The following is a 277,323-nucleotide window of genomic DNA, read 5'->3' as shown; positions in this document are numbered from 1 at the left end:
AGTTAAAAAGTAAGGCATTCTGCATCATACGATGGTTCTTATCACAAGTGCAAAAATTCTGTGTGGCTCCAAAAAAAGAGGACAATTTGAGGAAGATGTCCTCTTGGCATGAACCATGTCTTTCCACCTAGATTCAAGGGGATTTCTCCCATGTAAATGCTTCAGACCCTTTCTCACTTTTTATTTAAACTACATATGTTAGGTCAATCCACTTGATTGTATCTGTCTTTTGAGTGATTGTCATTAGCATAAACATGGACATATTAACATTAGGAGAATAGCGACTCATCCCAGGACTCTGTAATAGGATGGTACCTTATAGGTGAAATATTTAATAAATGGAACTCATAACCAAAAAAATCAAAGTAATAATAATTTACCCTAAGAAAATTAAATGTGTGTGCTATAGAAAATCTTTATTCATTTTTGCATTACCAGGTATTATGGTTTATCTTACCTTAAAAGTAAGTTTATTATAATTTATCTTACCTAAATTACAGTTCTGAATTTTGCATGCTAGATAACCAACAAATCCTGCAGTCTACTGTTACATATTGGCCAGCAGTGATACTGTGTTCTTACACTACAATGTGCTCTCTCCAGAAAATAACATGATACTTCTCAAAATTTGCATTCCAGTTATATCTCTTCCACCTTGCATTAAGAGTAAGCATATTCAAATATTTCTTAAGGGTTAGGGAAGGAAGAGGAAGGGTAAGTCTACATCTAAGGAAAATCAAATAAGCAAGCAACAAAACAATTTCTTTGTCTACATTATCCAAGTTTAATATGCTGGCTTCTTTCACAATATATATTTATTAAATGCAAAAAGTATTTCCCCCAAAAATATCTCAGAGCACATTGACTGTGTAAAAAATACCCTGTAATGAAGAAGATTGGGGTGGAGGGCGACCTCATGTATACCATTCTTCTATTATCTCAAAAGCTGTCAGAATCACACATGTTGTTTGGAAAATTGTGAAAAGAGCTATATTAGATGACAGTGGAAACAACTCTTATTTACTATGCAACACCTTTCTAAAAAAATGGGAATAGTCTTACATCCCTTCCTAAATGTTACTGAATATAGAATAAATATTAACAAATAATTTTGAAGCAGAAACAATATCGAGTGGCAGTCTGTACTTTCACAGTAGTAAACAAAAATAGTTCTAGGTGTATAATATAAAGGTTAAGAGCATGAGCAGAGGTGTCACCCAGCTGGTTTGAATTCAGGGCACAATATGTGCTTGTTCTGTGACCTTGAAAAAGACTATTTTTCTTTGTCATCATCCATAAGTTATAGTAAGAGATAGAACATATTTTATAGGTTTGTTTTAAGGATTGAATGAGTTCATATGTAAAATGCTTAGAAAGGTATCTGGTGCTTAAAATGTGCTCAATAATTATTAGTTGGCATTACTATTCATTCTCTTCAAACCCCCGTCCCTGAGCTCTGCCCTTCAGACATAGTTGAGTGGTGCACTCTGGACTCTTCCCTTTTGTGAACTCAGCAGTGAACATGTGTTATGGTGCTAAGTGAACCATCTCTTCCCCATCCCAATTAGCGTAACAAGTATGGAGTAATTTATAATACAATTAAAGGGCTTTCACAGAAATATATAGTATAAAACTGCCTTTGATTAAACAAAATATTCAACTTAATAGAAACATCTGAGTTCACCACATTATTCAGTAATTCAATGCAACTGCAATGGAAATATCCAGAAGAGCTTTTATAGAATTTACAAGTTTATCCAAATTCATTTGGAAAATAATTAACCAGTAGAGTCCACCAAAAATAAAATCAAATTAAAATATGTGTTTTTTGATAAGGATATTTATGTATAAGAAAGACAATTTTTGAAAAAGTATTAAAATACTAGGGAAGGAAATTTAAACAAAATTATGACATTAAATCTTGAAAGTATTTATTTGAAGGCAATAATTTCACTGGAAAACTTTTAAAAAACATGTATATAGGCAGAAGTAGAGCAAGTGAAAGGTTAAGATTAATTTTTAAATCTTTTATTTTAAAAGGTCAATATATAGTTGTTCTATGTGACTTATCTATATTTACATAAATATACAAAAATGAATTTATAGATTGATAACAATGAAATGTATTGCATTAGAAAAAAGGAGGAGAGAAAACCCACTAAATAGATACAGAAATACACATGCCATTAAATAGAAATGTTATCTCTTTCAGAATGCAAAAAAAAAGTATTTCAAATATAATTAGGATTATCTTTCTGTCAAGCTAAGAATAAATTAATCATATAATAAAATCTACCCATCAAAAAAGCGGAAAGAGGCAACCATTTTCATGGATCATTAGTGGGAACTAAAATTTGTAGAAAGACCCCTATTTAATGATATCAAGTGATATTAAAATAACATGCTTTTTGATTTGTCGGTTTCTCATGAAGGAATGTATTATGCTGAAATATTCAAATGAAAAAATGTGTCTCTATAAAGATTTTTACCTAAGCATTATTTGTAATAAAGGAAAACAGCCATAAAAATATACTTAAGTGCAGAAATAAATGGGTAAGTAAATTAGGGATGATCCATGACATAAAATACTCTGCAGGTGGTTAGAAAAATGATTAAAGTTTTTATATTCTTTTTTTTTTTTTTTTTTTTTTGAGGAAGAGTTTCGCTCTTGTTACCCAGGCTGGAGTGCAATGGCGCGATCTCGGCTCACCGCAACCTCCACCTCCTGGGTTCAGGCAATTCTCCTGCCTCAGCCTCCTGAGAAGTTTTTATATTCTTATGATGAGAGATGCAGTTTTCTAAAAGTCAGAATTATAGAATCTATATACATATGACATAATCTAGTCTTTCCCTCCGCCTCCACTTGTGCTGTTGCTCTCATTCCTCCTTTCACTCAAGCATTTTCTGATTTTTTACATTTCTAACATCATAACTGGAAACACCTTATACCTTTGTGAGTTATTTGAAATATTTAATCCTTTGATTTCATTTTATTAAATTACATAATTTGAAAAAAAATGCAAATTTTAAGTAAGTAAAGGAATGACAGTGAAAACAAAATATTAAACAATGAGCCCTTAGTGTTGTAAAATATTAATACATTCAGTGATCAAGAAGCACAAATCTTTTCCTGTTTCAAATGAGGACACAAACATTAGTAAATATAAACATTAAAGAAATATGGCCAATAGTGTAGCTACAAATGAAGCCAAATACCTGGTATTTGTTTTGGCTTCAGTGTGTTTTATTTTCCCAAAAATAGACTGACTATTTTCTCCTGAAAGTTTACATAAAAGGTAGTTCCCTAGGTTTCCACCATTTGTCACATCACTTGCAAGAGGGAGTAGAAATCATGTTTACTTCAAAGATAAACATTGTTTCAGTGACTTAAACAGCTTCATGGGCTATCTCCAAGAAAATGTGTGGCAAACAACTGTGTAATTTTTCGGAATGTTCTTCAACATCACCCTTATGTCCATAGCTTATCAATAGTGTTTACGGACAGAGTAGCAGTAGCACACTTGTTCATAATATAAAAATTCTTATGATATATTTCAAGGTCATTATCAGGGGAGGAGGGTCTCAGGAGCCCAAAACAGATATGTGTTTCTGTGTGTGTGTGTGTGTGTGTGTGTGTGTGTGTGTACACGTATGAATGGTGTGAATGAAGGTCAGGATGTCCCGTGAAGCAAAGGTAGAAAAGATCAGCATTCAGAATAAAAATCTGATTAGGTTGTCAAGTAGCAGTGAGAGCAGGGAGGCACAAAATAGATCTAGATTACTGGGTAACTTGAAAAGAAAGCCTAAATGATGTCCCACACAAAGGTAACACATTCTTGACTCCCCATTATAAGAATACTACAATATATGCTGTGTTCTATATAGATTCATATGGAGACAAAAATAATAAAATCTTTCAAAATATCCAGACAGATAATTGCTCTACAAGATAATAGTAAACTTTCAAAATGTGCTCAAAGCCTAAATAGTTGGAACATCATGGTAAATACTATGTTTTCCTTAACATGGGAGGGCACTACTGTTCCCTCACTGGTAAAGGAATGGCAATACCAGAACAGTCCGGGATCACATACAGAAAACCATTGCATCATACTAGGGATATGGTATGTTCTTTACACTTATATTAGACAGTAGTTACTGCATGTTATTTAATGGGAAGAAAAATAATTAAGCAAAATAGAAATTTTCAAACTGTGAAACCAACAGCCTCATGTAAAATTGGAATAGAAATGTTTTTCTCCGGCTTCACTGAACTTAAAGTTCATAATTCATAACCACTTAAACGCAAAAACGTTCCAGAAAAGTACACCCAAAACAAAACCATGAGGTGGTATTTATGGCATTCACAGCAATATACATTGCATTTAGTAATCTTTTTGGAAGGAAGCATTTGGGCACAAAAGGACCACAATTACCATGTCTGGTCTTTGACTTAATCTGTGCAACACCCTATAACACTCTTAATGAATTATTTGTGTAAATATCTCTAGCGTATGAAAAACTTCACATTTGTTGGTAAAATTTTGCTACTATTGCAGCTTCTTTAAGCATATAAATGAGTCATATTACAAAAAGAAATGAGAATATTTAGTAAAAGATTTATCAAAAATGAACATTTTTAAAATAAAGCTAAATTATCTCTGTAAAGACATGATAATTATTTCATTTCCGAAAATCTCAACTGCATTTAGGTTTCTGGCTGGAGGTTGTAAATGTCAAATCATTTTTCAAATAGTAACTACATTGAGGGGTTAAGAATTATGCTGAATGTTAAGAATACATTATCTTATTTATATGTTATCACTTCAACTACATAATAGCCTTTTGTGGTGGAATTATTACAATTTTACATATGTAAACACAAGCGTCCAAAATTTTACATGACTTCTTCATGGTTAAATAGCTTGAAAGTTATAGAAAAATTTGAGACAAAGAACAGCTCCTTCCAAAATTTAGATGCCATGAAATAGTTTATTACTATATAGAGTTATAACAGGAAGTTATTAGAAGATTTTAATGTGGAAAATATACACATGAAATGTAGGTTTTGAAGTTCTTTTCTTTCTCATCCATTCCAAGCATTTTATAAACAAAATTTTTAAATGCTTGTTAAACTAAGCATTGAAGAGAGCCGTCAAATAACAATTAGAATGTTATAACCATGATAGAGAATGAGCATCTAGGTGAGAAATGTGTTTCAATTTAGGGAATGGACCTGATAGGGAGTCCTAGCCTCAATACCTGTCTTTGTGTCTTAAACTATGTGAGCACTTTGATGGGGTTCTTATCTCATTTTAACCATTCCTCTGGACTGACTCTAACACCATTCCCACTTCTCCATCATGCCTTGCAGAAGTATTCAGAAAGACTCAAGTATCATTGAAATTTTCCTTGCCGGATGTTCTTGTGATGAACTTCACTGAAAATGTATCCATGTGCATAGCTAAATGTAATGTATTAAATGATGTTGTCATAGCAGAATTCTCACTTTGACCAAGCTTCTAGTTCAATTTTTTACTGAGTTATGTCATGACCCCTCTTGATACTCTCTCCACCAATTTATCTCTTTGTGCTCTTTAAAATTATTAGCATATTTAGGCTCAGTTGGTCTAATATTATTTATTTTTGTTTCTTTCTCTGTTTGTTTTTCCTCTGTTTCTCTTTTCTTGCCTTCCTGTGAGTTATTTGAACATTTTTAAGGTTTCTATCTTAAATTTATACTGTTTTTGAGTGTATCACTTCATATAGTTTCTTCCAGTGGTTATTCAACATATAAAAATATATATATACTTAAATTATCACAGTCTATTTGTATTGATATTTTGTCACTTAGAGTGAAATGCAGAAACCTGACTTTTATTTAGGTACCTTTTCCTCCCATTTTAATAATATATTTATAATAACTACTAACTTTACATATACTAAACGTCATCATGTGTGGTACAACAATATCTGCTTCAACCAACACATATTTTTAAGAAAATCATAAAAAAGTCTCTTGTATTTAACCCTTATTTTTATCCAATCTACTGTCCTTTCTTTTCTGAAATTTTGAATCTTCTCTTATCATTTCTTTTTCTCTAGAAAATGTCCTTTAGCCATTCTTTAAGGATAGGCTTACAAATAAATTATCTGACTCTTCTTTATGTGAGAATGTCTTTATTTTCCCTTCATTCCTGAAGTATACCTTAGCCGGATGTAGGATTCAGGGTTACTCGTTATTTTTTTAAGCACTTGTAAAGCGTGACAGTCTCTTTTGACCTCTGTGGTTTCAGATGAGAAATCTATCACTAAAACTGGTATTCTTTCATTGTTTCTCTCTGCCTATTAATTTTTTCATTGGCTTTAATTTTTCAGAAGTTTGTAAATGTTATGGCCTCTGCTGAGTTCTACTGAAGCCATTCCAGGTATTTCATGGACAATCTTTTCATTGTCTCTCTGAAGTTAGTTATTGCTAAAAATGTTTTTGTATTATATCATTCCACTCTTCTCAATCCTTTGGCTGAGGTGAGCAGGATTACCTTGTTCTGTTTTGGTGTGTTTGTTTTAATTTTTGTCTGATCCTGTTAGTGGTTCTGTGGCTGAGCCTTCTGCAATGCTTTGTCTAGTAGATACGGGAAGCAAAAAGGAAACTCAGTCATTTTCATGCTGACACTAAAGTCCAAGGTCCTTATGGAGTCTGCTTTCTTAGCTTTACTTTAGAGTCTTCCTATGCTTGTTTTTTATGTATGCTCAAGTTTTTCAGCTTTAAGAAGGAGGACCTGAAAGAATGTGGTTCCTCTATCTTGGCCATTACCCTACCACTAGGTGAACCTGCATATTTTTACATGAATGAATTAAGATTTTGTGTAAGTTTGCCATGTAGCAGGTCAATTATCTGCTGATGCAAGAAAACAGAGGTTTCCTGACCTTGCTACGTATATATATATATACATATATATGTATGTATAGCAAGCAAGTCTTCAAATTGGTGCATTAACTGTAACTACTTAAGATGAGAACATCTTCTAATGCGGAGGGGCTTTAGAATCTGAGTAAGAAGTTCTTTGCTGTAGTTCAGGACTATGAAGACATATCTGTAAAGTGACAAATCATTATGGCATACGGTATATGCAAACCCTATCAATAGAAAACTATTTTATATTAAATTTAAAAAGCCATTTTAATATGCCTGTCATGACTGCAGTTGTTCAAAATATAAAATATAGCTGTAATTACTTAACCAAGTTGTTTAAAATACCCAGGAGTATTTTGGAGACTAGACATCCATCTTGGTCTTTTCTCTTATATGTGATTTATTTTCCCTTTCTAAAAACTTTAAACAATTTTCCTTCTTGCTGTGTTTTTTAATTTCATTGTGCTATTTCTAGGTATGTGTTTTAAATCTTAACTGTTTTGCATAATGCATGATCTCCTCTCTCTCTCTCTCTCTCTTCCTCTCTCTCTCTCTCTCTCTTATTTTTCAGAGGTGAGGGTCTCACTATGTTACCCAGACTGGAGCACAGTGGCTATTTACATACATAATCATAGCACACTAAAGCCTTGAACTCCTAGACTTCAGCATTCCTCCTGCCTCAGCCTCCTGAGTAGCGGGACTACAGGAGTGCACCACCATTCTTGGCTTAATCCTCTTTTCATGTGAGATCGTACGTTATTTTTCATGATACATTATCATTCTCTCAAATATGATTTCACATTTATTTATACTTTCTCTCCTTTTATGACTCTCACTGGCAGATCTTGATAATTTCTTTTAGTTTTCACATATCTTGACTTTGTTATCATTCTCTCTCTTTGTCCCTTTCCAATGCGTTCTGAAAGCATTGCACCCTCTTGCTTGGTCTCACTCATTCTTTCTTTACCTATTTGTATAACTGATGAACTATACAATCTATCCTTTTGAGTTTTTATTTTAACTATTTTTTGTTTCATTTCCAATATCTCTAAGCAGTTATGTTTTATAATAGCTTGATCATCATTTAGATTTCCATTATGTTTATTTCTTTGACAACTTTTGTGCTCTTTACAATTTGTACTGATTTTTTAAGTACTTCAGTTTCTTTTAGTATATGATGTTCCACTGTTGTCTTCCTCTCATTAGCTTAAATATTTTTGAATCAATATATTTGGTGGCTTTTTTGGTATATCTGAAGACATTAGACAAGAATTCTCACTTTACCTTTTCTCTCTGTGATAGGTTGAGTTGAAGAAAGGCACAAGATGTGAGATGCTTTATGTTGCAGTTGATAGTCTCTTCCTCCCTATCCTCTGTTCCCACAAATGGGCAATTCCCTTTCACAAGGCAATCTCAGCTCTGCTGTACTCATAACTTCTTCCTTCTCTGCTGCATCTCTCCTAATTGCCAAGGGATCGAGGCTGCCAAATATAGATGCATTTGTTCTAGGTTTTTGGCTTCCCACTTTGGCCTGCCTCCAGCATTGTTCTCAAACTACTCTACAGTTGCCAAAGTAAGAGCAGCAGATGCTCTAAATCTATTTCTAGGATGCCTGTCACATGATCAAGGTAAAAGTTTCTTTCACCTCCTTTTTTTTTTTTTTTTTGATGTTTCCTTTTGTTTGACATTTTATTTTTTTGATTTCTTAGAACTAAATTCCATACCTGGCCAGCACTTATTTCATCCCCTTCCCATTGCTACCCCAATTACATCCATTTTAATTTCAATCACTGGCTTGATCGCAAAAGAGATGAAGAAAAGATAGCACAACAAAAATTCTGTACAGCAGCCTGTCTTTTCTCCATGAATTTTGGACATCTCTCACTGAGCCTATTTCTTTCTGCTCCCCAAGAAAACAAAAGAATTGACCATCCTCTGGCATATCAATGTCTCTCAGTTTTATAATTGAAAAAAGTATTAAAATTCAGATCTAATTTCTGTCATCTCTAGAGCAAGATGAAGTTCAGAAAATTAGTATGTGTTACTTAAATTTCTATCTTATAAGAAAATTAGTGATGTCTGGCCATTTTATGGGATGTGTGTATTCTTAAGGGATATTTCTATTATGGTTACAAGAGTCAATGATCCACGTTGTCCCCTTACAAAGTTCTATCTAATCTCTGTCTAACTCTTCTCAGTTCTATCTTTCTCAGTTCTTTCTAACCCTCCTCAGTTCCCCTGCTTAATGCTGGAACTAAAACACACAATATCTTTCCTTTTCTTTGCTGGAGCAAGACCCTATAGAGACCACAAGTCTCTCCTCCCCTGCCTGTATCCTATATGACAGTGGAAGATATCACATGATGTATTACAGAGTGAACATTTTAAAGACATTAAAAATTATACAATCATGTGCATTTATTTAATGAGAAAATCTATTTCACATTATGCAGACTTCTAGAGGATATAGCATAACTATGATGAATAAAGAAAGGTGTGTTTGGCCAGGTGCAGTGGCTCATGCCTGTAATCCCAGCACTTTGGGAGGGCAAGGTGGGCAGATCACAAGTTCAGGAGATCAAGACCATCCCGGCTAACCTGGTGAAATCCCGTCTCTACTAAAAATACAAAATATTAGCCAGGCATGGTGGCATACATCTGTAGTGCCAACAGAGCTTGGGAGGCTGTGGAAGGAGAATCGCTTGAATTTGTGAGGCGGAGGTTGCAGTGAGCCAAGATAGCACCACGGCAGTCCAGCCTGGCCAACAAAGACTCCATCACACACACAAAAAAGGTGTGCTTTATGAAAACCAAATTTGTTTTCATCACATTCTTCTATTTCCTTTTGGAAGGTATAAACTCTGCAATGATCAAAATTTATAAAAGAAAAGGATACTCCTGCATGTGTGTATTAGAAGATAATTATGCAGGCATGTAGGAGTTTTGTATTCTACTTTTTATTAACAAATTCATTATTTTATTGAATGATAAAACATCTCCATAAGACCAAAATTAAGAAAATCTTAGTAATGAAGTGTCATCAGAAAAGTAACTTTGTTACTGTGGATTTGAAATCTCTAGCCCTTAACCTTAAATTGTTTTGAAAGGACCATTTATGAAACCCTTTATGAAAAACAAAATATTTTAGAACATAATTTTCTTTATGCATAGTGACTGCAGCCAGAATTTGGATTCTAAGAGAATATAAAACACAATTGAATCTCAGCAACACACCAATCCTCTTCTAGGATTAATTTGAGAAGGAGATAATTTGCCTTGTTTATATTGTAATAATTCTTATTTACTTTAATTTAACAAACTTAAAATTTTCGTGTAGAACCTTACATCATAGGTTTATCATATTCTGTTCTTACCTGAAATAATAACTAATAACAGAGATGAAGAGGAATTCAGTATGCAAAATACCTACAAAAAAATATGTCCTTGTGATTTGGGTGGTTTAGCCATTTTACTCCATCCCTATGTTTATCTAATGCACCTTGCATTCGCTTAGGAAACAACAAATGCCCATACTGGATAAATGAAAATTAAACAAAACTAAATTGTCTTAATATTTATGTAATAGCAATATGTTAGAGAAAAGAATAGCTAGATAGATGTAGAAACCAATAGAATAATAGGTAAAGCGGGTACGTTAAAATGTATGCATTGCTTATCTTTCTACAATGTGATAGAATAAGAATCTCTTAATTTTTAAAAAAGTTGCTCTGCACTGAATTATGAGTAAATAGAATTGCACTGACACTTTTTTACCTTTAAGAACTATCCTAAAAGTTTGTAGAAACTTTTTACAATACAAACTTTGTGGCTCATGGCTAGTACCAAAATGAAGATCATTTCTTCATAAAATGTACATTTAATGTCAAATTAGTGAATAATTCATCATTTTGTTCATGAAACAGGTGACTAAATTTGCTTATAGTAATATAAATGATTGCTAATCTTGGCATCCTGACTGCACAAGCCTAATAAACTATATATTTTACATAGATTGTCAAGAGAAAGGTGAATTGAATTTCACTAAATTCTCAACATCTTATTAATAGAATAAATAATAGATTGTTGGTAGTGTCATCTTTCAAAGTTAATTTTCAAATGTACTTTCCTGAATTTAACAATCTGTATTGATATTTTCTTACCTTTAGTTTAATCATCACTTTAGGAAAACTGGCCTTAGCTAGCAGCCATCAAAGAATTGCTAGAGAATCAATCAGAGGACATCTTCACCAACAAAACCTGGGAAACCTGCCCAGGAGCCAACAGCAGGATATAGGAGGCTATAAAATTATCTCTATGGTAAACATAGGCAAAAACTTGCCTCAATAAAACACATCTTTCAGGTTGAGCAAGATGTGGGGTCATATGGTGTCATCAAGATTCATACTTGTAAAAGAAAAGCTGGGTAAAATCGATGAAAATAAGCAGGGACGTCTCCTCAACCTCCATAGACTGGCTAGAATTTCATCCCATTCAAACATTTATCAGACATGAAACTTGCTCCAAGTGATGTAAATATCCTGTAATTTACCATCTATTAACTTCTGTTTCTAATATTACAATGAGAAATCAAGTTTTTTTTTTTTCCTGAGTTTTTTTTTTTAATTAAGTTCTGGGGTACATGTGCAGGATGTGTAGGTTTGTTACATAGGTAAACATGTGCCACGGTGGTTTGCTACACCTGTCAACAAATCACCTAGGTTTTAAGCCCACCATACATTAGTTATTCTTCCTAATGCTCTTCCTCCCTCTACCCCAACCCCCAGTGTGTGTTGTAGTCCTCCCTGTGTACATGTATTCTCATTGTTTAGCTCCTATTTTTAAGTGAAAACATGGGGTATTTGGTTTTCTGTTCCTATGTTAGTTTGCTGAGGGTAATGCCTTCCAGCTCCATCCATGTCCCTGCAAAAAACATGATATCACTCCTTTTTGTGGGTGCATAGCATTCCATGGTGTATATGTACCACATATTCTTTATCCAGTCTATCTTTCATGGGCATTTAGATTGATTCCATGTCTTTGCTAATGTGAAATGCCAGATATAGGTGAAGGGGAGGAAGGCAGCAAATCACACTGCCATGTGTGTACCTATGCAACTATCTTGCATGTTCTTCACATGTACCCCAAAACCTAAAATGCAATAAAAAAAATAGTGCAGGCTCTGGATGGCTATTTTAATGAACAACTTTTTCACACAAATGAGATAAAGAATGAAACAAATGAATAAAAAAGAATTTCAAAATTTTAATCTTGGTTGTCTTAGAATCCAAAGTGTAACTTGAACAAATCAATACAAGTCCGTGGCTATCATAAGCATTCTCCTGTTGAAAAAGTTGTAGCTAACATGCACATGGTGCTTATTATTAACAGGCAATTTTCTAGTACCTTCTTACATTGACTCATTTAATTCTTCAGTAATCCTGTGAGGCAGATGATACTGCCATCTCCATTTTACAGATAATGACACTGAGATTCAGAAAAATTAAGCACCTTATCCAAAGTTATAAGCACTGGGAGCCCATATTCAAATGGAAGTAGGGTAGCTCCAGGTATTCTGCTCTTAGCCACTTTTCTTCCTTAGGAAAAACAGGCTCCAAACTTCTTGGTTGCCAGATGAGCAAATAAGTGTGGCTAGAAGGTACTAAAAAGACTGAAGAATAAATAAAAAATGTAGCCTTATATGAGCTTATTTTAAAATAAGGTTTCTCATTTTTCTTATCTAAAAACAAGATTTTAGAGACTTTATTACTGCGGAGTTAAGATGAGTGCAAAGAAAACATTCAAAAATATTAGAAGAATGTGCATATATTCAAAATTATGAAATAGAAACAAGATTATAAGTAAAGTTTATTACTGAAACTTAGTAATATTTCAAAGGAAATATGAGAATATAGAATAAGCTGTTTTATAAGCAATGCATGGGATGTGTGGGGTAAGCCTGATAGAATTAAAGTTGGGGTAAAGAGCCAAACATAACTGCCTGCAGAGATTTTTCAATAACAGTAAAAGAAGTCATTACCTAAAGTGATAGCTAGATGAAGTAAAATCACTTGTTGAAGCTAGAATCCATAGCTTTGGTGCATCCATCATAGATACTCATTTGTGACTTTATTCATGGATGTATCATAAAATGGTAGTGTTTTACCAACAGTAATCAGAAGTAACATCCTAGATAACCACTAGTTTCCTCAAGTGGTCTGAAGTACAAACTGGATATAATTAGTGTTATAGGGAGGTTTCACTGGATATGATAAGCAGACTCTGAGATGGAGATTAGCATGCAGAATGTTTATTAGGGAACAATCTACAGATTGATTTTTATAATTTACCTGTCAAGGAGCAAGATTAAGCACAGGAAGAAACTAGTCTTTGATTCTGTCACAACACAAGCCTTAGCTAATCCCTTGGGAAGCTATAAAACTAGGAAAGCTCTTCTGAGTTGTCCTGAACTGGAGAAAGGTAGCCTGTAATGTGCATCTACCAGTTATTGAAGTGGCCTTGCCCACTGAAGGGAGTATGGCCATTTTCAGAAAGGGCAGACAGTAGAGCCACTTCGGGGCAGGACTCCCAGATTCTGGGTGAATATGCCCTTCAGAATGATGATGCATCACAGCAGCACTTACAAGCAGCCAGCTGAGATTTAACCAGGTAAGTTCCTGTCCAAAGTATATGGTAACTTGGTCATAATGGGCAAATTATCTTTATTTGCAAGTGTGATAATATTCCCACTGCTAGGAGAACTGAATGTGGTATATCTCGCTATTCCTTATACACAGCCATAACAAACGTGTCTTTCTTTGTATGAAAAACTTGAAACCTGAAAACCATATTTTTATACAGTGCCAGGCTAATGAATTATTACGAATTATTTCATTCATCGTGTAGCTTAGTAAATTTATTAACATGAAATGTAATCCTACAAAGTTATCATCAGATGGCAGCACACACATATCATAGTTAAGACTTCTTCCACTAAAAGAAAAAATACTGAAATTCTAAGTTAGGTTGTCATTCTAAAATTATTCTAATGTGTAGCTAAATAACTTATATAAAAGCCTGTTTAAAAAAACAATGTTCACATTTTTTTTGAGTAATCTTTTACATGCAGATATACTGGCAGTCCTTTAAATCGATGTAGAGAATGAGAGGATGAAACATTCTTAGAGAGATTTTTTACCCAATATCTACTGATAAAGTGGTTCTACTTTTCACCTTGCTTGTAGAACTACTGCTGACAAGTACCCGAGAGCATATCTGTGCCTCAGTTTCCAAATTTGTAAATGGAGATAACAATAGTACCTCCATTTTAGAGTTGCTGTGAGGAAAAAGTAAGAAAAAAATATTTGCAGGCTTAGTAACAGAATCTAGTGTGTTGTATTACCTATTAATTTTTATTATTCACAATTTCAAATACAGATGCCAAACACTATAATTCTTTCTAATCATAGTTATCATTTATTAATTCAGCACATAGTACAAGATTTAGCATGTAATAATTATATGGCATGGATTTTCACATCAAACCTTTTAAACAAACATTTAAATATGAATTATGAGTCAAAGAAACTGAGATACCAAGAGATAAAATAACATGTCAGAGATAAACCTACAAATAAATGGTGATGGAGTTCTACCCTGGTAGATCTGCTGAAAGTATTTCCTTAAGTCTTTACTACATCAGAAAGAAAGGCTACATCTGATTGTCATTATCAAACTTGGATTTTGTTAATTTAAGGAACTATGTTTTATTTTTCCTACCATAATATTCAAGAGTAATTTAAATTTTTAGCTTATAAGTTAAGGATATTGCTAGATGTGTGTGGGGTTTTTTTTTTTGTTTTTTGTTTTTTTTGAGACAGAGTCTCACTCCGCCACCAGGCTGGAGTTCAGTGGTGCAATCTTGGCTCACAGCAACCTCCACCTGGGCTCAAGCAATTCTCCTGACTCAGCCTCCTGAGTAGCTGGGACTACAGGCGTGCACCACCATGCCCAGCTAAATTTTGTATTTTTAGTAGAGACGGGGTTTCACCATGTTGACCAGGATGGTCTCGATCTCTTGACCTCGTAATCCACCCGCCTCAGCCCCCCAAAGTGCTGGGGATTATGGTAGTGAGCCACTGCACCCGGCCAGATGTGTTTTTAAAAGAACTCTAGACTCACGGAAATTTTAATAAGATCATGTGTTTGACATTTACTATAGAACTGGAGTAAAGATGCTGCATAAAAAAACAGAATGAATGATGTCAAAGCAGTGTAAACTGATACAGATCAAAGAACAGGAGTGGAAAATTGCAAGCAGGGATACCCAGAGGGTCTATATGGCCTGTCTTTGTGCTCAAATTTCTCCAGGGGAAAAATGTTAACTTCCTGCAAGAGGAAGTTACATTATGCTGTCTGCATTTGCATTTGTACCCATACTTGACAGTGAAATGTGATCTAATACACAGGATTTTTATTATTGTTATTTAATTTGAATTGACATTTATAGGTTCCAAATTCAGGTCACCAACTGCAAGGATCAGACAAGGCTGAATTCTAGCTTTATTTTGTTCTTGGTATGTTGAGTGGAGCTGAAAGAAAGACATAAACTCTGAGTGCCTTTTAATAGCTGTTGGCAGTCCCACATTCCCTGTTCTTTCTCCCGTCAGATACACCTTTTCCATCTGCAAGAGAACATCTCAGGCGCTCTAATACCTCCTTTCCTTGGTTAGCTACTTTTTTTTTTTTTTTTTGAGACAAAGTCTCACAGGCTGGAGGGCAATGGTATGACCTCAGCTCACTGTAACCTCTGCCTCCTGGTTTCAAGTGATTCTCCTGCCTCAGCCTCCTGAGTAGCTGGGATTACAGGTGCACACTGCCACACTCAGCTAATTTTTGTGTTTTTAGTAGATACGAAATTTCACCATGTTAGTCAGGCTGGTCTTGAACTCCTAACCTCATGATCTGCCCGCCTCAGCCTACCAAAGTGCTGCAATTACAGGTGTGAGCCACTGTGCTCAACAGCTACTTTCTTTTTAATTGACAAAAACCAGAGGTTGCCAAACCTTGAGTTTATTTGTTGTTCTTGGTTAGCGTTATCCCAACATTACAATTGGCAAGGTAAGACAAATAGTTATTTGGATTCTACTTTTACGAAACTCCTTTCTGGTGAAATTTTTCCTTTTTTTCTTTTATGGTTTATTTGTTAAGTTTTATTTCTGTCTGCTTTCCTGATACAATTTTTGCTAAGTCCTGAAACCAAAATTCCAATCTTTACAGGCACTTAACTCTTGAAACTTCATAAGATGCACCCCTCTAATTGTAACACCTATTAACTCATCTTAATTGCACTCACTGTCCTGATATCAAGACACAAGGGAGAGCAAAACAGTGCAACAAAATCCTGTATGGCAGCCCAGACTTTCTCCCTGGATTTTTGACAACTTCCACTGAAGGTTGCTTCTTTCTGTTGCCCAGAAAATGCAAGAAATAAAACATGTTAGGGACATATCAGGATTCCATAGGCTTTTGTGGCCACTTCAAAGAACTCTATTAAATTCCCTGTCTCACTACTGACATTTCCAAAGCTAATTGAGGAACACAACATTGGTATCTATTGCGTATATTTCTACTGTGTAATAATATTACTTATGTCTCAACAATTTTTGGAACATATATACTCTTAAAGGTTATTTCTATTAAGCGAGCTTATCAAAATAAACGGTCCCTGTCCTCTATACTGAGTCTATGTACTAACTCTCATCAGTAGCCCCACTTAATACTTGAGGCACAAAGACATATATTCTCATTCTTTTTCTTTCTTTTACCTAGATCTAACACAGACTACAACCCTCTCATCTTCAGCCTCTACCCGCTCTCTGTGACACTGTTATTTTCAACATAATTTTATAGATTAAACAACATGGTAGATTACAGTGCAACACTTTAAAGACATTGAAAATTAATCAATTAAATATAATTATTTAATTATAAAACATAAAATGTTTATGCATATAAACATAAAAATATTAAAAATTACAAAACATGATTTTTATTATGAAGACTGCTATTGAATATATTACAACTATAATTAAACATTATCCCTTGAATAATGAACAGATTTGTTTTGCAAAACTCAGTAGTTGGTTACCCTAGTCATAACCTTTTATGTCCTACTGAATGTTTTGAGCTCTTCGAAAATAAGAAGTCCAATAGGAAAATAAGACTTCTGTCTATTCCAAGGTAATTATGCAGGCATATAGAAGTTATTTTTCAATTTTTTTTATAAGAAAAGAAAGAAAAAAAAGGAGTGAAGGAGAGGAAGGAAGAGGAAGAAAAAGAGGGAGAGGGAATGGGAATATTGCTTTATTCTAAAAATGGGTATTAATAATGGCAGATCAATATTTTTCAATTTTTAAGGACCTCTTGTAAGGCAAATACAGTGGTAACAAATTTTCTTAATATTTACTTGTCTGAAAAGGATCTTATTTCTCCTTTGCTTACAAAGCTGAATTTGTCTGGATGTGAAATTCTTGGTTGGAACTTCTATTTTTTAGAATGCTGATTAGGCTGCCAATCTCTTCTGGCTTGTAGGGTTTCTGCTGAAGGTTCTGCTGTTACCACAGCAGGGTTCCCTCTGTAGGTGACCTGCCCCTTCTTTCTAGCTGCTTTTATAGCAACATGGATGGAGCTGGAGGCCATTATCCTAAGCAAAGTAATGCAGGAACAGAAAACCAAATACTGCAGGTTCTCACTTAGAAGTGGGAACTAAACACTGAGTACTCATGGACACAAAGAGGGGAACAACAACACCAGAGCCTACTTAAGGGTGAAGGGTGGGAAGAGGGTGAGGAATGAAAAACTACCTGTTGGTCACTATGTTTATCATCTGGGTGACAAAATAATCTATATAGCAATCCCCTATGACATGAAATTTACCTGCAACAAATCTGCACATGCACTCCTGAACCTAAAATAAAAGCTTAAAAAAAAGACTGCACAAAAGAGGAAATGATGCTTTAAAAAGACTAATAAGCTATCAATGGCAATCTAAAATAAGTCTTAGGGTGTTAAAGAAAAAGGAAATTCTTAGAATGCAAAATTGTTTAAAACATTGCATTAATAGCTTTAAATGGGATGTTAATTCTTCCATAAAGAGTAAGTATGCATATTTACTAAAGGATTAGTCTATTTTGTTCCTAAGATAATTGATTAAATTTGCTTATATTAATATTGCAAAGACCAAAGATTATTGGTCATCTCAGCACCCAGAATTCTGTACATAGGATAATAAAAAGTACAATTCACATATATTGCCAACAGAAAGGTGAAACCAAGACAAAATGAACAAAAATTTCCATATTTTCTTACTAGAATGAATAGTAGATTTTATTCATATCTGTAATTCGCTTCATTGCCAGGAGCATCCTGATTTCAGAAAAGTTAAAATTTGAGAAAAACAAAGTATGTCTGGAATAGTCCTATATTAATCTGTTTTCACACTTTTGATAAAGACACACCCAAGACTGGGAAGAAAAAGAAGTTTAATTGGACTTACAGTTCCACATGTCTGGGGATGCCTCAAAATGGCAGGAGTCAAAAGGCACTTCTTATGTGTCAGCAGCAAGAGAAAATGAGGAAGAAGCAAAAGTTGAAACCCCTGATAAATCCATTAGATCTCATGAGACTTATTTACTATCACGAGAATAGCACCGGAAAGAACCGCCTCCATGATTCAGTTACCTCCCCCTGGGTCCCTCCCACAACATGTGGGAATTCTGGGAGATATAATTCAAGTTGAGATTTGGTGGAAACACAGCCAAACCATATCATTCCAACCCTGGCCCTTCCAAATCTCATGTTTTCACATTTCAAAACCAACCATCCCTTCCCAATAGTCCCTATTTTCACTCTGTCGCTGCCCAGACTGTAGTGCAGTGGCATGATCTCAGCTCACTGCAACCTCCACCTCCCCCTCCCGTGTTCAAGCAGTTCTTCTGCCTCAAGCAATTCTGCTGCCTCAGCGCACCACCCTCAAGTAGTTGGGAGTACAGATGCACACTGCCAAGCCTGGCCAATTTTTTGTATTTTACTAGAGATGGGGTTCTATTGTGTTGCCCAGGCTGGTCTCGAACTCCTGAGCCCAGAAAATCCACCCACCTAGGCCTCCCAAAGGGCTAGGATTACAGGTGTGAGCCATCAAGCTGGCCCAAAGTCTTAACTGATTTTAGCATTAACCCAAAAGTCTGCAGTCCAAAGTCTCATCTGAGACAAGGCAAGTCCTTTCTGCCTATGAACCTGTAAAATCAAAAGCAAGCTAGTTATTTCCTAGATACAATGTGCATACAGGTATTGGGTAAATACAGCTGTTCCAAATGGGGGAAATTGGTCAAAACAAAGGAGTTACAGGGCCCATCCAAGTCCAAAATCCAGCAGGGCATTCAAACTTTAAAGCTCCAAAATGACCTCCTTTTACTTCAGGTCTCAATCCAGGTTGCACTGATCCAAGAGGTAGGTTCCCATGGTCTTGGGCAGCTCTATCCTGTGACTTTGCAGGATACAGCCACCCTCCTGGCTGCTTTCACAGGCTGGCATTGAGTGTCTATGGCTTTTCCAGGCATGGGTCAAGCTGTTGATGGATCTACCATTCTGGGATCTGGAGTATGGTGGCCCTCTTCTCACAGCTCCACTAGACAGTACCCTACTGAGGATTCTGTGTGGGGGATCCAACCCCTCATTTCCCTTCTACACTGCCCTAGTAGAGGTTCTTCATGAGGGCCCCACTCCTGCAGGTAACTTTGACCTGGACATCCAGGTGTTTTCATACATCTTCTGAAATCTAGGTGGAGCTTCCCAAACCTGTTCTTCACTTTTGAGCACCGGCAGGCTCAACACCACATGGAAGCTGCCAAAGCTTGGGGCTTCTACCTTCTGAAACCACAGTACGAGCTGTACATTGACACCTTTCAGTCACAACTGGAGCAGTTTGGAGACAGGATACCAAGTCGCTAGCTGCACATAGCACAGGGACCCTGGGCCCAGACCACAAAACCACTTTACTCCTGGGCCTCTGCGAGGGGCTGCCATGAAGGTCTCTGACATGGCCTGTCAACATTTTCCCCATGGTCTTGGGGATTAACATTAGTCTCCTTTCTACTTAATGCAAATTTTTACAATCAACTTGTTCCCAGAAAATGATTTTTTTTCTTTTCTATTGCATTGTCAGCCTGCAAATTTTCTGAACTTTTATGCTCTGTTTTCCCTTTTAAAACTGAATAATTTTAACAGTACACAAGTCACCTCTTGAATGCTTTGCTGCTTAGAAATTTCTTCTGCCAGATATCCTAAATCATCTCTCTCAAGTTGAAAGTTCCACAAATCTCTAGGGCAGGGGCAAAATGCTGCCAGTTTCTTTGCTAAAACATGACAAGTGTCACCTTTACTCCAGTTCCCAACAAGTTCCTCCTCTCTATTTGAGAGCATCTCAGACTGGGCCTTATTGTCCATATTGCTATCAGCAACTTAGTCAAAGCTATTCAATAAGTTTCTAGGAAGTTCCAAACTTTTCCACATTTTCCTGTCTTCTTCTGACCCTCCAAACTGTTGCAGCCTCTACCCGTTACCCAGTTCCAAAGTCACTTCCACATTTTCAGGTATCCTTTCAACAATGCCCCACTTCTGGTGCCAATTTACTATATTAGTCCTTTTTCACACTGCTGATAAGGACATACCCAAGACTGGGAAGAAAAAGAGGTTTAATTGGTCTTTCAGTTCCACATGACTGGGGAGGCCTCAGCAGCTTGACAAGAAGTGAAAGGCACTTCCTACATGGTTGCAGAGAGAGAAAATAAAGAAGCAAAAGTGGAAACCTCTGATAAACCCATCAGATCTCGTGAGACTTATTCACTCTGATGAGACTAGCTCAGAAAAGACCAGCCCCATGATTCAATTACCTCTCTCTGGTTCCCTTCCAAGACACGTAAGAATTCTGAGAGATACAATTCAAGTTGAGATTTGGTAGACACAGCCAAACCATATCAAGCATATCAAGGCCCAATATCATTGCAAGTGTTCAAAATATGACTGATTCCATGTCCAAAACAATTCAAATTAAGATAGATAATAATTAGTAGAAAGATAAGAAGGAAAGAGGAATCTAATTATTTTGACATTAAGCAATTACTGAAGTCATTTATATATTCATTCTTTCCAGATTTTACTTAAACTCATAGGAAATCTCAGCTAGGAAAACAGATTTAAGATCAACCTATCAACATAAACAGTACTTTTATATATTGGCAAAACTATAAGACAATATAATAAAAATCAAATTATAATTTTAAACAACAATTAATACTCTAAAAACTGTGATAATTACTTATTTGGACAATTAATTTTACTAGAATTTTTAGTCATACTTAGTTTCCCCAACTTATTGATTTGTTCTGCACTTAAATTTCTTCCTATTTGAATAAAACTGCCCAGAGTTGGTCTTTTATTTTTATTTATTTCATTAAGACACCTCAGTGAGACAAAATTTCTGATATCCTTTATGATTGGAAATACTTGTAATAACTCTCCCATTTATACATTAGCTAGATATAAAAGTTTAGGTCAAAAATTGTTTTTGTTAATTGTGGAAATTTTTGTATTTAATTAATTTTTTTTAATTTTTAATCTTTGTGAGTACATAGTAAGTGTGTACATTTATGGGTTATATGAGATGTTTTGATATAGGCATGCAACATGAAATAATTACATCATGGAGAATAGAGTATCCATCCCCTCAAGCATTTATCCTTTGTGTTACAAACAATACAATTACACTCTTTTATAATGGTTAATCTAAAATGTATGATTAAGTTATTGACTATAGTCACCCTATAGATTCAGTGAGATCTCAGTCTGAATCTTTTCCCTTTCAGTGATCTGCTTTACTGTCCTGGAAACTTAAGAAAAATATATATTCTTGCTGTTAATGTACCTAAAACTTATTGTAGTGATTCTAGAGTGTGAATTTGTTTCAAATATTGGCTATTCTGCCTCTCATGTTATGAACACTTTGAATCTGAGATCTGCGTTTTTTTTCCCAATTGTAGGATATTATTTGTTAAAACCTTATCATCTTCAGTTTATATTTTTTCTATTTTTATGATTTCTTTAATCATAAATATAGAAATCACAGATATTAATATTGGTACAAATTTTGAATTCCTCACACCTTAATTTTGTTCTCACTCACCTCCTCTTGGTCCTTTTCTGATATGTTATGCAAGAATTCTTCCACAACTTACCAATTATTAATTTATTATTTTACCATGCAATCAGTCCCCTTGAGTTACATATTTCACAATTTTTTGTATCCAATATGTTGAAGTGGTTATGCTTTATAATGGCTTCATTGTCCTTCACAATTCCATTGTAATTATTTCTCTAACACTTTTTTTCATTTATTTAAATCTTGTGCTAAACTCCTATTGATTTGGCTTCCTTAGGTACATTGTGCTCTCTGCTAGCTTTCACTCAAAATGCTGAAGCTCCTCAGACATGTCTAATTTTTCTCCTTATAAATACCTTTGTTGTTTTTGTTACTAATCTGCAGAGTGAGCCAAGCCTTAAGTACTAACTTCATTTATGTGTGTCTGTTGGAATTGGAGGAAAATATACATTGAATATTATGCAGCAATCAGAAATGATGAGTTTGTGTCGTTTGTAGGGACATGGATGAATCTGGAGAACATCATCCTCAGCAAACTGACACAAGAACAGAAAATGAAACACCGCATATTCTCACTCATAGGCGGGTGATGAAAAATGAGAACACATGGACACAGAAAGGGGAGTACTAAACACTGGGGTCTATTGGGGGGAAAAGGGGAGGGCCAGTGGGAGGGGGAGGTGGGGAGGGATAGCCTGGGGAGAAATGCCAAATGTGGGTGAAGGGGAGAAGAAAAGCAAAGCACACTGCCATGTGTGTACCTACGCAACTGTCTTGCATGCTCTGCTCATGTACCCCAAAACCTAAAATCCAATTAAAAAAAAAAACTCTTATTATATAGTGCATGATTTTCTGCTCCCTATTACCATTTCTAACATAGGTATTGTCTGTCCTATAGGAAATATTATGGTACATCTACTTCAATAGCTTCTTTCCTAGATTATCAGCTGAGAGCTAGAGCCTGCCAGACCTAAGCATAATTATTGTTCTTTGGGCTTCACCCAGCCTGGCTGCAGTATTGCCTCTATAGAACTCTACAATTGGAACAATAAAAGAGAGATTTCGAACTGGTCCCCAAAGCACTGGTTTCATGCTTTTTATCAAAGTTTATTTCTAGTTCCTCTCTTTTATTTTGTCTTTTCACTTTTTTAGTTTCTTTCTCTTTCCTCTCTTTTATTTGTCTTTTCACTTTTCTTTTTTCCTTTTTTCTTGACAATTTGTTTTACTGAATTATAACATTAAAATTTCAAGACTGCCCAGCACTTAGCTCATCAAAGTTCACAAGACAAACATACCCTTTCCAACTGCTGCTCCAATTTAGTCCATCCTGATCACACTGATGGATAGGCTTGATTTCAACTGAGATACAATGGAGGGAGAGACTGTGCAACAAAAATCCTCTACAACAACTCAATCTCTCTTCTTGGTTTTTGGACTTCCACTGAAGGCTACTTTCTGTCTCCCAGGAAATGCAATAATTCAAAAAGCTTAGGCTCCCATGGGCCTCCAGTTGGTTTTGGTGGTTGCTAAAAGGAGCTCCATATAATTCCCTGTCTCACATTGGAATCTCCAAAACTAGGTAGGAGACTGAGAACTAGAATCTATTTTACAGGTCTTCACCTTATACAGAAATAAGTGATATCTGGCCATATTTTTGAAATGTATATATTCTTCCATAAGCTAGTTTGCCAGTCAGTTATTCTTGTCCCCTGTAGTGAATTAATCCAATAGCTGTCCGAATTCATTAGTTAATGTTGGAGATACAAAGACACATTTTCATCATTTGTCTTTCTTTTAGCTTAGAGCTTATACAAACTAAAGCTGTCTCCTTTCCCACCTATACCCTTTCTGGATTGCAGTGTTATTCTCAACATGTTATAATAGATGAAACGTCAATAAATAGTACTAGGCAAATATGTTGGCTGTATCAAAAGTTAACCGACGAATATAATTGTTTAAATTATAAATATGTTTTGCATAATGCAAGCCCAAATCAGATACATTATAACTATGATTAAGTAGTAGCCAAATAAAAATATAAATTTTATTAAAATTCAATGCACCATTTTTCAGGAGGTATCCATACTTCTATTTTCTATTGAAATAATTGAGCTTGGAGGTAATAGAAAAATTATATAGCAATGTGAATCTCTTGAGTTTCAGTATTAGACGACAAGCTGATGCTTACAATTGTTTTAGTTTTAGAATAATAAAATGTACTTAAAACTAAATTGAATAAAGTTTTTAGAATGTCTTTAGAAAAATAATCCCAGGTTATTAATTAGTTAAAAATAACTCTAAAGTAACTTACTGTGAATTAAACTCTCTAGCTTCTAATCTCTTTTATTAAAATTTTAATTAAAATGTTCCCTCTTGAAACACCCTTTTAATTTGTAACTTTTAGAACACAATTCTCTTGTTTAGGATGACTGCATCTACTGATCTAATTTGGAATCCTTAAGGAAAATAAAACCTAATTCTAGCAATACATCAATCCTCCACTAGGATTAGTTTGAACTGGTAATGATTTGCATTATTATATAACATAATATTTATAGAACTTATGTCTCACTAACTCTATTGTATTAACATTAAAATTCTTACCTTAGCCTTCATATTGAGTTTGTCCTCTTCAGGACAAACTCAATAACAGAGATACAGGAATTCAATATGCAAAGTCCTTAAAAATTGCTTATTTGTGATTGAGTAGCTTACCTATTTAATTTTTAACATATTTCCATATGTCATTTTATATTCTATAAATTAGATTATAAAAACAAAATATAAAGAGAGTAAAATTCACTTAAAATTTATGCAACAAAACTATGTTAGAAGAATAGATAAGTAGGTGGAGGGACAAATGCAAAAAAGTATACTTTAAAACAAATGCATTGGCTAATTCATACAAAATGTTATTGTGTGAATTATTCTGTTGTTTTAAAACTAATTCTGCACTGTGTAAACGGTTATATATTAGGTTGGTGCAAGAGTAGCAGTTTTTGCCATTAAAAGTGGGAAGTAGCACCATACAGACCTTTGCCTACCTTTTACAATTATCCCAAAAACTCATGGAAATATTTTTAAATGCATAAATTGTAGTTTACTGCTAGTAACAATAGGGACATTTACAAATTCATAAGCAATTTAAAAATTGTTTAAAATTGTTAAAAGAGGGATTGGTTTATTTTAAAATCATAAAAATTAGTGACTAAAATGACAGAACTAGATACATGAGAATATACATAACTATATATTATTGGTCATTTCAGCACCCAGAACTCTGCATAACATATGGAATATATATTTGCTTATTTTGCGTTCATTGTCAACAGAAAGATGAATTGAAGCTAAACTGCTCCAATTATTTCAAAGGCTTCCTAATAAAAATAATAATAGATTGTATCCATAACATGTTCCCATTTTCAAAGAAAATTGATAACTTATAATGAAATCTTTCCACCATATACTTTAACCAGTCACTGCCCTGAGCAAATACTAGCAGCTAAGTAAGCAATCCTTAAAAAACCTGAAGAGAAACAGAGGACATTTGCATAAAGAAAACCTGGAAAATCTGTCCATAAACAGCAGGATGTAGAGATACTGATACTGTGAACATAGATGAAAACTTGATTTGGTCAAGAAGACATTTCAACCTACATGTGGGGTGATCATTGGTATCAGGATTTTAATTCTGAAAGACAAGGTCCTCAGAGCTTGATGCTGTTACATGAGGACCAAGGGTGGGGATGTGGTGACAAAATGCCCTTGTGGTTTAGCTCAGTGCAGGGCACACTGCAACTCTTCTTTACAGAAAGGTGCCAAAATAGAAGAGTATATTTTCCTTTTGGGTCTTTCAAATCTAATATTTGTAAATCGTGGTGAATGATACTTTGAATACTCAGAATCTATTTGTCACTACATTCAAACCGTGCATTAATTTCCACCTTTAGTGGAGGAATGTATTTTACACACATTATTTGGATTTCCTCTATAGAGAAGTTTTGTCTTTTTCCCCCCACTTACTTATTTATAAATCCTGCTTCTCTCCCCTTTTACGAACAGAGCTTGAATATATTCGTATGTAATTCGTATGTAAATTCGTATGTAAATTCGAATGTAAATCACAATTGAATAGGCAGAATAATGGCTCACCAAAGATGTTCATGTCCTATTCCCCAGAACTTGTAAATACTGATGCTACGTGACAGAAGAGACTGTGCAGATTAATTATATCACAGTTATTTAATCAGGGAGCTTATCCTGTATTATCTAGTTTGGCCCAACTTAATCAAATGAGTCCTTAACAGCAGAGAATTTTCTCTGGCTGAAAGTTGAAAATAGATGGAGTAGATATGAAAATCAGAGAGATTCCAATTGTAAGAAGACTTCAATGCATCACTGTGGGTTCTGACACAGGAACCTACAAACCTGAGAGGGTCTTTAGGGGTTTATTAACAGCCAGCAAAAAGCAGGTAGCTCAGTCCTATAATTCCAAAGAACTGAATCCTGCCAAAAGCCTAAATGAGCTCAGAAGGAAATTCTTCCTAGAGCCTTATAATGAATGACAACCCAGCCAACAAAACTTTATAAAATACAAAGCAAGAAACCAGCTGAGCCACCCTGAATTTCTGACCTACAGAATTGTTTTTCAACACAAAATTGTGTTATTTCAAGTAGTTAAATTTGTGTCATTGCTACAGTAGCAATAGAAAATTGACACACATATATAAACAGATCTGTAATTATTTCCATATCAACCTATCTGTATATTGAACTTAATGTGAGTTCACACTGATATCTCAGACTTTTAATCCAGTACCACAGAGTTCATTCTGCTCTTGCTTATTTGTAACTTATTTTCCTGTTAGTGAGAAACTTTTCATTATCTTCCATTATTTGCTCATCTCTTTTAAAACACATAAAGTAGTTTAAGAATTATTCACTTATATGCTTGTGATATTCAAACTTACCAACTAGAGTATTATATTTATGAATAGTTATTTTTGTCTTTAGTATTGCAAACTGGAAACTTCTTTTGCAAAGTTACTTAAGTTATCTCTTTTATTTTCCACATCACCAGTAGCAAAATTTCCACATCACCTGTAGTAAAATTTCCTATATATTGTAATACAGTTAGGTTTATTTGTCAGAGGCTACATTACATAATAAGATTCCCCAACACCATAGATTATATTTTTATTTGTATTTATTGAAGTTCACTCTTTACAATGTACAATTCTATGAATTTTGACAAGTGCATAAAATATTGTAACCACCACTCCAGTACCACATAGAAAAGTTTACCACACTAAAAATCATTCTGTATATCCCCATTATAGTTGATCATCCTATCTTCTCACATGAAGCAAACACTGATATGTTTTCCATCCCTATAGTTTTGCTTTTTTCAAATGTCATACAAATGGAATTGCACAATAGCTACATAATTTTGTGCCTGAAGTAACACAGAAGTAATATGTCTTATTTCTTTCAGTTAGTAAGACACATTTAAGTTGTATCCACGTCTTTTGTGTAAGTAAATAACTTGTTTCTATTTCTTTTTTTCTTTTTTAGAATATTTCATTGCATGGATATATCACAGTTTATTACTTGAAGGATATGCAATTTTTGATAAAATTATTAATAAAGTATCTCTAAACATTTGTTTACAGAATTTTGAGAGAATACAGGTTTTGATGTCCTTGGATGAATATCCAGAAATAGAATTGATGACTTATATGGTAAGTCTATGAATATTTGTAAGAAACTGCCAAGGTGTTTTCTAAAAGAGCTATATGATATTTCATTCTTGGGAGCAATAAATGAGAGTTTCTGTTACTATGTATTTTAACACCATTTAAGGTTGCTTTTAAATGCTATTGACTAAATGTCTAATATTGAGGAGCTGATAAACTGTTTTCTAAAGTGGCTGAACCATTTGATATTCCTATCAGCAATAAATGAGAATTCCAGTTTGTCCATGTCTTTCTCAACAATTGTTTTTATTTTTTATTTTAGTCATCTTAATGGGTGATACCTCAAATATATTTATGTCAAAGTTTCATTTTACATATTTAGTTCATTCAACTTAAGGAAAGAGTTGAGTGAAAAAAATTGGAAAACCAGTTTTCATTACTTAACCAACTAGCCACATGCATTTGCTTTCTCCAAAAATAGAATATCTCACTCATTTTCAATTCAAATAGGTGTTTTGATCTTTGTGAAAACCATGCAGTTTTTCATCAGCTCAATTTTTAAGTTGTACAGGTAGCAAAGCAAACAGAGAGGAGAAAAAAATTTAAAAGCCTCATCATAACTTTGTAGTCTGCAAGAAATGTCACCATTACTTTCAGCACCCGTTACTGATACTCTCTTTGCTATGACCTTATGGAATTCTCCTGCAGAAGTGACCAAGCATTCCTTCATGGCAGTCTGAGAATGGAGAAGCAAAGTACTGAAACTGTGACAGCATTCCCACCGAATCCTAGAATACATCTAAAGATGAAGGCTAACAACAAGCCACATCCTCCACAGAAATATTTATCAAGACAAAGAAAAAGCAGAACCTTACCGTGCTAACTTGAAGAAGCAAGGTTTCATATAAAAACCATTATTTCGAATATTCATTTTATTTGGTACTGCAGAGGTTTCTACATATCCACCCAGTTAAGATTTGACATGAATGAGGTGTATGTAGATTGGCAGGGGTGGGGAAGTTGTTTTTGTTTTGTTTTGTTTTGTTTTTAATAATAAGAGCAATCTTTAGCCCAGCTGTGGGAGGCAGAAAAACTCAGCAGGAGGCGCAGACCTCAAGACCATTCTTGTAGTTTTATAATCATTCTTATTCTGGGATTTCTTCACCTCCCCAAGTCTTGCCTGAAACCAGGTACTTCTCTCTACTCCACTACATGGCTCTCTGCGCAAGCAATTGGAATCTGCACCTAGCAACACACTTCAAAGCCAGATTGACAGGACCACGGACCAATCACAAAGCTAAATTTCCTTACCGGTCTAACAGTGGCTCTTGTGCTGCAGACAGCGTGGAGAAGAAAGGGGTGGGGCAAAGGAAAGGCGTTAGAAATCACAACCGACGCAGCCTCCCAACAGCAAGTTGGTTCTTCAGCATTAAGATCCAGGTGTCAGCCTATGTCTTTATATTGTCAAGATGTCTCTTTCTAAGAAGTTGACCTTAGACAAGCTGGATGTTAGAGGGAAGCGAGTCATCATGAGAGTAGACTTCAATGTTCCCATGAAGAAGAACCAGATTACAAATAACCAGAGAATCAAGGCTTCCATCCCAAGCATCAAGCACTGCCTGGACAACGGAGCCAAGGCAGTAGTTCTTATGAGTCATCTAGGTCGGCCTGATGGTGTTCCCATGCCTGACAAATATTCTTTAGCGCCTGTTGCTGCTGAGCTCAAATCCTTGCTGGGCAAGGATGTTCTGTTCTTGAAGGACTGTGTAGGCACAGAAGTGGAGAAAGCCTGTGCCAACCCAGCTCCTGGTTCAGTCATCCTGCTGGAGAACCTGCGCTTTCATGTGGAGGAAGAAGGGAAGGGCCAGGATCCTTCTGGAAAGAAGATTAAAGCTGAGCCAGATAAAATAGAAGCCTTCCGAACATCACTTTCCAAGCTAGGAGACATCTATGTCAATGACGCTTTTGGCACTGCACACCGGGCTCATAGTTCCATGGTGGGAGTGAATCTGCCCCAAAAAGCATCTGGATTCCTGATGAAGAAGGAACTAGATTACTTTGCTAAAGCCCTGGAAAACCCAGTGAGGCCCTTTCTGGCTATACTTGGTGGAGCCAAAGTGGCAGACAAGATCCAACTCATCAAAAATATGCTGGACAAAGTCAATGTGATGATTATTGGTGGTGGAATGGCTTATACCTTCCTTAAGGTACTCAACAACATGGACATTGGTGCTTCCCTGTTTGATGACGAGGGAGCCAAGATAGTCAAAGATATCATGACCAAAGCACAAAAGAATGGTGTCAAGATTACTTTTCCTGTTGACTTTGTTACTGCTGACAAGTTTGATGAGAACGCTCAGGTAGGACAAGCCACTGTAGCATCTGGTATACCTCCAGGCTGGATGGGTTTGGACTGTGGTCCTGAGAGCAACAAGAATCATGCTCAAGTTGTGGCTCAAGCAAAGCTAATTGTCTGGAATGGGCCTTTAGGAGTATTTGAATGGGATGCCTTTGCTAAGGGAACCAAAGCCCTTATGGATGAAATCGTGAAAGCCACTTCCAAGGGCTGCATCACTATTATAGGGGGTGGAGACACTGCTACTTGCTGTGCCAAATGGAGCACTGAAGATAAAGTCAGCCATGTCAGCACTGGAGGTGGTGCCAGTCTAGAGCTGCTGGAAGGTAAAATCCTTCCTGGAGTAGAGGCCCTCAGCAACATGTAGTTAACATAGTGTTACTTCCTTCTGTTTTCTTGCAGCCTTTAAGTCAGCTTAGTGCTTTTACATCTAATGTGACCTTTGTTAAAATCTACCCCTAGATCAAGACCTATGTAATGGACCAGCAGTGGGTCATCAGGAACTCTTAACATCATCAGCACAGCAATTCATTTTAGTTTGGTCATGCCTTCAATTTCTCATGTGAACTTCACCATTGTGCTTTGTAGGGAGGTTATATTGTTAAGTTGCCTATTAAAGAAAGTGAGCTGAAGAAGCTGAATCTTTTTATTTTAGTCTAACTTTGCAATTGTTTCACTATTTGAAACCCAAAAGACAAAACTTAAGTTGTTGGGAAAGGGTGGAATGAATATTGACAAACAATGAAAGTGCCCAAATACACTGAGAAAAATAATTACATATAAGAACTTAAGGGTACCATTAAAGTTCTGCTAAGAGAAAATGTTGTACTAAATAGAAAGAAACAGAAATGAAAGATACTTATTAAACCCAAGCAACTTTTAAAAAGAAAAGAAACTCAAGGTAAGAATTATATCTGTATACATATGAATGCACAAGAATACACACAAATGCATTAGAAAAAGAGCTACAAGTTAAACTCAAGTTGTAAATAAGTAATTGTTTTATTTTTAAGGCAGTTATTATTTAATAAATAGATAACATCACTGGTGAGTTCTAAAACCTGGTGTCTGAGATAGATAAAATATATATATATATATAGCTGGTTTAATAATGGGAAAATAGAGATTAAAAATTCTGTATTAGAAAACTGAAGAAAAAATGATAAGAAATGTAGGACAAACAAAAACACTTACTTGAAAATATTTTGCTTTATTCTGTAGACAAACAGGTAGTTCAGGACAATGCTATTAACAAGACTAAAAATTAAGAGTAAAAATGCAGGTTAACCTTTCCCAGCTATCTTATGTCCCATAACCCTAGATCAATTGTGAGTATCCTGAAGAATTGAGCTTCAAATAGAAATCTTACTACATCTGAAATTTCAACAAGTTTTACGCAGAATGTTAATAACATCATAATAATCCCAGGAAAGATTTAGTAGTTAGGGTACAGGATTAATGGGACCAAAACTTCAGTAGTTGAAACAAGATTAAAACATACACTCTCTCACATGAGAACCCAGGGCAAATACATGGGCTTTCCTCTATGAGGTCATCTAGGAAACCAAACTGGCAAAACAGGTATGTTACTTCCAGTGAGGGGGTCCAGTCGGTGTACGGTAGAGGCCATTGTTCAAGTTTTTGCTATTTGATTGCAGCCTGAAGGGGGAAGTTCTTGAAAGGCAATTAGGTTTCTTTTAAAAACATAATTCAAAAAGTTTAGAAATTGGTTTTCACTTATTCTATTAGCATTAGTTGTGAGATAAGGCCTATTTTGCAAGGGAAGATTGGGGATGTATTCTCTCTAGCTGCATACATTGCGAAGAGCTAAAAATCAATAGATCCTATTGCTGAAAGGAAATAAGGAGGGAAGAAAACACTGGGGAAAATTAATGGTTTCTGACAGGCTGGCATGCTGGCCTCCCAAGTATCCATGTACAAGTATTCATGGTTTTGTGTTTTGTTTTGTTTTACGAAAAGAAAACATCCCTTCTCCAAGAGATACAAATGTCTTGTCTAGTTACTGCACCTTACTCAAAATTGAGTAACTCTGAATTATACACAATTCTTTCTGTGTGATCCAGTGGGGGCCCAACAGTGATGACATAAGAAATGCAGTCATTTTTCTCATACCTCCCAGCCCCTCACCCCATACATAGCCAATATTCAATGGTGAAAAAGAAATAGGATAACTGCAACAAAAATACTCACCTAGAAAGAGCCACTGGTTCATTACAATTATGAAATGAATCATTCTGGATCAGAGTTTCAAGAACTCCCTGACCTGGCAGCAGCAGGATTTCCTGTGTTAGACTGGTTTTGATCTTTGGGAGGAACTTATCCATTGTCCTTTTCTGGCCTGTAGCTTGACTAATTGGAAAATTTTTTTTGTTTCCTTAACTTCCGTGGCATATTCTAAAGCAAATGGCATGTTTCATCAGGCTATATCAGGCCACTACCTCTTTTTGCTGATATAGTTTTGTTTTACCCCAAGACAGAATCTCTCTCTGTCATTCAGGCTGGGGTGAGGTAGCACGATCTTGGCTCACTGCAGCATCTACCTCCTGGGTTCAAGAGATTCTCATGGCTCAGTCTCCCAAGTAGCTGGGATTACAGGTGTATGCCACCACATCTGGCTAATTTTTGTATTTTTAGTAGAGATGGGGTTTCACCATGTTGACCAGGCTGGTTTTGAACTCCTGGCATCAAATGATTTTCCTGCCTTGGCCTCCCAAAGTGCTAGGATTACAGGTGTGAGCTACCATGCCTGGCAGCTGGTTCTAATTTAATAAATCAAGGATGTCTTTTTGTTTCACACAATTAAAAGCCTTTAAGGCTGAGCTAGTGGTTTTTCAACTTTCTCAAGAACTAAATTTTCTGGCCTATTTAATTTCATTTGGAAGAACTTCACCAAAAATCCCTAAATCTCTTTTAGTTACACTTCTTAACCCTGTGATTCTTGTTTTTAAATAATTGGCTTCTTTGCTGGGCCTTTTTTTTTTTTTTTTTTTTTTTTTTGAGATGGTGTCTGGCTCTGTCACTCAGGCTGGAGTGCAGTGATCTCGGCTCACTGCAACCTCCACCTCTCAAGTTCAGGTGATTCCCTGTCTCAGCCTCCTAAGTAGCTGGGATTATAGGCACATGCCACCATGCCTGGCTAATTTTTGTATTTTTAGTAAAGACAGGGTTTTACTATATTGACCAGGCTTGTCTTGAACTGCTGACCTCAGATTATCCACCTCCCTCAGCCTCCCAAAGTGCTGGGATTACAGGCTTGAGCAGGGCCTGGACCCACATTTCTTTATTGTAAGGATGACTAATGTGAACATAAGAAAAAGTTGGTAGTGGTATGAAGGCAATATTTATAATCTAATCTTTGTCTGTGGCTTTTTCATACTTTTGGCTGAAAGGTACAAATCGGAGGTATCTTTAAAAAGTCATGAGTGACACTCTTTCTCCCATTGTTTGAAGTATTGAGGCAGTTAGTTTTTTCAACTGTGAGACATCTCACTTTTCTAGTTTATTAACCAATTTTAGGTTATCTCCCTTAAAACGTTCTGTCACCTCTATTTCTACTTTCAACTCTTCAGTTTATCCTAGCTGTGCTAATTTTATTATAGTCACTGCAGTTTAATGACATACTTCCGACATGACCACCTGGGCTCAGGTAGTGAATGGGGAGGGAAAGAAAGATGGAGGCAGAGAGGTTAAAGGTTAGCAGGGGATTGCAAGTTTGTGACAGAATAATTGGCAGTCCTTGTTGACTAATTTGACAAGATGGGTAAATATTGGATAGGTAAATCCAGGATGTGTAAATCAATAAGCATGAATGGTACTGAAGGTACTTTAGATTAATGAAAAATAGTGTAAGTCACAAAATAAAAATATTTTATTATTTCATATTTTAAGAAGCACACATACATTAACTGGCTTTAAATTAAATTAATAAGTAATTAACCAAGAGAAAATCTTCAGGTCCTAGAGCAAACCTTTACGTGTACCACAGAGAGATGAAGTGTCTTATTAGGAGGGAAAAGGAAATGTTGACTTTAGAGTCAGAACTTCTTTCTACTAAGTTATTGCAAGCTTGGGTTTAAGAATACTTATGTGAGGACTCAAGATGCATGCTGTAGAACAGGTTTCTCAATGTGTTCTTACCAAGGCAGCAGCAGCAGCCAGAAAGTTGCTAGAAATGCAGATTACTGGGCCTCCATTAGACCTGATGAATTACAACCTCTGGCAGTAGGATCCAGCAATATGTACTGTAATAAGCTCTCCAGTGTCTCTATTTCAGCTTTTGTATTAAGATACAGACCACTTTTAAAGGAAACAGGAATTAGTTCTACTGAAAGTCATGCCACTATCTACTTGTATTAACTGAGGCAAATCATTTTACTTCTCTGGGCTTCTTTAGCTGAAAAATAATATATTTTTATGTTATCTGAGGTTCTTTCTAGTCTTTAAATTATATGGCTCTGAAACCCTGGTTGTTACACTTGAGCCTATTGACAGTAATTATTATCCACTACTCTTTACAAAAAGAAAAGAATGATCTAGAAGCTAAGAGACAGTACATTGAGGTCTAAATTGTAGATGAAGAAAAAACATCAGAACCTTGACTCTCCAACTACAAATTCCTTTTGCAACTTGACATTTGCTTTCTATATATGAAGGCTACATCCCCCAAGCTACAGTGTCTGAGAACTTAAATATAAATACAATGAAACAGATTCGACCACTCATCCTGCTAGAGCTATTTAGATAAAAAGAAGGTGAAGAACTCCCCAAGTAAGGAAAAGTGGTATTCACAAGGTATCTGAAATTGGTTTCTGTAGGAGAAAATTGATAGGTAATAAAATACCTGAACATTTAAGTGCTTGGTTTTCTATTTGCTTATTCTTGTTTGGTTGTTTAAAGTTGTGATTTGCTTGCTTGCATGCATAGATACCATAAAAAATGTAGAGTGAGAAAGAGGCTTAGCTTTCATTGTATACACTCTTAGACGGTATAATTGGTGCATTAATCACCTTTTCATCAGGACAAGTCATTTACAGTTGAGAAGGAAATGGGCTTAACTGGGTAAGCTCAGATATGACCTCTGCAAAACCTCTTAGCTCAACTTTTCCCTGCCCAATCCACACATCCAGATGAATGAATCACACCTTTGAGGTATTTTGTTCTTTGTGCAAACCTGTTGTTTTACTCTTTAGTACTATTGGAATGTTTTATTTACATATCTGTCTCCCAACTTTTGAAGGTCAGAGACTACATCTTATTCAACTCTCTACTTCAGGGTCTAGCACAGTATTTGACATACAGTAGAGGTGTAGCTATTGATTTATTGTTGGTGATGGTATTGCTTTATAAATTGAAAGTAATATTAGGAGATATGTGGAAAACACAAATTGTACAATGAGAGCAAAAATGTAATAGTGTCCACTTTGCTGCATAACAGGAACCTCATTTTCACAATCCTGAAGGTGTTCTTTTTTTTCCTGTCAAAGGAAACAGAATGTTCCATTTAGCACAGTACACTATAGTAAAGAAAGTGAGCGAACCAGGATACAGGATAATAACTCACTAGAGAGAAAAAAGTTGAATTCCCACACCAGTAGTGGAAGTCACTAATGAAAGACACAAAAAGTTAGTAATAAGTACTCTGCATACTGTACCAGCAGGAAGAGTGATGAAGGCAGGGGGACCAGTGACTGTAACGAGATATTGAGAGTGAATTGTTGAATTATCTCAGCAGCAAAAACTAATGATTTTCTTAGCAGAGAATAAATTGAGATTTATATCAAAATCCTATTTGTTACCTATTATTTTTAAGTTATTTATATAATTATACCTAAGTAAATTATATAAAGGTAGTTGACACTCATTTTCATTCATTATTTTTAAATTCTCAATTAATTTTGGAGATATGCTTATAAAATTATGACAGATATTCTTAGGTAATTGTAGATTAATTTTTAGACTAAGTCTTTATCATGACTGTAACCAATTTTCTTGTCTACTGAGCGTGGTAAGCTGTAATATTTACAGCTTTACTTTACTAAAACACATTTATGACATGGGGATATATATATAATATGATAAAAATCACTACCACAGTGCTAGATACTATATATCCTCACCTTACACATTGTTTCTTCTGACCCCTCTCTATAAATAAAATAAGCCAACTGTCTGGAAGCAAAACTTAACATTCTCTCTTTCCAGATAAAATATCTTCTGTCTTTCAACCATATAACCTATATTTTTACCAGATCCTCACTATCTTAACTATCTAGATCAGACAAGGCTGTCAAGAAGCTGAGGGCAACCATCTGCCCTAGTGTGTGGCAAGGGTATCTGATCTTCTTGCTAAAATAAAATCATGAGTGTCATGCAAACCAGAATGGTTGGTCACCCTAGGAGGCACACTCAGATACTTAATTCACAGCAATTTATGAAGGAACTATTCAAGTATGGGTAGGGCTAAGAATTAAAATGAAGCGCTTGAGAGTCCACAACTGGGAATGCTCTAGACCAGAAATTTTAAGGAGAAGAAGCTGTTATCAGAGACTAGTGAAAGCTGTAGTTGGAGAGAGAAGCTGTTGCATGAGAAGTACAGAGCCAAATTTCAGCTGGAGGTGAGAGATAGCGAGGAAGTTGGAATTAAATGCTTTTCTCGACATTTGAAATCTAAATGTGGATGATCTAAATAAATCCTGATGATGTCTCTCACGGGCAGAATCTTGTTTTCTGGCAAATAGAAAGCCAGAAGACAAGAGAACTTCTGAGGAATCAGACTCCAGGAGTGAAAACTTAGTAAAGAGAGACTGAGTGTGGATCTGGAGGGTCAAACAATGTCTAGCCTGTAAGACTTCCCTGATAAAATTACAGTTATTTCATGACTTTCAAGCACTTCAAACACTCAACTTGCAAAATATGGAGACATCTCTAATTCAATCATACAATATGTAAAGTATCTGAATACTTCTAAGCATTATATAATTATATATTGTCACATTGTATAAAAATGATGCAAAAAAACATGACTATTACCTTTCCATAACACTCTTATATTTATTAGTTTAACCAGGCTACCAGTAAGTCAGTTAAAAGTTACCAATATTCAGGAGGCTGAGGCAGGAGAATTGCCTGAACCCAGGAGGCGAAGGTTGCAGTGAGCCGAGATCACGCCATTGCACTCCAGCCTGGGTAACAAGAGCGAAACTCCACCTCAAAAAAAAAGTTACCAATATTCAAGTAATCAATCATATTTAATTTCTCACAGTTTATCAAATAACTAGAACCAGTAGGGCTATTTTGACTCTGAAGCAAGCATATGTACTACTTAATGGTGAAATTTTTTATTCAGTTCATTCATGATACTATTAACCCTTCGAATAGAAGAATTCTTGACAAACAGTAGAAAGACTGAACATATTACTTTGCAATCATTAGCCAAGAAGAAAAATAGTTCAACTAAGGTCTAAATTTGAGATGTCATGTTCTTATTTTAAAGACATACTGTTGATCAAACATGCTTTTTTAAAAGTGAGGGACACAAGCATTCTTATTTTTTTATTTGTAAAATGGAAATGATATTAAGATATATTGGGGTGTGTGTGTGTGTGTGTGTGTGTGTGTGTGAAGACTGTTAAATAAGCAGGAGGCCATTAGCCTGAGGGTGCCTCCATACCTCGAGTCCCTGCATAGAAAACTACAACCTAAGTTAATATGCAAACAGTTTCAAACCTAGGAGTGCAACGAAGAGTCTATTTTTAGCCAATAACAACAGCCAAGCAGCCATGTTTGAGCCAATTACAGACAGCCAACTGATCACTCCATGCCCAAATAAAATGGATGCCTAGCTGCAGCCAATCAGGTGATTTCTCAACTCTGTATCTGTGGCTATCCTATAAAATCTCACTGCTCACTCTGCTTGGTTAGGCTCTCTGAGCCTCTTCTGATTCTGATTGCTACCTGATTTATGAATTGCTCTTGCCTCAAATGAACTCTGCTAAATTTAATTTGTCAAAAGTGTTTCTTTTAACAAGACCAAGGGATACAAAATTTGTGAAGTGCTTACCACAGCATTTAAAAGTTCAAAATAGGTATGTGTTTATATTATTAATAGTAAGAAAATGGTTTAATTTGTGCAACTATTCAGGGTTAAATGGATTAAAAACATTTTCATAAGACCAGAATTCCCTTGGAAAGAAGAAGTATTTACAGGAAACCATTTTTATAAACTGTCAGGTCAGGCTCATAAAATACCTATTACATTCTTTGTTCAGCTGCAGTCTTTCAGTGTCCTTGGAGAGTTTGGGTTGGCTATGTTCTGAAATATATTGAAACATACTCTCCTTGATCTCCAGTCATTTTTCTTGGTGTTTAAAGCCTGGTTTGACAATTAAAGTTTTAATGCATCCTTTTTCTCAGTGATGATAAAGGTCACCATATTAGTACTGAAATTTTGACATACACATCCTTTTATTTCTCTTTTACATGCTAATTTGAGGGAATACTATATCTTTCATTATTTTGTAGCCATGGAAGAACAAAGACTACTCCTGTTCACTAGATAGCTGCTTAAGTGGTGTCAAGCGATGCACTTGCTCTATTTTTATCCAGCTATGCATATATTCCACCATATGCTTTATGAGAAGGAGAACTATGTCTTAGTAAATTTAACACATAAAAACACATAAAAAAATTGTCTGATCCATTATAGGAGCTTGACAAATTTTCATTAATGAATCAATTAAATGACAAATTGAAACTATTCTTTTTTTTTTCACATGGGTTAATAATAGATTCCATTTTTGAGAACTGACTTTAATCCCAGGACTAAGAACTTTACCAATGGTATGTTACATAATCCTTAGAACTACACTATAAGGTAGAATTATTCCATTTTACAAATAAAATACTGAAATGGAATTTTAATTATTTCATTTCACAAATAAAACCTTAAAGCAGAAAGAGAATGAGCACCTCGTCCAAGGTTGAGTAATAGAGTCTCTTTACAGCCTATGCTCCAACTACTAGGGAGCACTGTTTCACGGAATACTTTCTGAATTTGGGCATGCTAGGATAATGATTCCAAAAGTGTTTCTGAGACTTTTTGAGAAAAGAACTTAAGAAGCTGTAGGCTTAGATATATACACTTTGGTTTTCTAATACTTTGATGTTAGTTTTGGTAATACATGATCATTTTTGTTTGTACAGACCCATGAAAGACTGACTTTATTTTTTATGCTCAAAAAAAACAAATAACCCTACCACTTAGAGATTGCTGACACATTATTATTTTTAAAGGTAGAGGCTACCATGTTTATGCAAAATGTGTTCCTTATTTAAAAAGTAACAGTTTAGACCTCTTTTTTATTAACATTTATTTCATAGCCACAAACTGTGGGCAAGAAAGTTCGTACACGTTTTTAAAAAGAACTATAGCATTTCATAATCAAATATAAATATTTTTAAAAATCAAAAACTCTAACTTTTTATATTTTTCTTTTAATCAAAGATTTAATATAGAACTTTTCACCTCTTTCTCATTTAAATCATGCAAAGTGTGCATATAGACAGCAGTTAAAGAGAGTGCCCACAAAGCTGTCTCCTGAAAGTGGTAAACGTGAACATGGGACAAATTCATTATAAATCAATAATTTACAGTAGGTGTTTCAAAATAAACTTTATATATTTATTCTGAAAATTATTATGTAGATAAGTAGATACAATTGGAACACTTTCTATATTTTATCACCTTGCTTTCAATATTTCATGCCAAAACTTTTTTACATTATTTGTAGAAGACTCTCCTTCAAGAGCAATACAGTCTTTGATGATAATAACTGGAGGATAGATGCTCCACAAGATTATTTGAAAATTGTCATTATTCCCACTACCTCCACTCCATAATATATCAAAATTCCGGACACTATAACCCAGCCTAAATATCTGCTTCTAATACCATGATTTTGTCTAACAGGATATGCATATGACAAGGTCAGACTTAAGGACTTACCATGGGTTTTGCTGTTTTAATTAAAGGAGGCTTCTTTTAATGCTAATAATTCAGATTCTCCCTTTATTGAGGCTTTTACATCTTGAGGCAACTTGTGATTCAAGACATGTGAGTGGTGCTTTTCTGTTGTAAAATAGGAAGCACATAGTCATAAGTGGAAATGATAAGAAACTAAAACGAGCACAAAATTTCAGTCATCACAAAATCTGAAAAACAAAACAAAAACCTAAGGTTATGTTGTCTGGCTATAACCTAAGGTTATAATGATCTTAGGAGATAATACAGATATGATATTAAAGAATTCCCATAAAGTAATCTGTACCCACATTTTGCTCAAAACTGTTCATGTAGTCCCAAGTGAACTTCATTTGAAGTTCAATTTCTATTTTGCACATGTGATTATGCTTGACAGAGCAGGAGTACTGCCATCTTGGACAAGTCCCTCATTCTGAAGTTCACTTTAATTAAAAACAAAACAAACAACAAAAAAAAAAACCCTAAATTCGACAGTCATCGGCCTGATGGCTAAGGTCAGCACAACCATAAATCACAAATAACATCTCCAACAACAAACATTCCAAACTCCTCCCCAGTTAGAGACATGGCTAACCTTGAGATAATCCCCTTCTGGCTGGGAGGATGCCAACCTGGAGAAAACCTCTATTTGGCTGGAAAGATGTCTGCCCCAAGGTAAACTCTCTTCCTCCCGGAGACATTCCAACCCCGCCATAAAACTTCTCCCTCAAACAGAAATATTCACAGCTTCTGATAATCCCCCTCACACTAAAACCAAACTCTTAGTCTCTATGAGAAAGCAGTCCTGACCAAAATCAGCCAAAAGCCCCTCTCATGTTTGAACCAAAGTAAACCTGTCTTTACTGTCGAGCCACAGTTTGTATTTCTATCCTCTTTCTTTAACTCTTAGACAATGCTCATGTAGGTATTAGTGAAAGTTAACAAACTACTTACTTAGCTTTGAGAATTTAGATGCAGAAGTGACTACGAGATTATAAAGAAAATATCTATTTAGCTAATGGAATAGACTTAGTGCTATCCTAAAGAGAGTAAAAATTTGTAGAGCATACCCAAACAGAACTAACTAAAGAATAATATTGTATTTCTTAACTGATGTTTATACTGAATCAAAAGATTTAGTTCTATTAAAAGTACTTTGAGTAGAACTGGCCTAAAAGTGGTAATCAGAAAAAAGACCAAAAGGCTTCTCAGATGAGAAAGTAAATATATCCTGAGAAATTTAGATTGTTCCCTATAAATCACCATAAACTATTACTACTTATATTTTTGGAGAGTTCTGAAATGCCCAATGTCAATAATGAGTTTTCTCCTATGAGTACTCTCCTGTGATCTTGGAATTTTGTCATAATTTAGGTTTCCTAGGTAGAAGAGAACAGTAGTTGTGATGCAGGCTTGATTGGAGCTTTAAGGGGACTAAGAATTCAGTTCTGAAAGACAGGCTTAGGTTTCAGACAGATTTCTCTCTGGGAGAAATTCTTGCTAACAAGACAGAAATGCTTGAAGAAATATGACCTAGAATTATTGTTTTGCATAAATATTCCAAACAAAAATCCATACTCACCTCTAACTCTGCTGAGGGAGGCTGGTTAAGCTGAGCAACTGAATCAAACTTCATTGGATATACTGGGATACTATAGATAGAGCAAAGGTGTCCATGGAACTAACACACAAAATACATAAGAAATGTGAATGATTTAGCTAATAATGAAGTCAGAGCATTTGTTCCTAACTTTTTAATATTTGAGTTGTGAATATCTAGGAGGCACCAGTCGTACTTGGGAGTCTATAATATAGGAAGTTGCTTTCTCTCTTGTATCACAAACTCTTGAAGACACACGTATCTATTGTGTATAATGACAGTACTATACAGATATAACATCATTATTACTGATGCTATTTCATCCTATTTCTGACGTATGGAGATAAGATACATTTCAGCAGTAGAATCCAAGTGGAACTAACTGAAGAAAACATTATGTTCCTTCCTGAATAAACCACACTGTATAAATACTTACCCAGTGATTTTGCAGGGCCACAATACTACCCAAATCCAGAAACACGGTTATATTAACCAAGGAAATGTCATTTATACCTCCTTTCTTTTTTTAGCATAATTTGTGTTATATACCCAAGTCTGGAAAGAACAGGATGGCATAATGTCAACTCCATAGTTTGAACGAATATTTCTGTCTGCAGAAATACAGCATATTTGCAGTTATAGATATTTGAACTGTCCTTGTTTCTATCTCAAAAGAAACAAAATAATCTACAGAAGCCTTATAATTATGTAGACTGAGCATGTCAAACTTGATCGGTCCAAAATATCTGTAACAGTCGTCCAGATTTACTAACAAATGGGAAGAGCCAGAAGGATTTGCAAAATGGAATTTCATGTAAGTATATGACAAGTTGTTGTGCATGGTCAAGGATTCATGATAGGGACTGTATTGAATCTGTAGTTTTTTTTGAGTAGTATGGGCACTTTAACAATATGAATCCTTCCAATTCATGAACATAAAATACCTATCTTTTGTCTTCGTCCTCTTCTATTTCTTTCATCAATGTATTATAATTTTTCATTGTAGAGAGCTTTTACTTCTTTAATTAAGTTTATTCCTAGGCATTCTGCTATATTTGCAGCTATTGTAAATGAGATTATTTACTTGGTTTCTTTCTCAGATTTTTTGCTGTTGGCATATAGACGTGTTACGGACTTACGTATGCTGATTTTGTATCCTGCAACTTTACTGAAATTGTTTATCAATTCTAATAGATTTTTGGTGGAGACTTCAGTTTTTCTAAATATAAAAGACCATATCATCTATAAATAAGGATAATTTGACTTCTTTCTTTCCCATTTGGATGACCTTTATTTCCTTCTCTTATCTAATTGCTCTGGCTAGGGATTTCAGTACTATGTTGAATGAAAGTGATAAAAATGAGATCCTTGTCTTGTTCAAGATTTTAAAAGAAAGGCCTTCAATTTCCCCCCATTTGGTATGATACTCAAAGTAACCAAAAGATCATAATTGAAATGTTCCTTACACAAATAAATGATAGATGCTTGAGACAATGAATGTTCCAATTACCCCTATTTGATCATTGCACATTGCATGCTTGTATCGAGTAGCCCATGAATATGTACAACTATCATGCATATGTCACCCATAATAATTAAAAATAAAAAATAGAAAAGGTAAATCTAACCTTAAAAATAATAAAAATTTATGATTGTGGTGCAAAGAATCATGAGACTTTCAGATTGAAGAACATTATCAACAAGTGGAACACAAGGTTAGAACCATGTTCAACTAAAAAAAAAAAAAGAAGCCAGCAAATATATGTCCAGATGTTTAGATTGACATGCACAAACTACCTATTTTTTAATATATGTCCTCACAGAATTTCTAACAACTATAAATTATAATTATTCAATAAATGGAGTAATAAATGTTATTTAATTATGTTCTAAAGACAAATTTGATTTCTCTTTTCTCTTCCCTCTGGTTCTTCAGATATTTTCATTTGGGTAAAAACAATTTATGTAAGCAAAAACACTTTTTTCTCATTATAGATACAATCCACACAATTTTCAAATGTGCAGTGAGTACTACACACTAACAGCATGCTGCTAATTAAACAATTCCCGGGAAATGTGGTTTCGTAGACTGTCAGACATGCTTCTACTGAATATCTGATTCTACCATCCACACAGGGACAGACTAAATAAGAAAATCAGGAGATATTTTTAACTTTGCATTACACTACCTCCTCTTTGAAGTCATCAGCCCCTTCCAACTTCTTGCCACACAACACAGGCAGTCATTCTGGAGTCAAGGACCATTTTCAGTCTTCAATAATTTATAATACTCTCCTAAACAGTATATTATATATTTCCTCTATGACCTTTTAAATCACTATTTTTAAAATCTGTCCTATATTCCCTATCACCTCTTGAAGAATATGGTCTCCAAGTTTATTTTTTATGCAAGATACTAAAAGTATGCCTGAATGTGTGGTAGGAATTCAATATAGCAGATATAATAATGGTAAATCTTCACCAATTTCACCCCATATGTACAGGATTGAGGAGCAATTTAAAGAGGAGAAATGGGTACTAGAGCCCATAGAGGTGCTTATCTTGGCATGGGCAACACTTTCTCCATGTCACTATACACCCGCTTGGTCTCAGCCACAGAAGAGCACTTAGAAATTTTCAAGGGAATTATTCCAAAGTACAATAATCCTCTGAGACCCAAATTACCGTCCAAAGAATTATTATACCACTGCATTTATAGATAACATTGAACTCATTTACAAGATTCTTACTTCCTTATTTTTTCAATTTGTCAATCTTTAATTTGCTTTGTCATGTAATCCCAAATTCATTTAAGGTTATTTCCTTCTTTCTCTTATCATATACAAATATGTCTGGTCTCTAATTAACTGTACTAATTCTATTTTTTTCTGGTGTCTGTCTATACTTCTTTTATTTTCTATACTTCTTATAAAGAAAGGCTTATGATGCTCTTATTAAATACAGACCTATTCACAAAAAGATGCTGTATGCATCTGACAATTTCCTTACATTTTCTGGTGTAGTTGTAGAACAAAATTTTGGAATTAGTATATGTAATTTATTATAAATTAGTTTCATTTAATTTTTGTGTTAAATTATATATTATTAACATCAATCTTTTAAAAAATGTTTAGTACTCTTCTTAGTTTTTATTATTAAATTATATTATTATTAAATAAATTTAAATTATATTATTATTAAATAAATAATAAAATACTAAGAACAAAATTTTCATGTTATTTACTCAAGTGATATTGGCCTTGGCAAGAGACTTTCCAAAATCAAAATCACTCTCAAGTGAATAACATGAAATAGCACATGGCAATTAAATCTAAAAAATTCTCCAGCAGGCAGAAGAATGATTTCCTTAACCTATATAGGAAAGAGACTTTCCAAGGCCAATATCACTTGAGTAAATAACAAGATTAAAAGGAAGACTCCTCTTCCCATGCAATAAACTATAGAAGTCCTAAAAAGTTAATTGCAGATAAGATAGTCATATATTTTATGTTTGTTTTCTTCTCTTGAGAGGACAGAAGGTCTTTGGTAAGCACGTTAAATAATACTAACAATAACAATGATGGTAATCATAATGGCAGTTTTTCTGTATAAGCAATATTCTGTGATGAGCAATTTTCTGTTGTTTTACTAAATAAACTGACTTAATTCTCACGATTCATTTATAAAACAATAATTATGTTTTTAGTTATTACTTTCAATGGCAAAAACCACAATTAATTTTGCACCAATCTAATACTATAATTATCCTCATTTAGCAGAGAAAATTAAAGCAGACAGTCAGCAACTGGTCATATAATTAGGAAGAGACTCAGCCAGAGATAACACAGGGAATGTGAAGAAGGTTTTTCCTTTGTTCCTACAGCAAAGAAGCATTTGAATGTCCGTAAAAGTAATTAACTTCTGATGATTCTCATACACTTTATGTTTCTGATACTTTGCCTGGAACATCTATGCTTGCAAACCTCAAACTTAAGCCAGGGCATTTCAGCATGTCATTTCAGTACAATGTATTAAATTTGGAGATAAGAATATAGTTCCAACTTCTATTTGTTAGCTATGTGATCTTGAGGTCTTTTCACTTTTAAAGGCTGTAGAATGGAGATAGTTAACAGTTTTCTTTAATAGACATTAAAAATTCAAGTGATATAACATATGCAAGGGTGCTTTGTAAACTGTAAAGTGCTAAGCAAATGTTAATAAGAACTATTTCTGGTCTTCTCATTTCATCTACACACTTCCAGTACTTTCAGCATCTCTTCATTTCCTCAAATACAACATGTATAATATCAGATCCACCTAGTCATTTATTCAGTAAATTTGTATTAGTGGGCTATATATGTAACACAATCTAAGGGAGTCAGAAAAGGCTTTTCAAAATAAAAGTAATATTTGAGTTAAAATCTGAAGGAATTAGAGGTAACCAAACTACACATGAGGAAGCTATTCAGGAAGCTACAAGGTGAGATAGTGAAGGACAGAGCAACCTAGGCACAGAGTCCAGAAAGTACAAAGTCCCTGGAGTGGGAATGAGCTTTTCCTAAGAAATGTTAGGAAATCCAGTGTGCTTGCAACATCATTGAGGAGGAGGTGCATGATTTGCTTGAGAAACACAAAGTGCAGTTTGTAGAAAGCAACCTTTCTGGAGAGTGGAGTTGGTAGAGCAACGTCTGAAAAACAAATTAAACAATAAAATGAAGAGGAACAATTGTTCAGTTGAAAGCTGGCTCATAACAAATCTTGAGAACCATGCATATAAATATAGTGTTCCCCTTTCATGAGTTTCCCAAGGCCAAGAGGTACCCTTGAGCAATAGAAGAAATAGGCAGATAAATTATCAAGAACATCTAGAGACCCAACCCATTATAGAAAATGTTTTGAAAACCCGAGAAATGGCACATGGTAATCAAATCTAAAAAATTCTCCAGCAGGTGGAAGAATAATTTCCTTAACCCTTATAAGAAAGAGACTTTCCAAGGCCGATATCACTTGAGTAAATAACATGATTTAACACCACACAAAAAGGTCAGTAATTGTTATTCACATATAAAAATCTATATTTATAATTTGTTTTGTAAACCCAGGCAGGTTGTAAAACTTTTCCTTTTGCTTAAGATAACTATGAAATGGGACACTGGTCACTTTCATTTTTGTGTAACTTGGAAGAAATAGTAAAATCTCAGGCTAGAAGTTATTTAACCTGTTGAAGGTTAGATTGTTCTCACTTTGTGAGTATTCAAGAAATAATAATAGCCTTTCAAAGGTAGTAATAGGCCAGGCGTGGTGGCTCACACCTGTAATCCCAGCACTTTGGGAGGCTGAGGGGGGTGGATCACAAGGTCAGGAGATCGAGACCATCCTGTCAAGCATGGTGAAACCCCATCTCTACTAAAAATATAAAAATTAGCTGGATGTGGGGGCATGTGCCTGTAGTCTCAGCTATTCAGGAGGCTGAGGCAGGAAAATTGCTTGAACCCGGGAGGCAGAGGTTGCAGTGAGCCGAGATTGAGCCACTACACTCCAGCCTGGAGCCTGGCAACAGAGCAAGACTCTGTCTCAAAAAAAAAAAAGGTAGTAATAAACAACTTCAGCTAATCTACAAGCTTCATTTTAAAGGCAGATAGGTCTTTTCTTCAATGAGGGGCAAGAAATAGTTTTGCAACCACGAGGACTGAATCATAAACTTTGGACACCAGTGACGTATTAAAGCAAACATAAAAAGGTCACATATCAAAGAATAAAAATCCAGACCGACTGGAGAAACACCCAGATAAATCACTAAATGGATTTCTTTATTCCTTGAGCCTTAATTTAAAGGGAATTAACATCTGGCAAAGAACTACATTATACGCTTAAGGGACAATGAATAAGCAGGACAAAGCAACCATTCGTTGACCTTTGAGAGAGAAACAAGATGAGCTCAAATAAGGTACATGCACAGGAGTATAGTGAGTGCTCACCATGGATTTGAATCATTTTGGGGACACAGATGGTGATATTGTGTAAAGTTGGACCCAAGCCCAGGCAAGAACAAAGTTTCAATTGTTACAAACCCACAGTTATTATGTGGAAATAAAGCTTTGGATTTACTCGTTCCAGTGGTGTAACTTTAAATTCCTCAAACTGGCATGAAAGAATAAATGCTGCAAAAACAATTCTCTTTCTTCTCTCTTATTCAATTACTAACCCAAACTACGTTCATTCTTCAACTACCATTGTGTTCATTTATTTTTCTGTGTTTTTCTTTTTGATATTGCTCTCATTGACAGTGTAAATCAACCTCCTCTCCACTCTTAATATGTCTATTATTTCTTTCAAACTACAGCTAAAAATTTATCATGTTCATTAATCCCTATCTGACTAATGTTAACCAACGTTTTAAAAACTATGTATTTTTTCAAGTAAGCATTCTCTGTTAATTCGGTCAATATATATGCAGGAAAAGTACAAAGGACTAGGGATAAATACACACAAAAACATGTGAGCCCAGAGGTCAAGAGTGTCGCTATTGAGATGGGAGATGAATTTAGAAAAAAAGCCATATTTTAAAAACTGAGTTAGAGATATGTACAGAATAAAACGTGAGAATAGGAAAAGCATTCAAATATGCCTAGAGAAGCCAGGGAAGACCATTATAAAAAAAATGTTGATCAAGATGAGTTACAAGCAGTAAGTAAAAGTTTGGGGGAAAGAAAAGTAGGAAAAAGGAGTGGTGTGGAAAGCAGGTGCAAAGGCATGGAGATGTAGGAAGGGAAGATGACATTTTCCACAGGAATGAAGCGTAGAGTGGGAGGGGTTGAATGACAGAACAGATGAGGTATGAAGGAGCCAATTTATGAAGTATATTGTAATACTCTGAAAAGCAGATTATTTATTTTCAGGATGGATATTTTAAAATTTACCATAATAAGAACAACATAGACATTGATCTAGCAAAACATTTTCAAGTCATAGCACTGAAGCAGGGTCCAGCAGGACACTTTTGGGCCAATTTGGGACTTAGTGGTTGCTAGACTGTGGGACGTTCATTTGGCTTCTGAAAGCAGAAGTCAGAGCAGTTCCAGAGTAGGACAAGGAGAAGGTGAAGGGGTAAAGAGAGAAGCAATTTGCCAAATGGTGTCTGATATATAATGGTTAAATAAGAACTCTGTTATCTTTATCATTATATATTTTATTATTTATATTAATATTATATCGTGTATATTTTCTGTTCCTTGTTACAGTTTAAATCAGGTAGAAACAATCGGTTTTAAGCATGATAGAACGATCATTTATGCATCATTGCCCTGGCATCAGGAGGAAAAAAGAATGGAGGAAAGATAAAAACTGGAAAGAGTAAGAACAGCAATGAGGGTATAATCTGGAGAGTAACTGACAGCCTGGCCCAATCTAGGACTGTGGTGCTTCAAATGTAAAAGATGAGCTGATACTAGCACTAACTTGGAGGGACAGTTTGCAGTTCTAACTTGAAATGAATAGGGATAATTTGGAGCTAACAGTCTAGTATACATCCAAAACGTCTATTCTGTCCTCGATTTTATATTTAAGACATGCATCCTAGTATTCTGTTCTCACTAAAATGAAAGTATTTCTCGGTTTTCTGGGAAATCCATGGTATATATACAGAGGTTGTTCTGCAATAATTTTTGAGAGTGTCTTCTTTCACTTTTAAAGTAGCACAGATTCGATGGTCATTCTAACCAGCTTTGGAAAAGTTTCAAGTAGTTCAACTCATGTTTAGCTTTCAAAAGAGTTCCTCAAACCTAAGAATCATTTAGGGAAGCTTACTGAAAATGCCAAAGTCTAAACTCTACTTCCAGAGATTCTGAGTCAGTAGATTTAGAATGAAACAAAACAAAGCAATATAAAACAAGACAAAAATCTACATGCTTAAAAAAATAAAAGTTGAGCACCTTGTTGTTTTTGGTTTATTTTTAGGAGCACTACATTAACATATCCAAATGAGCTGCATACTCTCTCTTCTCTCCGCAGAAGTCAGAATTAATTATACATGCCAAGTGATTACCATATGCTATGTGGCTTATGCAGAAGATCACCAACTTATGATGATTCGATCTGGGCTTTTCGGGTTTTTCTAGGATGGTGAAAAAGTGACAGACATTCAGTAGAAATCATTCTTCAATATTAGAATTTGATGTTTTCCCAGGCTAGCACTATGTGGTAGGATACTGTTTAGTGATGCTGGACAGCGGAAGTGAGCTGCAGTTTGCAGTCAGCCAGGAAATCACAAGGGTGAATGAACTGTTTTTCACTCTCAGTAGCATGTTCAATAAACTACATGAGTTCATCAGCATTTTACTATAAAATAGGCTTTGTGTTAGATGATTTTGCCCAACTGTATAGGCTAATGTAAGTGTTCTGAGCATGTGTAAGGTATGCCAGGCTAAGTTATCATCTTAGGTAGGCTGGCCATCGGCAACGGTTTGGAGGTTTGTTCCCACTGAACTTCATGTTGAAATTTGAGCCTCAATATTGCAGGTGGGGTCCGATGGGAGATGTTTGGGTTATAGGAGTGGATTTCTCACCAACAGATTAATTCCATCCTTCAAAGGTGAGTGAGTTAACATTCTATTAGTTCCCTAGAGAGTTTGTTGTTAAGAGGAATTCCACACTTCCTACCGCTTTGTTCTCTTGCGGTGTAATGTCTACACATCCGAGCTCCCCTTCACCTTCTGCCATGAGTGAAGCAGCCAGGAACCCTCGCCAGGTGCAGATGCCTTATCTTAAATCTGCCGGCCATTACCACTGTGAGCCAAATAATCCTTTTTTACTTCATAAATTGTCCAGCCTCAGAAATTTTGTTATAATCACCTGATATGAACTAAGAGAACTGGTACCAAGAAGTGACTGCTGCTATAAAGATAGCTGAAAATGTGGAAGCGGCTTTGAAAATGAGCAGACGTTGGAAGAGTTAGAAGGCTCAGAAGTTAAAAAAAGAAAGAAAGAAGAAAAGAAAGAAAGAAAGAAAGAAAGAAAGAAAGAAAGAAAGAAAGAAAGAAAGAAAGAAAGAAAGAAAGAAAGAAAGAAAACAGAGAAAGTTTGAAACATCTTAAAAATTGGTTTAGGAATTGTGAACAAAATGATGACAGAAATCTAAACAGTAAAGGCCATGCTAAGGAGGTCTCAGATGAAAATGAGAAATTTACTGGGAAGTAAAGCAAAAGTCACTCTTATTACATCACAGCAAAGGACGTGGTTGCATTGTGTCCATGACCTACGGCTTTGAATGATGCCAAATTTAAGAGTAATGACCTAGGCTATCAGCAGAAGAAATTTCCACACAGCAAAGCTTTCAGAGGATGTACAAGAAAACCTGGGTACTTAAGCAGACATCTGCCATAGATAGGGCCATAGCCACTACGAAGTGTTCCCTTCTTGGGAAATGCCTAATGAGGCTGCAGAATTGGGGCCACTGTCTGGACCCCAAAATGGTGGAGCAACTGACAGTATGCCACTTCAGCCTGGAAAAGCCACATGAATTCAACTTCAACTTGTGAGAGCAGCCACATGGGCTGCACTCCAGAAAAGCCATGAGATGGGGCTGACCAAGACTTTGGGAGCTCACTAGCATGCCCAGGATAAAGAACATAAAGTCAAAAGAGATCATTTTGGAGCTTTCAGACTTTATGTGTGCCCTGCTTCGTTTTGAACTTGCAAGAAATCCTTTCCTTTGGCTGATTGCCCGCTTTTAGAGTGAGAATGTTTACCCAATGCCTGTACAACCATTGTGTCCTGAAAGCAAATAACTGATTTTTAATTTTACAGTCTCATAACTCTCAACTCTTATAGGAATGTGGTAGCAGGAGTTTGAAGAAAAGGCTTTACACAGTCAAGTCATGTCGGCCCAGAGGAAGACAAAGCCCAAGGAGGAGAAGGAGGCCAGTTTCAATGCATCCACGTAAGACAGAGAACCATGTGCTTGTGCAAAGGAAATAGGGCAAAAAGTCTATTTGACCAGAATTGACCAAGGTTGTTTCTAGGTAAAATAACATGGTTTATATTGGAGAGAAGTAAACCACTTTGTTTCACTCTTCCCTTCACAGACATTGTGGCAGAAGGGGAAGGAAAAGCCAGACACTTCCAAGCTTCTCTCTGGCTGTGCATTGGCCCAGTTATTGGGATCTTGAGTAGCTGGGTTAGATCGCAAGCATTTGGATACGATGATGGAGGGAGCCGAAATGCTCTATATTAGAAAGTGAGAATGTTTCTGGAGTTTCTGCAAAGAAGGTAGAAAGGAGAGAATTATATGGGCCACTGAAGTCAGAGGCAGGAGGCAAGTTTGTTTTTAAAAAAAGAAAAAGCCAAGCTTTTAAAGGTAATATGAAGCTTTTTTAAAACATGACCCCAGAATTCTTTGACACTCTACCACTTGAGAGGTGTGGTCTAATTCTTCTTTCCTTAAATCTGGGGTCCATGACTGCTTGACCACCAGAATATGATAGAATGATGCTGTTCTGATTTCCAGGCCCAGGTCTTACAGGGCTGGCATTAGCCAGTCAGTCATGTGGTTACCATATTGGAAGTAGATCCTCTAACCCTTGTCAAGCTACCAAGAGACACCCATATAGATCAGAGAGAAGCCATTGCTACTGACCTCTGCTCAAACTGAAGGTGTGTAGCAAAATACATAATTTGTGTTTCTTTTAAACACACAAAAAAACAAAGAAATAACTTACCTGGTTCCTAGTCTTTACTTATGAGGTAGATATCAAGAGCAGTTTCCTAGCTAGAGCTGGAGAAATTATGTAACTTCAAGTGAGCAAATTAATAGCAATAATTACATCACCACATTTCTACTGAGGCCTACCTTGAAGATATTTTTTAACATAACTATTTAAAAAAGAAAATGATACTATTTGGAGAAACAAATGTTCTAATAGCATTTATATTTGTGTATTCACACATGAAGATATAACCAAAGTTTTTTTTCACCATCAATTATCTTTATGATGATTCCAATAAAACTTTAAGTTGAAAGCATTAGGGAGGTAAAGTAAAAGAAATATGCCTAAGCAACCAAGAGATAGAGTATAATTTGTGGCTTAGGGATCAGAAAGAATTTGTAGAGATAAAAAATTTAAATAAATTAAATGAGCTCTAAAGAAAATATAGTCTTGCCTGAGATGTGTCTATCTTTCATCTTAGGAAACATTTTGGACTTTTACAATTGCTCTCAACAAAGAAACATAAGCTTATGCCACCAAGGTTGACTGTCTAAAACAAATTATTTATTCCCATTTGCATACACCACCTCTAATATTTAAAGACTTGTAATCTGATTGGTCAAAAAAATGCAACAGTATATCATTGCTCAAAAAGTTTGCAACATTTTCAATATAATAATGACTGTTTAATTTGACATTTGAATATTTTAGAAACTAGTCGAGCAATTAAGATGTATGAAATGACAGATGACATATACCTAAGTGCTTTTTATCAAATATTTTTAATTTAAAGTATAACTCTCATTGGATACATAAAAGATACTACTGATAATTACAACAATTTCAATTTATATAACTCAACTAGTCAGAATTTAAACTTATTCCACGAAAATTGAGAGTGGCAATTTATTTTTATGATAAATATCTTTGTCTTAAAATGTTAAATATGGCAGCAAAGAAGAATTAGAAAAGAAAGCAAACATAATTTAATTCTCATCATTAAAGTGAAAGTTGTTATCATTTGTAAGATACAATGCCTTTTTATAGTCAAGGATACTGAGAACATCTTGTTAGGTAAGATTAATCAAAGACTACATTCATAACTTTAAACCCGGGCTTAAATAAAATAGCAGTAATACAATACCTATACAAGCTGGCTATCTAATTACAGTCCTTTTCATAGAAAAATATTGTCAAAGTTAAGAAAACACCACCAAAAGGTTACTTGCAAATTATTCACCATTAATTTCTGATTTTTTAATGTTTTGTTCATGTGTAAGCACTGCTCTATTTCCCAAGAACAAAATATGTTATCATTAGAAATTATGCCACTCACAGGATAAATTATGCCACTGCCCACAAGATTCTCAAACTTCCTCCTCAAATAGCAAAATATATCTTCCTTCTTTCTAGTTTTTCAGCAACAATAAAGATATTATTTCTGCCAATTACACACACACACACACACACACACACACACAATTGTCCTAGATATTTGAAAATAATGCAATGGATGGTATTAATTTCTGCATATCTAACTATTTCTTGAACAACTAGTTCTAGTGATGCTTATATCCATACTCAGATTATGGGCACAGTCCTATCACATTTGTCAAACTTTACAGAAAAAAAGAGAAAATTGATTCTTGTCAGAAATTAGGACTTCAGTTTTGGGTTGTACTTCACATGCTTAATTCCCAAGACTTTATTATTTCCAGCAATGGTTCAGTGCTTAGATTTTAAAATTTTGAACTAAAGGACTGAGCAAAAACACAACTCTATTGTGAAAAATTATGAGATGATAGCATCACATATGATCCTATACACAATAAGCTACAGCAAGTTAATCTATAACAGACAGCCAACTACAAGCAGCTAGTGTGTGCCACTCTGATGGAGAGAAATAGAGGGGTGAGTTGAAAGACAGCACTTTCAACGGAAACATCCAGGTACACTCATTAGGATTCATCAGAAAAACAATTCAGCCCACAGAGAATGGAGAAAAGAAGGGCAGGATGATCGCCCACCGAGGAGCAACACAGAGCCAGGGGAGTCTCCCGGCCCAAGGAAGTGGTGAGTGAGCCAGCACCCCCAGGGACCGATGCTTGTCCCGTGGATCTTTGCACCTCTTGAGTCAGGAGATCCCTGTGTGAACCCATTCCATCAGGGCCTTCAGATGGACACACAGAGCTACACAGAGTATTAGAAGAGCAGCTGTTCAGACACAAAACAGAGCTCCATGACCTTTAGATACATGACATTTTCAATAAAAGTGACTGCAACTCTGGGAAAATGGGAGGTTAGACTCCCATACATACCCCTATGAAAGGGGCTGAATCCAGGGGACTGAGCTGCCACAGTCTGCAGACCTTGCTTCCATGGCATCTCACTGGGTAAGATCCACTTGCTTAGAACTCCAATCAGCCGTGAGCAGCAGTATTACACCTCCCTTAGACCAAGCTCCCAAGAGGAGTCGTGGGCTACCATCTGTGCTCTTTCACAGGCTTAACCATTGATGCCTCTGAGCCCTAGGGAATCCAAAACAAATAGGGACTGGAGCAGTCCCCTGGTAAAATGCAGCAGTTATAAAGAGAGGTAACCAGACTGCTTTTCCACGTGGGTCCCGGATCCCATTTCCCTTCACTGGGCAGAATCTCTCAACTGAGGTCTACAACCACCTCTGCCAGTGTTTTCCAGCTGGAAGCAGTTCCAAACCTTCCTGAGATAGAGGTCCCAGAGGGAGGAGCAGGCTGCTATTTTTGCTGTTTCACAGACTACTGATACCTTCAAGTACTAGAAAATTCAAGGTGACTAGGGACTGGAGTGGATCCACTGCATACCACAGCAGCCCTATGGAAAAGTGGCCAGACTGTCTTTTACAGTGGTCCCTGATCCCATATCTCCTCACTGGATGGGTCCAAACATCCTGGGTCTCCAGCCACTCCTGACTGGGGCTATCAAGTCCTTAGCAGCTCTGCAACTCTGTGAGACAGAGCTCCCAGTGGGAGGGGTGGGTTGCTGTCTTTGCTGTCTCATAGCCCTCACCTGTGCTGTCTCCAGGCTCTGGAGACTGTGAGGACCAGAGTCTGGTCTGGACCTTCAGTACAAAGCACCTACCTCATGGAAAAGTGACCAGACTATTCTCCATGCAGGTCCCAGTCCTCACTTCTTCCTAGGCAGGGCTGCCCAACCTGGGACTCCAGCACAACCACCCTACTCCAGTGTGACCACTTCAATCAAAGGCAGCCAGTATTCCTCTGAGGATGAAATCCCACAGGCAGCTTGCAACCTCTGCACCACTGTAGTTGCAGTGGTACCATCCTAACAGCCCTTGGGCTGGGAAAAGAACAAAAGGGCTAGTCACTACATTGGCACCTCCGGCATATTAAGGCTACCATACAGAGATGTGCCCAGCCACTCTTTGCTGGGAACTCCTACTCCCTTCTTTTTACCAGGCAGAGCTTCCAGCTCATGACCAAAGAACAGTCACACCACCCACAGCTAAGCATAATCTACTGGTAGTGGCTCAGAGTTTCCCTGTGGAGAGGTTCCCAGAAGCATCTGACAGCCCCTCTGCCACTGCCACAGCAGCGGTTCTATCCCTGCTGCCCTTGTTCTGGGGAAGAAACAAAGACTTGAGGGCTACCCCCAAGCTTACACCATGCCACAATCATCATATAAAGAGGAGACCAGTCTTTCCTCCTGGAGAGCCTTCAACTTCCTGGTCCACAACAAGCAGAGCCCCAAGCCCATGCCAGCAAGGAATCCACCCAGCTGCACTGGCTGGCTTCATGTTTCTCAGAGGTGAAGCCCCTGGGGTAACTGAAACCCTCTCCGCCACTGCGGAGAGAGTAGCAATGGTACTACCCATACTAATGAAGGAGCAAAGAACCTAAGTGCCTATGCACAGCTCCAACAAGCAGCAGTCAACCCAGAGGAAAGAAGACCAGTCTATCTCCTACAGGTCCCATTCACCCACCCTGCTTGCCACCAGGCACAGAACGCATGACTTGGGCCTACCACACAGACCTCCATCCTGAGCTGATTATCCTGAGCAATTGCTGACCTGCATCTCTCTGGGGTGGAGCCCCTAGGAGACAGGGAAAAAACCTTATTTACAACCACTACTGAGATTACTTCCTGTTCTGCCTTCACGTTAGGGAGGAAACATAAACCCTGAGATCTCTTCAGAGCTGTGGTAGAGGTAGACAGTCTGGGAGTGTCAAGCCATGATCTTCAACCAACACTCAAGTGGAAGAAGAGCCCACACTTTCAGAGTTTTGAGAGGGAGTACAGCTGCAACTGTGAGAAAATGTAAGAGAGCCGCATCATTGAGCAAGAGCCAGCCTATGACCAGCATGCCTAAGAGTCATCTAGTGGGTCACATCTTAAAGCTGCAGCACCAAAAATACCTTGCTAACATACACCCCCTGTGAACCAAAGACAAGGAAGAAGCCAGCTACACATAAAAAAGACCCTGCACAAAGCCTCGACCCTGTGAAAACATCCAGGAAAGAAGTCCATAGACTATACTCAAGCTACACCACAGCTAAAGGAGCACCCACACACAGGTATGAGAAAGAATCAATGCAAGAACTCTGGCAACTCAAAGGCCAGAGTATCTTATGTCCCCAAACCTTCACACCAGTCTCCAACAAGGGTTCTTAACCAGGTTGAGTTGGCTGAAATGACAGAAATAAAACTTAGAATATGGATAGAAGTGAAGATCACCAAGACTCAGGAGAACAGCAAAATCCAAAAAAAGCCAACTAAGGGTTGGGTGCGGTGGCTCACACCTGTAATCTCAGCACTCTGGGGGGTTGAGGCAGGTGGATCACCTCAGGTCTGGAGGTCAAGACAAGCCTGGCATGTGAAAAATACACATTCCATAAGAAGAATTCCATAAGGCACTCACAATATTGACAACTTAATAGGCCAGGCTGAGGGAAGAATCTTGAAACATAAAGACAATCAGATAAAAATAAAGAAAATATAAATAAAATTGGGAAAATGTGGCACATGTACACCATGGATTATTATGCAGCAATCAGAAATGATGAGTTCGTGTCGTTTGTAGGGACATGGATGAATCTGGAGAACATCATTCTCAGCAAACTGACACAAGAACAGAAAATGAAACACCGCATATACTCACTCATAGGTGGGTGATGAAAAATGAGAACACATGAACACAGAGAGGGGAGTACTAAACACTGGGGACTATTGGGGGGAAAAGGGGAGGGCCAGTGGGGGGGGAGGGATAGCCTGGGGAGAAATGCCAAATGTGGGTGAAGGGGTGAAAGCAAACAGAACACACTGCCATGTGTGTACCTATGCAACTGTATTGCATGCTCTGCACATGTACCCCAAAACCTAAAATGCAATAAAAAAAATAAGAATAAAATAAAAATAAATAAATAAAAATAAATAAGCAAAACCTCTGAGAAGTGTAATATTTTTTTTTCAATTTTGTATTGGATTTTAGGTTTTGGGGTACATGAGCAGAGCATGCAAGACAGTTGCATAGGTACACACATGGCAGTGTGCTTTGCTTTGCTTCTCCCCTTCACCCACATTTGGCATTTCTCCCCAGGCTATCCCTCCCCACCTCCCCCTCCCACTGGCCCTCCCCTTTTCCCCCCAATAGACCCCAGTGTTTAGTACTCCCCTTTCTGTGTCCATGTGTTCTCATTTTTCATCACCCACCTATGAGTGAGAATATGCGGTGTTTCATTTTCTGTTCTTGTGTCAGTTTGCTGAGGGTGATGTTCTCCAGATTCATCCATGTCCCTAAAAACGACACAAACTCATCATTTCTGATTGCTGCATAATATTCCATGGTGTATATGTGCCACATTTTTCCAATCCAGTCTATTATCAATGGGCATTTGGGTTGATTCCAGGTCTTTGCTATTGTAATCAGTGCTGCAATGAACATTCGTGTACATGTGTCCTTATAGTAGAACGATTTACAGACTTTTGGATATATACCCAGTAATGGGATTGCTGGGTCAAATGGAATTTCTATTTCTAAGGCCTTGAGGAATCGCCACACTGTCTTCCACAATGGTTGAACTAATTTACACTCCCACCAACAGTGTAAAAGTGTTCCTTTTTCTCCACATCCTCTCCAGCATCTGTTGTCTCCAGATTTTTTAATGATCGCCATTCTAACTGGCGTGAGATGGTATCTCAATGTGGTTTTGATTTGCATCTCTCTGATGACCAGTGACGATGAGCATTTTTTCATGATTATTGGCCTCATATATGTCTTCTTTCGTAAAGTATCTGTTCATATCCTTTGCCCACTTTTGAATGGGCTTGTTTGTTTTTTTCCTGTAAATCTGTTTGAGTTCTTTGTAAATTCTGGATATCAGCCCTTTGTCAGATGGGTAGACTGCGAAAATTTTTTCCCACTCTGTTGGTTGCCGATCCACTCTAGTGACTGTTTCTTTTGCCGTGCAGAAGCTGTGGAGTTTCATTAGGTCCCATTTGTCTATTTTGGCTTTTGTTGCCAATGCTTTTTGTGTTTTGTTCATGAAGTCCTTGCCTACTCCTATGTCCTGGATAGTTTTGCCTAGATTTCCTTCTAGGGTTTTTATGGTGCCAGGTCTTATGTTTAAGCCTTTAATCCATCTGGAGTTAATTTTAGTGTAAGGTGTCAGGAAGGGGTGCAGTTTCTGCTTTCTGCACATGGCTAGCCAGTTTTCCCAACACCATTTGTTAAACATGGAATCCTTTCCCCATTGCTTGTTTTTGTCAGGTTTATCAAAGATTGTATAGTTGTATGTATGTTGTGTTGCCTCCGGTGCCTCTGTTTTGTTCCATTGGTCTATATCTCTGTTTTGGTACCAGTACCATGCTGTTTTGATTACTGTAGCCTTGTAGTATAGTTTGAAATCCGGTAGTGTGATGCCCCCCACTGTGTTCTTTTTGCTTAGAATTGACTTGGCTATGCGGGCTCTCTTTTGGTTCCATATGAAGTTCATGGTGGTTTTTTCCAGTTCTGTGAAGAAAGTCGATGGTAGCTTGATGGGGATAGCATTGATTCTGTAAATTACTTTGGGCAGTATAGCCATTTTCATGATATTAATTCTTCCTAACCATGAACATGGAATGTTTCTCCATCTGTTTGTGTCCTCTCTGATTTCGTTGAGCAGTGGTTTGTAGTTCTCCTTGAAGAGGTCTCTTAGGTTCCTTGTGAGTTGTATTCCAAGGTATTTTATTCTTTTTGTAGCAATTGCGAATGGCAGTTCATTCTTGATTTGGCTTTCTTTAAGTCTGTTATTGGTGTAGACGAATGCTTGTGATTTTTGCACATTAATTTTATATCCTGAGACTTTGCTGAAGTTGCTTATCAGTTTCAGGAGTTTTTGGGCTGAGGCAATGGGGTCCTCTAGGTGTATTATCATGTCGTCTGCAAATAGAGACAATTTGGCTTCCACCTTTCCTATTTGAATACCCTTTATTTCTTTTTCTTGCCTGATTGCTCTGGCTAGAACTTCCAGTACTATATTGAATAGGAGTGGTGAAAGAGGGCATCCTTGTCTAGTGCCAGATTTCAAGGGGAATGCTTCCAGTTTTTGCCCATTCAGTATGATATTGGCTGTTGGTTTGTCATAAATAGCTTTTATTACTGTGAGATACGTTCCATCGATACCGAGTTTATTGAGGGTTTTTAGCATAAAGGGCTGTTGAATTTTGTCAAATGCCTTCTCTGCAACAATTGAGATAATCATGTGTTTTTTGTTTTTGGTTCTGTTTATGTGGTGAATTACGTTGATAGACTTGCATATGTTGAACCAGCCTTGCATCCCTGCGATGAATCCTACTTGATCATGATGAATAAGTTTTTTGATTTGCTGTTGCAATCGGCTTGCCAATATTTTATTGAAGATTTTTGCATCTATGTTCATCATGGTTATTGGCCTGAAGTTTTCTTTTCTCGTTGGGTCTCTGCCGGGTTTTGTTATCAGGATGATGTTGGTCTCATAAAATGATTTGGGAGGGATTCCCTCTTTCTGGAGTGTTTGAAATAGTTTTAGAAGGAATGGTACCAGCTCCTCCTTGTGTGTCTGGTAGAATTCGGCTGTGAACCCGTCTGGACCTGGGCTTTTTTTGTGTGGTAGGCTCTTAATTGCTGCCTCGACTTCAGACTTTGTTATTGGTCTATTCATAGTTTCAGCTTCCTCCTGGTTTAGGCTTGGGAGGACACAGAAGTCCAGGAATTTATCCATTTCTTCCAGGTTTACTAGCTTATGCACATAGAGTTGTTTGTAATATTCTCTGATGATGGTTTGAATTTCTGTGGAATCTGTGGTGATCTCCCCTTTATCATTTTTTATTGCATCCATTTGGTTGTTCTCTCTTTTATTTTTAATCAATCTGGCTAGTGGTCTATCTATTTTGTTGATCTTTTCAAAAAACCAGCTCTTGGATTTATTGATTTTTTGAAGGATTTTTCGTGTCTCAATCTCCTTCAGCTCAGCTCTGATCTTAGCTATTTCTTGTCTTCTGCTGGGTTTTGAGTTTTTTTGATCTTGCTCCTCTAGCTCTTTCAATTTTGACGATAGGGTGTCAATTTTGGATCTCTCCATTCTCCTCATATGGGCACTTATTGCTATATACTTTCCTCTAGAGACTGCTTTAAATGTGTCCCAGAGGTTCTGGCACATTGTGTCTTCTTTCTCATTGGTTTCGAAGAACTTCTATATTTCTGCCTTCATTTCATTGTTTACCCAGTCAACGTTCAAGAGCCAGTTGTTCAGTTTCCATGAAGCTGTGCGGTTCTGGGTCAGTTTCTGAATTCTGAGTTCTAACTTGATTGCACTATGGTCTGAGAGGCTGTTTGTTATGATTTCAGTTGCTTTGCATTTGTTGAGCAGTGCTTTACTTCCGATTATGTGGTCAATTTTAGAGTAGGTGTGATGTGGTGCTGAGAAGAATGTGTATTCTGTGGATTTGGGGTGGAGAGTTCTGTAAATGTCTAACAGGTTTGCTTGCTCCAGGTCTGAGTTCAAGCCCTGGATATCCTTGTTGATTTTCTGTCTGGTTGATCTGTCTAGTATTGACAGTGGAGTGTTAAAGTCTCCCACTATTATTGTGTGGGAGTCTAAGTCCTTTTGTAAGTCATTAAGAACTTGCCTTATGTATCTGGGTGCTCCTGCATTGGGTCCATATATGTTTAGGATCGTTAGCTCTTCTTGTTGTATCGATCCTTTTACCATTATGTAATGGCCCTCTTTGTCTCTTTTGATCTTTGTTGCTTTAAAGTCTATTTTATCAGAGATGAGAATTGCAACTCCTGCTTATTTTTGCTTTCCATTAGCTTGGTAAATCTTCCTCCATCCCTTTATTTTGAGCCTTTGTGTATCCTTGCATGTGAGATGGGTTTCCTGGATACAGCACACTGATGGGTTTTGGATTTTTATCCAATTTGCCAGTCTGTGTCTTTTGATTGGTGCATTTAGTCCATTTACATTTAGGGTTAAGATTGTTATGTGTGAATTTGATACTGCCATTTTGATGCTAAGTGGCTGTTTTGCCTGTTAGTTGTAGATTCTTCATTATGTTGATGCTCTTTAGCATTCAGTGTGATTTTGGAATGGCTGGTACTGGTTGATCCTTTGTATGTGTAGTGCCTCTTTTAGGAGCTCTTGTAAAGCAGGCCTGGTGGTGACAAAATCTCTGAGTACTTGCTTGTTCGCAAAGGATTTTATTTTTCCTTCACTTCTGAAGCTCAGTTTGGCTGGATATGAAATTCTGGGTTGAAAGTTCTTTTCTTTAAGAATGTTGAATATTGGCCCCCACTCTCTTCTGGCTTGTAGTGTTTCTGCCGAGAGATCTGCTGTGAGTCTGATGGGCTTCCCTTTGTGGGTGACCCAGCCTTTCTCTCTGGCTGCCCTTAGTATTCTCTCCTTTATTTCAACCCTGTTGAATCTGACGATTATGTGCCTTGGGGTTGCTCTTCTTGCGGAATATCTTTGTGGTGTTCTCTGTATTTCCTGCAATTGAGTGTTGGCCTGTCTTGCTAGGTGGGGGAAATTTTCCTGGATGATGTCCTGAAGAGTATTTTCCAGCTTGGATTCATTCTCTTCGTCCCCTACTGGTACACCTATCAAATGTAGGTTAGGTCTTTTCACATAGTCCCACATTTCTTGGAGACTTTGTTCATTCCTTTTTGCGCTTTTTTCTCTAATCTTGGTTTCTCGTTTTATTTCATTGAGTTGGTCTTCGACTTCAGATATTCTTTCTTCTACTTGGTCAATTCGGCTATTGAAACTTGTGTTTGCTTCGCGAAGTTCTCGTATTGTGTTTTTCAGCTCCTTTAATTCATTCATATTCCTCTCTAAGTTATCCATTCTTGTTATCATTTCCTTGAATCTTTTCAAATCTTTTTTCAAGGTTCTTAGTTTCTTTGCATTGATTTAATACATGATCTTTTAGCTCACAAAAGTTTCTCATTATCCATCTTCTGAAGTCTAATTCCGTCATTTCATCACAGTCATTCTTCGTCCAGCTTTGTTCCCTTGCTGGTGAGGAGTTTTGGTCCTTTCTAGGAGGCGAGGTGTTCTGGTTTCGGGTGTTTTCCTCCTTTTTGCGCTGGTTTCTTCCCATCTTTGTGGATTTGTCCGCTGGTCGTCTGCGTAGTTGCTGACTTTTTTTTTTTTTTTTGAGACGGAGTTTCGCTCTTGTTACCCAGGCTGGAGTGCAATGGCGCGATCTCTGCTCACCGCAACCTCCGTCTCCTGGGTTCAGGCAATTCTCCTGCCTCAGCCTCCCGAGCAGCTGGGATTACAGGCACGCACCACCATGCCCAGCTAATTTTTTTGTAATTTTAGTAGAGACGGGGTTTCACCATGTTGACCAAGATGGTCTTGATCTGTTGACCTCGTGATCCACCCGCCTCGGCCTCCCAAAGTGCTGGGATTACAGGCTTGAGCCACCGCGCCCGGCCGTTGCTGACTTTTCGATTGGGTCTCTCTCCGCAGACACAACGAGAGCTCCAATCCTGGGTTGTTCTCACAGCACCATTTTGAGTCGTAGTCTGAGTTCAACTCATCCCTCCTGCAACCCACAGTCCACAAGAATCCTGCCAGACGGTGGGGTGCCGTGGGCAGTCAATGCATATCTGAGAAGTGTAATATTTTATAAAGAGACAAAATCTATGAATCACTGGCATCCTCACAAGGGATGGGGAGAAAACAAACAACTTGTAAAACATATTTCAGGACCTTATCCATGATAACTTCCCCAACCTCAGTAGAGAGATCAACAGTAAAATTTAGGAAATACAGAGGACTACTGCAAGATCCTATACAAGAAGATTGTCCCCAAGACACATAATCTTCAGATTCTCAAAGGTGGAAATGAAAGCAAGGATGTTAAAGGCAGCTAGAGAGAAAGGGCTACACCTACAAAGGGAGCCTAATCAGGCTAACAGCAGACCTCTCAATAGAAACCCTACAAGCAAAAAAGAGCCTATATTCAACTTTCTTTTTTTAATTGCATTTTAGGTTTTGGGTACATGTGAAGAACATGCAAGATTGTTGCATAGGTACACACATGGCAGTGTGATTTGCTGACTTCCTCCCCATCACCTATATCTGGCATTTCTCCCCACGCTATCTCTTTTCAACCAAGAGTTTTATATCCAGCCAAATTATGTTTCCTAAGAAAAGGAGAAATGATCATTTTCGGATAAGCAAATGCTGAGGGAGTTTGTTGCCACCAGATCTGCCTTACAAGGTATCTTGAAAAAAAAAAGCACTAAATATGAGAAGGAAATATGGTTACTAGCCAAAACAAAGACACGCTTAAGTATATAAACCAGTGACACTATAAAGCAACCACACAAAGAGGGGAACAATAAACACTGGGGCCCACTTGAATGTGGAGGTTGGAAGGAAATAGAAGATCAGAAAAAAGAAATATTAGTCCTAGGTTTAGTACCTTGAGGACAAAAAAAATCTGTGCAACAAACCCCTGTGGCACTATTTTACCTATATGACAGACTTGCACATGTACCCTGAGCCTAAAATAAAAGTTTTAAAATTATTTTATTGAAGAGAGAAATTGTCACAGACTGGTTGATTGTATCAAATAAATATATAAACAGAATTATTTAAAATGGAGAATAAGTCGAGATATTATGTTTCTACTCACTTAATGCACTGGAATTAATTTTGTATGCAGTGTCACGTTTTTTCATCTTAACTGACTTATCATTAGCAAATATCTAATATAAGCCTCCATGTACCAGACACCATTTCTTTTCCAAGTATAACTGTAAAGAAGCTGAAAACAAAGAGTAACCTTTCTGTTAATAATAGACTCCTCTCTAGGTGCCTATTACTACCAATGAAGTTGGGTTGGTTGGTAGGAATTTAAATTAGTACAGCGATTATGAAAAACTTTACAGAGATTCCAATAAAAACTAAAAATAGAACCACCATATTATCTGACAATACCACTATTGGATCTGTATCCAAAGAAAGTGAAATCAGTATGTTGAAGAGATGTCTGTACTCCCATGTTTATTGAAGCACTATTCACAATAGCCATGATAAAGAAGCAACCTAGAGTCTACCCACAAATGAATGGAAAAAGAAAATATATATATGTATATATACACACACATATATAACACATTTATATATATGTGTGTACATGTACATATATATGTGTGTGTGTATATATCCATATGTGTGTGTGTATATATATGTGTGTGTGTGTGTATATATATGTATATATCTATATATATATACATATATATATCACGTAATGGAATACTATTTGGCCATAAAAATAAGAAAATCCTGCTGTTTGTGACAACATGAGTGAATCAGGAGGAGATTATGTTAAGTGAAATAAGCTAGACACAGAAGGACAAATGCTGTATGAGCTCACTCGGGTGGAATCTAAAAAATTTCATGTCAAGGAAACAGTAGAATGGTGGATACTAGAGCTTATGGGTTGGACGTAAGAAGGAGGGAGTGTCAAGATGTTGGTTAAAGAACATGCATTTACAGTTAGGAGGAGTAAGTTCGAGAGATCTATTTTACAGCATAGTGATTATAGTTAATGACAGTATATTGTATTCTTGAAAAAATGCTAGAAGAGTGGATGTTAAATGTTCTCACGACAAAACTGATAACTAAGAGAAGTAATACATTTATTAGGTAGATTTAACCCTTCCCTCATTTAACACAGTGAATACATTTTTGGAAACCGCAACTTTTAACAGACACTTTTAACGGTACATCTTTTAATAACATCGCTGTGTTCCACATTATTTCATCATAATGTTGAGGAGAAAAAAAAGTTTTTATTATACATCATTTCCCAGGACCTATTTATGAAGTTATATAAGGACTTACTGTACCGCAAAACATGTGTGCATGATAAATACATATAATTTTATATGTCAAATATATTTATTTTTTAAATTGACATAATAAATTGGGACATTTATTATGTCCCAATATTTGATAAGCAAAATGCCTTTCACATCATGGTGCATATAGTAATTATTTAGTCATAACTCTTTGTAAAATCATAGAGAAAAACTAACAACTTTGAATAATGAGGCAAAAATATTTTTCCTTTTTATACTATTTTGTATCTACTTCTTATGGCAAATTCTCACAGAAATACCTATAGCTTAGTAAGTCAACCCATCTCATAAAACTGAAATGCAGTCCCACAATTTACAAATACTAGGGGCAGGTTTGTCTAGATGCAGAAGAAAAGTGCATAAAGTGGGAGAAAATTAACACTTTAGAAATTCTTACTACATGGTAGGCAGCTTACACATATATATCACAATTAAATAAAAATAAGATTATTCCCATTTACAGATAAATATGAAAATGTATAATCAGAATAATAATTTCCTAATAAGCTGGGTACAGGCTCAGACCTGTAATTTTAGGACTTGGGAGGCCAAGACAGGAGGATTGCTTGAGGCCAGAAGTTCTATACTAGCTCGGGCAACATAGAAAGGCCCTGTGTCTACAATATTTTTAAAAATTAGTTGGGTCTAATAGTGCACATCCATGGTCCCAGGTACTGGGAGGCTGAAGTGGGAGATACTTTGAGCCCAGAAATTCAAAGCTACAATGAGTTCTGATCTATCTAGCCACTGCACACTAGTCTGGGTAACAGAGTGAGATCCTGCCTCAAATAAAATAAAATATAAAATAATAAAATATAAAAATTTCCTAATACACATTGGTACAGAAATTTAATCCATTTCCACTAGAACAGAAATTTTAAGCTTTTAACAATACTCTACACTATTAAGTAGGGAAGAGAATGGGCTGTGGATGCTTCTGAGTCTGGCCTTGCCCGCAAAATACATTTTGCCATAGAAAGAGGATGGTATAGAAGATAGTTCCAAGGTGATTTTATCCACGTAGCTAATTTGGCTTATTGAGAGCTTCCACTTCACATGTTCATGAAGTAAACAAATTCTAGGAGTTAATCAGAGACATGGCAGCAAATGGTTAACCATTTTTTAATGGTAAAATCCAACCTGATTTTCTGAGTTCTCAACTCTCTTATAAGAATCATTTAAAAGTATCTAATTCTTGAACTCCAACTTAACTACAATTAAGCAATGTGCCTATGGAATAGACATTGATCTGTGCTTATACGTTTTGTCACAAAAATCAATAAAGCTAAATGTAAACATGAAAATGAACAGAAACTGTTGAATTATGCATCCCATGGTGCAATCTTTATGCCAACGTGAGCATTCAGAAAGGCCTGCCAGTGCTATGTATATGCTACTTGTGATTTATGAATTTATGCTTCTTCATTTATATAAACTCAGGATTTAAGATTATTGTATTTTAGAGGTAGAGGAAATCTGAAATTGTTAGTCCACCCCACTTCATTATTGTGCTATGGAAACAAGCCTGGAATGGTTGAAGAATTCCATAAATGAACGGAACCAAATAATGGTAAGTTAGCATGGAGATCAATATTATGTTTAATTTTATACAACCAGAAAATAAAAGTAAATACAGCACGTCTTTGAACATAGAAATATCAATGAGTTATGGTGTGTCTGACCATCAAGTTCTGAAAGTCACTGTGGCCTTGTATTTACAAACATTGAAGATAAAATTATTCTCCAAAACAATAATGTTAATAGATTATTAATAAACATTTACAATAGCTGTAAAAAAACATTGTGTTCTCTAGAGTTCATGAAAATTATTGGTTTAATTTCAATCCAACAGACGTAATTCTGAAAACTCTGATAATGCAATGATAATAATTTGGCTAAGAATTTTTAAAGTATTGACAGGCAAAAATATAGATGCATTATAATATATGAGCTTCAAAGACTAAATGCATAATTATAAATTTTGATATAGTAATTTATTTTTAAAAGTCATTTGAGAAATCACCAAATAATGTCAAAATCATGATTAGAAAACCAGCAATGAAATTTGAGACTGTTGGCATGACAAATCCTGTTTCAGGCCTTGTTGATCTAGACTTACTTGCCCAACCAGCATTTGCCAAAACAGGAAATAGGTGTTTCATATATACAGCTCTAACCTTTTCTCTCTCCACCTTCCTTCTTTCAGCAGATGAAACAAATACTTCATCCTGCTTTGGAAACCACTGGTAAGTGATACCTCCTTTATTGCAAGGTGAACAACACATTATACCTTGTTGGTGATAAAGTGATATATTCAGTATGTTTTAACTATGATTTTCCAAAGTCTATGGATAACTTTTACTGAGAGTACTTATCTTAATATGTTTATTTTAAGCTGAGAAGCTAACATATAGACAGTTTTATTATTCCAAAAGGACTTTTATTCAGTTTGAAATTTAAATAAATGTTTACCTTTCATTCTAAAGTAATATCATTAATTTCCATGTCTATGACTTTTGGAAATAATTATACTGGAATTATTTTTAGTAGAAAACTGAAAACTATGAATATATGTATGTGCATACTTTCACATCAGTAACTTTTACTAACATTAAAACATACAGCTATATGAGAAGACATGGCGAAAGTTTTAAATTGGCCAAAAAAATTATAGCACTGACCATGAGGTTAAAAATATTTTACTAAAGATCATCAACATAAAATGCAATTTGCCTGATGAAATGCACTGAGGTCAAAAACAAAAAAAGACTTTTAGAAGTGTTTCAGTCAAAACTCAATCTACTCAGTCACATTTATGCAGGTAATTTAGATAAAATATCTATCATGCATATTTCATCTAAGGAAGCAATTTCCACATACAGCTTCATATTCTGTAGCACATTTGAAGTGATTCTGGAGAATCAAATATTAGGAGACCGCAGAACTACCTAATGAAAACATGAAAGGAGTTATTTACCACTAGGGGGAAGATTTTAAAGTAAAATGTTTTTCTTCCCTGTAGCTAAATGCCGTCCAGGAAATTCTAAGAGTACTTAACAATAGCCATAGAAGATCCTGTGTTACCACTTCTGCTAGTTAAAACCAAATCTAGAATGTCTGCCTGCAGACTAATACCTCTGAAAGTGGATCAAAAGAAATTAAGTTGATGACAATGACAATTTTCAAGCCTGGGAATTACCCTACATTGATGAGTTGTGAGGTAAATTGGGGCTTCTGATTTGTAAGAGACAGGGATGAATTGGGAAGAAGAGTGATGGAATTGTCAAGTAATGTAAATCTGATATTGCTACGAATTTCAGCTGTTATTTTTTGAATTCCAAGTAAAAGGGAAGGAATTCATTCTTGAAAAAAGTGCTTCTCAGGAACTGGCAAGGCAGCTATTCTTGTTTGCATATCTTTATTAATTTCTTGATGAAGTCTAGAAGTTTTGCAAACTTTGCATATTAGCATAGGCTGCTTTCTGTATCACAGATAGATAATGAGATGAAAGAAAGTGATCAAAATAAAGATTAACTGTTAAATTTTAAGTAAGAAAATGTTGCATCAAATACTTTTCTGTGCTGTGACTAGTATATAAATGTGTCTATACCTATAGTGCACACATTATACTTACATGTGTTAATACTTTTGACATCATTTCTAGTACACATAATCCTTTAAAATATGTCCATAGTCTGTACTCCCTCCAATGTTTTGTTTTGTTTTGTTTTGTTTTGAGACGGAGTCTCACTCTGTCGCCAGGCTGGAGTGCTCACTGCAACCTCTGCCTCCTGGGTTCAAGTGATTCTCCTGCCTCAGCCTCATGAGAAGCTGGGACTACAGGTGCACACCACCATGCCCAGCTAATTTTAGTATTTTTAGTGGAGACGGGATTTCACCTTGTTGGCCAGGATGGTCTCCATCTCCTGACCTTGTGATCCACCCACCTCAGCCTTCCACAGTATTGAGATGACATGCATGAGCCACCACGCCCTGCCCTCTAATGCTTTTTAATGCTACCTTGTTTGATCTGTCTCTTAAATTTTCTATTCACATCCATCAGTTGATTTATCTGTTCCTACATTTATATTAAATTTTTGTCAACAAAGGTTTGAAGTCTATCTTAGTAAATAGTATGAAAAGATAGCCCAATTGATTTTTTTTTTTTTTTTTTTTTTTTGAGATGGAGTCTCGCTCTGTCACCCAGGCTGGAGTGCAGCAGTGCAATCTCAGCTCACTGCAACCTCTACCTCCCACTGCAACCTCTACCTCCCAGTTTCAAGTGATCCTTCTGCCTCAGCCTCCCGAGTGGTTGGGATTGCAGGCACACACCACCACGCCCAGCTAACTTTTGTATTTTTAGTAAAGACGGGTTTCACCATGTTGCACAGGGTGGTCTTGAACTCCTGAGCTCAGGGAACCGGCCTGCCTTGGTCTCCCAAAGTGCTGTGTGATAGTTGTAAGCCACCATGCTTGGCCAATTCTTCTTGTAAAAGGTTACTTAGTTATTCATCAGCCACTCAACATTTGTATTGGAATTATAATAAATAATTATCAGATATTTTAAGATTGATATCTTTATCATGTACCTTTTAAAAGCATTACCAAACTCTCTATCCATATCTTCTACTGTATTCTTTATTAAAGTTTTAATATTTAATCTAAAAAATATTTTAAAATTTTTTTGTTTTCCAGATAATTTATAGTTTTTTTAACTGTTATAAGTGTCTTTTAAATCATATATTCTAGTTGAATATGCCCAGTAATAAAAATGGTATTTTTGTAAGCTGCTAGCGCATCTAGCAAAATTGTTGATTTTGGTGTATTCTCTAGATAGTAGATGATCATGTCATTTGAAAACAATAATATTACCACTTGTCTTACAAAAGTTAAAATTATATATATATGTATATATATATATATACACATGCATATATATGTATTTTTCTTTCCTTATGGCTTTGATTAGGATCTCTCCAGTACAATGTCAAATAATAGTATTAGTCATTCTTTTCTTGTTCCCAATATTAAATGAAATGCACCTAGAGTTTCTCCAATAACCATTATATTTGGTATATATATGCAGTATATGCTTCTTACCAAATTAATAATCTCTTCCGTTTTTTTCCTTTTTTAAAAAGAACTACATATAGGGGTTGAATTTAATAATGTATTTTGTGTCATATTACATTGCTTTAGTCTGTTAACATGATGAATTTTACCAATGAATTTTCTCATTTTGAATTATTCCTGCAGTCTTCATATAACTGTATTTATTCATGATATTTTAAATATATTTTTGAAATTGATGACAATATTTTGTTAGGGTTCTTGCAATTCATTTGTGAAGTGGGTTTATGTATTATTTACTATTATTCTTATATGTTTTATGAGTCAATCCTGGAATTATATCCACTCTTCAGAGTACATTTCAGGAAAAAACAGCATTGGGAGGAAGTAGTCAAGCTAATTTGAACCATACAACCCTAGGGAATAAGAAGGTGTGACTATAAGTTCTTTATACAGGATGGGGTTCTTATGAGTCCTTGATGCTACTTTGCTGACATATAGCACTAGGGCAAGTATTTTTCTGTTGCTACAGAATTTTGCAATAAAGAGGAATCAATAATTATTTTGAGGCAAAAGTAAGAACTAACAGGAATTACTTTAGACCAACCGCTGCTGTTGGATGCAGCACTCTCCTCTACTTCACATTCACCATATACAACACACACACACACAAACATGCACACGCACAGGCAAACACACACATCCATCCATATACACATACTAGAAGCCATGAGAGACTTTATTCTCCTCAGATGTTCTCTTTTCAGTGTTTTCTTGGAATCCCTGTTTCCTTCTTGCTTCTATAATTTCTTCAGAGTTAATTTTGGGGTGGCAGCAAGAAGCTTGACTATTTCGATATTCTACCTGGAATAAAAGCTAAAAGCTTGCTTTATAAATGGACCATTTGATGAATCCACCTCTTAGCAACTAAGAAAATTTGTCCTGCTTCATATTTTGCAAATTCTTATTTCCACAAAATGAACGGTTAAGGCCAGATATACCTATAGATATTTTGTTATCGGTCAATATGCAGTGATATAAGGTCATTTGAGAAAATACATAACATTCCCTTTTCCAAGGTAGTGTTTCAGACACACCAGTGGTCACAACATCAGTGTAAAGAAGACACAGTATGTTACAGTTTAATTGTATCACATACATTTGTGCTTCAGAAAGACACAATTTGCTGTCAATCTGGAATTAGTAGCAAACCATCACCATTTGAAATTGAAAATCTTTGAAATCCAGAGATTTGTTTTTTCTCTAATCACACTTGAGATAATTATTAATTTCTTTGAATAAGGGAAACCAAAGCAGAACAGAAAACCATATAAAAGGTGGGACTGGGTGACTTACACATGGCAAAAGAAACTCTTTCACGGGAATTGAATTAAGAGAAATTTAATGTCTATTTCCAGGAAATGACAGAAAAATATATAACTAATACATTTAGAAATTGTCTTCATGAAAATAAATGACAGGAGAGGCATTTTTTTAAAAAAAATTCTTTTTATTACATTCTATGTGTCCCTACTAAATTGAATTGCAAACAAATCATTTTCCACTTGCACCTGCTATTTATAGTAGTCCCTGGGAGGAGAGATGGGGATGGAGTGAAATATTACAGTGACCCTCTGTCAACATTACCAGTCTTACAGCTAATGATAGATCTTTATCATGTTTACCTCATCTGAATTATGTACTTCCTGAGCCCTGAATTGTGCTAGATTCTTCCTCATCTCTCTCCAGAAAGCATTGGAATAGATCACTGTAAAAGGATACAAAATTTTATTCTCCTCTTTTGCACACATGAGAAAATTCAACCATCTCCCACTCTGGGTACTTGAATGATGAGCTCCCATAATGATATACTAGGACACTGAGGGCAAGAACCATGTCTTATTCACTGATCATGTTCAGCAATATTATAACATGTTATCCTGAATAGAGTGTTCTAAACTTGATCAATGTCTCCTAAAGGAAAGAATACCTAATTGTCTTTGACTTACAAATGAAAATAAGGATCTGTTTTTCCTCTTTTGCTCTCAAATTCTGGTGGAGGCCAACTCGAGGCCCCATTTCTAAATACAGAATTCTAGGAGTTAGAGCATTAATCTATTAATTTAGAGGTGAAGGCAGCACAGGGTTGTTATTTTTTAGTGAGTTCTGAGGCCTGTAACACCAGTATTCTGAAATCTTCTGGAGTTCCAGATCTGCATTCTGGCAGTATCATTTTTTGTGAATTTTTTTCAGGCTTCAAGTTTATTTAATGATGCATTGGACAAAACAAAACCACAATTGTGTTATCAAAAAGTACATCTCCCCTGCCCCCATTTTCTTGTTTTCCTATTGGAAACATCTTTTAAGAAGTGATAGAGCCGGGCGCGGTGGCTCAAGCCTGTAATCCCAGCACTTTGGGAGGCCGAGGCGGGTGGATCACGAGGTCAAGAGATCGAGACCATCCTGGTCAACATGGTGAAACCCGGTCTCTACTAAAAGTACAAAAAATTAGCTGGGCACGGTGGCGCATGCCTGTAATCTCAGCTACCCAGGAGGCTGAGGCAGGAGAATTGCCTGAACCCAGGAGTCAGAGGTTGTGGTGAGCCGAGATCACGCCATTGCACTCCAGCCTGGGTAACAAGAGCGAAACTCCCTCTCAAAAAAAAAAAAAAAGTGATACAAGTGGATACTGGCAAAGTTCCATATTTTTGGGGTGACTGTGCAGCAATGCTGGGACAGGATGGTTTATGACATTGACTTTAATAGCTTCAAAATGGGTTTTTCAAGTGTGTATCAGACTGCATCCCAACACTTAGATTCAGAGTGGTCGGCGTGGGGGGCACGGGAGCACTGGTTAGGAGAAGAGAAAACTGAATTTAGTGCTGGGGACCAGTTTGGGGTGCAAAGCTCTTCCTTTGGGAGCTCTGTGGGGATTTGGTATTAGCTAAGTTCAGAGTCTAAGGAAGACCCAGCCCCAGCCCCCAACAGCTGGGGTTCAGGGGGAATCAGTGAATAACTAAGAAGGAAGAGTTTTTTTTTTTTGTAGGATGAGTCACTCTCTCTATTAACATTCAGTCCAAAACAGAAAGCTAAGAATCTACCATGTACTATTTGCTCTGCTTTTTTCTTTTTATTTTTTTAAACTTAACATTGAAGCATAAGCTTTTTCTCTGAGTTTACAAAACCACCATAAATGTATACTGGTTTTTATGTCTAATATATTGCCATATGTGGCTATATTCTCATTTACATTATATACAGATATATTACATTATATCTCCCTATTACTAGGCATGTAATTAATTTGCAATGTTTTAACCTTTATAAATGATAACGTGATGAAAATTGTATGCTTAAAACTTTTCCAATATAGTTTATAATTTCAGTAGGATTGTAAGAAGTTGAATTAGTGAGACAAAGGATGTGAATATATTAAGGATATTAATATAGATGGGGTTAGTAATCCTTTCAAGAGAATCAAATTATTACCTTTTGTTTTAAGATCAAGAGGAAGAATATTGCCTTTTTACAGCTGAGGCATGGTACTAAAGATGAAGTTTTGAGAGGAAAAGAGGATGCTGGCTACATGGGTAAAGTTGAAGAGAGTAGTTTAAAAGTATGAAGGAAAAGCATATACTTAGAGGACTTTCTAGGTTTCAAAGAACGGCAAGTATATAAGTCAGATCCCTGATGGAAAAGAACTGGCACATGCTAACTTCTAGTTTGAAGAGATGTTAATAAGGATATAGTTATAAAAGTGTAGACGGTGCATAAGGAAATCAGCAGGGGCTAATGCAATAGTACCCAGTAATAACCACAGTTGGAAGCCACTGAATTGGCATTGTGAAGAATCCACTCCTAGAATGTGAAGAGAGTAGTTACCCAGAGAAGACTGCGGAGCTGCGGAAGAAGGAGGTAGAAAGTCCTTAGCATTTACAAGCATATTTCAAAGGCTTCAGTCGGGAATTTTGGTTTGTTCTTTATTGCCCAGTTGGAGGCATACTTCGAAAGTGAATCTACTATCATTCTGCTGGCTCCATGTGACAAGTCTTCTCCTGTTACATTAGTAATGAATTTGGGATGGAGGTCATTGTGTTCTTTTCCACCCGCATGTTACTCAGCAGTTCATGTACTAATCATTTTAATGCAGATCCTTGTTCTATTGGTTTTGTTTTCCCAGCAATGACATTACTCCCCCTGCTATTGTTCCTGGTTGCTGAGCTGCTTCCATCCTTTCCTGCAAATGGAAGTGAGGTATGGTTGAACTCAAAAACCTTCAGAAAAATTCAGGTAACCATGAGGGATAGCAAGTTACTAGATCAATCTTCAAAAGTGAAAAGGACTAGAATGTCTGGTACATTATAAAGTACTCATTAGTAGCCCACGGTAGTTAACATAATTATGTTTAAAGCTGTGGCAATCAATATGGTAGCCCCTAGCCACATGAAGGTATTGAAATTCATTAATTAAATGACTTTCCTCCACCCCCTAAATTGCTTTGGAGATTTTTTTTTAATGTGGTAAAACTATCTTTTGAGTGATCCCATAAAATTTGCTATGCAATACCTAAAACTCTCTTACTAGAGTATTGCATGTTACACATGCACTTAGACTGAGCTTAAGCAGTTTTTCTAAACACCAGACACCACATCAGGCAGAAATTTCCCCACTAAAGTCTAGGTAAATCCTATACCCCACTCATCACCACTTCTTTGCTGCAGACTGAGTGTGAATGTCTTAATAATTCCTATCATGTACCATTGTCACTATAAGATGTTATCCCTCATATATCTAGAGAAATCATATTAAGGCCTCTCAACTCAGAAACTGGTATTTGTGGCTTTTGAGGAGATTTTAGTATCTCATGCCATGAATTATATTCCCATTCTGAAAACCTTCATCTAATATCTTTTCATTAAAAAGTCATAGCTTTGGCTGTCATCGACAATGTTTAATGACTAATACTGGCTCAAGCACTTTTTTAAAATGGCCTTTATTCCCTCCAGCTAACATAGTTACTATTATGTGCAATTTTGAACAATGTTAAAAAATAATTCTAATTTTATTTTTCTATAGGATCCTGCTTTTACTACTTTGTCAACCACCCAAACAAAAGTGCAAAGGGAGATTGTAGATAAACACAATGAACTGAGAAAAGCAGTCTCTCCACCTGCCAGCAACATGCTAAAGATGGTAAGAGGCGGTATTGCAAGGAGAGAGTTATGAACCAGCTGTGGAAGGAGCAGGCAGCTGGCAACTAAATTATCTTAATAACTTTGAGGTTTACGAAGGTCTATCTCTATGTTGTTATTTCATTTGAGCTGTGTAATGGGCAGAGCTGAATTTCTTAACTTCTTTTTATAATGGTTGAATAATGTCAAATTTATAGGGCTATTTAAATAATGGAGGCAGAATTAAAACCAAATCTTTGGACATACAGAGAAAAGCCATTATGTTTTTCTGCTTATTATCTTATCTGTCCCAATCTAAGATCAGAAAGACCTTTTCCCTTTAAGATAAATGCCATTTAGGGTAAATAACAACCTACGGTTCTGGGCCCAGTACCAAAAGCCATGTCTTCCAAACATATTCAATGAGCAGGTGGGAAAAAAAAGAACTGGAAATAAAATAAGTCAGCTAATTACCTCATTGTTGGAAAAGCAGTCTCAACAACTCCACATGTTTGTCAATATTTAGAGTAGGACCATTACTAAAAATCTTTAGGTGTTTCTGCTGTCCTGTCATAAATAATTAGACCATAAACCTAAATTTTTCAGTTACTTAGCGTAGGCATATTACCTATATTTCTTTGTGGAGCAGAAAAAGGCACATCAAAAATGTATCTTTGATTACTGTAAAAATCAGAAGATGCTTGTACAGAAATTTTATGATGATGTAAATCAACCTATAACCTGATGATAAAGCTTATGCTCCTTTGAGGTTTGAGACAGTAAGTGGTATCTTTTTTCTGTACTTGTTTCAGAAATGGAACAAAGAGGCTGCAGCAAATGCCCAAAAGTGGGCAAATGCATGCAGTCACAGCCATAGTAACCCAAGGGACCGAAAGACCAGTAAGTAAATTAGCAAATATCGTTGGATAAATGAACAAGTAAAATAATAAGAAACCGTGTTATGATGTCGCATTAAGAAAAGTTTATAAATAAATATTGCTTCTAATGCTACCTTTTTCAAGTTAGAATATCTTTATATGTAGAGATAACTCTGAGAAGCACCATCTGTGCTTATTGTTTTATATAAATTTTACAAAAACTGTCTCACACAGTATCACATTTATATCTATCAATCAACTCAGGAGTAAAGGAGTTCATAGATCATATCTTTCTCAATTATAGAGATTAGAAAACCAATAGTCTGGAAGAAAATAATGATTGGTAATTAATGTCATATATAGGAAATTTGGAATTAGAATTTCTGGCTTCTAAATCAGTATCCTTTTTAGTGACAATATGCAGCCTATTTGTGTTTTAAAAACTACTCAATTTTGTTTTTATAAAATATTTTAAATTTTGTCAAAATTTTCCTGAATTTTACAAAAAAAAAGACAACAACATTAGCATTAACTTCTACAATTTTCTTCTGAATTTTTGACGACAGTAAGCCGTGTCTTTTATATTTTCTGGGTGTTTACAATGCATACTATATTAAACTAAAAAAATGACCTGCAAGATATAACCTATACATCATGAAATGTAAAAACAATTAGATAAAATATCATATGGATGAGCTATTAGATGAAATACTTACTGGATTGTCAAAAACAACATAGGCAAAGGCAAGCCAAATTTAAAAGTGGTGAAAAGAAAAACTGTCTAGTTTTGAAAATAGTCCTGTCATTGTTTTCTATATTTTTGATACTAAAACTATAATAACTATGTAAGAGGTTGACTATGGTCACCGGAAGATTAAAAGAAATGGTCTTGAAAAATCCCAATCTACTGTTAAAATCTTAGCTTCTTTCTTTCTTTCTTAAAGGACTATACAAAGGTAGTTTATACTCTTTTTAAGCAGGATGTAGACATTCCATGTTAAGCCATCCAAATATAAATATTAATTTCAGGGCTTGAAAAAACCGTTGACCTATTTCTGGGCTGCAAGACACTTTTTTCCTAATTTTTTGAGGAGAGTGTGGCCTGTGATGTACTAATTTGCTAAGAGGAGGCCTGTAAACTTTGAAAATATTGTCTTTAATGGTGTCATTTGCTTTCTGTTTAGGGCTCTTAAAGACTGAGCATAAGACTTTTTCTTTAAATTCACACAAAATAAAAATTCTAACCATTTATTCAGATTCCTATATATGAAAATCTCTGGTGAGTATGGGCTTAGAGCAGGAGAGGGATTATTAAGTTGGTCTCTGACTTCAGCAAGCTCACATTACAAACTGAAAAAACATGAGACACAGGCATGTGAAGAATTCAATGTGTAAATAAATGAATCCAGGGAGAGCAGATATTAAAGAAAAAAGGCTTCGCTATCTACTCAAAGTTTTGCATGTTGAAACCAGCCTCAAGTATTGGACACATCTGGCTTCTATTCAGCTTATAGCTGATAAGGATCTGAGGCACCCTCCTTATGTATTAGTCAATATTCATTAGTAATGGGCATCAGAGACAGTATTTAAAAAAACAGGGATTCGCTGGGCATGGTGGTTCACACTTGTAATCTCAGCACTTTGGAGGCTGAGACAGGTGAATCACAGGATTAGTAGTTCAAGACCAACCTGGCCAATATGGTGAAACCCCATCTCTACTAAAAAATACAAAAATTAGCTGGGCCTGGTGGCACATGCCTGTAGTCTCAGCTGCTCAGGATGCTGAAGCAGGAGAATTGCTGGAACCCAAGAAGCAGAGGTTGCAGTGAGCTGAGATCATGCCACTGCACTCTAGTCAGGGTGACAGAGTGAGACTCCATCTCAAAAAACAAACAACAACAACAAAAAAGAAAACAAGAGGAATTCTGTCGTGTGGAGGTGTGGGTCTGTGTCTGTGTGTGTATTTTGCCATTGCATGCTTTATTGCTTTCCTCATGAGTGGTCTGTTCCTTCTTAGGTCTAAAATGTGGTGAGAATCTCTACATGTCAAGTGCACCCAATTCATGGTCACAAGCAATCCAAAGCTGGTTCGATGAGTTTCATGATTTTCACTTTGGTGTAGGGCCAAAGACTCCCGATGCAGTGGTTGGACATTATACACAGGTAAGGAGAAGAAATGAAAAGCAATCAACTTTATAAATGCCCTTAAAAAAAAAGATTCTCAAATTTTGACTGATTCCAAGTTGAATTTGAAGAAAAATTTCAAGTGAATATAGAATAGTCTGGCATTTGGTGAGTATTTCAGCTATGAGCTGTTATTTTTCAATAGTCTTCAGGATCTTGATAGGGAAACATACTCTATGTCTAACAGTCTAAAAAAAGGAATGTACATGGAAATGTAATGTTTTAAAAGTGTTTTCTTTTGATTCAATAATTTCACTAAATGTAGCTATAAGGTATATGAAAACAAAATACATTATTAACATTCTTCTCTGTTTTGTATTTCCTACCTTTTTTTGGCATTTCCTTCTTCTCTAATGTGCTCTCATGTCTTCATTTACAGGTTTATAGGTTGCTTATTGATTGTTTGGTTTGGGTTTATAGGTTGTTTGGTACTCTTCATACCTCGTTGGATGTGGAAGTGCCTATTGTCCCAATCAAAAAGTTCTAAAATACTACTATGTTTGCCACTATTGTCCTGCGTAAGTATATATATTTAGAGTTTATTGACAATAATGCCAATACAATTTAATATTTTAAAATTATAATACAAAAAGAAACTAAAAAGCATATTTTGGTAAAGGTGAAGGAGATTAATCTTGAGAAATATTTTGAGGTTGAGACACATTCAACCAACTTCTCAGAAAGATAAAGTTTTCAGTTCCATTTCCAAGTATTATTGAACAGGGAGCTGTATTTCCTCATGCCTAAAATAATTTGTCTCATGTCTCAATTGCCTTTTCCTATGCTCATGATTACTTCATGAGTACATAGAGTATGTAGTTGTCTAAATATGATTTTATCAGTTCCTGCTAAGTTCACACACAAGAAAGTGTGAGGAATGACACATTTTAGTAATGTCAGTCATTTCAGCTCACATACTCTTACTCATGCTTATCAGAAAATTTCACAGTATACCATTAAGAAATGGTTAAACCTAGGACTTCCAAGACTTTTCAAGAGATCTGTAATATATTTCAAAGAGCCAAGAAAAGATAATGTCTAAAATCTTTGCTTCTTAGAATTTATCCCAAAAAAATCTTTCATGGAACCATTCATTAAGATCTTAATTTCTTAATAATTTTGGGTTTCCTGCAGGAAGTCCACTTATTTCTCAAGCAATATATTTGATCTACTCATATACACCCAAAAAGTCTGTGGATATATTGAAGATATATTCACAACATATCTGTTAGCTTTAATTTCATTTTAATATTTGAAATTATTCACCACTGATAGGAGGGATTTTCTCCAAACTCAGCTTTCTACATGACTTATTTTGAGGCTTTAGATTTCCCAAGTGATGTAGGATTCCAGTTTGAGAAATATGACCCGTAAGGTCATTTTTCAGCAAAGAGTTATCACTGTTAATGCAGAAAATTGAAAGACCCTAGAAGACCAAATGCCTGGTCATGAGAGGAGAGCATCTGGAGTCAGCATCTGAAGTGAGAGTTGGAATTAGTATTGAGAGAAAGCAGGGAAAAGAGAACTTTCAGAACACTTTTATATCTATTTCACATTTTTTTTATGTGCTCACACACCTGCGGCTATATTCTGTGATGGAAGGCTGAGATTCAGCTACATTACCTTGGACATTAACCTACTTAGTGCAATTGAGACTGTGACTTTCTTATATTTTCAGACAATAATTTATGAATAGCAAAATAATCATCAATGAGGTACAGGCTAGTCACTATAAGACAAACTCACCCTGAATTTTGGTGTTAATTAAATCCTTTTTCCCCAAACATTCCCATTCTTGGCAAACATAAGCATCTCATAAACACCACCTTTAGATATTCCCAAACCTTCCCAAGCACAATACCATTTCACAAACATACAGTGAAAAACATGTGAAAATCCTCTCACCACCTGAAAGCCAAATTTATGCTGAAATTTATGAAGTATTTATCCTACTTCATATTATAGAAATTATGTTACTTTTTATTTTTAATAAGTTATATTTGACATTCAATGTTATTTTCCATATTGCATTCTTCTGTGCTTTAGGAACTTTTCTTATTTCTCTAGGGGATATGTTTTGCCCCTAGCAAGCACCTCATGGTACTTCATCTTATCAATTTGACCAAGTCTATTGGGAGATAAAGTGTGTTGCCATGTTGAAATATACTGTGAAAACTTTAGACTTCAGTTATCCTATTTCAGTTGCTCGGGTTGTGAGATTATGGTCAGGAAAGTGAAGGAATGTGTGAATTATTCCCTTGATTTGCATTATTGTCCGAATATACTCTAAGAATATTAAATTTTTAATTATTTGACATAATTAAAATCATTTAATAAATACCTATGTATACATGGCGGCTGATATTAACCTTGGAACATTAACTAAATAGAAAACTGAAAAATATTTGACATTTTTTATTTCACATTTCAGTGGTAATTGGGCCAATAGACTATATGTCCCTTATGAGCAAGGATCACCTTGTGCCAGTTGCCCAGATTACTGTGACAATGGACTATGCAGTAAGTTTGAAGTGATTAACTTGATAATGAAATAAAATGATCTGACATTTCTTCTGTGAATTGGGAAATCTGAAGGCAAACAACTTAAGCAATGCCTTCATGCAAAGAACAACAACAAAATGTCTGGCTCTGTCACCCAGGCTGGAGTGCAGTAACACCATCTCAGCTCACTGAAGCCTCTACCTCTGGGCCTCAAGTGATTCTTATTCCTCAGCCTCCTGAGTAGCTGGGGCAATAGGCACATGCCACCACACTTGTCCAATTTTTGTACTTTTTGTAGAGATGGGATTTCACCATATTGGCCACACTGGTCTTGAACTCCTGGCCTCAAGCAATCTGCCTATCTCAGCCACCCAAAAGTGCCAAGATTACAGGTGTGAGCCATTACACCCAGTCGTACAGAGTGTTTTTAAGTTAAATTTTTACACTTTTCAGAATCTATGTGTTATTTGCAATGTAAAATTTGGCCTGTTACCATAAGTAACATGATGAAACACCTACCATACATGTCATATATTGGCATATATGAAAATGTGCCTGTGGAAATAATGTATTATACTTAAATATGAAGTTTCTTGTCATCAAAGTTAATATCATTATTCAAAATGTAGCATTTTTAAAAAAAGGAAAACAAATATACATCTAAGTGTATGAGACCAAAAAATGTGGTTCAATCCAGAGAGGGACTCCAAATACTGCAATTTAGCATATGCTAAAATTCTTTAGCAGTATTTATCATAAGCTAAAGAATGATAAATACTAACTTCCTCATTTTTGCCATAGTGTAGTTAGAATAATCAAGTTTAATATAATAATCGCTTAACTTCTGCTTGCTAATAAATTATATACTTTTTAAAGTCAAAATCAAATAAGTACATATTAGCTCACCAAAAATATTTTAGCAAAAAGGAATAAAATAAATATATATTCATTTTATGCTTTTATAAGTAAAATTATAAGTATTGATATTTTTGTTTAACTAGGATGTGTTATTAAAATTATTGACAGTGCAGATGACCCATTCATTGAGATTTTTACCTTTAAAATGGATTAACCTAATTGTAACAGTTTCTTCTGACTGAATTGCATAGCTATAATTCCGATTGTTGATAATGCCAAAGCTGTAAATCAACTAAAGAAGGAAAAGCCAAATATTTCCAGCACTCCCAAATGCTGTTTTCTAAGAAGCTTTAAATTTAAAATTTATCCTATTAGTAATTGGATATGAGTCAATTGAAACATTTTAAACAGAAGAATGATAAGATCTGAAATGTGTTTTCTAAAGAGCTCCCAACAGCAGTGGGAAGAAACAATTGGATGAAAGCCAGCTGGGAGACTATTAGAAAAATACTCAACCAAGAACAAATGGATATTTTTACTGCTTTAGGGCAAAATGAGTGAAAAAATAGTAGAGAGGTATGAAAAAGAGGAAGAAAGTAGACTAGTCAGTTTTTGTTACCTGGTCTTGTTGAAAAAAGAAAGAAAGAAAGAGAGAGAGAGAGAGAAAAGAAGGAAGGAAGGAAGGAAGGAAGGAAGGAAGGAAGGAAGGAAGGAAGGAAGGAAGGAAGGAAGGAGGGAGGGAGGGAGGGAGGGAGGGAGGGAGGGAGGGAAAGAAAGAAAGAAAGAAAGAAAGAAAGAAAGAAAGAAAGAAAGAAAGAAAGAAAGAAAGAAAGAAAGAAGAAAGGAAGGAAGGGGAGGGGAGGGGAGGGGAGGGAAGGGAAGGGAAGGGAAGGGAAGGGAAGGGAAGGGAAGGGAAGGGAAGGAGAAAGAGAGAGAGAGAAAGAAAGAAAGAAAGAGAGAGAGAAAGAAAGAAAGAAAGAAAGAAAGAAAGAAAGAAAGAAAGAAACATTCTTCTGTTTAAAATGTTTCAATTGACTCATATCCAATTACTAATAGGATAAATTTTAAATTTAAAGCTTCTTAGAAAACAGCATTTGGGAGTGCTGGAAATATTTGGCTTTTTCTTCTTTAGAAAGAAGAAAGAAAAAGAATTTCCAATTGATTCCTGGCTCCGGCTTGAATTATTTAATAGTTGGGAGTGCCATTTCTCTGAAACTGTGTGAATCAAGTGAAGGGTTGTTGAGAAACAACGAAGAAATATCAAGCTTATAGACAGGATGATGGATTTAGTTTGAGATTTGTTAATTTTGTGGCCACTGAAGGACATCTAAGTAGACGTGTCCAATAATCATAATTACATTCTCTCCACTTTTTACATTTTACGTTTACATCTTCCTATAATAATTACTTATTCCTTAGAGAAAGACTGGTGGCATTAGAGTCTAAAACAACTATGACCAATATAACTTACTACAGTGCAGGAGATGTTCAATATTCTCACTTTCATGTACAATAGCCCTTAGACACATGGGCTACTGAACACTTGATATAACTGGTGTTGCTGTGGAAAGACCTGAAATTTTAATTTTATTTAATTGTAGTTAATTTAAGTTTAAACAACCACATGACAAATGTCTACTCTTTTGGATAGTGCAGTTCTAGAGAAATTCATTTAAATTGATTTTACTCTGCTCACTTGTTGAGTGAGGAAAATATGTCAGTTCATCTTAGAAACATGTCCAAAAGCTCAAAATTAAAAGGGAATCAGTGTGTTTATCTAAAAGACCTTACATATCCTTCCAAATATAAAATGGTTATCTTAGTGTAATAATACCAACTTGTTTGCTCAATTCTCTACTCTCCATTCACATCTAATGTGTTATTTGTGTTGCTGCTATGGAAAAAAATATAATGAAGTGACTAATTTATTTGTTCTTATTCCAGCCAATGCATGCAAGTATGAAGATCTCTACAGTAACTGTGCAAGTTTGAAGGCCACATTAACCTGTCAACATCAATTGGTCAGGGACGGTTGCAAGGCTTCCTGCAACTGTACAAACAGCATTTATTAAATACGTGTTACACAATGAGTAGGGCTATGTGGAGAGGAGTCAGATTATCTACTTTGATTTGCTGTCTACTCAGATTTAACATACACTTGCTGAGAAATTGTAGGCATGTTTGATACACATTTGATACTAAATATTTTTCTTCTGGATCTTCTTTTTATTCTACAAAATCTCTTTCATACAAACAGTTAAAAAAGTAACAACATCTATAACAACTTTGGATTTTTTATATATAAACTTTGTCATTTAAATTTACTGAATTTAATTAGGATGAGGATTTTGAAAGTTGTATTCTCATACAACTAAGTTCACTAAAATCCTGGACTGAAAGTGAGAATTATGTTCCTAGAAAAAAATGGACAAAAAGAACAGAATATAATTTTCACATGAATCCTTGGCTGTTGTTGCCTTTCCTAGCTCCACTGTATAGCTGAGGATCTTCAAAGAAGTGCTCCCATATGCTGTCTTAATTCCTTTCACATATTCACCCTTCTTTCCAATCATCTGTCTGGCATTCTCACAACTGAGTGGAAACGCTTTTTCCTAAAACAACCCTGACTTTTATTTTGCCAAAATCAATACAATCCTTTGATTTTTTTATCTGAATAAATTTTACAGTAAAATATGATCACACCTTCATTTTTAAACCTGTCTTCTCTGTGACAAACTTTCCTTTAAACAGAATTCAAAATAATATAGGTAGGTAAATACCCTCCACTCGAGTAGGTGGAACTCAGATCCTCCCTTATGAGTCTTCACTAAAATTGGTGACTCGCTTCCAAAGAGTGTGGAAAGGGAAACATAGCAACTTTACAGTGGAGAAAAATGGCAACTGCCATCTTAACCAAGTGATTAACATTAATGTCACGAGTGATATGTCATGTGGATTTGTTCTATGCAATCTTTCTAAAAACTCATAATCCTAATCTAGTCATAAGTTAAAACATCCAGCAAACTCAAATTGAAGGATATTCTACAAAATATCCCTGAGGTATTTTAGACTATTCCTCAAAACTGTAAAAATCATAAAAAATAAGGAAATCCTGAGAAACAGTCACAGACCAAATGAGACTAAGGAGACGTGTGAGCCAAATGCAATGTTCCTTCTTGGATCAGATCCTGGAACAGAAAAAGATCAGTAATAAAAAAAAATGATGAAGTCTGAATAGAATCTGGAGTATTTTTAACTGTAGTGTTGATTTCTTAATCTTGAACAATATAGCAGGGTAGTGTAACATGATGACATTAAAGAAACTGAAACTGGGTGAGGACTATCTGGGAATTCTCTGTACTCTTACCAAATTTTCAATAAATCTAAGAAAACAATGCAAAATAAAAAGTATTTTGAAAAAAATACTAGAACTTTTTTTTCTTGACTCCATGACACATCATAGCTTTCCTTCAGGTCATCTAGTTATTCTCTCCCAGACTTTACTCTTAACCTTCAATTCCTTTATCCCAGTGCTACATGTTTGATTTTGTCATCTTTTCATGGACCTTTCAGGTAATACCAGTGATTTGGTTGTCTTATCAGATTGACACGTTTACCCAGTATCAAACTTCAGTAAAAGTTTTAAGGATCTAAGTAGTTACGAGACAAAGGAAAACAGGAAAGTGCAAGACCACTAATGCAGTTCCAAGATGCTATTTTGGCTGCATCTCTTAATCTCTTAAGCAGTAAGTTTCCTAATTAGTCTCTGTTCAAAACCTGTCAATAGGCTTCAGAAGTAATTAGTATAATATTCACGATCTTAAACTGATCTGCAAGAAGCTGAATAATCTTTTTTTATATTTCCCTCTCCAAGCTCACTTTATTCCACCCTCCCTCATTTGCTCCAGTAAGATAAGCCCATTAAATTCTCTCAAATTCTTCACAATCATTCTTACCTTATGGTGTTTGTGTTTGCTATTAGCTCTGTTTGGAACAGTGATCACTGTATTATTCACTAGAATTGCTACTTCACATTAAACATCATTTCATTAAGAGATTCATTTGAGCACATAATGTAGAGAAGCTCCCCCCATTTTCTCTCAGAGTTCTCTATATTTCCTCTTATACTAATCATCGCAATGTGTAATAATTCCTGTGCTCAACAAATATTTATTGAAAACACTTATGTCTTGGGTATTCAATTAGGCACTTTGAAATAGAACAATTAGCAAGACAGACCAAATTCCAAATTTCATGAAGTTCACACTCTAGCAGTGAAGAGAGAAAGAAAACTGTTTTGCAAATAAGTACTTAATACAATGCCAGGAAATAACAGATGCTATGATCTAAAATTGGAAAGAGGAGAATAATGAGGATAAGCTGAGAGGAGGAAGTGTTAATTTAAATAAGATTATCAGGTAAATCATCTCTAAAGTGCTAAATGCTATTTGGAGCTTTGAATTTATCCTGTTAGTAATGAGCAACCAATTGTAAGATTTTAAACAGAAGAGTGACAAAATCTGAATTGTGTTTTATGGAACAGGAACACAATACAAGTGAGAGAACCAACAATAGATAATTTGATGGAGACTTTCAGGCAAGAACAGTGAGTACAATGTTACTGAGGTAGGATAAACTTGGCATATTTGATTAAAAGCAAGAAGTCCATAATAGCTGAAGTAGAGGGAGCATGGTAAAGAAAATATTAAAAAGAGGTAAGAAAGTTAGGCAGGTATCTGGTTATATGGTGCCCTCTAGGTTAGGTAAAGTATTGTGGTATTATAATTAAGATGGCAAACCATCAGAGTATATTAAAGAGGAGAGTGATATTATTAGATGTATATTGTGAGAGGACAAGAATGGAAGCAAGAAATCAGTTAAGGGGCTATTTCCTAGAAAAGGGACTAAGTTAAATCATACTAGATTATAAATATATATGTGTGTGTATATATCTATATATAATATACCATATTAATAAAATAAAAATATAATATGATCTCAAAAGATGCAAAAAATGCACTTGAAAAGATTCAACAGCATTTAATGAAAACTATTTTCAGGAAACTATGAAAAGAAGATAACTTTCTCATTCTAATATACAGCAGCTACAAAATCAATCAATCCCTGAGCTAATTTTATACTTAATAGTCAATGACTGAATGATTTTTCTTTTTATTACTTCTTTGAAAAGACAATTGTATCAGTTTTCATCTGAAATACAAAATCAGGAATAAGGCAAGATGTCTGTTTGTACCACTTTTGTTCTGTAAACCAAAAAGCATCCCAGACAAGTGTCAATCAATTTAGAAAGTTTATTTTGCCAAGGTAAGGACACACCTGTTACAAGCCTCAGGAGGTCCTGTTGACATATGCCCAAGGTGGCAGGGCTACAGCTTGCTTTTATACATTTTAGGGAGATATAATACATCAATCAAGACATATAAGATTTAGATTGGTTCAATCTGAAAGGGCAGGACAACTTGAAGCAAGAGGGCTTCCAGATCATAGGCTGATTTAAACATATTTTAATTGGCAATTAGCTGAAACAGTTATTATCAGAAGAAAGAAATGTCTGGGTTACATTAGGGGTTGTGGGGACCCAGGTTTATCATGTAGATGAAGCCCTCAAGTAGCAGGCTTTAGAGAGAATAGACTGTGAATGTTTCTTAACAGACTTTAGGTCTGTGTTGATGTTAATGCTAGAGTTATAATGAGGCATGTCCGACCCCCACTTTCCACCATAGCCTGATACAGTCATTCAGGTAAAACTTCAGAGTGCCCTGCCCAAGGAGAGAATCCATTCAGATGATTATGGAGAACCTTTGAATTTTACTACTGATTTCCAGTTCACTTTTTAAATTGTAGCCAATGCAATAAGTAAAGGAAAATAAAGGTATAGAGATTTTTTTAAAAGGCAGAACGTACCTTAATTTGAAAATGAAAATGATCTTCTTGTAGAAAATCTGAAGGAAATCTACTAGAACTAGTAAGTTTAGCAAGGTCAGGTGACTAAAAGGAGGGAGGGTATTGTATCAGTAGAGGAACAGAATAAGAATTACAGTGAAATTCCCATTAGAAAACATGCAAGCCATACAAGAAAAAAAAAGAAAAAGAGTAGAGTGAAATACTCAGCATGTTGAAAGAAAAAAAAAAAATCAAGATAATGATGAAGAGGATCACAGTTTTTACTGCTGTATACCAGAGGAGGGGGCAGCAAATATGATTGGAACTGATTTAAAGATTTGTGAGACAGAACATGGCAGAACTCTGTATGTTTAACTCTCTTATTCTATTTCAAGAGCCAGACTTCACTCATCACTTTTGTTGATGAGATCTACAATGATGGTGATTTACAGCTGCAGCTAAACATGAGAAAATGATTTCACTGAACTCTTGTGCTACATACGTGGGCATTGTCTCAATAAGAGCCTTCTAATTCAAATAGGTTTCAATGCACAGAAAACAATATCTATCAAAACAAGAGTATATATCTTTGCACAGGCATAAAATATATCTGGAACTGTTCCGGCAGTGAATCCTTTATAGGTCCACAGCAACCTCAATTCTTGCCTCCTCAGAAGAAATAATTTGACCGATGGGGCATAAGGCAGAAAGAGAGACCAAGGCAAGTTTTAGAACAGGAATGTAAATTTATTCAAAATCTTTAAAGCAAGAATGAACGGAAGTAAAGCAAACTTGGAAGAAGGTCAAGCAGGCAACTTGAGAGATTAAGTGCATGGTTTTGTCAGAGGTATGTGAACCAGAGAAACTATCTTAAATATGGGCTATATAAAATGACACTGAGACTTACTGGGCTGAATTCACATGTGGATAAGGCAATTCGAGTCACAGAATGAGGGAGAGGCCAGCACAAGATACAGATGATAAAGACTTTGTTCATCAGGTTGCAGTGAAAAAGTCAGCTAATTAGCTGGGCATGGTGGCGATGCCTGTAATCCCAGCTACTCGGGAGGCTGAGGCAGGAGAATTGCCTGAACCCAGGAGGCAGAGGTTGCAGTAAGCTGAGATCGTGCCATTGCACTCCAGCCTGGGTAACAAGAGCAAAACTCCATCTCAAAAAAAGAAAGAGAAAAAGTCAGCCAAAACCCACCAAAACCAAGATGGTGACAAGAGTGACCTCTGGTGGTCCTCACTGCTACACTCCCACCCGGGCCATGTTTACAAATGACATAGCAATGTCGGGAACTTACCCTACATGGTCTCAAAAGAGGAGGCATGAATAATCAAGAAATAACCTTTGTTTAGCATATAATCAAGAAATAACCATAAAAATGGACAACCAGCCGCCCTCCTGGCTGCTCTGCCTATGCAATAGCCATTCTTTATTCCTTTACTCTCCTAATAAACTTGCTTTCACTCACTCTGTGGACTCACCCTAAATTCTTTCTTGTACAAGATCCATGAACCTTCTGTTAGGGTCTGGATAAAGACCCCTTTCCTGTAATGTCTTTCCAGTGACCATGAAGGGAAGATACTGAGGAGACTCGCAATCCAAAGAAAATAGACCACAGCCCTGATTGGCTGACTTTGGGTAAGTGGGGTGCATATACCTAGGTAAAGAATGGGATTACATGAGAGGCATAATTTAGAAGAGTTAAAGGCTCTCCTAAGACAGAGTAAGTTAAAAGGTTTCTCTTAATAAAAGTAAGAATGCTTGACTGAACTTGGGTTCAAGGCCCAACTTAGGAAGGTTAGAGTCCTTCCTAAGATTTAGGGGGTTAGAGGCCACCCTTCATAAAGTCCCTTTTGGCTGAAAACAGGATTGGCACTACAAAATGTTAACCACTATTCTCTTTGGATAATCTGCCTTGTACTTTTTGCTTACAGCTGTGGGTGACAGAATTAGGCATGTAAAAAATCATGGGACATGGGGAGCTTTTTCCTCCCTAAAAGGGGAAAGCTGATTGCTAGTAGGAATGATGGAAATGATCTCTTCTCAACTGACAAGCAGTCCCCTGAACTTTTGATTCAATGCCATCTGCAATGGGCAGGTCTTTCTCTGGCTTCCCTGAGGGCCTCACCTCTCCCACTCTGCTGCAAGCAATGCTTTTCTCCCTTCCCTTTCTTTTCTCTCTCTGTGCAAACTGGTTGAATGAATGGTAAAAGTCAGTATTTATTTTCTCTGTAAAGTTTTGATTAATGGGAAAGGGGATTTGTGAGGCTAGTCTTAAACTGTAATAAACCTGGTGACCTTCGTGTGTCTTTTTGTATTGTTCTGTCATTAAAGAATGGTACCTTAGGATAGAATGTGGGCCTAGCACTCCCATAAGCCCACTGTTCAACATGCCCAGCAAACTGGTCAGTTACAAACTTTGCTTCAAGTCCCTAAATAAAAAGAAAAAGAAAAGAACTGAGGTTTCTGTTTTGTCTTGTATGTCCTTGGGAGCTTGACCTCATAACCATGTGACAGTACTTTCTATTGGTTTCCACCATCCCAATGGCAGCCCAGGTTCAGGGTTCAATTCCTGACTTAGGGAATGAGTCTGTTATCTTATTCTGTCTGTGTATTTATGTATGTTGTGTGTGTGATATAAAAGATCTTTAAATAATTGGTTTAATAATAAGAGCTTAAATAGAATATTTTGTCAGAAAAGTAAAAAGTGTAATATCATTTAGTTCATGTGACTTAAGTAATCTTTGGGAAATAAAGATAATTTTAAATATGGTTGGTAAAATAAAAATATGTTCAAAAATGTAAATATTTTGTCTAAATTATACAGGTTAGATATTAGGTTTGCTTTAAGGTCATAAACTGCTTCTTTAACTTTTAAAAATTGTTCAATTTATTTTGGAGCATTAGCCTCTATATAAAGCCTGGGACATGTTAAATTATCCATGTCCCCTATCTATGTAAAAAAGGTTATGAAGAAAAGAGATTTTTATACAAGAAAAGATCTTGTATGGTAAATTCTTGTCCTAAAACGAAATAACTGATTGTTTAAAAAGAGGGATGTTCCTGGCCAACAGGGTGAAACCCTGTCTCTACTAAAAATACAAAAATTAGCTTGGTGTGGTGGTGTGCACCTGTAGTCCCAGCTACTTGGGAGGCTGAGGCAGGAGAATCACTTGAACCTGGGAGCCAGAGGTTGCAGTGAGCCGAGATTGTGCCACTGCACTCTGACCTGGCAACAAAGCTGGACTCCATTTCAAAAAAAAAAAGAAGGATGTTTAGGACAAATCAGAAAGTCCATGCATATCATATATTGTCTATGTAAGTCATGAAAGAATTTATAAAATGCAATTTATGCAAGAAATGTACAATTTAAAGGTGATTAGGCCTTCTAAGTGCTTCATAAAATGCCACTGTGACTCTTAACTGTACAACTTGCCTACTTTACAGCTAGGTAAAGTCTGAGTCATGTGTAATTAGATGTTGGAAAATGTCAGACCTTAACTGCACTTCTAGCTGGGTCCTAGGCTCCTCACGTAGTACATCATTAAAATCTTGAACTTACCGAAGTTTTCCTGAAAAGTAAAAGTTGCTAAGAGTTAACATTATGATATGTAATTTGGACTACTGAAGAAACAGTTTTACATGCAAGGTGTGTAAAGAAAGGAAAATGTGTTTTCAGATTTAAAAAATTATAAGAAGTCATAGAAATTGATTTTTTTTTCCTAATGGGTAAAGGATTGTTTAAGTTAAGATGAATCTGAAGGTTTAAGTAAGTTGTGAAAGGTTTAAACAAGTTGTGAAATTAATTGTAGAAGAAATTCTGTGTGTGAACCTATTGGCTAAAGTTAAAGGGGTATTTCAGTTTTTCTGAAATTAAACATTGGAATAAAAGCACAACAGTTTTTCTTAGAGCACTTATCTGCTCTTTAATAAACATTTGTAAAAAGTTATAAAAGGTTTATGAGAATATTAACTTATGATCAGACATGAAAATTGGATAGATTTGTCAATAAGGTTTTATTAAATTGGGTTTAACATTAAGAGTACACTAACACAGAGGCAAAATTTGGCTTATTTGATATAAAAGTCATACAGGAAGCATTGTCAAAAATGAAATGGTTTTTGTCTTTCTTTGGGTGTATTTGTATAAATATGTTACTGGTATATGTTCCAAAATTATAAAACTCTCCTATAATTTGGATATGATTTAGTGTATATTATTAATAATTGTTACATAAAATTATTGTATGCCACAAAGGTAACCAAATTTATTTGTCAATCATGTTTTTGGTGATAGCTGTCCTAAAATATTTTGTCATCCACAGATCATTATCGCCTTGTTTTAACCCTCCTTAAAAGGTGATTTTTATAATCAACTATAGGATTTTTATAGGTGCACTTAAATGTAGGTTTTCTGATATCTTCAGAAATTGTGACATTAGAATAGAGGAAAAACCATTCAGGAATCTCATGGAGAGCTAAAATGTTTATCTTTTAGAACAGGAGTGAACTGCATAGACTAAACTAAAGAAGTCTGAAGAAATCTTGTTGACTGTGCTTAAAATGTTGCTAATCCTTTATTTTGTTTTTCAGAATCAAGAAAACTTTTATTTTAAGCTATTTACAGTTTTTAACAAGTAGGTAAAGTATGCTCCAATAAACAAAATTAGGAGCATATTTGTTTCTCTCCACTAATTTATCCAGAATTAGAAAACTATTTGTGAGTATTCTTAATTTACAGCAATGTAGCTATTTGCATAAATGCAATTAGAATCATTTTTCTTTTGCAACAGGAAACAATTGGAGAAATTAGTTATTTTACCAAGGCTTTGACTGGAATGGTATGCTTTCCTTTAGGAAATCAAACTTGACCTGTAAAGTCAATAAAAGCCCCCTCAGAAAACTGGCCTCATACCTTGTCTACACAGACCCTGTACAGCATTTCTGACCTGTGGTAAGTAAAGAATATCACTTTCTGACAGGCCTAAAAGCCCTAAATTATCTTAAAACCTCAAGAGGAGAGGAATACTGTTAGGTATTTGAGGGTAAAGAAAAACATGGGCTTGCCTATAAGAAAGCCTTATCTGAGATTCCCTCTATAAAACAGAGGTCCATCAAAGCCAATTTTTAAAAAGCTAATGTGAAAAAATGGCTATTCTTGTTACACTTCATGCAAATAATCCAGCCAGGTATAATAAAGCAAATCAGTCTTACCATGATTTGTCCTTAGTAAAAATGGGAAACAGGAAAGAGAAGAATTCTGTTTCAAGAACTATGGTACATTTTCTGTTAAATTCTAGTCTCATCACTTGTTTTGAGTTTTTTTTTCTGAAATTTAGACTAATTCTGCTTATTCCTGTGAACTGACCAGTAGTCTCTGGCTGCTGCTCTGAAGAAAAGGAAGCAATGGGTAATGTAAAAATCTGAATCAATATTCTAATTCTGGGCATACAGGAATCAGCTAGTTATCCCATATCAGCTTGGTTTCAATAGTTTCCTAGTTCATGGAAAGCCTTCTAATTTAGTTAACTTAGGTTAATTTTGCTTATTTTGCTTTACTGTTATAAAATATCTTGCTATTGTACTTTTTGTGCAGAAACACAGGATAAGCTTACTCAACCTTTTTTTTAATTGAACCCTTATTAATCTTCCAGATATCACCTTTTGTTGAAACTCGAGAGTTATCAATGGTCTTGATCATACTAATGCATTTTGACTGAGCTCCTGTCTACCCTGAAAACAAGAGACCCTAATAGTGACACAGAAGTATCATTGCCCCATTCAACCTGAAGAAGTTAAAGAAGCTGGATCTTCATCCTTCTGTGACTGGTAGGATTAAGGGTTCTCTTATAAAAGTGAGAGGAGAAATGTCAGAGGTATGTGAAAGAGCAACTCCATCTTCAATAGGTGCTGTGTAAAATGAGGCTAACACCTACTGTGCTGCATTCTCAGTCAATGCATTCTAAGTCACAAGATGAGAAAGGAGGTCAGCACAAAATACAGATCATAAAGACTTAGTTTGTAAAAAAGTCAGATAAAACCCACCAAAACCAAGATGGCAACAATAGTGACCTCTGTTTGCCCTCACTGCTACACTTCCACCAGGGCAGTGACAGTTTAAAAATGCCATGGCAATGTCAGGAAGTTACCCTATTTATATGGTCTACAAAGAAGAGGCATGAACAATCCATCCCTTGTTTAGTATATAATCAAGAAATAACCATAAAAATGGGCAACCAGCAGTCCTTGGGTCTGCTCTGCCTATGTAGTAGCCATTCTTTCTTGTAACAGTTTAACCTTTTGACTTGGGATTTTATATGTTGGCAAAGTTCCAGAGTCTTGCATTACATTTTCCCTGATTCTTCCCTTGGATTATGCCATCTGCAGTGCAGTAGCCTGCTATCACTTGGGAGGGGCCTCATGCACAGTGTGTTTACTGGAGTTGTACACGTGCTCACTTGAGAAATCTTTTCCATAAAAATACAGTGTTCCTATAAAAATTCGCCCACCATTTTGCCTCTTAGTGAGCATACTTTAGCTCACTTGCCCAACTTCTGATGTTACTGGTGGAGGGTGTCCAGGTCTCAACATTTTGAACTAAGAATTGGATAAAATGCACAAACAAAGCAAGGAAAGTATGAAGCAGCAAAAGCAGAAATGTATTGAAAATGAAAGTATACTCCATAGGGTGGGAGCAGTACCAAGAGAGCAACTCAAAGACCTGGTTATAGGATTTTCTGGGGTCTTCATTGGTTGCTTAGTGCATGCCCTATGTAAATGGAGAGGATGAAGTAAAGTTCCCAAGTCATTTACTTGATGTACACTCTATGTAAATGAAGAGCATATTTCATGTCATACTGAAGTGTTTCCATTTGATTTAGTTCTAGAAAGTCCTTAGGTTCTCTACCTTTAGACCTTATTCTCCTGCCTCATTTCACCCCAAAATATGTGATCTCCATAAATCTTTATGGGAGGTGGAGCAACCAATGGTTTTTCTTCTGTAACTACTTTATGGCTGACATGGGGATCACAGACCTTTTGCCCCACTCTGTCTAGTGAAGGAAGGGTAGCTCCTTGATGACCAGGGGTGGCATCTTCATCTGGAACTGGCTGAAACCCTTGTCACATGATTATCTAAACCTTGATGGTCTCTGGGCAACAGAAAATGAATTGGGTTAAAAGTTTTAATGGGAATTTCAGGGGGTGCACACCTATTCTATCAGCAATGTTTGTTATAGAAATTTTCAAGAGAAAAACAAACCCTGGTCTGTTCTAAAAGCTACATGTTTCCTTAAAGTCTTAGCACAAGTGACTATTTTGGTCTGGTTTTGGTCTTTTGGAGCCGAGTGCATGAGCTTAGTCCAAAACAATGACCTCCTATAATTTCATTAAAAAAAAAAAAAATTCTCCCCTGTAAGGTCAGGTTCTCATTTAGGTGAGAGTGTGACCAAAACCTAGGGCCTTAGTGCCATTCTCAGTTACATTATTTCAGTTTTCTGGTCTTACCACATCATTCATAGGTTAGGGTGTCCTCATGGTCACACATTTCTTTCAGCTCTTGTCATTCTAATTGAAGAGAGACCATTTGACATTCTAGTGATGGCTGCATGCAAGCATTTAAAACCTTTGAGAGAATACAGTGTACCAGGGAGACTATTACTATGACTATTGGGGGGATATACTAAGAGTTTGGAGTATGCTCTTTACCCAGGTTACCCATAAACCAAATCACCTAAAATTAAATAGATCAAAGAATAAGCTAAAGAGTATACTTACTTAACTAAGAAATCTCATCATTTATCCTGGACAACTAAATCTCTATAATCTTCATTTCATGTATTTCTCTATAGGCCACAAGTACCAGCAGCTTTGAAAATACTTCTCTCTTCAGTCAATTCTATCATAACGTTCACAAGAGAATTTAAAGTTGGTTCTGTAACTATAGCCTGTTCAGTAGAATATTGTATAGAGCCTAGTGCGAGGAATACATTTCTAATCATTGCTTCTTTTACTCCAAACCATGGAAAAAGGAACTAATAAATGATGCCTTTCTAGAAAAGTGAAGGTTTCCTGGAAATGTTCTCTTTAATACATGATGTGGGCAAGCAGTGGTGGCTCATGCCTGTAATCCCAGCATTTTGGGAGGTCAAGGTGGGCAGATCACTTGAGATCAGGAGTTTGAGACCAGACTGGCCAACATGGTGAAACCCCATCTCTATTAAAAATGCAAAAACTAGCTGGGTGTGGTGCCCCATACCTGTAATCCCAGCTAGTAGGGAAACTGAGACAGAAGAATCACTCGAACCAGGGGGACAGAGGTTGCAGTGAGCTGAGATTGTGCCACTGCACTCCAGCCTAAGTGACAAAATGAGACTCTGTCTCAAACAAACAAACAAACAAACCAAAACATAATTTGGGTTAAAAGGAATGAACCAATGTTCTGTTTCTCACTGATTATAAGGCAGCATTAAAGTTTCTCACCTACATTGGGCCTTCGTCTTTTATCTATCAAAGTATAGAGTTATCCAGGTATGAGGCTGGTTGCAAAATCCTTTACAAATAAAAGCATACCCCATAAATTCATACAACAGACCCCTTTTTCACTTCTATTGTTCAAGCAAGGAAAAAATATTCAAAGACAAGAGTCTCCTGAGGGTAGAGAAGTCTTAATTCATGATCATGGGAAAGGCTGTTTACATCAAGGATGCCATCTTCTTCTGGGGAGAAACTTCCCCGGCTAGCTTTACATTAAGGGTTCCAGTGAGTGTGCAGTTTCAAGAGTATGGAGGAACCCTTCTCAGTTGTGAGATTCTGAACACAAAGTTCAAGGTCCCAAAGTTTTGTGGTAGTGTGGATAGCAAGGACAGTCTTTCTCTGATGTTCTCAAAGATCCAATCTTCAGTCTCTGGATTGTGAAGGGGTTGATTGTCCTTAGTCAGAAAACCATAAAAAGTTTTCTTTATGAAAATACACTGTAGCATAATAATCTACTATTATAACATCAGCCCTCTTGGATGGGAAAGCTCCTATGCAACCAGATAACATGCACTGAAAATGACTATTGAAATGTTTAAATGGCCCATGAGGTAGCCAAATGTACCTGAAGCTTTGACTGTCTTCCCAGGAATATGGATTTGAAACCAAGTATTGGTTATACACTATTTTAGCAATTTATAAGTCAGCACACCAATAATTTGGATCATTGTATCTTTTCCATGGTGAGTCATGGAATGCAGAACCTTAAATAACAAAAGCCTTAAGGATACAGGAAGGACAAAGTGGCCATTCTGGTTCTCCATGAGTCCATGCTTAACATTGGACTTATGTCCTCTTGAATACCAGTTGTTTCTCCAACTTAGGTGCGTAGCAATGATAACTAATGGGCTGAACAATTTCAGTATCAGCTAACTTAACATGAAAATCTGGCAAAGTATTTTCTTGGTATTCAATATTAATATCATTCACTAAAATATAACCTGAAGAAGATTAAACATTTTTTTAAAAATTTTGACAATGCTTCCCAGGTAACTAAACATGTAAAATAATCCCATTTACCTCTCCTTTGGATGTTTCAGGGGCCCTCTGTAAGATTCCAAAGTTAGGAGTCAAAAAGGACAATTTTAAAGCTGAAATTTGATTTTGAGAAGCCTACTAAATGTGTAAAAATTTACATTCCCATGCCTACTTATAATCTTTTACTATTCATTCAACCAGTTTGTACAGAGAGAGTGAAGCCAGAAGTCCACCTCATAAGAAATTCTTACCCTATTGCCAGAATATCAGGTTTCTGGGTGCTCTCTTCCTAAGCAGCTGTAGTAACCCTGCTCAACTGTATGCAAACAAACACATTGCCATTAATTAAGAATATTCACAAATAGTTTACAAATTCTGGAGAAATTAGGTAGAGAGAGGAGTATGACTCAAATTCTGAATAAGCAAATATACTCAATACACCTAAAGTATCAGGATGCCTAAAATACAAAAAAGTTAGTTTAAGGTTAAAAAGCTGGTGTGCTTCATCAATTCCTGCAGACCTGACAAAGGTAGCCTAGGAATTCGAGGTAAGTGGAATAATGACTTGCTAGAAATGCATAGGAAACAGAATACTATTCATAGAACCAAATAAAAGCCTTTCACTGGAAACTGAAATATATATATATAATCTTTCATTTCAAATTCAAAGACACTAATCTCCACAGGAGTCAGAAGTTTACTTCTCCTGGGTCACATAGTTCATTAGTGAAAGTAGAGATCAGAACCAAGCCCTTCCAACCCCCAGACATTTTTAACACTGCTCCTTTTATCTTAGCACACTGCTAACTTTGGATTTTACATGAATACTTAAAAGTACTTGTACTGTTCCTCTCTGTCATGGAGATCTGCTTTCCACATGCTCTCCAACACATGTAGGCATGAAACTTACAAGCCTTCTATTCTGAATTTGCCCTTCATACAAAATCTATCAACACTCTTCATATTCCACCCTTTTGTCCTATTTCTACTACTATAAAATTAATCTGGGGAATTGTCATCACACATATTTTTACTGCCATCAATTTGTCACTTTGCAAATCACCCTGTGCAGTGAAATCAGGGGACTTTTATAAAATAGTATTTTGATCATATAATTTCCCAACCCTGCAAAATGTCAGTGAAATTACTTTCCCATGTTATGCAGTGAGGTAAATCTCCTGAGACTTCTATATAAAGTTTCCTCAATGTTTCAACAGTCTATCTTTCTGTCTTGAATATGCCTTGTGGTATAATGATTTATCTGGCTTTGCTTTTTCAACCCTTTCCCCCTTCAAAGCAAGCCTTATACAATTCAACAACAGTTCAAATGTCAAAACCTACCATTTAGGTTTTACCCAGATCATATCAATTCACAGAACTGCCAATTACAGTACATATTTTTGGTCATCCTACTTAGCATTAAATTACACTAATAGTATTCTTTACTTATTCATATACACATTCCTTTCTCTCATAGTACTATGAGTCTTAGAAGAAAGAGAGGTTCTGTCCCTTTTTCTGTATTTCCAAAGAATCTACATCAGGTCAATGTTTTTTTACATAACAAATATTTACAAACTACCACCTATATTTGGTATTGTGCTAGGTTTTAGAGATACAGCAATAATCAAGAGAGACATAGTTCATTTCTCAAATTCATGTTCACCAACAATATGTGGCATCACAGCACTCAAGTTATTCTCATTCTGATATCATCAATATGAAGAGGGGAACAAGTAATAATTACAGGAATGACCCTTCTTCAAAAATGAAAAATAAGATATTCATAGTAAATGTTAGACTATTACAGTGCTAAGCATGAATTGTTTGGCACAAGAAAAAAAGAACAAATAGGTAGGCAGAGATTTTGTGCATATAGGTATTTGAAATGTCCAGTTAATAATTTAGGCAAGATATGGTGAAAACATGAATACAGAAGTGAGAGACAGATTGAGGACCAGATTTCATAAATATTTCGAAAGGCAAGCTGTCAGGATGAACTTTGATTGGATATAAATGTAAGAGTTAAGCAGTCTATAATGACTTCTAAATTCCAAAGCTTTTGGCCAGTGCTGCATGAACTGAAATAAGCCGCAAAAGAAAACTAAAACAATGTCTGTGTGCTAATCCCTTGAAATTGCCTTGTAACACTGCTAAAGGAAAATGGCACAGAGCACCAAGTTTGTTATAGTTGCAGGTGTGCCCAGGTGAGTCCCAAGAGTTGGAGAAATCTCAAGCCCCCTTTTACACAGCGTACAGAGAACTAAGGTATGACAGATGTTAATCCTTGGTTTGACATCTATTGACCCAACCCTCTTTCTGTAGGTCATAAGCTCCTTTTCACTTTGAAAACAACTGTGAATAGAAGAAAATGCACCTATTACTCATCGGCCTTCTGAAAGAAGCAGCCTGTCTTTAGCCAACGCATGTTGTCACTCCTAAGTGGGTGTTGAACAGTGAGAACCAATGCTTGACACATCTGCTGAACTTGAAGCCAGTAGCCTTGGGTCAGGAACTCTGAGTACTTTCTTAAGAGTTGTTCCTGTTACTCTTCATGAATTTTCTCACCACAAAACTGTTGCCCACGGGGGAAGAGGGACAAGAACAGGAGTGTTTATAAGCCAGCCTGAAACTGACAACCTGATCTGTGTAACCCGGTGTGCGCCGTTCGCATGACACTGGCAGCAAAAGTATTGCAGATTTAAGCACCTGTGACTCCCAATTCGCTCTTTAAACAGAACTACATTAATTCAGGTGTTCTTGTCTAAATGCGAACGCCTCCTTTTTCAAGCCACACCCTGGGCATTCTGAATCCTTATATGACCTCCCTCCTCCTCCTAGTATGGCCCAGGCATGCGAACAGACAATTTCTTTCCTTGTCAACTGGTGGTAATAAGAAAAAGAGAACTCAGCTTTTCACAAGGGAAAACGTGTAGGATTTTCTCCGTGGTGGGGACGGGGAGGCGGTGGGAGGAACCCATGTAAGCGGGCAGCAGCGATGAAGGCATAAAGCTCGGTGACGTCGCCCACACGTGGCGCCTGGAAAGAGCACAATCGCCGTGAGAGGGGCGCACCGCAGCCAGCTCCGCCCTGGTCCAACTGCAGGAAGGTCTGTGCCCTGGGGCCGTGGTAACTATGAGACCCAGATTAGAGACTAGAAATGGCCAGGGGCAGGGAGGTGGGGTGAAGCACAGGGGAGAGAACCTTCGTTGAGGTGAGGGGGCTTCTGATCCGCCTTCAGCCTCTTCAGGCACCTGGAGGGCACAGAGCTGATGAAGGGCAGACCGAGAGTTCACTTTTGTTGCTTAGCATCGACTCACCAAAACTTTCAACATGTTTAGACTGTTGAAACTCTTTACCTACCTTAAAAGATAAATCATTCTGAGTACACAAGACCCACTGAATCATAATAGAAGCCTGAAGCCATTTCTAAATATGGCTTTTTACGAAGTCAAATTAAGACACTTAGTTTCTAATTCATGTTTTGAATGTAGTTATTAGCAGCTAATTAGAATTGGGGTCATTGACTCTGCTGAACTTTATATCGTCTATTGGCTTCCAGAATTAAACACACACACACACACACATGCACACACACACACACACAAACATGAAGAGATAAAGCTGTGACCCACAAATCCACATAGTTAATGCTCATTATGTGGGACACTGCTTATGGAAATGATCTTTTAAAGAATGGGTTGAAGTCCTAGATAAGGCGTTGGGAGTCTTGAAAATAGGTTGCAATTTTCCAGGCAAGGTAGGCAACCAGTGGTTACTGAACTTCAAGAAGTCCTTTTTTTTTTTTTTTTTTTTGCTAATATTTGAAGGAAATATCAGGACATTGAAACACAATCTGACCTCAGAAGGACAATATGGTCTTAACAGTGAGAACAAATAAATACAGTAAAGTATTAGAAACAATACTAAACAGTTGAGTTAAATTTAAGTTTTTGACAAAGGTTATAGGTACCATCTATAAGGTTATTGTTCACATCTTTATTTTAAGTTTTTTGTTTCCTTGTTCTAGGGTTATGAAATCATACACAATGGCCCTCCTAAAGACACTCTGAAACCACGTCATCCTGATCTTAAAACACCTGCAAGAAAAGGCACAGTACTTCACCATTAGTAAGTAGCAAAGAAAAAAATGGTAGCCAACTTTTCAACTACATATCAATGTGGGTTTAAAGGAATAAAATGTAATTATACAAAATAGAAAAAATATTTTTTCTTGAATATATTGTCACCATTGTGACATTGCTTTCATTGATACAATGAAGATAATTATAGGTTGGATGCTTGAGGGTTTGGGAGAGAAGAGCAACAAAGAGGAGAATGTGGCATGATGGTCTGTTATAAAATCGTGGGTCATCAGATGCAAACATTGGGTGATTGAGCTATACAAAAATTTCAGGCTCATGTGTATGAGCTGATGAGGATACAGTAGCCCAGATGTTACAGCATTTTCCTAAAGTTAGCCAAAAGGTCTCCAATAGAACCAGGCTTTGAACATGGGAATCTCGAATTAGATGATACTGATTTTCTTTTTCTATAACACTGGAAGGAAAAACATGTCTCTTAAACACTTAGAAATCAGCAATTCAATCACACAGCATATGTTTATAGAAAGATCTTATGAGCTTAGCAAACTAGCAGGCATTGCAAAGAATAATAAAAGTATGAGTATGAATAATTTCTATGTATTTGTATTATATGCATAATTTGTTTATTGTATTGGAGGTGTTACATGTATTGTGCTTTCCAGTCCTCATGTTATACCCAAGCGAATTTGATGGAACAGGGCCACGCTCTGAGTTTGAATCAACAATCCTTTATTAATTAGCCAGCAACTGAGAGATGGTTAACGCTCAAAATTCTCTCAGCTCTGAGGAAGGGGCCGGATTCCTTTTTATACCTTATTTAAGGTAGGGAAGGGGGAGCCTAGCTGCAGCAGAGTTTACAGAAGCAGAACAAGCAAGTTAGATAAGGAGGTTGGTAACTAGGAGGCAGGAGGTTCTCATGATTCTTGATTTTCAAGGAGGGTATACACAAGCAGTTCCTATGATTGCCAGTTACCAAGGGGGGTTATTTGGTACTTGTCATATAGTCAATTAAGTCGGGGGCATTCACAATGGCAAGTGGGCTTGCCAAGCAGGCTATGGTTACAAAGGTTATATGTTTCTGTAGTTCTAAGTAGCGCATGACCCAGCACAGTCACAAGACCCAGGTGTGCATTTAAGGGAGGAGTGGCAAGAGGGGTGAGGCAGAGGTCAAGATGGAGACTATCTGGCTCTCAGCAAAAATGGAATCTGTCTGGCTAACACAGGGTGAGTTAGCACATTCAAAGCAAAAACCTGTGATATCACAATCTACCTTTTACATAATAAAAAACTGAAGCTTGGCATAGATTTCTCAGACCTGATGGTTTCCAAAGGCTGCACTCATAATTAATAAGCTACAGGTAGTTGATAACTAGAAAGTAAAAGTCATAGACAGCTGAACTATAAGAGTTCAACTACAAAGCAGAATCCTGATAACCTTCACAGTAATTAACCTGTCTTAGGTTGTCAGTATAGAAACACTAGTCCAAAAAGGCTACATCTAGATTATAGTGTGCCTGAGGAAAAGGGAGGACTGATTAGAGAGGAAGGAGGTGATTTACTTACTCATGTTAAAAACTATGTGGGAAGCAAATAATGTCAAAAGAATTATCAGACAACTGGCAATGAAATTTGAGGTTACTGGTATGAAAAAAACTATTTCAGAACTTTGTTGACTTAGATTTATTTAACAAAACCAGAATTTGCTAAAACGGAAATATGTGTAATATATATGTTGCTCTAAACCTTCCACCTTCTTTCTTTCTAAAGATAAAGCAAATATTTCATCCTGCTCAGAAAACCAACAGTAAGTGATTAAAAAAAAATGTTAATCTGATATATAAAATTTTTTTTACATTTTATTCTAAAAGTAAATAATGGAATTAATTCTTAGGTTTGTGACTTTAAACACGTATACTAGAACTACCTTTAATAGGAAAATGGAAAAGTATGGCTGTTTAAGTATATTGTATAAGCTGCCATATTAATGATTTTACTATTAACATATACAGTTATGTATTAATGAGGGAATTATTAATCTAAAAATAGAGGATCTCTATCGTGCTGCAGTAATGTCTGTTTTTTCCCAGTTAAAGCTGTGTCTTTTTCAGCAACTCAATGTCTCTTTCAAAATCATTGACTTGGAAGTCATAATTGGATAAAGACTAATTTCTCACATTACCTAAGAACATAGCATTGGCATAGGTTAATTAACTGTCTTAAGCCTTAATTACTTCATCTGTACAATATAACTAGTAATGCCCAGAAAGGTATGAGGGTGAAATTGTACATCATTTTCCATGAACCATCAATAATTGTTCATTCCCTCCCCCTTTTTTGCGCATCATTGAGGATAAAGGCAATAGATGGAACAAGTATCAATGATGCACTAATTACAATAAGTGAAGCCTCAGAAGTATCACAGATAAATTATTTGGAATTTTCTTTCCCTTCAAGAATTTGGGAGTGCTAATTTCACACACAGGAAACAAATCAAGTGGGCATAACTTTAATTTACAGGAAAACAATTTATATGACTAATGGCAGAAAATTCAGTGTTTCCGAAACTAAGTGATCTTGTTGCTTCATCTGAAAGATACAGGATTTTTTTACATATTAAGAAAGGACAACGTGGGTAACAAAATACTGAGTGTCTTTTCAGGAGATAATGAAAATATTAACCAACTTTCATACCAAATAATGGAATGAGTAAACTTGAACAAGCTATATTTTTAATGCATTAAGTGTATTTTTTCTATAGAGAGAAATTTGAAAATATTCACAAGTATAAGGAAGAAAATAAACATAACCTCTAGTTACTCCATTACAGAAATAACAACTAATAAAGTGTGCAACCATCTGTGTAGTCACAGCCTTGTCATGTTAATTAGAGTCTGGCGTACATAAAAGAACAAACCATTCTATTTTTCTAGCAAATTGAGAGATGGTGCATATTGAAAATAAACTTTCCTCCAAACATTGAGACGAATAATGAATGTCAGTACTATAATTAACTATTAAGGAATCTATTTTCTTTTTGATGGTGTAAGGGTAGCAGAAGTAGTCACAAAGAAGGGAATATGTCTCTATTATTTATAGATGTACCTCACGGGTATCGGTAGAGTTCTTCAACTTTTTTTTTTTTTTATTGTCATGATCAGAGGCAAGGCTGGCCCCATTATGATTCTACTGGTACCATAGGACAATTCTTCTCTTATTCTATTGTTAACGAATATGGGAATCACAGTTCCTTTAAGATAATCGAGTTTATTACATTGGATTTCCCCTCTTAGAAGTTTTAAAACTATTTCAATTTAGACCTTTGTTTTCTTTGACTTAGTTTCCAACAATGGCTTTACTACCGCTGCTGTTTCTGGTTACTATGCTGCTTCCATATTTACCTGCAGAAGGAAAGGTAAGGTTAAAACAGAACATTTTTTCAGCGCTATCCAGCAACTTCGTGGTATGGCAGGCTATTCTGAAAGTAAAGTGGGTAAGAGTGTTTGGTATGTCAGAGTTTCCACTGGTTCTTTCAGAGTTCTCAGACCACTTAACATTATTATTGAGATGAAAGGCCAAGGCTATGCTGTACGTATTCTGTTTGTGTAGGCTAGCCACCAGTCACATGTGACTACTGAACACTTGAAATGAGGTTTGAATGGGCAAGATGTACTGCGATGGTAAGAAACTCACCCAATTTCAAACATTTACAACAAAGAAGAAAGTATCTCATTAATATTATATATTGAATCCATGATAAGATGATAATATTTTGGTTATTCACTTAAATAATACATTGGGTTCTTAGGGAAGTTGTAACAAATTACCACTAGCTAAGTGGCTTATACTCTCACAGTTATGGAGGCCAGAAATCTAAACTCAAAATATCTGCTGGACTGTGCTCCCTCTGCAAGGATCTAAGAGGGATCTGTTCCATGCCTTTCCCCACCTTCTAGTGGCTTCTGCCACTGCCTGGTATTCCTTGGCTTGTGGCTGTATCACTCCAGTCTCTGCCTCCATCTTCACATATCTTCTCCTCTCTGTGTATCTCTTATAAAGGCACTTGTCATTACATTCAGGGGCAGCTGGGTAATCCTGGATAAGCTCATCCCGAGATCCTTAATTACATCTGCAAAGACTTTTTTTTTCCAAATAAGACCACATTTACAGTTTCTGAGCATTAGGACATGGACATATCTTTTTGGAGACTATCACCCATTACAAATAAAATATATTATTTAAATTAATATCACTTAAAAATTAAAATTGTGTATTATGTTTAAATTATTTTTCTAATAAACATCACTGGTCTATGGATTTAAAAAGCTGATGATAATCCTCTTGCCCCATTCTCTTTTCCGGTTACCTTAATTTTATTCATTTTTAATGAAATTCCCATAAAAATTAACAATATACCTATATAATCTTAAGATAGCATAACTTCTCCATTATATTAGCACATTTAATTTTCATAGTTAGGATATAAGAATAATTAGACTTGGCTGGGCATGGTGGCTTATGCCTGTAATCCTAGCACTTTGGGAGGCTGAGGCGGGTGAACCACGAGGTCAAGAGATCGAGACCATCCTGGCCAACATGGTGAAACCCCGTCTCTACTAAAAATACAAAATTTGCTGCGCGCTGTGGAGTGCACCTGTAGCCTCAGCTACTTGGGAGGCTGAGGCAGGAGAATAGCTTGAACCCGGGGGATGGAGGTTGCAGTGAGCTGAGATCACACCACTGCACTGCAGCCTGGCACCTGGCGACAGACCGAGACTGTCTCAAAAAAATGATAATAATAATTAGACATATTTTTAATTAGAAAACAAAAACTCTAACTCTAAAGATCTCCGTGTTTTGTTTAGTAGTGATTATAGAGTTAGTAGGTGGAGGGCCAAGAGGGTTTTGAATTCAGATCCTCTAGTTATTTCTAATATGCTACTTAGTTTAATTGACCCCATAATATGGTTGGCAATCTTCAGTGATAAAATATGCAGTGCTCACATACAGTGTGCATCTCCTGGCCAGGAAGCCTCTGAAACAGCTTTGGTCACTGCTGTTTTTTGTCACATCTTGCATTGGCTCTGGGTACACTAGACTTGCTCGGACTCTTAGACTGGAGGACTCTGACACTGTTCAAACTTCATTTGGCATTCAGAAATATAGTCATTGCATTACCGTAATTAAATTATTATTCATCACTGAAGGCCTTTTTCAAATAATTTACTGTTCTTTCCATTTCTTTCCCCAAAAGATTTTCTTTCAAATTCCTTTCGAATCCCCTTTTACCTCTCTGGTCCATCTCCTGGTCTTCATTTATAAAATTATTAAAAAGTGAGATGTCATTTGGTCTTTGACACTACTAAATGCTTGCTGATCAGATGTTCTATAAACACTCTGCCCTGTATGATTTTCTGATGTTTTCAAGAAGCCTAGAAACTCTATTCATATTTCGAAACCCCAATCCAGAATCACATTTATGAAGCTTTCCCTGTCTTCAAAGAATTGATTCCTCCTTCCTCTCTATCTTGTAGATCCCTAATATCAGTTTTGTTATCATGTGTATTGTAATTTTTTACCTGTGTCATGCCACCTATTCAGTATAAACTATTTAATATAAATTTATAGGGATAAATACCATATTTAATATAAATATATAAGGTTAGAAAACATGTAACCTTATATGTTTTTAAGGTTTATATATTTCTAGTCATGTAATAGCTTTTTTATCACAGTAAAAAATTTTTTACCCATGTCATGCCACCTATTCAGTATAAACTATTTAATATAAATTTATAGGGATAAATACCATATTTAATATAAATATATAAGGTTAGAAAACATGTAACCTTATATGTTTTTAAGGTTTATATATTTCTAGTCATGTAATAGCTTTTTTATCACAGTAAAAAATACATCTTCTCTACAAAGCAAGAAGGGGAAAGAAGCAGGAAATAATTTAGAAATTAACTTTTCATGTGTTTTGTATTAAGCCCACCATAACCAGATTTTTTTCAGGTCAAGAGGAAATATTCAGAGATGTTATTTTATGCTTTGATGTAACATACATATCTGCCTCTACTGATGTTTTACATGCACATCTTTTCTAACTTATGAGTCAGTCACTTTGCCATATTTATTGGTACAATGGCATTCACTATCATCCCTGTTGTTAGAAACATAAAATCAGGAAAGAGAAATGCATATATAGTAGATAATGGCAATAATGTGCTCAGACCTATGATATAAGTACTTTGAGAGCCTTAAGGGAACTCAGTATGAGAGGAGAGGAGGAGAGCTTATTGCAAAGTGGCAGAAAAAATCTATAAGGGTCCTGTCTCTTTTAGACTTATACTTCAATATCTTGCTCCTACCTATATTACATCACACTCTTGTATAAATTTAGGTCATCAAACTGCTTGGATCTTGACCCAGCAATTTTCACACCCTATTCCACCCCCAGGCTTAGTACCCTCCACCCACACACACACACACACACACACAGACAAATAGCCACAAAGATAAACCAAACACACTAGCACTCAATTTAATACCTTATCAGTTACGTTTCTGTTGCTAAAAGGAACAGTGAGCAATAGTTCATTCATTAGATAGATATGATCCCTCCAAATTGCTTAAAATTTTTTTTAATATTACAATGTTATCTTTTAAGTGACTCATAAAATTTGCTACATAAGAGGTATAATGGTTTTATTAGAGTACTGAATGCAGACATACACTTCAAATGGGCCTAAGCATCTTTCTTTAAAGACAGATACCATGTCAAGACAAACTGCCCCATAAAATTTAGAATGAATCATGGGCTCCAGCCTTACCCTACTAGCAGCCTGATCAAATGTGAATGACTATATCTCAAGGTTTTTAACTTGTATGTTTGTAGTTATAAAACATTATTATTCATATGTCTATACAAATCATATGAAAAGTTCCCTTGCTGGGGGAAATAGTGGATGGGAGGCAGGACTAATTTGCGGTTGCCACTTGGATGGACAGAACAACATGTGGGGATTCACACTGTGAACTTTTGCACCAAGAACCACTACAGGAACGTGGCAGGAAAACTGAAGGAATTCACAGACCCTTTGAAAGAAGTGGCTTGCCACTGCAAACTCCATGGGATAGCTGAAAACCTGTGAGTGCACAAAGTGTGAAGGAAGAAAGTCTTCCTTTAAACACACATCCTCACTGAGGAAGCTGAAAATCCAGATCATGGGAGAAGGATTTAACCTTACTTAGAGCTGAAACGAATTTAGAGAGCGACACAAAATACAAAAGAAGAAGCAGTGAGAAGAGCCCTGTAGGTACTCCCAGTCTTCATGGAAACCCCGGAAAGCCATTTTTTACTTTATCTCACAGAGGTCCTCAGGGAGGGCAGCCAGTGGAATTAGGGAAGGGCTACAGGGAGGAGACTTGCAGCTGAAATTTGTAATAATTTTGACCAAGTAAAAATTATTCTGGGCAGATCTGGGAGTGTGAGTGGGAAGTACAGATATATGTACAGAAGCTGCAGCAGATGGGGAGTAGGGAGAGGCCTGAAAGCCCTGCTTACTGTCTCAGTAGGAAGGCTTATAGCTTGGAGCAAGATCTCAGCCTTGCACAGCAGAAGCCTGGATATAAATTCAGGCTTCATACAGTGACCTGTATGAAGTAGCAGAGGCAGCTATCGTCCCCCTTGTAACATAACTCCATTGGCCTGAGAACTACACCCCCATCTTCCACAGTGGCCACAGCAAGCCCCACCCAAGGACAGTTGCAGTTCATATATGCCTAATCCTGCCCAGGGTTGGATTATGGTTTTTCGCTACCCAACCTTGTAGCCAAAGACAAAAGACATAAACTCATGAAACCTCTATGGCCCCACTTATTACCTGAAAAACCTGAATACTTATTCAGGTGACCTAAAGCAAACTTGTATCCCCCATATTACCACAGCTTGTGCTGTCTTGAAACCAACTCAAGTTGTTACAGCAACTCATAACAGAACAACCCTGCTCCAAGGAAGGAGAAAACAACAGCTAATTCTACTGCCTGTAACATTCTGGCTAACCAGAAGTCCTAAGACTGTCCACATGACAACTTCACTATTAGCATAACCAGCATTCAAGGAAATGAGTGCACTGAACAAAACTACAAGCAAGGACTCTCACAGAGTCCTCTTTTCCACCCCTCCGCCCCCGCTACCTCCACTGGAGCAGGTGCTAGTATCCATGGCTGAGAGACCTGAAGATGGTTCACATCACAGGACTCTTTTCAGGAATTCTCCAGTACCAGCCCGAAGTCCAGTAGCTCTGCTGGGTGGCTAGACCCAGAAGACCAATAACAATCACTGCAGTCTGGCTCTCAGGAAGCCCCATCTCTAGGGGAAGGGGGAGAACACCACATCAAGGGATCACCCCAATGGGGCAAAATAACTTAAACAGCAGTGCTTGAGCCCCAGATCCTTCTTTGGACATAGTCTACCTAAATGAGAAGAAACTAGAAAACAATTCTGGTAATATGACAAAACAGAGTTCTATAACATCCCCAAAAGATCACACTAGCTCATTAGCAATGGATCAAAACCAAGAAGAAATCTCTGAATTGCCAGAAAAAGAATTCAGAAAGTCAATTATTAAGCTACTCAAGGAGGTACCAGAGAAAGTCGTAAACCAGCTTAAATAAATTTAAAAAGTAATACAAGATACGGATGAAAAACTTTCCAGAGAAATAAATATCACAAATAAACAATCACAACTTCTGGACATGAAAGACGCATGTGGAGAAATACAAAAAATACTGAAAATTTCAACAATAGAGTCTAACAAGTAGAAGAAAGATCTTCAGTGCTTGAAGACATGGCTTTCAAATTAACCCACTTCAACAAAGACAAAGAAAAAAAATTAAAAGAAAATGAACAAGGACTCCAAGAAGTCTGGAATTATGTGAAATGATCAAAGCTAAGAATAATTGATGTTCTTGGGAAAGAAGAGGAATCTAAAAGTTTGAAAAACTTATTTGAGGGAATAATTGAGGAAAACTTCCTGTCCTTGCCAGAGATCTACACATTCAAATATAAGCTCAGAGAACACCTGGAAAATTAATCACTAAAAGATCATGACCTTGGCACATAGTCATCAGGTTATCTAAAGTCAAGATGAAGAAAAGAATCTTAAGAGCTGTGAGGCAAAAGCATCAGGTAACCTATAAAGGAAAACCTATTAGATTAACTGCAGATTTCTCTGCAGAAACCCTATAAGCCAGAAGAGATTGGGATCCTATATTTAGCCTCTTTAAACAAAATAATTATCAGCAAAAAATTTTGTATCCAGCAAAACGTATAAATGAAGGAAAGACACAGTCTTTTTCAGACACATGCTAAGAGAACTCACCACTACCAAGCCAGCACTACAATAACTACTAAAAAGAGTTCTAATCTTGAAACAAAACCTCAAAACACACCAAAATAGAACCTCCTTAAAGCAGAAATCTCATAGGGCCTATAGAACAATTACACAAAGAAAAAAATCAAGGTATTCAGGCAACAGTTAGCTTGATTAACAGAATAGTGCTTCACATCCAATATTAACATTGAATGTCAATGGCCTAAATGCTCCACTTAAAAGAAACAGAATGGCAGAATGGATAAGAATTCAGCAACCAAGGATCTGCCTTCCTCAAGAGACTAACCTGACATAAAGATTCACATATGCTTGAAAGGATGGAGAAAGATATTCCATGCAAATGGACACCAAAAGCAAGCAGTAGTAACTATTGTTATTCAGACAAAACAGATTTTAAAGCAACAGTAGTTAGAAAAGACAAAATTGGGCATTATATAATGATAAAAGGACTAGTCCAGCAAGAAAATATCACAGTCCTAAATATATATGCATATAACACTGGAGCTCCCAAATTTATAAAACAATTACTACTAAACCTAAGAAATTGGATAGACAACAGCACAGTAATAGTGGGGGACTTCAGTGCTCCAGTGACAGCACTAGGCAGGTCATCAAGACAGAAAGTCAACTAAGAAACAGTGGACTTAAACTATACCATAGAACAAATGGACTTAACAGATATTTACGAAACATTCTACCCAACAACTGAAAAATATACATTTTATTCATCAGCATATGAAATGTTCTCCAAGATAGACCATATCATAGGACACAAAACAAACCTCAATATATTTAAGAAAATCGTATCAAGTACTCTCTCAGACTAGAGTGGAATAAAAGTGCAAATCAACTCAAAGGAACCCTCAAAATCATGCAAATACACAGAAATTTAATAATCTGCTCCTTAATAATGACTGGGTCAACAATGAAATCAAGATGCAAATTAAAAAATTCTTTTAACTGAACACTAATAGTGACACAACCTATTGAAACCTCTGGGATACAGAAAAAGAAGGGTTAAGAGGAAAGTTCATAGCCTCAACACCTACAATCGAAAAGTGTGAAAGAGTACACACAGACATTCTAAGACCATGCCTCAAGGAACCAGAGAAACAAAAATCAAGCCAAGCTAAAACCCAGCAGAAGAAAAGACATGACAAATATCAGAGCGGAACTAAATGAAACTGAAACAAAAAAAGCAACACAAAAGATAAAGGAAACAAAAAGCTAGTTCTTTGAAAAGATACAAAACTGATAGACCGTTAGTGAGATTAACCAAGAAAAGAAGAGAGAAGATCCAAATAAGCTCAATTAGAAATCAAATGGGAGATACTACAACCAATACCACAGAGATAGAAAAGATCGTTTAAGGCTGCTATGAACACTTTCATGTGCACAAACTAGAAAACCTAGAAAAGATAGATAAATTCCTGGAAATATGCAACCCTCTAAACCAGGAAGATATAGAAACTCTGAACAGAACAATAACAAGCAGTGAGATTGAAATGGTAGTAAGAAGAATTGTTACCAATCCTATTGAAACTATTCCAAAAGATAGAGAAAGAGGGAAGCCTCCCTAAATCATTCTATAAAGCCAGTATCACCTGAATATCAAAACCAGAAAAAGACATAACACAAAAAGAAAACTACAGACCAATATTTCTGATAAACATCGAGGCAAATTCCTCAACAAAATTCTAGCTAACTGAATCCAACAGCATATCAAATAGATAATTCAGCATGATAAAGTAGGCTTTATCCAGGGATGCAGGGCTGGTTTAACATGCACAAGTCAATATATGTAATACACCACATAAAAAGAATTAAAAACAAAAATCACATGACCATCTCAATAGACACAGAAAAAGCATTTGACAAAATCCACCATTTCTTTATAATTAAAACCCTCAGCAAAATCAGTCTAGAAGGGACATATCTTAATGTAATAGAAGCCCTCTATGACAAACCTGCAGCCATTATACTGAGTGGGGTAAAGTATTCTCACTGAGACCTGGAACAAGACAAAAATGTCACTTTCACCACTTATATTCAACTGGAAGTCCTAGCAAGAACAATCAAACAAAGGAAAAAAATAAAGAATATCCAAATCAGAGAAAAGAAAATCAAACTGTCACTGTTTGCCAGTGGTATTATTGTATACCTAGAAAACTCAAAAGATTCATTCAAAAAGTTCCTAGATCTGAAAATGAATTCAGCAAAGTTTCAGGATACAAAATCAATGTACACAAATCATAGCACTGCTCTAAACCAACAGTGACCAAGATGAGAATCAAATCAAGAATGCAATCCCTTTTACAACAGCTGCAAAAACAATAATATAATTAGGAGTATACCTAACCAAAAACGTGAAATACCTCTACAAGAAAACTACAAAACACTGCTGAAAGAAATCATAAATGACACAAACAAATGGAAACACATCAGATGCTCATGAATGGATAAAATCAATATTGTAAATATTACCATACTGCCAAAAACAATCTACAAATTTAATGCAGTTCTCATCAAAATACCATTATCATTTTTACAGAACTGGAAAATACAATCCTAAAATTCATATGGAGCCAAAAAGACCTGCATAGCCACAGCAAAACAAAACAAAAAGAACAAGTCTGAAAGCATCACATTACCCCACTTCAAACTATACTACAAGGCTATAGTCACCAAAACAACATGGTACTGGTATGAAAATAGGCACATAGACCAATGGAATAGAAAGGAGAACACAGAAAGAAAGCCAAATACTTACAGCTAAGTGATCTTTAACAAAGCAAACAAAAACAAAAAGTGGGAGATGCACACCCTATTCAAAAAATGGTGGTGGAGTAATTGGCCAGATCCATGTAGATAAATGAAACTGGATCTTCATCTCTCACCTTATACAAAAATCAACTCAAGGTGGATCAAATACTTAAATCTAAGACCAAACCATGTAACCTCTAGAACATAATATCAGAAAAACATTTTTAGACATTGGCTTAGGCAAAGAGTTTATGACCAAAACCCAAAAGCAAATGCAACAAAAACAAAGATAAAAAGATGGAACTTAAGTAAACTAAAATAGTTCTGCACAGCAAAACAATCAGCAGAATAAACAGAAAACCCACAGAATGGGGGAAATTTTCCACAAACTATGCATCCAACTAAGGACTAATATCCAGAATCTACAAGAAACTCAAACAAATCAGAAAAAAAAAAATTCCATTGAAAAGTGGGCTAAGGACATGAATAGACAGTTCTCAAAATAAGATAGACAAAAGGCCAACCAACGTATGAAAAGCTACTCAGCATCATTTATTATCAGGTAAATGCAAACCAAAAGCACAATGAGACTAATACCTTATTCCTTCAAGAATGGCCATAATTGAAATTTTTTTATATAACGGATAATGGTGTGGATGTGGTGAAAAGGGAACATTTTTATACTGCAGGTGGGAATGTAAACTAGTATAAGCACTATGGATACAGTATAGAAATTCCTTAAAGAACTAAATGTAAATCTACCATTTGATCCAGCAATTTCACTACTGAGTATCTCCTCAGAGAAAAAGAAGTCATTATATGAAAAGAAAGAAACCTGCACATGCCTGTTTGTAGCAGTACAGTTCACAATTGCAAAAATATGGAACCAGCCCGAATGACCATTAATCAATGAGTGGATAAATAAAAGTATTATATAATATAAAATATTGTATATTATATAACGTATATATGTATATTATATATTATAATATATGCTATATTATATATTATACATTATATATATTATATGTAATATTATATATTATATATTATATTATACATAATATATATTATAATATGTAATATAATTATATATTATATTATACATAATATACATTATAATATGTAATATAATTATATATTATATTATACATAATATACATTATAATATGTAATATAATTATATATTATATTATACATAATATATAATAATATGTAAAATTATATATTATATCATACATAATATATATTATATATTCTATAATATATAATGTGTAATATGTTACATATTATAATATATAATTACATAATTATAATATAATATAATTATGTAATCATATATAATTATATATTATGTAATTATATATAATTATATAATTATATATTATGTAATTATATATAATTATATATTATGTAATTATATATAATTATATATTATGTAATTATATATAATTATATATTATGTAATTATATATAATTATATATTATGTAATTATATATAATTATATAATTATATATTATGTAATTATATATAATTATATAATTATATATTATGTAATTATATATAATTATATATTATGTAATACTACTTAACCATGAAAATAAATGCAACTATGGCATTTACAGCAACCTAGATGGAGTTGGAGACCATTAATCTAAGTGAAGTAACTCAGAAATGGAAAAAGCAAACGTCATATGTCCTCACTTACAAATGGGAGCTAAGCTATGAGGATGCAAAGGCATAAGAATGATACAATGGACTTTGGGGACTTGGAGGACATGTGGGGGCAGAGAGGGATAAAAGACAAGTTGGGTACAGTGTACACTGCTTGGGTGATGGATGCACCATAATCTCAGGAATCACCACTCAAGAACTTATTCGTGTAACCATACACCACCTGTTCCCCCAAACTATTTCTTAAAAAGTTCCCTTGAAACCAGAAATCAGCATTTGTGGCCTGAGAAGGGTTTTCAGTTTGTCATGCTGTGAGTTACTCCCAATTCCCAAAGCTTCAATCTACCACTTTCCTATTTAAACATTTCAATCTACTTTATTATCTAAGTCATATCTCCAACTCAGATTTATTGGCACTGCTTAGCAACTAATATTGGCTTTTAATATTTAAAAATTTCAATATTTAATATATGTACATGATAATTAAATATGTTGCACATTTTACAGTGATCTTTGTTCTCTTGAATTAATTTATTCACTATTATATGAAATTTACAACATTGTTAAATAATAATTACAGTTTTGTTTGATTTTCTTTTAGGATCCCACTTTTACTGCTTTGTTAACCACTCAAGCAGAAGTGCAACAGGAGATTGTAAATAAACACAATGAACTAAGGAAAGCAGTCTCTCCACCTGCCAGCAACATGCTAAAGATGGTAAGAGGGAGTGATATAAGGAGAGGGGTGTGAACCAGCTGTGGAAGGAGTAGATGGCTGGCCACTGGCATCTCTTAAGAACTTTGTGGTTTACAAAGTTGTGTCTCTGTTTTGCTATTTTATTTGAACTGTTATATGTAGAGGACTGTATTACAGTTTGTGCTTTTTAAAAAGGTTAAAAAAACTGTCAATTATACAGAGTTACTCAGTTTGGAAGGCAGAATTAGAAGGCCAATATTCAGGCATCCAGTGTTAAGCCACTATACTTTTTGTTCATTCTCTTTCCTGTTTTAAAATCAAGAATTCCCTTTTTCTTCAGGATCAGTGGCGGCTGGTGAGTAAAGCCCACTTCCCAGGGCACAGTCCCTGAAAGACAGGTATCTCCAGTATAAACGCAATGGCCTACATATGAAAACAAATGGAACTGGAAATAACGTTGGCCAGCTTATTACTATTAAAATATAATTAGAATATGTTATATGATTATCAATATTTAGACTAGCATCATTAATAAATATCCTAGATATCGCTGCTTTGCTATCATAAATAATCACATATTATTATTCATATCTATTGTCTTAGATATTTTGCTTTTTAGATATATTACCTATGGACTTCTCTTCATGTGCAAACTGGCATCAGAGCAGATAAAAACACATAAAAATATTTTAACAACAGTAATATTAGAGAACACGTCTACAGAAATTTTAAAGTATTTACAAATCAGATTTTACAAATCAGATTATGAAGTGTATGTTTCATGTGGCCGAATGTGAAAAGTGTATTTTGTTTTCTTGGGACATTTAGGAATGGAACAGAGATGCAACAATAAATGCTCAAAGGTGGGCAAACAAGTGCACTTTACAACACAGTGATCCAGAGGACCGCAAAACCAGTATGTAAATTAGTAAATATTTGTTGAATAAACAAATGATAAAATAATAATAGAGCATTGTAGGATGCTCTATAATAAGACTTTGAAAACAAATGTTACTTGTACTGCTGTTTTTTTGAAGTCAAAGTATCTGTATATAGAGGGATATTTACAATAAGAACCTGTTTTTTTTTTTATTGGGTACATTATGCAAATAATTTTGCTTCTCTCCACCAGCCCATGAGGACAGCAGATTTTATATCATCCTTTTGTGTAACTCAAAAGATTAGAAAGCCCGAATTTGAAATGAAAGTGACTTACCCAAGAACACAATCTGAAACAGTGTCGTACTAGGATTTTTTAACCTTTCTGATTTCCAACCCACTGCCATTTCTGTTAATTTATGTAGCTATCTGATGTTTTTAAATCTATTTTTTATTCATAGAACATATCGAATTTATGATGCATTGTTCCTAAGTTTTGTTCTAAAGTATTTAACCTTCTTTAATTTTTTAAAAATTTATCATAGTCAACATTTCTATAAAAATGAATATTTTTGAATATATTATTTTTAACATTTTGAATATCAGGCAATCAAGTATTTTGTGTGGACTGGATACCTACAATGCATAAAATACTATATTCAAGTTTTAAAATGACATACCAAGGATTATAAAAATTTGCAAATGCCCAAATTGTTTATGAAGTGTTTCTGGGCTGCAAGGCACTTCTTGACAAACTCACAAGGACTTCAGCTTGTGATAGCTGATTTCCTGGTTAAGAGAAAATCCATAAATTTTCAAAACTGTTACCCTTCCTCGTGTCAGTTTTCTCTTGATTGGGACTCTTAAAGATGGCCTATAAAGTCTTTTTTTTTAAGATTTAACACAAAGTTATATTCATTTATTTAGGGTCCTATATTTGAAATCTCTGTTGAGGGAGGGTTACTAGAGCAGAAGACAAAATGTAAAAGTTGGTCACTGCCTTTAGCAAGCTTACAATGTAAAGCTGGGACCACTCAAGGCATACACGTGGAAAATTTAGCATGCAAGGATTTTTAAAGAGCAGAATATTAACCTACTCAACATTTTATGTGGTCAGGCCAGCCTCAGTGTGTTAGGCAGTTCAGTGTTCTAATGAGCTTTATGGCTGATAAGGAACTGAGGCACTCCTTTGTGTATTAATCAACAGTTAGCATCTGTTGGACCCTGTGTTTGAAAGGCAACATCTCTGTGTAGTCAATTTATTTTACCACTGCATGATTTGTTACCTTGCTCATGGATGGTTTTCCCCTTAGGTACAAGATGTGGTGAGAATCTCTACATGTCAAGTGACCCTACTTCCTGGTCAGCTGCAATCCAAAGCTGGTATGCTGAGAGCCTGGATTTTGTCTATGGTGTAGGACCAAAGAATCGCAATGCAGTTGTTGGACATTATACTCAGGTAAGAAGAATGCATGAAAATACCTATGTCACAAATGTTCTAATAGAGGAAATCTTCTCCAGATTATGACCACTGCAATGTTCAATTTAGGAGAACAGCCTGCGTAGGTATAATACAGTCTTGACATTTGGCTGCTGTAGACCTGTCATCTTTGTCCATGGTCAGTCAGACATAGTAGGAAAGCATACTCTGTATTGTTCCTACATTACAAATGATGAAGTGATGAATGTATATGAAAATTAAATATTTTTAAAGTTTATGACTTTGGTTCAATAATTTAAATATTTTATATGGTATATGCTTGTAAACTAAAACTAACATTTTTCAGTTTTATTTTTGCTATTGGTTTTATTAATATTTTTCCTCTTCACTAATGTACTTTTGCATGTCTTTTCCACTGTGGATTTGCAGCTTGTTTGGTACTCAACTTACCAGGTAGGCTGTGGAATTGCCTACTGTCCCAATCAAGATACTCTAAAATACTACTATGTTTGCCAATATTGTCCTGCGTAAGTATACTCTTTAGAGTTTAACGGCAATAATTCAGTCTGCAATTCATTTACACACATGCACACACACACATACACAAACACAAACACACACACAATTACCATTACAAATAATTCATTTATTTGGGTCTCAATGGCTATGAAGGACATCTTTATTTCAGAATACAGAAAAGATAACATCTTAAGCCTCTGATGCTAAGAATTGTTCACAGAAAGCTCTGTAACCATCTTGTAAGGTCTTGATTTATATCAGTAAACATGCTCCTTCATTAAACAATATGTTTAGAGCTATCCACAGTAAATCTTATGGATATTTTAAGGAGATATTCACAATATATCTGTTAGTTTAAAATTTCTTTAATATTTGAAATCCTTTACCACTGGAGACTGCAGTGGGGGGCGCAACTACAGGATTTGTTTCAAGACTAGATAGCGACAATGATGTAGGGTTCCAGTCTGAGAAATATGACCTCCAAAATCATTTTCCCTCAAGTACCTGTTAGGATTTAAGTAGAGAGATTTGAAAGGCCATAGGAGAATGTGTCCAAATTTACTGGCTGGTATTCAGAGGGAGCCATCAGCAGTCAGGTGTCAGAATTAATAGTTGAAATAGATCATGAGGGAAGGCAAGAGAACTAGAACTTTTAAAATCTTTTTATATCTGTTTCACAGTTTTCCAAGAGCTCATACACATACAGCTATATTCTAGGCAAAGAGACAGATTCAGCTGCACTTCCTGGGTCCTCACCCCACTTGATCTATTGAGATTTGGACTCCCATGTATTTTCAAATGAATTTAATGGCCATTAGAATAATTATCATTATTCTATGGTTAGTTGTTACAAAACTATTATACCCTTGATATCAGTGTTTATAAAAAACTTTTTTAAAACATTTTATTTTCTTTTTTTTTAAGTTTTGAGATAACAAAAACTAATATTCCTTTTTGGTAAAACATGCCACCTCTAGAAATTCACAAACCTCCCTAAGTACATCCATACAAACACACACACCACTACTTAAAAATTGCAACCTCCATCTAGAAAAAACCTATTCTGGAGCTATATTTTGCATAATTTCTGTTAAAGGCTTTATGTTTTTTTCACTTTTCAAATGTAAAATGATATTTAACATTGGAGATTCATTTTCCTGCTGCAACCTGCTACTCCTGGGATCCTTTCCTGTCTCTCTACAGGATATGTTTTACCCCTAATTTACATCTTGGAGTACACTGCCTTAGTAATTTGACTAAATATACTGGGAGATGAAAAGGGTGTTGCCACACTGAATATACTCTGAAAATTTTAGACTCTAGTCATCCCAATTTAGTTGCCCAGCCTGTGGAATTATAGTCAAGAAGATATGTCATGTGGGAAGCATTTTCTTAATTTGTATTGTTATCTAAAATACACGGTGCAAATTCTAATTTTTCAGATATGTTAACATACTAAAAACATTGAATGCTATTTATGTGTATTTGATAGTTGATATTGCCCTTAGAGTATAAACAATAAAGTGAAAAATATTTGACGCTGTGTATTTCAAATTTCAGTGGTAATAATGTGCAAACAAAGAATACCCCTTACCAACAAGGAACACCTTGTGCCAGTTGTCCTGATAACTGTGACAAAGGACTATGCAGTAAGTTTGAAATTATTAGCTTGCTATTACTTATTATAGAATCGATATTTTCTTTACTTTATATAATTTAACAAATCTCCTAAAGTAACTAATTGAAATAACGTATTTATGAAAAAGCCAAAGAAAATTCAACAAAGTCTGCTTAAACAAACATTTTACACACTGGCGTAGTCTGCATATTATTGGTAATGAAAAGCATATTCCCATATGTAGCATAATGGAACATTTATCATCAGTGTGTTTTTGTGACTCTACAGAGCCCATTAACATTAACCATATACCTTTTTGGTAAATAATTCAAAGTTCATATCACTGTACCAAAAATGGTATTTTAAAACAATCAAAATGTATAAATCTAAAGTGTGAGACCATATTACGGCTCAACCTAAACAGGTACACTGAATATTACTGTTTCTTTGTGCTAATGTACTTGTCATACTGATTTCCTCACTTCTTTTTTATAGTATCATTAGGATCATAGCGTTTGCTTTAATAAACGATTACTTGCCCTAAAATTTCATGACAAAACTCAACCTATATACCATATTGGCTCACAGAACCTATGCACATAGTTTTGCAAAAGGAGAAAATGAAATAAATATATCTCATTTAAAAAATTGCTATGAATAGAAGTAAAAATAGCTTCTGGCTTCCTGTAGTTGGGAAACTTTTATTAAAATTATTATGAATGACTAAGTTGACACAACTGGGTGAGTGCTGGCCAAAAGAAGAAAGCAATGAGTTCCAGTTATTCCAGTTCCTGGCTTCAATTACTGAGTAGTTGGAGGGTCATTTCCCTTAGATTGTGGGAGTGGTGCAGAGAGACCCTCCTGAGGATTGTCAGCCTTGTATCTAATACAAGGAGTTTAATTTGAGATTTGTTAGTTTGGGGCCTCTGGGGAACATCCAAGTAGAAACATCAAAAGGAAAAGGGCATACTGTCTTTACTTTACACTTGTATCCACCCATCAAGATTATTTACTCAAGAAAGCATTGGAGTGTAGAGCCATGATGCCCAATACGATGATATGATGGAAACAGTCTCTATCAACATGTGCTACTAATCACAGTTTGAACACCTGAAGTGTGGCTAATAAGATTAAGAAATTATACTTTTGACTTAAATGTAAATACCTATGTGTGGCTAATGGCTCCCATATTTGGCTGTGCAAGTATAGAAAAATTAAGTTACATTCATATTACTCTGCTCACTGAGGGGGAAAATTAGGTCAATTTGTCTTAGAAACATATCACTAAATGTAGAATTTAAACAGTGATGGATTTTGATGGATTTATCAGTGAGCTCAATTAAGACACTTCTTTGTCCCTTAAGATGTGAAAGACCAATTGTAGTGTAAGTGATACTAACTTGTTCGTTCCCTCCTACCCCTCCCCACACACTTCAAATGTATAGTTTTGCTGTTACTGAAGAAAATGATAATGAGGTAACTAATCTGTTTTTGTTACAGCCAACAGTTGCCAGTATCAAGATATGCTAAGTAACTGTGATTCCCTGAAGAATACAGCTGGCTGTGAACATGAGTTGCTCAAGGAAAAGTGCAAGGCTACTTGCCTATGTGAGAACAAAATTCACTGACATGCCTAATATGCATTGTGCAGGACTACATGGATAAGGGCTGCATCATTTAGTTGACACATACCAGGGGCAAGTTTAATGTATGTTAGTTACAAATTTGATTTCAAAGAGCAATGAATCTTCTCCCAGATCTTCACAGAAATCATTTTCAGACAATGATTTACAAAAGTAGCGTAGTATATGATGATAACTTTGAACTCTGACATAAATGTAGTGCTTTACATTTAATGAACTGAACCAGGCTGAGGATTTTGAAAATTGTAAAACCATACGATTAGGTCACTAGAGCTTTGGATCAAAATGGTGAGTTACATGCTTTTTAAAGAAGAAGACTGTAACGTCATTGTCATTCCTACTACCTGATTTTTTGCTGGCATAAACAATAAACTCAAAGCTTTACATCTGCATTTGTCTTATGACCTTTCTTTTAAACAAAATAATCAGTTTTTTAAACAAAATAATCAGTTTTTAGAACAAAGCACTTTTCTACGCAATCGCGATCTGATTCTTGTGCAATATTTTATACCATTCATAAGTAACCCCAGCTAGATTCACCTGAGATACATGATAAAACAGAGCAAAATTTTCAAAACAGAAAAAAAAATTTTCTATAGAGTTAAATTTTAACAAAAAATGAATCAGTTCTACTCTTACTTGCTTTCTCCTTTTTGATATTTTAATCTCCCTACTGGTTTAGTTAATTTTTTTTCAAAGCCAACAAAAAAGGCACAATTCAACAGAATATACAAATATAGACTTCCAAGAAAACAAGTGAAATAATCAATATTTTGGAGACAATAACCATATACAAGTCTTTACATACATTTCATTTAAGATTGGTAACAACAGGGTAAAGTAAGCCCATTTTACAGATGAGAAAAATACACTAAAAATCTTTTTAAAAGTGAAAAAGTTATTGAAAGTCAGAAAGTAGATCTCGCTAGACAGATGGTGAAACAGCATGAACTACTAATGCCTTCAAGATTGAACAGATTTTCTGAATTCTCCTATAAACATTAAGGAAATTGAATTAACAAACTTAAAGCTTCCAAAAAGGAAATTTCTAGGCCCTCAAATGGTTTCACCACATAATTCTGCCAAATACTTAAAGGAATAATTAATAGCAATTTTATACAGTTTCTTCCAGAAAATTAAATGGGAGAAAATGTTTTTCAATACAGTCTTTGAGACTAGTATTATCTTAGTACTAAAACTAAAACTAATGGCATTTCAACAGGAAAAAAAAACTATATAGCTAGATCTATAGCTATCATGGGCAGAGATGGAAAAATTTTAAACATTTAGTAAATATTTCAGCAATATAGTAAAAGAACAATACACCCTGACCCAGACTTGAAACAAATTACTAGAATAATCAAAAATTAAACTGTCTAGAAGGTAAATTGCCTATTATAGATTATATTCATTGCATACACAGCTCCTTATGAATTTCTTTGGAAATTGATTCTTCCACAAGATTAGCATTTCTTCATCCTAATTTTAATAAATCAAGTGTCTGATAAACTATGTTTTGAAATTTTTAAGCCTACTTCAGCGGAGAAAAAGAAATATTTATTTTTGTAACTGCAAGAGCACTGAGGTACAGAGATGATGTGGGAGAGAAGCAAACAGAATATTCCACTTGAGTGGTTCTCATATGAAGCACACTCCAATATTGAGATGGCGTTTGAAAGGTTTTAAATAGAGTTTTCTTTAGAATTTTTAGATTAGAGTTAGCTTTGTGTGTGGAAGATCTGATATGGTCTTTAACAGAAGTAACGAGAAAATAACCTTTATAAATGCTTTCAGATAGTAGGAAAATCTTTGCTATTATCACAGCATTCTTAAATTTTGTCTAGCTCTAGTGGCTGGTAAAAAGTCCAAAAAATCAAAAAACAAAACAAAACGAAACTCTATACTAGAATCTTTAAGATTTAATTGCCAATTAAGAGTTTAAACATTCAGCTGGGTGCAGTAGCTCACGACTGTAATCATAGCACTTTGGGAGGCTGAGATGGGCGGATCTCCTGAGTTCAGGAGTTCGAGACCAGCCTGAGCAACATGGTGAAACCTTGACTCTGCTAAAACACCTAAAAAAAAAAAAAAAAGCCTGGCATGGAGGCGGTCGCCTGTAATCCCAACGACGCAGGAGGCTGAGGCACGAAAATTGATTGAACCCGGGAAGCAGAGGTTACAGTGAGCAGAGACTATGCACTGCACTCCAGCCTGGGCAACAAAGTGAAATTCTGTGTCAAAAAAAAAAAAAAAAAAAAGAGTTAAAACACTCAAAACACTTTTTCTTCCACTAAACCGAACGGTTGTTTTAGTAACATATGTTTTGTCTTATATAATTTGTATCACTATGCTCACCTTCATTCTACAATAATAATAGTAAATTATTAGATGCTGTATAGTTCTTTAAGTTTTCAAAATGTTAATTATGACTATTTTGTTATATACAGATTTTTTTAACCAATGAAAATGTCCAATTCTAAACTAAAATGTCTTCTGAAATACCCCAAATACCTACAGACATTTGTCTTTATAGATTTCACTGAGTCTTTTTCAAAATGAACATTTTCAGTGACCATTATGATATCATTACTAACCCAAGTTTCTCCTTCATTTGGTCACATATTAGTTGTTGATCTCTGTTTCCTTCTACATTCTTACACTCATAATTCATTGATTCTGACATTTGATTGTGCCTCAGCCTATTTATTTTTGTACTTCTCTGCTTTTGTTTATCTTAGATTTTCTTAATCTGGTCAGAATCATATTTAATTTTAATTTCAGTCCAACGTTTCATGTGAAATTATTCCTTCCTTTTGGATCACATAGGATATGTTTTTGTTTCTTTTGTGAAAACCTGCTTCCTCTATTAAATATTAAGTTAACTCCAGAAAAACCTGTGACTATTTATTCCTATGGCTTGCAATGCATGCACACAGTGGTGTACATATGGTGGGCTATCATTCAGCATTTACCACATGAATGCAGACGTCTTTGTCATCGATTCTGTTCTCAATCAGGTATTGACTAAATAGGAGACATGATACTTAAAGGTACAGAATATTAAGAATAACTTTTTGATAAGCAAACAATATAAATTTTACATTAGGAAAATCCATACCTATGTTTCCAAATGCAAATTATCTTTAAAATGTTGACTAATATTTATTAATTGCAACAAAACAGATACAAAAATTTTAAGGATAGAAGATGCTCCTATAAACAGCTGAGAATTTTTTTAAATAACTCATTTTTGTCTTCTTCTTTGAAAACCCTCACACTGTCCTCTAACTTGGTTTCTGTCTGGAAAGAGTGATGTGGAAGAGGGTAGATTTATCATCTTTTTGCTAAGAATGGTGAGAAGAGGGGGATTCTGATTAGAACTTAGGTTAACCCATACCGTCTAAGAATATAGTAAGTTCCTCCACTTACTCAGAGTATAATTTACATTCTTAAAAAACATTTGATAATATTTTAATGTTTCCCCATGTAGATTTTGTTCCTTTTTAATAAAATTTATTCCTAAAAATGTAAAAGTTATGAAATACATTTTTAATGATTAAAAGGTTAGTGCTATTATTTATTAAAACAATTTTATACCTATTTTATATCCAGTCCTCTCATTAAACTTATTAGTTTTGGTAATATTTTGAACTGTTTAGTCTGTTATTTAAAATACTGCTTGGTGGCAGGTCACGGTGGCTCACGCCTGTAATCCCAGCACTTTGGGAGGCCGAGGAGAGTGGATCATGAGGTCAGGAGATCCAGACCATCATGGCCAACATGGTGAAACCCCATCTCTACTAAAAATACAAAAATTAGCCAAGCATGGTGGCGCATGCCTATAGTCCCAGCTACTCGGGAGGCTGAGGCAGCAGAATCACTTGAACCTGGGAGTCAGAGCTTGCAGTGAGCTGAGATCACTCCACTATATTCCAGCCTGGTGACAGAGAGTCACTCTGTCTTGAAACAAAACAAAACAAACAAACAAAAATACTGCTTGGCATATAATAAGTGATTAATACACAATGTTATCATTCAGGACTGTGCTATGTTTCAGTAAAATAGATTAATAAATCAGTGCCATTTTATAGCATTAAAATACATATAAGCAAGGAAATAATAAAAACATAAGTAATTATGGACCAATATGATAAATACCATACGAGAGGTATTTATTAATTAGTTTTGATTGGGAATGTTTTGATGACTGTAATATAATTTTAAATATTCTGGTATCAAAGGGGCTAACTAAATACGTGTGTTAGTTTTAAATTATACTTTAGGAATAGTCATTTCTTTCATCAGAAATTAATAATCCAGGTTGGGCACAGTGGCTCACACCTGTAATCCCAGCCCTTTGGGAGGCGGAGGAAGATGGATCACCTGAGTTCAGGAGTTCAAAACCAGCCTGGACAATATGGTGAAACCTTGTCTCTACTAAAAATACCGGGTATGATGGCAGGTGCCTGTAATCCCAGCTACTTGGGAGGCTGAAGCAGGAGAATTGCTTGAACCCAGGAGGCGGAGGTTGCAGTGAGCTAAAATCACACCATTGCACTCCAGCATGGGAAACAAGAGTGAAACTCTTGAGAGAAAAGAAAAAAGAAAGAAAGAAAAGAAAAGAGAAATTCATAATCCAGGATGTATAGCTAGTGTTTGCTCAGAGCAATCTATAAAGGTAACATAACTGCTACAAATATTCCAACTAAAAAATACCTTAATCAATATGAGCCTTTTTTAATGAAAATAATGAGATTCAAAAATGTATTTTTGTGAAAGTGGAAATAGGTTCTCAACATAGAAATTAATGATATTCAAAATATTCTACAAAATTTAGAGGCAATCCCCACTCAACAGCTAACATTAACAGAGTAAGACATGTTTTCCGAATATTTTCTCATCGCAATATAATGGCTTTTTGGCCTGTTCCTCAGTGCCCAATTGGTTGCCAGCTTGGGTGCTAGTAAATGTTCAGTGAATTGTGGCATATAATAGTTTAATGTATTTTTCTAATTGAAAAAAAAAGTATTATTTTATATTTTATTTATATTCTGTATATTTCCTACTTGACTAGCCTTAAAAAATAAAAAAGAAAAAGAAAAAAGAAACATCCTTATCTTAAAGCTTTCTAGTATTAAGAGAAGAAGCATTTTATAACACAGAAACAAATATGCTTTTCTAAATGCAAAGAAAACTGAATCCTATTCAAGCTTTTCTCCAACTATAAATATGCATATCATTAATTTTTGAGAACCGTAGTTTTGTTGATTTGTTTTAGATATGAAAAATTAAGAGCGAATAGAAAAGTTTGCTTGTCTAAGACTAATCCATTGCAGGTTGACCTCCCAGAGAAGGGACTGTTACACCCGAGCGAGTTAGAAGGAAAGGTCCACACTCTCAGTTCCAATTGAGAGTCCTTCATGGCCGGCATCAAAGAGTCAGCTCATGGTCAAAATTCTCTTGGCCCTGAGAAAGGGGCTTGATTCCTTTTTATGCCTTGCTTAAGAACGGGGAGGGTGAGCCTAACTGAAGCAAATTTACAGAAACAGAACAAGAAAGTTAAGTAAGGAGGCTGGTAATTAGGAGGCAGGGGAGGTTCCCATGATTGTTGATTACTAAGGAAAGTATACACAAGTGGTTCCCATGATTGCTGATTACCAGGGAGGGTATTCAGTACTTGCCATACAATCAATTAAGGGGATATTCACAATAGCAAGTGGGCTTGCCAAGCAGGATATGGTTACAATGGTTATATGCCTCCATAGTTCTAAGCACAGCATGAGCCAGCACAGTAGCATGACCAGGTTATGCACTCAAGGGAGAAACGGTGGGAGAGTTGAGGCAGAGGTTAAGATGGAGTCTGTCTGGCTCTCAGCAAGATGGAGTCAGGCTAACAGAGGGTAGGTTAGCACAGGACTGACCTCTTTCAAAGCTCCATGGCAACAGGCTGTTGCCCAGTGATTCAGACAGTTTCTCCAAACCTGAACATCAGTCCCTTGGCATATCAAAGGAAGGGCTGGTACTTTCCCAGCCATAAACACAGGTGTGCCTAATACCATTATTTGTTTGTTATGCCACATGACTTTAACCACCCAGCTTGGATCCCAGGTCTCTCCCACAATAGGGGAGGGGTAACTGTCCCCTAAGCCTGCCCCAGTCCAGAAAGCAGAGGTACCACAATGGAACTGAAGCAAGATTCATTTTACTTCCGAATCCTAGCCCCTAAGTAGATGAGAGGAAAAACCCCTGTTGTGTGATCATGAAAATTAAAGGCTCCAGGGCTCAAGGTTAGAAATCTCTAAGTGTCTAATGTCTGAACCTACTGTATCTCTCCACACTGACTCAAATGGTGATGGACAACAGATTAACCATCTCACCCCACTTTGTGAATTTTCCCCAATAATTACCTCTCCAGCAGTTTAGGCATGGGTGCTGCGTAGTCATTTGCCCTTGTTTGCATGACAAGAGTTTTGTACTAGAACACTGCCTTTCAAGATTCTAGGAATGAAAAGTTTTTGCATAGAAAATTTAGAAGCTCAATGTGATGCTTCAAGTGATGTCAAAGGTCAGGAATAGTTAGATAATATTACTTCTGACAAAAGGTAATATAAGAAAAAGAAATTATTAGTAGCTTCAAAATGATTGATGCTTTTTCAATGTTTGTACTAAATATGTTAGTTCATATTTATTTATTTAATATGCTAATACATCAATTCAACATATTTCACCTAAAATTTTATACATTGTATTTTTTATTAAGTGTGAGTTTAAAATTAAAGATTTAGGCTTTTAGACATTACTGATACAAGTATTTAAAAATTAAAGGCTTTTTATTGGTGTTTTCATTTTGATACCAGAGAGGGAAATTTGACAATAGCTAACAAAACTGCACAGGGATTTATCATTTAATCTACCAGTCATTTAGAATTGATCATTAATTCACTTCAAACCATTTCATATTGTTGTTCCAAGAATATAAAAATACTTATGTGCAAGATTATTTATTAAAATATTATTTGTATTGGAAATAATCTAGACATACACAAAAAGTATATTAAATGAACTATAATGCATCCACACAATTTATTATGCAGCTGTTCAAAAGAATAATAAGGACTTTTATGAACTGAAAAGGATTTGTCTCCAGGATATATTATTAAATAAAGAACAACAAAGTACAAAGCATTTTTATAGTATTATATTTTTTGCATTAAAAAATGATGAATACCAAAATCTACATGTGACTTCACATTTTGCAAAATGTGCATGCAACATAGAGTATACTAGAAAGTAAGGAGACTACTTGTATACAGTGGGTGGCTGAGAATGGGGTGGGCTGGATGGAGGATAACAATGGTGTAAGAAAAAATGGTTGGGAGGAGTTATATTTCTCTTGAGTATTACTCTTTGTATAGTTTCAGTTTGTGAATTATATCAATGTTTTTTATACTCATTAAAATAAAGCATGATTAATATAATTAAGAGATGTGGAAAAGCCCAAAAACGGAATAGAAACCAAAAAAAAACTATATTTCAAATAAATAATCACAGTAAAAAGTGGTAGGAAAAAAAAGAGCGAACCCAATGAATATTTGAATGCCATATTCATTCTAGGTAAAGATACAAACTGCAAACCAAATGTTCAACTCCGGTGAATAAAGTTGCAATTATTTTTATCACAGATACATGCATTAGTAGTTCTGAAATTGATTATATATTTTATGACTAACAAATGAATAAATACATTTTGAATAATGAGAACCAGGTTTCTCACTCTTTGAGAAGGAATTTAAACATATGAGAAAGGAGAATGTAAGAATAAACCCAGTGGTGTTCTACTGAAATTGGTGGTATCGGTATGAATTTATAATTTTTAACATACAGAGATAAATAGAGCTGTCAGGGAAATAGCAACAAACAAAGTGAATCCCTGCCTTCATCAGTTGACAATTTTAAAAGTAGAAGATAAGAACATAGACATTTCCAGTCATTACAGAGACAATCTTTCCTTAGGATGGTAAAAGTGGTTCATAAAATCATGTGATGTAACACCAAAGGGCAAAATGCTGTCTTACGAGTTTCAAATGAAGCACAGTGTGACTTTAAGTTAGAGGAAATTTCAGAAAACACCGTTCCATACTCTTCATATGAAGTGTCCATCTTTATCACTGCAACACTGGTTTCCAGCGGCAAAGGCAGTGGGGGCTGATGAGGCAATGGCAGCCATCGAAGGCATCCGTGGAGCCCAAAAGAGAAATTCATCTGTGAAACCTAGAACTACTGGCAGTAGTCCCAGGCAGCAGAGACCTTAGCATTCCAGAGTTGTGAAAGAGACTGGAGTAGAGAGCAAGAAAAGGGGATATGCTCTGGGGGAGATGAAAGATCTGTTAGTATGCATGCAAAAAGTCTCTATGAGCCAAAGGATACCCAGTAGTAACTGAGTGAAAAGTTTAGAGCTTCTATCCCTTTCGATAGCAGGTGGAAGGGAAAACTGTGTGTGTGTGTGTGTGTGTGTGTGTGTGTGTGTGTGTGTGTGTGTCACACAAATCCAAACACATCCACACATAAAAACACTGAGAATGATCTTAAAACCCATGGTACTAAGAAATATGATTGTATAGGGTACCCCTAATTTACATACTACAACTTTAATGCCACTGACTATGGATTTATTTCAAATTAAGTAGATTTCTTTTTTTAAGTGAAGTAAGATATTCAAGATTAAGAGGTACTAATGATGCTCAATACATTTTCATTTACTTCTCTGCTCTCCTTATACTACCAAAGTTAATTAGAAAATATACCGTGTCCCAGGTGCTATGCTGAATTCCTTATACAGTCAGCCCTCCCTATCTGTGAGTTCTACATCCATGGGTTCAACTAACCACAAATCAAAAATAGTAGGAAAAAATACTATATAGATTGTTGCATATGTATTGAACACACACTAACTTTTTTCTTGTCATTGTTTCCTAAAAAATGCAACATAAACTATTTTCATGGTATTTAAATTGTATCAGGAATTTTAAGTAATGTAGAGATGTTTTAAAGTATGTGGGAGGGTGTGTGTAGGTCATAGCAAATACTACACCATTTTATATAAAGGACTTGAGCTTCAGTGGATTTTGGTATCTTCAAAGGGTCCTAGAACAAATCCACCATGGTTACCGAAGGACGATTGTATTCATTTTTTCACTTTATCCTCCCAATATTCCTTTCTCAGCATTTTGTGGATGAGAAAACAAGGATAGGAAGATTAAATACTTTGCCCAGATACAATCAGCCGACAAACATCAAAGCATGGACTCAATCCAGATGTAGTAGGACTCAAAGTCCTACACTTTTAAGCACTTCCACAATGCTGCTTTGTGATGAAGACTAAAATTAGCTCATAGTTTGAATTAAAAATGTATTCACACTGAACATTTAATTTGAAAAGAAATATTTCCTTTATATAAAGTTCTTTGGTATATTACTTGTTCTATATTCATGCAAATGTGTTTACTTTTGACAATGTGACATTTAAAACCTTTAGTTCAATGGTAGTCACGCATAGAATATATCTTTATAAGTTACATAGTGACTTAGTCCTGCTAACTTCTGTTTCCATTATATTAAAACCCATAATTATAAAAAGGGTGACAAGAAATAGATTAAACCTTGAAGGGTCCTGATTGGGTGAGAACATGAAGAAGCCCTCTAGAGTGCTATTTACATATGTATATACATGTGTAGAAATTAAATGAACTATGCAATTAGAATTTTGTGTGCAGCATTGTATACACTGTATGCCTCAATTTATTTATTTATTTATTTCATTTGAGATGGAGTTCTACTCTTGTTGCCCAAGCTGGAGTGCAATAGCACAATCTTGGCTCACTGCAACCTCTGCCTTCTGGGTTCAAGTAATTCTCCTGTCTCAGCCTCCTGAGCAACTGGGATTGCAGGCACATGCCCCCATGCCCAGCTAATTTTCGTATTTTTAGTAGAGATGGGGTTTTGCTGTGTTGGTCAGGCTGGTCTCGAACTCCTGACCTCAGGTGATCCAACCACCTTGGCCTCCCAAAGTGCTGGGATTACAAGCATGAGCCACTGTGCCTGGCTGCCTCAATTTGAAACAGAAAGAAAGGAAAGGAAGAAGGGATAGAGGGAAGTGGGGAAGGGAAGAAGAGAGGGAGGGAGGCAGGGAACGAGGGAAGGGAGGGAAGGAGGAAGGAGAAAGAAAGAAGAAAAAAGAAAAGGAAGGGAGGGAGGGATGGAGGGAGGGAAAGAAAAGAAATAGATGACTAGAGTATGTTATCTGGTTGCTAGTTTGGGAACTAAATCAGGTGTTCAGTTTGGACATGTTAAAATGTGTAGGCATAGAGAAGGCAGTTGAATATGTAAGTAGGGATTTCATCTAGAATGGAGATAAAAATTTGAAAATCATCTTTGTATAGATGGTGTGCAAAGCCACAATACTACCTGAGTTTCTTGGAAAGAAAGTGAAATAATATTCTAAATCCCAGAATTTGCTAAAGTTTGTGAAAATAAGAGCAAAGTTCCACCAAAAGTGTCAAAAACAAGAAGATGAGAAAAGGATGAAATGGTATGATATAAATAGATGCCAGAAAGAGATAATTATTTAACTTATATTTTTTATTATTTTATTTCACAGAGATGAATCTTTAAACTCTACATCCTGATACAATTATCTGAAGGAGAAAAAGAATGACCTAACCTGTGAGGTCACAGGAAATAATTATTTAAATGCTTGGGGGATATTAAAAAACTGTTCAAGGTGATCATGAGTAACCAGGAATAATGACAAGAAGAAAGGCAATATATTGTTGGACATATGACAAATGGAAAGGACAAAAAAATCTTGAAGCTGGGCATGGTGGTGCGCACTTGCAACCCAAGCTACTTAGGAGGCTGAGGTAGGAGGATTGCTCAAACCCAGTAGTTTGAGGCCAGCCTGGGAAAAAAATAAAAGACAATCTTGGCATTAAACTATGAGAAATTCCTAAGCACTTAGCTCCCTGTAGTTCCATACTGATATTCAGGGAATATTTGTTGTGTTGAATTATTTCTGAACACCTCCCTAGTATTCTATTTTTGTTTCTTAATTCTGAATGCATTTTTGTGTGTGTACTCACCCTGCAAGTATGTTATCTCAGAGCTTAGAAGTCCTTCTGAGTTTCCATGGCCCTTCATTCTGAGAGACAGAAGCACTGAAACTCCAACAGAGGACTTTGTAGGAGTTAAAAGTCTAATATTGATTCTAAACTTAGTTTCTCTAACTCCAATTTCAATGATCATACCAAGAACTTATTATTGAAAGCATTATTTTTTATGTACCTACTATAATCACATTTGCCTTCATTATCTATTCCTTTATTAAGTACCAGTCCTAGTACCAGTCCTTTAAAAGATTGTCTTCTGGGCTTTCCCTAGACTTCCTCAAGTATATGTTTATTCATTATTAAGGTGTGTGTTTAGCTAGTCCTCTCTTTAGTATCCTGCACACAGTATCCTGCTTGACATTAGCTATTGAGTAATCATGTAATGAATAGATACATAAGGAAACAAGGAATGAAAATAATAATAATTGCCACCGGACTGTATTTTATGGGACTGACATTATAAGAAGCTACTCATATATTGCCAAAGAAATCCTTAATGTATTTCCTGCTACAACTGGATGTGAAAGAACACTACCAGCTCTTTAATCTACCAAAAACAAAGAAGAGAATAGTTGCCATCTCTGCTCCTTTGGTAAACATAAAACATCACCTCTGTGGGAGGAAGGATTAAGAGTCAACTTCCCTTTGAAACATAACAAATGCAAGAAATCATAAAAGTATCATTGAATATCCTGTTCTCATTCTCTTGTTAATACAGTTTTTTTTAATTTCAATATGGTAAGTTAATATACTAAACTCTTGTTGCATGTAAATTTGAAAGACAAAGTAAAAATATCTAAAAACTTAATGGAAAGAACATACCACAATACATTTGATCAACAAAAATGAAACCATCCCCAAGATAACTTTATAAAATTGGTTAGGAGATTCTTGCATGATACCACTATGCCAGTGGTCCTGCCAAAGTTGATTAAGGAAAAAAATAAAGCTCACCTAAGCCTGCAGCACCATCAGCACTAATCATTAAGCAAGCTTGCCCTTTGGTCCTCTTCCTTGTAGCTGGTCACTGCTTACTACCCCAGTATAATGTAGCCCTCGTCATAAGACTCATTGTTCCTTTTCTGTTCCATAGATAAAATCTAAGACATGTGAGATGATAGGCTTTGCTTTTGAGTTTATTCTTTAGCTTCCACACACTAACAAAACTACTGATGCTGGCTAGTCTGAAGGACTTAGTGAGAAGCTGACTCATGGAGAACTGCAATTTCTACATTCTAATGATTAAATCCCCCTTACCCTGACCAATCAACAATCCAAATTTTGTAGCTTTTCATCCTCCACAATCCCCTTAAAGGACACTTTCATGAAGCAAATTTGGGGCTTGAGATTTCCACTCATTTCCTAGTTCAGAGGCCTTGAGATTATTAAACTCGTCCTCTGCTGCAAATCCCGCTGCCTCAGTGTATTTGTACATTGCTGCATATTGAGCATACAAACCTGGCAGCACTGCAACAAAAAACACTGAAATTAAAAGACAACTATGGAGAGTGATATACGTAATCTTATATTTCTAACCGAGCACACACTGGATACCCAGCAGATTATACCTAGCTCTGGTAAACAAAATATTGTCTTTCATTTAAAAATATATTGAATATATATTGATCCTCTAATACATCTTATAAGTGCTGAATAGACTTCATAGGAGATACTGGTCTCAATATATTAAAATAATGTGGATAGATTTTATGTTATCTTCTAAAATGAAGATCTCCATTAATTGGACGTGATCATTACTAATAGGGGTACAAATTCAGTTTAGCATCTTTATTGGCAACTTGAAGTGATAAGTTAGGGTATTGACTTGCCTAATTTTTTTATTGAACTACAGCTATCAGAGATAACAAATAATCTTGAAGTCAAGATTAACAGGGCAGAGCCAGTAGTATGGAAGGCCAAGCTGGGAGGATCACTTGAGCCCATGATTTGAAGGCCAATTGGCACCACATATGAGACCCCATCTCTACTACTAATAATAATAATAATAAAATTAGCCAGGCATGATAGTGCACAGCTGTAGCCCTAGTTAATCTTAAGAGGCTGAGATGCTAGTATTGCTTGAGCCTGAAAAATCAAGACTGCAGTGTGCTAAGATCATGTCACTGCACTCCAGCCTGGGTAACAGAGCAAGACCATGTCACAAAAAAAAAAAAAAAAAAAAAAGGCAGAGGAAAAGACTTTGGTCACTGAGTTAGGGTGATAAAGTAGGTTAAAAACTAAATTAATTTCAGTTTTGTTTGGTGGAAAAAAGTAGGTACCAGCCCAGTTCTGCCTCCTGTGAAGCCATATGAATAAATAAAAAGCTCGAGAGAATAACGATCTACATCTGCTTCCATTATGTGAATTCATACATCATATAATATAATCACCTAACTCTCTGAGTCATAGTTTTCTAAGTGAGAAAATAAAAATTTCTGCCTCGTCACTTCAGAATCTTATAATGTCACAACATTATATTACTGAATACTTTCTGATAGTAAACATTATGCAGACATTAGATATCATTATTATTCTGCTTAGACTACATGAAGATATTATTTTCTAATGTATGATTATATATGGGAGCCCTTAATAAAATATGACTTAAGGGAAAATGCTTGAAAACCATGACTTATTACAAATTCTTGAAACAACAAGGGAAAAGATTAGGTTCATAGGAATCTGAGAGCCATCTGTAAATATCATTAAATTTTATTCCCTGTCTACTAATTATGAATGTCTTATCTCCACAAATTCAAATCATCATGTACACTGCTACCAAATTATTCTTCCTGAGTAATACTTATTATGTGTTTCTCTTCTGCTTAAAAATTCTTCAAAGGAGAAATCCAAGATGGCCCTTTAGGAACAGCTCAGGATTGAAGCTCCCGGTGAAAGCACAGAGGGTGAGTGGATGCCACATTTCCAGATGGATCTTTATTGCCCACAGACCAGGAGATTCCAGGTGGAGGAGCCCCACGGGTCGCCAGCATGGCTGTTTCCGCCGATGCGACGGCTCTCCATACAAAATACACTGGTCTAGTTGCCCTTTTAAGCTGGCAATTGGAGCTCCGGGAAGGCAGATTCACTCATTCACTGATTAAATGGGACTGAAACAGAGAGACAGGCCAGGAGATTCCTGGGCAGCGCCGTTGTTTCAGCCGGCACAGTGGGTCACCACATGGGAAATCACACAGATCCCAGCACGCTTTCAGCAGGCGACTGGAACACCTGGGAGAGAGTCAACTGTTCAAATTAAAAATAAAGGCTCTGAGTCAGGGAGCCAGGTGATCAGGCTCGGCGAGTCCCAACCCCACAAAAACAAAAACAAAAAAACAGCAATTGGAAACACTTGGGGTTGAGAGTTTCAAGGCAAGCACAGCTGTACCCAGGATGGTGCAGCTCGGTGGGGAAGAAGCATCCGCCGTTACTGAAGTATTCCACCCCTATGGAGGTAGTCCGCCATTGCTGAGGCAGCCTGCCATTGCCAAGGCAACCTGCCATAACAGAGGCCATTACAGAGGTGGGCCACCATTGCTGAGGCAGTTCTAACCACACCCATATGAGCAGGACCACAGGGAAGCTCAAACAGCAGCAGGGCAGAGCCAGCAGCAGGGCGGAGCCCACAGCAGCTCAGCAAAGCCTCTGCAGGCAGAGAGTGACTAGGCTGCCTCCTTGCTGGGCAGGGCATCCCTGAAAAAAAAAAAGGCAGCAGCACAATGGATACTCATAAATAAAGCCCTAAATCCCTGGGACAGAGCACCTGGGGAAAAAAAGTGTGTTTATGAGTTCTGCTGCAGCAGACTTAAACGTACCTGTCTAGCAGCTCTAAATTAACAACGGAGCTCACAGCTCAGCACTTGAGCTCCTACAAAAAACAGACTGTCTCAAGCAGCTCCCTGACCCCCATATATCCAAAGAGTCACCTCACAAAGGACTGATCAGACAGACATTTGGCGGGCATCATTCTAGGACAAAGATAGCAGAAGAAGAAACTGGTAGCAACCCTTACTGTTCTGCAGCTGCTGCAGGTGTTCCCCAGGCAAACAGGGCCTGAAGTGGACCTCAGCAATCCTACAGCAGAGGGGCCAGACTGTTAGAAGGAAAACTAAGAAACAGAAATAACTACAGCATCAACAAGCTGGACATCCACTCAGAGACCCAATCTGAAAATCAGCAACTACACAGATGACAGGTGGATAAATCCACAAAGGTGGGAAGAAACCAGCGCAGAAAAGAAGAAAACACCTGAAACCAGAACACCTCTCCTCCTACAAGGGATCACAACTCCTCACCAGCAAAGGAACAAAGCTGGATGGAGAATGAGTGTGATGAAATGACAGAATCAGACTTCAGAAAATGGGTAATGAGAAACTTCTGTGAGCTGAAAGAACATGTTCTAACTCAATGCAAAGAAACTAAGAACCTTGAAAAAAGATTTGACAAAATGATAACAAGAATGGACAACTCGAGAGGAATATGAGTGAATTGATGGAGCTGAAAAACACAACACGAGAACTTTGCAAAGCATGCACAAGTTTCAACAGCCGAATTGACCAAGCAGAAGAAAGGTTATCAGACGTTGAAGATCAATTCAATGAAATAAAACAAGAAGGCAAGATTAGAGAATAAAGCACAAAAAGGAATGAACAAAGTCTCCAAGAAATGTGGGACTATGTGAAGAGACCTAATCTACGTTTAATAGGTGTACCTGAATGTGACGAAGAGAATGAATCCAAGCTGGAAAACACTCTTCAGGATATTATCCAGGAAACCTTCCCCAACCTAGCAAAGCAAGCCAATATTCAAGTCCAGGAAATACAGAGAACACAACAAAGATACTCCTCAAGAACAGCAACCCCAAGGCACATAATCGTCAGATTCACCAGGGTTGAACTGAAGGAGAAAATGCTAAGGGCAGCCAGAGAGAATGGCCGGTTTACCCAAAAAGGGATTCCCATCAGACTCACAGCAGATCTCTCGGCAGAAACCCCACAAGCCAGAAGAGAGGGGGGGCCAATATTCAACATCCTTAAAGAAAAGAACTTTCAACCCAGAATTTCATATCCAGCCATTTCCTTCACTAAGCTTCATAAGTGAAGGAAAAATAAAATCCTTTGTGAAGAAGCAAGTACTCAGAGATTTTTGTCACCACCAGGCCTGCTTTACAACAGCTCCTGAAAGAGGCACTACACACAGAAAGAAACAACCAGTAACAGCCACTCCAAAAACATACCAAATGGTAAACAGCATCAACAAAATGAAGAATCTGCATCAACTAATGGGCAAAACAGCCAGCTAGCATCAAAATGGCAGTATCAGATTTACACGTAACAATATTAACCTTAAATGTAAATGGACTAAATGCACCAATCAAAAGACACAGACTGGCATATTGAATAAAAAGCCAAAACCCATCGGTGTGCTGTATCTAGGAAACCCATCTCACATGCAAGGATACACAAACGCTCAAAATAAAGGGATGGAGGAGATTTACCAAGCAAATGAAGAGTAAAAAAAAGCAGGAGTTGCAATTCTCGTCTCTGATAAAATAGACTTTAAAGCAACAAAGATCAAAAGAGACAAAGAAGGACATTACATAATGGTAAAAGGATTGATACAACAAGAAGAGCTAACGATCCTAAATATATATGCACCCAATACAGGAGCACCCAGAGACATAAGGCAAGTTCTTAATGACTTACAAAGAGACTTAGACTCCCACACAATAATAGTGGGAGACTTTAACACTCCACTCTCAATATTAGACAGATCAACCAGACAGAAAATTAACGAGGATATCCAGGACTTGAACTCAGACCTGGAACAAGCAAACCTGATAGACATTTACATAACTCTCTACCCCAAATCCACAGAACATACATTCTTCTCAGCACCACATCACACCTACTCTAAAAATGACCACATAATTGGAAGTAAATCACTCCTCAGCAAATGCAAAAGAATGGAAATCATAAAAACAGTCTCTCAGACCATAGTGCAATCAAGTTAGAACTCAGAATTCAGAAACTAACTCAGAACCACACAGCTTCATGGAAACTGAACAACTGGCTCTTGAATGTTGATTGGATAAACAATGAAATGAAGGCAGAAATAAAGAAGTTCTTTGAAACCAACTAGAATGAAGATACAACATACCAGAATCTCTGGGACACATTTAAAGCAGTCTCTAGAGGAAAATATATACCAATAGGTGCCCACATGAGAAGAGTGGAGAGATCCAAAATTGACACCCTATCATCAAAATTGAAAGAGCTAGAGGAGCAAGATTAAAAAAAAAAACCCAAAACCTAGCAGAAGACAAGAAATAACTAAGATCAGAGCAGAACTGAAGGAGATAGAGACATGAAAAACCCTTCAAAAAATCAATAAATCCAAGAGCTGGTTTTTTGAAAAGATCAGCAAAATAGACATACCACTAGCCAGATTAATAAAAAAGAAAAGAGAGAATAACCAAATAGATGCAATAAAAAACGATAAAGAGGAAATCACCACAGAACCCACAGAAATTCAAACCATCATTAGAGAATATTACAAACAACTCTATGCACACAAACTAGTAAACCTGGAAGAAATGGATGAATTCCTGGACACTTGCCTCCTCCCAAGCCTAAACCAGGAAGAAATCGAAACCATGAATAGACCAGTAACAAGATCTGAAGTTGAGTCAGCAATTAAGAGCCTACCACACAAAAAAAGCCCAGGTCTAGATGGGTTCACAACTGAATTCTACCAGACACACAAAGAGGAACTGTTACCATTCCTCTTGAAACTACTCCAAATAACCCAAAAAGAGGGAATCCTTCCCAAATTATTTTATGAGACCAACATCATCCTGATACCAAAACCTGGCAGAGACTCAAAAGAAAAGAAAACTTCAGGCCAATATCCATGATGAACATAAACGCAAAAATCTTCAATAAAATACTGGCAAGCCTATTGCAACAGCACACCAAAAAGCTTATCCACCATGATCAAGTAGGATTCATCCCAGGGATGCAAGGCTGGTTCAACATATGCAAGTCTATAAACGTAATTCACCACATAAACAGAAACAAAAACAAAAACCACATGATTATCTCAATTGATGCAGAGAAGGCCTTTGACAAAATTCAACAGCTCTTTATTATAAAAATCCTCAATAAACTCGGTATTGATGGAACATATCTCAAAATAATAAAAGCTATTTATAACAAACCAACAGCCAATATCATACTGAATGGGCAAAAACTGGAAGCATTCCCTTTGAAATCTGGCACTAGATAAGGATGCCCTCTCTCACCACTCCTATTCAATATAGTACTGGAAGTCCTAGCCAGAGCAATCAGGCAAGAAAAAGAAATAAAGGGTATTCAAATAGGAAAGGAGGAAGCCAAATTGTCTCTAATAGAGACATGATAGTATATCCAGAAGACCCCATCGTCTCAACCCAAAATCTCCTGAAACTGATAAGCAACTTCAGCAAAGTCTCAGCATACAAAATGGATGTGAAGAAATCACAAGCATTCCTATACACCAATAACAGACTTAAAGAGAGCCAAATCAAGAATGAACTGCCATTCACAATTGCTACAAAGAGAATAAAATGCCTAGGAATACAATTAACAAGGAACGTAAAGGACCTCTTCAAGGAGAACTACAAACCACTGCTCAACAAAATAAGAGAGGACACAAACAGATGGAGAAACATTCCATGTTCATGGTTAGGAAGAATCAATATCGTGAAAATGGCCATACTGCCCAAAGTAATTTACAGATTCAATGCTATCCCCATCAAGCTACCAATGACCTTCTTCACAGAACTGGAAAAAAAAAACACCTTAAACTTCATATGGAACCAAAAGAGAGCATGCACAACCAAGTCAATTCTAAGTAAAAAGAACACAGTGGGAGGCATCACACTTCTGGACTTCAAACTATACTACAAGGCTACAGTAATCAAAACAGCATGGCACTGGTACCAAAACAGAGATATAGACCAATGAAACAGAACAGAGGCATCGGAGGCAACACAACATATCTGCAACCATACAATCTTTGATAAACCTGACAAAAACAAGCAATGGGGAAAGGATTCCCTGTTTAATAAATGGTGTTGGGAAAACTGGTTAGCCATGTGCAGAAAGCAGAAACTAGACCCTTTCCTGACACCTTACACTAAAATTAACATCCAGATGGATTAAAGACTTAACATAAGACCTAACACCATAAAAAACCTAAAAGGAAATCTAGGCAAAACCATTCAGGACATAGGAGTAGGCAAGGACTTCATGACCAAAACACCAAAAGCATTGGCCACAAAAGCCAAAATAGACTAATGGGACCTAATCAAACTCCACAGCTTCTGCAAGGTAAAAGAGACAGTCATTAGAGTGAATTGGCAACCAATAGAATGGGAAAAATTTTTTGCAGTTTACCCATCTGACAAAGGGCTGATATCCAGAATTTATAAATAACTCAAACAGATTTACAAGAAAAAAACAAACAAGCCCATTCAAAAGTGGGCAAAGGATATGAACAGATACTTTATAAAGAAGACATACATGAGGCCAACAAACATATCAAAAAATGCTCATCATCACTGGTCATTAGAGAAAAGCAAATCAAAACTACATTGAGATACCATCTCACGCCAGTTAGAATGGCGATCATTACAAAATCTGGAGACAACAGATGCTGTAGAGGATGTGGAGAAATAGAACACTTTTACACTGCTGGTGGGAGTGTAAATTAGTTCAACCATTGTGGAAGACAGTGTGGTGATTCCTCAAGGACCTAGAAATAGAAATTCCATTTGACCCAACAATCCCATTACTGGGTATATATCCAAAGGACTATAAATCGTTCTGCTATAAGGACACATGCACACGAATACTCACTGCTGCACTGTTTACAATAGCAAAGACCTGGAATCAACCCAAATGCCCATCGATGATAGACTGGACAGGAAAAATGTGGCACATATACACCATGGAATATTATGCAGCAATCAAAAACGATGAGTTCGTGTCCTTTGTAGGGACATGGATGAACCTGGAGAACATCATTCTCAGCAAACTGACACAAGAACAGAAAATGAAATACCTCATGTTCTCACTCATAGGCGGGTGATGAACAATAAGAACACATGGACACAGGGAGGGGAGCACTACACACTGGGGTCTATTGGGGGGAATACGGGAGGGACAGCAGAGGATGGAGAGGTGGGGAGAGATAGCAAGGGGAGAAATGCCAGACATAGGTGAAGGGGAGGAAGGCAGCAAATCACACTGCCACGTGTGTACCTATGCAACTATCTTGCATGTTCTTCACATGTACCCCAAAATCTAAAATGCAATAAAAAAAATTATCCCCTAACAGTACAGTATTTCTATTTCTCCAGCTCCAAGTTTTCATGTTCCACCTTCATCATAGTATTATTTTGTAATATCTTATACAATATTTTTCTTTATATTGACTTTAAATTGATACACTATTTCACCAAGATTTGTACTAATAATAATACTCATAAAATCACAGGTTTGATGAAAAAAAATCCTTCAAAATATTATCTTTCCTATAGAATAAAGCATTTAACTGGAAATACGATCTTTCACAAATTGGCAATAAACTCTTTTGCCTCTTTTGTCTTTTCCCCTTCCCAATAGTTCCCAATGCAACAATTTGGGAGTCTGTATTAGTCCTGCCTCACACTTCTATAAAGAAATAGCCAGGCCGGGCGCGGTGGCTCAAGCCTGTAATCCCAGCACTTTGGGAGGCCGAGGCGGGTGGATCACGAGGTCAGGAGATCGAGACCATCCTGGTCAACATGGTGAAACCCCGTCTCTGCTAAAGATACAAAAAATTAGCTGGGCATGGTGGCGCGTGCCTGTAATCCCAGCTACTCGGGAGGCTGAGGCAGGAGAATTGCCTGAACCCAGGAGGCGGAGGTTGCGGTGAGCCGAGATCGCGCCATTGCACTCCAGCCTGGGTAACAAGAGCGAAACTCCGTCTCAAAAATAAAAATAAAAAGAAATAGCCAAGACTGGTAATTTACAAAGAAAAGAGGTTTAATTGACTCAAAGCTCCTCACGGTTGGAAAGGGCTCAAAAAACTTATAATTATGGCAGAATGGGAAGCAGGCACCTTCTTCACAAGGTGGCAGGAGAGAGTGTGAGCATGCAGGAAAAACTACCATTTATTAAATCATCAAATCTCATGAATAATTCACTCACTATCATGGAAACAGCATGGGGAAAGCTACCCCATAATCCAATCATTGAGAAATCATTCCCTTTCTCAACTCATGGGAATTACAGGTTCCTCCCTCGACACAATGGGATTATGATTCTAGATGAGATTTGGTGGCAGCACAGAAAAAAACCATATCAGAATCCCTACCAGATGGCATAGTAACAATAAGTGGTTTCTTCTTGTAGTACTCCAGGCTTTTCTGCTTTATCTCTGAAAGGAGTGATAGGATGTTTTCTGTTCCTCTTGATGTCACCAATACCTAGAACATAGCTGGCTTTAATACGTACCTACTGAATCCAAGATCTGTGATAGATAGCCAATAAATGTCAATTTTAATCCTATTCATCACAGTGTACAATTTCAAAATGTCTTCTTTTAGGTATTTATGAAGGAGCTCAAATTTGTTAAGTTGATAAGGTGCAGAAGTGTATCACAGTGAGGTGAAATAACACATATGAGGGGTAGAAGCCAACTGTTTGGTAGGTTTTGGAAACTAGATAGTTCTGTGTATGGCTGGGAAAGAGAAATAGGCTCACAGCAAAGCAGTTGGAGAGAAATTCTAAACACTAGGCAAAGATCAATTCAAAGAGATTTAGTTTTCTTTGAATTTTAATAAGGGAAGGAAGTCATGTGGTATCATTGTATTTGCAAAAGTTTAGTCCAGCAGCAATGAAGAAAACTCAATGAAGAGAGAAAGGCTGGAAGCTCAATGATGTTGTATTTTAGCTGGTCAAAGCCAAACATGAGGGAGTGCTCTAGCTGTGACAGAATGCTCAGAAAGGCTGGATGATGGTTAATAAGAGAGATGTCGGTTAGGTAGGATTCATAGCACTTAGTGATCATTCTGATTCACATTGTCTGGGTGCTTATAATGTAACATTGTAAGATATCCCAACAGTTTATCTACCACTTAAAAAAATGACAAACTATGAGATGCTATTGAGTATAAAGCATATTTTTATTTTAGAGACAGTAAGATATGAAACAGTCTAGAACTCATGAACTGCAGCAAAGTTTTAGAACTTCAACCAGGGCTATGGCAATAGAAAGTACCTACCATGGTGCATAAATCCCAGTATTAGCAATGTTTTTTAGGTTAAAGACTTCTGTCCACACGAAAATAGCTTAGTAAATCTGTTACCAAACATCGTATCTTATGGATTGTTTGCTTACAGACTGGGAAGCTTCAAATGAAAGTAATGGGTAGTAATTTGTGATTCAAAAGAATGAGGGAATCCTAGGTAACAGCACCATGGTATTAGGGTTAAAAGCACCACAAGTATACGCAGGTAAACAAATAAGACAGTTGTTGGGTCATGACCAGAAAGAGAGGCAAAAGCATGTCAAACCAAACTCTTCCTATTACTTGCTTTTCAACTTCAGGTAAATAGCTGACAGGCACGGAGGAGGAGGAGGAGGAGGAGGAGGAGGAGGAGGAGGAGGAGGAGGAGGAGGAGGAGGAGGAGGAGGAGGAGGAGGAGGCTAAAACAAAAACTATGGATACATGAAGCAAATTCCCACTCTCAGAATATTTTTTCCTAGAGTTTTTGCACTTCTTTTGGTTTGCTTGTTTTTCAAGAGTGTAAACCCTCATACTGTAATTTTTTATGTCAAAGCACTGTAGGACTGTAAAATGAATTTTTTACAATCATGTCCATGGAGCATTCATAAAAGAATATAGATCTTGATTTAGTCTAAGTGAGTTGTACAACTTCAGTATCCCCATTGAGGGAAATTTAACTCATGGAACCAACTGTGTTAAATTTATTGGTGTGTATCCCATGTTAAAAGTTTGGGAATTGGCAGTCTTCTCTAGAAGAAGCTATAAAAGATAATAGGGGTTGGAAGTCTCTAGGCTTTGCACTGAATTAAATTATGTTAATAATAAGAAACACAGACATGCTTCACAACTCCTCTGTCTCCGTTTCTTCACACTTAAATGGGGTTAGGGCTTCAAAATTAATATAATAATCACAGGCTTTTCTGATCATGTGCTAAGGTGAACACAATTGATTTCAAGCAATATTATCCAGACTAACCTTCAAAGTAATAATCATCACTGCACAATATGATGAAGAGGGAGCTGTTTATATACAACTTTTCAAACCAGTAATCTCTGTGCCATTTTTTCAGCTGTGTATAAAAACCTTCCTCTCTGGTATTTGACTACTAGGGCTTTTGTGTCGTAAGAGACCAAATACAATATTTTTTTACTATGTAACCTAAAATTCTCAATAAAGAATCCAAAAATACTCAGAGTAATATTTTAGACATGTGTTCTCTCCCAGGTTTATTTGCATTTTTCTTCTTCCTTCCTTCCTCCTTTTTTAATGTCACTAAACATTCATTGAACCCATGGTATAAGGCAGGCATTGTGATATGTACTGCAGACATGAAGATAAATGGGATAGGCATATTAATAGCTCCTGCTCTTAGACTGTTCTTGTCTTATAAAAGAAATGGACATATTGTTGGCTAAAAACAACAAAATGTGACATGGAGAAAGGGACAGGGAAGAGAGAATTCTTAGAAATATAGAAAGGGGCAACTAACTGTCTGCAAGTCCCAAGAGAACAACAAGAACTCATACACTCACAAATTACATTTAATTTTGAACAGTGTGAGACAGTTTATTTACCAGGAAATGAAAGATCTATGTGTGTCTTAGAGAGTGAAGGTAACATTACCATAGGAGAGAGAGTCATGAGCAAATATCTGAAGAATGACAAGTATTTTGTTGCAGTCAGACCCTAGATTATGAGACGAGATATCAAACTTAAAAGATTGTAAATAGACTTGCATGGCATGCTGAGTAATTTTTGTATATCTTGTAGAGAGCAGAAACAAGTAAAAGTCATTTCCATACTGTATTTTTATAATTACACCAGTAAGTAGAATGGGAGATTTGAAGAAATGGACAGGAGGCTATTGCACAAGTTTAGGTAAGAGGCAGTAGTAAATGAGAAAGGAGACAAGTTGCTATTTGAGAAATATCCTTACAAGAGAACAATTGTGCTGTGACCTGAGGATGAGGGGGAAAGAAAAAAGACAGAGCAAAGGATGACTCAGAATTCTAACTTGGGAGAATAGGTGGACTGGGATGCCATCAGCTATGACTGGGAATATGGAGCAGAAACTGTTCTGGGACAGAAAATCAGTGACTTTAATTTTAGATACCCTAGGTTTTAACTGTCTGCAGAATATTCAGTAGTTAATTAAACAAAAGACTCTGGGTCTCGAAAGAAATGGCAGAACAGGAAATTTTAGGTTTTACATTAAAACCACAGAAGTAGATAAAGTGAGCCTGCAGAGAGGAGAAGGGAAGATGTTGAAATGATGAGAAACTGTAAGTTTATCTTTTTCTAAATGGAAAAGAATGCAGGGTTTTTCTGTAAAAATTCAGACCACACAAAAGTCATCATCTAAATATCTTCCTTTTCATCTCACCCAGATACGATTCCATTCTTCATAAACAATGATGACTCAACACCCATATTTAATTAATATTTTTCTCTGATTGTGGAAGAAAGGACCCCATACTAACAAGAAATTTGAGGTTCTAGAAACCGGAACCAACAGTAAATTCAAGTTAAACTCCTGTTTCAAGTGCCCCAGAAGTCTGAATTTTATAAAATAGGAAACTATTTCCGCTGCCCACCACTAATAGAGAATTATTAATAATATGTTCTGAGGGGCAGTCAAAAACAGGAAGAGATCATTTCTCCAAATGTATATAAAGAAAAGGAAAAGAATAACACATAGCTTCCTATATATAAATGTGAATTCAGGCATTAGTAAGCTGTATTAAATTTGCCAAACTTGTGGGAAAATATTAGGCAGCAAAAATTTTATTTTCCAAGAGTTGTCATAACTGCTTTTACATCTGAGGCAAACTTGTCTGATAACAGTCATGCCCCGCAAGTTCCCAGATGATGAAACCCCACCTAAATCTTCAACCTCACCTCCTATCACCCTTTCTCGGTTACCCTCCTGTAGCCTAGTTTGTCCTCTTTATGTTGCTCTAACATGACAATTTCTTTACTATTTTAGGACATGTTAATATCACTACCAGAAATACCCTTCCCCAAATACGTACATGATAGCCTGATCACATGGTAATAATCTCCTCAGACTTTCCTTGATACATTCTGTCTCTCACTGGCACATACATACACACACTTACACACACACACACCCCCTCACTCTCTTACCCCTTAAGCTTCTGTTGCTATGGTTGCAAAATTATATTATAAAATGTGTGTTTGTTGTGTTTCTTGCCCATAAAACTGTAAGTAGCAATAGCATGAGGATAGCATCTTCGTCTTAATTCACTGTTGTATCCCCAGCCCCTCGGCTCATAGAACAGGCTCACTGAGAAGTTTTTGAAAGAATGAATGAAGAAACAAAAGATAATTTATTACATTTTAAACTTCAAATCTCCCTCCATGGCTTTATATGCACTATGGAAGAAAAGGTTTACATTTGTACAAAAATTAAACAGAACAGTTCTCTTCTCATTTTGCTTCTAATTATAGAATTTAGATACATTCAACAATGAGCCCCAGCCTCAGTGAAGACAGACTTGGATATAGGACTTGTGTATATACTCCCATGACAAAATAATTAAAATGCAAACTCACTGAAAAGTGAAATGGAACCCTCATTTGTTTTTTGTTACTGTGTATTTTCTCAATCAATAAATCCTAAAACTACTATATTGTATATAGGTTGGTGAATATTTTTAATATTAAGGAGATATCTTTATACTCAAAATGGTGGTGATCAGCTAATGATTAATATTTTTAGAGTCTTCATTTTACAATGAAGCTATACTAATATACACTCAGCTGCTAAATTACTGCTCAGCTAACTCACCCTTTCACATGATTTGGTTTTTTTGTTTGTATTGTTTCAACATAAATATGGCAAAAAATGCTATTTTGGGTTAGTTGCTTGTTTCCAGTAAGAGTAGTCATGACATCCATATATAAATGAATTAATTTAAATACATCTCAGTTTTTATTATTGATACATCAGTCCAATATTAATTCCAGTTCTCCAAGTAGATTAATATATATTACAGCCTCCTATATTTTCTTGAGACCACTAAACATGTGTAGTGGAAAAAATAATGAAAATTATCATCTACTGACAACCTATTTTATAACAATTAAATAATAGAACATCTCCCACATTTTTTATTTGTACAATGTAAGCATTCTCAGCTTAAAAATAAATTAAAACTCAGAAAAGTTATCTAACTTAACCATGTCTTCCCAAACCAGTACAATCTCAAATCGATACTTAAGAGTTTTAATTCAAGAAAGCTTACCTCTTTACATAATTGTCATGATTTCTCAGGAGAAAAAATTGAGGCACAAATTAGAGAAATTACTTACCTGAAACAACAAGAAGAGTTAATATTAAAACTAACTGATATTTGCTGTTCTCCTGAGGATTTCTTTTCTTTTTTTTTTTAATTGCATTTTAGGTTTTGGGGTACATGTGAAGAACACGCAAGATAGTTGCATAGGTACACACGTGGCAGTGTGATTTGCTGCCTTCCTCCCCTTCATCTATGTCTGGCATTTCTCCCCATGCTATCTCTCCCCAGCTCCCCAGCTCCCCACCCACTGCTGTCCCTCCCCTATTTCCCCCAATAGACCCCAGTGTGTAGTGCTCCCCTCCCTGTGTCCATGTGTTCTCATTGTTCAACACCCGCCTATGAGTGAGAACATGAGGTATTTCATTTTCTGTTCTTGTGTCAGTTTGCTGAGAATGATGTTCTCCAGGTTCATCCATGTCCCTACAAAGGACACGAACTCATCGTTTTTGATTGCTGCATAATATTCCATGGTGTATATATGCCACATTTTCCCTGTCCAGTCTCTCATCGATGGGCATTAGGGTTGATTCCAGGTCTTTGCTATTGTAAACAGTGCTGCAATGAACATTCGTGCGCATGTGTCCTTATCCTCTCTACGCATATGTGTTCAAACCTGTCACACTCAACTTCCTCATACGGGCATAAACTTTAAATAGCTTTTCTGATAGTCTTCCGGTATAAATGCTTTGGCACACATATATGCGATAACTATATTAAATACGCATCCCATGTCACAAGGAGAGTCAAAGGCAACGAGAATTCATAGAATTTAGCTTCATCTGAATATCTTTCTAAAACTCAGAGCTAAGCAGCCACATCACAAAGCATTCTCCCACCATCCTCAGAAAAGAAAAGAAGAAAGTTAATACTTGTAGAGGAGATTTTTTACTTCAGTATATACTTTTTTCCTTTAGTAGTTCAGCAAGGGGCAGAATGGTTGTCTATGGCTTGAATATTCTTAAACTAAAGTGTCTCCTGGACAATTCTATATGTTACCACATTAGTCTGCCCCATGTTTATGCTCAAAATAAAAGTTTCCGAAACCAACCTGAGATAGAAGAGATTAGAAAAAGATAAAACTCTTCCTAGTCCCAGGATGTGCAAAGCCATATCTTTTTACCTCACATGGACTCAGGAAAGATTTCAGAACCATCAGGTATTTCCCCACCCCCCACCCCCATCTCCCTAACCAAATAGGCAGCAACAACAGAAACAGGCAGGATGTACCTGCAGTCTTTGCTCCTATGGCATTACTATTGTAAACAGTAGAACACAAAGTTCTTGTACATCGGAATAAAAAAAGATGCAATTACTATTGAGCCAATGTAATCAACTGTGGTTTTAAAATACCTAGTAAGTATTTTGGAAATAATTCAATGTTTTTAATTTTATTTTTATTTTACATGCAGTTGTAAATAAAAAAATCCCATATGCTATATATACACAGTTGCAGAAACAGAAAATGACCAACTCATGCTGACTTTCCAGAGGAGCTCAAGGAATTTTGCTTCATTCATAAAGTTAACATAAATAGCATTTGCATAAATGATGGACACTAATACTAATAGCAGAATCAAAGAAAGGATGATATTAATTGAAAACTTCATCAAATTTGTTGTTTAAATAATCCTGGTGGTAATATATGGAGGCTTAGAGATTAATATAAAATCTATTCTCTTCAAATTATATATTTAATTTTAAGCACTATTTCATTTTCTCTCCTAGGAAGATAATTTATTAAAAGGCATATTTGTTTTCAATGGATAAAATTAAAGTCATTAACTGGCTATTCAAATTTGTAAGTAGTAAAATTCTCCTTTGGAGTATACATCAAAATTAATTTTATACCCAATCTTATAGCCAAACACAATTCTCTCTACTAAACAAAGAGCCTTGGAGAAAAAAGAGAAAATAATTTTTAAGGCCAAAAACAATTATTTTATTGAGAATGATAGTTTTCAGCTTCATCCACATCCCTGCAAAGGGCAAGAATGCAACCTTTTTTATGGCTGCCTCGTATCCCATGGTGTATATGTGCCACATTTTCTTTTCTTTATCCAGTCTGTCCTTGTGGACATTTGAGTTGGTTCCAAGTCTTTGCTATTGTGAACAGGGCTGCAATAAACATATGTGTTCATGTTTCTTTAGAGTAGAAAGATTTATGATCCTTTGGGTATCTAACTAGTAATGGGATTGCTGGGTCAAATGGTATTTCTATTTCCAGATATTTGAGGAATTGCCACATTGTTTTCCACAATGGTTGAACTAATTTACACTCCCACCTATTTATCCACATCAGAAAACAAAACACCACATGTTCTCACTTATAAGTGGGAGTTGAACAATGAGAACAAATGGACACAGGGAGGGCAATACCACATACTAGGGCCTGTTGGGGGGACTAAGGGAGGGATAGCATTAGGAGAAACACCTAATGTAGATGACAGGTTGATGGGTGTAGCAAACCACCATGGCACCTGTATATCTATGTAACAAAAATACATGTTGTACACATGTATCCCAGAAGTTAAAGTATAATAAAAAAAAATTTACAGAGAGGCTGATATATTTTAAAGAGTTCATTATAGTTTCTATTACTTTTTCTAATAACAAATACACTTGTTTGGGTCATGTACAGTCTTTAAAATAAAATTAAATGTCATTTTAAAAGAAGGTGCATTTCATATTTTCAGACCTTATCAGCATAATTTTTCTGTAAACAGTTCATTGAATGGTTTTGATAAAGTATTTATAGAGTAAAATGCATAATACAGTAATTATATAGAAAATACGTAATTTTTAAAAATGATAATTCACTCCACCTTAAAATTATGATGTCTCAAAACACTTTATTTAGTTAAATATAATCTTTTGCTGTGCAAAATATGCCTATCTTATTTTTTAAAGAAAACAATTGCAGTCAGGCAGTAAACAAGGATGGAGGGAACGAAGGAAGACAAGGAGAATATAAAGAAAGGAAAAAACCTAAACACAGTCAGAAAATAGCCAACACTAGGCATTTCTTTTTACTGGAATGGAAACATGTTCTTAAATGATTCGTCGTAATGATATGAAACACATGAGTGATGAATGATAAAACCATTCCAACAAGATTCTTAAAACTATCAAATTTAGAATGCCACAGGAATTTTTTTTGAATTATAGAAGCCATCTTGATGCAAAATTCAAGTTGCAAAATGTCTACTTTTTTTTTTTTAGTTTCACAATCTCTTTCTCCACTGCTGGTGACATTTTCATAATGTGAGACAGCAATTCGTTGAAAAATTTCATTTTTTTCAGAAATAATCTCTAAACTGAAGGAACTGAGTGACACCAGCAGCCTGCTTCCATGGTATTATCTGGGCTTTTTAAGTAAAGCATAATGTCCTCCAAGTTCATCCACACTGTAATAAGTGTCAGAATTTTATTCCTTTTTAAGGTTTCATAATATTCCATTGTATTTAATACCACATCTGCTTACCCATTCATCCATCAATAGATGTTTGAGTTGTTTCCACTTACTGGCTGCTGCAAACAGTGCAGGTATGAATATTTGTGTGCAAATATATGCTCTAATTCCAGGTTTCATTTCTTTGAGTATATACCCACAGTGGGATTGCTGGATCATGTTACAAATTCATGTTTAAGTTTTGAAGAAATGTCATATTAAAAATATCAAAATTCCATTTTTAAATTTTTATTTTCCAAAGTGGATGCACCATTTTACATTCCTACCAGTAATGTGCAAGTACTTTAATTTTCCCACTTTCTTACCAACACTTGGTATTTTCTGAGTTTTTGTTTGTTTCATCCTTTTCAATAATAGCTACCTTAAAAGGTATCAAGTAGTATCTCATTGTCATTTTGATTTGCATTTCCCTAATCAGTGTCATTGAGCCTCTTTTCATGTGCTTATTGCCCATCTGTGTGTCTTCTTTGGAGTAATGTCTAATCTTGCCTATATTTTAATTAGGTTGCTTGGGATTCTGTTGTAGATTTAAGAGTTCTTCATATATTCTAGATACTAATTCTTTATCAGATATGAGTTGCCACTATTTTTTCTCATTCCATGGGGGGAAAAAATCTGTTTGTGGTGTTCTTTGATAGACAAAATGTTTAATTTGTATGAATTACAATTTATCTATTTTTTTGTTGCCTGTGCTTTTGGTGTCATCCAAAAATATACATATCATAGCCAAATGGAATGTCATGAAACTTTTCTCCTGTTTTCTTGGAAGTTTTCCCATTCTAGCTTTTATATTCAGTTTGTTTTATATGGTGTTACATTTTAAGTTAATTTTTATATAGGGATAAGGGTTCAATTTCATTCTTTCACATGTGTATATCCAGTTTTCCCAATGCCATTCATTGAAAGATTGTCCTTATCCCATTAAATGGTCTTGCTACACTTATTGGAAATCATTTGGTCATCTATGTGAGAGCTTATTCCTGAACTCTGTATTCTTTTCCTTTGGTCCATTTGTCTCTCCTGATGCCAGTACCACCTTGTTTTGATTATTGTAGCTTTGTAAGTTTTGAAATCAGAAAATGTGATGTCTCCAACTTTGTTCTTTTTGAAGACTGTTTTGACTATTCAGAGTCCCTTGGGATTTTACATGAATTTTAGGATATATTTTTCTATTTTCTATTTCTGCCAAAAACATCATCGAGATTTTGATAGGGATTGCACTGAATCTATAAATCACTTTGGGTATTACTGACAGCTTAAAAATATTGTTGTCCAGGCCGGCCGCGGTGGCTCACGCCTGTAATCCCAGCACTTTGGGAGGCCGAGGCTGGTGGATCACGAGGTCAAGAGATCGAGACCATCCTGGTCAACATGGTGAAACCCCGTCTCTACTAAAAATACAAAAAATTAGCTGGGCATGGTGGTGCGTGCCTGTAATCCCAGCTACTCCGGAGGCTGAGGCAGGAGAACTGCCTAAACCCAGGAGGTGGAGTGAGCCGAGATCGCGCCATTGCACTCCAGCCTCGGTAATGAGAGCGAAACTCCGTCTCAAAAAAAAAAAAAAAAAAAATTGTTGTCCAATCCAGAAATACTGAAACTGTGAAGCGATTCACTATGCACTGGTTACCGACTCGTCTGAGTCCAATGAGACAGAAGACCCATACATGTAACAAATTACATGAAGCAGGCTTACCATTACTTACAAATAGGAAGGAAGGGACAACAGAAGCCTAGGATTCATTACAAGCCAGGCTCCAAAGCTCAGGAAAGCTGCATAGGTGAAGATGGAGTCTTGTCAGAACAAATCCATTTGTACTGCAGCTGAGAGGCCCAGGAGAGTAGTCGCCTTGGGTTTTACACTCTGAGGGTAACAGAATTTGCAAGACTAAAGCATTGAAAAACATCCTGTTTCTAGGGGAGACTGAACAGAATGGAAACTAAATGAAAAGACAGTAACTGTCCTCATGATTCAAGGTAATGTAAAGCTATATTCGTGTGCCACTGAAAACCATCTCAACTGACACTGGTATTACATGCCCCCCACTCTATGAAACACTGGCCTAAGTTTTATGGACCTCAAATTTTTGTCTGTCATCTATTATTTTCATTCTGAAGGAACAGGAGAGACAAATACATTTAAGAGAAAGTAAAGTCTGAGTTAGCTTAGGACAAGTTGCCCTCTTTTACGGTAGAAATGCATAAGAAATTAGCATTACAGTTTTCTGTACTAGCTGTTTTCTCAATTCATATATGATTTAAATGGATTAGGAGATCTTTTTGTACTACCTGTATAAGGGCATATGACCAGTTTAAATCCATTTAATCCCAGTTTTCCATTATCGGAACGCTAAGTATGTGGGAGTTATTTATATCCTACTGCTCCAGGATTCTCCAAAGTCTGATTGCAAAATTCAAAAAATTGCAACCTGAGGCATAAATAGGTTAAATCTTTTCCATCCTTTAGTCACAATTTTTTTCTAGCATCCTGTACTTCTTTTCTTGATTTAACAGTTCAAATTTCAGTTCCCATAAAACACTGGAATCAAGGCTCAATGTACATTTCATGTAAGAATTCAGTCTGCATGGTGCTTTTTTGTTGTAAAACCATTTAACATTCATATGAAAATAATTATCTTAATGTATTTGTTCTATTGCCATGCAGAGGAAATAAGCCAGATTTAATGTCTGTGCCCTATGATAAAGGCACTGAATGTGGTTACTGCCCCACGGACTGCAGCCAGAATTTGTGTTGTAAGTAAGGAGGATTAGGGAGGCATAGCATTAGGGGAAATACCTAATGTAGATGATGGGGTGATGGATACAGCAAACCACCACCATGGTACGTGTATACCTATGTAACAAACCTGCATGATCTGCACATGTACCCCAGAACTTAAAGTATAATTTAAAAAAAAGAAAAAATTATCCTTACATTGGGGAAAAAAAAGTCACTTTCTCTTTTGCCATCAATATTGCTATATATCAAAATCAATATTTGAAGAGAAATGGAAGATATAGAGATGAGATATGTGACTATAGGAACAAATATATGCATATATTAATAAGAATGAAAGTATCATGGCATTTAGTTGTCTACATGTGTAAGTAAACCAATAGAGATCAAAGAGACAAACAGATCACTGGATTGAAAATGAATATTTAAATTTTATCAATGAAACATTATGAGAGCTAAAAATATTTTCTTAATGGATTGTGCTACTTCATATTACTGTATTTTTGAAATTTGTGCTGTAATTACAGAGATAGAAATACATTTCTTGGCTTATTTTTTTAAGCTTAAAATTATCTTCATTATCTTTTATCAGTCACCGTTAGTCTCTACATTAGTCACTTTTTCTACCTACTGCTTCTAATCCCAAGATCATAAATCTCTCATTTTTGCATGGTTATATTACTTATAAATTTCTTTGTTAATCTCGCCATACTCCTGACTGCTTAACCATATTCTACCCAGTATTCTATCCCCCTCAAGGCTTAGTGCTCCTGTTTAAGACAATAGGATTAGGTAAACTAATCCTTGCTAACTTCTTTCTAAAAATGCTATTAAATCTTCAGCAAGTATTTATTATGCAACCACGTATAATGTGTTCATCATAGTTTAATTCCAGAGAGACCTTGTAAGATAACCTAAAAGAAATGACATTGATTTTACTGTATACTTCATCTCTTAGTAGGATTAGTCACATCTGATTAGCATTCTCACTTGTGTACATGATTTCAAAAGTTATTGATGGGCCTTCTCCGTTCTGAGTCTCCTGAAATGAGTATATACTCATTAGGTTGATAATATACATGGATTTAGATGAAGATGACTACATGCTCACACTTATGCTTCTGTGACATCATCATCATCCTGAATATTTGTACATTCCTTGTAATAGGCAGGGTGCTTTTAAACACATTATATTTGAAATCCACTCAGCATTATTTTAAGATAACTATTATCATTCCCATTTTATAAGGCATAAGATTAGAGGAAGGAAGGGTGGGAGACCATAGTGCACTCCACTTTCTTCTTTTCTTTGTTCACTCTGCTTCCAGATCTTTCTTTTTAAATCTTTTTAAAATAATTTCAACTTTTATTTTAGACTCAGGGTGTACATGTGCAGGTTTGTTACATGGACACTTTGCATGATGCTGAGGTTTGGAGTACAATTGATCCTATCACCCAGGTCATAATCATAGTACCCCGTAGTTGTTCAACTCTAAACCCTCTCCCTCCCTCCCACCAGTAGGTCCCAATGTCTATTGCTGCCATCTTTATGTCCATGAGTACTCAATGTTTAGCTCTCACTTGTAAGTGAAAACGTAGTATTTGGCTTTTTTCTATCTATGTTAATTCATTTAGGATAGTGGCTTCCAGTTACATTCATGTTGCTGTAAAGGACACGATTCTGCTCTTTTTTAAGGCTACATAGTATTCTATGGTATATGCCACATTTTCCTTATCCAATCGACCACTGATGGCACTGGGGCTGATTACACATTTTTGCTCTTGCGAATAGTGCTGTGATGAACATACAAGTTCATGTGTCTTTTGGTAAAATGATTTATTTTCCTTTGAGTATAATATACCCAGTAATTGCTGGGTTGAATGGCAGTTCTGTTCTTTGAGAAATCAACAAACTGCTTTCCACAGTGGCTGAAGTACCTTACATTCCTACCAACAGTGTATAAGCATTCTCTTTTTTTCCACAACTTTGCTAGCATTTGTCATTTTTTGACTTTTTAATGAAAGCTATTTGACTGGTGTGAAATGGTGTCTCACTGTGGTTTTGATTTGTATTTCTCCGACTAGTGATATTGAGCATTTCTTCACGTTTGTTGGCTGTTTATATGTCTTCTTTTGAGAAATGTCTGTTCATGTCTTTGCCACTTTTTAATGGGGCTATTTTGGGTTTTTGTTGAATTAAATTCTTTATAGATTCTGGATATTAGACCTTTGTTAGATACATACTTTGCAAATATTCCCTCCCATTCTGTAGATTGTCTGTTTACTCTGTTGACAGTTTATTTTGCTGTACAGAAACTCTTTAGTTTAATTAGGTCTCCCTTGTCAATTTTTGCTTTTGTTGCAATTGCTTTGCAGAACTTAGCCATAAATTATTTCCCAAGGTCAATGTCAAAATAGCTTTTCTTAGTTTTCCTTCTAGGAGTCTTACAGTTTGAGATCTTACACTTAAATCCATCTTGAGTTAATTTTTGTATATAACAGGGGTCAAGTTTCATCCTTCTGCACATGACTAGCCATCTATCACAGCACCATTTATTTAATCGTCTATGTATCATAAGCTATACATGAATTCTTACTTTTCAAGGAATTTTTTAATAGGATAACACTACCAGAAACTAAATGGTATATAATTTTATCTTGTGATGAGTTTAAAGGTTTTTCATGATATAAAGAAAGCATTTCAGAATCATTAAAAACGGTATCCTAATATATGGTAGAGAAGAGTAGAGCTCTAGAGTACCTGTTATGTAACCAATCACTTAGTTTGGGTCTTAACTCCATCGCTGTCTAGCTATGTGATCTTAGGCACATAATTAACTGCACTGTGCCATGCTCTCCTTGTGTGTACATTGAGGATAACAATGGTGAACTCTGCACAGTTACTCAGCATTGGGATGTTGACATGGTTATATTAGTTTATACACATTAGAGACTTAGAGTACTACCTGCCATAGTATAAAAGCCTGATAAATATTTTTTCAATTATTCTCACTATTAATAACAATTTTAGAGGTAGAAGTTTTGGATGTTTGGTATAATTTTAGCCTCACCTTAAGGCATGTCTTGAAATATTATTATTGGAATAGCAAAATATTTACATACCATTTGCCTCTTTTTCATTAAAAATAATAAAATGAAAATCTAAAATATAGACCATACCTGTTGATTAAATGTTAGAATGAACATTTATTACGTCTAAGTCTGCATGCTTGTATATATAAAAAAGTATATACACATATATATTTAAAGCTGCACTTTAGATCAATTTTCACTTGTTGCTTTTCCTTGAACTCTTGCTAAAACAATAGTAATCTACTTGTTATTAATGGGTAATAATAACTTAGCATATTGCTTTATTTCAGCAAACCCTTAAAGATACTACAATAAATGTACAACTATAATGCTTTGCAAGATCATTGTAATGATTAAGAAGTGAAAACCACTTGTGAGGTCACATGTCAATGTAACAAAAATGAAATAATATAAATCTGATTCTTTGCATTTGTTTGCTTACAAAATAATAATCTTCTTTGAGGCATGATGGTATGTGTAATTATAAAGTACAACTTTCCATATACTTCTGGATTTAGATTGAAATATAGGCATAATTATAACAAAATGGAGACTTGTCCTATTGGAGAGTGATGCTTTCAGATTTTAATCAAGATTCCTATAATATTTATCGTTCTGATACCCACAATTATTTTGATGTTCAAATAAACTTTTCACATTTTCTTTTTCTTTTCTTTTTTTCTTTTTTCTTTCTTCCTTATTTATTTATTTATTCATTCATTCATTTTTTGGAGACAGAATCTCACTCTGTCACCTGGGCTAGAGTGTAGTGGTGTAATCTCAGCTCACTGCAGCCTCCACCTCCTAGGTTCAAGCACTTCACCTGCCTCAGCCTCCTGAGTAGCTGGGATTACAGGCACCCACCACCATACTCAGATAATTTTTGTATTTTTAGTAGAGACAGGGTTTCACCATGTTGGCCATGCCGGTCTCAAACTCCTAACCACAGGTGATCCGCCCATCTTGGCCTCCCAGAGTGCTGGGATTACAGGCGTGAGCCACTGCACCTGTCTTTTTATTTAGTTTTTCTACCAATGAAAAGAATCAACCAACAACTTACTTGATAGTTTAGGGAGTTGCCCTTCATGTAGTATAAAGTCTTTGTTCTTCTGAAGGCTGGATTAACTTGCAAGACTTTACAGGTAAAAATGACTTTGCAATCTGCTCAAATTTGTGTCTGAGTTTTATTTGACTTAAGGATAGGGATTTATAATATCCCTCTGTCTCTCGCCGTTAGAATCCAAATTAAATTAAGTCCAGCTGAAATGGCAAATCTATAGGGACAGAAAACAGAACAGTGGTTGCCGGGGCCAAGGGTGAGTGTGGGAGTTGATTACAAAAGACATGAGGAAATTTTGGAAGGTATGAAACAGTTCTATATCCCAATTGTGTTGGTGACTATGTGACACAATTTGACAAACAAAAACCTCTTTTGTTTGTCAAAGTTCATAGAAATGGACACTAAAATGGGTAAACTGTACCTATAGTTAGTTAAATTATGCCTTAATAAAGCTGGCAAAAATATTAAAAGTAAGTACAACATAAATTTAAATGTAGTCCACAATTTCCCTTTCTGAGGCTGGAAATGAGTTTAGTATCACTCAGTTGTTGGGAAGGAGGCTACCATTAGATAGTACAATATTGCTAGGGTTTGCCCTGTTCAAGATTGAGGTAGCTGTCTAGTCCCTGTAGGCTTTGCCCTTGCCCAAGCATGTGTTTCATTCCAAGGTTAGGTCTGTCCAGGTGGCCTTTCCTACTCTCTACATTAACCTTGGCCATGATGGTATACTGAGAGGCTATAGAATCCAAGTTATCAGGCACAGATCCCCAGCTAAGGTAATGACATCACAGGGAGAGGTTTTCCAAAGGACCCATATCCCAATCACTTATGAATACTAAAACCCGTATGCCTCTTCCACTCTGGGAATCCAATCGTCTTCGGGGATTTGTAGTTTACACTTCCTAAGCCCTCAAAGTATTCAGCTCACACTTCCTTCCTATTCAATAGACCTTTAATCTTTCAGAAGTTAAAAAAAATCAATTTAGGAATTTTTTTAACTTTTATTTTATGTTCAGGGGTACATGCACAGGTTCCATATATAGGTAAACTCACATCACAGGGGTTTGTTGTGCAGATTATTTTCTCTGGTCCTCTCCCTTCTGCCCTCACTCCACCCTCCAGTGAGCCCCACTGTGTGTTGTTCCCTCTACATGTTGCCTCTAAGTTCCCCTCTATGTATCCTCCTCTATGTATCCATGCGTTGTCATTATTTAGGTCCCACTTGTATGTGAGAACATGCAGTATTTGGTTTCCTGTTTGTGCATTAGTCTGCTACGGATATTGGCCTCCAGCTCCAGTCATGTTCCCATAAAGGATATGATCTCATTTTTTAATGGCTATATAGTATTCCATGGTGTACACATAGCACATTTTCTGTATCCAATCTGCCACTGATAGGCATTTAGGTTGATTTCATGTCTTTGCTATTGTGCATAGTGCTGCAATGGACATACACATGGATGTGTCTTTACATAGAATGTTTTATATTCTTTTGGATATGTAGCCAGTGTATTAATCTGTCATACTGCTAATAAAGACATACCCAAGATTGGGTAATTTATAGGAAAGAGGTTTAATGGACTCATGGTTCAGCACGGCTGGGGAGTCCTAAAAATTATAGCAGGAGGCAAAGGAGAAGCAAAGGCACATCTTACATGACAGCAGGCAACAAGAGCTTGTGCCGGGGAATTCCCATTTATAAAACCATCAGATCTCATGAAACTTACTCACTACATGAAAACAGTATGGGGGAGACCACCCCCATGATTCAATTATCTCCACCTGGCCCTGCCATTGACACATGGGGATTATTACAATTCAAGGTGAGATTTGGGTGGGGATACAGTCAAACCAAATCACTCAATAATGGGATTGCTAGGAGAAACTTTTTTAAAATAAGCCCACACCACCCAACCCATACATTCAAGTTTCCTTTCCAGATTACTCCCCAGCCCCAGAGATCAGGAAGAATTCAGATTTTAGTATAATTCTTTGGTACTTTACTAAATAGCAAAACCTATTAAAGGAAAAAGAGATAAATTCCCCTTTATTTCTACTTGGTAATCTATTTATTAACAAGTTATCCAGGTACATTGAATCTTCACACATTATTTTAAAATAAAAAAATTACTGACCAGATCTATAGATAGAAAGATCTGGTTATAGATATTATAGAAAGAACTCTCAATCATTAAATATGTTACTCTTCATCTTTTGCATTACATGGATCTTTCCATTTGAAGTTTTGTAGTGTTTGTTTGTTTATTTATTTATTGCCATGCCCAGTATGTCCCAGTTGAATATTTTCTTTATGCTTTGATGCAGAATCATGCAATATTTTCTCCTGTAAATTAATCTAATGTGAAGCCTATGGAATCATCAGAGGAATTAGTTTATTCTATTTGTATCCTGATGGTGGCACCCTTCCATGACCTCTCTTCAACTGGGACTCTTAGCAAGCTAATTAATATTTTTACTTAAAAGGGTAAAATGCAATAGCAAAATCACGAACATCAGAAGAGTACAATACCAGGCTGGAGTACAGTCTTGTAATCTTGGCTCACTGCAACCTTTGCCTCCCAGGTTCAAGTGATTCTCTTGCCTCAGCTTCCCAAGTAGCTGGGATTACAAGTGTGCACCACTATGCCCAGCTAATTTTTTATAATATTTTTAGTAGAGAACAGGGTTTCACCATGTTGGCCAGGATGGTCTCGATCTCTTGACCTTGTGATCCACCTGCGTTGGCCTCCCAAAGTGTTGGGATTACAGGCATGAGCCACTGCACCCGGCCAGTTATTTCTAATTATAAATTAGTAGATGGACTTTTGACTCAGAGAATGGAAGTACTCATCCTATGGATGTCAGTGTTTTCATTGCTGTGACAACATTACCTCATTGTAAATTGATAAGCTGGCATGCTGTAAACAAGTCAGCCCATGGAGGTTGGTCATTATGGGTCAGATGAAAGAAGCATCTACTCTAGGAGTATTGACACAAACATTTCTGGATCTTCTGCGTTGAGGGAAGTCAGATTCCAGTGTGTGGTGATTTCTCAGGGAAGGTACCTCTGCCCTTTAATCTCTTTTTCTTTTTTTTTCTTTTGAGACAGAGTATTGCTCTATTGCCCAGGCTGGAGTGCAGTGGAGTGATCTTGGCTCACTGCAACCTCTACCTCCTGGGTTCAAGCAATTATCCTGCCTCAGCCTCCCAAGTAGCTGGGACTACATGTGTGTGCCACCATACCCGGCTAATTTTTTGTAGATAGGGTTTTGCCATGTTGGCCAGACTGGTCTTGAACTCCTGACCTCTTGATCTGCCCACCTCGGCCTCCCAAAGTGCTGGGATTACAGGCATGAGCCACTGCGCCTGGCCCCCTTTAATTTCTTTGGGAAACATTTTGCTGTCCTGTTTTCTGGTGGTGACAATAATAATGATACACTAGAAATATTTATTTCTTTTTTTTTGAGACAGAGTTTTGCTCTTGTTACCCAGGCTGGAGTGCAATGGCACGATCTTGGCTCACCGCAACCTCCGCCTCTTGGGTTCAAGCAATTCTCCTGCCTCAGCCTCCTGAGTAGCTGGGACTACAGGCGCACACCACCATGCCCAGCTAATTTTTGTATATTTAGTAGAGATGGGGTTTCACCTTATTGACCAGGATGGTCTCGATCTCTTGATCTTGTGAGCCACCCACCTCGGCCTTCCAAAGTGCTGGAATTATAGGCGTGAGCCACCGCGCCCGGCCAGAAGTATTTATTTCTATAATCTGAACACTAACTATATGGATAGAATGTCTATCTTCTGCTTCCTTTCTTTCTGTCTTGAAGATAGCATTATGTTGGGTTCCTTAGCAATAAGTATATGATCAGAATATAAACTTCATTTACCGCATGTGTATTTCAGTGTTGAACTCACCAATGGACATTTGATGACATGATCCCAAAATTGCATAAATTACTGAAGAACTGAAAGCTGCATAAGCGATGTTGAGAGGAGGAATCAGTTGCCTTGCCAGCAAAATAAGTGTCAGGCCTGAAAAGCAAGATAATTTAAGAAAAAGTAGCTTGGCTTTAAAAGTCACCTTAAATATAAACTGTAAAGAACATTTAAAATAAAAACGATCCATGTGTGTAGCTGCCTGAGTGTGGTGATTGTATTTCTAAACATGGAGTCCTTCATTAGTACTTTTTATTGTCTTCTTTGATTCCTAGCTTATCTTCCTATTTTGCCATATGCTTTTACATTTCAATTCAATATCATAGGCTTAAACATCTTTCACTGCAGGATCTTAATGTTAAACATGTGAAGCAAATACCAGAGCAGTAAGACCGCTAATTCCAACAGATCAAAAAGCAGCACCATCCTTATTCCTAGTCTAGCACAAGAAGGCCCTGGGAATTCTCCAGGGCTGAAGATAAAACTGGAGAGCAAGGCAAGAATCACACTTCACTGACTTGAAGTTGGTTTGTGTTGGTTCTCTTCTACAGCCCAATCACTCCAACCTCTTCCTTCAGCTCCTTCTTTACTACTTACTTTCTTTTCTAAGAAGCACCGTGTGAATTTGGAAATTCTGAAGCAAATGGACTCACAGGCATAGAATCATGCTTTTGATGTTTCAAGCCCATACTTCCTTCCCTAAGGGTCTGTCCTCAATTTACATCATACCAACATACTCATCTAAATTCAGTATGAATTTAGTTAGCCGATTTATTGTCTTAGATAAGCAAGGCTCCTTTTTATAAGACATTTCAAGCATATACAAAAATAGACTATAATGAATTCCATATCTACCCAGCATCCACTTCAACAATGGTCAACCCATAGCCAATCCATGTCTCCTTTCCTCTCCCACCCTATATTACTTTGAAGCAAATCCAAGGCATTTGATTATTTAATCTGTAGATATTTTGGTATGTGTCTCTAAATGATAATACTCTTCTAATTTAACTGCAATAGCATCATTATCGACTCAGTGTTCAAATTTCCCTGATTATCTCACAAACTATTGTTGTAGAGGGTCTCTAAGATGATCCACAATGGCCAATTGGCGTTCTTGCCCTTGTACAACTTCCTCTCCCTTAAGTGTGGAACCGACTTACTAACTTCTTTCTTTCTTTTTTTTTTTTTTTCTTCATATGAGCTGTGGCTTTGTTGTATACTAACTTGTTTCTAAGAAGTAGACTATAACAAAAATGACTTGATGACACTTCTGAGATTTGGTTGCAAAACGACTTTGGTTTCCATCTTGGTTTTTCTCTCATTCAGGTCACTAACTGCCAGAGGTGACTTCAAAGGTTTGTAATCTATACAGTCAAGACAGAGTCCTGGGCTTAGAAGGACTCTGCACTTGGTTTAATGCTTTGATGTCACTGTCTTGAAATTCTGAATAATTATTGAACTAAGGGCCCTGTGCTTTCATTTTGTATTGGGCCCAACACACATAGTCGGTCCTGCCAGTTGCCATGTTATGAATATGGAGAAGCCAAAATGAGGAGGAACTCAGGCCTGCCAACAGCTGCGTGAGTGAGCCTGGAAGCAGATCCTCCAGCCTCAGCAGAGCTCTGAGATAAACTGCCATCTCACAAGAGACCTTGAACCAGAGGTATGGTGAGTTTTGGGGTGGTCTTTAAAAAATTATTTGCTGTTACATGTTGTGCTTTGTTTTACAATCTGTGTGTTTAAATCAGGACCCAAATGTGGTTCTCACGTTGGTTAATATGTCTCTTAAGTCTCTTGTAATCTGTAGAGTTTTTTTCACCACATTTTTTTTTCTCTAGGCAAGGCTCTACTGATTGCAAGAAAGAGAAAACCTACTCAAATTAGCTTAAGTAAATTAGGAACTTTATTTAAAAGGTTACAAAGGGCAGTTTGACCTCATCAAAGACTGGAACCAGAATTCAAAAGCCATCAGAATCCAAGGTTTCTACTTCCCCATTCTCTTTGTCTCCAGGGTTTATGGTATCCTCTGTCTTTGTTACCAGTTTGGGGATATTATGAACAATATTGCTATGAGTATTTTTTGTTTGTTTGTTTTGTTTTGTTTTTTGAGATGGAATCTTGTTCTGTCGCCAGGCTGCAGTGCAGGGGCGCAATCTCAGCTCACTGAAACCTCCACCTCCTGGGTTCAAGAGATCCTCCTGCCTCCGCCTCCCAAGTAGCTGAGACTAGAGGCACACGCCATCATGCCCAGCTAATAGTTTTGTATTTCTGGTAGAGACGGGGTTTCATCATGTTGGCTAGGATGGTCTTGATCTCTTGACCTCGAGATCCACCTGCCTCAGCCTCCCAAAGTGCTGGGATTACAGCCGGGACCACCTCACCCAACCACTATGAATATTCTTGTACATGTCTCTTGGTACACAGATCTACAAGTTTCTCGAGAATACATAGCTTGAATTACAAGTTCTAGGGCATTTACTGAATAATGCCAAACTGTTTTCCAAATTATTGTGGAATTTATACTCCTACCAACAACATATAACCGTTCCCATTATCCACATCTATGCTAGCACATGATACTGCCAGATTTTTAATATTGGCATGTATGGTGGTAACTCATTTCAATTTCATGTTCCCCTTTATTACTAATAATGTGGAGCACCATTGTCTAGTTATTTTGTATGGATTTATAGGAGTATGTATATTATAAATAAATCCTTTTCTGTGTATTGTGTTGCAAGTATCTCCCATTCTGTGATTTGGTTTTCAATCTTTGGTGTTTTGTTTTTTTTTTTTTTTTTGAGATGGCATCTTGCTCTGCCTCCCAGGCTGGAGTATAGTGGTGTGATCTTGGCTCTTTGCAACCTCCACCTTCTGGTTCAAGCGATTCTCCTGCCTCAGCCTCCTGAGTAGCTGGGACTATAGGTCCACACCAACATGACTGGCTAATTTTTGTATTTTTAGTAGAGACGGGGTTCACAATGTTGGCCAGGCTGGTCTCAAACCTCTGACCTCAAGTAATCCACCCACCTCAGCCTCTCAAAGTGCTGGGATTACAGTCATGACCCACCACAAGCAGCCGCTTTTCAAACTTTATAGTGGCTTTAAAAAGATAGAAGTTCTTAAATTGTACTTAATTCAAATTTATCAGTTTCTTCTCTTGGACTTTTCCTTTTGCTTTTTGTGTCTTGTTTAAGAAATCTTTTTCTACCTGAAGATCATAAAGATATTCACTTATGTTATTCCAAAATGTCTTTTTTGCTTTAACTTTTACATTTAGGTCTACAATCAACCAGGAATAGATTTTTGTGTATGGTGTGAGATAGAGGTCTGAAATGTTTTTTACATGTAAAGACATTATTGTTTTACATCATTTGTCATTAAAAGCCTGTCTCTGGGCAGAGGGCAGTGGCTCACATCTGTAATCCTGGCACTTTGGGAGGCCAAGGTGAGTAGATCACGAGGTCAGGTGTTCGAGACCAGCCTGGCTGACATAGTGAAGCCCTGCCTCTACTAAAGATACAAAAAAAAAGAAAGAAAGAAAGAAAAGAGCCGGGCGCAGTGGCTTATGCCTGTAATCCCAGAACTTTAGGAATCTGAGGTGGGCGGATTACCTCAGATGGTCAGGTCAAGAGACCGAGACCATCCTGGCCAGCTTGGTGAAACCCCATCTCTACTAAAAATACAAAAATTAGCCGGGCATGGTGGCACGCGCCTGGGGTCCCAGCTACTCGGGAGGCTGAGGCGGAAGAATCGCTTGAACCCAGGAGGCAGAGGTTGCAGTGAGCCAGGATTGCACCACTGCACTCCAGCCTGGGAACAGAGCAAGACTCCGTCTCAAAAACAAGAGAAAAAGAAAAGAAAAGAAGCCTGTCTCTGTAGTGACATATCTGATACACATTACGTGATTCATGTATGTGTCTCTTTTTTTCTGTTTCATTGGCCTAATTGCCTATCTCTGCAATATCATACTGTCTTAATTGCTCTAATTAGTTTAGTAATAGTTTTGGTAATTAGTAATCTCCATTTTTATTGTGAAATATAACATACTCATAGAAAATGCATTAAAATAGATTAATAGATGTCAAGCTTACTTAATGTTTATAAAACAAACAGCCATATAACTACCACCCAGGTCTTTGATTATAACTCTACCTCTCCCCACAGAAGGATTCATTATTTTGCCATTTATGGTAATAATTTCTTAGCTTTTTTTTACCAGTAGTGTACATATTCCTATACAATATAGTTTAATTTGTCCCCATTTTGAACTTTATATTAATAATTACACTGTACACAATTTTATTTCTGCTTTTTTTTTTTGAGACAGAGTCTTGTTCTGTTGCCCAGGCTGAAGTGCAGTGGTATAATCACAGCGATTCTCCTGCCTCAGCCTCTTGAGTAGCTGGGATTACGGGTGCGCACCATCATGCCTGGCTAAGTTTTGTATTTTTAGTAGAGACAGGGATTCGCCATGTTGGTCAGGCTGGTCTCGAACTCCTGATCTTATGATCTGACCACCTCAACCTCCCAAAGTGCTGGAATTATGGGCATGAGCCACTGCGCCCAGCCCCAACATCTTAAATTTTTTTTAATTTTAAACTAATTTTAGAATTACTGAAAAGTTAGAAAAATAATGCAGTTTCTGTATATCCCTTCCACAGCTTCTCCTAATGTTAACATTTTATATAATCCTGCCTCAGCTTCCCAAGTAGCTGGGATTACAAGTGTGCACCACTATGCCCAGCTAATTTTTTATAATATTTTTAGTAGAGAACAGGGTTTCACCATGTTGGCCAGGATGATCTCAATTTCTTGACCTTGTGATCCGCCCACCTCAGCCTCCCAAAGTGCTGGAATTACAATCGTGAGCCACCGTGCCCAGCCATGATCCAGCACCTTTTTAATAAGATTTTCATTGCATTTTTGTGCCATTTGAATAAAATTATTGTCATTAGTATTGAAATGTAAGTACAACTTTTGAATTATTCACACTATAAATTATTTTATTATTCACATCAATGGAACTAATATATAATTCCTTAATCAAGTATTAAGAGCTGGTTGGATTCATTCATTCATATAGCTATGTAATCTTTTTGTTTTGTTTTTTTTTTTTTGAGATGGAGGCTTGCTCTGTCACCTAGGCTGGAATGCAGTGGTGTGATCTCAGTTCACTGCAGCCTTTGCCTCCCAGGTTTAAGTGGTTCTCCTGCCTCACCCTCCTGAGTAGCTGGGGTTACAGGTGCATACCACCACACCTCGCTGATTTTTATATTTTTAGTAGAGACCAGGTTTCTCCATATTGGCAAGGCTGGTGTCAAACTCCTGACTTCAAGTGATTCACCTTCCCCAGCCTCCCAAAGTGCTGGGATTACAGGTGTGACCTACCACACCCAGCTTTGTAATCATTTTTATTCAACAAATATCTTTTGAGTATCTACTATGTACTAGGTATTGTGGTAGATGCTAGATGTACTTGTATTCTCTAAGGCCATTCTTATTTTGATACAGATGGCTTGTTAATTTAGCAGTGTGTATCCTCCAACTTTGGTCTTTATTTAAATATAAGTAGAAACTTATAAAGGGCTCATAGTTAAAGCATCAATTCCCACAGTTCAGCTGTCTCATTGCAGCACCATAGGAATATGCTAGAAATTTTATTCATAGAAATAAAGTGACTATATTAATACAAATGGACCATTTTGGTTGTAGCTGCCACATGAAAATTTCTTTTTATAGAAATGCAACTAGCACATATAGTAACTTAGTGTGAATACTCTCCTATTCTGAGAATGTAAGGCTGGTTCAATTTTCAAAAAAATTGATTAATGTAAGCTGCCATATTAACCATCTAAGAGAAAAACTGCATGGTCATATCAATAGATGTAGAAAAAGCATTTGACAAAATGCGACATTCATTTATGATAAATTTTTAAGCAAACTTATTTTGAGTTTGATGAAAGAGTAGATGAAAACTTCCCTAATAAAATGCATCAACAAAAATTGTACAGCTAACATAGTGGTGCAAGACTAAATGCTTTCCCTCTAAATTCAGGAACAAAGCAAGAATGTTTATTCTCACCACCCTTATTCAACATATTATTGGAAGTCTTAGCTGGTACAAGAAGCAATAAAAAGTTATAAAGACCATTCACATGAAAAATAAATAAATATAACTGTCTCTATTAGCAGATGACATGATTGTCAATGTAGTTAATTCCAGGAAATCTACAAAAAATTCTTAGAACTAATAAATGAGTTTCAGCATACAAGAAAAACACACAAATATCAATTATATTTTATATGCAAACAATGAATAATTGGAGACTGAACCATCAAACCCCAAAATGAAATACTTTTGCATAAATCTAACAAGATATGTAGGATCTGTATGCTGAAAACTACAAAAGGCTGATGAAAGAAATCAAGGAACCTAAATAAATGGAGAGACACCATCATCGTGGATTGGAAGCACCATCATAAAGATGCCAATTCTCCCTAAAATGATCTATAGATTTAATGGAATAGCTATCAAAATTTCAACAAAACCTCTTTTTGGCAAATTTAAATAAGCTTATTATAAAATGAATATGGAAGAATTGCTACAACAATTTAAAAAAAAAAAAAGCTGGAGGAAGCACATCATCCAACCTTAAAACTCACTGTCAAGACGTGGTATTGGTAAAGGGGTAGTCATATAGGTCAATGTAACATAATGAAGAGAATTTAGAAGATGCACACAAAAGATGCCTATTAGATCTCTGACAAAGGAGCAAAAACAGTTCACTGGAGGATATTCTTTAAAACGGTGTTGAGGCCAGGCATGGTGGCTCATGCCTGTAATCCCAGCATGTTAGGAGGCCAAGGCAGGAGGATACTTGAGGCCAGGAGTTCCAGACTGCAGTGAGCTATGTTCACACCACTGCACTCCAGCCTGGGTGACAGAGCAAGATCTTGTCTCTAAAAACAAAACAAAACAAAAGCTCAAAAATTAACAAGAAAAAAATAAAACCTCAATGGAAAAATAGGCAAAATACTTGAACAGACCCTTCAAAGCAGATATGAGGATAGCAAGTTAGGCACATGAAAAGATGATCAACTTCATTAACCATTAGGGAAATGGAATTAAAACAATGATGAGATACCACTATGTACTTCTTAGAAGGGCTAAAATAAAAGATACTAAAAATAAGACTATGAAAATCAAAACATTTTGCTCTGAAAGACTCTGTTAAGAATATGAAAAGGCAGGCTTCAGACTAAGAGAAAATGTTTGCAAAACACAAAAAACAAAAGGACTAGTATCTAGAATATACAAAGAATTCTCAGAACTCAATAGTAAAAACAGAATTTAACTAGAACATGGGCAAAAGAAGTGAAGAACCATTTTATGAAAATATACAGATGGAAATTAGCATATGAAAAGCTGCTAGCTGCTAAGTATCACGAGCCATTGAGAGAATGGAACTAAAACCACAGTGAGCTATCACTGCATGACTATCAGAATAGCTAAAATAAAAAATAGTGACAACAGCAAACGTTGGTGAGGATACAGAGCAACTGGATCACTCAGAGATTGCTAATGGGAACGTAATATGATAAGTCACTCTGGAAAACAGGTTAGTGGGAAAAGGCAACAGGCAACTCCTATACACTCCAGCAACTACATTCCTAAGCATTTATCCCAGATAAATGAAGACTTAACATTCATTTTAAAAACCTGCATATGAGGTCGGGCGCTGTGGCTCACACCTGTAATCCCAGCACTTTGGGAGGCTGAGGCAGGTGGATCACTTGAGGTCAGGAATTCACGACCAGCCTAGCCAACATGGTGAAAACCTGTCTCTACTAAGATACAAAAATTAGCTGAGCATGTTGGTGTGTGCCTGTAATCCCAGCTACTTAGGAGGCTTTGGCAGGAGAATCGCTTGAACCCAGGAGGCGGAGATTGCAGTGAGCCGAAATTGTGCCACTGTACTCCAGCCTGGGTGACAGAGTGAGACTCCCTCTCAAAATACAAAACAAAACAAACAACAACAACCAAAAACACCTGCATGTGAATGTTCTTATCATGTATATGTGTAATACCAAAACCTGGAAGCAACCCAGATATCCTTCAGTGGGTGAATAGTTAAATGAACTGTGATACATATATCATGGACTATTACTGAAAAATAAAAAGTTACAAATACTTTTTTTTTTGAGACAGAATCTCACTCTGCCACCCAGGCTGGAGTGCAGTGGCATGATCTCGGCTCACTGCAACCTCCACCTCCTGGGCTCAAGTGATTCTCCTGCCTCGGCTTCCAGAATAGCTGGAATTTCAGTCACCTGTCACCACGCCTGGCTAATTTTTGTATTTTTAGCAGAGACAGGGTTTTGCCACGTTGGCCAGGTTGGTCTTGAATTCCTGCCCTGAGGTCATCTGCCTGCCTCAGCCTCCTGAAGTGCTGAGATTACAGGCATGAGCCACCGTGCCCAGCATAAACCACTGATATATACAACAATCTGGATGAATCCCCACAGAATTATGATGAGTGAAAAAAAAACCATAACAAAGGGTTAAATCCTATGATTCCCTTTGGGTAACTTCCTTGAAATGTTAAAATTATAGAAGTGAAGAACATATTAATGATTGGTAGGGAGCAAGAGGAGACAAGGACAGGAGGCAGGTAGTGGTGGCTATAAAAAGACAACTTGGCCAGGTGCAGTGGCTCACGCCTGTAGTCCCAGCACATTGGGAGGCCGAGGCAGGTGGATCACTTGAGGTCAGGAGTTTGAAACCAGCCTGTCCAACTTGGTGAAACCCTGTCTCTTAAAAAAAAAAAAAAAAAGACAACTTGAGGGATCTTTGTGGTGGTGGAAGTGTTCTCTATCTTATTTGAAACAATGTTGATATCCTGGTTGTGAGATTGAGTTACAGTTTTGCAAGATATTACCATTGGGGAAACTGGGTAAAGGGTACATGGGTTCTATCTGTTGTTTCTTACAAATGCATGTGAATCTATAATTATCTCAAAATAGTTTAATTTTTAAAATATTGACAATATCAAGTGCTGATGAGGATGTGGAGGAAATGAAATTCTTATACTTTGCTGGTGGGAGTGTAAAATGGTAGCAAAAACCACTCTGGAAAATAGTTTGGTGGTTTCTTATAAAGGTAAACATACACTTACCATATGACCAGCAATCCAACTCCACCTTAGTAAAATAAAACCTATGTTCGCACAAAACTTGTATATGAATGTCCATAGCAACTTCATTTGTGACAGACCAAAACTGGAAACAAAATCTCTATCAACAAGTGAATGGATAAACAAGCTGTGATATATCCTTATCGTAGAATATTACTCAGCAATAAAAATGAACTATTGATACACACAACAATTTGTGTGAATCTCAAAGGCATAATGCATAATGAAAGAAGTCGGCCTTTGAAATTTACATACTGTATGATTCTATTTATATGATATGCTCAAAAAGACAGAATTATGGTGCTGAAGAACAGATCAGTGGTTGCTAGGGGTTATAGATCAGGGAGGAGGATGTGACAAATGGTATGGCACAAGAGAGTTCTGGAGGTAATGAAACTGCTCTGCATCCAGATTGTGGTGGTGGTTACACAAATCTATATATGTGTTCATCTTTTTTTTTTTTTTTTTTTTGAGACAGAGGCTCACTCCGTCACTCAGGTTGGAGTGCAGTGGTATAATCTTGGCTTGCTGCAACCTCCATCTCCCGGGTTCAAGTGATTCTCCTGCCTCCACCTCCCAAGTAGCTGGGATTACAGCCAAACACCACCATGCCCAGCTAATCTTTGTATTTTTAGTAGAGATAGGGTTTCGCTATGTTGCCGAGGCTGGTCTTAAACTCCTGACCTCAAGCAATCTACCTGCCCAGGCCTCCCAAAGTCCTGGGATTACAGGTGTGAGCCCCTGGTCCCAGCCATATGTGTTAAAATTAATCTGACTATACACCAAAAGAGAAAAAAGCAATTTTACTATTTGAAATTTATAAACAAGTAAGTAAAGATTTAAAAAGTTATCTGTCTTCCCCAATTAACAGCGCTGGGCTCGAGTCGGATTTCAGCCACAACTTGTCCATCTTCTTGACCTCTTTAGTGATATCTATAACCTGCCCAATCACAAGCTTCACCCCTGCCTGTTGGGCCTCAGAAAAATAGAGAAATGGAGGTGTTTAAAGACTATGTGGGGAACTATAAACTACTGTGAGTAAAGGATTTATAAAATTCATTCTATTTTTTGAGGATGAATTTGACCCTGGGTTAACTTTCTAGCTCTGTTTTCCTGGAAACCTTATAATGGTAGCATGTCAGCTGTGTTACCAGGCAGAATTGCTTATGGTAAAAATGAGCCCAAATAGTATACTCCATCTGGACTACGAGGACTGTGAGTGAAAGATAAATATCCAGTTGGAAGCCCTACCTTTGGGATTCTCTGAGAATAGGACTCTTTTTTTTTTTTTTTTTTTTTTTTGAGACGGAGTTTCGCTCTTGTTACCTAGACTGGAGTGCAATGGTTTGATCTCGGCTGACTGCAACCTCCACCTCCTGGGTTCAGGCAATTCTCCTGCCTCAGCCTCCTGAGTAGCTGGGATTACAGGCATGTGCCACCATGCCCAGCTAATTTTTTGTATTTCTAGTAGAGACGGGGTTTCACCATGTTGACCAGGATAGTCTCCATCTCTTGACCTCGTGATCCACCCGCCTCGGCCTCCCAAAGTGCTGGGATTACAGGCTTGAGCCACCGCGCCCAGTGAGAATAGGACTCTTATAAATGGATATGTTTCTTGTGGGACTCTGGAAGCAATATTTATGGAACTGTTACAAGAGTTGTTGATTCCTATTTGGGAAATTAGGTTTGTAAAGCCCAGATAAGCTCCCACTCCTACCTGTGTGATCTTGCTGTTTTACATCTGAACTGCTACTTGGAAGACCAAAGAGTGGGCACTGGATTGCTTGTCACTTGCTGTAGAGATACTGGCATGCTATGTTTTCTATTATTCACTTTTTTTTTTTTTTTTTGAGACAGTGTCTTGTTTTGTTGCCCAAGCTGGAGTACAGTGGTGTGATCACTGCTCACTACAGCCTTAACCTCCTGGGCTCAGGTGATCCTCCCACCCTCAGCCTCCAGTGTAACTAGGACTACAGGCATGTGCAACCATGCCCCACTAATTTTTGTACTTTTTGTAGACACAAGGTTTCATCATGTTAGCCATGCTGTTCTGGAACTCCTGAGCTCAAGCAATCTGCCTGCCTTGGCCTCCCAAAGTGCTAGGATTACAGGCATGAACCACTGTGCCTGGCCCATCCTTCACCTTTCTAGGTAAAACCAATGCCAAGTGAGATGTATTATAGTTGTAAGTATGAAATACCTAGTTAAGGGAAAAAATAACCAAGAGTGGGTGTTCCAAGTACTCTGGAAAGCATTCAGGGGTTTAATCTAAACCAAGTCTTTTGGAACCACTCTGGAGAGGTTAGAAATCTGGCAGATAAGGGAACAAATGGTAATGCTGTGAATAAAATTCAATTTTTTTTCTATTCATCTAGCACAAGTAATTTTTTACCCTGGGCATGTGGACAAGGTCTGATTTATTGTCTTTGGATGAACAGGCTTTAGATCTTCCTTACCTTGGGAAACTTGCACAAGGCCAACACTTATAGCAGCAAGTAAGTCTCCAAGAAGCCAATCCTTGAATCGATACATACACATCCATCCTAGGAAGGGAAAGATTGTAGGCATGCATCGTAGGAACCTGTGCCATGAGCAGCTGTGAGAGAGAAGAGACTTGGTTAGTTTCTCCAAAGAAAATGCCTGCATAGCCAAGAAAAGACATTTGGCCCACATAGCCAAAAAATAGCAGAGTCTTATCTGCACTACTGACAGTTTGACATATTGGACCAGATAACTCTTTGTTGGTGGGCTGCCCTGTGCATTACAGGATGTTTAGCAGCATCCCTTGTCTCTAACCATTTGAAATCCGTAGAACTCCCTCCTTCAGCTGTAACAGCTAAAAATGTCTCCAGACATCAAGATATTCCCTGGGAGACTAAATCACCTTAGCTTCAGAACCAAGTGCTATGTATATGTCAAGAACCAAGCCATATACATTCGTATGTAATCAATTCTGTGTTTTTATAGGATATTTGGGAAGAATTAAATCTACCAAATTTTCAGTAGAAAAATGGACTGCTGTTGTTTTCTCTTGACAAGGACAGTGTTTTGAGATGGGACATTGATAGATGGAAGGGCAGTTAACACATTCATGTCATTCCCAATTAGGAGAGTCCCCAGGTACAAGGCAGGTGCACAAAGAGTGTTTTTTCTAATTATGACCCTCTGTGGAGGAGAGTAGAGCATGGCACTAATTTTTTTTTTTTTTTTTTTTTTTGAGACCAAGTTTTGTTCTGTCACACAGGCTGGAGTGCAGTGGTGTGATCTCAGCTTGCTGCAACCTCTGCCTCCTGAGTTCAAGCTATTCTCCTGCCTCAGCCTCCCAAGTAGCTGGGATTATAGGCATGCACCACCATGCCTGGCTAATTTTTGTATTTTCAGTAGAGATGTGGTTTTAACACGTTAAGCAGGCTGGTCTTGAACTTCTGGTCTCAGGTGATCCGCCTACCTCAGCCTCCCAAAGTGCTGGAATTACAGGCATGAGCCACCACACCCAGCCTGCACAATTTTTACCAAATATTTGCTCTGTCTTACTTTGACCTGTGACAAGTAGAAATTAGCAGAAAATAGAGAATATGATGCCCCATGCTTAAGGACTTAGTTATGTAAATAAACAATTTTATAAAATAAGGCTTTATTATCCTCTAGCCCAGTAAATCCCTCCTAGGTGCAGTTTTGTTCCCCTGTGTACATTTGGCAATGTCTGGAGACTTTTTTTTTTTTTTTTAAGATGGAGTCTTGCTCTGTCGCCCAGGCTGGAGTGCAGTGAGTGGCATGATCTTGGCTCACTGTAGCCTTCGACTCTCAGGTTCAAGTGATCTCCTCCTTCAGCCTCTCGAGTAGCTAGGATTACAGCATGCATCATCATGCCCAGCTAATTTTTGTATTTTTGGTAGAGAATGGGTTTCATCATGTTGGCCAGGCTGGTCTCGAACTCCTGATCCCAGGTGATCTGCTCGCCTTGGCCTCCCAAAGTGCTAGGATTACAGGCATGAGCCACTGTGCCCAATCAAGAGACATTTTTTATTCTTGCAATTGACATGTGGGTAGAGGCTAAACATTATAGAATGCATAGGACATTTCTTCACAAGAAAGAATTTTCTGGTCCAAAATGTCAATGATGCTGAGATGGAGAAAACCTGTTTTACTCTCACAACTATGAGCATTACTATTGCTAAGGTAATTAATGCCAAATAAACATGACTTTACCAAGGTCACAGGAATAAGTGTGAGCAGACATGGGACTAGAAACCAAGTCTTTGATTTCTAGTTCAGTGTTCTAGCCACTCTCCTACCTCCAAAGTTTCTACTGGCAGCTGTGAAACGCTGCTCGGCAGCCATGAGCAAGACCATTGGTTTGGAAGAAACATCACATTGCTGTTCTTAGGAGAGTCCTTGGGTGTGAGGCAGGTGTACAAAGTGTGCTCTTTCTAATTATGAGCCTCTGTGGAGGGGAGTAGAGCATGGTACTGGAACGGTTTGTTCCTTTACCTGGTTCAGTCTCCCTTCTTCTCTGTGTGTCGGTCACTTAGGGTAAGACCAGCCATCCAAGGCAGAGTCATCAAAGCTCTTCCCCAAGGTGAAAAATACAACAGACATGGAGAGATGAGGCTTTAAGAGTGACAGGAACTAAGGAGGGAATTAGAGGAACAGAAGTTGAAACCGATGAGGGAACAGTATTAGCATTTGAATCTCGATTTAGACATGAATCTGGATTTTAGTTAAGCCATCTTAAAAGTGAGAAATAAGAAGAATCAAAATGAAAGCACAGGGGAGATTTTGGTAAGAGTGGAGATTTGCAGTTGCAAAAGAGGAAGAAAATGGGGAAACAGATAAGTTTTCTGCAGAAAGGAAGAGATGAGGTTAAAAGTTATTTTATTTACATAAAAAAGCTCACTTATCTAGTGCTATTTCCTAGGTGCTTTACAAATACTCCTTCAATCCTCATGCTTTATAAGGCAGGTACTAATTATCACGTTGGTCTTACAGATGAGGAAACTGAGGCACAGCAGGGTTGGGTTCAATAGCTTACCTAAGGTCACATAGCTGAGAAGCAGAACTAGGATTCAAAACCAGGCAGCCTGGCTTCAGAATTGTGCTCTTAACCCCTGTGCTGTGCTACATTTCTGGTTAAAATTCAGAAGTGGAGAGAACTGTATGTTTTAGAAGTAGGGAGTAACAGTTGCTACAAAGCTCATGGGAGGCGGAATGAGTCAGATTTAAGTGTCTGGATGGCAAGGCTAAGTAAGTAAGGAAGGCAGAAAGAAGGTAGGGTGAAATTTCATTGGGAATACTTATTTATAATGAGGATAAAGTTAGGAAAAAATACTATCAGCCGGGCTCGGTGGCTCACGCCTGTAATCCCAGCACTTTGGCAGCCGAGGTGGACAGATCACGAGGTCAGGAGTTCAAGACCAGCCTGACCAACATGGTGAAATCCTGTCTCTACCAAAAATACAAAAAAATTAGCCAGGTATGGTGGTGCACACCTGTAATCCCAGCTACTTGGGAGGCTGAGGCAGGAGAATCACTTGAACCTGGGAGATAGAGGTTGCAGTGAGCTGAGATCGTGCCATTGCACTCCAGCCTGGGTGACAGAGCAGATTCCGTCTCAAAAGAAAAAAAAAGACTATTACATTGTACAGACAAAGCCAATGTTGTCCCCAAATGCCCTCTTTGGCACATGTATCTGACCCATCCTGGAGCAGAGGAAGTGAGAGGACTAGGGAGGGATATCCAAGATCACAACTTGCAAAAGTCAGGATATGGGCAAAGGAGAATGCCTCAAGGAGGGGATAGTCTGGAGCAGGGCTGTGTAGGGACCTTCCATATTTGTCACCAACATGTCAACATACCAACATGTGCCAATTGTGGGTGATAAACCAGTGGATAAGAGGGACTCGTAAATTCAGAGTATGAGTGAGGACAACTTGAATAATTACGATTATTATAATGATGTAGGTCGTGAAGGACTCTTAACCTCAAGTTTGTGGACCCCCAAGCGGTCTTTAGATAGTATTTGGGGATATGTGTAAAATTATATAGGATAACTTATATCTTTATTTCACTAACCTCTTTAGCATTTCCTTCAGTTATGAATATTGGCAACAAATCACAGTAGTATCAGCAGAACTTGACTTTTTCACCAGTAAAAATCACAAACATTTGTATATTACATTACAATTGCTACAGAGATCTTGAAATATTAGTTACATTCATCACTACTTTGAAATTATGATAGTTATTAGACCCACATTACTAGATAACACAATTACTAGATAACACAATTTTGGTATTTTTGATATTTAGATAATCGTATTTCAATGTAACTGGTTTTCCTTATAATCCTGCTTATTTTATGCATTAAAAAATTATTTGGCCAAGATCATTGATTAGGTGAAGACAATCTCTTCAACAAACTATGCTGGGAAAACAAATACCTACATGTAAAAGAATAAAGCTGTACCTTTACCTTACGTTATATACAAACATTAATTCAAAAAGGATCAAAGACCTAAATTTAAAAGCTAAAACTGTAAAATTCTTTTTTTCTTTTTTTTTTTAAGATGGGGTTTCACTATGAAGGCCAGGCTGGTCTTGACTTCCTGACCTCAGGTGATCTACCCACCTTGTCCTCCCAAAGTGCTAGGATTACAGGCGTGAACCACCGTGTAAAATTCATTACAGGCGTGAACCAGCCTGTAAAATTCACAGAAGAAACCATAGATGAAAATATGCATGATCTCAGCTGGGAGTGGTGGTTCATGCCTGTAATTCCAGAACTTTGGGAGGCCAAGTGGGGTGGATAACTTGAGGTCGGGAGTTTGAAACCAGCCTGGCCAATAGGGTGAAACTCGGTCTCTAGTAAAAATACAAAAATTAGCTGGGCATGGTGGTATACACTTGTAGTCCCAGCTACTCAGAAGATGAAGCAGGAGAATCATTTGAACTCAGGAGGCAGAGGTTGCAGTGATCAGAGATTGTGCCACTGCACTGCAACCTGGGTGACAGATTGAGACTCTGCCTCAAAAAAAAAAAAAAAGAAAATATGCATGATCTTGAATTTGACAATAGTTTTTTAAATACGGCACCAAAAGTCCAGGCAACAAAAGAAAATACAGGAATTGGATTTCATCAAAATTGAGAACTTTTCTACATCAGCCAGACAAGGTGGCTTAAACCTGTAATCCCACCACTTTGGGAGGCCTAGAAGGGTGAATCACCTGAGGACAGGAGTTTGAGAACAGCCTGGCCAACATGGCAAAAACCAATCTCTATTAAAAATGCAAAAGTTAGCCAGGTGTGGTGCCACATGCCTGTAGTCCCTCCTACTCAGGAGGCTGAGGCAGGAGAATTGCTTGAACCTGGGAGGCAGAGGTTGCAGTGAGCAGAGATCGTGCCATTGCACTCAAGCCTGGGCAACAAGAGTGAATCATCGCAAAAAAAAAACAAAGCAAAAAAAACTTTTCTATATCAAAGGACACTATCAACAGAGTGAAAAGATGACCTACCGAATGGGAGAAAATATTTACAAATTTATTAGATTTATAAACATATATCTGATAAAAGTATAATATCCAGAATATATGAAGAACTCCTATAACTCAACAACAAAAAGACAAACAACCTAATTTTACAAAGGACAAAGGAAATGAATAGACATTTCTCCAAAGAAGATATACAGTTAACCAATAAGCACACCAAAAGATGCTCATTGTCTTTAGTCATCAGGAAAATGCAAGTAAAAAACAACAAAAAAAAAAACCACAATGAGATACTGTTTCATACCTAATAGGTTGGCTATAATTTAAAAAACGGAAAATAACAAATGTTGGAGAGGACATGGAGAAATTGTATATTGCCAATGAAAATGTAAAGTGGTGCAGCTACTGTGGAAAACAGTTTGGCAGTGCCTTAAAAAGTTAAATGTACCACAGATGTATGATGTGATTCAATAATTCTAGTTCTAGCTATGTCCCTAAACAGATTCAAACAGCTCTCCTGTGCCAATGTTCATGGCAGCATTATTTACAGCAGCCTAAAGGTAGAAACAACTCAAATGTCCATGAACGAAATGAACAAAATGTGGTACATAAATACAATGGAGTATTATTCAGTCATAAAATGAAATGAAGTTCTAATACATGCTATAATAGGAATGAAACTTGAAAACATTATGCTAAGTGAAATAAGTCAGACACAAAAAGAGAAACATATAGTATGATTCCACTTAAATCAAATAGCTAGAATAGGCAAATTCACAGAGACTGAAAGCAGAAGAGAGGTTAGTCGGGCTGAGGGTAGGGGAAACGCGGAATTATTGCTTAACAGAATTTCTGTTTGAGGTGATGAAAAAGTTTTGGAAATAGATAGCGGTGACAGTTGCACAACATTGCAAATGTCAATCATGCCACTGAATTGTACATTTTTAAATGGTCAAAATAGTCAATTTTATGTTATACATATTTTACCACAATAAAAAGCATTAAAAATTATTCTGAAAGAGGTTGATTAACTTTATCAGAGTGCTAGAAGGTTCAGGTTAAGAGCCCCTGAACTGTAGGACTTAGCTAGTCACAGGGTGTATCAGAGGTGGCGGTGGTATATTCTGCCTTGATGATCATGAGTACCACCATGAGGGCATTACTGGATATGAGACTAGAAGAATCTCATTCCCCTACCATTAATCAGTTCACCATGGCTATCTTCTTCTTCTTATTATTATTGTTTATATTATTTGAGACGGAGTTTTGCTCTTGTTGCCCAGGCTGGAGTGCAGTGATACAATCTCGGGTCACTGCAACCTCTGCCTCTCGGGTTCAAGTGATTCTCCTGCCTCAGCCTCCCGAGTAGCTGGGATTACAGGCATGTGCCACCATGCCTGGCTAATTTTGTATTTTTAGTAGAGACAGGGTTTCTCCAAGTTGGTCAGGCTGGTCTCGAACTCCCAACCTCAGGTGATCCGACCACCTCAGCCTCTCAAAGTGCTGAGATTACAGGCATGAGCCACTGCGCTCAGCCATTATTATTAATATATTTTGAGATGGAATCTTTCTCTGTTGCCCAGGCTGGAGTGCAGTGGCACAATCTCAGCTCACCGTAACCTCTGCCTCCCAGGTTCAAGCACTTCTCATGCCTCAGCCTCTCAAACAGCTGGAATTACAGGCATGTGCCACCAAACCCGGCTAATTCTTATAATTTTAGTAGAGACAGAGTTTTACCATGTTGCCCAGGTTGGTCTCAAACTCCTGGCCTCAAGTGATCCTCCCACCTCAGTCTACCTAAGTGCTGAGATTACAGACATGAGCCACTGCTCCCAACCGGCTATCTTACTTTTTGTCAGGAGTCTGGTAGTGGTGGTTGATTGGACAATGGAATTATGAAATATCCTGCTTAGATACTGTAGGGACACCCACGGTCTTTATGCCCAAGAAGTTTACAGTCAAAAAGGTGCTACAAGACAAACCACAAAAATGACTGAAGAAAAATTACACAATAAACTGCAGGATTCTGATTACAAGAACTCAGACAAGAAAGACAGAAGTGAACACCAAAGGAGTCAGGTTAGGTTTCAGTCCTGCCTGGCTCAGTGGCAGCTGAATGATCGGACACACGCACCAGCACTGGACATGGTGTCTGAAGGTGGTGATATTGATGTCCATGTTCCCAGAAGAGGAGGCCTTCCTTTTGTGTTTCTGTTGAAAGGTCTTCTCATTGTACACTTCGCGCTTAATATCATATGCGAACGGCTTTTGCCTGGACTTAGAGCTGAAGCCAGAGATGGTGCTCCTCTCTAGTTGTGCCATTCCTGGATGACTGGAAAGAGATCAAATAAAAAGCATTTTAAGTAATCCAGATCCTCAGCACATTTTTGAGGAAATAAAATTCCTATGTAAAAATGCTTTACACTTGCCTAGCATGGTTCAGTTGTACGAAACTCTTTCTCAATGTTGCACAATTTTATGTGTATTCTTCTCAGTTTTCAAATGGAGACAACAAAACCCAGAAGTTCAAACAGTGTCTGCTGTCTGATACTTATTAGAGCTAGGATTAGAACCCAAGTGTCCTGCTGGGAGGCCTAGTTTTCTTTATATTCAACTGTACTGATATGTTGCAGGAAAATGATCAGTATCAATCAACAATTTTTATTGAAAATGCTCACTATCCAGCATATATGAAGGGTTAAATGCTCAATACAAGTGTTCTAACTCCTCCTCTATCTAAAATAGCAGCCATCATTAACCCTTCACCTTTTACTTTTCTTCACTTGCCAGCACTAGATTCATTATTTGTCTGTTAGTCCATTGTCTGGTTCCCCCATAAAATGTAAAGCCGGGGGGCAGGACTATGACTGTTCACAGCGGCAGCCCCAGGACCCAAAATAATGCCTTTCACTTTGCAAGCCCTTAACAAATATTTCTTGAATGGCTGCCAAGTATATAGTTAGTGGCCTCATGGTCTAGAAGAAAAAGCTACAGAAGTTTGAGACTGGGCAACACGGTGAAACCCTGACTCTACTAAAAATAGAAACAAAATTAGCTGGGTGTGATGGCATGGGCCTGTAGTCCTAGCTGCTCAGGAGGCCGATGAGGGTGGGAGGATCATCTGAGCCCAGGAGGTGGAGGCTGCAGTGAGCCAGGATCGTAGTACCACTGTACTCCAGCCTGGGTGTCAGAGCAAGACCCTGTCTCAAAAAGAAAAAAACACCCTATATTATCCTGCTCTTTTAAAAGATTGAAAAGGTAGAGTAAATGAAGATAGATAGGGATCCATCTCTGTGAGAAAGTGTAACCATTCTTGGCTGGGTGCTATGGTTCATGCCTGTAATCCTTGGGAGGCCGAGGCAGGTGGATCACCTGAGATCGGGAGTACAAGACCAGCCTGACCAACATGGAGAAACCCTGTCTCTACTAAAAATACAAAATTAGCCAGGCCTGGTGGTGCATGCCTGTAATTCCAGGTACTCGGGAGGCTGAGGCAAGAGAATGGCTTGAACCCGGAAGTTGCAGTGAGCCGAGATCACGCCATTGCACTCCAGCCTGGGCAACAAGAGCAAAACTCCCTCTAAAAAGAAAAAAAAAACCCAGAAAGTATAACCATTCTTAATATTCTGTGCTTTGAACAATTAAAAAAAACATAAACTCAGCCAGGTTGGTAGCTCACACCTGTAATCCCAGCACTTTGGGAGGCGAAGGCGTGTTGGTCACAAGGTCAGAGTTCAAGACCAGCCTGGCCAAGATAGTGAAACCCCATGTCTATTAAAAATACTAGCTGGGCTTGGTGGCAGGCACCTATAATCCCATCATTAGTGGGCATCATTATCCCTTTACCTTTTACTTTTGACATTAAAGCAGGATTGGTGTAAAATAGGCAAAATATGACCATCAAGGAGTGGTGGGAACAGTGGGGCTGACAAAGGCAGCAGAAGCTGCTTAGCTCCAGCCATTCTTGCCATTGGTCAATGTGGGGCCCAGAATGGCTTAGATCTGATCTTTTCCAGGGGAAGCCATAATGCCAGATTTTTATGTGGAATTTTCTGGCTTTAAAATATGGTCAGTTACTTTACATATACATATGTATGTATGTATATATATATATATATATATGTGTGTGTGTGTATGTATATGTATATATGTGTGTATGTATATATGTATATTTTTTATTTTTATTTTTGGAGATGGAATCTGGCGCTGTCACCCAGGCTGGAGTGCAGCAGCCCAATCTTGACTCACTGCAAACTCCGCCTCCCAGGTTCAAGTGCTTCTCCTTACTCAGTCTCCTGAGTAGCTGGAATTACAGGTGCCTGCCACCACTGCCAGCTAATTTTTATATTTTTGGTAGAGACGGGGATTTCGCCATGTTGGCCAAGCTGGTCTTGAGCTCCCCACCTCAGGTGATCCACATGCCTTGGCTTCCCAAAGTGCCGGGATTTCAGGTTTGAGCCACCATGCCCAGCCTATTTAAAATCTTTGAGCAGGAATAGTAATACACACAGAGATGCACTCTGGGAAGATGAAATGTGCCAGTACGATGTTCTAGAGCTGAGTTGTCCAGTTTGGTAGCCACTGGCTACATGTGGCTATTTAAACTTAAAATAAAATTAAAAATTCAGTTCCTCAGTGATAATAGCTAGATTTCAAGTGCTCAACAGCCACATATAGCTAGTGGTTACCTAACTGGACGGTGCAGGTTACCTTCCGTCATCACAAAAAATTCTATTGGACAGTGTTGGAGATAGGAGAGAGTGAGGCAAAACAGCCAGTTGGAGAGCATTAATATTATAATAGTCTAGGAGAGGTTATCAAGTCATAAACTCCTATGGCCACAGTGAGGATGGCTAGGAGGGGCAGGTGGAAAGTTGTCTTTAAGGAATTCCATCAAATGTCTGGCTAACAGCAGCAAGGGAAAACACATGGTTTCCTTGTTATTATTATTATTTTTGGTAATCTTTGGAATTTCTCCAGCTCCATTATGTCTTTCCTGATTTCATAGAAACCGTAGTGACTCATTTTCATGTACTAGCAGGACCCTTCCCAACAAGATGCAATGACCAGAAACTCCTACTGTTGAGTAGGCTCCACTTAGCAAGACCTACTGAATCAGAAACTCTGGGGGCCCAGCAGTCTGTTTTAAGAAGCTGTCCAGACTGCTGGGCCCCCAGAGATTCTGATTCAGTAGGTCTTGCTACGTAGAAAAAAAGAAAAGAAGCTATCCAGGTGATTCTGATAAAAATTAAAGTATGAATACCACTATAAACATAGTGTATTATCTTTAGTCAGCCTTTCAGTGCTAAGTGTGGGGGCACTGTTAAAATACAAGCACTTTTGGCCTAGCTCTTTCACCTGCCATACTACCCTTATCAATCCATTCATCCATCAATCCATCCATCCATCCATCCATTTATTAATTTACATTATCTGTGTTCAGAGTGTTTTAAAAGTAAAAAATAGGCTGGGCATGGCTCACTGGCTCATGCCTGTAATCCCAGAATTTAGGAAGGCCAAGGTGGTTGAATCACCTGAGGTCAGGAGTTCAAGACCAGCCTGGCTAACATGGCAAAATCCCCTTTCTACTAAAAATACAGAAATTAGCTGGGCGCAGTGACGTGTTTGTACTCCTGGTTTTTATGGAGAATGTATTGGGAGTACAGAAAAGGTATGAGCAAAGAGCCTGGCCTTTAGATCCTTCAGTCACTCTGGCTAGTGACCGGGGATGACTAATAAAATGGCAGGTCTTAAGCGGAGACCACTGGACACATAAACATTGGACAACCACCTTCCATGCGATGTGGAGAGAGTAACCGTGTGTTGGAGAGATGCTCATTATTGGGGTGGGGGTGCTGAAGAAGGCATCTGCTTCAGAAGGGGCCCCTGACACATAAATGGCATTTGACAGGAAAAGAAAGGGGCAAAGAGGTGGGGGTGGGGATTCAGTTGCAGGGAATAAAATGAACAAAAGCAGCGAGGACTGAAAGGAGGAGGAACGGCTGGGCAGTCAGGCCTCGGAAGGAAAAGGATGGGGTAGGCGGTGGGGTGCAGGCAGCACATCAGTTCTGGGGCTTTTGACAATATAGATTAGGCGAATTTGAAAGGATGCAGCTTGCAAAAGGCTCACACCGTCTCTTGTCATTGCCATCCACACGGCCTTTGAAAGTAGAGACAATACCTGAGAGACAAGTTCCCAGGGACGACATTCATTCATTCATTCATTCATTCATTCATTCATTCATTCATTCCACAGATATTGACTGAGCGCCGGTGACGTGCCTGGCCCTGCGGCACACTTGGGTACCTGCTGGTGACCGACGCAGCCCTTGCCTGGAGACCCGCCTTGGCCTAGCCGTTCACCGCCTCAGTTCCCGGCGCCCGGGAGTCTCCCGGCAGCGGCAGCGGCTCACCTGCTCCTTGGCGGGGGCCGGAGTGGGGCGCTGGGGTCCCACACGGCTCCCGCCTAGCAGGCGGCGCTGAGGAAGCGGACACCGGCGGTTCCCGAACCGTTGCGGCCGATCCCGCCGGTGTTCCGGGTGGACGGGAGATGAGAGTGGGGGAGGGGACGAGGAAGGATAGCATGAACAGCTGGGCTGGGGAGCCAGGAAAGGGGTATCTGGGCCGCCCTCCTTATACGTGAGCCAGTACTTGGTAAACCTCGGTACCTGTACGCCAACGCTCCTACTCTCTCCGAGGTTTTACTATTCCTGATCCAGGGCCTATTTAGTGCCCAGCCTCATGCTCTGAACATACAGTAATGCACAAGTGTACTGCACAGACGGTAATTCACTAACATCTCCTGAAGACTTAAGCCTTCCTCAGGTCAGAAGACCTAAAAGGAAATAGAGGCTAGGAAGGTCACCCAGGTCTCCAACCATAGGCCCTCTTCCCTACAAGCCTGGCTCCCAGCACTGGATGACACCCTCCTGCCCAGATCTCGGCTCTGCAGGCAGATTTGCCCTCTGCACTCACTCCCTTTACCCTCCCCGCACCCTATCCCTGTCCCCATCGCTGTCTCTCACTCCACCTTGTATTCCTGCTTGGCCCAGTTACAGTTTTACACTTGTTTGTTTGATGACTGTGTTAGTGTCTACCTTATTATTCACTTTATTTATTCCTTTTTGTAAATTGTCTTACCTCCATGAGGGCCGGGATTTTTATCCCTTTCAATAACTGTTTTATTATCAGTGCCCACAACAGTGTAGTGGACATAGGAAGTGTTCAACGAATTTGTGTTGAATGACTGCCCTCCCATTGATTGTAAGCTCCACACAGGCAGCAACTGTAGTTTTAAATTACTTTTTAACTACAAGTTCTTGGCACCCAGTAGGCATTTAATACACATTTGTTGAATGAGTATACAAATATACTGCTTACTTTATCTTTACCCTTTTATTTGCCCTCACCTCATCATCCCAATTTGTAGGGTAAAAATGTGCATTTCTGAGGATTCCTACTTCCAGCCTTCCTCCTCACCCCTTGTAACCACCCCCTCATTCCCTTGATGCCCCCCACCCCATCCCTCTCTTCTTCAGAATCATGTTTTTACTCTTACTTCCCCTTCACCCTCCATTACATCTTAGAAAGCTTCCTAGCCTCCCTAGTTTGGAACATTCTCAAGCATTATGTTTTTATAAGAGAATTCCAGCTAAGCTACATTGGATCCAAGACAGCTTTCCATGAATCACCCATGCCTCTGTTTTCTGGTTTTATGTTGCTTTCCTTGAGGAGGACTGAGGATCCTGTACCACCTCCTAAATTGAAATCATGGTGATTGTTCATAATTTTTCAATAAATACATATGGGACATGCTTTATGTTCTAGACACTGTGCTAGATGTTGGGACAAGATAGGCAAAGTCTGAGCCCTCCAAGGTGTGTATGACACAAAATAGAATAATCACGGGAAATGATGAGAAATGTCCTGGCTTGCACCCAGTTATTTCTAATACAAGAAACTAAGAGAATCAGACAGGATCTGATTCTTCTGCTCATTTTAACAAGCTTTAGCATAGGTGTAGGTTGATAATGGATGTAGGCATGAGGTTATAATGCCTTGCCCATTCACATTTATCTTGTTTGGTTTTTACACTGACTCTGTTCATCGGGAATGCAGGGCAGAAATTCCTAAGGGCTTTCCTGAACTAAGGGGTTCAGGAAAGGTCAGTTGACTTGCCTAAATTTGATGAGACTCCTGCGCTATTCTTCTTACTCCAAGAGGCCTAAGTTAAATGCTTAAAATCCTCTTCACTGATGGCTCTTCAGGATAGGAATCAGTTTCAAGTCTTCAGTGTAATGGTTTTTTTTTAATGCTTCTCAAAGGGAGATATCAGAGACTTTCCTGAATCAGAACCACCTAAGATGTACTATAAAAATACATGCTCTTGATGCCGTCCTCTGACCTACCCAATTAGATTCCCTGTGAGTCCTGGGAACTTGCATCTTAAACTCCCAGAGTGATTTTTCTGCGTGTAAGTTTAAGAACTACTAGGAGAGTTTGAATGGAGAGCCTCAGCTTTGATGCAGGGTTGACATTTGTCTTTGGGGGCAGATTTCATCAAGCATCTTGAAGAGTAACCACATGTCCTTGAACAGATGGGAATGCAGCAGCCTTCTGGCCGGAACTTGTCTCTTTTTTATGCAAGTGTTTTTTGGAATTTGGGGGTTCTGTTGAGCAGGTGCTCAGCTGCTGGGAACTACTCTCAGTTAAAGATCTTTTGGCTCTTTCCCCAACATGCTATTTGTCCCTCTCGTTTCCCACCACAGAGCCAGGTATTTGCCCCGCCGGCCACGGTGAGGCGCGCGCGGCGTGTGCTGCCCGCTTATCTCTTTCTTCCCTGGTCCGCCTTCGCGCCCTTAAGGAGACAGTCCCTGGGAATTTCTGTCTCTGGTCTACAGTTGTTGCTATCTTCTCGCGAGAACTGCTTCTCCCATATTCTCCTCTCACGAAGCCCCGTCCGCGGAGAGGTTCCATATTGGGTAAAATCTCGGTTCGCTGAGAGTCCCAGGAGCTGTTCTCGCGAGAGTACGGGGAGGCTTCCGTTTGCCGGCTCTGGAACCCGGACCACTGGATGGATCCTTAGCGGGCGCAGCTGGAGCAGAAGTCCTGCGATGCAGCCCAGAGTCGGCCTCGTCTGGGCGAAGGTGTAGAGAGGTCGCGGCGGGCGCAGCCTTGAGCGCCAGAGCGCGTCCCTGCCCTTAACGGGGCTTGCCCCAGTCGCAGAGGCGCATCCAGCGGCGCGCGCGGGAGTCTGCGGGGTCGCGGCAGCCGCACTTGCGCGGGCGACCGGTGCGAGGTCCCCGCCCGGTTGGGCGGGCAGCAACGGCCGGAGAGAGGGTGCGGTTGCAGGCGCGGGCCCCACAGGGCCACCTTCTTGCCTGGCGGCTGCAGCTGGAAAATGTCTCAGGAGAGGCCCACGTTCTACCGGCAGGAGCTGAACAAGACAATCTGGGAGGTGCCCGAGCGTTACCAGAACCTGTCTCCAGTGGGCTCCGGCGCCTAAGGCTCTGTGTGGTGAGTGTCGCTGGGGCTGCTGTGGTCAGGGTGGCCCCTCGTGTCCGAGGGCCAGGCCTGCCCCACGGCTCAGCGTTGCGTCAAGTGGCAGGAATTTTCCTCGGGGGAGGGCATTGCACTCAGGTCCGCTGCGAGAGGTAGGTGGTGGTGCTGGACCTCGGTTCTGGCTGGCACCCTGCGCCTTCCCCTTTCGGAGGGTTGCTGTTGGGCGGCAGGCGCCGGGGGGAGGGCTGCTTCCTCGGGGGTCTCCCTACCGACCTGGAGCAGAAGGACCTTCTCCCGCGATGCGCCCACGCTGGGACGCTGGAGCCTGTCCTTTGAGCAGACAAGCTCGGGGAGCTCCCGGGAGAAGCAGAAGGGCAGAGCCCAACCCGAAGACTGCAGTCATCTGAACAAAAGTGAGCAGGAAAGGGAGCTCTCTCCGGGCTTTTTTTTTTTTCCTTCTGTTTTTGCAAACCTGTCGAAATTCCATCTTGAGAAGCGTTCTTTTTGAATTCGCACTTGAGTTAGCATAGAGCTTAAAATACCGACTTTATCTCAGTGAGCACTGTGCCAGCTTGAGTGGTGTGTTTCCGATTCAGTTGAAAGCCTATTTCCTTTCCGTGGAGGGGCGGCGGTGGTAATGCTTGCAAGAACACTGCAGCTTGAGAAACTGGCAGCCTCACTGATTAGTCACATACCACTGCTCATTTAAGTATTGTTCGACAAAACAATTTTCTCATTTGGAGCAAGAAAGATTCAGATCTGTGAGGTGCCCTCAAGATCAAAAAGTTATTAACAGTGCTGGGAGGTATTGTAACTTTCTTTTTGAGATAATTCCTGCGAATACTGTGGTTTAAAAGTTCCTCAGAGAGTTTGCAGGGAATTATCTGCATTTATGGCTTGAGGTACACGATGGTTTTCGTAAAGATACGGAACCACATAGAAAAGGAAGGGAAGAAATACTTTTTAGCTTTAATTTACACTATGAGTGTGTTTTAAATTAAATCGATATCATATGATTTCCAGACCTGAAATATTTCACTAACTGCCCTCTAACTTCCAAGGTTTTATACCCTGTATTTTAGATTTTGTATAATTTGAAAGCTACAGATCTGAAACTAAATATCAGATTTAACGGTTAGCTTTTTCTGTGTTTTAGTAATTCGTGTTGTATGCAAGATTTGAAAAGGGGCCTGTAAAATCGTTTTTTGTTTTGGAACAAATTCCAGGCTGTTGGATGTGTTAATCTTTAAATATGATTGCTGTGTTTCCTGAAGTCACATCATGAATTTCCTGTTTGGTAGAATCTTCTGGGTAATTGAGATTGTGAAGTTGTGTCCAGCAACAGATCATGTTGCATTTTCTAGTTCAAGCTGCTTAAGTTATGTTGTAGAATGCACCGTGCTTGACATCTTTCTCTCATTTTTACTGGGTGGCAGTTTACATTTTAAAGGAATTTGCAACATTTTACATTCAGAGAGAGAGAGAGAGTGTGTGTGTGTAGTTGATTTACAGCATTTTACATGCAGTATATACGTATATATATATCTATTTGATTTGCTAATTTTCAAAGATGTATTTGGATCATTGCTCCTTTAATATTTTATGGCTCATTAATATCCTTCCATTTTTTTCTTTCTTGAATTGACACATTCATTTCTGTAGTATCGCGTTTTTGTTTTCAATGCTATTTAAATTTTAATGGAGTGATACAGCAGAATAAGTCAACTGTAGAGGGTTTGGGTAAACTCCAATTGAATTGCTTGCAAGAGTTCGCTACTGTTGGTGACTAGCTCTGAACTGGAACAGGAGATCCAGCTTTAGAGTGAAGTATCATTAAAATTAACTCCACATTTCTTTAGGGGTATACTTTTCTGTGGTATAGAAGAAGCTAGGAGTATCTGACACTTAAAAGTACTTTTATTGAACAGATTTTAAAAAATAGGTAGTACATTGACATTGTATAAAATTTGAAAGCTTTAAAAAGGTATTCAGTGAAAAGTCTCCTTTCCTTTTTGTTCTCCAGCCACTCTACTCTCTCTCTCTCTTTTTTTTTTTTTTTTGAGACTGAATCTCGCTCTTCCGCCAGGCTGGAGTGCAGTGGCGCGATCGCGGTTCACTGCAGCCTCCACCTCCCAGGTTCAAGCAATTCACCTGCCTCAGCCTCCTGAGTAGCTGGGACTAGAGGCGCATGCCACCGCACCCAGCTAAGTTTTCTATTTTTAGTAGAGACAGGGGTTTCACCATGTTGGCTAGGATGGGCTGGATGTCTTGACCTTGTGATCCGCCCGCCTCAGCCTCCCAAAGTGCTGGGATTACAGGCGAGAGCTACTGCACCCGGCTACTCTCTTTCTTAAAGACAAGCACTGTTAAATGTCTTGTGTGTCTTTCCAGGGAGGCAGAGTTTTTTTATTTGCTTGTTTCTTTAGTAGTATTTCTACTAAAGGGACTTAAGATGTAACCTACAGCATATTGGTAAAGGAAAATACAACTGAAATTATATGACAATTGGCAGTAAACCAATATAACTAATGTTGGAATGAAATATCAGAATTTAGATTTACAAGTAAATGTTATTTTATTCAGAGATTCAGAGTAGTTATTTGAAGTGTTCTTTCTTTCCTTTTTTTTTTTTTTTTGAGAAGAAATCTCACGCTGTTGCCCAGGCTTGAGTGCAGTGGCACTATCTTGGCTCACTAAAACTTCTGTCTCCTCGGTTCAAGTGATTCTCCTGCCTCAGCCTCCTGAGTAGCTGGGATTACTCGCCACCATACCCAGCTAATTTTTGTATTTTTAGTAGAGATAGTTGGCCAGGCTGGTCTCAAACTCCTGACCTCAGGTAATCTGCCCTCTTTGGCCTCCCAAAGTGCTGAGATTACAGGCCTGAGCCACCGTGCCTGGCCTGGAGTTGTTCTTCCTATGAGTACCTTTTTAGGTGTGGCAAAAAACATTTTTTGGAACTTCTTTTAGAATCTACTTTGGAGCCTATGTTACTCTTTTTTTTTTTTGAGATGGAGTCTCACTCTGTTGCTTAGGTTGGAGTGCAATGGTACCATCTCTGCTCACTGTAATCTCTGCCTCCTGGGTTCAAGTGATTCTCCTGCCTCAGGCTCCCAAGTAGCTGGAATTACAGATGTGCAACACCATGCTGGGCTGATTTTTGTATTTTTAGTAGAGACAGGGTTTCACTGTGTTGGCCAGACTGGTCTTGAACTCCTGACCTCAGGTGATCTGCCTGCCTTGGCCTCCCAAAGTGCTGAGATAAGGGGTGAGCCACCGTGTCTGGACCTCTATCTTCATTTTTCGAGAGCAGATTTGATTTTAGGGAATAACAGTCCATTAGAATCCAAATAATTTAGGGAATTTGGACTCAAGTCTGATAAGAAAGATTAGGCAATCATGTTGGTGATAATACTGCTTTAGGTCAGATAGGAGTTATAACTATAAAGTAATGGCACAGAATTTTTTTGTGTGACTTCTTGAACTGGACCTGAACTCTACTTCCAAAAAAACAAAATCTCTGAATTTTATTTTATTAATATTTATTTATTCATTTTGTAGAGATAGAGTCTCACTCTGTTGCCCAGGCTGCTCTCAAACTTCTGGCCTCAAGCAGACCTTCCACCTTGGCCTCCAAAAGTGCTGGGATTATAGGAATGAGCCACCACACCCAGCCCCTGAATTTTATTTTCAAGAATGAAAATAAATGAACAAAATATTTTAATGAATAAAATAGTCATTGAAATATTTGTCAGCTTCCTAATTTTAGTGCTCTAAAATGTGGTATACTTTGATGTGTAACATTTACAAATTATTTTAAGCCTATATTATTTTAATTTATAATAAGTATTGTAAAAAAACAAGTAGCAGCCTGTGTGATAACCAACTGTGAATCAAAATAGGATTTTACAAATATGCCGTTTCTTTAAAAGGTAAAGGGAACTAGACAAGGTCATGCAGTTTTAAGGAACTTTATGCATTGTCTGGGAGTGGAAATGAAGCAAAATTGTTTAAGAATACATTGTTACAAAGCATTGATTTTGGGGTTTTGAGACAGAAGGGAAGAATCTTTGTGGTGAGTTTCAGGAAATACAAACAGGAACTTAAGTGCCTTTCCACTGGGGTATCATTTTTCCAGGACCTTGCTGTTGATTAGAGAGGAGATGGGGCACTGGTAACCATAAAATAAGAGGTGAGAGTTGAGAATTACTCTTGGATCATATTCAACTGTTTATTCAACAGTGTTTATTGAATACCAACTATAGGCCAGGTAGTAGGCTAGGTTGTGGAAACAGTGCTAACTAAACAAGACAGAAACAAGACAATCCATTCTCTCCCAGAGCTTATAGCCTAGTGGGTTTAATAACTACATTTTATGCGTTGCTTACTATGTTCTAGCATTGTGCTGTGCACTTTATATTTATCAGTGTAGAAAGCATATAACAAAACCTTTAGTAAAAGGATAGCAACATTTACTAAGAAATCAAATCCAACTTCCTAATTGCTTTGTGGAACAAGATTATTCTAGTGTAATAAAAATAAGTGAAGCAAACATTTTTTTAAACTATTAATGGCCATTAACCATTTTAAATCTTTTTTTTTTTTTTTTAGAATAACCCAGGGCACAAATACGTAAAATTGCATTATTATTAAGTGTACAATGGTTGACTTTCTTGACTCCTGATCATGAGAGGGGTGTGCCCTTTACTTTTCTTAGTAGTGATAGTGGATCCATGCTGAGCTTTCCATTCTTTTCTTTGTAACCAAAAAGTAAGGTAGTTGCCTGTATGTTACCAGTGTCAGTCAATAAGAAGTATTTAAACATAATTGATGGCACACATTTGTATTATTGATGTATAAAGATTGTTTTAAGATTGAGTTCATTCGGGGGAGGACTCAAGATGGCGCTGTGAGAACAACCCAGGATTGGAGCTCGCGTTGTGTCCGCGGAAAGGTGAGTCTGAGCTGCATTTCCAGACTGATCTTTGTTGCCCACGGAACGGGGAAATTCCCAAGTGAAGAGGAGACGCGGGACGCCAGGCAGAACCTCCGCCAGGCGATGCCGGCAGCCGGGGAGGCGGCGGCCGGCCCTACCCAGCGCTCCACACAGGGCGCGCTTGTCGGGGTGCCCCGTTGAACTGGCAACAGGAGACGTGAGAGGGCTGGACTTGAGACTGAGCTAGACTTGGACAGTGGGCCAGCCAGGGGATCACAGGGACAGAGCCTTAGGGTTGGCCCAGTGGGACGAACAAAACCGCGATTTCAAACAAGCCCTGGGCAGATGGCCCGAGACGCTCTGAGGGGGAGGGGCGTCCACCATTACCGAGGCAACCCGCCCCAACTGAGATACACTCCCATTGCTGACGCAGCCAGCCGGTGCCGAGGCAACCTGTCCCTACTGAGATACACGCCCACTGCTGACACAGCCTGCCGTTGCCGAGGCAACCCGTCCCTACTGAGATACACGCCCACTGCTGCGGCAGCCTGCCGTTGCCGAGGCAACCCGCTACAACAGAGAGATTCCGCCGCACGGCGTGGCGGAGACCACAGCAGAGCCTGCAGGAACAGGGCTAATCACACAACAGCAGGGCGGAGCCTCGGCAGCCAAACAGCGGCTAGTCTGCGTCCTAGCTGGGCAGGACCTCAACGGACATCCAAAAATAAAGCCCAAACCCCTCAACACAGAGCATTTGAGAAAAAAAAAGGGATTTTTAATGAGCTCTGTTGCTGCAGAATCAAACATAGCAGCCTAACAGCCCTGAATGAACAACAGAGCTCACAGCTCAGCAATTAAGCCCCTATAAAGTACAAACTTCTCCTCAAGCAGCTCCCTGACCCCTCTATATCCAAAAGACTGACATTAGGCAGGCGTCATCCTGGGACAAAGATAGCAGAAAAAGAAACTGGTAGCATCCCTCGCTGTGCCACAGCTGCTAGAGGTGTACCCCAGATAAGCAGGGTCTGGAGCAGACCTCAGCAGTCGTACAGCGAAGAGGCTAGACTGGTAGAAGGAAAACCAAGCAACAGAAATACTTCATCATCAACATTCAGGGTGTCCACTCAGACCCAATCGAAAAGTCAGCAACTACGCAGATGACCAGTGGACAAACCCACAAAGATGGGAAGAAACCAGCACAAAAAGGAGGAAAACACCCGAAACCAGAACACCTCGCCTCCTAGAAAGGACCAAAACTCCTCACCAGCAAGGGAACAAAGCTGGACAGAGAATGACTGCGACGAAATGACGGAATTAGACTTCAGAAGATGGATAATGAGAAACTTTTGTGAGCTAAAAGATCATGTATTAAATCAATGCAAAGAAACTAAGAACCTTGAAAAAAGATTCGAGGAAATGATAACAAGAATGGATAACTTAGAGAGGAATATGAATGAATTAAAGGAGCTGAAAAACACAATACGAGAACTTTGCGAAGCAAACACAAGTTTCAGTAGCCGAATTGACCAAGCAGAAGAAAGAATATCTGAAGTCGAAGACCAACTCAATGAAATAAAACGAGAAACCAAGATTAGAGAAAAAAGCACAAAAAGGAATGAACAAAGTCTCCAAGAAATGTGGGACTATGTGAAAAGACCTAACCTACGTTTGATAGGTGTACCAGTAGGGGACGAAGAGAATGAATCCAAGCTGGAAAATACTCTTCAGGACATCATCCAGGAAAATTTCCCCCACCTAGCAAGACAGGCCAACACTCAATTGCAGGAAATACAGAGAACACCACAAAGATATTCCGCAAGAAGAGCAACCCCAAGGCACATAATCGTCAGATTCAACAGGGTTGAAATAAAGGAGAGAATACTAAGGGCAGCCAGAGAGAAAGGTCGGGTCACCCACAAAGGGGAGCCCATCAGACTCACAGCAGATCTCTCGGCAGAAACACTACAAGCCAGAAGAGAGTGGGGGCCAATATTCAACATTCTTAAAGAAAAGAACTTTCAACCCAGAATTTCATATCCAGCCAAACTGAGCTTCAGAAGTGAAGGAAAAATAAAATCCTTTGCGAACAAGCAAGTACTCAGAGATTTTGTCACCACCAGGCCTGCTTTACAAGAGCTCCTAAAAGAGGCACTACACATACAAAGGATCAACCAGTACCAGCCATTCCAAAATCACACTGAATGCTAAAGAGCATCAACATAATGAAGAATCTACAACAACTAACAGGCAAAACAGCCACTTAGCATCAAAATGGCAGTATCAAATTCACACATAACAATATTAACCCTAAATGTAAATGGACTAAATGCACCAATCAAAAGACACAGACTGGCAAATTGGATAAAAATCCAAAACCCATCAGTGTGCTGTATCCAGGAAACCCATCTCACATGCAAGGATACACAAAGGCTCAAAATAAAGGGATGGAGGAAGATTTACCAAGCTAATGGAAAGCAAAAAAAAGCAGGAGTTGCAATTCTCATCTCTGATAAAATAGACTTTAAAGCAACAAAGATCAAAAGAGACAAAGAAGGCCATTACATAATGGTAAAAGGATCGATACAACAAGAAGAGCTAACGATCCTAAACATATATGGACCCAATGCAGGAGCACCCAGATACATAAGGCAAGTTCTTAATGACTTACAAAAGGACTTAGACTCCCACACAATAATAGTGGGAGACTTTAACACTCCACTGTCAATACTAGACAGATCAACCAGACAGAAAATCAACAAGGATATCCAGGGCTTGAACTCAGACCTGGAGCAAGCAAACCTGATAGACATTTACAGAACTCTCCACCCCAAATCCACAGAATACACATTCTTCTCAGCACCACATCACACCTACTCTAAAATTGACCACATAATTGGAAGTAAAGCACTGCTCAACAAATGCAAAACAACTGAAATCATAACAAACAGCCTCTCAGACCATAGTGCAATCAAGTTAGAACTCAGAATTCAGAAACCGACCCAGAACCGCACAGCTTCATGGAAACTGAACAACTGGCTCTTGAATGTTGACTGGGTAAACAACGAAATGAAGGCAGAAATAAAGAAGTTCTTCGAAACCGATGAGAACGAAGACACAACGTGCCAGAACCTCTGGGACACATTTAAAGCAGTCTCTAGAGGAAAGTATATAGCAATAAGTGCCCATATGAGGAGAATGGGGAGATCCAAAATTGACACCCTATCGTCAAAATTGAAAGAGCTAGAGGAGCAAGATCAAAAAAACTCAAAACCCAGCAGAAAACAAGAAATAGCTAAGATCAGAGCTGAGCTGAAGGAGATTGAGACACGAAAAACCCTTCAAAAAATCAATAAATCCAAGAGCTGGTTTTTCGAAAAGATCAACAAAATAGGCAGACCACTAGCCAGATTGATTTAAAATAAAAGAGAGAACAACCAAATAGATGCAATAAAAAATGATAAAGGGGAAATCACCACAGATTCCACAGAAATTCAAACCATCATCAGAGAATATTACAAACAACTCTATGCACATAAACTAGTAAACCTGGAAGAAATGGATAAATTCCTGGACTCCTGTGTCCTCCCAAGCCTAAACCAGGAGGAAGCTGAAACTATGAATAGACCAATAACAAGGTCTGAAGTTGAGGCAGCAATTAAGAGCCTACCACACAAAAAAAGCCCAAGTCCGGACGGGTTCACAGCCGAATTCTACCAGACACACAAGGAGGAGCTGGTACCATTCCTTCTAAAACTATTTCAAACACTCCAAAAAGAGGGAATCCCTCCCAAATCATTTTATGAGACCAACATCATCCTGATACCAAAACCCGGCAGAGACCCAACGAGAAAAGAAAACTTCAGGCCAATATCCATGATGAACATAGATGCAAAAATCTTCAATAAAATATTGGCAAGGCGATTGCAACAGCAAATCAAAAGACTTATTCATCATGATCAAGTAGGATTCATCCCAGGAATGCAAGGCTGGTTCAACATACGCAAGTCTATCAACGTAATTCACCACATAAAGAGAACCAAAAACAAAAAACACATGATTATCTCAATTGACGCAGAGAAGGCATTTGACAAAATTCAACAGCCCTTTATGCTAAAACCCTTAATAAACTCGGTATCGATGGAACGTATCTCAAAGTAATAAAAGCTATTTATGACAAACCAACAGCCAATATCATACTGAATGGGCAAAAACTGGAAGCATTCCCTTTGAAATCTGGCACTAGACAAGGATGCCCTCTCTCACCACTCCTATTCAATATAGTACTGGAAGTTCTAGCCAGAGCAATGAGGCAAGAAAAAGAAATAAAGGGTATTCAAATAGGAAAGGTGGAAGCCAAATTGTCTCTATTTGCAGATGACATGATAGTATACCTAGAAGACCCCATTGCCTCTGCCCAAAAACTCCTGAAACTGATAACCAACTTCAGCAAAGTCTCAGGATATAAAAATCAATGTGCAAAAATCACAAGCATTCGTCTACACCAATAACAGACTTAAAGAAAGCCAAATCAAGAGCGAACTGCCATTCGCAATTGCTACAAAAAGAATAAAATACCTTGGAATACAACTCACAAGGAACGTAAGAGACCTCTTCAAGGAGAACTACAAACCACTGCTCAACGAAATCAGAGAGGACACAAACAGATGGAGAAACATTCCATGTTCATGGTTAGGAAGAATTAATATCGTGAAAGTGGCTATACTGCCCAAAGTAATTTACAGAATCAACGCTATCCCCATCAAGCTACCATCGACTTTCTTCACAGAACTGGAAAAAACCACCATGAACTTCATATGGAACCAAAAGAGAGCCCGCATAGCCAAGTCAATTCTAAGCAAAAAGAACACAGTGGGGGGAATCACACTACCGGATTTCAAACTATACTACAAGGCTACAGTAATCAAAACAGCATGGTACTGGTACCAAAACAGAGATATAGACCAATGGAACAAAACAGAGGCACCGGAGGCAACACAACATACATACAACTATACAATCTTTGATAAACCTGACAAAAACAAGCAATGGGGAAAGGATTCCATGTTTAACAAATGGTGTTGGGAAAACTGGCTAGCCATGTGCAGAAAGCAGAAACTGCACCCCTTCCTGACACCTTACTCTAAAATTAACTCCAGATGGATTAAAGACTTAAACGTAAGACCTGGCACCATAAAAACCCTAGAAGGAAATCTAGGCAAAACTATCCAGGACATAGGAGTAGGCAAGGACTTCATGAACAAAACACCAAAAGCATTGGCAACAAAAGCCAAGATAGACAAATGGGACCTAATGAAACTCCACAGCTTCTGCACGGCAAAAGAAACAGTCACTAGAGTGGATCGGCAACCAACAGAATGGGAAAAAATTTTCGCAGTCTACCCATCTGACAAAGGGCTGATATCCAGAATTTACAAAGAACTCAAACGGATTTACAGGAAAAAAACAAACAAGCCCATTCAAAAGTGGGCAAAGGATATGAACAGATACTTTACGAAAGAAGACATATATGAGGCCAATAATCATGAAAAAATGCTCATCGTCACTGGTCATCAGAGAGATGCAAATCAAAACCACATTGAGATACCATCTCACGCCAGTTAGAATGGTGATCATTAAAAAATCGAGACAACAGAAGCTGGAGAGGATGTGGAGAAAAAGGAACACTTTTACACTGTTGGTGGGAGTGTAAATTAGTTCAACCATTGTGGAAGACAGTGTGGCGATTCCTCAAGGCCTTAGAAATAGAAATTCCATTTGACCCAGCAATCCCATTACTGGGTATATATCCAAAAGTCTGTAAATCATTCTACTATAAGGACACATGTACACGAATGTTCATTGCAGCACTGTTTACAATAGCAAAGACCTGGAATCAACCCAAATGCCCATTGAGACTGGATTGGAAAAATGTGGCACATATACACCATGGAATATTATGCAGCAATCAGAAATGATGAGTTTGTGTCGTTTGTAGGGACGTGGATGAATCTGGAGAACATCATCCTCAGGAAACTGACACAAGAACAGAAAATGAAACACCTCATATTCTCACTCATAGGTGGGTGATGAAAAATGAGAACACATGGACACAGAAAGGGGAGTACTAAACACTGGGGTCTATTGGGGGGAAAAGGGGAGGGCCAGTGGGAGGGGGAGGTGGGGAGGGATAGCCTGGGGAGAAATGCCAAATGTGGGTGAAGGGGAGAAGCAAAGCAAAGCACACTGCCATGTGTGTACCTACACAACTGTCTTGCATGCTCTGCTCATGTACCCCAAAACCTAAAATCCAATAAAAATTAAAAAAAAAAAAAAAAAAAGATTGAGTTCATTCAAAGTTGGCTATAAAGACATTTTCTTTTATTTATCAAATCCCATTTTTCCACTAACAGTTTTCCACTAGTTCTTTTTTTTTTTTTTTTTTTTTTTGAGACGGAGTCTTGCTCTGTCTTCCAGACTGGATGGAGTACAGTGGTGTGATCTTGGTGGCTCACTGCAATCCCCGTCTCCGGGGTTTAAGCGATTCTTCTGCCTCAGCCTCCTGAGTAGCTGGGATTACAGGCGTGTGTCACCACACCTGGCTCATTTTTGTATTTTTAGTAGAAATGGGGTTTCACCACATTGGTCAGGCTGATCTCGAACTCTTGACCTCATGATCTGCCCACATTGGCCTCCTAAAGTGTTGGGATTACAGGCGTGAGCCACCACACCCAGCCTCCACTGGTTCTTATTTAAAATAAGCTTCTTATCCTGGATCTCCAGGTTTTCAGTTCTGCCAATTTCTTGATAATGTGGAGTACTCTGCTTTTGATTTCTCTCTAGCCCAGTTTCGGAGATGATCTGTGTTGACTTTCCCTTTAATAGGTAAGAGTGCAGATATTGCTGAGCCCCTGGGGCCTAGAATTCAAAGATGGAAGAACTCACTGCGGTAGATCACCCTCACTTTCAAATTCACTGACATTTTTATAGGATTTTGCAGTTTATAAAGTATTTTCATTCAAAGCATTATTAATCAGTTCTCACTAGCTCCATGGAGGCTGGTATTTATTAACCCAACCCCATTTTATAGATGGGGAGCTGGACTCATTCCTTAAAGGAGTGGCATACTTGTCAGTGCTGCTTTGGTTTTGGTTCTTGGGTTTCATAACTTTAGTAGTCTCCTTTTCTATAGATGTGGGCTGCTGAGGTTGTGTGGTGGCACCTTCTGTGCAGTTTGCCTCCTCTTGTGAAAAAGGGGTTGCTGAGTCACTTGGAATAGAGCTGTGAGTATAGGAAAGCAATCCCACCAGTATCATTGCCAGGCTTATGTGAGGGGTAATGACTTAACCCATTAAAGTCATGTCTCTTCCTCAAAATTGATAAACCAAAAATGTACTCATTGCCCAGATTAAAATTTTTTGCTGAAGGAATTATTAGGCAGTGCACATAGTTAATTCCTGAATTTATGAATCCTATTGGATTATAATTCTTTAGTGTACATTTATGTAAAGTTGGGACTGTTTGTACATGTTTGTGTTATATAAGTATAGGACATAAACAGAAATAACTTTCTCTCTAGCCCTTTGAAAATACATTAGATTTTGCTTTTTGCAGTAAAATTTGGTGTAAAACTGATTTGTTCTTATCTAAGAGGTATAATTACTGCAGTGCTCAGAAAAGCCTCATTATAAAGTAGGCTCCCCTGACTTGGAAACTAGAGATTTCTTCTCATGGAACCTAGGGATTTTTTCATGTTGCTGTGGAAGTCATGCATCTGTTTCATAAGGAAAATAACCAAAAACCTCTTTAAACTTGGAAATGTTTTTTGTAAAAGAAACTTTCAGTATCAGGAGTAGTTTGTCTTTCACAGTGCTCCCACAAATTAAGTACAGGCACAACTCATTTTATTATGTTTCACAGATAATTGCTTTTTTTTTTTTTTGGCAAATCGAAGGTTTGTGACAACCCTGTGGTGAGCAAGGCTATTGGCACCATTTTTCCAACAGCAGGTGCTCACTTTCGTGTCTCTGTGTCACATTTTGGTAATTCTCACAGTATTTCAAACTTTATTATTATATGTTACGGGGATCTGAGATCACTGATCTTTGATGTGACTGTTGTAATTGTTTTGAGGTATCTAGAACCATGCCCATAGGCAGACTTAATTGATAAACGTGTTTGTTCTGACTGCTCTACCAACCACCTGTTCTTTTTTTCCATCTCCTAAGGCCTCCCTGTTCCCTGAGACACAACAATATTGAAATTAGGCCAATTAACAACACTACAGTGGTTTTTAAGTGTTCAAGTGGAAGGAATGGTGCATGTCTCTTACTTTAAATCAAAAGCTAGAAATGATTAAGCTTAGTGAGGAAGGCATGATAAGCTGAAAGCTAGGCTTCTTGTACCAAACAGCCAATTTGTGAATGCAAAGGAAAAGTTTTTGAAGGAAATTAAAAGTTCTAGTTCAGTAAACAAATGAATGATTTTTTTTTTTGAGACGGAGTTTCGCTCTTATTACCCAGACTAGAGTGCAGTGGCGCAATCTCGGCTCACCACAACCTCCGACTCCTGGGTTCAAGCAATTCTCCCACCTCAGCCTCCTGAGTAGCTGGGATTACAGGCACGCGCCACCATGCCCAGCTAATTTTTGTGTGTGTGTTTTTAGTAGAGACGGGGTTTCACCATGTTGACCAGGATGGTCTCGATCTCGACCTCGTGATCCACCCACCTTGGCCTCCCAAAGTGCTGGGATTACAGGCTTGAGCCACCGTGTCTGGCCACAAATGAATGATTAGAAAGCAAAACAGCCTTGTTGCTGAGGTGGAGAAAGTTTTAGTGGTCTGGATAAAAGATCAAACCAACTATAACATGCCCTGAAGCCAAAGCTTAATCTAGAGCAATGCCTTAACTTTCTTGAATTTTATGAAGTTTGAGACGGGTGAGAAAGCTGCAAAAGATAATTTTGAAGCCAGCAGAGGGTGGTTCATAGGTTTAAGGAAAGAATCTGTCTCCCTAGCATAACTCGATAGTGCAAAGTGGAGGACACAGTGGCTAACACCTGTAATTCCAGCACTTTGGGAGGCTGATCATCTGAGGTCAGGAGTTTGAGACCAGCCTGGCTAACATGGTGAAACTCCGCCTCTACAAAAAATACAAAAATTAGCTGGATGTTGCGGCTTGAACTGGGGAGGTGGAGATTACAGTGAGCCACTGGCAGACAAGTGACAACCGAGATTGTGCCACTACACTCTAGCCTGGGAGATAGAGTAAGACAAACAAACAAAAAACATTAATACATGAGAAATTGCTTCTCAGGGATGAACAAAGTTATTTCTTGAGATGGAATCTTCCCTTTGTGAAAATGCTTATGAACATTGTTGAAATGACAACAAAGGATTTAGAATATTACATAAACTTAGTTGATAAAGCAGCAGCAAGGTTTGAGAGGATTGACTCCCATTTTGAAAGTAGTTCTACTGTGGGCAAAATGCTGTCCAACACCATTGCAGGCTATAGAGAAATCTAGCACGAAAGAAAGAGTAAATCAGTGCAGCAAACTTCACTGTTAGCTTATTTTTAGAAATTGCCACGGTCACCCAACCTTCAACAACTATCACCCTGATCAGTCAGCAGCCATCAGCCTTGATGCAAGACCTTCTACCAACAAGAAGATAATGACTTGCTGAAGGCTCAGGTGACCTTTAGTATTTTTTAGCAATAAAGTATTTATTAATTTTTTCGAGGCAGACTCTTGCTCTATCGCCCAGGCTGGAGTGCAACGGCGCGATCTTGGCTCAAGGCTCCCTCTGCCTCCCAGGTTCAAGCGATTCTCCCTCCTCAGCCTCCCAAGTAGCTGGGAGTACAGGTGTGTGCCACCATGCCTGGCTAATTTTTGTATTTTTAGTATAGATGGGGGTTTCACCATGTTGGCCAGGCTGGTCTCCAACTCCTGACCTCAAGTGATCCTCCCGCCTCGCCCTCCCAAAATGCTAGGATTACAGGCATGAGCCACCATGCCCAGCCAATAAAGTATTTTTTAATTAAGGTGTGCATGTGTGTGTGTGTGTGACATATTGCTATTGCATACTTAATAGACTACAGTATCATGAAAATATGACTTTTATATACACTGAGAAACCAAAAAGTTCAGTCACTCTCTTTTTTGTGATATTCACTTTGTTGTGGTGGTCTGGAACTGAACTCATGGTATCTCCAAGGTACGCCTGTATGTATGTGTTAATGATTTATAAAATTAACCAGTTTTCCAGTGCAATGTTCAAGCCTTTTAATAATTTATTCTAGGGAAGAAGAAGTGGTGGTTTGTAAATTCTGCACTTGACAAATGGATCCCGGGTTTTGGGCATGCTTGGCTCCAAGGCTGAATGTGGGAGGGAAAGAGGTATAGGAGAGTGAGGAGTCTAGGATTTCTAAGTGTTGGCCTTGGGTAAATGGATATATTTTAGTGCCATTTTCTGAACTTTGTGTTACAAAGTTAAAAGGAGTGTTACAGGGTACAAGATTGTAGAGAGAAGGGGGAAGAACATAGGTTCATGGTCGTCTCCTTGAGGACAGGACTCATACCTTGAGTGCCTACCATGTATAGTTTACTCTAAGTGCTGGAGATGAAAGATGAACAAAAGAGATAAAAATTTCTGCCTTCAAGAAGCTATATTCTGGCCAGTTGCAGTGGCTCACACTGTTAATCACTTTGGGAGACCAAGGCAGGAGGATTGCTTGAGCCCAGTAGTTAGAAACCAGCAGCCTGGGCAAGATGGGGAGACTCCTCTACTAAAAAAAATTTAAGAAATATGCAAGCTTGGTGGCACACTCTTGTGGTCCCAGCTAGTTGGGAGGCTGAGGTGGGAGGATTGCTTGAGCCTGGGAGGTTGAGGTTGCAGTGAACTGTGATCCTGCCACTGTACTCCAGCCTGGGTGACAGAGTGAGACCCTGTCTCCAACAACAACAAAAAAAAAAGAAGCTATATTCTAATGGGGATGGCAGTGGAAGTAGATAAAAAATAAGTAAAATTTATAGTATGGCCGGGCACGGTGGCTCACGCCTGTAATCCCAGCACGAGAGGCCGAGGCAGGTGGATCACCTGAGGTCAGGAGTTCGAGACCAGCCTGGCCAACATGATGAAACCCTGTCTCTACTAAAAATACAAAATATTAGCTGGTGTAATGGTGGGTGCCTGTAATCCCAGGTACTTGGGAGGCTGAGGCAGGAGAATCACTTGAGCCCAGGAGGTGGAGGTTGCAGTGAGCCAAGATCATGCCATTGTACTCCAGCCTGGACAACAAGAGTGAAACTCCATCTCCGGGGGGCGGTGGGGGGGGGGGGGTTCGGAATATAGTATGTCAGATAAGTGCTGTGGAGAAAAAGCAGCAAGGGAAGGAGAGTGAGTGCTAGGATGGCTGTTGGACTTTTAAGCAAGATGAACAGGGTAAGCATCATTGATAAATAACAATTGAGCAAAAACCTGAAGAAGGTGACACTGTTTGGACCTGGGTGAGGATGTAAGAGCATTCTAGGTTGAGGCTTTACAAGTGCAAAAGCCCAGAGGCAAGGGCCCAATGCTCCAGGAAAAAGCTAAGAGACCAGTATAGCTAGTACTAAATGAACCAGGGGCCAAATGTAGGTAGAAAAGTGTGTGTGTGCAGGGGGTGCTGCAGTTGTGCAGGTATCATGTAGCGTCTTATTTGCCTTTATAAAGACTGTGACTTTTCCTTTGAGTGAAAGGGGAAGCCTCGGAGGGTTATGACCACAGGAAGGATGTGACTTAAATCATGTTTTAACAGATCACGGTGCTCTGGGGTCCCAATTCTCTCCTTGCTGTTGCTTACCCATTCTGTCCTAAACCACTACTGTGGATGAATTGGTGGAGAGCCCTAACCATCCTCACAACTCATTACAGCAGTCCAGAGTGCCAGAGCCAGTATTTTTGTTGGGCCCTAGAAATATAGTATATTCTAGTCCAGCTCTTTAAATAACATGAGCTTACTTAGTTTTTCAGGATTTTGTTGCCAAAAGGAAGAGAACAGAGATTAGCTCTTGAGTTTAACTGAAATGGAAGATTAGTCTGCTGGCAGATTGAGTGTTTTTTAACTTCTTTGGCTTCTAGGGTTTTTCTTACTTTTGGATCATGTTTTAAAAGTCATTTTTACCTTCTTTCAACAGTTAAACATTTATGATCTTATTTGGCCCTTTTTTTTTATTTGACCCCTTTTCTGCTTTACATTTCTCTGCCTTTTCCCTATTACAGTACTTTTAGTAGAGGTTGGACCACTGTTATCTGTCATTAATGTCTTGGCTTTGAGGCCCTAAGGATTTCTCTGTTAAACTTGAATACATTGTGTAGATTGAAAGATCCTACAGACATGTGACCCTGTAAAAATCTGTATTATTGTCCTTCCTGCCTTTACAGATGTAAACCCCCCTCCTTTTTTCATCAGATCTCTCCCTTTGTTACTGCTCTGTCATCATGTTGCAGAAAATAAGTTTTCCTGCAAATATAGATTCCCATGGCAACATAACAAAAAGGTAATAGAACAAATGTTTATTTTGTCTAGACCTGCTGTCTGAGTAACATTAGACCCTGAACATGTTGGCTCCTGTTACTTGTATGAGTGGTTTACAGATTCCTTATTTTCCTCAAAACTTACTTCTCTTAGGCCTTGGTGGTAAAATCACCATTCCTGTGTTATGAAGGAAGGTGCGTGAGTATGTGTGCCTTAATTGTCATTCTCAAAAGTATGTATTGATTGCATTTCCAAGCTTATGGCTTAAAAGGTAGACACTACACAGCATGTGAGCATGTGAAGAAAAAGCATAGCAGTTGTGTGCTTTGTTTTTATAAATTCATTAATTTAGTATTTCTAGAACACTATAGTAGGTGTTTTGTTTACAGAGATGTAAAAAAGAAAGAAGGTCCCTGCTTTCGAAAATATCAGTCCAGGCTGGGTGCAGTGGCTCACACCTGTAATCGCAGCACTTTGGGAGGCTGAGGTGAGTGGATCACTTGAGGTCAGGAGTTTGAGACCAGCTTGACCGACATGGTGAAACACTGTCTACAAAAATTAGCTGGGTGTGCTGGAATGTGCCTGTAATCCCAGCTACTCAGGAGGCTGAGGCACAAGAATCACTTGAACCTGGGAGGCAGAGGTTGCAGTGTTGCAGTAAGCTGTGATCACACCACTGCACTCCTGCCTGGGCAATAGAGCAAGACTCAGTCTCAAAAAAAAAAAATTAGTCCAGAGGGGACATATTTATGTTCCAAAGAAGGCTTTGGAAGTCCTCTAGCTTTTCTGCATTCTTCCAGCTTAAGTTGGCATTTGAAATCTACCTTATATTGCTGATTCTTCTCTTAAGATCTTTTTAGGTTTTTCTGTGTCTCAAATGGAGTGACTGCTATGGTTTGAATGTATTCTCCAAAGTTCATATGTTAGAAATGTAATCCCCAGTGCAACAGTGTTGGGTAGTGAGGCCTAATAAGAAGTCACTCAAGTTTCCTCTTCAACTGCCTTCGCTACAGGTGCTGGGGAACAGGTCTTGGAATTCCGTCCCTATCCTGAAGACGGAGGTGTGGTCAGAAGAAGAGCCACAAGAACCAATGGAGATGGACGATCAGGTAGAGACCCAGGGGCAGGAGGAGGTGAAAGGAGGCCCCTATAGCAATGGGGGAGCAGCATCCACCTCAAGGGCCCTGGAGACTCAGGGAAACCTCTCTTCCCTCGACTACAGTCCCATGGCCTTAAAGGGAAATGTCCATAGCAGGAGCCTGACAGAAATGAACAGAACTGACAAGGTCCAGGTACCTGCAGTGAGTTTCCACTCCAAGGGCCACGGAGTGCCCAGCGCACAGAGCCCTGTAGGAGGCATCCTTACCTTTGGGAAGCCTGACCCAGCTCCAGCAGTGCTCCCTGGCCCAGTTCCCGGCTGCTCCCATTGGCCAGAGAAAGCGGCCTCTCAGGTGCTGGGGAAAGACCACCTGCCCAGCTCCTCAGGCTTGTAGATGTGGGGGAAGGAGACCCAGCTCAAGGATCCTGCAGCTCTTGTAACAAGCAGCTCTTCTCCACCCAGAGCTGCCAGCCACAGTTCCCGGCAACCAAAACGGTCAGGGCAACCCCAGCAGCTGCCACTGGTCCCTCCCCAGCAATGGAGGTGGGGGAGAGATGAGGGGCCCTCACCCGCTACATGTCCCCGCCTATCCCTGGAGAGATTCTCCAACAACATGGGGGCATTAGGTAGAAAACCACAATCCAGGAGACTGAAAAAAACGACATGGGAGGATAGAGAAGATATGGTAAACTGCAGTGCCAACCATCCTGACCCGATGTCTCCCTACCTGCTGAGACTCCCTGCCCCAGGCCACCTACATGTCACAGGTCCCAGCTCCTCCTCCTAACTCTGACTTGGCCCACGTGGCTGCTGGGCCCCTCATCCTCCCCGTCCCTTCACTTTTGACCACACCAAGAATTGAGTAAAAATTGGTATCTGTGGCTGGGCACAGTGGATCACCTGAGGTTGGGAGTTCAAGACCAGCTGACCAACATGAAGAAACCGCATCTGTACTAAAAATACAAAATTAGCCAGGCATGGTGGCACATGCCTGTAATCTCAGCTACTTGGGAGGCTGAGGCAGGAGAATCGCTAGAACTCAGGAGGCAGGGCTTGCGGTGAGCTGAGATCGTACCATTGCGCACCAGCCTGGACAACAAGAACGAAACTCCATGTCAAAAATAATTAATAGTCGTTTCTGCCTGTGGACGCCACTGAAGAAGCATCATTAAAGTCTCTCTGCTCCCTGTGATCATGTCTAAGTCAGAGTCTCCTAAAGAGCCAAACAGCTAAGGAAGTTCTTCATTGGAGGGTTGAGCTTTGAAACAACCAACGACAGCCTGAGGAGCCATTCTGAGCCATGGGGAACGCTCACGGACTGTGTGGTAATGAGAGATCCAAACACCAAGCGCTCCAGGGGCTTTGGCTTCTTCACATACGCCACCGTGGAGGAGGCAGACGCAGCCATGGGTGCAAGGCCACACAAAGTGGATGGAAGAGTCGTGGAACCAAAGAGAGCTGTCTCGAGAAAATTCTCAAAGACCCAGGTGCTCACTTAACCTGAAACGATGTTGTAGTTGAGGGGCAGGATGGTCTTTTGGGACAGGAGGAACAAGAGGTTCTGGTTGCTACTCTTCAATCAGTTCTTCCTTTCCCTTGACTATAAGATCAGATCGTTCTTGTAATTTGTAAGTCTTAGAGAAAAGAAGTCTGATTATCCAGAGTATTAGAAACCCTTCCAAAATAAGATGGTAAGCAGGAGCCTCTTGAGCACCTGTACCATCTCCACCAGCACCCCCTTCTCTGTGGCGATCGCCATAGTTAGCCGCTGGGGGGGGCAATCTCACTATTAAATGATGTTGATGCTAGAGCAAACAGAAAAACATTAGCAAACTCCCCAATATAGTACAGGTCGAGTGTTCCTTATCCAAAATGCTTGGGACCACAAATATTTTGGATTTTGGATTTTAGAATATTTGTCTTATACTTCCCAGTTGAGCATCTTTTTCAAAATATGCAAAATCCAAAATGCTCCAATGCATATTTCTCTTGAGCGTCGTGTTGATGCCCAAAAAGTTTATTTTGAAGCATTTTAGGTTTTGGATTTTCAGATTAGGGATACTCAACCTGTATAACCTAGAGTAATTCAACCTATTGACATTTTAGATGGGATAATTTCTGGACTGACTTGTGCATTATAGTGTGTTTAGCAGCATCCCTGTCTCCTACACACTATATACTAATAGCAATTCCCAGTTGTGACAACCAAAAATATCTCTAGGCATTGCCACATATCTCTTGAGGAAGTAGGGAGGACAACATCAACTTTAGTCAGAAGCCACTTACATAACCCTATGTATTTGGATTGGTTGGCCCTGAGTAAAAATTAGATAGGATAACATGAACCTTCTACCTGTATAAAGGTAGAGATACTATACTTTCTGCATTATATGTTGGGCCTCCCTAAACGTGATCTGCATTATTTCTAAGAGAGTAGTAACAGCATTTCTAATGGTCAAGGTCCTAGCTATAACTTGATAAGCTTAATATATGGGAGAACTTACACAAGCATGTTTGCGAGAGGCCAGGTATATCACTGGGACATTTGAGAAACAACTAGTTAGTGAGGGAGACCTGATTTTCATGAATAATTGTTTTTTGTCATTATCATGGCCCCAACTTAAGGTGTTTTGAAATTTTCTGGAGAAGAAATGAGCATGAAGTCCAAGTTGGTAGGTAGATAGGTAGGTAGAAATTAGCATGCGGTCCAAGTTGGTAGATAGGTAGTATTTTCCCCAGTGTCTCTCTGGTATTCTATGTCCTTTCTCTTGGGTCTTTTTCAGTATTTAGCATTTTCAAACTTCTAGAAATAAAATGCTGTTTAGAAGACGACAAAGAGAGCTGCAGATAAACTAAGGAGCAAGAAGTGGTATACTGTGAATTAATTTTCTGTATGTTTTTGAAGCTTCTTGCATCTGGGAAGGTTTGCTTAGTTTTTAACATATTAGGTAGTAACAGACTGAATTTTTGAAGATCTTGTAGATCTCAGGTAGCAGTAACTCAGGAAGATCAGCCTTCTTTGATTTAGAATGTCCTTTAGGCACATTATGTATTCTGGTATCTTAGAAGATACAATGCAGTTTCCTGAATTACCAGTGCTACTGCTTTAATTACTTTAAGGCTATGAGGCAGTAACTAACTTTTATGTATAAATCTTAATATTTAATGTGTTCTTTTTTTTTTAGAAAAACACCCCTTTAAAGTACTCTGCTATTCAAATTTTTCCTTGTGTTTCTCTAATTCTATTTCATCCATTGGTCAGTTTTTTCTTCCTCTTTTCTTTCTGCTCCATGATCCATTCTTCTTTTTTTTTTTTTTTAGAGATGGGGTTTCTCGGTGTTGGTCAGGCTGGGCTCAAACTCCCAACCTCAGGTGATCCTCCTGCCTCGGCCTCCCAAAGTGCTGGAATTACAGGCGTGAGCCACTGTGCCTGGCTCCATGATCCATTCTTAAAATTTTCTTTTCAGTTTCTGTTCATATTCTTTTTGAATTCATTTTCTGATACAGTCTCAACAATGGTCTTGTTCATATACTGTACTTCCAAATTTGTACTTTGAAACCTAATCTCATGAATGTCTGACCCTTTGGATTCTAAATCTATTGAGATGTAATGTTTCATGCTTTCCCTTGATTACTTTCCTGCATTCTTCTTGAAGATATTCTCAGAGTTGTAGCACTAACTTCCCTTATGGGATTCATGTTAGAAACTTGAATGGTTCAGTTTAGGTATGTGAAACTGATATCATTAGCACTGATGATTGACAGTAGTATAAAAATCACAATCGAGGAATGAACAAATTCACCTGAAGTTTTCTATAACTCTAGGTATTAAGGCAACATAATTTTGAAAGTTTGAAATATATGGGTATAAATATTGTTGCATGTGTTTTAGATTTACTGTAGTGAAGGAAATTTGCCAGTTGTCCATCAGACAGTTTTAAATGCGCATCAATGTGTAAAAGAAGTAGACCTAAAATATTAATAAATTATGTATATATGTATGAAGGTATTGATGTTTACAGAGAAGTGGAGACATCTTTGAGTTATAGTGGTTAGTGTCGTTTCATGGAGGATGAAAGATTTTGAAGCTTATTTAGAAATATGGGTATTTGGAGAGGAGAAAAGGAACATTTTCAGACAAGAGAAAACATAAACCAAGAGAATAGACATGAAAAGGACTGTCCTGACAAAAGGAACATCTCAGATAGGGTGAACTCAGTTGTGGTTCTCATTCTTGTGCTTCAGACTCACTGTGGAACTTTTAAACATATCCCCAGAAATTAAGAATGAGATCTGGAGTGGGACTCGGGCAGTTGCATTTCTAAAAAATGTACAAATGGTTCTTTAGGTCGTAGAGAGCTGTTGGAGTTTCTTGAGTTTTGAACGTTTAAGGAAAACTGTTTTAAAATGGGTCTTGTTGGAGTGTAAAGAACAGATTAGCGGAAACAAATGTACTGCTTTGTAAAAGTCTGGTAAATTTATTTATGTGTGCCTCTGTTCGTTTTGACTCCTCAGCTAGATTTCTTAGTTCCCTGAGGTCTGGAACAATCAGGTTTTAAAGCTTCAATGAAGAAATATATTTTTTTGGCTGGGTTGGGGGACAGTGTTTGCTTTATCACCCAGGCTGAAGTGCAGTTATGCAGTCATTGCTCACTGCAGCCTACCCTGAGTTCAAGTGATCCTCCTACCTCAGCCACACAAAGTAGCTGAGACTACAGGTGTGTGCCACCATGCCCGGCTAATTTATTTTTTTGGTAGACATGAGATCTTACTACCTCATGAGGTTGCCCAGACTGGTCTCAAAACTCCTGAGCTCAAGCTATCGTCCCACCTCGGACTTCCAAAGTGCTAGCATTACAGGTGTGAGCCACTGAGCCTAGCAAGAAATATCTTATATAATCATTCTATTTTCATATGGAGCTTGCAGGCTCATGCCTGTAATCCCAGCACTTTGGCAGGCTGAGGCAGGTGAATTGCTTGAGCTCAGGAGCTCAGGGATTCTAGGTCAGCCTGGGCAACACGGTGAAATCTCATCTCTACCAAAAATACAAAAAAATTAGCCAGGCATGGTGGTGTGCCTTTGTAGTAGCAGCTACTTGGGATGCTGGGCAGGAGGTTTGCTGGAGGCTGGGAACTCAAAGCTGCATTGAGCCGTGATCATGCCACCACATTCCAGCCTGGGCAACAGAGCAAGACCTCATCTCAAAAAAAATTAAAAATTAAAGTTTTATTTAGAAATATTGTATATGTAATTGCAAATGGTGAAACCATTTTATGATTAAATACATGGTGTGTTATGTTGACATTGAAACAAGATATTTGAGAGTTAGCAAAGATAATTAAAAGAAAGCTGTTTTAGGCCGGGTGCGGTGGCTCATGCCTATAATCCCAGCACTTTGGGAGGCCAAGGTGGGTGGATCATGAGTTCAAGAGATCGAGACCATCCTGGTCAACAAGGTGAAACCCTGTCTCTACTAAAAATACAAAAATTAGCTGGGCATGGTGGTGTGCACCTGTAGTCCCAGCTACTCGGGAGGCTGAGGCAGGAGAATTGCTTGAACCCAGAAGGCGGAAGTTATGGTGAGCCGAGATTGTGCCATTGCACTCCAGTCTGGGTAACAACAGCAAAACTCCGTCTCAAAAAAAAAAAAAAAACTTTTAAATTTTGAGTTTTTAAAGTCAATCTTAAATTCCCTGCTACTCTGAAGAATATATCTGTATATTTAATTTTTAATTATTTTATTTCACTAGATTTGAAGAATATTTTTTTGAGGTTCCTAAATCAAAACTTAAGTTCCAATTTTTGCATAAAAGTTGCCTTTCTTTTCATGACATTATTTCCAAAATGGCGGGACAGAGCATCCACATCAGAACAGTGATATTTACACGTTTACTTGAATATGGAAGGAAGAAAAACTAGGCTTCTGTAATAGAGTATAATATATGCAAAAAAATATTTCCAGTATGCCATTTGTTGAAATTTGTTCCAGGTGCTACAGGCAAGTTAGTGGTCTGAAATATTTAGAAAGCAAGTTTTGAAGACTATTATTAACCTGATTCAGGTGGGAAAAAAAGCCTAAAATTGTGTGATCTGGAGAAGAAGTGTATCAATGAGACTTTGCTAATTCAGTCTACTACAGATTTCAGTATATTTAAATATTTGCATTAACTTCCAAAAGTAAACCAAATTGTATTTATCTTCTTAGAAGTCATCTATGACCATTGAAAGAAATTGCAAAATCACTTATGATCCCCACAAATTACTCAAAGACTTGCTGAGTGATTACTCATTCTTCATATTCTGTTGATGAAAACTCAGATTGCTTTTTGAGAAAAATCATGGTGCAGTCATTCGTACCTTCATACTCTGTGGACATGGGCACTTGTCCAGCTCCTTACCTTTCTTAAGAGGTTGTCTCCCTTTCTCTACTCAGCTAATATTAAGCTTATTGATCTTCAATTACCTTATAACAAAAATCTACAAGTCAGGTACCTACCCTTTATGGAATATAAACACAAGCTCCCAAATCTCTATACCTATCTCTATACCTACCAAAAGCTTGGTTAGCAGCTGAACATGGTGGCTCATGCCTGTAACCCAAGCACTTTGAGAGGCTGAGGTGAGAGGATCACTGAGGACAGGTGTTTGAGACCAGCCTGGGCAACATAGCAAGGCCCCATCTCTACAAAAAAAAAAAAATTAAAACACAACAAACAAAAAACTCATTGATAGTTTCAGTCATCTTTGGAGGATTGTCTGAAGAATATGGAGTTTATCTATTTTTCTAAATGTATTTAAGATTTATTTCCTTTTGGATTAAGTCTGTCAGAGAGGCCAGGTGTGGTGGCTCAGGCCTATAACCCCGGTACATATTGGGAGTCTGAGGCAAGAGGATCACTTAGCTCAGGAGTTCAAGACCAACCTGGGGAACATAATGGGATGCTGTGTCTACAAAAAATAAAATAATTAGCAGGTTTGATGGCACCTACTTGTAGTCCTGGCTACTCAGGAGGCTAAGGCTGGAGGATTGGTTGATCCCAGGAGGTTGAGGCTGTAGTGAGCCATGATTAAATCACTGCACTCCAGCCTGGGTGACAGAGTGAGACCTTGAAGAAAAAAAAAAGGAGAGCAACACTACTATTTTGTACTACTATCTTTGCTAACCATGAACTTTATTTAGCCTTATGACAGCCATCTATACTGATGGATGGTCTAAGAAGAAAACCATCTGAAACCCATTATTCTTTTAAAGATGTTGATTAGGACATTTTTACCACATTACACATCTCCTTCATGAACATATAGAGAATGAACTTTTCTCTAGTTTATTACAAGAATAATTATGCCTCTCTTCAGCTCTCTGGAGTACCTGTTGGTTTTTATTGTATGGTTCCTGTGACTCATGTCCTAACTGATTGTGTTCTCTTTGTTGATGGCTTTAAAGAGCTTCAAGTCAACTTTGAGCCCTACTTCTAATGGGCATTTAGAAAGGACTTCATGATATATGCTAACCGCACCTGTACAGACTTTCTTATTTTCCCTTAATCAGTTACCATTTTGTCAGGTTTTATGTATACAATTCCAGTCTGCTTTAAATCCATTGTGAATAAAGAAAGGTATGCATTAATAAATTTAGAAGTTAAACAGAATTATATTAGGATATATGAAGAATCTAGTAACCCAGATTTGTGTGTGTGTGTGTGTGTGTGTGTGTGTGTGACACAAGAGGAGACAAGTATGTGTAACAAAACATCGAAGTTTATTTAATGATTATCCTTATGTGTTACATTCTGGGTTCACAGCAGTACATGAGTGACAATGGCATCCTAATATTGTAATAACTACCTCTAATGAATTTTATATTTCAGTTTTTTTACTATACCAATGATTTTATAAAATATGAATTAATTTGATAACTTTGGAAGACTTAATGTGAATTCACAATTGGGGAAAACCTTGTTAAACAATATGTCCTGAATTTTAGTTTGGAGAACCTGTTTGTCATAAAAATAATTTCATTTTATGATGCTGTTCATGAAAACAAGGTTTTACTTGTATCTCTAGTTTTACAAATTTGATTGAGAGGAGTATTCAAGCTTTGCCACAGACCAAGCTCCTTGCCAAACCCACTATAAAAGTTATCACATGCGCTACAGATTAAATATAAACATAATACTCATTTCATGAAAGAATTTAATTAATGTCCTCAAGATTATATAGCTATTAAGTGGCAGAACTGTAATTAAAATCCAGATAGTCTAATTCCAAAGTCCCAGCTCTTATTTAATCACTCTGTTGGAATATCATAAACATGTAATAATAAGTTGTGATTGTCGGGGTCTGTTGGGTACTGATTAATTCTAGCCTGCCTTTTGCTGAATAGATTCAGGAATTGCACAGAGATAAAAATACTGACTTTATTACTGGTAGAGCTGGCATGCAAATTGGCTTAGATGGGCAACTCAAGTGGGCTTCTTACTTCCCAAGTTAATTAAACTTGCACACTTAGTCAGATCAGCTAGAAAACTGCTGCTCTTTCTTGCATCCAGCAGGCTTCCAGTGGAGGAGAGAAAAAAGTGCTTAGCTTGTAGGTAGAAGGCAAATGCTGAGGTGGAAAGTTGAAGAAGCTGGGTCCCACAGGAGCAATGGCCATTTTTCCAGTCTCACCAGAGCTAGTTTAGAGAACTGAGTTCAGAGATAATTATACATTTTCTTTCTTTCTTTTTTTTTTTTTTAGACTAAGTCTCTCTCTGTCACCAGGCTGGAGCAGTGGCGCAATCTCAGCTCATTGCAACCTCTGCCTTCCGGGTTCAAGTGATTCTCCTGCCTCAGCCTCCCAAGTAGCTGGGACTACAGGCATGTGCCACCATGCCCAGCAACAAATCTTATAAAGAAAAACCAACAGAGTAAAGGTATGCTTCCATGAGCACCAACATAAGCCCCAGAGAATCACCAATAATGAAATCTCAGCACCTGTATGCTTATTGCCATGTGACAATAGGAAGTCTGGATGAATGTGAAATATGACAGCAAAATACACATACACATACACACACACACACACACACACACTCACTCCTTAAACTGAAGGAACTGCAACAAAAAGTATTTGGGAAACAAACCGAGAGAGGAAAACACCCATCAAACATCTTTGAACACGTGTTACTGCAAATCAGGACCTGCATAATTACCGAAATAGATACTCCTTCCATCAATTAAAACCAAGGGGGTCTCCTTTGAATCAAGCATTCTTGAGGGGCTGCTGTGGGCTTACATCAAATAACCTTTTCAAATTCACACAATGTGGGTTTATCTAGGCTATCACTTAGATTTAGTAGCAGTATAGGGGAATGTTAAGAGCCTCAAATGTCAGAGACCCTCTGGGGGCTCCTGACATTTTGGGTCAGCTCTGCCAATTATTAGCTGTATGGCCTTCCGCAGTCGCTTAACCTATTTAGGAGGAACACATTTTGGTTCCTCATCTGCAAAAATGAGAACAACTGTATCTGCCTCAGGATGGCTGTGAGGCCTATTGTGTGTCTGAAACATAGTTAAGTAATTTCACTACAAAGAAAACACTCAATAGTATCCATCTTTGACTATTCAAAACACATCACTTTTCAGCCAAAGACCAAAAGCAAATAACTGGAGTAGAAAACAAAATAAACAAAAGCAGCAGGTCGAGTGACATACTCCCAGATTATCTAGGTAATTCAAGATTGACACCTTGACTTCATAAAGCAGTACTGTACTCAATAAAACAAGTCTCTGGAAAATACTGAGAATTGCTTCAAGAATAAAACTGAGCTAGATGTCAGAAAGTAGGATTTCTAGCCGTGAGTACAGTCCTACCTACCTATTTGACTACTGGCAATTTACTAAAGCTTTCTATTCATTCTGCTGTACTTTCTCTCCATCTATGTATCTCCTCAGTCCTCCAACCCTTATGGAGGGAATGTCTCTAAGGCAAGATTCATACCTCCAGCATCTTTGCAACTCCACTGCCCAGCTTGCAAATAAGTTCCCAACCAATAACGAACTGGTATAGCTTTATCTATAAGTGATTTCTCCTAATCTAGTTCTAATAATTTGTAAAATTCTAGGACAGAAATTCAGAGAAAGAGCGAGAACTTTTTTCATTAAGTTTCGAATACTGTCAACTTATGGGATCTGTCTATTCTTAAATCCACCATCTTCGACTCATTTGTCCGTATGCAGAAATGCCGTTCCCTCTGTGTCCCATGGCCCTTTTGTCTGCTGTAACAGGCAGATATTGTCTAATTTTGATAAAATGTCCATTCTGTGTTTTAAAAGGTTAGCTTTTCTCTTAAGTCTCTTAGGTTTGATTCATCAATTCATGCAGAGATCTGACAGGGAGTAATCTAGTTGAAACAGAAGATTTGCATTTGGGGCTTTTAGAGAGCAAAACAGTGCTTGTAAGCCCTTCCTGGTCACTGTCCTCTCTAAGGTCTTAAGTGCCCATCTTTTCTCTGGGATCTTGCTCACAATCTTCTGTTTCACTGAAGCAGGAGCAGCTGTGAGAAACAGACTGCTCTGAATTAGAGAGAGAAGGGGTTTTATTATTACGGCCCGGGAGCAAGGCTTTATGTTTTTGTTTAAATGGCCAAGTTCCCCTAAAAGAGAAGCTCTGCCTTTATGTAGGCTTACACTGTAGATATTACACGTGAAAGGATCTTAGGTTTACAGTCTTAGAAATTACAAGTGAAAGGGTCTTAGGTTTACAGCTTTAGAAATCACATATGAAAGGGTCTTGGGTTTACAATTTTAGGAATTACATGTGAAAGGTTTCTGGTCTCCAAATGGAGGAGTGGGGTGGAGATTTGATCTTGTTTAAGTAAAAACAGTATCTTCTGGAGAGATTTCCCCCTTACCATGCCTGCTATCCTATAGGAAAGTGATTAAGGAGGCACCAGCCAGCCAGTCAGCCTTTTCTTCTGTTGCAGTGTGGAGATCAAGGGGGAGGTGATCCTAGATGCCTGAGCCTCCTTCCTCACCACAGCTGCTGCGATTTCCCTTGCTGGTTTCAGCATGATTACATTGACCTCTCTCTTCCTTGGTCTCCTTACCACCTCCTCAATGTTCAACTTCTATATTCCTTTCCAACTGCAGCCTCAACACTCACCTGGTTATAACCATAATTGTGATTTTCTTTGTGTGAAATAAAGTCAGTCCTAAAATGAGATAAGTAAAAAAAAAGTTTTTATAGAAAAAGAATTTTTAACATTTGTATTGGTTGTCTAAGCTATAGTAGTTAGGAATTGTATTTAACCTGACATAACAGTGGTTTAAACAAGACATTTATCAAGTAAAATAAACCAGTAGTAGGCCAGTCTAGTGCTAGTGGAAAGAGTCCTTAGTCATCAGTGACCCAGACTCATTCTGTCTTGGATTACTCTGTATGACTTCTTCCCTCTTGTCACCTCATAGCCAAGATAGCTGCAGTTATTGACTCCACCTGTCATTTGTAATCCCAGCACCAGACCTGGGGAGAGAGTAGACGATAAAAAGGCCCCCTTCCAGGTTAGCAAATACCCTTTTCCCACACAGCTTTCCCCAGTCCCATTCTAATACTTCTATTTAGATCTTCTTAGCCAGATTGGCCACTTGGCCACGTCTTGCTTCAAGGGAGAATCTAGGAAATGTGGTCTTTTAGCTTGAGCCTATTGCTGGCCCAAGTGAAATCAAAATTGTTATAATGGAAGAAAATAAATCAATATTGGGTGGCACCTAACAGTATCTGCCACAGCTGCTAATCAATAAAATCTCCCTTGAAGACATGGGGAGATTCACTCCGGATAAACTCCACTATATCACCAATGCCAGTTGCCTTGCCTTGTGTATGCCATCAGCTCTTAGCTTTCTATGGGTTCTACATTCCTGGATTCAACCAATGATGGATTGAAAATATTTGGGAGGCTGGGCACGGTGGCTCACATCTGTTATCCCAGCACTTTGGGAGGCCAAGGCGATCATGTCACCTCAGGTCAGAAGTTTGAGACCAGCCTGGTCAACATGGTGAAACCCCGTCTCAACTAAAAAGCCAGGGGTGGCAGTTGCCTGTAATCCCAGTTACTAGGGAGGCCGAGGCAGGAGGATCATTTGTACCTGGAGGGCAGAGGTTGCAGTGAGATGAGATCACGCCACTGTACTGCAGCCTGGGCAACATGGTGAAATCCCATGTCTACTAAAAATACAGATATCAGCCAGGTGTAGTGGTGGGTGACTAATTCCAGCTACTGGGGAGGCTGAGGCAGGATAATCACTTGAACCTGGGAGGCAGAGGTTGCAGTGAGCCAAGATCACAGCACTGTGCTCCAGCCTGGGTAACAGAGGGAGCCGCCATCTTAAAAACAAAAACTCCAAAAAGTAAAACTTGAATTTGCCGTATGCTGGATACTATTGTTGAACCCACATGAAGTAATGTATAGCCATTGTATTAAGTATTATAAGTAATCTAGACAGAATTTAAGGTTTATGGGAGGATTTGTGTAGGTTCTTTGCAAATACTAAACCATTTTATATTGGGCATCGAAGGATTTTGGTATCTGAGGGGGATCCTGTAAACAATCTCCCATGGATACTAAGGGATGACTGTAGTAATGGCTCAATAAATAACTGGTGAATGATTGAATGATCAGAATGTTTTGAATTCATCATGTCTGCTATTTTTCACAATACAGGTAAATAGAAAATACATTAGCACTTAGTTATTAGCCAGCAGCAGGGAAATGGCCACACCCTAAGCACCAGGTATGGACTCAAAAGTTATCTTGAATTTTGACACTAGGTATCCTTGCTGCTTAAAGTGGCAGGAGCTAGCTAAAAAGGCAGAATTTGAGGCTCCACTCCAGATCTGTCAAGTTAAAGAATCTTTTTTTTTTAATATGGAGTCTGACCTTGTTGCCAGGCTGGAGTGCAGTGTAACATTAGGCCGAGAGATGGAAGGCTGTGTGCACTTGGAGCTACACACATCTGTGCAGTGGGTTACATGAAGGGGAGATTAACACCAGCTTCCTTTTTAAGACAGGATCTTGCTCTGTCACCCAGGCTGGAGTGCAATGGCATAATCATGGCTCATTGTAGCCTCAAACTCCTGGGCTCAAGCAGTCCTCCCACCTCAATCTCCCGAGCAGCTAGGACTATAGGCATGCACCACCATACTGGGATAATTTTTTAATTTTTTTCTAGAGACAAGGTCTCACTGTGTTGCTCAGGCTGGTCTGGAACTCCTGAGCTCAAACAATCCTTCTGCCTTGGCCTCCCAAAGTGCACGTATCCAGGTATGGGCCACCATGCCTGGCCAACACCAGCTTCTTTAGAAATGAAAGACCATGTGAATACATTTTAAGAAAAGCAGTTTCCTGTATTCTTCTGTAAACATTGAGAATTTATTTTATTTTTCCTCCAGTGGCCTATGTGTTTGATCAATAATCACAGTAATTTTCATAACATTGTATGGTTTGGCATGGCATAAGTAGAAATAAACCCAGAAGCCATCATTCTCAGCAAACTAACACAGGCACAGAAAACCAAACACCGTATGTTCTCACTTAGAAGTGGAAGTTGAACGAAGAGAACACATGGACACAGAGAGGGGACCAACACACACCAGGGCCTGTCAGAGGTAGGGGGCGAGGGGAGGGAGAGCATTGAAACAAATAGTACTGTAACCGAGGTTTAAAACCTAGATGATGGGTTGACAGGTACACCAAGCCACCACGGCACACCTATGTGTGTAACAAACCTACACATTCTGCACTTGTATTCCAGAACTTAAAATAAAAATATCTAACATTTATTGAGCTCTTACTAAATGCCAGTCCCCATTCTAACAGTTTTATGTGAGCTGTCCTATTGAATCCTCCTTATTGCTGCAAGAGATAAGGACTCTCATCACTGTCATTTTACAGACGAGCAAACTGGGGAGGAGAGGGGTTAAGTAATTTGCCCATGGTCAGACACACAGTAAGTAGAGAAGCAGGGTTTCAAACCACTCCTGAGCCATGACCTTGGCCACTACATTCTGTACCGCTTGCCTCAAGAAATGTGAAAATAAACAACTAAAAAATCTAATTGGGAAGTAAATTCTCAGCAGACATTCAACATTTAAGTATTTGTCAAGTGCTAATACCAAATGCTAATACGGAAGGACAATGTTAATTTTTATCTACATTGATCTATGATTTTTCAGATAAATATCTTGAAACTACATTTTTAAAACCTGTAACTTTTAGTAATTTCTATTCTCTTCTGGGTCTTTATTGGACTTTGATTTCTTTCTTTCTTTTTTATTGGGAAGCATTTCTAAGTCATTCTTATCAAACTCAACTATATAAGATTATCATAAACTAGTGATTTTCTTCTCATTACATCTGAAATGCAGACAGTGAGAAAAAGCAAGACAACTACAATCTTTTTTTTTATATTTTATTTAACTATATTTGCCAAGATACTTGCAAAGCCTGTGGAGGTCTAGGAACAACATCTCCAGTCAACAATTGTTTCCTTTCTTGCACTTCAATCTCTGGTGATTGATCAGGGGCCTCCAAGTAGCAAGTTCTTCTTTGTTTGGGGAAGGGATCAGTGAACAATGTAACTCCTTCCTGACATTTCAGTTAACAACTTTGAAAGAAAAGGTTTTTAAAATCCAATGAAACTCCTAAAGAATAAGTGACTCTGCTTCTGCCCCCATGTTCTCCTCTAAAGAATCACACCTGAAAGTTTCCAATGATTCCACCAGCGAATTTCCCTCCTGTTCTAATTAACATTGTAGGGTGGAGGTCCTATACGCTGGAGACTTTTACATTTGTGTTTGATGTTACAACAAATAGAACTTGAAATATATATATATGTATATATATTTTTGAGACGGAGTCTTGCTCTGTCACCAGGCTGGAGCACAGTGGCGCAGTCTTGGCTCACTGCAACCTCCGCTTCCTGGGTTCAAGCAATTCTTCTGCCTCGGCCTCTCAAGTAGCGGGGACTACAGTCGGATGCCAAATGTCTGGCTACTTTTTGTATTTTTAGTAGAGGTAGGGCTTCTCCATGTTGACCAGGATGGTCTTGAACTCCTGACCTCAGGTGATCCATCTGCTTTGGCCTTCCAAAGTGCTGGGATTACAGGCATGAGCCACTTTGCCCAGCCAGATTCAATGCACTCTCTATTAAAATACCACTGGCATTCTTCATGCAAATAGCAAAAAATGACCGGGTGCATGGTGGCTCATGTCTGTAATCCCAGCACTTTGGGAGGCCGAGGTGGCTGGATCACTTGAGGTCAGGAGTTCAAGAGCAGCCTGGCCAACATGGTGAAACCCTGTCTCTATTAAAAATACAGAAATTAGCCAGGCATGATGGCGTGCATGCTTGTAGTCCCAGCTACTTGGGAGGCTGAGGTGGGAGAATCGCTTGAACCCAGGAGGTGGAGGTTGCAGTGAGCTGAGATTGTGCCACTGCACTCCAGCCTGGGCAACAGGGTGAGACTCCAGTCCCCCCCCACCAACCCCCCATCAAAGAAAAAAGAGAAAGATATATTGTTCAGTATGGTGACTATAATTAATGAAGAAATATTATATTGAAAAATACATACTAGTTCGAAGATAGTGAGTTATCGCAACTGGTTGTTGAGTCAATTGTGGATTGAACTTTTTGTTCTACTCTTTTCCTGCTTCTTACTGCTGCATTTGACAAGTCTTAAAGAGAAAGAAAAAGGAAAAATAAAGAAAAATACATAGAGCATATTCAGTGTTTCCACTACAAAAATGAAAAATAACTGTGAAGAAGTGTGTTTGATGATTCACCAATGAACGTATACTTGAAATGTTATGTTTCAAAAAGCAAAAAAACAAAAAAGATGTTGTACATGATAAATACATATAGTTTTTTTCTGTCAGTTTGAAACATTTAGAAATTAAAGAATAGATAATGTGATACACAAAGCTATTTATGTAGGTAGTTTAAAGTTTTTTAGTAGCCAAATTAACCAACTCAGGAGACTGGTGAAATTAATAATGTTTCTTTCTTTCTTTTTTTGAGACGGAGTTTCGCTCGTTACCCAGGCTGGAGTGCAATGGCGTGATCTCGGCTCACCCCAACCTCCGCCTCCTGGATTCAGGCAATTCTGCCTCAGCCTCCTGAGTAGCTGGGATTACAGGCATGCTCCACCATGCCCAGCTAATTTTTTGTATCTTTAGTAGAGATGGGGTTTCACCATGTTGACCAGGATGGTCTCGATCTCTTGACCTAGTGATCTACCCGCCTCGGCCTCCCAAAGTGCTAGGATTACAGGCGTGAGCCACTGCGCCCGGCCTAATTTTTTATATTTTTAGCAGTGACGAGGTTTCACCATGTTGGCCAGGCTGGTCTCAAACTCCTTACCTCAGATGATCCACCTGCCTCGACTACCCAAAGTTCTGGGATTACAGGCATGTGCCACCATGCCCAGCTATGAAGCTATGAGCTATTTTTTTTTTTTTTTTTTTTTTTTTGAGATGGAGTCTTGCTCTGTCACCCAGGCTGGAGTGCAGTGGCGCAATCTTGGGTCACTGCAACCTTGGCCTCCCAGGTTCAAGAGATTCTCCTGCCTCAGCCTCCCAATAGCTGGGACTACTGGTGCTTGCTACCATGCCTGGCTAAGTTTTGTATTTTTAGTAGAGATGGGGTCTCACCATGTTGGCCAGGCTGATCTCGAACTCCTAATCTCAGGTGATCTACCCACCTCGTCCTCCCAAAGTGCTGGGATTACAGGTGTGAACCACCGTGCCCAGCGTACTTTTCCTTTTTTTAAGAATAGGTTGTTCCACAAGCACTTTCTCACTTAGAGATAATAATAATAATGAAAAAAGAATAGGTTGGCCAGGTGCAGTGGCTCAGCCTGGGTGACAGAGCAAGATTCCATCTCAAAAAAAAAAAAAAAAAAAGGAAAAGTAGCACTTCACATCTAGAAGGACAGGATGTTAATTAGACGGAACATATAAACATGTATAAAGAATGTGTCAATCAGAATAGTAAATGTTGGTGGATTGGTCATTTGTTCAGTGGGGAAATCCAGGAAAAGGCACATCACTGAGTAAATGTTGGCAATGACCTTCTAAACTTATGAGGGAATTTTGTGATTAGATTTCTATGCAGCCACACATAGGTGAGGTAAATGTGGTGATTATGTGACCTTTAACTAGTCTGACCTCTGTAATAGTTATTTCTCTCTCTTTTTTTTTTTTGAGACAGTCTCAACTTATCAGGGGGAAGTTGAGAATGGGCAGTTGTAGTATGGCAAGTTGTGAACTGCCACATTGCTGCTAAGCTCTGCTGCCTGAGAAAGTTCTTGAAATGCTGTGGCTGAACCTAAACACCACCCTAAGAAAACCAGGTGTACCTCCACATAAGATCAGCATGGTGGGCAAAGCTAACGACAGCATACTGAACCAATTCAAGCCAGAGTGAAGCCAGAGTGAAACTATGCTGTCCTTAAGCAAGGGTAACCAGATTCACTAAGAAGTTTCAGTATGAAAACCTTTCATTCTTTTTATCCAGTTATCATCTCCTCTCTGGGAAACAGATGTCTTAGCAATATTTTTGATAGTTTCCACAATTTCTCAATCATTTGGTTATTAAGATTCAGTCCAAGCTAATTTTAAAATGTGCTCTCAAATTTAGCTTAAACAGGCTGTAACTCCTGTGACACACTGGTTGAGTAAATGGGCAGAAGAGATGGCAGGAAGTGGCTTATATAACTGGCTGTTCGGTGCAAGGGCTGACCACCACTGATTTTATTCTGCTTCCAACTGGTTCCATGTGCTGTTCTCCGCTTTTGCCATCATACTGATCTTTATTTAGGGTCAATATGTCTCCCTTGGGTTTCTGTCAACTCTGTCCCAAACTGGTTCTCCAAATGAACAATCCCATTATTTGGTGAACATGAGCAGCCATACTGCACCCTCTTCTCTTTTGTTTCCTTCACTTGAAGCTCTGGACAATGTTTAAGTTCTCCTTTCTGCTTCTAAGGTAGATGTAGTATGTCGATGTAGATAATGTTTGTCCAATCCGCAGCCCATGGGCCAGCCACATGCAGCCCAGGACAGCTTTGAATGTAGCCCAACACAAATTAATAAACTTTCTTAAAACATTATGAGATTTTTTTGCTAGCTCATCAGTTATTGTTAGCGTTAGTTTATTTTATGTGTGGCCCAACATGGTTATTCTTCCAATGTTGCCCAGGGAAGCCAAAAGATTGGACAACCCTGATGTTGATTATGTATCTATCTACTTTCTTTGCTCACTGAGTCATAGTTTGTTCTTTCCCTGAGGGTACAGGCCACTGTAGCAAGTCTTTTGCCTTCTGCAACCTCAAATTGTGACTTAATCACAAATGTTTAGGTTCAGGTGTGCCCCCCAGACTCGCAGAGAACATATGGAGCTCTAACAAGAACTTTCTATCTCACTGTTCAGGAGGTGGCACCATGGCCCCAGTGGGTCTAGGATTCTTTGGATCAACAAACATCCAGCTGAAACTAGAAGGTCAGTCTAGCACTGCCAATCTCTAGGACCCCTTCCACCTTTGCTTGTCTTAGATGGGGTGGGAGAGAAAAATAAGTTGGTCCCTCCTGGCTGACAGCTACAAAATAGCTCCCATGATTCTGCTCCCTCAGTTGCTTTTCCAGCCCCCTTTTATAGATTGAGAAGCAGGACGCAAAAAATTGTAATGCAAGGGTCGCCATTACATGGGTTCAGATCACCTGCCTCTTGGTAAGCCAATGACCCATTTCCCTAACAAATCAATGCAGGGGTGGGGGGCTTACAAATGATGACTATTAACAACCAAATGTTTAAACCCTGATTTGAATAAATCAAATACTAAAAGACACCTTTGTGATATGACAAACAGGGATATTTCAATATGGACTTCTATTTAATATTAAGAAATTATTTATTTTGTTAGATGTGATAATATCATCGGTTATGTCTTAAAAGTAGGCTCTTCTCAGACATATAAGGTGATCTGTTTATAAGTTAAATGACATGATGCCTGGGATTTACTATTTTAGAAAATCAGCAAAAAAGAAAAGTTGAGAGCAGTGTAAAAGGGAACTGGAATGGCAAAATATAACTAGTTTGTCAAAATTAAGCGGTGGTTACATGGGAGCTCATTAAACTGTTTCTGCAAATGTTGGAAAATTTCTAACACAAAAAGTTTTTAAAGCAAATCTCGATTATTTTTAAACATCTTTTCCCCAAAGGTATATGTTTAACAACAATGGCCAGTAATTTACAAAAAGTATAGACAGTGCTCTGGATTCTCAGACTGAGAAGTTAGAGATTCCAACCATGTTTACCTAAATTTCTGAGGGAACAAGAAGGCACCAGCTCACATTTATTTTACATATAGTCTACACATTGAAAGCTGGGCATATTTTTTCAACCTTCCCCCCACTCCTCCTTACTGGCATATTAACTCATATTTGACAATTACAAAATAAAAGCTCAATTTATTGATTGAAATGTTTGGTTGCCTATAAACTCAATAAATTAAAGCCAAGACCTTAATATATAACTTTCTGAATGTGTAGTAAAAGGAAATATTCAGAAAAACCTATAGAACTCTCAGGTTTCTTAATGTTGAGATAAATTATAATATTGCCATAACTAATGAGATGTATATAGTACTGAAGTTGTTGCACATTTTAATTTTTATAAATTGTGCCAATAGCAATTACATTTCTACTCTTGGGTTTTAATATGATTTTTTTGAATGAGATAAAAGGTGATTGAGTTTGTCATATTCTGTTTGCCTGTGAGACTCATTTTTTCTTTCTCTGTTCTGTGTCCCTGGAGGGCCAGCACCTGTGGACTATGTCACCTGACCAGGGCAGACAAAGAGAAGTGAGAGATTCCTGCCCCCCAGTTCTTTCTTCAATGGTGAGATTCAGGCAGTGGCTGCATCCCTCTGCACTGTACCTTTTATTTAGGTGACCCTCTGGCAAATGTCCAGCTTTTACCAGGTTCTAATAATTCATTTGGCTCCCCTTGGTCCTTCAGGCCGGGGAGCGATTCTTGAGTACAGTAAGATCCTGTCTCATTCATTTCACTGCACCTCTTTCTCTGTACCTAGCCTCTTTATTGCTTCTTCAAATCCCAGCTGAGTAAGCCTTCTGCTTCCTATGGGGACACTGACTGAAAGGAAAGTAGTGGTAAAGGATTTCAAATAACAAACTAACTCACCTCTGAAGGAACTTGTACACCTACAAGCCATGGTTGTTCATCAAACACATAAACTCCATCAGTTATAAGAATTTCCATGTTTCTCAGCAGACTGCATGAGTGGAATTAACTAATTCTGGTGCTCAGGCTGGGCCTTAGCACTCATGTCAGGCCAGAGCAACAGGTCTACCCTAATGGATCTTCCCATATAGGCAGAGTGGATGGCACTAGACGGTACAACTGTTTGGTGATGCCCCCAGACACTGTCATTCTGGCCCCAGAAGAACCTGATAGCTTGGCGCACCCTATGGGCTTCTCATCCTCAGGTTTTGGAGTTGGTTAACGGTAAATAGAACTATGAGGCAGTCTTCTCTGACCATTCTTCTCTACTCAGTCACAAATAAGGAAATAACCTTGGAAATATATTTTCTCAATAAAGAAGATTTAAAGGGGGAGAAAAAGAATTCCCATGGGAAAAACATGGTGAATAACTGCTAAAATATATAAACACTACTCCTCTTTACTCGCAAATATAACTTATTCTATGTTAATAATATATTTGATTTTTTCTACCATCCTGACATCACCAATATTTGCTTCTCTTGAGGCAAAGACAAAGTCAAGTTGTATCTTGGAAATGTGCATGAACTGCAAATCCCTCTCTTTCTCTCACCAGTCTTTTCTAGGGGCGTAGTAGTTTATGCTGTAGAGTAAAAGCAGACACTAATTTAAACCATAATGTTTTTAAATGCGATATAAAACTATAGTATAATAATATTATGTTAAACATGCTACTTTGTTACAAAATTAATATGGCTCATAATAAATTGGGGAGTAGAATTGCTCAAGTAGAGAAAAACTTGATTCATTTTTTAATCAATTAGGGCACAGATATTCATTAAATAGTCTTACTAGGTTTTATATTAATTGTTTGCTTTCCATTTCACAATAAAAGATGGGGGGCAGTAGGCAGGCAAGATATTACCATAACTTCTGTGTGTTTACATATCTCCTTAATATTAGCACATTCATAAAGGCCTTACTATGGACTAGGCTCTGTGCTAAGCACTTTAAATGCATTTTATTGTGTGCATAATGCTAGATGCATCAGTAACATATACTGTCTCGCAGAAATAAGGACAGATTGTGCTCATAGATACCAGGCTAATAAAAGATAGAGTCTAAATTTGAACCTGGGCTCCAAAGCCAAAGTTCGTGTGCCTAACTGATATGCAGATTTCTCCTTTACAATTCTTGTCTTCTAACAGAGTGATTCACCTTCTGTTCAAAGTTCACCTGTGTTCTGAGCCCCAACCCTCCTGTCTCTTGGAGTTCGGTTTATCCATTATCTGCCCTTTCTCCACTCTTTGCTATCTCCACCTTTACTGTTTTCTTTCCCACAGAATAAAGGTAATAACTGTCCATTAAGTTAAAAATGAAAGATCTAATTCACTGATTTCTATAAGGCTCCATTATAGGTAGCACCTTGGGAACACTTCTATTACAAAGCAATACAGAAGATAGTGGAGTCATTCTATGCCCACCCTGACAACTGCTCCTCTGCCTTCATCACGAACAGTGGCGTGGGCTGAGCAAAGTACACAGTGGGAATTGCCATACCTGGTGAAGCGGCACTAGCGCCTTACATGCCTGGTGGAAGATGCTGGCCACAGAGGGTTAGGAAACACAACAAGGCTTGGTAGAGAAGAGCAAAGTGGTAACATGATGGAAGACCAACAGCAACTATTAGGAACTTCTGTACTCAGTGGAGGATTGGGAGCCACCAGGTAGAAACAATTGTCTAGAGGAACAGCAATAAAGTCAACAGTATTCAGGAAAGTATACCTTAATAGCTGCAACTGACGAGACTCATAGGTTTGCAATATCCACTGGGGCACTGTAACCACAGCAGAAACTACGAGGTGATTAAAAAGCAAGAAAATTATTTCATCTGAGAGAGAACACAGGTGAAGTAGCAGCAACACTCAGAAAGTACAGGACGCAGTAGAACCACTACTATTCTACGATGTGGAGAAGAATGGTGACTACTGCTGGCAAAATTTTCTTCATCAGTGTAGGTGAGACACCACCCAGAAAGTCCTCAAAATTCTTCGGAGAGAATTTATAATATAAAACATAATAAAATTACTGTTATTAAAAATCAACAAAAAATCAGTAATTAATAAAATGCTTCATGATAGCAAAACTTTTCAAGAAAACGGATATACTAGAAGAATTTATTTCCTAGTATGACTCTACATGCCTCTTAATTTATGTGTCTGATATATGCAGTAAATCATAGAATGAAAAAAGTTTTTTCTAGGATTTCCCAAACTCTAGATGCTTTTTCTGTCTGTAAAAGACCCATTTCATCAAGGGAGCCCTGAGAATTATTCCCTGCTGCTTATTTTGAAGATGAAGACCAGAAAGTATGAAACTGGGTAGCTGCCACATTAATTTCCTAAGGCTGCTATAACAAAGTACCACAAACTGAGTGGCTTAAAGCAGCAGACATTTATTCTCTCACAAGTCTGGAGACCAGAATCCAAAACCGAATTATAGCAGGATAGTTTCTTCTGGAGGCTCTAGGGAGAGAAACTGCTCATGCTTGTCTCTTAACTTCTGGTAACTCCTTTTCTTGGCATCCTTGGCTCATAGCTGCTTCACTGTGGTTTCTGCCTCCATCTTCACCTTGCTGTCTACACTCTGCATGTGTTTCCTCTGTTTCTTCCAATCTCTCTCCTCTTATAAGGACACCAGTTATTGGATTTAAGGCTACTGTAATTCAATATTACTTAATTTCATTACGTCTGCAAAAACCCTATTTCCAAAGGAGGTCATTCTCACAGGTAGTGGGGTTAGGACTTCAACCTATCTCAGGAGGTGGAAATAGAGGCACAATTTAACCCACAACAGTTGGTTTTCTTTCCTCTTTTCCTCCCTCTCTTTTTTCCTCTCTTTTTCTTTTTCTTTTTTTTTTTTTTCTTTCTTTCCCACCTGTTACTGAAGCCACTTTCTTCTCCCGAAATTTCTGCCTCCCAAACCTGCTGTCTCTCTGTTAGCTGGGCTTCGGGTAAAAACAGTAAGTCACAGATGATAATTATGTTGAGCCTTTCAACTGGTTTTGTAAATTGAGTTCAGCAGAGTAAATTTTGAGTAAATTACAGTTTGTTTAAATTAATCAGTCAATTTGAGCAAAAAGGTCAATATGGTTGTAGATATAAACAAATATAATTTTAAAATAATAAGGTATTACTTTTTTAATAGTTTCATAAAATGAATAATTTAATTTTCTTTAACTTTTTTTTTTTTTTTTTTTTGAGACAGAGTCTCACTCCATCACCAGGTCCCAGGCTGGAGTGCGGTGGCTCGACCTCAGCTCATTGCAACCTCTGCCTCCTGGATTCAAGCAGTTCTCCTACCTCAGCCTCCTGAGTAGCTGGGACTACAGGTGTGCGCCACCACGCCCAGTTAATTTTTGTATTTTTTTAGTAGAAACGGGGTTTCACTATGTTGGCCAGATCGTCTCCATCTCTTGACCTTGTGATCTGCCCAAAGTGCTGGAATTACAGGCGTGAGCCACTGCACCCGGCTTGATTTTCTTTAACTTTTAAGTTTTCTGGTAGCTTAAATCAATTAACTAAACTGTGTGGGAACCCAATACAAAGAATGAAGAATCCTGATGTTTCCATTCTGATTTTCTGTTGCTGTTGCTTTTAGGGAACAAAACAATGTATTTAGCCTCTTATTTTCAACTTAAGGAAATATGTAGATCTTGATGGAGAAAAGATAAACTTATGAATAACCATTTGCTAGTTATAGATCTCACAAATGGACTTTTAAAATATTAATCAATGATACATACAAGCAAGAGCAGTCTCTATTTACTAAATCTGTGCTCACTGATTTTTATTTGACTTACAAATTGTGCAGCAACATTTCACTTTTCCACATGGCCCTTGTATTTCTTTTCCAAGTAGTTGGCCCTCTCTTTCACAGTAGCTAAAAGGCAGATATAGAGATCTGTTTACTTAAAATTTAAAAACGCCTTGCATTTTGTTGATACTCCTATTTGCCTAAATAGCGGTCAATACCTTCCATTGTTGTATTAATAATGATTCAGTCACACTGCGACTTGCAACTAAAGGTGGTTTGCCATAAGTGTATTTATTAACTTAAAACAATCTGTTTTCTCCCAGTTCAAGAAACACAATATGTTGTGTATCCACAAACCTAAATATTAAAGAGCAATTTCATGTGTTTGCCTAGAGGTATAATAGGTACACTGTTAATTGAGATGATGAATCAATGTGTACTGCAAACCATGGAGCTGTTCCAAAGTTAGGCAGATCCCTGGGCTAAAGAAGGCAGAGAAAGATCTTTAAGTATTTTTATGTGACTTCAGGATTTAAGTTTCAAGACCTTTCATTTTTACCACTCATGAGAAATAAAATGTCCTTTTGAGTTAGAGTTTGCAAAAATTTTAGCTACTTTTTATATCCCTACTGGTTCTTCTAACATATCAATGTTTCTACATGTTTATTTATAGTGTCTTCATTACTATAAAAATAATGCATATAAGTTTAAGAAAACTTGAAAATATAAAAATATAAAAATCACATTTATGATTATCCATAATCCTACCACCCAAAAATTATAATCAAATTGATCACTGGTATAATTTTCACCCTGTGATTAGAGCCAGTCTTACAGATTGTGGGAACCAGAGCAAATCAACCACTGTGTTGACTTCTTTCATTCAAATATTTGGGCATGGATAAAATCTGTTTTATAATAAGAGTACAGGGAAGCATTAAATGGGCCATAAAAACTCTAAAGGAAGTGATCTTTATGGCAAAGAGTCAAGGAAGAAAAATGGATAAATTCATACCACTTTTTCACGTAAAACTCAGAGGCTTCTTTTCAGTAGCTGAGAAATTGGGTTTGAGTCAGGTAAAGGGAAAGAGTCTTAAGCTGTTGCATTGTGTCAGCAGAAGCCACTGTAAACTGACAGACTATTCTAGCCGTAAGAATAATCCAATGGCAGTTTGACAGGGAATTTCTACAGAAATTCAACCAAAACCAGAAATTGCAGTTATTACACCTGGATAATACCTACTAACTAATTTGCTCTTCCTACATGCAAAATGATTATGAAACAAAACTACTGAATTCAAAAAACTTTTTAAAAAACATTAATAGGCAAAATTTATTATTTCTCTTAACATTACTTTGTTTTTCTCCAGAAGTATGTGTTTGTAGATAAACAATCTCTTGATTCTGACATGCAAAAACACCCTAAATTTAACCTCTCTGAATTTGTTAAGGAGGAGCAATATCACATGCTGTAGCTTTTTTTCCAGTACAGTGGAAGTCCTCAATAAATGTTTTGAATAGTGAGATTACAAAGTACAGAGATGATGCTGAATCACCAGGTTTCTTAGTTACAAACTACAGAAATCAAATCTTCTCTACGAAGAAAATGGCATTTGTTGAGAAGGTACCAGGAGGCTCACAAAATCAACTGAAGGCTCAAAACCCAAAGTCAAGAAACAGGTCCCTCCAAAGCAAGCTAATGTCACAGGCAAAGAATACCATAGGAATATTATAGTTTACAAAATGCTACTACTGCTGTCACAAAAATCACCCAAGTTATGCATTCTGCATAACTGCCTTCAAAATTCTCTAACTTCTAGATATGAGAATCCAATTGACCAAGCCGAAGTTATAGACTAACTTGGCAAATGGCAGGGGGTGAGGATTAGAAATATCTACCCCAATGTGAGACTCAACAGTAGAAAACAAAACTTTTATTTTAAAATTCCTTCAAAATAGAAAGAGTCTTGGATGTGGGTAGCCAAAAATGACAATATAAAAGTAATAGTTGCACTTACTGAGTTATGTCTCAGGCTTTGTTCACAATTTTTTACTGAGTAACATGATCCTTACTGTGACTTCATTATGACTCTACGAAGTCGTTATTATTCCCATGTTTTAGGGAATAAAATCAATTACAGAATTCGTGACTTGCCCAGATTCACATATCAAGTCAACACCGTAGTTAAGATAGGGAACTAGGCAGACTGGATTCTAGGTCTGAGACCCTAAGCATTGATCTATATGGAATGCTCCAAAATACTCCTAAATGTCTCCCTTTCCTGTTTGTTAAAATGCCTCAAGTTTCAGCATGCAGTTTCTATTCATTAGGTTGTAATCCTCTATTAAAAACCTTTAGTGATTTTCTATCAAAATATCAATACATGTGACCCATCTATACCATGAAATATGTTTACCGTCTTAACTAAAAAGGTAAAACTGATATTCAAGACACATGGTGAAGTTTTTAAAGTATTATAATGTTGATATTATAAAATCAGAAATGTGTGTATGAAAGATACTTATGTATAAATGTATGGAGGGAGACCAGAAAGATGAATATCAAACTCTTGCCAGGAGCATAAGAGTGAATGGGTGGATATTAATACTTTGTGTAGTTCTGTAGATTTTATTATCTTAAAACTATAAATATATGTAAGTATACATATATATATAATCATTTATATTTCTATTAAGAGAAGCACTTTTTCTAGGATGTACGTAATACCTGAAATACAGTAGTACAACACCAAAACCAATTTAGCTAAAGAAAAAAAAAGAGACAGTTTTAGAGTCAGACTTTCATTTTAATGTGGCTACTGGAATTTTCTAAACGGCATTAGACCTCAACAGCCATTTCATGTCTTAGTTTTCCCATTTGTCTAATGACAACAAGAGAAAAAAATTAAAAACCTTATCTCGCTGCACTGTTTTAAGGATTATGGTTAGCATGTATAAAGAGCCTGGCAGGTATCAGGTGCCAGTAGATGTTAAAAATGCCACCAAAGGCTTACTCTGAAGACACATTTGTGCCTAAGGCTCAGCAAGCTGAGGCGTGCTGATAAAATATAGTGGGGAATGAGAACAAGTTCTGGAAGAAAAAAAAGAAATAAAGATCTGTCATATTTTCTGGGAAGTCCTTCAGTTCTAACCTTATCTTTGCAAAGCAGATTGCTCGAGGCCATGCCTGGCTTCTGTGACTTCCCTTTCCCTTTAGCTGTGTACTCTCAAAGGCCCAACTGCCAGGACACCAATCAGGCGGGATCTCCCTGGAACGCACATGCAAGTTTCTGTCCTCCAATCTCCTCCCTTACCACCTCCTCCTCCTCTAGCTCCTCCTCTTTTGTTCTTTATTTTGTTTTGTGTATGGTTACCATCGTCATTTATTATTAGTAAAATTAGAAATATATGTTTGGGACATAATCCTCTCTTGGCAAGGCTGTGCAGAGAGAATATTTTAAAATTAAAATTCTCTGCCTTGACCAAGTAATCAAGATTGATGTCACCATCACCAATAGTAACGCATATTTATATTAAGTACCCCCTTATATGATGTGATGAGAAGGGCATTCTACCTCTGTAGTCTTCAGCCCAAAAAATGTATAACCCCAGTCCAATTATGAGAAAATATCAGACAAACCCCAAGTGAAGAGTATTCTACAATATATCTGACTAACACTCTCCAAAAGAGTCAAGATTGTGAAAGACAAGGAAAGGTTGAGAAACTGTCATAAAATATAGGAGACTAAGAACTTGGGACCAAATGCAGTGTAGGACCCAGAATTGGACTCTGGAACAGAAAAGGGATTCTGGTGAAAAGTCTGGCGTTTAGATAATGGTATTATAACAATGTTAATCTCCTGATTTTTATGTTTATACTATGATTATGTTAGATGTTAGCATTAGAGGAAAGTGAACAAAGGTCAAGTAGAGACTCTCTGTTACCTTTGCAACTCTTCTATAAATCTGAAATTATTTAAAATTAAACATTTAAAAATGTCTGTTGTTTCATTTTTTGTGAGTTTTGTAGTTGTTAGTGATGTTTATTTGGCTGGTTTTTGAGACAGAGTCTCACTCTGTTGCTCAGGTTGGAGTGCCGTGATACCAGCACGGCTCACTGCAGCCTCCACCTCCCAGGTCCAAGTGGTCCTCACGTCAGACCCCTAAGTAGCTAAGACCACAAGTGTGTGCCACCACTTTTTGGTTTTGTTTTGTTTCTTGCAGAGACAGACTCTCAATATGTTGCCCAGTCGAACTACTGGGCTCAAGCGATCCTGTCACGTCAGCCTCTCAAGGTGTTAGGATTAAGGTGTGAGCCATCGTGCCTGGCTTGATTCCTAATGTTCATGAGCTATAACTATTTTGATGACTTTATTACTTAATTAGCATTTCTTCATTTTTACAATTCATTGTACTTATACAAAGGTTTTTAATTTTTTTCCAAAACACTGCCCCATGTATTTACCACCTTACTTCTCTTTAATAACTTAGGTTTCTCATCTTTTCATAATTTATAAAGTGCCTTTATATATACTCTCTCACTGAATCTTACAACAATCAGACAAAGCAAGACTCCTCACTACTACATTAAGGAAGAGAAAAATGATGACTAAGACAGTTGAAGAGATTTACTTTATGGTATATGAGTTAGTGACAGTCTTAATAAGAACCTAGTTTGGTGAAATTCAACAATCCTTTTTTAAAAAACAAGCAAAGAATCTGAATAGACAGTTCATCAAGAAAGACATACTATACAAATGGACAAAAGCACACAAAAGATGCTTGACATAATTAGTTGTCAGGGAAATTCAGATCAAACCCACAATAACACGTCACTTGACACCCACTAGGATAGCTAGAATTAAAATTAAAAACTCAAGTATTGGTGAGGATGTGAAGAAATCATAATCCTTATACATTTCTGGTGAGAATATGAAGATAAAAGTTACTTTGGAAAATTGTCAGCAGTTTTTCAAATGATTAATTGTCAACTTACCATAAGATCCAGCCATTCTACTTATTATATATTCAAGAAATGAAAACATGTGTCCACAACAAAAACTTATACATGAATGTTCCTATCAGCATTACTTATAATACCCAAAGGTTTAGAATAATTCTAATGTCTGCCACAAAAGATTAATAAACAAATGTGTTATAGCCATATAATGAAATATTATTTGGCTATGAAAAGTAATGAAGTACTGATAGGTGCTACAAATGGATAGACCTTGAAAACATTAGGCTAAGTAAAAGCAGCCCATCACAAATGACCTCATACTATATAATTCCACTCATATGATAGTCCAGAATAAGGGAATCGATAGAGAAAGGATAGATTTGTGGTTGCTTTGGGCTAGGAAAGGGGTGTAGGAATTGATAAAGAATATGGGATTTTTTGAGGCGATGAAAATGTCTAAAATTGACTGTGGTAATAGCAGAAACAGAATCAACCTAGATGCCCATAAATGGTGGAAGGCATAAAGAAAATATGGCAAATATACATCATGAAATACTACACAGCCATAAAGAGGGATAAAATTATGTTCTTTGCAGCAACATGGATGCAGCTGAAGACCATTATCCTAAGTGAATTAATACAGGAACAGAAAACCAAATACCACATGGTTCTCACTTGTAAGTTGGAGCTAAATATTGACTACACATGGATACAAAGAAGGGAACACTAGATGCCAAGGTCTATTTGAAGGTGGAGGGTGGGAGGAGGGTGAGGACTGAAAAACTACCTATCAAGTACTCTGCTGATTACCTGTGTTGACAAAATTATCTGTACACCAAACCCCTATGACATGCAACTAATGCACATAAAAAAACCTGAACATGCACCCCTTGAACCTAAAATAAATGTTGGGGAAAAAAAGACTCTAAGATTGCAAATGGGCAAAATCTACAAACATGTAATTCATAAAAGAAGTACAGATGCCTAACATACATGAGAATTTTTTTAATGTACTGTGGTGATGGTTAAATGTATCTGTGGATATACCAAAAAACACTGAATTCTATGCTTCAAATGGGTGAATTGTATGGTGTATGAATTATATATCAATAAAGTTGTTTTCAAAAATTAAAATTAAAAAATTATTTCCCACAGTGAGTCAAGCCAGTAATAAAAATACATGAATAAAATAGTTGGCTTTCCTCATGATGCTCAAATCTAACGGATGAAGAGATAAATAATTGTGTAAAAACTGTGGTCTAGACATTCTAATTCTTAAACCCAGAATTTTTTTTAACAAGTAATATAAATCATCCAGCTGAGTTATCAGGCAATTATCCTCATTTTCAAAGCAGGAAAGCAATAGGTATGCTACACAGAAAATCCATTTCTTCAGTTTAACAGTAACAGTCCAAGATGAAAGAAAAGAGAGAAGGAAATCTTAGCCATGTACTTAATGAAGCACTCACCTTCAGCAACAATCCTGACACTTTTAAGGCTCTGTTCACCCTTGCTACAGGTAAGATGTCTCATTGTGAAAATCCTGGAAGTGTAAATAGCAAAGAGTAACCCCAAAAAAGGGGATGTCTTTACAGAATGTAAATTCTAGCTCAACACTTACACATGGTGATGATCATATTTGAAAATACTTTGTGCCTGATCTTTGGTTGATGACAATTGTCCATTTAATATGCACATGGAGGTAAAGAGTGAATCTCTTTCCAGCAGAAAAACTATATATATAGGTACATATAATTATATGTAATTACATTTAAATATGTAACACATCTTATATATCATATACATATGTACATACAACAGTTCCCAACAGAAAAGAGATGTAGTTTCAATATTCTCAAATTTAAAAGTACATACATAAATTTTTTCTCAGTCTGTAAAGTTTGAAATTCATGTCAATTTTAGAATTCTGTGATTAAGCCTAAGTTTGGGAGTATCTATTGAATAACTAAAAGTAGACACACAAAAGTTCCCTATAATCCCCATCTCTCCCAGTTGAGAAATAGAGTGCTCCAAGTAGAAAAGTCAATATCTTAATTTGATAGCACTTTCCAAGTGAAAGTAAAATTAAAAACTAAATAGAAAATAGTTGTAAAATTTTTAATCCCTTTTTTATGTTTCAGAAGCTTCTTTGATATCGTCAGTACCTTGAGATCAGTGTCAAAATAAGTTATGTCACATAGAAAAACAATATGGGGTATACATGATATTTTGCTACATGTAATTACATAGCCATATAAATAAATAAATACTGGTTTAAAAAATGAAAAACAATATGGCCTAGCAGAAAGAAGCTAAATTTAGGAAATTGGGAAAATCTGTATTCATTCTGACTCTGTCATCTACTTGCTGTACAACTTTGAGCAAGTTGCTGAAACTGAGCCTCAAGCTTATCATTTGTCCGTAGAGTTCTCTTTTAACTTGAAGAAGTTAGTTTTGTTGTCTTTGCTAAAGATCACTTCAGAGGCCCTCTAGCTCTTCTGCAAAGTTAATCAAATGAAAGGTGAAAAGTCAACTTGTCTAAAGAATACGGGGTCTCCTGAGAAGATTTTAACCAATATTCTTTAACATCTCCTTGGAATTCAGAGTTAACACAATTCATTGACATAAACTGATATGTCAAGAATTGATAGGAAGCCTCCTGAGACTGAAGAAAAAGCAAAAATAAAGCTGTTGGCCATAGTTAAAAGAGACATTTTTAACCTGGGGTTCTATAAATAGAATTCAGATGGTCCATATGTTTAAATAGGGAACCATGAGTGCATTTAACTGAAATTTAATATTTTTCCTATTGTGAATGAGGAAAATAAACAACAGTATCATTAATAGTGTTGATAACTGTCACTAATAGAAATTACAAATAATATCTTCTATTTTACTTGCTTCAGATATCTCAAAATATTATTTACACTCATTACTCCAACTTGGAAATTATGCTCATTATTAGACATGCTACTATATGTTGTTATTTCATCCATTATAGAGAAGCACCTATATCTGATAGTTGGGTTTAGGTGCTTATTTTATATTACAGAATTTTGATTGGTATACTTCAATATAACTGGTTTCCTTAGTAATCCTATGTATTTTATTTTGTGCATTTAAAATATATTTTGATGTGGGATTCCGAGACTTGTGCCAAAAGTGTCCATAGCCCAAAAATGTTGAGTTCCTAGCTTAAGACAAGTTCCAAAGCCTTGGGCAGCTGCTTTGGAGATGCTGGTGCTGATTTCTCTGGTCCTGTAACCCTGCTCAGTTCCAGTGTTCTGTGAAATAATGCTGAGTGCAACTGAGTAGCTGGAGACACAGCCCTGGGGAAGGCCATCCACCATAGACCCCAAGAAGGTGCAAAGAGCCTTTGTGGAGAGAAAGACCTTTTTTCACCAGTTCCCATATGGCAGCAAGAAATTTTTCTGTCTGCTCCCCACTTGGGAAGAGAAGTTGGAGTGGCCATCCATCAGAGTAAAGAAAACCCAAGGTCTCTTTTTGGAAGGAAAACATTAAAGAAGCACCAAAAGGGGGTCACTGGACCTTGTACCAGTCTAGCAGTTGAGCACTTAGGTAGCTACATATATAAATCAATGGAGCAAGCTATGTTTGCAAAGTACAAAAATACATCAAATTGCAGTGGGACTAAACAAGGTGGGTAAATAGGCACCTAACACAGTGTCCAGAACAGAAAATGCTGAAAGTATTTAGTACCTTCTTCCTAAATACCTCCCACCTTCCACAACCATTACAGATAAACGAAGGTAGAAAGAGACAATTTAACAAGCAGTGGTGGTCCAGTTTCAATTATTCTTTGCTATTAAAAATATAAACAAACAAATTAAAATTTCTAATAATAACAATTAGCTACATTTTACATATCTTCAGAAAATAAAGAAATTGTTTCTTTTCTAAAGTCACAGAGCAGGTTGAGGATCAACAAGTTGAAGATCCCATGTAACCCACTGGCTCCTATATTAACCCAGGAATACTTCATTTCTATCTATGTATTTAGGTGGGAACTTGAAGGTTCATTTGCATGGTGCGTGTTTTATTTTGTTTGGTTTGGTGTGCATGAGGACATGGCTTACCCATTCATGATTCTTTCCGATTTTACCTCATTTACTGAAGACACTAGAAGAAAGCCATCTCTATAGTTTCCTAAACAGACAAGGCAACAGATAAATCATTTCCACTTTAGGACACACACACCCTCAGCCAATTGTCTTTGTGATTCAGAACTGTCATGAGAGAGATTTTTTTAAATCTTCAGGTTCACACTACCATGTGTTGGTCTGCACCAGGAATTTGACCTTCCCAAGCTTCATGGCTTGGGCTTCATCCTCCCTTTTGTTCCAGACACAGAGAACCTGATGATAAGCCCTCACTGACTGAAATACTGAGAGCAGACAGCAGTATGAAAGCTACTGTCCGGATTCTACATATTTAGAATTTAAAATGAAATGTATTAGAGTAAAGCTGTCCCCCTCTCCCTTCCTCACACTGCTGGCCTGCCTGCTGAGTGTTTCTCCCTTCAAGTCTGCCCTATATTCAATTCACTCAAATGATGTTTATCAATTGTATATTGTGCTAGACATGATATTATTCACTCTAGATAACAAATTAGGTGCAAAAAAGACACCACCCCTGTTCTTGTGGAGCTAGCAGGTCAGTAAGGGAAACAACCATTCTTAAAAATAACATGTAAATAAAAACACTACATAAATATAGCACACACCGCAGACAGCCAACTATACTAAATGCAAAAAAAAGACCACAATTCAATGAGAGATAACAGTGAAAACCTGGTTTAAGATGGGAGATCAAGGAAGGCTTTTCTGAGAAAGTAACATTTTATCTGAAAACTGAAGAATGATGGATGATGTATAGAGGGTTGGGGGCAGAGAGTATGTGGGACAAGTTCCAATTAGAAAGAGCAGCTTATGTGAAGAACTGAACAAGAGAACTATTTTCCCAGATGGCACATGATGCAGCGTATTTCAATGCGAGGGCCTAAATTCATAAGAAGACAACAAATCTGAACTCCTCAAAGTCCTAGCGTAGTACCATCACCTGTATGAATAGAATCCTCTACTCTCCATGCGTTGAGAAGTTGCTGAGCTGCTGAAAATGTCCCAGAGAAGAAGAGAGGCCACAGGTCTTGGGTTATTTAATATATGGTGTCACTTTTTATTAAAGAATTTAAAACCATATTGATTTGTGATATTGTTTAGATATTCTTGCAATTTATAATTTGATACTTAGTTTTCACAAATTTATATATAGTTTATTAATGCAAATATTTTGCATCGAGGATTCGTTGGAACACTCTTTAGGGTACTGCAAAACCAAAAATTAAAGTGTGTGATGTACAAATGTATTTTTATAGCTAAGCATGTGAACCCACTCCTCTTGTGCTATGCTATAAGGAATAATGGAAATAGTCGCTTTTTTTCAAAGTGTTTGTATATTTATAGAATTTCAGAGATTGTTTATTCCTAACATATCACATTCTACTGTGGAAAATCATACCAGAAAGACCAAAAAATCCTGGTGCTTTGTTTTACAAATATTTGTTATAATGTAGACTTTGGCCTGGCAGTCATTTGCACGCTCTCTCCAAATTCTGCATAGAATATTTTGGAAATTGGGCTTCATGAAAGAAATTTTATTTAACTGGTAACTCTTGGTTCTCAAAAACAGGTTTATTCTGCCATGAGAACAATTCCATAGTGGAGACAAGAATTCCTCCACCCATATGATAGTTTTAAATTGCTTTGCATCTTATTTACACTTAACTATCTATCAGGATGATAGATTAGTTACGTTCCTGTTTAAGTTCAGTCTCTTTCTGTTTAAGACTAAAACATATATCACAACCCATTTGGGTACTTCCTTATTTACAGTTGTGCAAATCAGAGTAAGGAGTCAAGAAAAACTTCATAAATAAACAAAACTTCCCCTTGCAGTCCTATATATTCCTCATTGCTCATGGGATAAGATTTAACATCTAGCATCTTCAATATTGAATGTGAGGGACTTTACAACACGGCCACCTCCATTACAACATTATCTCTGCCACTTCCTCCTTTCCTCCTCATCTCTTTTAGGTTCCAGCTTTGCTTGACTAATGGCCATTTCCAAAACATGCCATGTTCTCCCAAGCTTTATACCATTTCCTCCATCTGTTTCACTTGCAAAACCCTGTTAATTTTTTAGTTCTTACATCGATATTATTTTATATGCTAATGTTCTTGGCCTAAGGCAAAAAGTATCACTGCCTTATTTACGTTTCCTAATACTTTCATAACCACTATTATATCACTTATACGTTTTTTTATAATCATTTGCTTATATTTATGTTTTTCCAACTAGATCCTTAATTTCCTCAAGAAGTTAATAGACCAATTCTATCTTTTTCTTTAAATTCATGGCTTCTACGAAGCCTACCACAATGTTTGGCATACAATAAGCCCTCAAGAAATGTCTACTAAACTGAGTTAAACATGATTCTAGAGACCTATCCGATAGATCATTGGCATCACCCAGCTTCTCACAACTTCATTGCATATTCTTCAAATCAACATTTAGAATAACTATTAGATTACAGAGCATAATTTTCCCCAGTGGGTGGAGCATTTTAACCAGTCTTGCCCATTTTTTTTCTTGTGATGTCATCGGGGTTCCTTGAACATGCAGTAAAATTCTGCACACAGAGCAGTCCTTTGTTCTTATCAACATCTCACAGCCTGTGAAGCTCTCAGTGTGCCTCTGTCCTTTGCCACAAACATGAGGTTCAAATTCCCTCTCATAGCCATAGGCCTGGAAATTTTCATGATTGTTTTATTTGGATTATTTGTTCAATATGAAACGGACCAGCATACTCAGCAGCGCAACATCACCAAGCCAACAGACTTGGCCACATTCCTTGAGTTATATCCTCGTGAGTAGGCAATTTACTACTTCCTATACATTTTTGGGTTCTTCAGGTTCTCAGAATATAAAACCATTGAATACTGTAAACCTTTGAGCTCCTTGTAGAATTACATGATAGTTATGAGTGCAACATATTTCCACTATGGCATTTGGCCTTCTACTCTGTGATTAAGGTGTTTGGTTAAAACTTTTTTCTATTAAAATATCAGAACAAGAAGCTGAACATTAAAATAATTGATGCTTTTTGTATTGATTATCTACTGCTAAATGACCTTCTTTTTCCCTTCAGTTAGTCACTAGCTCTGCAAAGAAAAGTATCACACCTCCTTTGCATTCCCCACTGAAAGGGCCAAAGATAACTTTGGATGAAAGAGAGTTCTAAGAAAATGGAGTTATAAGAAGAGGACCCTAGATTTTATGTGGAATTTGATTCCAAAGAATGAGAAGGGGTATTTAGTATGTTGTAGGAAGTTAATGGAGTTTTCATTAAAAAGATGTACTCAGGGTTTTATAATATTCTGAAAGGAAGTTGTTTATTTCCTTTGAGATGAAAAGAAATGTGTGAATACCTACCATATTTAAAAAGAAAATTCTTCTTTTGAAATGACGACTGAGTGAAGAAAGAAATGTAATTTCAAGTTTGGATGGGCAGGCTGTAAAATAGTTAATACAACAATGACAACTACCATTTATTGAGTCTTTATTATGAACCAGATGCATACATTACCTCATTAAGCAGGAAGGGAGACAGTAGTATGTCACCATTATATAGACTACTTACTTTTCTTAAGTAAGGCTCAAATAATTTTAAAAATATAAAAATTATTTAAAATAATATAATGTTTATTACAGTTCACAGCATATGTCTAAGCTTTTAAAAAACAGTTTGATACTCCCTTTTATTTCTACATTTTTTGAGGTAATTAGTATCATGGGGGTACTCCCACGAAGAAATTATGGCCTAAGTTTGCTAAGTGACTTAGTAAAAATACAAAATTGAAAATTAAGGACAGACTTAGGATAGTAAGACGGAAAAAACTAGACTCCAAGTCTAGTTGTATTTACACTGCATAGATGTTTAAGAGGGTTCTTGATTAAATAAGTATTATAATTTCCAAGTTAGAGAATAAAACAAAAAAATTATGTTCAACTATGTATGCTTTTGTATACTACATTCATTCATTCATTTACTCATTTGGTAAATATTAAGTACTAAGCCTGTGCTACAGCAAACTTATTCAAAAATAAAACAAATATGATTCTTTTATTCTAAGACTCCACTATCTGGCACATCTGTAAATAAAAGATGAAATATGATATTAAAAATGCCAAAAATATGATCTAAGATTAGCATGATTTACACAAAGTCATCTTAAGACTTTAAGAGCTTAATAATTGCATGATTCAAGCTGAACTTTCTAAGTTTCAGCATCAAAGGTCCTAGGTAAAACTTCAATTCACAATTTGAAATCAAAACCAAGTTGAAGAAAAGTCGCTAAACATGGTCATTTTTCAGTAACCTAACAATAGATAAATAATTTTTGGATATCTACAGTACAGCATAATGATGACAGTTAACAATACTGTATGGATATTGTAATTTGCTGAGGGGATATCTTGTTCCCCCACACACATGCGCACACACACAAACACACACATATATACACACACAATGGTAACAATGTAAAAGTAATAGATGTGTTAACTAGCCTGATTGTAGTGATCATTCCACAAAGTATATGTATATCTAAATGTCAATTTGTATGTCTGAAATATATGTAATTTTATGTCAATTATATCTTGATAAAGCTGTTTAAAAATATAGTTTAATAGTCACATCACTCTTCTACACCACTTGTAAGAAACATAAAAATTGATTTTATGATTCATGAAGAAAATATTTATTAAGCTCCCAATTCTTGCAAGTAATCTCCAAATCTCTCAAGCTTTTAGGCACTAAAAAGTGAATCAAACAAACAAAATGGGATTCTATTGTGTATATGTGCCACATTTTCTTTATCTATTCATCCACTGATGGATACTTAGGTTGATTCCATATCTTGGCTATCGTGAATTGTGCTGCATAAATGTAAGAGTGCAGGTATCTCTTTCTCTTCAACATATTGATTTCCTTTTCTTTGTAAATTTACCTAGTAGTGAGATTGCTGGTTCATGTGATAGTTCTATTTTTAGTTTTTTGAGAAACTTCCATATTGTTTACATTATAATTTACATTCCTACCAACAGTGTGTAAGAATTCCCTTTTCTTTGCATGGAGGTAGAGAGTCGAATGATGATTACTAGAGGCTAGGAAGGGTGTTGGAACAGGGAATGTGATGAGGAAAGTTTGGTTAATGAATATAAATATACAGTTAGATAAAAGGAATACGTTTTAGTGTTCGTTAGTATGATAAGGTGATGGTAGTTAACAACAATGTGTTATATATTTCCAGATAACTAGAAGAGAAAATTTGAAATGTTTCCTATACAAAGAAATGATAAATGTTCAAGGTGATGGATATCCTGAATAACATGATTTGATTATTACACATCACATGCATTTATCAAAATACCATCTACATGTATACCATAAATGTATGTAAATATTATATATCAATTTTAAAAAGGAAAGTAAATGAAAAAAAAGACAAAATGGGCAAAGTCCATATCCTCACAAAGTTTACATTCCAGGGAGGAATGCAGACAAGGAGATGTGTGACCAGACACATCTCAATGTGTAAATGTATTCCATATATTTAGATGGTTTAAAAAAATGCCATTTCTAGAAACAAAGCAAGATTAGAGATATAAATGCATTTGGACAAGAGAAGATGTATTTTTAGCCTCTCTTCACCAGGATTATGTGAGAAAACAAAGCAGCTGGCATATACATATAAGAAATAGAAGACAAAAGGAGAGTTTTGATACTGAATAAGTCTCACAAGATCTGATGGTTTTATAAAGGGGAGTTCCCCTACACAAGATCTCTCACCTGCCACCATGTAAGACACAGTTTTGCTCCTCATTCGCCTTGCATCACAATTGTGAGGCCTCCCCAGCAATGTGGAACTGTGAGTCAATGAAACCTCTTTGCTTTGTAAATGATCCAGTCTCAGGTGTGTCTTTATTAGCAGCGTGAGAACAGACTAATACAGTAAATTGGTACCAGTGGAGCAGGATGCTGCTGTAAAGATAGCCGAAAATGTGAAAGCAACTTTGGAACTGGGTAACAAGCAGAGGGTGAAACAGTTTGGAAGGCTCAGAGGAAGACAGGAGGATATGGGAAGGTTTGGAACTTCCTCAAGACTTATTAAATGGCTTTGACCAAAATGCTGATAGTGAAATGGGGAGCTTGTTGGGAACTGGAGTAAAGATGGCTCTTGCAGAGAGGCTGGTGTAGGGTTTGCCCCTGACCTAAAGTTCTATGGAACTTTGAACTTGAGAGAGATGATTTAGGGTATCTGGCAGAAGAAATTTCTTAGCAGCAAAGCACTTGAGAGGTAACAGAGCATAAAAGTTTAGAAAATTTTCAGCCTGATGAAGCAGTAGAAAAGAAAAACTCATTTTCTGGGGAGAAACTTAAGCTAGCTGCAGAAATTTGCATAAGTAACCAGGAGCCAAATGTTCCCCCATCACCAAGATGATGGGCAAAATGTCTCCAGGGCATGTCAGAGACCTTCATAGCAGTCCCTCCCATCACAAGCTAGGAGGCCTAGGCAAGAAAAATGGTTTCCTGGGCCAGGCTCAGGGCCTCCCTGGTCTATGCAACCTCAGGACATGGTGCTTTGTATCCCAGGTGCTTCAGCTCCACCCATGGCTAAAAAGAGCCAATGTACAGCTCAGGCTCTTTCTTCATAGGGTGCAAGCCTCAAGCCTTAGCAGTTTACACATAGTGTTGGGACTATGGGTGCACAGAAGTCAAGAATTGAGGTTTGGGAACTTCTGTATACATTTCATAGACTGTATGGGAGTGCCTGGTTGTCCAGGCAGAAGCTTGCTGCTGGGGAAGAGCCATCAGGGAGAACCTCTGCTAGGACAGTGAAGAAGGGAAATGTGGGGTGCAAGCCCAAACATCAAGTCGCTACTGAAGCACTGTGTAGTGGAGCTGAGAAGAGGGCCACCATCCTCCAGACCTCAGAATGGTGGATCTACCAACAGATTGCACCGTGCACCTGGGAAAAGCCACAGACACTCAACACCAACTGTGAAAGCAGCCTGGAGGGAGCCTATCCCCTGCAAAACCATGAGGGCAGAGCTGCCCGAGGCCATGGGAGCCCACCTCTTGCATCAGCATAACCTGGATGTGAGACACAAAGTCAGTTTAAGGACCACCCACTGGATTTCAGGCTTGCATGGGACCTGTAGCCACTTTGTTTTAGCCAAATTCTCCCATTTGGAATGGGTATATTTACCCAATGCCTATACCCCCATTGTGTCTAAGAAGTAACTAACTTGCTTTTCATTTTACATGTTCACAGGTGGAAGGGATTTGCCTTGTCTTATATGAAACTGTGGAATTTTGAGTTAATTCTGAAATTAGTTAAGATTTTGGGGGACTGTTGGGAAGGCATGATTGGTTTTGAAATGCAAGAACATGAAATTTGGGAGGGGCTGGAGCAGAATGAGATGGTTTGTATCTCCACTCAAATCTCATCTTGATTTGCAGTTCCCATAATTCCCATGTGTTGTGGAAGGGAACCAATGAGTGTTAATTGAATCATGGGGGCAGGTTTTTCCTGTGCTGTTCTCGTGACAGTGAATAAGTCTCATGAGAGCTGATGGTTTGATAAAGGGGAGTTTTCCTATACAAGCTCTCTCACCTGCCACCATGTAAGACATGAATTTGCTCCTCCTTTACTTTTTGCCATGATTGTGAGGCCTCCCCAGCATTGTGAAACTGTCAGTCAATTAAACCTTTTTCCTTTATAGATTACCCAGTCCCAGGTATGTCACTATTAGCAGTGTGATAACAGACAAATACATTAGAGCTTGCAAGATATCCTATTACAAGATATAAAAGTAGAATAGACCAAAAGCAACAACATAAATTAAACCCTCTGTACTAATGAATGAGATGATGCTGAGGATGCTGATGGTGGTAGTGATGATGATGGTGAAATTGTATCCTGTCGGGTTCTGGTTAACAACCTCAAATTCAAATTAATTTTTAACAGAAAAGTAGGACAAATTTTAAATTATAATAAAACCACTGATAATAATGATGCTTAATTTGTCATAGACACTGTGCTAACTTATTATGTATTTATTTTCTAATCCTCAAAACGACCCTTGGTATACACATATTAGAGAGAAAGACCCATGATAAAGTTGAGGTTTAGAAAGATAAAGCAATTTGCCCAAGGTCAACTGTTTAGTACATGAAAGAGCTTAGTCAGATTCCAACCCAGTCTGTCTACATCCAAAACCTGTGTCCTTTTGTTCTTTGTTTTTTTTTTTTAGACAGAGTCTCACTCTGTTGCCCAGGCTGGAGTGCAGTGGCATGATCTCAGCTCACTGCAACTTCCGCCTCCTGGGTTCAAGTAATTTTCCTACCTCAGCCTCCCAAGTAGCTCGGACTACAAGCACCCACCACCACAGCCAGCTAATTTTTGTATTTTTTAGTAGAAATGGGGTTTCACCATATTGACCAGGCTGGTCTTGAACTCCTGACCTCGCGATCCACCTGCCTTGGCCTCCCTAAACGCTGGGATTACAGGCGTGAGCCACCACGCTCATCCAAAACCTGTGTTTTAACCACTATATTTTATAGGTAGAATTGTTTATCAGGTAGGAATTTAGGCCACATTTGTCTACATGGATCTATTGTATCCAACAGATTTGCCAAAATATTTCTTGGTCTTCACTAACATCAACTTTTAAAGGATGAGAATGTATTATTTGTGGGAAAATTAGTTTACTCAGTGAAAACCTTCATGGTAAGTGACCTTATTTCCCTTGTTCCTCATTCGGAACAAAAATTGTAGAATTCGAAGCAATTGCTGCTGTTTTCCAAGATAAGGCACTGTGAGTTTAAAATATATTTAGATATATTCAGGCGTGCGCACGCACATACACACACACACACACACAGATGAAATTGGTTTTTATACAACTGATAATATGAGGGGTTTTATGCATGTCATCCACTAATAACAAAGAAACAGATTTGCCTATTATTTGAAAATGGCTAACTATTGTGGCGTCCCTTAATCCTAAATATGATAGTTCTTAATATAAACCAATATCAAAACATAAAAAGTTTGTTGGATGTTAGATATACACCACAGTTGACATGTTTATTCTGAATATATTTAACATGCACTCTGTCCCAGACACTGGAGACATGAGGAGGTATATGAAACAAAGTCCATGACCTAATGGAGCCTTATGAAGTATTACTCCCATTTTACAGATGAGGAAACTGAAGCTCAGAGACATTCACTGGTTAACCAAAGACACGCAGCTAGTAAACAATTCAAATGGAATGTAAATTACTAGGTATCATGGAGCTAACACAATGCTTTGGATTAGTGTGATGCTTCTCTAAATGTGAACGACGCTAGGCGCGGTGGCTCATGCCTGTAATTTCAGCACTTTGGGAGGCTGGGGCTGTTGGATCACCTGACATCAGGAGTTCAAGGCCAACCTGGCCAACATGATGAAACCCTGTCTCTACTAAAAATACAAAATTAATCGGGTATGGTGGCACATGCCTGTAGTCTCAGCTACTCAGGAGGCTGAGACAGGAGAATTGCTTGAACCCGGGAGGCAGAGGCTTGCAGTGAAGCAAGATTGTGCCACTGCACTCCAGCCTGGGCACAACAGAGTGAGACTTTATCTCAAAAAATAAATAAATAAGTGTGAAAGACACAACTTACCACAGCCAGGGAGATGCGAATGCTAAGAACAATGTAGGATTCTAATGCCTTGAGATTTCTTCACTTTTATATTTTTCACCATCCTCTTTTATTTACTGTTAACAATTTTCAGGAAAGTGCTTGAAGTAAAAAACACCTGAGTTGATATGACCTCAGGCTACAGCAAGGAACGGGAGAAGGAAACAAGGAAAATGTAGGCACCTGATTCCATCACCCTTGATATCTTGGCCCAAAACAGATTGCAAAATTTGCTGTGCTACTGGGTAGAAATTTTTAAGTAAATCAAGCCAGCATTTTCTGTTTTGATCTAAAACGTTTAAAGAAAAGGGAAGTTTTACACTATTAACTATGAATCCTTAAAAGCATGGTTGATTTAGATGAGGGTTTCTCCACAGCAGCACCCTTAACATTTTGAGCCAAATACTTCCTTGTGGGAAGCTGTCCTATTCATTGGAGGATGTTTGGCAGCATCCCTGGTCTGTACCCTCGGGACATCAGCAGCACCACTCTCTACCTCCTCAAGTTGCAACAACCAAAAACGTCTCCAGGCATTGTCAAACGTAGCCTGGGGGCTAATATCACCTCTTGTTGAGAATCACTGATTTAGACAAGACTTGACTATCCTTGAAACCTGTTGGAAGATTTCTCCAAAGTACAAACTCCTAAAGAAATCCCTTTTCTTCTATAAAATGGATATTGTGTTACTTTAGTGGCAGAGCTTTGCACCACACAATTATATTTGTGGCCCTCTCTCTGATTCCCACCCACACACTCTTAAAGCAGGATAAATGGTAACGCAATAATCCTAGTTGTTTATAAATCTTTTTATTCATATCTTTCATACCGAATCATTATCTGTCAAGAGCCTCCTTGTTAATTTAAATAATAAATGAGGTTCTCAAGCCCCCTTGTGGCGGAAAGCAGTAACAAGAATTAGATTTAGAAGAGGGAAATATATTGAAGCACAGTTAATACATGTAATTTCTTTCCCCAGATATAAAATGTCTGGTTTTCCATCAAAGGGGAAGAGGGATGAAATCTGCAGAGCAATTGTTCCACTAAGAGACATTTATGAAATTAGATTTTAAAAATTCTTAAATTAGTGTATTAGTTCGTTTTCACACTGCTGGTAAAAACATACCCAGGACTGGCAATTTACAAGAGAAAGCCATTTATTAGACTTACAGTTCCTCATGGCTGGGGAGGCCTCACAATCACAGTGGAAGGTAAGGAGGAGCAAGTCACGTCTTACACAGATGGCACCAGGCAAAGAGAGAGCTTGTGCAGAGAAACTCCTGCCTTTAAAACCATCAGATTTCCGGGCACATTGGCTGTAATCCCAATACTTTGGGGGGCCGAGGCAGACAGATCACGAGGTCAGGAGTTCCAGACCAGCCTAGCCAACATAGTGAAACCCCATCTCTACTAAAAAACAAGAACAAACACAAACAAACAAAAACCCATACCTGTAATCCCAGCTACTCGGGAGGCTGAGATAGGAGAATTTGCTTAAGCCCAGGAGATGGAGGTTGCAGTGAGCCAAGATGGCACCATTGCACTCCAGCCAGGGCAACAAAAGCAAGACTCTGTATCAAAAGAAAAAAAAAATTCAGATCTCATGAAACTCACTCTCTATCACAAAAACAGCATAGGAAGGACTTGCCTCCATGATTCAGTCATCTGCCATCAGCTCCCTCCCACAACACATGGGAATTATAGGAGCTACAACATGAGATTTGGGCGGGGACACAGACCCAAACCTCATCAATTGGTAACTGTGCAGTTAAAAGGGGGAGCATCACACATTGAGGTCTGTAGGGCAGGGGGAGGAAACTAGGGGAGGGTTGGGTGGGGGGAGATGGGGAGCGATAACATGGGGAGAAATGCCAGATATAGGTGATGGGGGAGGAAGGCAGCAAACCATATTGCCATGTATGTACCTATGCAACAATCCTGCATGTTCTTCATATGTACCCCAAAACCTAAAATGCAATACATATATATATATATATATATAATCATCATAATAATAATAAATAACATCAAAATCAGTACATTACAGGGAGAACAAGAGTGCTCTAAGAAAAAAAGAGAAAAAAGAATGTTAGAAAAAAAGCTTTGTGTGATTTTAAAAAATGAAGGAAAACCTGAGTCCTTATTTTTATTCTACTTTCTGAGGACTATACAAGTCACCTTTGTCTGTGTCTTAGAGTCCTGACCTAAATGCAAAATAAAATGCATAAAGCAAATTGTAGAGCTAAGACACTTTAGACATCATGTAATCCAAGTCTTCCTTAAAAGGAAACTGAGTCCCATAAGGTTTAATAAAACATAGTAAGAGTCATGCATATCCTCTAAGTTCCCCTCCAACTTATTCTATGATCTATATCAAATTTTTACTATAAAAGTTAAATCATGGCAAAACAATGTGTTAAGAAAAATAAATATATGTGGTCATCTATACTTCAAAAAGCAAAAAAGGAAACAGGTTGATGTTGGTTGACAAGTGCCCACCAGCGGGTCAGGTAAAATCTCAGTTCAGGGTATTCTGGGTAGGTACCCTGGGATGGGAATCAACACCTTAAGTGTCAACACCCTAGGGAAAAGGATTTGGGAAGAGAAGGAGAAGTCCTCAGCTAACCCTGCAGGAGGCTCTGAAGCTAGGACTGTCCAGTTTCAGGTGGTTCTTTTCTGAGACAAGGGGTTACTCAGGTCAATCAGTTATGAGGTGCAGAGTGCCCTAGGGAAGAGCTATGATCTTGAGCAAAACAAGAGCATTTTCCAGAGAGAATTGAGAGCTTAGAGCTTTATCTGGCAGCACTTCTGACTACCAGGGAAAATGGAGGGAATAAATCCTTTGATCCAAAGGGGCATCTGGGCAGCACATCTCAACATCCATTGCAGTAGACAAGCCTGAATAGTGTGCCATAGTCTCTTACTCTCAGCATACTAACCCCTGAGCCTGATGGCAGAACAGAGGTAGAGAGGAGCCAAGAAGTAGTAACGACTCTGTGTGCCTCAAGAGCCAGAGCTCCGCTTTGGTTATTTTATACTCCTACAGTGCTCAATAAATGGAGAAATCAGGAGAGTCAGGCTGGAATTCAAATTCTGACTTCACCTTTTGGGCAAATTAATTGACTTCTAATGTCAGTTTCTTCTGGAACATATTTTCTAGGCATGTCTTCCTTCATACCTATTTCCACTTAAATCACTGGTCACAATGGTGATGTCTAATTAAAAAGAGACTATGGTACCCCATTCAGGCTTGTCCACTATGGTGGATGCTATTATTTACTGCCCAGATCCTCCCTTCAGATCAAAGGACTATTTTCAATGCAAAATGTCAATTTCACACATGGTTGATCCATATATATATGTCTTACCAACTTAGCTGTTAGTTTCTTGAAGGAAGAGCTAATGTTTTCACTATCTCATATTTGATCACATGTTTTATTGGTGTAATACTTTACTGTATACAAATCCTGCTACACCAGTGATCCCACTTGGATTATTCTGTGAAATAGGGTCTTTATAATCTTTGCAGATGAAAACACTGAATCTCATAGAGAATAAGTGACTTGCCCAGGGTCACACAATCATGTGATTGAATTCAGGCATCTGAGCCTATATTCCCAGAAAACAAGTTGAATATTTGTTACTCAAGAGGATACAGCCTTTATGCTTATTAATGCTTCGTGATTCATACAATGATAACAAAGAAATTATCCCATTTGATTCAAATAATGATCTGCTAAGATTTTTGTGGCTGGTGCTATTATACACATTTAATGAATGGAGACTGTAGCTCATGTATTTATTCATACATCCATCAAAGAAATGTACTACTTCGTCTCTGATATGCAAGCTACCATGCTGAGTTTAAGAGAACCAAGTATGAATGTATCCTAAACCCTTCAATCAAGAAATTCACAATCTAGTGCAGGAGATGGACACCTTATTGACTATTACAGTAGGACAAATGCTAATACAGCATGACAAATGATAAAGCTGAAGTATATACACAAAGCTATGTAAATTAAAAGAAAAAATATTCTATTTCCTGGGAGTATTGGGAAAGTCTGCAAGGAAGGCTGATGCTTGCTCTGTGCTTTTCAAGGCTGTCCTCAGGTATGAAACAATGTAAAATTCCTCAGCGGCAGGATGAAAGACACACTGCTATAACAGTGCATAGTTTTCCCAAAGAAAAGCCTCAAGCACTGAATAACTTGCCAAGGTTTCTTGGCTGGTAAGGAGTCAAGCTGGCGTTGGAACCAGACTTTTGCTTCCAAACCAATGCTCTCTTTTCCCAGTGTGTTATACAAAGGTGGTAGCACTTAATAAGTGGGATACATTATGATGCAGTCCTTTCTTCAAGCTCTCCTGACGCAGATTTTTTTTTCCTTTTCTCTTTTCCAGTGTTCCAAGATGTACATGTTATGATATTTGTTGGGTTTGGCTTCCTCATGACCTTCCTGAAGAAATATGGCTTCAGCAGTGTGGGTATCAACCTACTCATTGCTGCTTTGGGCCTCCAATGGGGCACTATTGCACAGGGGATTCTGCACAGCCATGGACAGAAAATTAACATTGGAATCAAAAAGTGAGCATCCTTACTATGGTCTGAATGTTTGTGTCCTCCAGGACTCATGTATTACAATCATAACCTCCAACGTGATGATATTAAGAGGTGGGAGCTTCAGGAGGTGACCAGGTCATGAAGGTAGAGTGCTTGTGAATGGGATCAGTGTCCTTGTGAAAGAGGTCCACAGGAGACTCTCACCCCTTCCACTATGTGAGGACACAGCTAGAAGGCACTATCTACTAACCAGAAAAAGAGCCTTCCTCAGACACCAAGTCTGTCAGCATCTGATCTTGGGCTTCCCAGCCTCTAGAACTGTAAGAAATAAATTTCTGTTATTTATAAATAACCCAGTTTATGGTATTTTGTTATAGCAGTCCAAATAGACTAAGGCAATTCTTTATTTTCCAGATCAATCATTTCTCTGTTAGTCCACTGTCATTTACTGTACTTGCTGGCAAACTGTCTCCCTTACGCAACAAAAAATTGTTGAAATTCAAAAATCTGAAGCAATGCTTTGCTCTACTGAGCTGGATAATACATTCACGTCTGTAACCTCTCTGGTTTGACTTTAAGAATATGAGAAACCATCTTTCATAAAAGTATTATTCCTTCCACCTCAGCTACAGGGAGCAAAAATTCCCCATTAGTTATTTTTCATATTGTTTTTAAAATATAAACATATATTCTTGTTGTGCAATAGTAAACACACACTCTAGGAAATAATTCATTTATTAGATCAACAAATATAAATTAAAGCCCTAAAGGAGATAAAAGGTAAGTTAAAATATATACATTAGAGCAACTAAAGAGTGTCTGGTCAAAGGAAAAGAGGAAGATGAAGGAAGTGGGCAGTGATGAGTAGGCCTGGGAGAAGCACTGGATGGGCCTGATGGGAGATGGGATTGCGCTTTGGTCAGTTTTCGGTTGAGTGTGCATTACTCTTCAATCTATTCTTTTTCCCCTCAGCATGATAAATGCAGACTTTAGTACAGCCACAGTTCTGATATCTTTTGGAGCTGTCCTGGGAAAAACAAGTCCCATCCAAATGCTGATCATGACAATTATAGAAATTGCTTTCTTTGCTGGCAATGAATATCTGGTTGGTGAAATATTTAAGGTAAGAGTTAGAAAATTTATACTTACCTAGCTTTGGGCAGCAGTTCCGGTTACAAAAAAACAATGGGTGTCCACAGTATGTGGGAGCAAATCTTGGTAAGAGGGATGCCCTAGCAAATAGTAATAATAGCCATCATTTACTGAGTGCCTATTGTACACCGGGAGTTTTGTAAACATTATCTTATCTCATCTTTACAACACTGTATGGTAGGTATTATTTTTATTATCATATATACACTGTAAAAACTGATTATCACAGATGCTGAATGCCTTTCCAGAGTCTGAATTCACCTCCAGATATTTCTAATGCCTCAAGTCTTCTTTTGCCAATCAATGATCAATTCCTTTTACTATTTTGACTACTAGGTGAATAGCCCTATATAAAGCTTTGTACAGGTTTTTGTTAGAGCCTCCGTCATACTTTTTTCTCCACATATATTTCATTGATTCTTCCTATGAATAATAACTAAAAAACATTTTGGGGCACTCTCTAGTACTTTGTTATTTTGTTTATATTTCTATTAACATTAATTCAACAGCAAATATTTTTGACAACTTTCTATGTGCTTGGGACTCAATGACAAAATATGAAGGTTCCTGTTTTTACAGAGCTTACAATCTAGTGGGACAGACAGAAACCAACCAAACAAATACTTACACATTCATCCACCTACCCAAAGACACAGACACACAATGTTCTTATAAACTGCGGTACATGCTATGAAAAATATGTAGGGTGGGGCTATGAGAAAGTGTAACTGGAAGATTAGATTGTAGAATCAAGGAGGGGTTCTTTGAGGTGACAGTTACACTGGGCCTACAAGATACCTAGACGTTCTCGAGCAACTAATGGGGAGAAATCTTCTTTAAGCCAAGCACAGTCTTGAACTGGTAATGAGGAGCTAAAATAAAACTTTTAGAATAATGTGAAAGGACTTGACCAATACAAGATGAAGCCAACAAGGTAAGTCTTAATAAAGACTCTGTAAACTCTGTGTGCTAGCTAGGTGAAGACTTATCTGATGGTTCCAAAGGGAAAAAACAGGGAAGGTCATTTTGCCTACAAATATGTAAGTAGGCACAGACTCACATGGTATTTGTAAAGTCCAAGCATGATTAATTGCCACCTCCCATCCTCCTGAAACCACCTGGTGAAGCAAAGCAAGGTTTCCAAGTTGTGAGGGGACTAAGTGTTGCTGGACAGCTACAGATTGCTAGATAGATCATATACGCTTGAAAGATATTTGATTCATTCCAACCAAGTGTGGGTCTTCAAGGGGACTGGGTCCCTCTATGTCTAGTAAACAAAGGAACAAAACTAGGAGACCCTTTTTACTTAAATTTGAAAATGTTTTATAAATAGATGAGTGTGTAATCTTCCTGTCTATAAGTACAGATAAATGTCTAGAATTGGACCCTGTGAACATTCGCTCTAGAGGCAGGAAATGTAGAAAACTGGGTCAAATCCACATCATATCCTAAAGAGCAATCTAAAGTATACCTTCTTCAGATGAATCTGGGACCTCAGCTGCTTTTCAGTTCATCATAGAAAAAAAAAAAACACATATATATATATGGGTAAAAACTCTGGTTTTCTGAAGTTTCAAGTCTTGAGTTACAATTGAGATTCGACTGCAATTTCAAGTAAACATATCATCTTCGTTTCATATCACAAGCAGTATCTTTTTTTTTTTTTGAGATTAGTTCTTGCTTTGTTACCTATGCTGGAGTGCAATGTAACAATCATAGCTCACTGTAACCTCAAATTCCTGGGCTCAAGCCTTTCTCCTGCCTCAGCTTTCCCAGTAGCTGGGACTACCAGGAGTGCACCACCATGCCAGGCTGTGCAATATGTATTTCACTGAGAATCTCCTTCACCTAGAGAAGTAACCCTGCAAAGCTTATGTGCCCACCAGGGAACTAGCATTTTGGAAATATGGTCTCATCTAAGTCCCATTACAAACCCTGTTGAGTGGGTAATATTTTCCCATTTTAGATTTAGATCCCCATTTAGATCAGAGAAGCTTAATAATTTCTTGAAAGTTACATCTCAAGGAAGTAACTGACCTAGGATTGAAAGTCAATTCTGCGTGGCTCCAAAGTCTGTGCTATCTCTATTTTACCACCCTGTTTTACCCCACTTTCACGGACACCATCTTTTTGTTTCTCCCTTTTTTTAAATTGTTTAACCAACAATGCAATTCTTTCATTAACTTTCCTCCCATAATGAGTCTCAGGTTCACCTCTATTTATATGAATGTTATTTTGTCCCTTCAGGCCTCTGATATTGGAGCATCAATGACCATCCATGCCTTTGGGGCCTACTTCGGCTTGGCTGTAGCAGGCATCTTGTATCGACCTGGACTGAGAAGGGGACATGAAAATGAAGAGTCTGTGTACCACTCAGACTTGTTTGCAATGATTGGTGAGTGTGGATAAACTTGCTTGAACCTTAACTATTTGAAAAGGGACCAGGGAAGGTTAACTTCAAGACAGGTGTGAGAAGATGCTCAAAAAGAACATCCAAGCCAGGCATGGTAGCGAATGACTATAGTCCCAGCTACTCAGGAGGCTGAGGAGTTCGAGCCCAGCCTGGACAACATAGTGGGACTCCATCTCTAAATAATAATAATAATAATGATTAAATTAAATCTTGAAAAAAGGAGCATCTTTTGCATACTACTGTATGCTGGCTCAATTCTCCTCTTTTCTCTTACCTGTCCATAATCAAGCCTAAACAGAGACATTGTCGGTGCCCAAAGCAGACTGCATCATCCGGACTGTCTTCCATATTCAGAACTAACATCCCCTCTTTTGGTTCACTACAGGGACTCTCTTTCTATGGATGTTTTGGCCCAGCTTTAACTCAGCCATTGCTGAACCTGGAGACAAACAGTACAGGGCCATTGTAAACACATACTTCTCTCTTGCTGCCTGTGTCCTCACAGCCTATGCCTTCTCCAGTCTAGTGGAGCCCCGAGGCAAGCTTGACATGGTAAGTGCTGTCTTAGCCCTTATGGAAATTTCCCTTCACACCACTGACAGTTACTCAGATAAGTAGGAGGTAATTTCTGCATCACTGCTGAGCTCCCAAGACAAATCACAAAACTTCAGATCTTGAAGAATGTTTTAAAAATAGCAACATTCATTCATTTATTAATCAAATCTATACCCTGGGTTGGGAGTGGTGGCTCATGCCTGTAATCCCAGCACTTAGGGACGTCTAGGCGGGCAGATTACCTGAGCTCAGGAGTTTGAGACCATCCTGGCCAACATGGTGAAAGCCCATCTCTAATAAAACTACAAAAAAAAAAATTAGCCAGGCATGGTGGCAGGCACCTGTAATCCCAGCTACTCAGGAAGCTGAGGCAGGATAATCTCTTGAACCTTGGAGGCAGAGGTTGCAGTGAGCCAAGATCGCACCATTGTACCCAAGCCTGGGCAACAAGAGTGAAACTCTGTCTCAAAAAAAAAAAATTGTACCCTGGGAAATTAAAAAAGTGTTCTCAAGGAATTTGCAGTCTAGTATAAAATGAATATAGTCTTGTATAAATCAAAGATTTGAGGTATATTTCTTTAATAATAGAGTTAACTGCTCTAACTGCTCCCAAGTTCTGAGAAAAGCTTCCTTAGAAACAAGACTTATCAAACAGCAGAAAGTGGGATGGTGCACACTGATTCTATTTTCCCAACTGCAAACATTCCTGTCAAAGAAATAACAACTAAATGCAATGTGGGATCTTCAGTAGGATATTGGGGAAAATAATCAGTGGGAATAGTGGTGAAATTCACATAAGGTATTTGATCAATGCTATTTTCCTTTCCATGGTTATGTAAGATTAACATCTTATTTGAGAAACTGGACGAGGGATATATGGAAACATTCTATAGGATTTTTACAACTTATATGTGTCTGCAATTAGTTCAAAATACAATATTTTTTTAATTCCCCCAAATTGGTCTCTGGAGTTTCTTGCCTATAAGCTGGAGAAACATCAGTAAAGGAGTAACCCCCAGATCAGGGAGTGAGTGGGGTGGGGAGGAAGATGTTATTGTAATTAATTTTTAAGCATAACTGAGGATGTGTATCTTAATTCTCCAAAAATTTTCTCATGAGCGGTCACTAAAAACAATGAAAAAAATGTACAGTTCAGTGTTTCTCTTTTAAAAGTACAGATGACCTCTGCTTCTCAGACAGAACAGCCAGACTGTAATTTTTCTGAAAAATTCTGGTAAATAAAAATTGATTCCTGACTGAGTGTGGTGGCTCACACCTGTAATCCCAGACCTTTAGGAGGCTGAGGGGGGTGGATCACCTGAGGTCAGGAATTCAAGACCAGCCAGGCCAACATGGTGAAACTCCATCTCTACTAAAAATACAAAAATTAGCTGGACATGGTGGCGTGCACCAATAATCCCAGCTACTGGGAGACTGAGGCAGGAGAATCCTCCAACCTTGGAGGTGGTGGGTGCAGTGAGCCAAGATCACGCCACTGTACTCCATCTGGGGAGACAGAGCAAGATTCTGTCTCAAAAATAAATAAATTCCTCTTTCCTCCATCCTCAAATGTCCTCAATCCAGTGACATCTGCAGAAACTGTTGTCTTTCATCTGTAATGTGTACATTTCAATGTCTACATTTCCTCTTTGGACATTGGAATATCATAGATGCTACAAAACACACAGTGGCCATAGGCATCTTTTGGTTCATGATAACCACAAATGTGTTCCAAAAACTGCACGAATAGACAAAAACATTGCTAGATTATTTGCTCTAAACAGTCCTACCTTCCCACTACAACATATTTTGATTTTCTCAAATGCCTTCCACCACTGGCCTCATTAATCTGATTACTCATTCACTACCAAGAGACTGGCAAGAAAGATACCAAATGTCAACTTCTTGAAAGAAAGCTCTCAGACCAATGGAACAGAACTGAGGCCTCAGAAATAACACCACACATCTACAACCATCCAATCTTTGACAAACCTGACAAAAACAGGCAATGGAAAAAGGATTCCCTGTTTAATAAATAGTGTTGGGAAAACTGGCTAGACACATGCAGAAAACTGAAACTGGACTCCTTCCTTACACCTTATACAAAAATTAACTCAAGATGAATTAAAGACTTTAATGTAAGACCTAAAACCATAAAAATCCTAGAAGAAAACCTAGGCAATACCATTCAGGACATAGGCATGGGCAAAGACTTCATGACTAAAACACCAAAAGCAATGGCAACAAATGCCAAAATTGACAAATGACCTAAATAACAAATGTCAAATGAACTAATTAAACTAAAAAGCTTCTGAACAGCAAAAGAAACTATCATCAGAGTGAACAGGCAACCTACAAAATGGGAGAAAATTCTTGAAATCTATCCATCTGACAAAGGGCTAATATCCAGAATCCAGAAAGAACTGAAATAAATTTACAAGAAAAAAAAAAGGCATCAAAAAGTGGGCCAATGATATGAACAGACACTTCTCAAAAGAATACATTTCTGCAGCCAACCTACATATGAAAAAAAGCTCATCATCACTGGTCATTAGAGAAATGCACTATGAGATACCATCTCATGCCAGTTAGAATGGTTAGAATGGTGATCATGAAAAAGTCAGGAAACAACAGATGCTGGAGAGGATGTGGAGTAATAGGAACTCTGTAACACTGTTGGTGGAAGTGTAAATTAGTTCAATCATTGTGGGAGACAGTGTGGTGATTCCTCAAGGATCTAGAACCAGAATACCATTTGACCCAGCAATCCCATTACAGGGTATATGCCCAAAGGATTACAAATCATTCTACTATAAAGACACATGCACATGTATGTTTATTGCAGCACTATTCACAATAGCAAAGATTTGGAACCAACCCAAAATCCCATCAGTGATAGACTAGAGAAAGAAAATGTGGCACATATTCACCATGGAAATGTATGCAGCCATGAAAAAGGTGAGTTCATGTCCTTTGCAGGGACATGGATGAAGCTAGAAATCATCATTCTCGGGAGGGGGAGGTGGGGAGGGATAGCCTGGGGAGAAATGCCAAATGTGGGTGAAGGGGAGAAAGGAAGCAAAACACGCTGCCATGTGTGTACCTACGCAACTGTCTTGCATGTTCTGCTCATGTACCCCAAAACCTAAAATGCAATAAAAAATTTTAAAAAAAAAGAAATCATCATTCTCAGCAAACCAACACAAGAATAGAAAACAAAACACTGCATGTTCTCACTCATAAGTGGGAGTTGAACGATGAGAACACGTGGACATATGGAGGGGAATATCACACACTGGAGCCTGTCGGGGGATGAGGGGCTAGAGGAGAGATAGCTTTAGGAGAAATACCTAATGTAAAAGACGGGTTGATGGGTGCAGGAAACCACCATGGCATGTGTATACCTATGTAGCAAACCTGCACATTCTGCACATGTATCTCAGAACTTAAAGTATAATAATAAAAAATATATAAAATAAAAAAGAAAGGCCTTCTACAATTTCAATTTTAAAGAAGAATCAGTAACCCTTTCAACTGAAGAATGTAATGTGGATCTGTTGAACTCTAGAATCCCCTGATCCTTTTGAATTCTGCATCATACAGCTCACCTCATTTATGTTTCTGCCCCTCACACAGGTTCACATTCAGAATGCCACTCTTGCTGGAGGAGTTGCTGTGGGCACTTGTGCAGATATGACAATTCACCCATTTGGTTCTATGATCATTGGGAGCATTGCAGGAATAGTCTCTGTCTTCGGATACAAGTTCCTATCTGTAAGTACAGCAAATGTTCTGAGTCAAACTCTGAATCTGCACCATTCTTCTCTCATGTCCCTCCAGCAGAAAAAAAGCTATAAAGTTTTACTTTATGAATATTTTTATTTGGAGGCCACTTGCCTTCCTTTTGGAAATACCACTCCCATTTCAGCTGTCCAGTGTTTCTACTCTGCCCTGACTTCTGTGTAACAGGAATCTGACAACAATTATTTATAATTTAGTTTGAATTAAATGTTAAGTGCTTGGCATTACATTTCTTTTGGGCTGTTCCACTGAAGTAGTTGTTATTATTTGTCTTATGTAATGAAGAACTCTGCTCTTTTAAGAGATTTAGGATGCTGGTCAGACATGGTAGCTTATACCTGTAATCCCAGCACCTTGGGAGGCTGAGGTGGGTGAATTGCCTGAGGTCAGGAGTTTGAGACCAGTCTAGTCAACATGGTGAAACCCCCGGCTCTACTAAAAAAAAAAAAAAGTACAAAAATTAGCCTGGCATGGTGACAGCTCTTGTAATCCCAGCTACTCAGGAGGCTGAGGCAGTAGAATCGCTTGAACCTAGGATGCGGAGGTCGCAGTGAGCCAAGATGGTGCCATTGCACTCCAGACTGGGTGACAGAATGAGACTCCATCTCAAAAGAAAAGAAGAGAGAGAGAGAGAGATTTAGAATATCATCAGTAGGTGAGAAGGAGTAAGTCGTGAAATGATTCTCTTCAAACCAATCCACTGAAGACTGAAATGGACAGTTTTGTCACAAATATATTTTCAAATCCTTTAACTTAAATGGACCTCAGATATGGATGGAGAACTGAGCTACACACACTATTTTTTCTGGATGGAGAAGGAAATGAGGAGATGTAGGTCAGAGAATGCAAAGTAGCAGAAATGCAGGATGAACACGTCTAGAGCTCTGATGTACAGAGTGAAGACTACAGGCAGTAAAATTGTCCTGTATATGGGATTTATGCTAAATGAGTAGATTTTTAGCTGCTCTTATCACGAAAACAAAAAAAAAAGGTAACTATGTAAGATCATGGAGATGTTAATATTCTTCACTGTAGTGACCTTTTTACTTTCTATATGTATCTCATAACATCATGTTGTATACCTCAAATATACATAACAAAATTTATTTATAAAATAATTCTGCATGGAAGGATAGAGCTCAGCTATAGCTCTGTTTCAGTTCTAGAGTTCTATATGTTTAACGAAATAATAAACTTTATTCCTTTTACAATTTCAGCCACTTTTTACTACTAAACTGAGGATTCATGATACATGTGGGGTCCATAACCTCCACGGCTTACCTGGAGTAACGGGAGGCCTTGCAGGCATTGTGGCGGTAGCAATGGGTGCATCCAACACGTGAGTAAAAAAATGGGTTTTTCAGCCCTTGTGGTCCCATGATGCTTTCTGTCAGTCTGAGAAATTTAGGGGTAGCAGAGCTTTCTTTTTAGCAGTTCTGGTCACGGTTTATATTATCTTTACTGGAGCCAAAGAGACACAACTGAGAGAACATAATTAGAATAAAGTTATATTGAAAGATGCACCTTAACTGAAATTGTTAGTTTAAAAAATTATGTTATTTTATTTTTTTATTGCATTTTAGGTTTTGGGGTACATGTGCAGAACATGCAAGATAGTTGCAAAGGTACACACGTGGCAGTGTGATTTGCTGTCTTCCTCCCCTTCAAATTATGTTATTTTAAATGTCTGTACCAGAAACAGCTGTCTCCTAGCAGATAAGGAAGTTTGATAATCATAGTCAGATTATAGTAGGCTTAGTCATTTTCTTGATCCCTCCAAAATGAAGGCGGAGGCACATATGATGAGCTGAACAGTCATTTCCATCCAATCCACACCAAGAAGAATGAGTTGGAATAATATGAAAAGCCACTGGTTCTGCAGAATCAAAAACACTGGCATATAGTCCCAACTCTGCTACTCACTAGTCACCTGACATCTGAGGAGTTGCTCAGCCTTTCTGGTTTCCAGTCTTCTCCTCTATAAAATGAGAAGATGGAGTATTTGTTCTCCAAAATCCCTTCTAGCTCTATCAAACCTAGGTTTTTCCCTGAGTAGAGTATAAATGTTTACTTAAATAAGCAGAGGAAAAACAAGTATCAAGAAAACCCAGGAGAATAAAAGGGATGTCACAAGATTGGAATGATTTGGTATGAATGTCATCCAGGTGAAACAGCTAGGAAGATCACAGAGTCCAGATCACTCAGGGTAAATAAAGGTAAATTAGAATGCTCAATTTTTTTAAAATTTATTATACTTTAAGTTCTGGGATACATGTGCAGAAAGTGCAGGTTAGTTATATAGTTATACATGTGCCATGGTGGTTTGCTGGACCCAACAACCCATCATCTAGGTTTTAAGCCCTGCATGCCTTAGGTATTTGTCCTAATGCTCTCCCTCCCCTTGCACCCCACCGTCGAATAGGCCTGGATGTGTGATGTTCCCCTCCCTGTGTCCATGTGTTCTCATTGTTCAACTCCCACTGATGAATGAGAACATGTGGTGTTTGGTTTTTTTTTCCTGCATTAGTTTGCTAAGAATGATGGTTTCCAGCTTCATCCATGTCCCTGCAAAGGACATGAACTCATCGTTTCTTATGGCTGCATAGTAGAATGCTCAACTTTTAAATCCAATTGAGAGCATGAAGAAAAGAGAAATGTGTGTCTAGAAATGTCTGAATGACTACTAACTGGAGATGCATAATCTGAAAAGAAAAACCTCTCTTCAATTTTAGCGGATTAAAATTTAACCCTGTTGAGATCAATAAAAAATACTTGAAAAACTCATTTAATCATTTCCTACTAAATAGAAACTTCCTTCTTCATGTGTCCAGTTGACACATTTCTTCCATATGTGGTTTTTTTTAACCCTTTTTGAAAATTTAGAGGAAAACACCAGAATATGCACGTGGTTTTCAGTTCTCTCCAGACCCAAGAATGTAGAGACCAAACACTAACATATTTTAATGCAAATCAAGCATGATAAAAGCATGTGTGAATGAACTCAACTCCTCAGTGTTGGAGTGTGCAGACACTGTGCAAACACACTGAGGTGCCTATGATTAGGAATTCTTAAGCATCACGCATAGACCAGTTTCACAGATGCAATAAACAAGTCTATCTGACTCTCAAAGAGCAGGCCTTGCTGGGTGCTCAGACCTGGGGTGAGTCTCATGACTGAAGGTCTAGTCCTTGGAAATGCTGGTTTAGAACATCTCAATTTATTCGTTGGTGGGGAAAGTAGGTAGAGAAATATCAGAGGAGGGGAAGGAGGGCAAGCCTTGAAGGTCTGTTCACGGGTAAAATTTACATATTTCACACCAAATAAAATACCACCTGAGAGCCAAGACTACTTACATGTGTCTATTCAGAATATTAAAATGCAAATCAGGTTTTTGGTAAGCATAGAACAAGGGAAAGTTAATATTCTTAAGGGACATTTTGCAAATTATGGCAGCATAACTCTAGTAATACTGTTAATTTTGTATAAGCCAGTGTTTTCCAAGTTTATTTGATCACAGAACACTTGCTATCAAAAGTATCTTTTAAGACCTTAAAAAGATCTTGGCAAATTCCTGTAAAACTAACAGGAAATTTACAAAATAAGAAAATCAAATAAATAAGTATATATAAAATACTCAACCTCACTCATAATCAAAGAAATGCAAATTAAAACAAGCTACCAGTCTTTCACTTATCAAACTGATGAAGTATGAATGAGTAATAATAATACTGAATAGTGGCTAAAGTAAAATCTTGGAATATAAATCGTGCAATTTCCTATCTGGAAAAGTTCCTAAGAACTATATAGGCCGGGTACAGTGGCTCAAGCCTGTAATCTTACCACTTAGGGAGGCTGAGGCAGGTGATTCACCTGCGGTCAAGAGTTCGAGACCAGCCTGGACAAAATGGTTAAACCTCGTCTCTACTAAAAATACAAAAATTAGCATGGCATGGTGGTAGGTGCCTGTAACCCCAGCTACTTGGGAGGCTGAGGCAGAAGAACCACTTGAACCTGGGGGGTGGAGGTTGCTGTGAGCTGAGATCAGGCCACTTCACTCCAGCCTAGGTGAAAAATCTTATCTCCATCTAAAAAAAAAAAAAGTATATGTAGACTTTTACTAATATTCTCATTTCTTGATAGGTTTTATATTAGGAAAATAATCAGACAAATTTATAAGCATGTTCAGAGGAGATGTTCTCACAGCATTTTCAAAAATGTGAAACACTGGAAGCAACCAGTACTGGAAGCAACCAGTACTTTGCACAGTGTAACACCCTGTAGCAATTCAAACTGTGGTCCAGATCTAGACTGACTCACAAAAATGGACCCCTAAAACATATTTAATAGGAAAATAAGTAATGTAGCATGATTGCATTTTTATAAAAATACATGTTTTTATTTTACATTTTTATTCTGATACAGTCTGAGGGATATTAAACTTTTCTGCTGCGTTTTGTTATTTGCAGTTTCTAATGTTTTCATAATGTTACTTGTGCAACTTTTTATATATATTAGAAAATTTAAACCCTTCAAATAAGGAGGAAAAAAAAAGAAATCTGAGTTTAGTGCATCTTCTCCCTTGGATGATGAAACTGGAGGGCCAATAAAACTCTCATTTTCCTTTTTTTTTTTTGAGACAGAGTTTCACTCTTGTTGCCCAGGCTGAAGTGAAATGGTGCCATCTCGGATCACTGCAAACTCTGCCTCCCAGGCTCAAGGGATTCTCCTGCCTCAGCCTCCTGAGTAGCTGGGAGTAGCTGGAACTACAGGCACGTGCCACCACGACCGGCTAATTTTTTGTATTTTTAGTAGAGACGGGGTTTCACCGTGTTAGCCAGGATGGTCTCAATCTCCTGACCTCAGGTGATCCACCAGCCTCAGCCTCCCAAAGTGCTGGGATTACAGGTTTGAGCCACAGAAAAAATTAGATTTTTCTAATTTCATCACAACTACTAAATTATAGTGAGATGAGAAGAGATAGTTAGCTCATGTTGTTTCATTCATTAGTCTATCCTCAGTGCTTAGAAAAGAAACTGACACAAAATGGGTACTCAATACTTATTAAATGAGTCAGATCAGGATCAATTTTTTGAGAGTACTAAATTCTTTCTAAGGAGAGTCCTACTTTTAAAATTTACATTAAAAGATGATCCGCTTTTTTAGGTGTATCTCAGAATTTTCTAACACTGCTCAAGAGTTTCAAAGAAAACAAGAATATGAAAGAAAAATTATTAACAAATGCTTAATTTGTTAGTGTGTAATGTTACACTCTAGCCTGAAGATGGCAGTCATTCACAGCCTCAGTGGGTGAGATTTTTTTTGGCTGAGGTCCAAGAAAAACACTGAATCTTTTGTTTGCTTCCTTAGGTCTACTATGGTCATGCAGGCGGCTGCACTGGGTTCTTCTATCGGAACAGCAGTTGTTGGAGGTCTAATTACAGGTCAGCATAAAAAGTGAACACTTCCCTGTATATTATGCTCTCAGATTATTTACAATAGATAACAAGCAAGTCAATTGCTAAATACAAAAATGTTCTAAACTTCTGGCAGTAATTATGTCAGCTAAAGGGGATGACTTTATAATAGACTATTAACACTATGCAAGTGGATTTTCCTCTTTAGCTTCGTGACGTGACTCATTTTCCCTCTACCATCACAGGTTTAATCCTAAAGTTGCCTTTCTTGGGACAACCATCTGACCAGAACTGCTATGATGATTCTGTTTATTGGGAGGTACTGTAGAGTATTCTAAACAAGAATGTGAAAGATGACTACATTACTCGAAGCTTTACTCACTTCAAGCCTATAATATCTCTGTGGCATATGTGTGATGAAATCGAATTAGCTAGGCATGGTAGCTTATACAGGTAATCCCAGCACTTTGGACAGCTGAGGGTGGAGGATTATTTAATGCCAGGAGTTTGGGACCAGACTGGGAAACTCTCTACAAAAATAATAAATTTAAAAATTTTTTCTTCAATAAGATGTCAAGTGTAAAAGAAAAGTAAATAAATGAAAAGAAACTGGATGAACTACCTATTTATAGCGAGAAATTGAGATGATGTACCCTGCTAGATAAAATCAGAAGTTACAGTATTTTCTAAAGCAGAAGTTAGATAAAGACAAGACAGGCCGGGCGCGGTGGCTCAAGCCTGTAATCCCAGCACTTTGGGAGGCCGAGGCGGGTGGATCACGAGGTCAGGAGATCGAGACCATCCTGGTCAACATGGTTAAACCCCGTCTCTACTAAAAATAAAGATTAGCTGGGCATGGTGGCACGTGCCTGTAATCCCAGCTACTCAGGAGGCTGAGGCAGGAGAATTGCCTGAACCCAGGAGGCGGAGGTTGCGGTGAGCTGAGATCGCGCCATTGCACTCCAGCCTGGGTAACAAGAGCAAAACTCCGTCTCAAAAAAAAAAGACAAGACAGAATTTAGTTAGCAGATGTTGTTTGACTCCTCTGAAAGCCATAAAAAAGCTATTCATAAAAATAATATGACTTCTGGGAAACTGTAAGATTTTATACCATATATAGTCCACAGGTTTATTTGGTGGTTAAAAATAATAATAAAACAAAAGAAATTAAACTTAATTTAAAAATATGCCATAGGTAAAAGTGGTCAAAAGCAAGTGAAATACATAAGATTAAAGAATTCGAGTGAGTACACATCAAGAGGACCTATGAATAACAAAACATCAGCCTCTTTCTATCCTGCAGTTTCTCTTTGCTCTATTAATACTTTTTCCCAAATAATTTCCTGCGAAACTTGAGAGGGATAGATGTTTGGGTGTTTTCAGCAAAATTTCAGAGAGAATGAGTTAGGAAAAGCGGGAATGTAGTCAGGGTGATTGAGATAAATATTTTATTCTTTTATTTTTCTTCAACTCAATTTTTATTCCCAGTTGTTTTCAAGCTTGAATAATAATTAACAAAAATATTTTTGTTTCAATACTAATTTATAACAAGCCCAGTGAAATAACTGTTTTATTCATTACTCTATCCTCAATGCCCAGAAAAGAAGCTGACACAAAGTGGATACTCAATATTTATTAAATGAGTCAGATCAGGATCAATTTTTTGAGAGTACTAAGCCCTTTCTAAGAAAAGTCTTATTTTTAAAATTTACATTAAAAGATGATTAATGTGCCCCCAAACTTGTTTTCTTTAGGTCCCTAGGTTGAGAGAACATGACAATCACTTCCATGGACATGGTGACCACAGCCAGCTGGAACCTGAAGTCTAAACACCATTCCTGCTTTCTTTCCCGTTATCTAGAATCAAGTTCAAATAAACAAAAAGGCAGTAACCAAAGAGAACATGGACCAGAGTGAAAAGATCCTAAGTCCCAAATTGCCAGTGTAAAAATGTCCTTATGTCTAATGCTGTCTCTTGCTATTCAATGATTAATTGAGGGAATGTGACTCATAAAACAGATAATCAAATAGAAGCTCTCCAGGATTCCCAGAATGCTTTTGGCAGTGAGTAAATACAGAGTAAATATGTCAGTTTCTTAATGTAGACACTATGTCTTCAATCCTCAAAATTATGGAACCGAAACCCACGAAACAAGAATAGATGTAAGAAATCTATGTAAAAAACAAATTATAGAAATGCATGTGTGTAAAGTAGCAATATGATCATTTTAGGTGGTGCTTTTTATTTAAAAAATGGTCTAGTTAGTAATGTATTTGCTTGAATATTATTAATTCCTTTTGCACATTTACTATTTGCAACAAACTCAAATATTATCTGATCAAAGTCTATTTTGTATAAAATGTTCAATAATTAAATATTGTTATAAAAATAAAACGTTAGTCTTTGACTCTTCCTTGGTATTTGGAATTCATTCCAGTGACAAGCACATGCGCGCACACACACACACCCCTTCATATTTAGTCCACATTCAATTTAAATATATTATTTATCATGTATTTGCTATTTAAAAAAATCAAGTTAATGTCTCATTATAGAATGCTGTAAAAAGTTAAATTTTAAAAAAGGTAACTGGCACAGTAAAAAATCATTTTTAAGAAAGTCAAACAACTTATTTTTTCTTTTTCTTTTTTTTTTTTTTTTTTTTGAGACGGAGTTTCGCTCTTGTTACCTAGGCTGGAGTGCAATGGCGCGATCTCGGCTCACCGCGACCTCCGCCTCCTGGGTTCAGGCAATTCTCCTGCCTCAGCCTCCCGAGTAGCTGGGATTACAGGCACGCGCCACCGTGCCCAGCTAATTTTTTTATTTTTAGTAGAGACGGGGTTTCACCATGTTGACCAGGATGGTCTCGATCTCTTGACCTCGTGATCCACCCGCCTAGGCCTCCCAAAGTGCTGGGATTACAGGCTTGAGCCACCGCGCCCGGCCACAATTTATTTTTTCTATCTGGAAGCTTTTAAGATTTTTATACTAGCCCTGGAGTCCTGAAATCTTGCCAAGATGTGTCTAGTTACCAACAAGGAAATCAGCCCTACCATAATTCACAGAACGTCAGCTTTTTAATGAACTTAAAAATTATAACTGAGTGAATTATTTAATATTTTATTCCATGAAAAAATTATATAATCTATATTTTATTCATGTATCTTAGTTGACATAATTGACTTCTTTCAGAACTTCTTTCAAATAGGTTTTTTGGAGTGTGCTCTCTTACGAAGTCCACTGTCCTCTCCCTTCTGATCCTTGCAAAGAATCACTTTCATTACTGGAGTGTATGAGACCTCCTCGCTGCTATGCTGATCATAAAGCAAATCTTGGAGGGTTTTGGGCATACTCAGGAATATAAGAAAGTCTATCACTTTGATGTGCTAATCACTTTGATGTGCTAAGGAACTGGGTCATGATCATTATCACTCCCTGGCTTATAAACACTCTCCTGCCTTTCTGCAAAGCAGTTCTTATAAGTAATAAAGCCTTATTTTTCAAATTCTGAGTTAGTGGTCTTCTCTTCACAGTAGAATAACACCTTTTTAATCTATTTTGCCTAGAATTTAGTGAAGCATTTTACTACTTGAGTGTTCTGTTCAGATACATTTCTTTATATTTAGTAACTTTCTCTTCTTTGACGGTTAATATTTTTTTTCCTGGCTCTCTTGTTATTCACATGGAAAGTCTGCTTAGTCTCTTATCCAAATCTATTTTCTTCCCAATCTTTATTTCGTTGGTTCCATTCATCCATTTCTTCAATTTATTTTTGTTTGTTTGTTTGTTTGTAAATCATGGTCCATATTTGCAAGTGCAGCAAATCTGTGTGTGTGTGTGTGTGTGTGTGTGTGTGTGTGTTATGCTTGAATTTCCTTACTTTTATAATTTTGTTTACTGAAGAGGGGTGCTATTTTTATTAAAATTCAAGTTCAAAATCTGTCTGCAAAACTTAAATAACATTATCCTTTATCTGCTAAAAACAATTAGGATGTTCACTAATACTCTATTTATGGTAATTGGTTGATTTGATTAGAAATCTCAAGCTGTACTTAGATGATCAATTCCAGAAAGTTGTTATTCTTTGCTCTTATCTTAATCTGATATATTGACTTATAATTACTAACAGCAATTTCAGACAGTTTGCTGAAAGCTGAAATATTCAGGCTTCCCCAACTCTTGTTTCCATAGACTGTAACCTGTTTCTTGCACAATACAAAAGAACTCTGCTGAAGAGGGGTGTGGGAAGACTTTTCCAACAGCTTCATTTTGTTAGAAGCCACTTACTTTGTGTGTTTTCTTGATTCTCTTCACTTTGAGTGCTGGAACCTCATTAGGTGAATTGTCCTTTTTCTTTTTGACTATTCCCTGAGGGTTAAATTCCAGCTGCTGAGATACCTTGGGTGACAAAAATCTTAAAAATGAAGGGAGGGACAGTAATCTCTCGCTGAATGTATTAAAGCTTTGCCAGATGCCAAAAATAGAACTCCCCTGGATTGGCCCCTAAAGGAAATGACTTTGTTCATTAGTTTTTTTCAGCTGCCAAAGCTTGGTGTTAATACTAGAATCAGGGCCAAAAGAAGCTCAATGTATCTGCTAAGCCCTCCTGCAACCTATGGGAGACCAAAAAGGCCCACTGTCATTTCAGGAACACTCAATTCAGAAGCTACATCATCATGCATGGGAATTCACAAATCTCTGCAAACCAGGAGTACCCAGATCCTTCCCCCATGACTCTCTTACAACTGCCTCCAGAGTTCCCTCCAACAGAGAGGAGGGAAGTTCTCTGTTGATTTTCTTGCTGGTGTCTTCCCAGAATCTAGTTTCACATCCTTCAGGCCTGGTAAATGCCTGAAGACAGAAGTATAAATCTCTTAAGAGCAGACACAATTCATTTCTTTGTCTTTAACCTCCACATTTTCAATAGAGCACATGTTTTAGGGAACCTTGTTTAGTGGATGAACAGATAAATAATTGAATGACTTGAAAAAAAACAAGGAAATCAGCCTCAAAGAAGCAAAGAGAGCTTTTAAAAAATTTACCCACTCATTTAATCAATAATAATTCATCAAGCAATGGTTAAGTTTGACTCGATACATACAAAGTCATATAAGATAAAGCTCTTGATTACAAAAAGAAAAAATCTGTAGCTTATCCTGGAATATAGCTGGTGGGTCAGTGATATACTGAAGTGTCTGTACTAACAGGTTCTATTATGGTGGCATACACAGGATGCTGTACATAGGAGGAGACAAGAACATAAGTCAATTTCAGCCACTCAAGGAAAACTTGGCAGAAAAATTTTAAAAATGACATAAAGCAAAATACAGCTAAGCAAAGAATGGATAAAGAACCAATTCTACTGAAAATAAAACCTATACTCTTTTCCCTGGAGACCACCTTGCTTATTAAATGAAAGATTGGATGTCTACTCAATGAATTTCTTCTCCTCTTTTTGAAGATAGAAGTTATTTGTGTAAGCGTGAGTGCTAACATGGGGTAGGTCAGTTGGGGTGATTAGCAAATGGGAGGGGTTAACAAACACATGAAATATCGAATCTCTCCACTTTTCGCCTTACTTCCTGAACCATCTACCTCTATTCCTGACCAGCTCCAGACCTAGGTTCCCTTCTATTTCAGGGGTACAAAATCTAGTCTTTCCTAACTAATGATTTTGGCTTTTATCCTGGCCTTATTTTGGTGGGTGTGCATTGAAAATCTCACAGAATCGTATCTATTCCAGCTTCATTGAACATAAATGAAAGCAGTTATAATACACCCTGGCTTTGTTAACCAGACAGAGACTCCCAAGAATTAATTTGACAGAAAGTATAATTCCATCAGGCAGGGCACAGTGACCTAAAAATATAAAAATTAGCCAGGCATGGTGGCATGCACCTGTAATCCCAGCTACTTGGGAGGCTGAGGCAGGAGAATCACTTGAACCCGGGAGGCGGAGGTTGCAGTGAGCCAAGATCATGCCATTGCATTCCAGCCTGGGCAACTAAACAAGACGCTGCCTCAAAAAAAAAAAAAAAATATGTATGTAATTTCATCAGATCTTCTTTTGGACAAAGTCCTTCTTTCTTCTTTTGGCATTCATAGTATGGCAGGCCTTGAGTTTAATCCCTGCTTAATCTTTTACTATTTAAGTATCTTTAGACAAAATGCTTTCTCTCTGAGCTTCTTTATTCAGTTATAAAAAGAGTTCCTATGGCTAGGCTCAAGTGAGAAGGGGACTGACAGGAGAGCAGGAGAGGGTAAGAGAAAAACTTATGCTTCAGAGGCCTCCATTTCAGTGTGTTGTATCCTGATCCCCAACAACTACCAAAAACATAAATGCTAAATAAAACCGTAGTATTTATTCTGAGCTATACAAGTTCACAATAGTGCTACAATTCAGTATTTTATCATTGTGAGTGATAAAGTCACTATCTTCTAGAATCTAGGAAGAAAAGAGCCTTCTCAAATAGTTTTCCTTTTGAATAGCACCACTGACAACTGTATTACTTCACTTTGTAGTAATTAGGCTCTGTTACCATAAATATAGACTTACTCTAAATACAGGTGCTTGGGAACACTGAAACAGACAATTATGCTATCTAATTTTAGACAGGATACTTTATGTCTGCTTTATTAAGTCATTTCATGGGTCATGAACCACTTTGACAGTATGACTAAGTATGACTAAGTACATAGGCCCTGGCTCCCCAAAATTCAATATCTTAACAAACACAAAATTTAGCAAACAATAAAGTCTTTCCTGAACTTTTGAAGAATCAGTGAATATTGGTTTAAGCGGTGCTGCTCCATAGGACCTGTGAACAGTAAGTCTATTATAAATTTTTAAATGTTTGTGATCTTATAGAAAGCATTAGTGGTAAGATTATGGTGTTAACGTAGAACTAAAATAGTTCGATTGTTCACCTGCAATCACCCAGGATATTGTAAGAAAAACACTTGGGTTTATAGCTCTGAACATAAAGCCAGTATTATTTTCATGTCCCATCTAACCTTGAATTAGAGCTATTGTCACAGGAATAACATCCAAAATACTCTGGATACCTAGAACTTATTGTAAACCATATTAATATTCATCGGAAGTTAGTTAATCCCAAAAATTGAGGAAGTAGCATCTAGTTCAGACTGCCACTGTCACTAGGTTGGTTTTGTGACAACCTAACAGTTGAGGTAAAATTCAAGGTGCTATTTCTATAATGCTTTCAGAAATAATACTCTTTGTATTGTCACAAGTTGTACATAATTATATTTAATTGCTTTTTAAAATTATTCTTTTAGCTTTTCAATATGTTTCCTGTTTTGGAGTTTCTCCTAAAAAGTCATAAGACAATACTCAGGAAGAGAGATGAATTGTTTTCTTTTATAAGGTTGATCTTTCTAGATCACTGTCATAAACTTGACAAAAACGATCCAAGAAGTTTCACTGATGCGTTTTTGGTCAGATGGCAGGAGGTAATTTTTTTTTTTTAGAGGTTTCCACAGCCTATTGTTTATTATTTAGTTTAATAGCATTTAAAGGAAAAACATTTCTTTTGAAGAAGAAAGGTAACTTTACTCAAGTTAATGCTAATTTGTACACTCCAAATAATAGTATTTATTGCATTTTTGCATTCTTGAGTATTCTGCATCACATTTTATATCACTTTCTGAAAAAAACAAAACATACAGAAGATTTCACATGTTAGCTTTTAGAATTAATTTTTTTTTTTTTTTTTTGGAGACAGAGTCTTGCTCTGTTGCCCAGGCTGGAGTGTAGTGGCACGATCTCAGCTCACTGCAACCTCTGCCTCCCAGGTTCAAGGGATTTTTGCAGTCTTGAAAATTGTTTAAATTGGCAAACTTGAGAAAAATTATTTAATTAAAATGTGTTTAAGAAACAGTGCTGGGCCCTTCCACAACCTCATGGAAGCTGCTATCTGCCTATCTTTTTCTTTCT

The 277,323-nt window shown here is 37.6% G+C and overlaps 6 protein-coding genes across 21 annotated transcripts; 5 read left to right on the top strand and 1 right to left on the bottom strand.

Moving 5' to 3' along the window:
* Window positions 1-29,206: 29,206 nt before the first annotated feature.
* Window positions 29,207-30,817, top strand: PGK2 (phosphoglycerate kinase 2). 2 transcript variants are annotated; one of them, XM_078369370.1, is made up of 2 exons: window positions 29,207-30,186; window positions 30,645-30,817. In XM_078369370.1, the coding sequence occupies exons 1-2, from the start codon at window positions 29,296-29,298 to the stop codon at window positions 30,690-30,692; spliced, it is 939 nt and encodes a 312-aa protein (XP_078225496.1). In that variant the 5' UTR covers window positions 29,207-29,295; the 3' UTR covers window positions 30,693-30,817. The 2 variants fall into 2 exon arrangements, with proteins under 2 accessions (XP_078225496.1, XP_002746679.1); XM_002746633.5 differs by having other exon boundaries at window positions 29,207-30,817.
* A 3,286-nt stretch (window positions 30,818-34,103) lies between these two features.
* LOC103795960 (testis anion transporter 1) lies at window positions 34,104-187,075 on the bottom strand. Of its 14 annotated transcripts, XR_004741833.3 has the most exons (10): window positions 186,838-187,075; window positions 182,665-182,862; window positions 177,538-177,675; window positions 175,503-175,642; window positions 163,826-163,942; window positions 159,911-160,124; window positions 154,717-154,884; window positions 41,804-41,902; window positions 40,207-40,329; window positions 34,104-35,677 (listed from the first exon to the last, which is right to left on the bottom strand). XR_004741833.3 is itself a non-coding variant. In XM_078369372.1 (5 exons), the coding sequence occupies exons 2-5, from the start codon at window positions 182,850-182,852 to the stop codon at window positions 160,096-160,098; spliced, it is 474 nt and encodes a 157-aa protein (XP_078225498.1). In that variant the 5' UTR covers window positions 182,853-182,862; window positions 186,813-187,075; the 3' UTR covers window positions 160,016-160,095. The 14 variants fall into 14 exon arrangements, 2 of the variants coding, with proteins under 2 accessions (XP_078225498.1, XP_054110065.1); XR_013534277.1 differs by lacking the exon at window positions 177,538-177,675 and having other exon boundaries at window positions 34,118-35,677; window positions 186,864-187,075; XR_013534270.1 differs by lacking the exons at window positions 34,104-35,677; window positions 177,538-177,675 and adding an exon at window positions 37,293-37,409 and having other exon boundaries at window positions 163,798-163,942.
* CRISP3 (cysteine rich secretory protein 3) lies at window positions 68,111-86,008 on the top strand. Its single transcript, XM_035295869.3, has 8 exons — window positions 68,111-68,166; window positions 75,171-75,244; window positions 76,067-76,183; window positions 76,974-77,061; window positions 79,057-79,202; window positions 79,644-79,741; window positions 81,655-81,743; window positions 84,528-86,008. The coding sequence occupies exons 1-8, from the start codon at window positions 68,130-68,132 to the stop codon at window positions 84,653-84,655; spliced, it is 777 nt and encodes a 258-aa protein (XP_035151760.3). The 5' UTR covers window positions 68,111-68,129; the 3' UTR covers window positions 84,656-86,008.
* Window positions 101,048-123,141, top strand: CRISP2 (cysteine rich secretory protein 2). 2 transcript variants are annotated; one of them, XM_035295870.3, is made up of 10 exons: window positions 101,048-101,119; window positions 102,041-102,141; window positions 103,884-103,920; window positions 105,454-105,528; window positions 116,554-116,670; window positions 117,478-117,565; window positions 118,842-118,987; window positions 119,399-119,496; window positions 121,049-121,137; window positions 122,607-123,141. In XM_035295870.3, exons 4-10 carry the CDS (start codon window positions 105,463-105,465, stop codon window positions 122,732-122,734), a joined length of 732 nt encoding a protein of 243 aa, XP_035151761.1. In that variant the 5' UTR covers window positions 101,048-101,119; window positions 102,041-102,141; window positions 103,884-103,920; window positions 105,454-105,462; the 3' UTR covers window positions 122,735-123,141. The 2 variants fall into 2 exon arrangements, with proteins under 2 accessions (XP_035151761.1, XP_002746726.2); XM_002746680.6 differs by lacking the exon at window positions 103,884-103,920.
* Window positions 187,076-189,734: 2,659 nt separating the features above from the next.
* On the top strand, window positions 189,735-236,674 carry LOC108587707 (putative UPF0607 protein ENSP00000382826; the record flags this gene model as incomplete). The annotated part of the gene is made up of 7 exons (XM_078370888.1): window positions 189,735-190,046; window positions 208,494-210,066; window positions 217,318-217,492; window positions 227,049-227,117; window positions 228,432-228,515; window positions 230,264-230,875; window positions 232,125-236,674. Coding segments are annotated over 2 exons (792 nt in total), but the record flags the coding sequence as incomplete, so codon positions are not given.
* A 7,727-nt stretch (window positions 236,675-244,401) lies between these two features.
* RHAG (Rh associated glycoprotein) lies at window positions 244,402-271,760 on the top strand. The gene is made up of 10 exons (XM_002746609.7): window positions 244,402-244,582; window positions 255,870-256,053; window positions 257,002-257,152; window positions 259,429-259,576; window positions 259,980-260,146; window positions 263,786-263,923; window positions 265,168-265,289; window positions 269,319-269,392; window positions 269,611-269,684; window positions 271,120-271,760. The coding sequence occupies exons 1-10, from the start codon at window positions 244,429-244,431 to the stop codon at window positions 271,192-271,194; spliced, it is 1,287 nt and encodes a 428-aa protein (XP_002746655.3). The 5' UTR covers window positions 244,402-244,428; the 3' UTR covers window positions 271,195-271,760.
* Window positions 271,761-277,323: the final 5,563 nt, after the last annotated feature.

This window comes from Callithrix jacchus, chromosome 4 (assembly GCF_049354715.1).
Source record: "Callithrix jacchus isolate 240 chromosome 4, calJac240_pri, whole genome shotgun sequence".
Classification (NCBI taxonomy): domain Eukaryota; kingdom Metazoa; phylum Chordata; class Mammalia; order Primates; family Cebidae; genus Callithrix; species Callithrix jacchus.
This window is presented reverse-complemented; position numbering and strand designations above follow the sequence as displayed.

Excerpts from the sequence above, each read along its gene's own strand:
- LOC103795960 (XM_078369372.1), bottom strand. The coding sequence starts at position 182,852 with ATGGCACAACTAGAGAGGAGCACCATCTCTGGCTTCAGCTCTAAGTCC. Across the intron at positions 175,643-182,664 it reads AGACACCATGTCCAGTGCTG|CTGCTCATGGCACAGGTTCC; the intron begins GTGCGTGTGTCC and ends TCTCTCTCACAG. Across the intron at positions 160,125-163,825 it reads ATGTCATCAAATGTCCATTG|ATTTGCCATTTCAGCTGGAC; the intron begins GTGAGTTCAACA and ends CTGTCCCTATAG.
- CRISP2 (XM_002746680.6), top strand. The coding sequence starts at position 105,463 with ATGGCTTTACTACCGCTGCTGTTTCTGGTTACTATGCTGCTTCCATAT. Across the intron at positions 105,529-116,553 it reads ATTTACCTGCAGAAGGAAAG|GATCCCACTTTTACTGCTTT; the intron begins GTAAGGTTAAAA and ends ATTTTCTTTTAG. Across the intron at positions 116,671-117,477 it reads CCAGCAACATGCTAAAGATG|GAATGGAACAGAGATGCAAC; the intron begins GTAAGAGGGAGT and ends TGGGACATTTAG.
- RHAG (XM_002746609.7), top strand. The coding sequence starts at position 244,429 with ATGAGGTTCAAATTCCCTCTCATAGCCATAGGCCTGGAAATTTTCATG. Across the intron at positions 259,577-259,979 it reads AGACTTGTTTGCAATGATTG|GGACTCTCTTTCTATGGATG; the intron begins GTGAGTGTGGAT and ends GGTTCACTACAG. Across the intron at positions 269,685-271,119 it reads ATGATTCTGTTTATTGGGAG|GTCCCTAGGTTGAGAGAACA; the intron begins GTACTGTAGAGT and ends TGTTTTCTTTAG.
- CRISP3 (XM_035295869.3), top strand. The coding sequence starts at position 68,130 with ATGAAACAAATACTTCATCCTGCTTTGGAAACCACTG. Across the intron at positions 75,245-76,066 it reads TTCCTGCAAATGGAAGTGAG|GATCCTGCTTTTACTACTTT; the intron begins GTATGGTTGAAC and ends ATTTTTCTATAG. Across the intron at positions 79,203-79,643 it reads TGGTTGGACATTATACACAG|GTTGTTTGGTACTCTTCATA; the intron begins GTAAGGAGAAGA and ends TTGGGTTTATAG.
- PGK2 (XM_002746633.5), top strand. The coding sequence starts at position 29,296 with ATGTCTCTTTCTAAGAAGTTGACCTTAGACAAGCTGGATGTTAGAGGG.